The sequence below is a fragment of the Patella vulgata genome, chromosome 6 (assembly GCF_932274485.2).
Source record: "Patella vulgata chromosome 6, xgPatVulg1.2, whole genome shotgun sequence".
Lineage (NCBI taxonomy): Eukaryota > Metazoa > Mollusca > Gastropoda > Patellidae > Patella > Patella vulgata.
In genome coordinates, this window is record NC_065884.2 from 47,708,046 (window position 1) to 47,984,527 (window position 276,482).

Here is a 276,482-nt window from a genome sequence, read left to right on the forward strand (position 1 = left end):
GATGTGTGACAAAGATTAATCACTGATGTATTCGTGTGCATTCTTGGATTATACAGAATTGTGGTCATTATCGGACCCACGGCCATTACTCAGTGCTAGAAAGGCTAATAGAGGTTCAATTCACAATCGAATCTGTAAGCCGGGCACGACGACGTCGTCTGTATAAAGACTGCAGCCGGTTGCCTCACGTGATGTCCATTTAAGCGTCTCGGTTTACGGTTGTCGTTTTTACTGCCGTTATTCACAGGTCTAGTCATTAAATTGACATTATGTTCTTGTGAAGATTAACTTTAAAGTTCCGATGGGACCATTTTAAGATCAAGACATAAAATACATTCGATCTCCTCAAATCATCAAATCTTGATAAAGTAGATTGAAAGCTTTTTTCTCTGATCTGAATAAAACCTAGAATCGTGCAGTATAATGTGTAGACGCATGCTATTACTTGATTCATCACAATCGTCAGCTGTTTCAAGGTTTGGATAATTCCATGAGGAATATTCTTATTGTCTGAAGATTGCTATGTGTATACATATGGTCACTGTATATTGTATTGTTTGATAGAAATGTGAAATTGCATGACGAAAGAGTATTCGCTAGGGAGAATCGGGCGTGGATTTAAATCACAATTTTCAAAAGTCATTTGCTGGCGTGTGTAAGCTCTACCTCGGAATTGGATCCTGGACCAGAAGCAGTGGACAATCGTCAGTTATACACAGGTCAAAATTTTATGGAATACTATTACTGTTTATTACTTGATAAATACAACAGAAACCTATTCGAAAAGTAACAGTAATTGTATTCTATATTTACGGAATTTGGTGACTTTATTGTGTCTAGAAAAAAAAACCAACCAAGAATAATATAGTATTTTATGTTAATTACCCTGAAGGCTACTGAGTCTTTAATAGCCATGTATACAAATGTACACAGGCAGTTGAAGTGATTAAATCCAAGATTGCTAATAGCAGACAGGGAAATGGTTCCTTTCGATATTCGCGCATCGGACCGTAACATCCTGAATTATAGCCCCTGATTGTACGAAAAATCGCGGGTTTTTTTAGCTTGTGGACCCTCTGGAGGTCACAATTTTATTCCAATTTAAAAAACCGTTTGAATATTTCACCGTTACACCTTAATGACGGTTGAGTTCGAAATCGAACCAAAACTGCCGGACAAAATGATCGCCCCTCGAATGCAAAGAGTGTAAAAATATGGTATATCAAGGTTGTGGACCCTCTAGAGCTCACAATTTTGATCCGATTTTGATGAAACTTGAAATAAATGTTTATTATAACCCAAAGATCTTGGTTTCTTTCGATATTTGCGCATATCGGATCGTAACTTCCTGAATTATGGCCCCTGTTTTAACATGTTGGTCCCTCTAGAGGTCACAATTAATATCTGATTTACAAAAACGTTCAAATATATGACCGTTACACCGTAATGTTGGTGGAGTTCGAATTTCGTCAAAATCAGACGAAAACTGACAGACAAAATGGCCGCCCCTCTACGCAAATAGTGTAAACATTTGGTATATCAAGGTTGTGGACCCTCTAGAGGTCACAATTTTGATCCGATTTTAATGAAACTTGAAATGCATGTTTCTAACCCAAAGATCTTGGTTCCTGTCGATATTCGCACATATCTGATCGTACATTCCTGAATTATGGCCCTGAATTATTTTTGTTTAGCTTCTTCTCTATCCATCTCTTGAAAAATGTGGCCGTATCCTACCTGGCAGCCGCTGGTGTATACTCTCGATGGCCTACACTACATGAAGATCTGACAAGTTGTATCATGGACCGTATAGTTGTACTCGAAGGTCATGTCAGGGGTCGTACGAGCGGCTTTTCACCCTATGACGTCAGACATTGATTAATCAATCAGCGCTGGTGTTTCTAGTGGTTTACCCACTGTTCCGTGCATGGCACGCCAAGAAGTCGCCGTAACAGACTGTTTCATTGACTTATCCCTCCGTTCAACCAAAATGCCGGTAATATAACAACTCTTCCAGATCCTAGTGTAGTAAATACAAGTAAAACGAAATTTTGAACCATAAAAAACGAAACGAAATCGGATCTGTTTTTTAATCAGATTGCTACCGGTACTAGATATTGTCAGTAAAATGAAATGAAGTTTGATGAATCTTCCAGATATTGTCAGAAATCAAGCTGGGTTTAAACCCTTCAAGTGTCTGTAACTTCGAAAGGATGCTCTACAGGGCTGGATCCACGGTGGTTCAGTAAGACGCTGGCTGACTAACCAGGAGATCCTGGTGTTTGCCGAGAAATTTACGGCGTGCCTTGTCAGTGGTTCAGGACTGGGGACCTGGCAAGGAACAACGTCTAGTCATTCGGGTGGTATGAAAACCCGCGGTCCCATGTACACTTCGATGTACACTTAACCATTGACAGTTGACATTCGAAATAAGCCTTAGCGCCGATGCCCGCGAACACTGAATGGCGTATGCCCATTTTCATAAGCCCAGTGGTGCCGAAAAAGTAGAATACGTTATTAAACCCCCTTTTCATTGCATTACCTGTACAGCCAGGGGCGCCGGAATCCGGGTACCAGGGTATACAAATGGTACCCTGTCCTTTTCTGGGGTATACATGTATACCCATGCCCTAATGATGAAAGTTTTCAACCTTTTTACTAGTCTATTCATTTTTAAATGATAGATATGTAATTGCTCAGCCATGGCCAGATGTCTATAAGTGGTTAATCGAGTTCATGAGATAATAAAGGCGCTCTAAACAGCGTACTCGAAATTGACAAATTTCAAAATTTTCTTGAGACCCCCCCCCCCATCTTTTGGTACCCTGGTCCCCGCGCCGTTCCGGTGCCCCTGTGTACAGCGTTATTGTTCATCAACACTATAAAACTAGATAATCCATTTTCAACTGTTTTTCCTCTCAACATCTGCCAATATTTCAAGTGATGCAAATCGATGGTTTATTTGTTCATCTGATATTTTTCAAGAAAACAAAAAATGAGAGATAACACGCCGATAAATCATTTTAAGGCAAATTCATTGCTTTTAAGACGAGAAAAAACGGTTTTCTTTACCTACATATCATTGAATAAAGAAAACTACTCTTAAGTAATTACACGAAATACGTTTCTTAACCAAAAGATCTTACATATAAAACTCCTAAGAATTGAGATAAAAACACCAGATGAGTGAAATTGAACTCTTTTAACAAACAAAAGTAGGTTTTGTGTGTAAACTGTATTCTAAATGCGTTGTGTTATTGATGTAGGTATCTATGTGTTTGTCTGGTATATTAAGGTACGCTCGTAGATATTATGTCATCAGTTACTCACCTATACAATAATAGATATATTTACTCTAATGTATTATTATTTGTGATAAAGGAACACCAGTTAGTGATGTAAATAGTTTATTCAGGTGAAAACACACATTGCAATAACCTGGAAAATAATGAATAGCAAAAATAGAGGCTTGCAATGTAGAACTAATATCTTGGCATTACCACTTTCACACTATTTGCGTAAAAGGAGCGGCCATTTTATCGGGCAGTTTCGGGCCAATTTTCACTAAATTCGAACTCAACCGTAAATAGGGTGCAACGGTTATATTTTTAAACGGTTTTTAAAATCGTATAAAAATTGTGACCTTTAGAGGGACCACAAGCTAAAAACGTGATTTTTCGTACAATCAGGGGCCATAATCCAGGAAGTTAAAGTCCGATATGCGTGAATATCGAAAGGAGCCGAGATTTTTGGGATATAAACATATATTTTAAGTTTCATCAAAATCGGATAAAAGATATGACCTCTAAAGGGGCCACAGCCTTGGTATTAAATACTTTTACACTATTTGCGTACAAGGAGCGGTCATTTTGTCGGACAGTTTCGACTCGATTTTCACGAAATTCGAACTCAACCGTCATTAGGGTGATATGTTTATTATGACAAGCTAAAAACGCGATTTTTCAAAATCGGATAAAAAATTATGACCTCTAGAGGGGACACATGCTTGGTATTACATAGTTTTACACTATTTGCGTACAAGGAGCGACCATCTTGTCGGTCAATTTTGGTCCGATTTTCACGAAATTCGAACTCAACCATTATTAGGATGTAACGGTGATACAATTAAAGGATTTTTAAAATCTGATAAAAATTGTGACCTTTTGCTAAAATCCACGAAGTTACGGTCCGATACAATATCGAGATCTTTTGGATATACACCTATAATATTTCAAGTTCGTCAAAATTGGATAGAAATTGTGACCTGTAGAGTGTCCACAAATAAATTTTGGACGGAAGGACGCTCGGACGGACAGGGGTGACGACAATCACGTCCACATGAAAACGTGGGCATATAAAAACAATGATAAATAGATAACAATGTACAGTTTGTTTTGGTATAAATTAAATCACTTTGTAATTAATACCGAAGATATTATTTTTTGTGCTCTCTAACAGTTGCACTTGAGCTAAAATTTCAAGTTCAGCTTTTGAATATCGTGTTCTCGATATCATGAATATAAAACTTGCCAATAGATATGAAATGTTATTAAGACTAAAATACTTATGAAGACTACTTATATTTAAATATTACAATAACCATTTACTATTTCTATACTGCATGTTAAGTGATAAAAGAGATGGAGTTTTATCTGTTTTTAAAGTGGTCTTTGGTTATGGTGATGTTCTATTTATTAGTAATTTAAAGGAAGACAAACCCATGTATTGTTTTACTATATATTATCGGTCTAATCAGTATTGGCCACACTTTTTCAGTGATCGTGACAAAGCTGAAAACAATCTCGAGAAACGTTTAAGATTCGAAAAACCATTGGAAACGCTAAATCTTCGGAGACTTCTTGTACCTACCATTACTACATGATTACGAATATTTTGACTATCGGCCTAAGGTTCCGCCGATTCATGTACGATCCACACGAAACTGGGCACGCTTGTTCCTTGGACATTTGCGCATCGATTGACGAACATCGATTTTTGATATGTCACAGTTATTCCAAGATGGTGGCGATGACGTCATAGTTCCTGGTCCTCATCAGCGATATCACTTAGGTGGAAGCGGACGTAAAACTTCTATTTCACACACCACCATCAAAAACTTACCATTCGATCGGACGAGATTTTAGTAAATACATGGTTATTATTGCGATTAGTTACAGATTCTCAACAGTGGATAGAGCAGTCTTTTTCATTTTGGAGGGTGTATGTGTGTGTGTGTGTTTGTTGGGGGTTGGGGCAATGCCGTGTCTGACTCACCCCCCAGGGCCGTAACTAGCTCAGAGCAACCGGGGGGGGGGGGGACGAGAAGTGTTCTCTCAGGGATGCTGTAAAATTGACGGACAATGTATATCAATTTTTTTTATGGTGGAAAATCTTTCCAGGGGGGGGGGGGGGAAGCTTGGTCCTCCAGCCCCCCCCCCCCCCTTAGTTACGGGCCTGTCACCCGTCTTCGCTCTTGCATAGTTTCTATTAGTTATCTGCTAGTAAATTAATTACCAAGGGATCAGGGTTTATCTTTTCGAATGCACACAATTTCTGGTTCAGTAATACTGTTTTAACTAAGTGAGATATTGTTTTGTGCTTGCCAAAACAGACAGAAAAAATGTTTTCTATTTCTTTATCAAATGGCACCATCGCAAAATTTCATCTTCATTTATAGAGTTCCAAATATTGCATACAAGTTGATAAAATCTGACAACTATATAAATATAACTTCTCTTAACAGCTTAGCTCTGATCCCATTCCTTGCAGTCCGATCTGTCAGTTACGGGTACCAAACAAAGTAAATAAGCCATTATATTCAGTTAAATGCAGTAAATATGTTACTAAACCTCAACTTCCTTCTAAATATTTTATTTCAAGTTTAGTCTATGTTATAATTTTCTGTTTTACCGTATAACTATTTTATCTTCTAGATTATCCGAATATCTGCCCCCATCTTTTAAATAAGAAGAATAACTTAGGCAGACAAATTATGTAATAATAAAATGGATGGAGTCAAAGTTTTTTCTTTTTGAAAAACATACAAAAAGAATGCAAAATATTCCCAAGTTCAGTACACAAAAATCATTACTTAGATACGTTTCAACGCCCGAAATTTAACTTTTCTTTTCTTTTGTATTGAGAAAAACTCTTCAAGACAGAAAGGACATTTATCAAAACAAAGCTCAAAGAATAGAATCATCAATCATTTAAGACAAATATTCATAACACGGCTTGATGAAGACTATACATAAGAAAAACGTTGAAATCCATCTTGACTGCAATCTAAAACAAATCCAAAGAAATCGTCGGTCGAGCTGAAAATGACTAATGGATATTGGGTAAGTAGGAAGAAAACAGTCAAGAAATAGTCTATCTGGTTGCTTAAAGGAGCTGTTTCAAATTACAAACACAAACAAGAATTCACTGTTGGTCCATTTCAATCAATATTGACGTTGTTATCTTGCCGCAAAACTATAGAAACCTAATATCCAATATTAAAGACACAATGAACATTTTAAAATCAGTACACTTTATGGTTTCATTTGTAATGAAGAAAGAAAAACAGCATAAAACGTGTAGAATGTACTAAGAAGGCGTAAACGACTGTCGCTCGTTTTGACAGTTCACGAATTTCACCGAACATAAATTGATTAGAAATAACAATCAATCTTTAGAAATTGAATATAAATCATTTTATATACATTCATATTACATTAATATTATGTTATTTTAGACCCATTTTAACGAAGAATAAGAATATCAGTGTACCTCAAAACGTAGATGTGGGTTAACGTTCCATTCGCGCAACACTTATTTTCAAGTTATATGTCTTAGGCGTGCAATAACAGGGGAGATTAGTGTCGCGAGTCACGTGCCCCGCACGACTGCCACCCACATGGATACACGAATATACATATGAATCTGGTGTCGGACGGGATTTTACAAGCCTGTCTCCATTTCGCACGTCATCGAAAAAACGTTTTTCCAGCATGACAACGCCCGTGCCCACACCGCCAGAGTTACTTGGAACTTTCTACAGCAGAACAGTGTCAACGTTATGCACTGGCCAGCCCTTAGTCCGGATTTAAACCCGATTGAACATCTTTGGGATGAAATTCAGAGGAGACTTAATAAAGTCGTACCGAGACCAAACAGCCGATGGATTGTGCCAGGCTTTTCTGAGAGTGTGGTTCCAGGTGCCAATGGCGTTCATCAATCGTCTAGTCCACTCCATGTACAAGACGCTGCGCTGCTGTTATTTACACTGGCGGTGGACACACCAGATACTGATGTATAGACTGTGTACAGACTCTAAACCTTCTCGTAATGTCTTGGAATTGTGATGAATTAATCACTAATGTGTCAACATACTGTTCACAAAAAATTGCTTTGATCCATTTAGTAAGTCGTTTTCTAGAATGATTTGATTAAAGTGCCTTTCTGATTTTGAAATCGTACTGACGTTTTTTGACGTTTGTTTACATTTATTTACGATGTCCTGTGAAATCAAGGATTTCCCCTTTAAAACTTGTTTTGTACATCCAAAATTCATGTCTGATTTTTTGTTATGGATTAAATTATTTTTCTCTAAACTAACGCAATAATAAATATACATTATTAAATTATCTGAAAACATAGCAATGTGATATCAGCCGGTTACAAGATAGAAGATGTCAGAGCCATTTGTAAAAATCCCCTTGAAATAATCTTTGTCTAGCCAAGGTATAACAGAATTAGATATCCGATAAGGATTTGTATCTATTTCTAACAAAGGCATTAATCTTTATTATGATCACAAAGCGTCTTGATTATTTATATTAATGGAAACCCTTTGGTAAACCGTTCTTAGTATTTTGTTATTCTGGAAAAGGACTACTAAAGGGAAATATATACGAACGGGAATCAAGAAGCACATAAACCCCTTATTGCACAGCACTTGGCACGTCATGATTATTCATAAAATCTAGATATCTTTCATGGTTTACTTTTAAGATACATTATGGGAGATTCGATAAAGAGCTGGCAGTTCCCACTTATAATATTTAAAATCTTGACAATGTAAAGGCAATTTGCTGAAAATTTCATTCAAATTGATCCACTATGAACCGAGAACAAAGCGATTAAATTTCCACCTAGCCTTGATCATAAGATACATATTGACCATAAATTGAACGAAAATGATGTTTGTGTAAGTATTCATTTCTTTATCTCCCCCGGTAATCATGGCGATTTACCTGCCAGATAGAGATAAAAACTTTATAGTTAATTAACCAGTTATGGATAGACAAGTTATCTCCCTTGACACACTAAAGGGAGTAAATTATTGCACCAATTTTTAATACACCAATGTGTACTATTAATTACAACAGCTATTTTTAAATGAAATGGGGTTTAACATCCTACTGTTCTGCTCCAAACTGGGCTAATGAAGACAGGCATACAGTGTGCTATGAGGGAAATTTTTCCCGGACACATGAAAATGTGGGGTATAAAAATCGTGGATGGATGGATAGGGATGACAAAAATATGAAATGTGGGCGTATAAAGCAACCAAACTGATGGGAAAATATTTTTGAATTACACTACGGTTCTGACCCACACTAAACCACTACAAAAAGTTTTTTGTATGTTACAATAGTTATATCATTTGAATAATTCACTTGTGTGTAGTGGTCTTTAGCAGCTGGAGGAAATTGGAGGACCAGGAGAAAACCCATGTGGTTTGAAAAACAACCCTATTGTTTGTCATGTACAAACGGGGAATCTAAACCACGCCATTTAATTCAATGATAGACCTTATGATCTAAAGCACACATGTTGAACCATTCGGACAACCAACCCCTATATCTCTAAAGAGGAAGGAACAATAAAAAATATGATAAATTGAATTTATTTTATATACATGATACAATCTGATTAAAACACAGATTCTATTTCATTTTTTTATAGTTCAAAATTTCATTTTATTTTTCTGTACTACACTAGGATCTGGAAGAGTTGTTATATAACCTGCATTCTGGATGATGTGAGGGATTAGCCAATGAAACCATCTGTTACGGCGACTTCTTGGCATGCGATGCATGGAACTGTGGGTATGCCACTAGAAACATCAACGCTGATTGATTAATCAATGTCTGACGTCATAGGGTCAAAAGCCGTTCGTACGACCTCTGATGCGAACTTTTACTACAACCGGCCAGATCTAAATTTAATGTAGGCCACTGAAAGTTTCAAAAAAACAAAATGAAATATAGATCTGTATTTATTTTAATCAGATTGTATATGATGTACTCTATCAAACATTACAAACTCCTTACTACAATTTAAATGTAAGCTTTATATTGCACATATTCTTTAAATGGCATTTAGTAATTGAAACATAATCAAATAACACACTATTTATGGATAACAATTACTGTGGTTTATTTCACTGCGACGTTTCAACAAGATTTCACAAGTCGTTATCAAGCATATAACACAAATAAAATCTGCGACGTTTCAACAAGATTTCACAAGTCGTTATCAAGCATATAACACAAATAAAATCTGCGACGTTTCAACAAGATTTCACAAGTCGTTATCAAGCAAATAACACAAATAATTGTTATCCATAAATAGTGTCTATATTGCACAGTTAGAAAATCTATGATGGGAAGTACAAAAAAACATTTAATTAAATTAGTGCAATCCAAAATATTCACAGAAATCTTTGAATAAAAGTAAGCCTAATTTTATTTGACACACCGAAACCATTATAGTATGATATTCTATAAATTGAATGATCAAAAACATGAATATATGAAGGAAGTATTTATATCTTATAGGTATTATATTAAAAACTTAAACAATAACATCAACGAAAATATCATTAGATGTAACCAGCTCAGGCTAAAATAGATATTTCACACCCATTTTTCACATTTGGCAAGTAACTTGTAAACAAAATTAGCTATATTGATTGGGTGTTCCCAGAATACTTTTATTTCTGCGATACTCAATGGCAAAAACTTGCCGTTTTTGGTTGCTGGAGTACAACTTTGCTTGTTTGAGTATTTTTCAAATGCTTTTTTTCTGAAAATATTATGGTGTAACAGTAAACCAACTCCAAAGCTGAATATTTGTACCTTTTCTTAAATGCATATTTAACGGTCTTTGAATACCGCATTTTTTAAAATTTATGCATACATGTACATGTAGTTATATTTTGAGTATGTGTCTTATTTAGCCAGAGCCAGTCACAAAAGTGTTTGCAACTCAAGGAATGCACTTTCAAAACCATATGTAAATTCCCAATCAAAACAAAGAGAAAATTCTATTTGCTTTTATTTTTATTTTACAAATTTTAGAAGACAATTTCCTTGATAGTTATGAACAATACCTGGAGAGATTGCTATGTAATATTTTATTAGCTTTAATCTAACTAAACAAGATCTGATTTCACGATTAAACTTTAATCATAAATTAAAATCAATCACAAGATGGGCAAAAGAGTATTTCTCCCTGCCACTGTAACATAAATATTAATTATTTCCAGCAGGTTACAGATGACAGTAATTTTTAAAATTAAAGTGACTGTCTATTTAAAGTTTTCTGTTCAGCTTGCATTATTTATTTTTTGGTGTATCTTTAAGGCTTGTTTCTGTAAGTCAGGATCAGGGAATATTTCTAGTCCTTGTAACACAAAAGCCAAAGCTGTTTCATAATCCTTCGCTTTATAGCTGAGTCTGAATTTAAAAAGAAATTATTACACATTGGAATCCCATATTATGTAAAATTCTATTGCACAAAAAATCAACCACATGTTAATAATTGTCATACTTTTGTTATTTTTGACTTTTTTTGTGTATTTCATTTTGATCTTGGAAAGTGGATTTAATACAAAGGTATACAACCATTACGATACAACATTTAAAAGCATGACACATTTGACCTCACTTCTGAGGTCTGCTTTGAATTGAATTTCTAGTTTTCCAAATCTGATATAAATGTATATGTTTACAGGCTCACATATAATAAATAAAATATACAATTTTAAATAACCTCTAGAACCCTACAAAGAGTCAACCAAAGTCTGGAAAAATAATGCATTCTACAAGTGATTATGCCTTGACAATAATGTGTGAATTAACACATGACCTTGCTGCCAATTTGATTAGTCTAACTTCCCTGGTTATGATAGTAACCCCTAACACTGCAATTTGAGATAATTCTTTAGTCAAAGGTTTTTCAAAATATATACATGTATGCACAAAAGCCACAAATCAGACATTGTCCCTAGGAATGTCAGTAGTTGTAAAGTGGGGTCTGGGTTAAGACATTTAAAATAAATTATTCATATATTTATATTATTAGTCAAAAATTGTCGAAATTTTATATAATACCTGCAATTATCAACACATTCATTAAACTGAAGTTTTAAATCTTCCGTTAAACTTTCAAATCCATCTTCTTCTGTTGATAAAACGAAACAAAACAAATATTTTTCGAATTATATAATCAAATGATGAAATGATTTAAATAAAATTAATTACATAATCTAGACAATATCCACTTTAAATCAAGTTTGTATCTACAGTAAGCCAACATTCCACATTACTGTTAATCATCAGTAATCATAATTCACACAAGGAAAACTGATTGGTGAGATTGACACAATTTAAAACAAAAACATATTTCTATTAATTGTGCAGACTTGGTTTCATCTTTTTTGTTGACCGCAATAGTACTATGAGATTTTCCAGCTTACTTTCCCCTTGTCAGTGGTGCAGGATGGATGACATAGCAAGGACAAGAGTCTAGTCATATAGATGGAACAGATCGAATTTGAAATAAGAGTAAGCTGTAGTGCCGATCTCTGAGCAAAATTTGCCTCATCGAACATTTCATGGTGTATACAGTAAAGTAGGATGTTAAACCCCATTTAATTTACTGTGCAGACTCATGTTATACATTCATTTAGATACAATCTTCAAGTATTGTAGTGCTTGGGATGCACAAGTTAGATTTGTGCTTCCATATTATACTTATTAATACTTAACATCAAATCAGATGTTAGCAGAGTTTGCCAAGATCAAAATTGTTAGTGTATGTTACATGTTAGTTAAATGTAAATATTTACCATCTTCACTTCCTTCATCATCATCACTCTCTTCTTCGTCATCTTCATCATCATCATCAATAAATGATCCATCATACTCCTCGTCCTCATCACCATGTCCATTGACTTCATTATCATTACTTTCATGCTCAACATCCTCTCCTTCTGGTTCCTCTTCACTACCAACATCCTCCTCATCATCATCTTCATCAAACATATCCTCATCCTCAACCATCTCCTCATCATCCTGGTTTTCTACAAGATTATCTTCTTCATCTGAGCTTCCTATAACTTTTCTTCTGGGCATTGACTTACGAGCAACAATAGGGCTCTCCTCAGCTTCGATGTCTGACTCAGATTCTTCACAAGAATCTTCGATACATGGTGTACCTTTACTATTAACAATGGGAGAAATATCGTCTGTTACGCTACCACTATTAAATTGTTTAGAAAGATTAGAAAGGACAGGAGACTCATCAACCAGTGTCTTAGTTGATTTTTGACTTTCATATGAACTGTTTAAAGGTGAATCTTGGACAAGTGTTGATTGAAGATCAGAACTTGTGGATGAGGGTTTTCGTGGAAATGGTGAATCAGGGCTACGGCCCATTAAAGACATATTTAATCGTACACCTTGTGAGGACATGTAAAGATTTCGAGAAATTCCTGAACGTGGCTGTAATGAAAGAAGAGGACTAGATGCATCAGGAGAGATTATAAGTTCTTCTTCGATGACTCGCTCTTTTTGTTTAGGAGTTCTGAAAGGTGAATTTACTGGTATTTCAGGAACTTTAAATGGAGAATTAGCACTAACTGAAGTTCTAGGGCTGGATATATTATGTCTTTGTTTTGAATCCTGTCTGCATTCACTATTTGATGTTTTTTCAGGTCTATGAGAGTTATCTATAGCACTGTTGTGATTTGAAGAAGACTGTAAATCAATGTTTTTGGACTGAGCTATGTTGACATTATCATTTGGTAAATGTACAACAGTCTGATTGTCCATGGTCCAATCACCACTCATATCAGATTGTTTAGTTTGATTGTCCATGGTCCAATCACCACTCATATCAGATGGTTTAGCTCTGAGATCGTCTGTGGTCCCATCAATACTTTTATTATCTGATGATTTAATTGGACTATGGTTAGAACTTATATTGGGACTGACACTATTTTCACTAACAATAGATGTATCACTCTCTATATTTTCTTCTTTAATAGACATGTCCATCTCTTCTTCTTTAACACGAGTAACAAAAAGTTGTTTACTAGTTTCAGTTTTAACATCATATTCTTTCTTTATTTTTACATTTTTCACATCAATGGGACTCATCTTAAAAATAAAAAAAAATAATATTCTAATAAAATTGAAATCCTCATTTTAAACCATTACGATTCGTATCACCTGCTACTTCTGATGTCATCAATTACCTGATACTGGGTGTATTTGTCACCACGAAATGACTATGAAAGAAAATTGTGATCATACAAATACTTCCACAGTTAGTTACACTTAACTTAGATTACGAAGGAAGACCATTATAAATGCACCATAATGTTGCCATTTTTTGTGACTTACACATTTAAAATTAAAATAATATTAACAGAAACACCTATAATGTTATGTGAAAGGGGTGTGGGGTGTAACTCTGGAACAGAATATTGAAGAATGCTAAATATTGATAGGTTTCATTGTATTCATCCATTCATGACCCCAATGCTCCCCACCATATTTGAAAATAAACCGTTAATCACAATAGCTTTTGAAAAAGGCAGCATAGCTCTGGTATGAAAGGCCGTGGAATACTAAATATTGATAGAATTCGTCTTCTCAAAATCACAATGCTTAATACCAAATTCGAAAAAGATCCGCAAAAAAATGTAGCCTCTATCGCCTTCACAAACAAATTGCTGTGTGGGTGTATAAAAATCTGAACTCACCATTTCCTCCTCATCAATACAAATAGGTGATTGAGGACATGTATTTTTAACTGGTGTACTGTTTGATGTAAGATCTATAGTTTCTACAACTAAAACATGACAAAATACTATTATTGTAGAAATAAAATACAAATTCAACATTAGAGTGGTATAAATGGTGATCATGTTTCACTCCGTTCAAAATCACAACCATCTGATGGTCCAGACAGTTGATTATGGGCTTGTCATGTGAATAAATGTTTAATAATTTAAATAACATTTGAAGCCATAAGAAATAATAGACTGCTTTAGCTCTTAAATAATGCATCTTCAACCAGTGGAATTAATCTAATCAGAATTAACAACATACCAATATATCAGACTCAAGAGATCATTTACCATTATATTGTGAAATCATTTTACATCACTGGGTAATAATTTAACAATATACACAGGTCACACTTCTATAGAATGGGGTGATGGGTGATCTAGTGGTTTAACATGTTCACGTGAAATCAAAGGTCTGTCAATGAGTCAAGTGGCATGGTTTTCATTCCCCACTTGTACGTGACAAGAAATAGGGTTGCCTGTCCAACCTTGTGGGTTTTCTCCAGGTCCTCCATTTTTTTCCCACTGCTAAAGACTCCTAGGGGCAAGCGAATCAATAAAATTGAACCATGTTAGTCATGAAATGACCTAGTTTGTGTCGAGCAGACGTTAAACCTCATTTCTCTCTCTTTTCTATGGAATACAATTACTGAGCAACCTTTCTACTTGTTCTGTATAAATGCCTTCAAAACAGTTTTTATACTCTTAGAAAAAATCAGGGGATATTCAAAAACAATACAAAACTGCGGAAATGCACTGCTGTTTTTATTAGAGGTAACCAGAGTATGTTAATAACAGGCCGATTGCCTAGGCATGAACATAAACAGTTCATATGGGCGGCTTATCTGAAGGCCCCATTTCACTCGCAAAGAGATACACTGTCAAAAGTGAAAATGGACGTTTTTGATTTTTGTCTTAATAATGAGTAAGCTTAATTGCTCCACCAATCCTCAGACATTCAGCAATTCGTTGTGGCATACTCTTAATGATTTGGGGCAATCTGATCCACTCCTCTTGCAGTGCTACGGCCAATTCTTGTAGTGTTGTCAGTTTCCTCTATAGGGGAAAGGTCAGGACTCGTGGCTGGCTAAGGAATATGGACAATATGGTGACGCTGGAAGTAGTCATTCACAACACGAGCGTAGTGGGCACGGGCATTATCTTGAAAGATGAAACGTCGACCTGCACGTTGAGCAAAGGGCAGCACTATCGGTGCCAGGAGATGGTCATGGTAGTACACACCAGTGACCCTTCCTTGAACAATATGCAAGTCCGTTCTGCCAGTCATGGTGATTCCTCCCCACACCATAACAGACCCACGCCCGAATCTGTCATGCTGTCTGACGTTAACGTTAGCATGACGCTCATTTACGTGCCTCCAAACGCGAGCAAGCTTATCGGTGAAATCCAGAGTAAATCTGGACTCATCTGAGAACATTACACGCACCCATCGACGATTATCCCAATTTCTACGCTGCCTACACCATTGACGCCTGTTTGCCATGTGCTGGTGAGTTAATGGAGGCACAATACGCGGTCGTCGCCCATGCAAATGGGATGCATGTAGCTGATTTCTAATCGTTGTACAAGTTTACAGAAAGCTAATTGGCTGTTTTTTTCTCGATTTCGCAGGACCTGTGTACAAATGTATTGATCCTGGGCTTGTGTAGTGGCTCTAGGATGACCTGAACGAGGTCTATCATCAACATTGTGTGTTGGTTGGTATCAGTTCCACAGACTGTGACACATTAAGAATGTTAGCTACTGCTTGCTGTGTAGAACCCATTTGAAGCATGCCAATAGCACGTAGACGTTCATCATGTTTAAGACGTCTCATTGCAAATTAAACGTAATACACTAAAGCAAAGATACGCTGAACAGTAAATCTTATGCAAGAACCAATAGGAGAGCAAACATGGATAAGATAAACCAGCACGCGGCAGTTTTGATCAATCCTTCCTTGAAGTGTCAAATTTGACAATGAACCCCTCCCATGTGTATGGCGCTATTGCATGTCGCACGTACAGCTCAGTGGTTCTGTTGGGGCGATAAGTTCTTCATCTGTGAACATACTCTCAAAGCATGTCAAGTGTCCACGACTATTTATCATATCACAATCTGCATAGGTATTTGCATTTCAATATCTCCTACTTTTTTTGAAGAGTATATTTTATAATAACTTACCTCTTGGTGGTATAAATGTATTATGTGATATTGTGTTTGTAGGTTTGGGTATAAATGCTGGAACATTTTGTCTATCAGCAGTAAAAGTGGTAGCTTTTTTTTCTGGAAATCTTTCACTGTTGTTTTGAGGTGCACTTGATTCCATCTCTATCAGCTGTTGAGCTCTTTGAATCTGAAATACAGCACATATTTAACATGAAAAAATCAATATATTCGTAAAATGTGAGGAGAACAAAACCTGTCCTAGGCTGTAGGACATATATGTAAATCTAACTTATATGTACAGAGAGAGAGAGAGAGAGAGAGAAACTAGGTCATTTCGGGACTAACATGTGGTTTAATTTTATTTCAATAATTCGCTTGCGCGTAGGGGTCTATAGCAGTGGGAGGAAACCACAGGACCCGGAGAAAACCCACGAGGTTGGACAGGCAACCCTACTCCTTGTCACGTACAACCGGGGATTCGAAACCACGCCAGTTGACTCAATGACAGGCCGTATGCTTATATGCACATCCTTTCCTCATAAACAATTATAATATGGGAAAGGAATGGAATTTTAACAACTCATCAATTCAATATTTCAGTTTATTTTATTGATTTTGGTCACATGCACTATGCTATTGATGAGAATTCAGTCTAGTAGACAGCTGCATTTACTGAATTGAAATTATAAATGACAGTAATACTTGCACCATCCGTCCCACGATTGAGAAATGGGCATGAAAATTCATCTCTTCTCCTGCATGATTTGAACCTTGGATATTCTAGGTGGGAAAGCGATAGTGAAATTGGGTTTAACGTCCACTCAATACAAATTAGGTTATTTTGGGACTAACATATGTTACAATTCAATTACAAACAATCGATGGCACATACAAGTGTAATGTCGAAACCAAACGCTCGTATTAGACCAGTCATCCACCTAAGCATCCTTTTTAATTGTGAGTCTAGTGCCATGATTGTATATTAAACTATAACTTACCCTACTTTGTATATAATCATTAGATTGTTGATTAACTGAACCAGTATTGTTATAAGATTGTGTTGCTGTATCTTCTTCTTCTTCATCTTCAAACTTTATCTCTTGACTAAACATCAAATCATGATCACTTACTCCAAATATCTCTACAAATTACCACAATGAATAATAAATGAATGAATTTATCCTCTACAAATTACCACAATGAATAATAAATGAATGAATGTACACTCTACAAGTTACCACAATGAATAATAAATGAATGTATAATAATAATAGTAGTATGTACATTTATACCGCATGCTCAAGGCGCTACACTATCTGGGTGTCATGAATAGATGAGTTTTTAAATTAGTTTTGAATTTTTCTAGGCAGATGATAGTTTAATGTTTAGGGGTAATGAATTCCACAGAACAGACACAATGTATTCTCTACAAGTTACCACAATGAATAATGAATGAATATGTTTTCTAAAAATTACCACAATGAATAATGCAGATATTATAATGCATAATATGTGTATCCATCTTTCACATTGGCTAATGTGTATTCTTAATGGAAACTGTACACAATACACATACTTAACACTTGTATATTAATATATCACTGTGTGTATTAAATACTCAGACACCAATATGAACATTCTCAAGTAGAAATATACAACATTTTGGAGCTAGGCTTAATAAAGTTTTGGGCTATTCAGCTAAATCTGTCTTTCCTAATTTAGAAATATGAAAATTTGTAATACAAAGCGGCAACTTTTAAAACAAGCTTTTTTAATTTGTTTAATTTACCTAGACTATGTAAATAGGCTATATGAGCATCTAATTTATTATCAGATCGTCTATCTGTTGTATGCATCTCCTGTAACTGTTGTTGTGTAGTAGAATGACGAGGGGTCTCTAGTTTAAATAATTCTTTTAAATCTTGCTTGGTAAAATACCTAAAATAAAAAATATTAGGCCATGTGAAAAAAACAACTTGTTGACTCATTGTCCGACCTGAGAAATAAATCTGAATTGAAATCTTACTGATGACGTACCCACAAATGACAAGTGATTCTCAATATATCTTTAACAGAATGGAATGTCTGGTAACTAAAAATATGCCCACAGAAAATCAGAACAGTCCACAAAGGTTACTGAATATTTATTCTTTAGAAGCTAATCTAAGCATTCACTAGACACTTTCAAGTCAACTTTAGCCTTCTGAGCTTCCACAAGACTATTCAAACTTCTTATTTCATGAACTAAAATCAATCTTCTTCTTCTGAACATAAACACTGTATAATTTTCAAATTAATCAGATGTTAACATCAGCCTCTACAGCAGTCAACCGGACAGGAAAATGGGGGTGATGACAAAATACAACCACATTTCAATGTGTGTGTGTACAAAATTACAAGATTATTGTTTCTTGCATTAAATATACATATATCCAAATAGCATAAAGCAGATTAAAAGCATATACCTCGTACTATGTTCTAATGAATAAATATTATTTAAAGATACAGCATATGTAAGAGCTAAATCTGTCTATTGCAAATCTTTATTTTGGCTTCAAATGTTATATAATCTATTATTTAGACATCTATTAACAAAATTAACAATAAAAAGGACAATCTACGATAAAACAATTATATCTTCAAACATTAATAACTTTGCTCAAAATAAAGTAATTTAAATGAAATTTTCAATATATTCTTTTCTTATTTTTTATATTTTTGAACTATTATAGCAGGAATGTCCAACTTTTTATCTATATTTTACATAATGCATCTTTAAAGATACATTCCTGGGTACAAACTGGGTGGTTTGATGGTATATTTGGACTAAAAACATATTCAAACTTATTAATTTATCATAAATACTTTTCTGGGAACATAGCTTTAAACCAATCATACTTTTCTAGAATATTTCACAATTTACTATGTGACTACAGCAAATACATACATATCATAGACATATTATCAACATGTATGGATCATAGGTCAATATTCCTCTATCATTCTTAAACAGGTCTAATGACAAGTGCTATGAGGTTTCAGGGAAATAATAAGTATACCCTGCCTCATGCATGAAATGGATAATAGGTCAACATCGCTCTATCACTCTTACACAGGCCTAATGACAAATGTGATCAGGTTTTAGATAATTAATAAGTACAGTATACCCTGTCTCATGCATGAAACCTGTAACAGATTTTAGATTTGAGACCAAAACGAATGTGCAATAAAACTGAGAATGGTCTACATGGAACGCTTGGTTTCTGCTAGTAACATTTATTTTACTCATTAGATGGAAGGATCGTGGACAAAATTCATGAGAATAAAATTTAAAAAAATCAGTGTTAATTTGAAATGAGATGCATATATATAAGCTTTGATTTGTTTTCAGGTCCCATAATTATATATTGTATCTTTATAATCTGTAAATATTTAATGAATAAATATTGTTAGAAAAGATTTGTTTTTTTGTTTTTATGTGTAATATAGAAAGAGAGAGAAATGGGGTTTAACATCCACTTAACACAAACCAGGTCATTTCGGGACTAACATATGGTTTAATTTTATTTCAATAATTCGCTTGCGCATAGGGGTTTTTAGCGATGTGAGGAAACCGGTTGGACAGGCGACCTTACTCCTTGTCACATACAACCGGGGATTCGAAACCACGCCAGTTGACTCAATGACAGGCTTTATGATACAGTGCGCACGTGCTAACCATTTGGCCATCCCCCCCCCCCCCAAGTGTAATATACTTAGCATATCATACCCAAAATCTATCCATAAAAAATGACCAATATATGGATAATTGAAAGTTTCAAGATTTAATTTTCATTGTATATAAAAAAGTTATAGAATTTTAGCTATATGGGTTTTCCTTATCTGCCAATCATTCTTCTATTATGTTAAATAATAAAACTGGTTACATGTACTCTATTGTCGGAGGGCCTGACAAGGACAGCTGTCTAGTCCTTTGGATGATACGAAAAACAGAGGTCCCGTGTATATATTGGAATGCACGTAAAAGATCCCCTGGCAGTTGGAATTTGATATAAGAGTAGGCAATAGTGTCGCTGCCCGGGCAAAATTTCCCTCATAGCACACTGTATGGCGTATGCCCGTCTTCATTAACCCAGTATAGGAGCAGAACAGTAGGACGTTAAACCCCATTTCATTTCATTTCATTTCATTTCATTTCATTTCATTTCATTTCAGTACTCTATTTTCTATAAAACAGCCTTAGCTTTCATGTTACCTTACTGTTAAGAGTATCTGAATTGTAGAGAGCAGTGAAATAAAGTGTATGTTCGAAGAATTTAGAAACAGATTATCTAATAAACATTTTTTTCCTTTAGTTTTTTTTTTTTTTTTTTTTTTTTTCTCTCGAGTAACAAGTTTATTTAGAAAAATATAAATACATTCATTTATGCATGAAACTATAAACAATGCAATATACAATTTTATATTATAGGATTTAAATATTTACATTTCCTTGAGGGTCAATATCTAATTACATGTATTTACATTTTCAAAGTTTGAGTTTTGACCTTAACAGATCAGCTGAATACCTTTTTTTAAAATAATTTATTTACAGCCCACATAATTAAAAACTATTTTTTTAGTTATATGACACTGATTGATTTGCATGTCATTCAATGATAATACCTGACTCATATTTTTATGTATATTCTTTAATACACATTCATGATAGTGAGTGCACAATACACACTTGATATTTAAAAATTTAAGGTAAAAATAAAAATGCATAAGAGTTATCCCGAAATGCTGTTGCATCTTGAGTTTTTTGCATGTCACTTTATTATCAATTATTAGAAGACACCCCTCCCATATTACATCTACTTTATTCCTAAGCATTTTAAAATTTCAAAAAAGAGTCTAATGGTAATGATGTACATTGGCACCGTGGGATTTCAATTATCAATTCTTTTATTAATTCCCTTTTCCTGGGGTTATAGAATAATTAAAGAGTTACAAGGTCATAAGTGCATTATGTCCGTAGAGATTTAGTTCAGACCCTAAACACTATGGTGTTAACTGAAAACAATATTGGAGCTATATGTATTTAATGAGCTTATGGCCTCCAGCTGGCTTTGTTAAGAAAATACTAATAGATAATGACTGTTTATGTTTTGGGATTAGTGGGTTAGCAGACTTGACTTCACTAATCTTAAATCCGTGTTATTTTAGCTATTTACCTTCACAGAGATTTATCAGAGGGTTCCATATTGAATTGAATTGCTGAAGCCACATAGACCTACAATTTCTTTTGACAATTATAAAACATGTTTTTAAAAGTATAATGAATTTATAACTTCAAGTCAATCAAAGTTTACCTGCCACTGTACATGTCAATTATTAAAGGGTACCTATTTCTATAGCAATTTTATATGTTAAAAAAACATTCCGCCAACATGAAAGACACAGGAGCAATCCTTACATTAAATGAAGCCATTAAAAATACAATTTGTCTAACAATTACTAACAACATAAATTCCAAGAATACTTCTTTTCTATACATAAATCCCCACCCCACCCTGGGATATTCCTCAAATTGTCCACAAAAATTCACCCCTAAAGGAATATAGACAGTATTTTGATGTCAAACAACATTTTGGATTATTTTGTGCAAATTTTTAATTATTTGACCAATAATTCTCTGATTTCTCCCTGATTTAACATAAGCTTATAAACCATTCTTTAACTGACATCTACTACAGTCCAGGTGTTTTGTGAGGGAGGAATTAAGTTTTCAATAATTTCTAATCAAAGGAAAAGCCATAATTACACATAAGTGTAACCTCATAAGAAATAAGATAATTGGTTGTGAATTTTATTACAGTTTCAATTTGTGATCCAGAGAGGGCTCACATCTGTTCTTTCTTTCCTCTATTCAAATCTGCAGGCATTTTTTTTATTTTTAACATTGAACATGTAAGGTATCCTTATTAATTGTGAATTACTTGTAGTCCACACAGAAATTATTAAATAGCATTACAAATATTATGATCATGCCAAACCTTTATAATTAGGTACTGAATTGCTTCTCAGCTTTCCAAAGAAAGATGAAAATTTATTTCAATATAGGCATTTAATTTTACAAATTTTTAGAATTTGGAAATGGGTAAAAGTACAAGATTTACCAAAAGTCTAGATCTTTCCAGAAAAATATTTTAAGCATTTTTGGTTACATGTCTAATACAGTTCTCAGAATCAGTCAATTAGCCAATCACCACAAGATTTGTATATTATGTTTAGAGATAAGCTTAAACCTGCCAAAGTTCTCTAAGCCTTGTAATAACATAATACAGATTAAGAATGTCACACCTCTTTTGTTTTTTGTTAATTCAGTCCAGACAAGTAACAATCTTACTCAAATTATTCTGTGTGGTAAGATAGGCTCCACCCCTTAACCCCCTAAGATCCTTTGATGTAAGTAGGTAGGAGTAATTAGGCTATTGTTTCTATGAGTTAAGAGGTATGGGTTGGTGCATGTCAAGAGTGGGAAGGGTTTTACTCAAGGTGTCAGGGAGGCTGTAAAAAGGCCAATTCTGGTGAAGCTTGGATCACTAAACAGGTGGACACTAGTCCTGTCAACACCATCTAGTATAGCACAGCAAGTGGAAACAGTTGGAAATGTACAGTTGACCTACCTGTGGAAATATTAAGGTATTAAGTTATTTTATAGATAAGTAACTAAGGAAACAATATCATGCTGTGAATTTTTATTGCTTTGGAATATGAATTGGAAATTGGTCAGTTGTTTGGGAATCAAAAAGGATCGTTTACAAGGACATTTATAATTGCTAAATTTAATGCTGGAATGAAATTGAGTGGGGATTTGACATCATTCTGCACCAATCTCATGCCAGTTCATTTAATTCTAGGATACCAACATGAGATACGATTTCTATAGTCATATATAAAGATGTGTATATTTATTGGACCGACATTGTGTTGGTATACGGTTTCTGAATTATCCTGCACCAACCTAATGCCAGTTCCAATAACTTATACCTTTTCGTCAATTATTAAACGATGCCAGATGATATGATTCAATTGTAAATTGGAATATAATTTCTGACTTTAACCAGTATCAAAAAATGATCTATGGACAAAAACCATAGCACTTTCTGATGCTGGGTCAAGTTAGACATCATGTATGCTTAAAATATTCAATCTTCTGGAAAAAACTTGGAATGCCATGCTGCTTGTATGAAAACATAATCTATTAGGCATTGCCAGTATCTACTGGATGCTAACTGTATGACATTTGTTAGCACTTGTCGATGCTGTGGCCTGGATAATAGAAACACATCATGGTCAACAAGATGGAAAGAATAAGAAACAATAATTATCTCTGGGACTGGGATCTACAATGTGAAATAGTAATATAATTATCACTAGCACTTGTAGATGCTGGTCCTAGAGATTAATCTAAAAGTTGAATTTAAATCTTAATTCATTGCCATCAATTAAACAATGGTGGTAAATATTCTTTAGATAGTAATTTGAAAATTGCAGTTCATAATAATGGCTGAAATCAATTCGTCACATTTAACATTGCCTTTGGCATTACTACTTTTTATTGTACTTGTTTGTAAAGTCTGGAATATTGTCCCTGGAATAATGTATTGTAAAAATAGAATTGACCAAATTAAAATGTAAATTTCTAATGCTGGTATTTATTTGTGCTGTAGTATATTGTATAACTAGCACTTATAGATGCTAGGCACTAGATATTACACTAATCTACTCTAGTAAATACTATGATGTCATTGATCTACCATGAGATAATAATGGTTTTACCAAAGGTCAAAACTTATATTTGTCTATTATGTAAATCATTGTCTATGTATTCTTATTGATAATATTAAATCACCTGGATTTTGATCACTGGTATCTGTTTGGGTGAAGGATTACATAAAACCTGCACCAAACATATGCCAGTTGACCAAGGTTTAAGAAGTAACCAATCTAATTTAGTCTCTTATAATATTTTAGTAAAAAAAATTTAATGGATTATAATCAATTTTAAATTGTGATGCCAAAATCTGACAGGTGTCAATCATCATTATGACAAGTGTGCCAATTATCATGAAGGCCTGATATATACCAGTGCATGTGTATATTGCCAACTAGCACTTGAATATGCCGGGCCTGCATTATAAATTTAACTTATAATATGTACAGATAAATGATCAATCAAGTTTTTGTCCTGTAGTTGTTTCCTAGTATTCATTGGTGCTAGTAATATATAACACTAGCACTTGTTAATGCCGGGGAGTAACTGTAGTAAAACAGCAGGGTAGTGAATTGGTATGGTTTATGTTATTATTGGTATTAATACTGATGATGTCTGTCTAACTGTTAATTTGTAGTATTTGTAATGTATCAGTCTTAACTAGAGCTTATGAATGCTAGGCATTATTATAGTAACTAAAAATCAAAATTTAACTGTTCATTCCTAGTATTTGTATTGTATTAGTGTAAATATATAACTAGCACTTACGAATGCTAGGCATGATTACAGTACATACACAACAAAATTTAGATTTTAGTTACTAGACACCCAAACGTTCAGTCCCAGTATTTATATTGTATTTGTGTAAATGTTAGGGATGATAACCAACAGCAAGGAGTCCAGACAGATTTTAACTGTCCATTCCTAGTATTTGTAATGTATTAGTGTAAATATATAACTAGCACTTACGAATGCTAGGCATGATAACAGTACATAAACAGCAACATTTTGGTTTTAGTTAATTAGGCCTTAGGACTGCAAATGGATATGACTATGTAAAACAAAACATTGTACCTGTAAGGGTTTTTAGAATTTCCTGTTGTTTGCCGGTTGATAGAATCTTTAAATATTTGTCGTCTGTAGATTTTTTCCTCCACTGTACCGCATGTTATCAGACGATATATAACAACATTTTTATCTTGTCCTATTCTAAACACTCGATCTACCGCTTGAGCATCTGTTGCTGGATTCCAACTTGGATCATCTAAAACAATTGACACATACATATAGAACAACAGAAAAACAGAACAATTTCTCCTCGTTAAATTTAATGAGCCTAATTAAACTTGATTTAAAGATTAGTAACACAAGAGCAGAAGGGGGTCAAGTGGCTTTTATAACTGATCCTAAGATTTGTAGCACCTTGTAAGATAACAAATTAAATGAAATCTGTAATAACTTACAGATAACAACTCTGTCTGCTGCTGTTAATGTTAATCCTACACCACCAACCTACAATATAATTGTTTCAATGGAATACAAGGGTGACAATTCTATGGAATATAATTACTGAGCGAACTAGGGTTTCTCGTCTTTATTCTACAGGTGTATATTTGCAATAATATATACATGATTACTGTTCAATATTCCAGAATAATCAGCAGATAAGATATTCAATCCCATACAACAAATGTATTCTTATTAAATAAGGTCAATTTTGGAATAATAAATCATATCAAGCCACATCACAATAACCTTTTTTTTTGTTCTTTGCCTTATAAAGCAAAGTGACATGAAATTCAGTTTTGACATTTCCAAGAGATTGGGTTAATTTTTAATGTCTCAGCTGGTTTCACAATTTTTTTTAGATTTCTACTTGATCTATGTGTGCATAAAATTCTAAGATAAAACAACAAGAACCTGTGTAGTAAGTAGAAATACTGTATATCTATCATCTGTTTGAAATTTCTGTATTCTCTGTTCTCTATCAGCTACATGTGTTACAGTTCCATCCAATCTCATAATCTTATGTCCCTACATTACAAAATTACTCATCAAATAAAATTACTGTTATATTAATTTGGATATTGAACAAAATTACCTGATATTAGGATATAGTGGCTATATCATCAAGTCAATCAGTAATGAAGTCTATAATTACATTATAGTATATATTATAGTGCCAGTATATATTAGGATATATGCCGGTTCTGGTCAGTGGCATTTCGTGATGAAATTCTAACTAAAAATTACGACATTTCCCTTGTCAGCCCACCAGGTACCAGGGGATTTCTTTCCTTTTTGAGTCATTATTCAAATCAAATATCTACTAAATTCTACTAAAATATCAGTTTAGATTTAGATAGAAAATATGGTGTTTGAAACAGTAGTGAAAACCTGGACAGCACACAAAATGTATTTAAATATTTGTGGTTCAAATGACCGACCGTTTTTCATTATAGATAATCGTGCTATATAGAGAACGCTAAAATCAAGAAACATAAGTTTGTTTTTCTTGGGTAAGGGAAACCAAATATCATCCCTGACAACATTATAGTCTAGTAGGCTTGTTACACATTTTATACTTTACATTAGTACATACCATGTTAATTCTATAATTATCTATAAATAATCCTTAGGTTCAACATAATATAAACCAGAAAATAACTTACTCTATTTGTAATAAGTTTTTGTATTATGTCTAACATTTTCCTTGACTGTGAAAATACCAAACACCGATGTCCTTCAGATTTGAGATTATCTAATAGTTCTATCAATACTATCAGTTTACCAGATTCCTGTATAAGTATATCATCAGCTACATATTGGATTTTTGTAGCTGCACTTTCTAAAGCTTCTGGAGCATCTAACATATCTTCATCTAATCTACAAACAAAGAAAAATAATACACGAATTAAAACATATAGATTACACATAGCTTCCATTAAACTAACTTGAAATTACTATTAAATTATGTTATATAACCTGACAAATGACTATTATTACATCACAACCTTTATCTATAAACAATGTCATTTCAACTTTATATAATAAAGTACATCCAATGTATACTGCATAGCAGTAGATATTAAGCTAGCAGAAACACTGAATCACAAGACCAGCTTTTACATGGTGAAGGTATTTTGACTGCGGGTGGACCTTGGGGTAATTTGGCATGAAAATTATCATTAATAGAAACAATACTTTTTAGAGTCTTACCCTTCATGACCATCTAAGCCCAACTGAGCACAAGCTCTAGTAGACAACAGACGTGGATGATCACAGATTTTCTTTAAAACAGTCAAAGCTACTAATGGAGATTTAGTTGTCATCAATAACTGAGGAAAAAAAAGGATTAAAATCATAACCATAATTGTAAGGAATATTTTCCATATACTACAGATGAACATGTAGAATTATTCCAGAAAAGTCCATTTTCAGGTGACATTTTAAAATTTCAAACATGCCAATCTATTTGAGGTTACACCCATTGAAACCCTAATTTCCACCTTAATTCTAATTGTCGATTCGACATCAATTCCACATCCATTTATACAATCTGAAAATGAATTTTAAAGTGCTTTTTTTCGTCTACTAATTTTGGCATAACTTAAATTTAATTTATATCTCTACCATTTACAGAATACTTGCTAAAAATAATGTTTGAACTATGGATCCGATCTTTTGATTGTCCCTGTGTAATTTTCTAGACTTAGAGTTGTGTTGCTCTAATTTCTGCATTCCCTTCCCTCCGTAATCAATATTAATAATTCACAACTCTTTGGTCATTAACTTTACGAGTAGAAAGTCTTACAGGCTCGCCTTCCACCTTCCGTTCCAACCAGTGATGGGAATTTACCCGTATATTCCGGACTTGTTCGAATCTTTTTTCGAAACGCCCAAAATTATTCGACCGGGAATATGCCCAATCGGACATCAAGACACGATGAATAATATTCAAATTCCAAAATTAATATAGTGTACTGAGTGTATAACTACCGTGCAACCCGATTATCGTTGATAATAGGCTGGATTGATTAGGTAATTAAGTGATCGACTATTTATCGTGTTTTATCGTTTTACACACCTACCTATTCTGCCTTGATTGGCTGAACTAATTCTTTATCAGACAATTCATCAAATCAATACTGAACAGAAGTCATTGCTTCTCCTTTGTCGGACGATATATAAATCCAATAAGAGTGATTAGAAACTTAATCTGATTAACCTGTGATTTCTCCATTGACCCACGTTTTAATCTCCTTTGTGTCGGACAATAACACGTAGAAATTAGTCATATATGTCACATATCCTGATAGTTTATAACACCTCAAATCAACATACATTGTATCCGATAACTTGTCTGTGATATATTTTCGGTGGAAGCCGAAGTTAAATAAAGATATTTCACACACATGGCGCTTATAGAGTTCAGTAATTAAAATGAAAGTACAAATCTCGTGAGACACGTGAAATTAAGAGATGTATACGTGCTGAATCCAATACGCCTGATGTTCGAGAAAAGATTCTATTTTTATAGCATATTATTGGATTTATGATCATATTTTGAAGGGGGTTTATGTCTTTAAATAAATAAACACGCTAAGAAATATTGACGAATATTTCGATTGGAATGACGTAAGTAGTTAATTGTTTTAGACGATAGCGCATGCTACAGTCGAATGCAATTATTTAGAAGTTGGTTACACTCGCGCATTAGGGCATCGTTAACTACGGTTTACGGCCAAATAAATTTTGGGATGTCATTTTTTTACCTTCCGTATATAAATCGAAATGGAGTATCAGACGAATGACCCGAAAAATACGGTAATTTTGGGGGAGTTTGAAACAGATCGGCAGCAGTCGGCACGCTGCCAATTCTATAGTATTACGATGTCATGTAATTTTGTAGGAATATTATTGACATAAATTTGAATACCGTTCAGGTTTTAAACATGAAATATAACGAGGTGCACCTATTTTTTTTTTACATATGAATTTGAATATATTTTGTTGACACATGATTCTTAATTGTGTTTTGAAAACGTCTGCTTAAATTACGGTAAGAGTTATGCCCCATTATTTTCAGGAAAAATGTCTGACATGAAATTTTTTGAAATCCCATCACTGGTTCCAACCATTCACACTTCCATACATTTTAAAGTCCTTTGCTGTCGACGTCTCGATCCACGATCTTAGCCATTGTGCGAAAGAACTGGAGACGATTACATACCATCATCGATATGGTACCATAGAGAAACTCTATGTTACGTACACAGTGACAGGCGATCTCGTTTAATCCTGCGTCAATCTACGATATTGTTAATGTATATATCGTCGACATGCGGTTAGCAGATTTTAAAGTAATGGAGAGATATTTTGGAATAAATGAGTAATAAATTCGTCAGGAAAAAATTAATGATATATTTATGATATTACACTTTTGAAACAATAGCTTGAACTAAAGCAGAACAATATCAGTAACAAGAGTGTTATCAAAAATCAGAACTGACCACAAAAAATCAGAACCGGACAGGCAAAATGCAGAAATCTACTTTAAAGCGGGAAAAAATCATGTCTGGTAACAAGTGTTTCAAAAAGTAAGCACACTGTTTTGTGCTCGACAGCCATCACAAAATGCAGATCATATAGTAAATTTAAAAATACCTCTTTTACATCATCTAACTCTAAGAAATCTTCATAGATTTTTTGCTGTGTTTGTGTAAGAAATAACCATATGACCAGTTCATTTTTACGAGTTAGTGTAGGCATACTGAAAATAACAAGTACTGGTACTATATGCATAGACAGTTAAATAAATTCCAAATTGCTGGAAGATAGATTGTTACTGATTTTACTATTCAAACAGTCAAAGTCATTTGAACCATATTCAAATATTGATTCAATTTAACTGATGACTATTTGGGTCATATTTTTTCTATATTTTGAATGTCTGTTAATTAGATTAACTCAATAATTCACAATACACTATTAGAGACAAAAAATGATCAAATTCTATTAAATCAAAATTGACATTAAACATTCAATAGCTAAAAATGAGTTGCAATAGCCTTGAAGAAGTACTTGAACAACTTTCAAAGGGTAAAGTATGTTCTACTTTTGCTCCGACAGAAAATCAATGTTCATTAACAGTAATCAAGATAAAATACCTTGCACAATCTTTAGTCCCTTCATCCATTTCACCGTGAACTAATTTTTTCCTTGTTACTTCCGCTTTTGTTCTCCGTAAAAAGTATGGGGAAATAATTTTCTTTAGAGCTTCAGACATTTCCGATCCCAAACGTTTCTCATAAACTGTGGCATCTTTTTCTCTTGACTGAAAAAAATACACACATATAGAATAATCTCAACACTCCATACAAGTTAAATTAGTGTTATTTATAATATATACACTGAATCAATGTATACACCTACATTGTGTCTTATTTTTTTTACCAGATTGTGTCCACTCAACAAATTATGATAACAATTTTATTTCAATAATTCTTAATAGGTGTCTTTTGTTGTGGGAGGAAACGTAAGACAATTGGTTGTAGTGTATATGACAGTCAAACAGGTCCACTGGCACTGATTGTCTCAAATTAATTAACTCTTGATTCTGATTAAATTAAATTTCAAAACAGTCTGTAATTAATTTGTAAATAAATGAAAAAGTTTAAAGTATCATTGGAGCAAAAATAAAATAGGTATAATAAAACTTGAGCAAACAGAGTGATATGTAAGACAACTCCCAAAGATGTGACCAAATGAATTCGGATCAACCCCTATTGTTCTATGAAATCATGTTTCATTGAAAATGTCATCATTGTTGATGAGTCTGCAAATACATTGGAAATACAATCACATTTATTTTGCATTCTGTGAAAAAATTAATCATTCCTAATATTTACCCTTGTAATAGGTGTATCAAATTCCATTTTAAAAGTTCTAGCAGTTCCCAGTAAAGTACCATGATGGGCAAAGTCAAACAGTGACCACAGTTCCTGAAATAAATAATACAAAATTCAAATTCTTTTGTCAAATTCTAGCTTTTTTTTCCCATTTTTTAAGAAACACACAAAATCATTATAAATTTTGTATTTATTTAACTCCTTATAAGAAAAACAGAAAATAAGTAAGAATTTGAAATAACGGACAAATAATTCTATCCACATTGAACATGTATTATGCAAGAGCTAAATCTGCCTATCACATGCCTTTCTTTTGGCCTGAAATGTTATCTAAATTGTTAATTAGACATTAATTAACTTATCCAGACCATGTTATCCTGTGATATTTAGTACATTTGAATACATTTTGTGATGGATAATTTAATGTAAAGATGGGTTGTCAGGCAACGAAACATACGCCCACAGCAGCTAAGTTGTCCGGGCAGTCAACAAGTGTTTTGTCAGTAATGAGATCATTTACAACACAGGAAAATCTGATTACGACTAATAACCTATGAAGTAATTATAAAAAAGCTTTAAAATTTGTTTCTATTGTTTGTCTCATGACCTTTAACAATTTATATTAACTTCAGCCTCTAGAGTGAATGAATGAAGGAAATGGAGTTTTAGCCTCTAGAGTGAATGAATGAAGGAAATGGGGTTTTAGCCTCTAGAGTGTCCTCAAGATTTTTCAAAGTGATCAAAGGTCTTAACTCTGGCAGAAATTATCAGAAATTGTTGAAAATGAATAGGATTCTTTGTTTCATGACCTTAAACACTGTGTATAAGTTTAAAATATATCAGATATTAACCTCAGCCTCAAGAGCTTCTACAAGATTTTTCACCGACAGGAATTATGAAGAATAGTTGAAAATCAATAGGCTTCTTCTTCTCATGACCTTAAACAGTTCGTATAAATTTAAAGTCAATCGGATATTAACTTTAGCCTCTAGAGTGTCCACAACATATTTCAAAGTGAATAAATTTAAAGTCAATTGGATATTAACTTTAGCCTCTAGAGCGTCTAGAAGATATTTCGAAGAGTTCAAGGGATATAACTCTGGCAGTAACTATTGCTGAAAATCAATAGGCTTCTTCGTCTCATGACCATAAACAGTGTGTATAAATTAAAGGTCAATCGGATATTAACTTTAGCCGCTTCAGTGTCCACAAGATATTTCAAAGTGATCAAGGGACATAAGTCTGGCAGTAATTATCGGAAATTGTTGAAAATCAATGACCTAAAATCAAAGCGGGTCATGACCTAAAACACTGTGTATAAATTAAAAGTCAATCGGATATTGCCTTTAGCCTCTAGAGGGTCAACAAGATATTTCAAAGAGATAAAGGGCCATAACTCTCGCAGTAACTATCGAAAATCGCTGAAGATCAATAGGCTTCTTTGTTTCTCCTGGACCTAAACACTGTGTATAAATGGATATAAATTTTAGCCTCTAGAGTGTTCACAAGCAATTGTGGACACCGGACGGACACATTTAAATGTGGGCATATAAAAGTGACTAGTCGAGACATGGTTTATTATCACACTAAAGTTAGTAATGATGTTTGAGGCTAGTCTAAAATTGAATTGCTAATATCTTGGTTCAGAGTGATGCAATTTGACTGAAATTTTCAGCATATTTTGTTTCCATTATCTTTTTTTAGCTATTATAGCGAGAATTGTCAGCTCTTTATCTAATCTTACCTAATGCCCCTTTAACTCCTGGGAAAATGTTTTCGAATTTTCCGCTTTATATTTTGGCAACCATGACACGGTTTCGATACAATACTCATTGTTAAAGCACAGGAAAAATAAGGCATTTTGATCGTAAAAAACGACAGACGGACAGCAAAATTGCCGCATATTTGCGAAAAAATAAATTAACATTTGATTATCCAGTGCCATTCTTGATTGTCAAGTGTTTCCCATGGTTACGCACTTAACCCCTTAACTGTGTAATTAATTTGACGTTAACTACCCCCTATTGCGTAATTAATATGACGAAAAACGTCATATTTGGGCCTATTTTTTCCTGAATACAAATTTGAGTGGTCTTAAACCAAAATAAAACTAACAGTAAATAGAGTTGTCTCCCTTAATTAGATTCATTGACCAGGCGTAATAAAACGTCTTTTCTGCGGGGTAAGATTGTGTTCTAAGAATAGGTTGGGGAAAATACCTTCAGGGCGTTATATTACGTCCTACACACGGTGAGTGGCAGTCGTCCAGGACGTTATATAACGTCCTACGCAGTTAAGGGGTTAATAGACGAGTCTAGTGTTCATTTCTTGTTATGAAGAAACGATCAGTAAAGTTATTTCCCTTGATCGCAGGAAATATGAATGAGCAGAAATTATTGACTTTGTTTTTATTTTTTTTAAAAAACATGTGATGTGGTCCATCTATTATGATGCGGCCATATCTGAGAACCAGAATATTTTTTTCTTTGTGTGGCCTAATTATGCAACTGCCTACCTTGAGATTATTTTGTATTGGAGTTCCCGTTAATATCAATCTGTTTTTAGCAGGTATGTTATGCACACCTTTCGTTGTTTTAGTTGGGTTTTTAATTTTATGTCCTTCGTCCAATATCATATAATCCTGAAAAAGAAATGTGAAAATAAATAAAGCAGACAAGCTGGAATTTGAAAACTAATTTATTTGCCCTACCTTTGCATTCAGATGACAAAGTTTTAAGGTACCGTAGCTTAATGAACAGAGGTTCTTTGAGAGAAAAAAAAAAAAAAAAAAAAATACAGAAACCATGTCCAAATAATTCATCTAGTAAATCAAAATTGTAGTTTGAGTTAAAAATCTGGGTTGTTTTCATGGCCCCCAGTCATGAGATATTACTCCTGTAAAAGTACTGATGGATGCTGTGCATTAGACAGACTTATCTTAATTTTTTAAATAGCTATAAATTAAAAGCAGATTGTCTGCGATATCACCTCGGTGGAAGCGGACGTAAAACACAACTAACAAGTAGTAGTAGGTAATACCAGCTTGTCATTTCTCTTTGGCCATGTCTTATATTCAGTTTATTCCTTAGTTTTTGGGATATCACCATATGAAGATACATTGAGCCATGTTAATAAAATAAACAAACAAGAAGCCATCCACATGATTAAAACAGAATTCTGACAATTACTTAGTAGCTTTCAAACTCTCACGTTCAACAGATTCCCAATATATTAATATGGTAGAAGGTAAATGGTATTATTTTGATTCATTATAAATTTGATACTGTGGAGACATGTTTTTATCTATTGTCTCAAGCTCCTATATCAATTACAATTCTGTTGTTGTGTCATCCATATTTTGATATCCTGGCAGAGATAACTAATCATCAATTTCATCTTGACATAACTATGTCCTGACACCTAAAACCTCTAAATAGTGCTGATTACTGAATGAATGAAATGGGGAATTAAAGTCCTACTTTTTTGCACCAACCAGACAAATGAACGAAATTTCTCGAGCACTGGGATTAAACCTGGGACCAACAGGTTTGTGAGCTAGCGCCTACCTCACTGAGCCGCCACGGCTCACTATCTGGATGATAGCACATTGACTGTTATTTGACATCATAGACATGAAAAATTGATACAGCATTGAATGAAAGATACCTATCATGTGCATTAGTTACTACATACCCAGACAAATTCTCTTCCATCCTTTTGACCAAGTTGTTCCCAGCTTGTAACAACCATACCATAAGTTGTTATACATACGCCCCCTCTTCTCTGTACTTTAGTTAAAGATCTCTCTCTTTCTCTTTTACTAGAACCATGATAGGCCGTTACATTAATACCAGGAGCCCTGGAAAAAAAATTAAACATTTTTAGTAAGATATTTGAGTGAACACTATAGCATTTTAGATGCAGCACTAATATAATAAAAGACAGTTTCATATTCAAAAACAGTTGACTGGAATAAGTAATGTACCGAGATGGATTTACTTGTCATTTCATTGAACTCTTCGAGTGTCTAGGTAATGTGTAGTCTAACACTATAAATATTGCTTTATCTTAAATAAAGGAAAATTGTTGTGTTCTAGCAATACATGAATCACCCATTCCAAAAAAAGGGCGTGTCGCTGTTGCATTGTGGGAGATCGGTGAGCAAAGTCATTCGTAGGCCGCCATTACTTTGCATTGAATTTCTCTGACCAAATTTCGAAAAACGCTGATTTTACGTTAATTTTAGTGATGGGGAATATTTCATATGATGTGATAGAGACACAGATGGTTGATGCACGTAAAGAATACCTCAGAAAGCACATCTGAAGTATACAGATCGCAAAAAGGTAAAATTAAAACTTCAAAACAAACAGCTGTCAAAACTTAACCATACAACAAGACTAATAATAGTAATTAATTTTAAAATATATAAATGAATAATATTGAACGTAATAAACATGTTTTTTATTAAGCATTGTTAATGTACCCTGTGCTATTTATTTCTATGCAACACTATACACTCACAGTTTGAGTATTGACCTGCTAAAAGTGACAGCGATCAGCTGATTGATAGGAAGGTTAAGTTGGCGTTTTTCGAAATTTGGTCAGAGAAATTCAATGCAAAGTAATGGCGGCCTACTAGTGACTTTGCTCACCGATCTCCCACAATGCAACATCGACACGCCCTTTTTTTGGAATGGGTGATTCATGTATAGACATGTTAAACAACCAAGTAGACCCAACACAAAGTTTCATGAATAATTAAACAGGAAAGGTATGTTTCCCTCTCAGATGAATTTTGCCACGCTTAATATTCAAAATGTATTGCACTTGACACAAATTTAATAATTTTTCTTTATTATGAAAAAAAGATTAATGTGCAAACAGATTTAATTAAGATAAAACAAAATTTATAGTGTAAGACTACACAGTACCTAGATACTAGAAGGGTGTAACAAATTTTTTCTATACATTCTAATCAATCTCAGTACATGGCCTATGTCATATGACATTTTTATTACACATAAGGCCAAAACAAATAAAAGGGTTGTATCTTGTAAGATGGAAAATAGGGTAGGATCGGTAGGTAGGGTTGTTCAATTTCATGTTAGCCAGTTAGGTTGAGTCGGCCTCGTGAAACAACAAGCACAAATAGATTGGTGGATGGAGTTCTTGGATAATTGTTTAAAATGTATCAGAGGCTAGATTATGATTTAAATATTCTCTTTGGGGGCAAATGAACTTTTTAATCATTCTATGCTTAAAAAAAAATAGCGTAGCGAGACCATTTTGTTCAAGGGAAAGAACTCTTGATGAAGACTTTAAAAAATCATATCGTGCCAAGAAAGAGGCTCGTAATAAATTTACTTGTCTTGTTTTTGTCCAATTGCAAGCCGTTAATTATTAGAACTAAAGTTGTGAGGAATATAGCTTTTCAGAATGTGCAGTGGTAAATCTATATGAAACCTGTAATCTCAATTTTCACGTTAGTTAGCAATCTCGCGTCAACAGTATGCCAGTTTTTAATAATCATTCGCTGTACCCACCTATTCTGATCGGTAAATGCAGATTCAAAGAATGATGATGTTTATATTCATTCATAACAAAAAATAATATAGGCATTTTCACAAATCTGGTAGGCTTAGAGTATTCTGAACGGTCAGTCAGTGAACAAAAGTTTTTTATTTCTCTTGAAACTAAGAGTCAGCAGGTTTTGTAATGGGTCAGTCGGGTTACCGGAAACAGAACATTCTTCTTTTATGGCCAAACACAAATACTATAGGGCAAATACTTACCATTTATTGAATTCATTTTCCCAATTAACTACCAAGGCAACTGGCATCACTATAAGAATGTGATTTACACGTTCCATATCAAACATTCCAGAGAGAAATGCTATTACTTGAATGGTTTTACCTAATCTAAAATTAAACAAAAATTTAAATGATTAAATATTTTCCGTCAGTGCTGGATTATGATGAAGTAAAATCATTTGGAATAATTTAAACATTTTATGACGAACAAAGGTAAAGTTTGATCTACTGTATTTCAGTTTTGAAGATAACCCACTGTTCAAAGTAAGTTACATCACTCGATCATTTCAACACAACTGGTCTACTTAAAATCTGATAATGTTAACAAATGAAGGTAATCACTGGATATCAAAGACTTTAAAACAGAGCTAATCTTAACTTAACTTTTTTTGCAAATAGCTTGTGGGTTTTTTTTAATCAGGATATTGACATACTCAATATCTGTGCAATATTTTTGCATATCTGAAAATTTTGAAGGATTCTGATGTTTAGTTCTGCGACTATCTTTGTGTGAATCAGATTCTGATTTTCTTATTAGCTCTGAATAGAGTTTTCAATGTAAGAAATAATATATAAATATATTCTAATCTTACCCCATATCATCTCCTAATATTCCCCCTTTTTTCCTTTTATGTAATGTCCACATCCATAGTATACCTTCCTTCTGATGAGTATATAGCCTATTATATAAATCTTTATATAGATAGAAACCATTACCAACTTGTAATAATCCAGATACCTCCTCCTCTTCTTCCTCTTCTCCTGAATCTTCTCCATATTCTTTTAAATAAGCCTACAAAATAACACATTTTTAAGCAATCGCAAACCTAATCACAATGAACAAGATTTCGCTTTATAAAGGTGCAAAACATAGGACAAATATAATGAAACTGTTCCTCCAAATACTAGGGTAAACTCCCAAAACTGAACACTTGAAAAAGCCAATTTCTTTGGTTTTAACTGGTGTAACTAGCTGGCGAGCACATTGTGATTGTTAGTGAAAGATTACAATACTAATAACTACAGTACAGTAAATGTTGAGCACTGATAATACAACGGATCTCTTATGCACAAACCAATATGTACAAAGGTGACAATTGGTTTTTCATCAACAACCTATCAATCTTATCAACTAAGCACCACATTACCACCAACAAGTTGGAACCATGCCTGAAAAAATACCTGTAGATTCTTCTAGGCCCATGTATGGAATGGAACTGCAGTTATAATTACTCATAAATAGATCTTCAATTTATAAATACTTTAGCAAATATTCAATCTGATTAAAATACAGATCTATATTGCATTTTTTTTTTTTTTATACTTTCGATGGCCTCTACTTCATGAAGATCTCACTGATTGTAGTGGAAGGTTGCGTCAGTGGACATACAAGCAGCTTTTGACCCTATGACGTCAGACATGCGATTAACCAATCTGCACTAATGTTTCTAGTAGGTTTCGTTTTTTTATACTTCTGATGGCCTGTACTACATGAAGATCTGACAGGTTGTAGTGGAAGGTCACATCAGAGGACATACGAGCAGCTTTTGACGTCAGACATGTGATTAACCAGTCAGTGCTGATATTTCTATTAGGTTACCTACAATTCCGTGCACCTCACGCCAAAGACTCACTGTAACAGACTGTTTCATTAGCTAATCCCTTGCATCATCCAGAACGTGGGTTATATAACAACTCTTCCAAATGCCAGTGTAGTAAAGACAAAATTTTAAACTATAAAAAACGCAACGAAATAGGATCTGTGTTTTAATCAGATTGGAAAATATTATGATCATCGTGTATTCAGTGGAAATGGTATGTTTGTATGTACCTCCATCTTAGCAATTTTTTTAGCTAATTTTTCTGAATAACAGATTTTCAAGGCTTCCTTATTCATTTCCATGGCATTGCGTACTTGTCCTTCTCCAGTGTATTTTTTAGCTTTAGTGATGAGTTTGTTGTATTTTTCCTGGCTGTCTTTATCAGGTAGAGATTCTTTTCCCTCGAGCACTTTTGTTGTATTTGTTAAATCTGAAAAAGCCAGATAAGCCCTCTTTTTTTATGAAAATTATGTGTCATGACAATTGGAATTACAATGTATTATAGTCTAGTTAACATGTGATTTTTCGTACAATCAGGGCCATAATTCAGGAAGTTACAATCTAATAGCGCAAATATCGAAAGGAATTTAAAAGATCTTTGGGCTATAAACATGCATTTCAAGTTTCATCAAAATCAGATGAAAATTGTGACCTCTATAGAGTGTCCACAAGCTAAAAACGTGACTTTTTGTACAATTAGGGGCCATAATCCATGAAGTTATGGTCTGATACATTGAAAGGAACCAAGATCTTTGGGAGATAGACCTATATTTCAAGTTCCGTCAAAATCGGATAAAAATTCTGACTTGTAATTGTGCACAAGCAAATTGTGGACGGATGGATGTCCATCCGCACGAAGGCATAATACGTCTACATGAAAATGTGGGCGTATAAAAATCTAACCCACCCAAAAGTTAAACATTTCCTCTATGCACAGACTTTATTGGTTAATGTTTTAAAATTCTATGCTATGTGTGTATTACCGTACAGCTTCACAATAAAATAAATGCCATAAAATATACACACTATAAAGTATAATACAATTTTGTTGATTTAGACAATAATCTGAATTGCAATATGACATTTTTTTTATTCATATGGAATGAACATTTTTATGAGAAATACGGTGTCCATTATCAATCTTTCTTTCAAAATGAAAATTAATAGGCATATGAACTACACATACCAGACAGCGGTGTTTTCTCTTCAAGACTGATATGTGCTAATTTCACACTGGTATTTAAAATATTTTCATCCATTTTGAAAGCCCAGTTTTCCTTTTCAAGTCCAAATACAATGCTAGTAATTTCTCTTTTTATGCAGATCTTGATTCTTCTGTTTTTATGTTGCAATCCTGTAAATATAACAATCAGATATTTACATTACATTCTTAATTTAGTAAACAAATTAAATCTACAGAATGAGGTCTGAAAACAACATTATTGCAATATTGCAATGTTACATATTTCTAGGGGAGAGAAAGAGAAATGAGGTTTAACAACCACTGGACATAATCTTGGTCATATCGGGACTAAAATAAGGTAAAATTTTATTTCAATAATTTGCATGTGTCCAGCAGTATTTCGAAGTGGAAGGAATTTGGAGGAGCTATATAGAAAACCCATAAGGTTCTGCAGACAGATTTCTGGAGTGGGATTTACAGTCAGCCATTGCTTAAAATGTATTAGGCCTAAGTATTTTACACTGGAGAAGATGTGGAAAAGCTGGAGCCTGGATGGTATCTGTGGCTGATTGGGACCTGGCTAACTAAGACCAAATTCAGGGCTGACTGGGAACACATGCTTGGCTGTCTAGGACCATTACTTCAGTGACAAGAGTATCTAAAATATGTATAGGCCTACTTATAATAACCAAATTGTTTTCATAATAGACTAAATTTTTCATTATACTTCAACTAGTTCCAGATTACCGACATTGGAATTTTTTACTTAATTATATTCATGGCATAAAATCATAACTGGTTACGAGAAGCAATAACTTTGAATGCTGGTCGTATGAGACTTAGGCTGAGAGAATGTGAGAGTAGGCAGTAGCGATATTATTAAATGTCTTTGCTATTTAACGAAAATCTCTCCTGAATTTACCCAAAACTATTATTAAAACATCTTTTTTTAAGGTCCATGATAGTCTTCTAGGTCAATCCCATTTCTTTAATTTCTTAGTTAATAAATGTCTAAAATTTCGGTTTTGATTCTTTTTTATCACTTGATCCAGATCAGCCATAAAGGGGGGTCCCTGTAAACCAAGAATGTGATCCCAATAATAAGTCACAATTAAACTTGCATTATGCAAGAGCTAAATCTGTCTATTGCAGGTCTTTCTTTAGGCCTGAAATGTTATCTAAATTATTAATTAGACATTAATTAACTTATCCAGACCATAATCAACTCTAGATGGCATCGCTAGCCTGCGATCTTAAGTGGACTGTGAGCCGATTTACTGCCTAACTTTCCTTTTCGATTAAACGATTAAATGGATAATCGAGACTATGCTGTTTATCGTACTGACTTTAGTAATGATGACCGAGGCTAGGCAGAAATTTCATTCGCTTAGTTCTCGGTTCATAGTGGATCAATTTGAATGAAATTTTCAGCAAATTGCCTTTACGTTATCTACTGTCTGAACCGTGGTAAATTATAAACGGATTTCTTCGATTGTGAACAAACTACTGAATAATTGTTATTAAAAACTTGCCTATGTGTTTGAAATCACTTCCGGTTGAATAAAATCTATGGCACAATTAAATATCCCAATGAAAAAAAAGTTCTCTCTTGAAAAGTCAATGTTTTTGCTTGTATTTTCGACAGTCTCCATCACAACATTGCACTTGTCACGTGGTGAGCTAACCCATCGTAATATTTTGAAGGGGGGTATAGATTGACAAATTTTGACAATCACGTGTGTTGCTATCAAAGCAGCACACGACCCTTTCGATCGTTTGAGTTTGGGCAACAAGATTAGCAACTGAAGACAATAATATTAATTTGGAAACAACTAATTGATTGTCAGTCTACTAAATTTTATTCACAATGAATATATCACCGATTACACGTATACTCGTAAATATAATATTGCGTTCACATAATCATCGACCCATAATTGAAAATACCTTGCATGTTATGTATATTTTATAAATTACCCGGTATATTAAATCCCTGCCAATTATAGGCAACTTTGTGGCTAACATTTACAAATAAACACACTTTATTTCATAATTTTAATTGATCATATTTCAAAACAGGGTCTAATCCCAATGCTCTGTGGTTATTATAGTCCATTTACAAAGTTTTATGATTACCCGGTACCACAAAAAAATATGAAAAAAGGCCACCGCTTGTCAATAATTTCCATATTTAATCCACGTTCCGAATGTTCAGGTCAATAATATTCCTGATTAAATTAATCTTTTTTGTTTATTCGAAGATACTAAAATCGAAACATTCTTGATAAGAACAGTTCGGGGTACACTAAATATCGTTTGTTGTCTTTATAAAAATGTTTTTAAAACGAAAAGAATCACTCGTCAAAAGAGGCATCGCAAATTGCATGTATTATTGTGTCTTGTGTGTTAATTATGCAGACAGTTGGAAAAACTTGTGAAAGTTTCGCGCTAAATTTAACCATTTTCACTGCATCTGTGTAGCATACAATAACTCATGGCATGGTACCTTTTACAGTAATAGAATTCAAAGTCAAAGTGTTCATTGGCTAAGGTATGATCGCGATCTACAAAATGTCATCAGGAAATAGTAAAGATATTTAAGTTTAAGGGCGAGATTCAAAACCCGTAAAACGAATGTCGTTCTATTTTTTCTGAACCTTTGTTTAAAAGAAATAATCCCACAAGCTCTCTAACCAAATAATTAATACAAGACGAAAACTCATTACTGGGTCCGAGAGCAATAGCTTGAATACACAAATTTGAATTGTCGTATAAAGAGCCAAACACTAGCTGTTACGATAAACAAGTCTGCTTCGACCCCTTGTACGAAATGATCTATCCCGATAAGTGACGTAATTAGCTTGCATGTTTGTATTTTTCGATGTCCAAGTTTGTGACCAGTTCAATTTTACAAGAGAGAACTTATTTATTCGATGGGATATTTAGCTGTACAATGGATTTTATTTAACCGGGGGCAATTTCAAACACATAGGTGAGATCATAATAACCAAAGTTAAGTAGTTTGTTCATAATCGAAGAAATCCGTTTTTAAAATAGGAAGGTCCAGACAGTAGTTTTTAATTATTATAGTGAGAACTGCCAACTCGTTATCGAATCTCCCATAATGTATCTTTAATGCACATGTGACATGTGGTCCCAATCAAATGAAATTGTATTCGCCAGTGTGAGTGTAGCCAGGCCTACCGTAATAATTCAAAAAAATAAAATTATGGATACGTTCAATGATTCATTAGGTCTAGACTAAAAGCCAAGAAACATGTCTGGTGTGTTGGAGGTTTCCTGCTTGATGTCAATTCCTTTTATTTTTAAATAGATGTGAATCAATCGATGGAGTGTGACACAGGCCTCCCCCTAAACACCTTCCAAATTTAAATACGCCCACTTTCACTTTGGTTGGTAGTCAGGCTAGAACATAAACAAGTTATGAATGCATTATATATCTTAGCACTAATTCAGAATGAAAGAATATAAAAACTAAAACAGATAACAATGTGGTAGCATCTACGTTTCTATATTATAATATAGAGCGAAGCTCTAAAGCATCGCGCGAAGCGCGGTGCTTGAGCAAAGCTCTTTTCCGGTAACACAGGAGCGTAATTGAAAATGTCACCCACAGACTGTTGATTAAAAAAAAATTCAGACAGGAACCGGATACACTGGGGAAAACAGGCAATGCGCATGTCTGTCAATGCGCATGTCAGCGCATGTCAACTTACCAAATCTCGCTTGGGTCTCTAAGAAATATTTCTATGACGCGTCGAATAAATGACGTCAGATAATTTTGACGTCAATGAAAATCCTCACACCTTTTTGTTATTTTTTCAATTGGGGAAACTTTATTATGAAGGTTTTATTTGACAACAATCACATCAGCTTCGCTCTACTCAGGCAAGGCCTGTTACATATTATAATTATAGACCTGATTGGAAATAAAGCTAGAAGCCATACACAAAAGCGACCATTTTGAATAGTGCGCCAAGTTCTGTCACGTGTGTAATGTCAAAATTATCCAAATTAGTTTTGTCGGGTTAGACGAAACAAAAAAAGAAAAGCAACTAAATAAAACAATATTTGTTAAAAATATAAAAACCACAGAGAATGAAATTGAAATCAAAACTACTATTTTAACGGCAATTAATATTCTTCGATTCCATGCTTATTTTTTTTTTATTTACGCAGTTGTTCTTTTATTTCGTATTGTTCTGCAGACTTTGTGATTCATGAATTTATGTCGACATTACCGGAAGTAAGGTAAAAGTAGACAAGCCGAAGAACGTGCAATTTGGAAATCACTAATTTTTATTATTTATTTTAGGCCTAGGCCTATAGTTCTTGAATTTATAGAAATGAATATCTTATTGCAACTGCAAAATACGTCAAAAGGGAAACTACCTTATAACAACAAGAAAGAAACATTGGAACAAAGAAAGGTAAAGAATATTATTTTTTTGTCGATAAGCTTTGTTGTTATTTCCTGAAAGTCGCACATCTTAGCATTGTAACAACACCAAGTTTATCAAAATCGGAGCAGAATCGGAGTTACTGTCCGTTTATTAACGCCAACTGACAGACTCCCTTTTCGCGAAACTGGCCATTTTCATGACATTTTGTTTCTATTTATTTTCAACCCCACTCCGTTGTCAGAAACGAAAAGTTTCTGGCCTACTGTCTGATTCATCGTAAATTTTAAACGGATTTCTTCGATTATGAACAAACTACTTAACTTTGGTTATTATAAACTTACCTGTGTGTTTGTAATGAACTCCCGTTCGATAAAATCCATTGCACAACTAATTATCACAACGATGAGAACAATTTCTCTCTTGAAAAATTTGAAAATTTACTTGTAATTTCGACAGAGTCGATGTCAACAATGTCTTCGTGACGTAATGGTCGAATCCAATATACCTGTTGCGGGGGTTGGTTAACATTGAAAGATAGTTTGACAGCGCGATCATTTTGATCGTATATGGGTTTGGGCGACGAAAAATATCAATTGAAGGCAATTACATAGGAGATTTATATGGAAACCATTGATCGCCAGTCTATCAAATTTTCTTCACAATTAAAATATCACTGATTGCACGGATACTCGTAAAAATAAAGTCATGAATAAACTATAAATATCCTATCTTCTTTATGTTATAAATAATTTAACAAGGATCATGAAGCTTACCTCCGAATTCTCTGAGTGTATTTTTAATTTTATACGCATTCTTTCGATCGAATAATAACCGCTTCAGTAACATCTTTAAGCGTGTTGCGGCAGCCCCCAATTGCCGTATTGGGTGCCCGGGTGGGTATATAATGCTACGAAGCCCGTATGACCCCGTAAGAAGCGGAACATTAATTCTCGATTCGACAGTTTTGACCGAAGTGTGATAAAGCCCGTAAAACGAATGTATAGTTGTGTTTGTGCGGCATGCATGTTCAAAAGTAAATAATCCCATCTGAGTCGCTAATCAAATAATTAGAACAAAATATTTCAAAAAGTAAAGCTATAAAATTTGCAGAGATTTTACTAGAATGTAAAAGACGGTAACTAAATACAGGAATGCGGGTAGTTATGTGTGCGAACGCTCAAACTCAATACTCAATGCCAATTGTCGTAGGTATCCAGACCACTCGGACCAAAGACTACTCGGATTAAGACCAGTCGGACCAAAACAAGACCAGTCGGACCAATTAAATTATATTATAAGGCTAGACAATATGCTATTTATTTATTATTAAATCACAATACAAAGAAGCAAATAATTCTTATACGGAATTCTTATATTTAGAGTTGTTTGGTTCAATTTTGTGTACGGAAAATAAATCAACGATTAGTTTTAAAATTAATTAAAAATGGTGCCAAAAAAAAATATCAATCTAATTTTTCTTTACTCTTGCAATGAGACTCGGTATGTCCAGACTTTTGACAGTTTCTACATATACGGGTATACTGTTCTTGTCTGATAGCCTAATTTTACTTTTTCCACATTCGCGGTATCCCCAGTGGTTTCATTCCGTTCTACCCCACTAACCCCTGGGTTACTATATATGGGGGGGGGGGGTGGAGACACGTTTTCAAGTTATCCTCCCTTGATGCGTTAATATAAACAGCACATAATAATACGAAGACCGGACGTTTATATGCCCCTTTTTAAACGTGACTACAAGTGTGGTTCTCGATATTTTGCGATTTGGAATACAATTATCAATTTATTCAAACAACACGTTATTATTAGTTCGAGTAGTCATATTAAAACACACACAATTATCAATTTATTCAAAAAACACTTTATTATTGGTTCGAGTAGTCATATTAAAATAAACACAATTATCAATTTATTAAAATAACACTTTATTATTGGTTCGAGTAATTATATTAAAACAAACGCAATTATCAATTTATTAAAACAACATTTTATTATTGGTCCGAGTCGTCTTTCTGTTGGGTCCGAATAGTCTTTTTGTATGGTCCGAGTAGTCTATTTGTTTGGGCTGAGTGGTCTATCAGTTGGTCCGACTGGTCTTGAACCGAGTGGTCTTTGGTCCGAGTGGTCATGGATTCTTGTCGTAATTGTACTTGAATTTCCTATGCTGTCACCCCTAATACGAAATGATATCTTCCGCAGAGTGACGTAACCATCTTCCATATTGGTATTTTTCTCTGGGAAAAGTTTGTGATATTTCAATTTTTCAAGAGAGAACTTGTTTTCATCGTTGTGATAATTAGTTGTGCAATGGATTTTATCGAACGGGAGTTCATTACAAACACACAGGTAAGTTTATAATAACCAACGTTAAGTAGTTTGTTCATAATCGAAGAAATCCGTTTAAAATTTACGATGAATCAGACAGTAACTCCCTTACCTTAATTTCCAATTACAAACTGTATACTGCACATGTGACATAGCTTAACATAAAATAAATTAATTCCCATTGAAATAAAGGTGAACCCTTACACATAATTATATGATTTGATAAAACCCAACTGCAACGTGAATTGTCTGTTCATTTTAAAATGGCTACTGAACCAGAATTAGACCACACAAACAGATTTCATGGCACCTTGAAAATACAGAAAATCTATTTGATTAAGATAAGATTAAGATTTCAGTGTTCCACTCTCACTATTTGTGTAACAAAATTACTTATTTCCATGCAAACTGTGTCAATATGTGTTGAAAATTTATCGGATGATAGGTGCTGATGAAATTAGGAATTTATATTGTTATGAACAGTTAATAACTCATAGTCTCGATCATACTTTATTTATTCATACAACAAATAGTTAAAGGCTCAATACCTCTCTTGTTGTAACTCAATAATATGTCCCAATCCTTATTCTGGTCAACAAATTGTACTATTTTAGAATATTTCAATTAATTGATGATACAAATTTCATCTTAACACACCTTATTAAGCCTTATTTAAAAATTTTGAAAAATTCAACATAATGGTTTGAAACGTCTATCGTAAACCTTTTCAAATGAAACTTCGATTTAAAAATATTTTCGAACCCTCTGGACAAGTAAAATAGGATGTAATGGATAATTTACACAACAGGTAGGACACTTAAACATCTAGTACTTAGATAGAGATATTATTTATTTTCTGGAGCTTTCAAGCGAGCAAGAGTGTTATTGTCCCTTTAAGTTCTCAATGGGTGGTGTGTATTTTAAATCTGCAGGAAGTGTGGCCCAATTATTCATTCCTTAAACATTGTGTTCGTGTTTGATTTCTGAGATAAAATAGCACCTTGCTTTCCCCTTAGGATATGTATCTACCCCAAGTATCATGACATTAGAGGCTTTTTAATGGGCAACAATTTTTATATCCGTGACAAATCAAAACCAATTTCGTCGAACAAACGAAAACAGTCCTGGTTCACATAAGATATTAGTCAACGGAATAGATCTTGATAGCCTTTGTGCCAACCCAAATGTCAGAATATTATGTTCGACTGATAATTTAAAATGTCAGGCAGAATGTTCATCCAGTCTGACATGGGTGTCAAACACACATTTGAAAGTTATTTCCAGGCTTGGCGCAAAGCCTTGAATAAATTGTAGCTCTGAATGAGACAATTATCACGGCTTACAAATATTACAGCTACAACACAACATTACAAACACATTAAGGTACACATAACTTGAATAGTTTATTTTCTGATGTTTGAAATACAGGTACAGAAAATTAAATAATTACTTGAACTATTTATAATCATAATCAATAGTGATACAATATAATTAACGTATTTAAATAAAACAATGTTGTAGAGTATTAAAAACAGAAGAAGAATAAACTAAGAAGATACATAAAATGAAAATAATACCCCCACCCCTCACCCAAAAAACCAAATGCACACCCAAAATATTTTTAAAAAATATAATAAAAGGACATAAATAAAAAAATACATAAAATAAAATCATTTATCTATAATCCAGTAACAAATTATTTATCAATCAGTATCATATTTATTTATGTAGCTAACTGTATTAAGTAAATCAACATGAAATATAATTTTCTTCCCAAGATGGCACTCCCCTATGTACCAAAATGCAGGCCTAACATACTATTGAAAATACGAAAGATATATCAAGTAAAAATTTATATAGCAGCACAGCAATATTATTATTCATACCGAATTGTATTGTTCATGTATTTATGATTTATTAATAATGTATATATTTTAATCTCACACCTATTATTCATACACAATCCTAATAAATTAAAATAATACCTTTATGCAACAGGTTAAAATATATTTTCTTCCCAAGACCAACTTACCGCATGTCAGCTGCCATTAACCAATTTTTCAGACACACTTGGATAAGGCTGTGCAAAAATATCGATATAATCGATAATCGGTAGAAGTTATTTAGCGATACGATAATCGATATTGAAATTCAAATATCGATTATCGGTATATTTACCTTCTGACGGCAAGTTACGGTCACTTTCACATGACTGAACTTGCCGTTGTCTGGCATGCACTGATGCAGACGAATGAACGAATACACAACAACTATTTTCCCCCTCGGCTTACAAACTGGCACATTTTAAATATATATTATTGTAAAAAAAACTAAACTTTAAGATTAAATACATTATTTTAATATTTTCGTTGTTATTACTAGTTAAACTAAAATAGGTCACGCACTTTGTGAACAATGACGATCGCACGTGATATAGTAAAATTAGAATTATCTCCCTTCTTTGCTCTTGATTGATTTGTAGAGAAATTGTCTGCTTTCACGATAAAACTAAGTGTATTATTAATGATCAACTCCGCTTTTATTACTAAATCATGTCAGATACAGTCCTTACATCCCACTTCTACTCGTTGCCACCCTTTGATAAAACTGTCCTGTTTAATTGCAGTACATGCAGAAAAGTATCCGTGTATCAAATGTTCAGAAAGAGTACTGTTCATTTCTGATACACGGATACTTTTATACCGTTTTAGATACCTATCAAGCAATAAGTAGCGGACGTTTAGTCCGACCCAGATCGCAATTGATAACTTCGGCTCTGTACAATGTCCACGAAACGACTAGTCAAAATCATAGTAACAAAACAAAATGGGGGGAACTACATGGCAGTTCAAAAACATATACAATGACATTAAATTAACATAACAACATATTACAAAAATCAATTATTATACATATCAATTGGCATCTATTTCATAATTTGGTTTGATTTATATTAATATGCAAAATATATAAATTAGAATTTTGAATAATTATTTTAATTAATTGTGATGATAGAAGTCGCAGTTCTCTTGCTTGACACTTCACAGGCATTGAAAATAAGCAGGATGAAAAAAAAACGCCTAGAAAGTCATAAACTTTATTACAAATAAATTTCAACGGAAGAACCATCCGCCGATGCATACTTTCACCAGGAATGACCCACGTTTCGCATTTCCTTTACACTACATTTAATAATATCGCAGTCCTCTACGCCATAGACAAGTTTGTTTTGACGATGTGGTCTAAACAAACACGTGAATGTTTTACGCTCAGAGTATCATAGCAAGACGCACGTGTAAATACTACTCAGGTCGTCTCTCCACTGCGAAATCATTCTACCATGAAATGTAACGTGAGGCTCATAAAGGGATAAATAATGAAAGAGCAGAAAGTATTTGTCACTTTTCGGTTGAAACGACTCGATAATAAATACTATTTTTCACACTTTGCTTAACAATACTCGATAGAAATGTGATGTAAGTAACTTATTAGCACCTTTCCTCGGTGTATCGGTGAATATCAGGACAGTTTTGGTCGGGAGCCGCCTCGGCTGGGCCCCTCGACCAAAACTGTCCTGATATTCACCGATACACCTCGGAAAGGGTGCTAATAACTACTACATACAAAACACGTTTTTGACTTCCCGGAAAAATATCTATATCTCTCGTAATTTCTTGGAAGAATTCTACTTTGGTTTTCGTCAAAATTAACCAATCATAAAAATTCTACTTTGAAAGCCGGTAATTATTTTTTTATTGTCCAATCAATAGACGCCTTCTATTATATTCTATTCTATTATTAGTAACACTGTGTGATCGCCAGTAACTTGCAAAGAGAAACCGTGTATTGTCTTAGTATTTATCGGAGGTATTGGAATAAAAAAAAGATTCAAATGAATCAAGAACAAAACTTAGAACAATACTCAAGTTAATCCTACATTTAGCAACTAATTATTTTACATTAATTGATTTTTTTACGTACATCGGCACAGTATTAGACTAGGATAATAACACTACTGTAACTCGATCAACACAAATAACAGGTCGGTAAAGTTCGGTATTTCCGGAAGAATGATAATTGATTATTATCGATAATATTAATAGCTGACAAATTCTTGCCGATAATCGATATTGAAATTTCATATCGATTCCCAGCCTTACACTTGGATACTCCCAAAGAGACTCACGTGGTTTCTGCACTAAATTCTGTCGGTAAAGTCTGTACAAGCTCGGCGAATACATGACCCCAAAAACAGATGGTGCGGGTTTGAAAATCGTCCATAGCTTTACGCAACTCTGTTTGAGCCTCCTAGCGGCGTCACGTACCGGTCACTGCTCAAAATCAAAATTGATACATGAGTTGATTGAGATAATGGTGTGGCTACCTTTTTACTTTCAAATATGGGCATTATTATTATTATTATGAATCCCGTGTAAGGTTACCTCATCCTTTAATTAGAGCCTGGGCTGTGCAAGTCTACGTTTGGTTGCTAGGACACCGTTTCCGCTGGGAAAAAAGATGGCCATGCGGTTGACAGTTCGAGGCAGAATTTGACTTTGTTTTGATATGGATCGCTAGGTAGCGGTTGAATCTTTTGATATGTATTATAATTGTATACATCGATAGTTCCTAAACTAATCACAACCGATGTCACGATGTCACGATGTCATGATGTTTATATCGGTCCATGTTGATGTCATTTGACGATGTCTTGCCAGTATTGATGTAATGTTGATGTCATGATTGTGATGATGTACATTGCCGCACTGTTCATGGATAATAAACTTGTTTGATTAACTCTATCGTAGTGTGCCGATATATATATAAGCACATTGAAGTTGTGATTATGCAAGCTGTCGATTGTTCAAGTTTTTAGTTTTATGGTAAACTGTCATCATGTCTGAAGAAGATAAACAATGTGACATTTCTCATTCTGACGGCGATAGTTCGTTTGGTTCGCAAGTCAGTCTTAAAATTTTACAACATAAAGAAAAGTTGGCTCTTGCACGTTCGAAAAGGCAACATATTAAACAAAAAATGGAAATGTCAGAAAGATTAACCAGGTTAAAAGCCGAAGAAGAATTATTAGATATTGAATTTGAAGAACAACAAGCACAAATTAGTTTAGAACTTTATGAAAAGGCTGATAATGAAAAGGCTGAAAATGAAAATGAAGACAGGAAATCTGATGTTTATCGTGATCGAACATTACTATCCCCTAGGCCTGATAATTATAAATTTGAGTTTACTTTAGATTCGCCAGAAAAAACTTTCACCAGTGATGACATAAATTGTTTTACACCATGTGTAAATCGAAATTTGCTTCATGGTCGTAGAGACTCTGTGGTTATTGATATAGAAGGACCTGTCAATTTATTTGAATCTCCAAATTTAATTGTTAAATCAAATTGTAATAATTTACCTGTTGAGCACAATCCTGCATTATCAAATGTTATACCTAATGTAACTCATGTAGATCATGATTATTCTATTGTAAGCTTGCCCATGTCAATTAATAATGCTTATTCATCTTATCAACAAAGTGTAGGTAGGTCTATGTACTGTAATACTACTAATACTTTACCACAGTATAAATCTGTAATTACTGCTAGGGAATCTATTGTGCAACCTGATACTAATAGAGTGAGTTTATCTGTTAATAATCATGCCTTACCTCGAACAGATGATAATAACATATCGGTTAGTACCGTTTCTTCCATGTCACTGCCATTTAATAATTCTGCTAATTACTTACCTATATCTAATAATTTGTCTTTTTCATCAAATAATATGTCATCCATTTCATATTATGATGCAAATTGTAATATGTCTGCATGTAATTCGACAAATTATAATTTTATACCTACTTGTACCATTGATGGTAGGCCTACATTCACAAATACTTCCATATCTTATAGTAGTAATGTGCCAATCAGTCATGTTGTTCCCCCACACTCTAGTCCAAGTTCTAATTTAATTTATCATGTAAATACTGATAGGCAGAATAATGTGCATACTTACCCTCAGAATAATGTTTCTGTTTTTAGAAGTGATGTTTGTGATAACACACAAAATACAACAAATGACTTAGTACAAAAACTGTGTCAGGTGGTTTCGACTCCAAAGTTGGAATATATGACATTTAATGGTGATCCTTTAAAGTTTATTTCTTTTATGCACAACTTTGAGACTCTGTTAGAGACTAATAACCCAGAGGAATCACGTAAATTACAACTTTTAATTCAGCACTGTAGTGGAAAGGCCAGGGAGTCCATAGAATGTTGTGTAAATTTACCTGTAGAGACAGGATTTGAAACAGCTAAACGAACTTTGCGTGAGAATTTTGGTAAACCTCATGTTATTGCAAAAGCCTATATGACTAAGTTAGAGAACTTACCTGTTATCAAGACCGCAAATAGTACTTTCCTGATGGAATTTGTTCGTAACTTGGAGATTACTAATAGAACACTATCTGGTATGGGAAGAGACTACATGAATGATTTAGATCACATGAACACACTGAGGGACTTGAATTCTAAATTACCTATGTTTTTGAGGGCTAAGTGGACGGAAAGGGCTGGTAGAATCCTTGAAAATGGTTCCAGACCAAGGTTTATAGACTTTTTACATTTTGTTAAAGAACGAGCAGTATTAGTTAACAACGAGTTTGGGGAAGACTTGTCGAATAGTTCCAGAGAGAAGAAATTTGATAGTTCGTATTTTAGAAAACCCAGACCGATGGCAACTCTTATGGCTACAACGAGTTCGAATGCAGCTTGTAAGATGAATTCAAGTCGTCCCAACATTTTAAGATCCGGTGCTGGAAATTTTAGATCACCATGTATTTACTGTGCAGGTAGGCATCCTATTTGGAAGTGCAGTCAGTTTATAGATCTTGACAATAGAGGTAAAGGTAAAGTTGTTGGTGACCTCCAGTTATGTTTTAAGTGTTTAAATAAAGGACATTCGATTAAATTTTGTGATAAGTCTGGATTTAGATGTCGGATTCCTAATTGTGAAAGGGATCACAATACTTTGTTGCATGATGTTAATTTGTTTAATTTGAGCCAATCCAGTTCCATTGAGAAGATAGAAGATTCCAAGAAGACCTCCAGTGTTGTTACTGCTGCTGCTGGGGCTGGTGAAAGGAAGGTTTGTCTTGGAGTTGTTCCAGTTATTGTTCAGAATAAAATCACCAAGAAAGAAGTCACTTCTTATGCTTTGCTGGATACTGGATCCGAAATCACTTTAGTCTTAAAGAAACTTGCTGCTCATCTTGATATTGGTGGTGAGATTGATCCATTTACTGTCACAGGTGTTACAGGATCTAAGGAAGTTGAAAGTGAATTAGTCGATATAGTCATCAAGTCTTCAGATGGAGATACATCGGTTGATTTCAGTGATGTTAGAACTGTACCATCATTACCAATTCCCACCACTACAATTCCAAGGATGGAAGATTTACAGAAATACTTACATTTGAAAGATATTGACTGTCCTGAAGTGCAGTTTCATGAGGTAACTGTTATTATTGGTGTTAAAGAACGGCCAAAACTTTTTATCCCTTTAGATTACAGAGAAGGTGGAGAAAATGAACCAGTTGCTATTAGGTATAGGTTAGGCTGGATTGTTATTGGGTCAGTTGATCAGCCACGAGATTTTAATGAGTTTTGTTTTAATTTTGTTAGCTCTGTTATTAGTCATGAAGAAACTGAAGTTAAAGATGATCTGAAGGAACAGTTGCAGAGATTGTGGAATACAGATTTCAAAGATCTAGAAGTTGAAAATAAACCAGGTTATTCAATTGAAGATAAAAAGGCTTTATGTATTATTGAGGATGGATTAAAGATTGTTGATGGTCATTTTCAAATTCCATTACCATGGAAGAGAATTCCTCCTAATCTAATTAATAATAGAGCTATGGCTTTGAACAGATTAGATGGATTATCTAAGAGGTTTAGAAGGAATCCTGATCTGTTCTTTAAGTACCAGACCACAATTAATGATTATATTTCTAAGGGCCATGCTGAGAAGATTCCAGAGGTGGAAATTGATTTAAATGAAAGACCCATTTGGTATTTACCACACCATCCAGTAACCCATCCATTAAAGCCAGATAAAGTTAGAGTAGTCTTCGACTGTGCAGCTCAATACCATGGAACATCGCTTAACAGTCAGTTATTACAAGGCCCAGACTTAGCTAATCACTTGTTAGGAGTCTTATTTCGGTTCAGACAGGGAGAGATTGGGTTTATAGCTGATATTGAGGCTCATTTTCACCAAGTTAGAGTTGAACCAAAGGATTGTGATGTATTGCGATTCCTATGGTGGAGGAATGACGACATTAATGACGTTGTGGAAGATTATCGGATGACCAAACACATATTTGGCGCCACATCTTCACCTGCTGTTGCTAACTACTGTGTCAAGAAATGTGCTGAGCTTTACGGTGGCGACTTCGATCCTGAAACTGTGAAGACCATTATGAAGAATATGTATGTAGATGACCTGATGAAGTCAGTTGATTCTTTAAATTTATCAGTTAAATTGTTCCACGAGTTGTCAAAGTTGTTATTTACTTGTGGTTTTAGGTTGACTAAGTGGTGTTGTAACGATCGCAAGTTTTTGGAGAACGTTCCAGAAAAAGATAGAGCCAAGTCTATTGTTGATTTGGATAACCTTTTGCCCACTCAGAGTGCTTTGGGATTGAGATGGGATACCGAATCAGATGTCTTTTCATGGGAGGTCAATGAGAAGTTGTTGTATTCGTTTGAGAAGGTTACAACAAGAAGAAGTATTTTGTCAATTGTTTATTCATTATTTGATCCCATTGGGTTTATCGCTCCATACATTATGAAGGCGAAGTTGTTGTTACAAATGTTGAGTAGGAGAAATCTAGGTTGGGATGATCCTGTTTCTTTGGAAGATAAGCTTCAATGGTACAGATGGTTAGAGGATTTAGATAGGTTGTCTGAAAATAAGGTTGATAGGTGTTTGAAACCTAAGGTATTTGGTGTTATTGGAGAGGTCCAGTTACATATATTTTGCGATGGTTCTAGAGTTGGTTATTCTGCTGTTGCATATTTGAGATTCATAAATTCCAGTGGAGAGGTTCATTGTTCTTTTGTATTTGGGAAATGCAGGTTGGCTCCTATTCGTGAGGTGTCTATTCCAAGGCTGGAATTATCGGCTGCGGTTGTTGCCGTGAAGATGAGAAGAGTAATAGAGGAAGAATTGGAGTTTGTTATAGAGAAGACTGTATTTTGGACAGATTCGTTGTCAGTTTTAAAGTGTATTAATAATGATAGTAAAGGGTTTCATACGTTTGAATCGAATAGATTAACAGCTATTCATCTTGGATTAACGATTGCAGAATGGCGTTATGTAAATCGGGATTTGAATCCTGCTGATGATGGTTCCAAGGGATTAAAGTTAAAGACCATGGTGAAGGACAATAGATGGATTAGTGGTCCAGAATTCCTGAGGGGGAATGAAAGTTGCTGGCCTTCTCCCATTGTTATTCCAGAATTAAAGGATGACGACCCTGAAGTTCGAAAAGAAGCTAAAATTTATACTGCGTCAGTTGACAAGGAAGTTATTGATGATTTGATTTTGAGGTATTCCTCCTGGTGGAGATTAAAGAGAGGAGTTGTTTGGATCTTAAGATTTAAAAGATATTTAAAGTTAAAGGCTTTAGGACAGGGGTGTCCTAATAAGTTTGAGAGGTTTTTGACGATTAAAGAGATCAAAGAAGCTTTAAGGCCAGTGTATTTAAAGATGGTTCTATTATTCTAACTCGCCCAATTACTAAAATTTGTCTTTTAGAATTACACACAGACTGATTGGCTTATGTTTGTTTTATCTCTATATATATGGTAATTAGAAATGTTTGTTTAATTGACCTGTTGTATTGTTACGGTAGCCATTTGTTTAATTTTGTACATAAAAGTCTTGTTATAGCTTTTATGTAGGGGCTGGTGTGGCTACCTTTTTACTTTCAAATATGGGCATTATTATTATTATTATGAATCCCGTGTAAGGTTACCTCATCCTTTAATTAGAGCCTGGGCTGTGCAAGTCTACGTTTGGTTGCTAGGACACCGTTTCCGCTGGGAAAAAAGATGGCCATGCGGTTGACAGTTCGAGGCAGAATTTGACTTTGTTTTGATATGGATCGCTAGGTAGCGGTTGAATCTTTTGATATGTATTATAATTGTATACATCGATAGTTCCTAAACTAATCACAACCGATGTCACGATGTCACGATGTCACGATGTCATGATGTTTATATCGGTCCATGTTGATGTCATTTGACGATGTCTTGCCAGTATTGATGTAATGTTGATGTCATGATTGTGATGATGTACATTGCCGCACTGTTCATGGATAATAAACTTGTTTGATTAACTCTATCGTAGTGTGCCGATATATATATAAGCACATTGAATAAGCACAAATGGATTGATTGGTTTCATCTATTAAATCAAAAATAATGGCATTATTTCATCCGAGAAGATTAATTAAACAAGATTTAACTTGCCTACTTGGAATGAACAAGCTGGAGACTTAGCTTGGGAATTAGAATAGTCTCGCATTATATTATATCAGTAAAAATGAGTTAATTCGCGGAATACTTGCCAAAAATGTGATGGTTGGTATCTTGCAACAACGAGTTATCTCCTTTGTTATCAACTACTACAAATATTAAAGCCTCTGATTCTGATTAAAGCAATATCTGGAGCCCTTACAAACTACCATATTTAAATTTCTAATAGGAATACCAGTTCAAAAATGGATCAATTCCATTCAGTATTAACAGAGATATGATGAAGCGAAATTCCATCGATCGGTAATATTGGGTTTCATATGCTTGGTTGATCTGCTGAGTGATACTATTAATAGACATTCCAGTTGACCGTGCAATTTTTGCCAAATTCGGGAAATGAACTCATTGATATTGAAATAATCTATGTATTATGTCTGTTTTTAATGATTATCAGGTAGAATGAGGAGGTAGTTGTTAGTATTGGGTTGTGTTGTGTTGAGTAAATCGTCCTGCAGGCCGCACATTTATGACATCATAATCATTTCATACATACAATAGCCATGTCCATGAATAGTTTACAGCTGAATTATTTTTTTCCTATAATACTTCCCTATGATTGTCAACAACCTGTAAATGTAGACCAAATGTAGGGTGATCCATGGAGAAATACCTGTTGAGTGTTCCTTCAGTAAATGTGATCCCCTTGAGAACAAAAATGACACTGATCAAATTTTCTTTATGAACTTCACATAAATCATGGACTAGCTTTTAACATTCAGAGATAATAGAGATGCCGCCATCATAAAAGTAGCACACACATGAAAAGTTCTGTATTCTATGAAATTTTGTATCTACTACACTGAATATAGTAAAACACTTTGCTTGATCACAATGTGTATGAAATACAAGCCTAGTCCAATTTCAGACATGTAGCTAAAATGTCTGACATGATTTACCCCAATCCACCAGTATTTCAAGCAATCTTACTAGATGAATGACCAAACTACAGATATATTCATTTTATTTTCAGAAATGGCTGACGGATATAAGCCCTCCACCATCTATAAACAAGTTCCACAAAGGAAATAGTTTGATCAGTACTAGTCATGGTGCATCCTTCAAGGTTCAGGAAAATGTTAGGTATGTAGTTTATTGGAAACTTAGTTAGACAACTAATCAGACCTTCACATGACAAATAGAACTAAAACATTACTTTAAAGTAGCTAAGTCCGTAACTCAATATCATCCAAAATCTTCGATATTTAATACACAAATTTTTTTGCAATTTAAATCAGCATTGGTGTTGTGATCTTACCTGGAAAAGATGGGCTTCTCATATCCAATATTTAAGACAAAATAAACATTTTACCATTGGTACACGAATCGTGTACCATAATGCGTTTCAGCGCCATTTGTAACAAGGTGCTCAAAGAATGAGGCTAGCCATATTCCACAAGTCATGTCAAACGGTGATATCATGTTCTTATTTGGAGAGCATGCGCAATAAATAATATCGGTGTTGACTGGAATAACCAGACGCTAGAAACTGACTTGCGGTTGAGACTTCTGGCGTATTTCGCCGAACATAACTAATGACAATTCACAGTAAAACGGACACGCTTGAATGTAAAACAGTTTATATAAATTCATATTGCATTATTATATCTGTTGCGACCCATTTGTGCCAATTTCTAGGTCCAATTATTAGCGATTTAGCTCCTTTAATAAAGCACAATAAAAAATGGAAAATGACAAAACCCTCTGCAAAGAAATGAAATTTTGTTTACTTTCTTAATTTTTTGCACCAACTGGGCTACTGAAGATGGGCATAAGCCAATGCAGTGTGCTATAAAGGAAATTATGCCAGGACAGGACAACAGTGTTTCGGGGTACTGTTCATCAATTTCCAACATCCAATGGTTCTTTTTCATTTCATCCTAACAAATAGGTACTCGTACTTGATGCAGTCCTGCTCAAACAGTGCTGGATTGACTGATGATTTCCTATACCAAATTTTGATTTGGCAATAGTCGGGATAACAACCAATCAGTTACAGCGTAAAAATCAATCAGGATTACGGAGGTCTAAATATGTTACTGTAAAGTGTATAATTAATAACAATAGCAGTATCATTACGTCTGTACAACCCTCAAACTTTATTACAGAGAATAGCTGCAAACGTAAACATTGGGTAATCGCCAAAAAATACTTTCTAATTTGCCCCTTAGTCGAGAATATTGTACCTTAAAAACTTGTTTTTAATTTACCTTTAATTCTTTTTTTGCAGTAAAAATAATAATTATGAAGAAGAGTTATTATATGTTGCATGTTATAGTGGGCTGTCTCCCCCCAAAGTACCTGTCTCAAATGAATCAGGAAAGGCACGAAAACCAGAAATATCTACTCCTCCGCCAAAACCTAAGCCCGAAATTGTTGATAAATTCACTCCTGTATCACCAGAATATAACAGTTCCAGTAAATTGATCAAAGAATATGAACAAGCCTATGAGAAAAAGAAAGAGGTAACACTAAATGGAAACATTCTTAAATAATAAATAATATGCATTTTACCATAAATTTTAGGCTGTGTAAAGCAGTGATGGGATTTCAAAATTTTTCTTTCGGACATTTTTTTCCCGAAAATAAAGGGGTATAACTGTTATCGTTATTTAAGCAGACGTTATCAAACCACAATTAAGAATCACGTATCAACAAAATATTCAAATTTATACGTAACAAAAAAATATCTTCACCTCGTTATTTTTCATTCTTACAAAATTACATGACATCGTAATACCATAGAATGAAAGTGTGACGACTACTGTCGATCGGTACCTGTTTCAAATTCCCCCCCCCCTCCAAATTACCGTATTTTTCGGGTCATATTTCGATACATTTTTCAGCAAAGACCGGCATTCATCTGATACTCCGTTTCGATTTAGATATGAAAGGAAAAATATGACATCCCGAAATTTACTTCGTAGTAAACGTTGCTCAAAAACGAGCGAGTGACACCAACTGCAGCTAAATAATCGCATTCGACTAGAGCACGTGCTATCGTCTAAAACAATTAACTAACCTTATTCCAATCGACATAGTCGTCAACATTTCTTAGCGTGTTTATTTATTTATTTAAAAACATAAACCCCACTCAAAATATGATCATAAATCCGACAATATGCCATCAAAATAGAATCTTTTCTCTCACATCAGGCGTATTAGATTTGGCACGTTTAAATCTCTTAATTTCACGTGTCTCGTGAGATGACTACTTTCATTTTGAGTTACTTTACTAAAACAATTAACTAACCTTATTCCAATCGACCTAGTCGTCAACATTTCTTAACGAGTTTATTTATTTATTTAAAAACATAAACCCCACGTATTAGATTCGGCACGTTTAAATCTCTTAATTTCACGTGTATCGCGAGATGACTACTTTCATTTTGAGTTACTTTACTTGAACCGCCATGCGTGTGTGTGTGAAATAGCTTTATTTAACTTTGGCTTCCACCGAAGGAATATCACAGACAAGTTATCGGATACAATGTATATTGAATCGAAGCATGTTGAAAGTTATAATGACTGTCTTTTGATGTCTATTACAATATGTGACATCTATAGTTTATACATATTGTCGGCTCACATCAATGCGATTAAAATGTCCGACAATGCAGAAACCACGGGGTTAACACGAGGATTAAAATTATAATCACAGTTATTGGATTGATGAATATTCCGACAAAGGGGAAACAATGACTTCTGTTTACGACTAGATTGATGAACTGTCCGACAAAGGATTAAGTCAGTCAATCAAGGCAGATTAAGTAGTTAATCAAGGTAGGTTATTTATAGACGGTATAAAACGATAAATACGTTAATCACTTAATTACCTAATCAATCCAGCGTATTATCGACGATAATCGTGTTAAGTGGTAGTTATACAATCAGTAAACTATTAATTTCAGAATTTTGAATATTATTCACCATGTCTTGATGTCCGATTGGGCATATTCCCGGTCGGACAATTTTGGGCGTTTGGAAAAAATCCCATCACTGGTGTAAAGAAATATTCAGAAACTGCCTTGTCACTTATAAGGGCTGCATGAACTGTTTTTATGGTTAATTAGTTAATTACAATCATTAATTTCCCATTGCCATTACTAGGGGTGATGATTTTCTGCATTTAAGCATTTTGAATTCCGTTATTTTCCATTTCATTGTGGACCATATTTTATGAATAAATTAATAAAACATCGTAAAATGCCTTATAGCCTATTACAAAACTGATCATTTTAAACCAATGATAACAAAAATATTAAATAGCGAATGACTTTTAATGTTTTATTCTTCAAACTTGTTTCCTGAATTAAAAAACAGACAATTACACCATGGACCTTATAATACACAAGGTCCATGATTACACCTTGTGGGCTCGTTTCATTTTATTAACAGAGGAACGAAGCCATTATTTTTCTCGGCTGCTGGTTGTAAACACGATTTATCCAGATAAACTTCATAGTTACGGTACTAATTATTATTTACAGTATGTATAAACAGATGTAGAACCTTAATGTGATGTTTGTGAGACGTCATTTAGCCCAGTGATCCTTTAACAAAATATAAACAATGAAATAAAAACCTTCCCTCCTGCATCAGATTTTTTTTAATGTGCTGAGCTATAGTGGGTTGGTGTAACAAAAGCATGGTTTATTTTCAGATAGGTGTTTAATTTAAGCAAAATAACGCAAATTAAATTTAGTATAAAAGAAATATATTTTTTATTTAACAATAGGCAGCAATTGCAAAGAAACGCCAGGAATTTGACCAAAATATGGCCAAGTTAACTCAACTATCTAAAGAACAATTAATGATTCGGGAAAAACAACAAAATGACCAACTGAAGTCCTTACATCAACAAACAGAAAAACATCTAAAAGAGTAAGTAAAATCTGAAAGTATGGTATTTTATGACCATGCAGATGACTGAGTGAGTGTAGTATTTATTAGTATTGATTGATATTAAAATAAGTTCAGAATATCTATTGTATGACTATTATGAATGGTTGATTGTAAATCTTTTTTGGGAGATAGGCTTCATGTGCAGTTTTTCGAATATATCGAATTTTCCACAGCTTAATCTATGCTGAAATGTAATCAAATTGATTATTTAACATTTAATTAAGAAAAGAAATTCAAAAAATGATAGATAATCTCCCTGTTTGGATTTGGTGAAATTAAAGAGAATACCCATCAAAAGATTTTGGTGTGTTTTACCATATTATGTTTATATCGTCTGCAGAGGATGCCAAATGTTAACAAATTTTCAAATGAATATATCCCTGTAAATACTGAATGGAATTAAACCATATATGCATTGATATTCCTTAAATTGTTTCAATGACGTTTAGTAATTGAAGTAGAAATACACAGGTCACAATTCTGTAAAATACCAACACTGCTTATTCCAGAGAATCATTATTATTATTATTATTATTACAGCATATTTATAGTGCGCCCTTTCATATAATATGTTCAGGGGCACTTTACATTCAGAATATTGTAGTTTGCAAGGGATTTCTCAATGACTCACATCTTGCAATTCTCAATGCAACAACAGCAGAACATGACGATAAAGATGTGATAATGATAGTTCACACATTACAAATCAATTTTCTCAAACACAAGTTAAATTCGACTTTATGGGAATACTGGGTATAAAATGTGGTGTGCCAGAAGGCCTTATGTTGTTATGGCCTACATGGTTTGGTTGATTTTCTTGTGTCAGAAAATGTCCAGCCTACAATTATGTCAAAGATCACATTTGAGCATGTTTTCATTGTGTCTTAGTATACAATTAAATGATCAGATCCCAGGGATGCAGATGAATCATTTTTGAAAAAATGAAATAAAGATACAGCTTTAATTAGATTAAGTTAAGCCAAAAAGTATGTGTACTTTCTTTGTAGGAAAGATGAATCAGAAAAACAAGTTCAAGTGATGAAAGAGAGCCATAGACAACATCAACAGGTAATAAATATATCAATACATTATGTAGTATATAGCAACGGCTTTCCAGGTTATTATACGAAATAAAAATCCTAAGGCCAAAACTTGCAGGTTTTATTTTAAATAACAACCAAACTACATGTATAAAGATTAACGCCAAGTATCAACCATTGTGTACCATGTGCATGTGAAATTCAAAGCATGTGGCTGTTGGAAGTTAATATTACATCCCTTTCAACCCCTAATGACTTAACAGAAAGTTGAATAGCCACCTTAAGACATCAATAGTTGACCTGCTCTGAAATATATAATCTTGATGTGTGTAAGAAAAGATATTGCAGTGAAACATTTAAAATTTTCTCCGTAATGTTTTTTTCTGTGATGTTTTAAATTATAAATTATCCCAAATTTTATCAGATGCTTGATGCTAAAGTTCTAGAAGTAGAAAAAAGAAAGCAACAATTGAAAGATGAAGCTAGAAAAAGGTAAAATATCTTCTGAAAATGCATTCTGGAACTGTAAACATAGTGAAGTGAATCAATTTGATTTTCTGATGATGTTGGTTATATTTTGTATTTTTGCCCTATAGAATAAATACTAGTTAAACAATGTCTTCTATGTCCCTAGACAATGACACCCTATTTCCTTTGAACAGAATTAAGTGATCTGTTAACACGACAGAACTAATTTATATTCTCCCACAATTTCATGAGGATGTATATTGTCATCACTTCTGCCTATTGATCCCGTTGAAAATTAAGTTACTTTTTTTTATTTTCTGATATTTTATAATGATTATTTTTATATGCCCACATGGAAATGTGAATGATATTGCCGTCGCCCCGTCCTTCTTTCCGCCCATCCATCCGTTGTCCACCATTTCTTGTGATCACTCTTATATGAAATTTACATGAGTCATTTAAATTAGTAAAAAGTAGAATTGTATTGAATTTCAACAATTTCCATTTACTACGTCTAAAGTTATGACCCTTATTTCTCTTTGTTGAACCTTGTGAATGCCAAAAGTTATCATTATTATGCATCATTTAGATTAGGGAATTTCAGCAATTTACAATGATTACTTCTGGAGTTATGGCCCTTGTTTCAGTTTGTTGAACCTTGTGAATGCTCTAATGCCAAAAGTTATCATCCGATCTTTGTGAAATCTATATGCATTGTTTAAATTAGTGAAACCTATTGAATTTCCATTTATTACTTCTAGAGCTATGGCCCTTGTTTCACTGTGTTGAACTGTGTGAATGTGCTAACGGCAAAAGTTATCATCCAATCTGTATGAAATTTATATGCATCATTTAGATTTAATAAAGGAACGACAAAGCCAATTTAATTTCAGTAATTTACAATTATGACTTCTAGAGATATGGCGCTTGTTTCACTTTGTTCAACCTTGTTAATGCTCAATTGATGAAAGTTTATATGCATCATTTAAATTTGTGAAATGGAGGTCTATTGAAATCAGCAATTTCTGTCAATTACTTCTATAGTTACTGCCCTTGTTTTGCTTTGAGAACCTTGTGAATATTCGAATGACGAAAGTTATGATCCATTTTTTATGAAATTTATATGCATTATTTAAATTAGTAAACCGAAAAAGCCATCAAATTACTTCCAGAGATAAGGCCCTATTTTCGGTTTGTAGAACTTTGTTAGCCCTCAAATGACTAAAATTATAATCTGATCTGTATTAAATTGTCTTGCAAAAGCCCCCAATTACCTACAAAAGAATAAATATGAAACTTGTCGGCCGATTTAACTGCTGTGGACGTATGTTTCATTGCCTGGCAACCTATCTTCTTTGTTTTGTAGACAAGAACAAATTCAAGCAATGGCACAGAAGATTCATGCATCTATAAATATTTTAATTAGTCAATTTATAACCGAGTTTGAGGGATGTCCACATAAAGAGTATTTTTCTGAAGACGCTAAAGCAACCTACACTCAGATAAGATCTATAAAAACAAAAGTGGATACTCTTTTAGAATCATTTAAAGCCGCCATGTCCAAACAGGAAGATTTGAAGAAATTGATGGAACTATTTGAGATGTGTAAGCGTGGCCTAGAATCTGTAAAGACACACATAGGTTAGTAATTGAGTATTTTACATATTGTCAGTGATTTTGATTCTGCAGAACACTTGATAAAACTTGTAATGTTAGAAAATGGGAACCACATAGATATGTAACTGATGAGGAACCCGGCCAAACCAGGTCTGATATTATTGTTTTAATTGAATTTATGTGGTTTTTGTAAAACTACAATCTGGAATAAAACAAGTACATTCTCAGAAATTGTTGTCCAACTTCTTGCCATTGTCTCTTACCATTTCATATGTAATAAAATATGCTTTTTTAATAGCTGATGCTAATAAAAAAGGAAAAGAAGTCGAAGAACAGAAAGCTTTGGCAGCTAAAGCAGCTCAATTGGCTCAGGTAGGTGTTTGTATTATTTGTATTGTAAGAAGTATATAAATGTTGTGATAAATGTTATTTTATTTTCTATTCAAGTTGGTCTATTGCTAAATTTCTTACAAATCATCCTAAGACTCCAACTCTGTATAAAGATTGCTCCAATTTATAACTGTCACACAACTGGTCTTTAACAGTGAGACTTCACTGTACACTGTTTCTTTTATATCTGTCCTTTGAAAATTGATATTTGTTACTTCTTTCTTAAGCGGACAACGATATTAACACATTGGCTTTTTTTTTTTATCAGGAACAACAACAAGCCCTACCACCAGCTCAAACTGATGCTATTAGTACACCAACTAAATCCAGTAATACATCCACTAATATCAAAACTTGTAAGTAACCAAAGTTATTATAAATCCAATGCTAAGGGTGTGGCCAAGCGTTTATAAGCGGTTTGTTTTAGCCATGTTCCAGGAGATTAGGATTTCTTCAGTTTTTTCCCTGAACTGATCATTTTATTGTGGTAAAAATTTTATATCGATTTACCAGAGTTTACCCTATTCAATAAAAAAAGACACATATATCATAATTGACCTCTTTTAGTTTTCGACTATCTGTACTTTCATTATCGTGGTTATATTCCATCAAACAAATTCCGACAACGGTCAAAAATATATGTTGATGGCAAATGGCTTCCGCGCTACCTTCAATATAAACAGTTTATTTATGGTAACAAAACACATGCTTTATTATGATAAGCAAGTATTTTTCCCGAATAATCTAAAGATAATGAATTATTTTCATTAAAAAAAAGAAAAAAAGTTGAGAATCCAGTTTTTGGTTGTTCATTTGAAATCAACAAGCAAAAATCAACAAGCAATATTTTGCTTGTGTGTTTTCAAATGAAATTCTATCCGTGGCCACAAGTATTTTCAGTATAAATATTCATAAAGAAAAACTGTTTCTTAGAAATCCCCACCGTTCATTTTCAATATTGATTATTATTTCAGCTGAAGATGTGATGGTTGATGCTTTAGAGGAATATTCTAAGTTACAGGGGAACCTATCTTCTTTGTTTTGTAAACTAGAACAAATTCAAGCAATGGCACAGAAGATTCATGCATCTATAAATATTTTAATTAGTCAATTTATAACCGAGTTTGAGGGATGTCCACATAAAGAGTATTTTTCTGAAGACGCTAAAGCAACCTACACTCAGATAAGATCTATAAAAACAAAAGTGGATACTCTTTTAGAATCATTTAAAGCTGCCATTTCCAAACAGGAAGATTTGAAGAAATTGATGGAACTATTTGAGATATGTAAGCGTGGCCTAGAATCTGTAAAGACACACATAGGTTAGTAATTGAGTATTTTACATATTGTCAATGATTTTGATTCTGCAGAACACTTGATAAAACTTGTAATGTTAGAAAATGGGAACCACATAGATATGTAACTGATGAGGAACCCGGCCAAACCAGGTCTGATATTATTGTTTTAATTGAATTTATGTGGTTTTTGTAAAACTACAATCTGGAATAAAACAAGTACATTCTCAGAAATTGTTGTCCAACTTCTTGCCATTGTCTCTTACCATTTCATATGTAATAAAATATGCTTTTTTAATAGCTGATGCTAATAAAAAAGGAAAAGAAGTCGAAGAACAGAAAGCTTTGGCAGCTAAAGCAGCTCAATTGGCTCAGGTAGGTGTTTGTATTATTTGTATTGTAAGAAGCATATAAATGTTGTGATAAATGTTATTTTATTTTCTATTCAAGTTGGTCTATTGCTAAATTTCTTACAAATCATCCTAAGACTCCAACTCTGTATAAAGATTGCTCCAATTTATAACTGTCACACAACTGGTCTTTAACAGTGAGACTTCACTGTACACTGTTTCTTTTATATCTGTCCTTTGAAAATTGATATTTGTTACTTCTTTCTTAAGCGGACAACGATATTAACACATTGGCTTTTTTTTTTATCAGGAACAACAACAAGCCCTACCACCAGCTCAAACTGATGCTATTAGTACACCAACTAAATCCAGTAATACATCCACTAATATCAAAACTTGTAAGTAACCAAAGTTATTATAAATCCAATGCTAAGGGTGTGGCCAAGCGTTTATAAGCGGTTTGTTTTAGCCATGTTCCAGGAGATTAGGATTTCTTCAGTTTTTTCCCTGAACTGATCATTTTATTGTGGTAAAAATTTTATATCGATTTACCAGAGTTTACCCTATTCAATAAAAAAAGACACATATATCATAATTGACCTCTTTTAGTTTTCGACTATCTGTACTTTCATTATCGTGGTTATATTCCATCAAACAAATTCCGACAACGGTCAAAAATATATGTTGATGGCAAATGGCTTTCGCGCTACCTTCAAGAAGGTTAATGTCATTTATTACCATACATTGTCAATATAAACAGTTTATTTATGGTAACAAAACACATGCTTTATTATGATAAGCAAGTATTTTTCCCGAATAATCTAAAGATAATGAATTATTTTCATTAAAAAAAAGAAAAAAAGTTGAGAATCCAGTTTTTGGTTGTTCATTTGAAATCAACAAGCAAAAATCAACAAGCAATATTTTGCTTGTGTGTTTTCAAATGAAATTCTATCCGTGGCCACAAGTATTTTCAGTATAAATATTCATAAAGAAAAACTGTTTCTTAGAAATCCCCACCGTTCATTTTCAATATTGATTATTATTTCAGCTGAAGATGTGATGGTTGATGCTTTAGAGGAATATTCTAAGTTACAGGGGAAATTACAAAAAATAACTGAATCATTAAATGCTTTTGTCAATAATCCACAGGTAAGAGTGTTTTTAAATCTACAACAAAGTATGTTATAAGCTTGTGTTTATTTGTGAACTGGCATTAAAGCTGTTGTAATTTATAATTAGTGATAAATGTATTAATGGTAGCAGAATAACAATCAGAATAAAATTAGACCCTTTTTTTCATTAGGTTTATTTTTCTTTTCATTGTTGTTAGTAACTTTCAAAAGTTTGAACAAAATCTGCAGTAAGCTCTAAGAAAATGTTATGGAGCACATGTTCTGTTTGATTTTAACCATGAAAATTGAGGCATATCGTAAAAAACGTTGATGTCATAAATGAAATAATAATAAAAAAAAAGGTTCACATGGTCAAAATACAAATGGTGTAGGTGTGTGTTGTCATATATATGTAGGTGAACAGAAATCTGAATTAGGTTGTGCTGAATATCATTAACTAAAAAGAAATAGGATGCCCATAATAATAACAATGTGCATATTTAGAATACGTTTTATCCACAAAGGTTGTGCTCAAAGCATGATACAATTACTGTAACACTGTCTAGGATATAGGTAAAGCCTGATTACCTCCCTGTACCTCTGAATTATGTAAATTTTATATAAAGAGCCCCCACATATCCTGCCTAAAGAGCACAACTTATATTTTGCGTAATTGCATGCATCCTCTTACAGTTGGGTATACTGGAATATAGGGATAAACTGGCTTATTCATGGACACAAGAACTTTACACACAATCTGGGTCTTGAACCTGCAACAGATTGGTCACGAATCTGCTCTTTAACAGATTTGCCAAATCCCTCTGATACGATGATCACTTTAATAATTTAATATCTGGTTGATACTGGAATTCAAACACATCTTGAAATCCAGCACATTGCATCAGAAAGATGGTTTTAAAATTTTATACTGTTACATTTGATTACATTTTTTTAACATTTCAGATGAAGAAATATAAGTTTGAACTACAGAAGGCTGTTAATACACCTATTAATGCTATATCTCCTGAGAGTAGTTCACATTTACAAGATAAATTACATCGACTAACCTCTCTCATGTCTGGGCAAGTGGTTGAACTTTCTGGCAAAAGAATAAGTGCTAAAGAAGCTCCGGAAGGAATACTGTTTTGTAAAAATTTAGCAGCTAAAATGATAGTGGTATGAATATTTACTGGAATTTTTTTTTTTCGTTCAGAAAATATCGATGGTTGAACGTATATTTAAATTTGACCTTGTCATAAAAAAAAAAACCCCTTCTGGAATTTAAGGATTTGATAATTTTTTGCATAATACTAGGTTCTCATTTAAGGAGAGTGGAAATGAAAATAAAAAAAGAGCATAATATTGTACAGAACAATGCATAACTCCATTTGTTTTTTTATGCCCACATTTTCATGTGAACTTATTATGCCATCGCCCCTGTCCATCCGCGTGTCCGCTCACACTTTGTTTGTGGACACTCTATAGGTCACAATTTTTATCCAGTATTGACAAAACTTGAATTATAGGTTTATAATATATCCCAAAGATCTCAGTTCTTTTTGATATAGGCCCCGGATTGTACAAAAAATCATGTTTTTAGCTTGTGGATGTTTATAACTCAAAGATCTTGGTCTCGTTCAATATTGGCGCATGTCGGACCTTAACTTCCAGGATTATACAAAAAAATCATGTTTTTAGCTTGTGACCCTCTAGTGGTTACAATTTTTATTTGATTTTAAAAATTGATCAAATATTACATTGTTACAGCACATTGACGGTTAGTGTAAAAGCATGTAATACTTAAAATATATGTTTTATGCCCCGAAGATTTTGGTTCCTTTGGATATTGGCACGGATTATGGCCCCTGATTATACGAAAAATCAAGTTTTTAGCTTGTGGACCATCTAGAGGTCACAATTTTTATCAGAATTTTATGAAACTTGGTTTCAAAAATTGTTCCTGGATTATGGCCACTGATATTTTTTAGCCTGTTCTCTGTCCATTTGTTGCAAAATGTGGGCGTATCTTGCATGGCAACTGCTTGTTATGTAATGTATATAAATACATTTGTGATATTAATTTTGTCTCCTTTACATCTCATTGTCTTTGGTACAATATAGCTGATGTGCTATAAAACTACATTACATTCATTTTTATATGCCCACATTTAAATGTGAAGGTATATTGTCGTCGCCAATGTCTGTCCGTCCGTCGTTTCGGCAATCACAATTGGTTGTGAAAGCTGTGAACGCAAATGTACAGGTCAAAACAATGAGCCTTTTCATTTGTGTTGAGTGGACGTTAAACCCCATTTCTCTCCCTCTTCCTTTCTAAATTTAAAGTCAATTTCAATGTGAGCATATATTATTATTGCCCCGCATCTGTTCGGCGTGCACTTGCTTGTGGACGCTCTAGAGGCTACATTTCGCTGAAGAATGGATACTCCAAATTGTTACAGATTTTAATTTAATTGGAACATAGTAAAATAAAATACTGGTCTGTGATGAACGTAATGAAATTTATTTTCTCTTTATAGAAAAAAGGGGCTGAACAGGTATCATCTAAACATGAAACAGCATTTGCTATAGCTGCTGTAACAGTTGGCCTATGGTGTCATGATGCAGATATTGGTGATTTGTTATTAGCCCATTTCCATAAAGCTTGTCCCTATACTATACCATTTATACTACCAAAACAAGAAAAACAATCTTTAGAAAAATACCATGAGTAAGTTTTTATAATCTATAACGATAAATACAGTCGTTGTTGTTTGCATTTTAGAGGAGAGCCGAAAAAAGCTCCCCTTAATGAACAAATTGAAAAATTGCTCCCCTAAAAAGCTCTCCCAGTTTCGATAAGAAGAGTGATTTAGAAATTAGGGAGAGTGATCTGATATTAAGGAGAGTGATTAATTATGAAGATCAATAATTTCGTGTAAGGGATCATTTCTGGTTACATAAATGATAATAAACATTGTCTTCTAAATAAGAGCACTCGTAGTCGTATGGTCAAGTCAAACTTTTGCTATCATCTTAAACTACTTATGGTATTCCAATAGAAATACTTATCGACATTTCTAAATATATATAGCTTGTATAAATTTTGTTTAAAAACATAACCCCTATTAAAAAATAGAATCATAAATGCTTGAAAATTCCATCAAAATAGAATCTATTTCTTCCGGAATTATTCTCATAGGAAATTTTAACGTGCCAACTCTCGTAAATTCTCACTTCTCACGAGAGTTCTACTTTAAATTTCAGTCTAATAAACCAATGATGCATAATGTACCATCTTTAAAAAGCAGCATATTCATCAGAATTTTATTACCATGTGCGATCACATTATACACTAATCAAATACACTAAATAGATGTTCACAATGGCAGCGATCGGAATGTTAGTCTATCACACTCTTTTTAAAACAAAATATGTATGTCCCATGTTTTACAAATAAGGTGAGCGATTTTCAAGTTTAAGGCGAGGGAGAAAAACCTCCCCTTGGTCGACATTCAGGTGCGTGGCAGGCGATCGCGTGCCTCAAAAAACAATGACTGAATATAATGCTGCTTTAGAACCATGTCGTATTGATGGTAATTATGAGTTTCTGATTGCAAATAGTCAAAGTTTCGATCAAATTGTAATCTTGAATTTGCAAGTGAAAATATCATTTGTGAAGGGAGATCACATGATTTTAATATAGCACTGCAAAGGTTATTCTTTGCATTAAGGGGAGATAATCCTGCAAGCTGTATTGACTAACTTTGACAACTGAGATTATCAAATTCACTATTTTATGATAGTATCAAGATATATTGTTGGTTGCCAGTGTGCCTGCTTTACCTTAAAACTTATCTTTTGTAGCTCAATTGATTTTTTTTCAGATATTTAGGATACAAAGTAGAAGATGGTGTTATTGAAGATCAGGATAAATTCTTAAAGAGAATGTCAGGAGTAATGAGACTGTATGCCGCCATCTTGGTGACTTCACCACCAAGGGGCAGTAACAGTGTTCACCCATTTGGAATAGAACATGCATGGATTTGGTTATCTAGAGTGTTAAATTCTCCACCCCAACCTGATATAACAGCCACAATGATATATGATATGCTTTATGTGACAGGACATTTACTGCACGATCAGTTTAGAAACCAATTCCTCAAACTGTTAAGTTGTTTGTTTAACGAATATGTGCCGAAACTACGAAGTGTAGCGGTTGGAGGAGGACCGGTGTCGCGACTTGAAACTTTCATAGGGAATGTGATTAAAAGTGGTGGCAAAATTGCCAAACCAGAAGGGCTTCTTCCATCAAATTTCTTATAACCCGAAATATTCACTGGAGTAAATGCATAGATGATGAAATAGAATTTACAATTGTATATTGAATTAATGTTCCAATAATTTTATATATTTTAAAAAGCAAGAAATTATGGTCAGTCAGTGTTAGAAATTAAACTGCCAAATGCAGCCTGTTGCCCAATCTGATTAACATCTAAATTTTGTTTAAACATACATTAAACAGATCTGTCTATTGCAGGTCTTTCTTTAGGCCTGAACTGTTATCTAAATTATTAATTAGACATTAATTAACCTATCCAGACCATAATCAACTCTAGATGGCATCGCTAGCCTGCGATCTTTAGTGGATTATGAGCCGATTTACTATATAACTTTCCATCATGATTTAACAATTAAATGGATAATCAAGACTATGCTGTTTATCGTACTGACTTTAGTAATGATAATCAAGGCTAGGTGGAAATTTCAATCGCTTAGTTCTCGATTTATAGTGAATTAATTTGAATAAATTTTTTTATCAAATTGACTTTACATTATCTAGTTTTTAACTACTATAGTGAGAACTGCCAACTCGTTATCGAATCTCCCATAATGTATCTTTAATTTTTTTATATTTTCGATATTAGATCTGACCTGTTTCAGTGGGAGTTCATGTCAGAATCACATATGTGAACTGTGTGTTTCTATTTAACTTTTGATTTGTTTGTATCACTCTGTAGGTGTCTCCCATATGGAAATGGGGGTTGGGTGGCCGACTGGTTTAACTCATGCGAGTTAGATCATAACGTCTGCCACTGAGTGAAGTGCCAAGGTTCCGATTCCCCTTTTGTACGTGACAAGGAGTAGGGTTGCCTCTCCAACCTAGTGGGTTTTCTGTGGGTCCTCTAGGTTTCCTCCCACACCTACACTCAAGCGAATTGTTGAAATAAAATTGAACCATGTTAGTCCAGAAATTATCTTGTTGTGTCGATTGTATATATTGCTAGTCACATTTAATTTAATACACATTTTTAAGGATTAATTAAATGAAGATCCATTTTCCTTGAAATCTAACCAACAAAAATTATCCCATTGCAGTTTCCTACTTCTGTTGTTATAACCTACAGTGGTCAGATTAATGTTAATTTGACTTTTTTTTCAATAGTATTAAATTCAAGATGCATCAGTTTCGTGTTTCACAATAATTATGATGAATTACACATACATATTAAGACTAAATATGGATTGCAAGGTAGGAATTTATTTTGCAATTTTGTACTTGACAAGGTTAACTCACTTTTATGTTACAATAAGATATTAAAGATACTCCAAGTTCACTAAAAGTCTCTTTAAGTTTATCACTTTTTAGAATATCCATTTCATGCTCTCGATCTTGTATTTTAGAGAAGTCATCTGGTCCACAACCACAACCCCCATCTTGTTTAGTACAATAGCCAGGATGTACCATAATCTCACATACAAATTGTTTTGTTGCATCTCCAGTATTGAAATTAAAAGCTTTAGTTATAGCAGCTTTTAATCTTTCTATATTCATATCAGCACCACTTGTACTTAATCCAACAAAATAGTCAGGACACCTAAAATATTAAAAAAATCAAAGACTTTGGCAAATATTGAAAGAGTTGTTATACTTAACAAAATGAAATGCAAATCAATCATTCAGTAGCCACAAATAATATTGACAGATGTTTGAAAATTCACTAAGCATGTTTTTCTTTGTTTTGAAAATGACTGAAATTTGGACAATATAAGAAGCAGTGTTAATAGATCAACTATTGACAATGTGATGTTCAAGTGTTGAAATTCATTTTTATGTGCTACATAATCGTGATACTCACCATATCCCATTGTTCCTAAAAACAATTTTAGCTATCCCTGATTCTTCTGATTTTTCTACATAAAACCTTCTTCTAGCATCATCTATATATAAATATTTGTCAATATTTAATTCTCCACATTGTCTTGTACAGTTTATACCATTTGCTTTTAAAACATCACTAAATATTTCTCTTATATCTGTAATATGAAAATATAATATCATCAGTAAAGCACTATAGTATTTTTCCAGAATTAAGGTTAAAATTATGTAAGAACTGATATAAAACCATTTATTCTAACTCAAACTACTATTTGAAGATAATATTGCCATATTTAGTTGTCTTTTATCTATGTGTTTGAAATCAAATTTTGAATTCATTTTACATACCAACTAAGACATTATTTATACAGTGCGTCAGTTTCTGTGATGAAATTGTAATTACATCTTTATGGTATAATAGTACCAGTAAATATTGGGACTAACAAATGTAAAATACATATGTTACATTATACATATTGAAACTAATGTAAAGACATATCCAACAAACTACAAAGCAGTAAGTGTAATCAATGGAAATCTACTGTGACGGCCCCATCTTCCACAAGGAATGAAAAAGACTAAATAATTTCCATACTATTCAAGACATTCCAAGCACATTATGTATTTACAGTACTTTATGTTAATCTTATACAAACTTTCAGTGATTAATTACAGATTCACAAATTCCATGCTATTCCAAATTGACAGTTGTGAGTGATGATCTTGATTACAACTGAGCAATAGATTTGCTTAAATGAGTCCCATAATGTTTTGATTGAGCTGAAACTTTAAAAATTTTAAGACCTCATATGGGCTGTTTCTTTACATTTTAAACTTCTTTTATTAAACATACATTATGCAAGAGCTAAATCTGTCTATTGCAGGTCTTTCTTTAGGCCTGAAATGTTATCTAAATTATTAACTCGACATTAATTAACTTATCCAGACCATAATCAACACTAGATGGCATCGCTAGCCTGCGATCTTAAGTGGATTGTGAGCCGATTTACTGCATAACTTTCCTTCTCGATTAAACGATTTAATAGATAATCGAGACTATGCTATTTATTGTACTGACTTTAGTAATGATGACCGAGGCTAGGCAGAAATTTCATTTGCTTAGTTCTCAGTTCATATTTGAATGAAATTTTCAGCAAATTGCCTTTACGTTATCTAGTTTTTAATTATTATAGTGAGAACTGCCAACTCGTTATCAAATCTCCCATAATGTATCTTTAAGGGCTACCATGTGAAATTTTGCCTTTAATAACTAACCTGTGACATGAACATGTTGATGTCCATCTACATGTAATGGTAATCTTCCAGTTAATATACGATATTTATCTATCTGAGCTTTAATCTCTAGTTTAACCTACAAGGTATAAAGCAATAAATAAATAAGATGGATTTTCAAGTGATTATCCAATATTTTAGTGGGAATCAAAAATCATGGAATAAACTTGATTGTGAAAATGAAGTTAAATGTTTCTTGATTGTGAAAATATGTTAAATCTTGATTGTGAAAATGTAAACTGGCTGTTTAAACTGTTCTCAGTTACCAGTACATAAAATGCTATTAATTATTCTTAAAATACAGATGTGAATTCGCCCTTTGATGTTGGTTTGCCATTATTTCAAATAATGGTACATGCAACTTACCAATCGTACATTATTTATACTAATGAAATATTGGACTTACGTGACGAATTTCACTGTAAAAGCATGTGCACAATGTCTGTATTTTAAGTCATTTAATGGCATCGAGCTTAAGACATTGCGTAATATATTGTAAAAACACTCGGGCCGTAGGCCCTCTTGTTGTTACAATATATTATTTAATGTCTCGCTCTCGACCATTTAACAATACATAATTAAATGATACCTCATTATATTTTATTAGTCTTGCTTTGATGGCATTACAAAATCCAATCTTTCCACGGAAAAACCCTTCTTTATTCAGTAGACTTGCTACATATTCTGGAAGTGACAAAGGTGTTCCCTCTGATAAATTTAAATGTAGACCTGCAAGAAAAATATTGACTATTAAACTAGTCAAATAGCAAATTATTATTAAATTTAGTTTTCAGATTTATTTACTGAGATTTAAATTCAATGTACCAGAACTATTGACATTGATTTGACTAATATTATGATGTATTGCACATGGTTATAATAAATGTGTTACTTTCATCAATTATTATCACTTTATGAGCTTGTTTGCTATCAATTTGTAAATGCTACTAATAGGCCTAAAAACTGGGTTATATTTTGACATCTGTGCTGTTTAAGTTTCACTGTGTAGTTTACTATTTACAGTTTATTAAATACACTGTCACTAGAAAAAAAAAGATTCTTATGGACTATGGTTACTGTGTAGGTCTATATCAGTTTTTATCCATAATATTTATAACTAGGCCTATTACAAGTAGAATCCTTTTTCTAGCGTCAAATGACTGATCTGATACCTATTCTCTCCAGTGGAATATTGTGTTTAGCAGCTAGTTGAATGGCATCTTCACAATGGATACCATTTACAAGTAAAGATATAGTTGTCACAGTCCCGCTCAAAAAACATTCCACAATCCCCATATTTCTTTCTTTGCTATACCCAAAATCGTCTGCTGTTATGATGATGCGGTTCATTTTGGCGAAGTTGATGGCTGTACAAAAGTTGTTTCCCTTTTGTCTACAAAGTGCACGCTCCAAAGGGCTAAATCAGTGGTTCTCAACCTTTTTTTGCCAACGGCATACCTTGGAACACTTGAAAATATACCGGCACACCTGCCTAAATATATATGAAATATATTTTAATTTTGCAGAATACAAACATGATAAGTCAGACGGAATACAACCCTATAGTAGACACACTCGACAGAGACTAGTCATAGACACATAGAATAACTCAATCTAAATTTAACACACAGATGAACTTATCAGTAGACACCAGTGAATCCAATTGGGATCACATGGTTTTTCGCATTTTCTTAGTGTGCCATTCAAAATTTCGCGGGACACTTTGGAAGATCTCGCGTCACACCTGTGTGCTGCTGCACACTGGTTGAGAATCACTGGGCTAAATCATAGAGTTATAATAAATAGTATAAATCTATTTGTTAAGGCCAGCTCAATTATTGTCACGGTCGCGGAGATGTAAATATAAGTCCACGAGTAGGGTTGGGATTAGCGCTAACCCTGTTTACATTGACCTTTGATCTAACTCAAAGTTGACCTTATCAAGTTATCAACCCATCCTCCAAGGCGGTAGTCAACATTTTACTCTTTTTCAATCAAGTTTTTGTAGTCCTGTTATTTTTCAGCTCGCCTGTCCCAGCCTTTTATTACTAATTCTTTGATTGTTTGAATCTAAATGAAATAATTTTTGAGTGTAGTCTAGTAACCGTACTAAAATTTAATGCCAGGTAGCGTGTCACTGATGTTCAGAATGCGCTTATTGTGAGAGAACGCTAGATTGGAGACGGTCCTGCACATTTTAGCAATATGATGTCATATGTGGGTTAAGGTTATGGTAAGGATTAGGACCATCCCAAACTTAGGCTGCCTGTCTACGGTTAGCTCGAGGAATGAAGTACTCAAGTAGATGGATCGCTGCAGATTTCGTCGAGATGTAAATTATGGCTAGCGCTAGTTCAGCTCTGAACGTAGGTCTCATTACACTCGGCCGAGTGTAATGAGACCTACGTTCAGAGCTGAACTACTAGGCTAGCGCTAACCCTAACTCTGGACCAACCCTAACCCTAACGCACAATCCACAACCTCCTAGTCTTCAACGTATATTCGTTATCCAGTCTACGTCATGGAGGTCAATATAATATAAATCTTGATCTATGGTCTACGCATCTATGGGTCTACGTATATATTGTATATATAATAATTATATATTCGTAGAATATTTTTCTGGATGATAGAGACTACCGATCTAGGACTTTAAACATTTTAGAGTGGTTTCCCCTGAAAGTTCTTTGTGCTGAAAAAAGAATAAACGGTCTAATTAACTTGCAACATGGCTGGCGAAGTTATTGTAGATGCGTTACCATATTATGATCAAGGTTATGACGAGACTGGCGTTAGAGAGGCTGCCGTTGCCTTAGTAGAAGAGGAAACTAGAAGATATAGGCCTACCAAAAATTATCTTGATTATTTACCAACACCAAATTATGACGCCTTTGAAACTGAAATTATGAAAAACGAATTTGAACGCTTGCAAGCTCGTCTTCCAATGGATATGTTGAGCATGAAACGTTATGAATTACCAGCACCTTCCGCTGGAAAGATGACAGATGTTGCTGCATGGATGGAATGTGTGGACAATTCACAGGCTCAGTTGGAACATCAAGCAACAAGAATTTTAAATTTGGAAATAATGTCGGAATATGGATCAAATGCATGGAAATCATACAATTCAGTTCTAGCTAAAATGGTTGAAAATGCACAGAAACAGCTTCAAGATCTAAGAAAAAAGATTCAAGAAATAAATTGGCAACGTAAAAATGAACAATCCCAAGCTGGGGGTAAACTAAAAGAACTGGAAACTAGATGGGTTGGTTTAGTCAGTAAAAACTATGAAATTGAACGAGCATGTGCCGAAATAGAGAAAGAAATAGCAATGAAAGAGAGAAAAGTGAATGGCAAAAAATAAGACACATGTTAAACAATGTGTGTGTATCATATATGAAAATTTTAATAACGAATGACAAATATCCACAAGATCATTGTCCGAGTTCCACTGTATTTCACTAATTAATGGAGAGATGTACATGGTTTTCTAAGAATTATCCACATCTTCATGACTATTAATTCCAAATGTTAATAAGAATTTTAAAAGATAACCATCATATTGTTGTAAACATTTATTTTGTGAATAATTTCATATAAAACCAATGCTTGCTTGTTATGTGGTACTTATTAGACTGGATCTTGCAGTAGTATAGATCAAATCCTAAGCTGCTTGATTGACAAGATTTGTGCATACCCTTTCTGCATGAGGTGCTTCTCGCTGATGTGAATCTGAACCCATGATGCCCTAATCATGTAACTAGCTTTGTATTTTCCTTACGCGTGACCTGCCACGGAAGCTGCAGGCCCACTTTTCGTCATACAGATCAAATTACATGTATTATGCAACTTTTGCTACTGACAGCGTGAACCCTATCTACCCGAATTCAACCTTAAAACCCCATAGGTTGACTGCAGTTGACATGCAGCAAAACTTGTACCCACTCACACATGTAGCTTTGTTGTCCAAGATGACTGGCCAAGCACAGTAATTATATTAGCAGAGTGAGCTTAACCGCCAATCGTTAAGCTGTCGTAGGCAACCTCTATGAGCAAATGTATACATTTTCCTGTTCTTACAGGTCCAGTAACTTTATTTTATACCTATTTGCACAGATGTAGGTACCTGAAATCCATTATGGCCTCATTCCTACAAAATAAGAAACTGTCTACATTGTCTCGTTAAAGATGTTACACCACACACAATTTCCATTAGGCGGTATAAAGTCATGCCAGGCAACGAAACATACACCCACAGCAGCTATATCGTCCGGGCAGTCAACAAGAGTTGTCACATATATTTTTACTTTTTTCGGTAATAAAACATTTATAATACATTAAAATCTGATTAAGAGTAACAACTCATTAAGTAATTATCAGAAAACCATTAGAATTTGTTTCGTTTTTATAAAGTTCTGCCCCATGCTAACGTTTAGTATACAAAACTAACCTTAAACACTGTGTATACATTTAAAGTCAATCGGATATTAACTGTAGCCTATAGAGCGTCCACAAGTAATTGTGGATGCCAGACGGACGGAAGGGGGCGACAGCAATATACAACCACATTTCAATGTGGGCGTATAAAAATGGGAATTGACAGTAGTTTTTATGAAAAAATGCAGAAAAGAAAGCCATGCAAAATGTGGAATTTACGCCCACACAACTGCAGCTTATCTGATAGGAAAGCTTGTATGTTGAGCAAATTTGATAAGGACCTAGGATCCTAGAAGAAATCCTATCTCTAGGGTTCATCCTCTTATGAATCCATTGTTTCCAACTTAACTTGAAAAGGTAGCCTCTAATGCATTCACAAGGTTTTTGGCAACAGGGACATAAACCAGCTGCAGATTATGAATATTGATAGGCATTGATGACCCCAATGTTTCTAGCTAGGCAACAAAACATACGCCCACAGTGGTCGACAAGGGTTGTCGCATATTTATTTTTTTGTAGGTACATGTAATTCGGTTCATTTACAAGACAATTTCATACTGATCAGATTAAATTTTCGTCGTTTGAGGGTTCACAAGGTTCTAAAAAACTGAAACAAGGACTTCAACTCTGGAAATAATTTACAGAAATTGTTGAAATTAAGACACGCTCTTTCGTTTTACCAATTTAAATAATGCATTTAAATTTTTATACAGATTGGATGGGTGGTTATTTCCAATACAAGTATGGCAATTTTGGTATATATGGAAAGTAGAAACATCCAGTCTTATTAAAAAAATACTGGATTCTCTAAAAACACCCATGGAGCGCATATAAGACAAAAATTTAAGGGTTTCCCCAACCAGCAACCCGATGCTTAGGGATATCCGCTGAGTGACGTCAAAGGTTGCACCCAAAGCTTGATGTATTGTTGATAAATTTTTGTAAGAGATGGATAGAGAACAAGCTAAACAAGCCAACAGCGAGGCTGATGTGAGATGTCCCCCCCCCCCCCCATACCCCCCCGAAATCCCAAAATAAATAGATGACACATATTAATTGCACATTTATTTTTTCTCAAAAGTATCAAGCAATCAAACTATACTCTAAGTTTCATCACTCTGTATCAGATAAAATTAAAATTATCTTGTTCCAAAGCATTGACCAATGAAATTGATTAGCTCTGCCTAGCTTCAGCTCGAAATGTTAATCATTGAACTCAGCCAAGACATTCACCTAATGAACATCTACGTCAAGTTAAAACATTGTACCTCAATTAAAAGCCGGCTTGTTATGTTCCAAAGTCTTGACCAGTCAAATTGCTCATCACTCCTTTGTCTAGGCAGAAAATTCTCACCATCGAACTTAGTCAAGGTAATGATATAATGAATCTATATTTGGAGTTTCATCGCTCTCACTTCATTATAACCAAAGTTATTGTGCCCCAAAGCATCAGCAAATCAGATTGCTTATCTCTGCTTACGTAAGCAGACAATGTTTATCATCGAACTCCATCAAGGTATTCACCTAATGAACGCCTGCACCAAGTTTGAAAATTGTACCTCAATTAGAAGGAGAGTTTATTGTGTTCCAAAGTCTCGACCAATCAAATTGCTTATCGCTCTGCTTACCCCTAGCAGAAAATGTTCATTATCGAAGTTAGTCAGGGTATTGAGATAATAAAGCTACGGTGTCCTCACTCTCACTTAATTAGAACTAAAGTTATCGTGTCCCAAAGCATCAACCAATCAAATTGCTTATCTCTGCTTACCCTAAGCAGAAAATGCTCATCTTCGAACTCCATCAAGGCATTGACCTAATAAACACCTACACCAAGTTTGAACATTCTAGCTCAATTAGAAAGAGAGTTATTGTGTCCCAAAAAGTGTGACAGGTGGACGGACAAGATACGCCCACATTTTGCAAGAGATGGATAGAGAACAAACTAAAAACAAAAGCGATTTTTCGTACAATCCGAGGCCATAATACAGAAAGTTATGGTCTGAAATGCGAAAATATTGAAAGGGACTGAGATATTCAGGATATAAAGTTTATCAAAATCATTTAAAAATTGTGACTTCCACAACCTTCGTATTACATACTTTTACACAATTTGTGTATAAAAAGTGTCCATTTTATCGGGCAGTTATGTTTTGATTTTCATGAAATTCAAATTTAACCTTCATTATGGTGGAATGGTGATATATTTAAATGGTTTTTAAAATCGGATAGAAAAATAGTGACCTCTAGAGAATCCGCAAACTAACCAGCGGCTGCCAGGCAGGATACGCCCACATTTTGCTCGAGATGGATAAGAGTACAAGCTAAACGAAAAGCGATTTTTCGTACAATCAGGGGCCATAATTCAGGAAGTTACGATCCGATGTGCGCAATGTCGAAAGGAACCAAGATCTTTGGGTTATAAACTTACATTTCAAGTTTCATCAAAATCAGAAGAACATTGTCACCTCTTGCGGGTCCACAACCTTGATATACCATATTTTTACGCTATATGAGTACGAGGGGTGGCCATTTTGTCTGTCAGTTTTGGTCTGATTTTCACGAAATTCAAACTCAACCAACCTTAGGGTGTAAAGGTGATATATTCAAACGTTTTTTTTTTAATCGGACAATAATTGTTACCTCTAGCGGGACCTGAAGCTAAAAACGCGATTTTTCGTACAATCGGGGGCCATAATTCCGGAAGTTATGGTCCGATATGAGTGAATATCGACAGGAACCGAGATCTGTGGGTTATAAACATACATTTCAAGTTTAAAGCAAATCAGATAAAAATTGTGATCTGTATAGTGTTCACAAGCTAAAAACGTGATTTTTCGTACAATCAAGGGCCATAATCCATGAAGGTACAGTCCGATACATGCCAATATCAAAAGGAACCGAGATCTTAGGATGATAAACCTATATTTCAAGTTTCTTTGAAATCGGATGAAAATTGTGTCCTGTAGAGTGTTCACAAACAATTGTGGACGTCCGGACGGACAGGGGCGACGACAATATTCGTCCACATGAAAATGTGGGCGTATAAAAACCACAATTTTTTTGTACAATCCAGGGCCGTGATCCAGAAGTTACGGTCTGATATGCTCAAATAACGAAAGGAAACAAGATTTTTGGGACATAGACATATATTTTAAGTTTCATCAAAATCTGATAACAATTGTGACTTCTTGGTATGACATACTTTTACACTATTTGCGTACAAGGAGCCGCCATTTTATCAGGCAGTTTCGGTCCAATTTTCATGAAATTGGAACTCAGTCGTCATTAGGGTTTAACAGTGATAATTTAAACATTTTTTGAAATTTGATAGAAATTATGATCTTATAGGGCCCACCAGCTAAAAACATGAAATTTCGTACAATCTGGCGCCATAATCCAGGACCAGGATGTTACAGTCCAATATGCGCCGCAAATATCAAAAGGAACCACGATCTTTGGTTTATATTTCAAGTTTCAACAAATTCGGATAAAAATTGTGACTTCTAGAGTGTCCACAACCTTGGTAATACATACTTTAACACTATTTGCATATAAGGAGCGTCCATTTTTGTCTGGCAGAACTCAACCATCTTTAGGGTGTAACGGTGATATAAATAGGATAATAATTGTGACCTCTAGTGGGACCACAAGTTTTAACCACAGTAATACTATTAAATTTCTTTGGGATAAGAAGAAAGAACACTAGCAAGATACATTATATTTAATACACTAAAGATAGATCACACAACTATACTACGCTATCATTACATTCACTGTTTTAGTCATTTCTATTACTTCTATGTTTCCTTCTTAAACTTGTTATAATAGTTTCATTATTAGGAAATGCAGTCACACCCTTGAAAAATGTGTCTTTTTCTGGATCAAACTTCACTGAATTTAGAGCGATGTGAATATTTTTTGGTAAGTTTAATTTAGCTAAGTCCTCATATACAGAAGTATCTCTGACTTCAGTTTTAAAATAATTTAAAACATCTTTCAAACTGTTCATGTTACTAAGTTCTCTATTACTAACATTGTGATCTAATTCTGTCATCAGTTTTGTTAATATCTGAAATGTATAAAATGTAACATAATTATAATACAAAATACACCATTTATTCAATATCAATTGAATATCGTTTGTGACGACATATTTCACACAAGTATATAATAGAAAAAATTAAATTAGTTACACTTTCTAACACACTGTAACGTATAGCCTTTATGATGGGGAAAATTTGGCAACAACAACAGCATTAGATATTTTTATAACTCTTAAACAGACTTTAACTGTCTGTCGAATAGTAGTCCCTTTTTTTGAAACTGGACGGAACTACAGCCTTCTGTCTGAAACTTGTTCCAAAGATGCAATTTGGTTATTAACAGATAAAGTTTGACATTTGATTAACCTACTTTGAGAGTTTTTGCACCATTTTCTATTTTTGCTTAACAAAGGTAACTTAAATTTCATGTGTATGTTGTACCTAATTCCATTCAATCATACACTTTCTTAAAGTAAAAGATCTTCAAGACAATTACACTCAAAATGCTGCTTTTATCAGAACTGAAGTAAAATAATCACGCTTTATTCCTATCTGATTTCTATTTCTGACTATCTATGCCAATGATATTTTTCTAATTTGATATGATAAGGACTGAGAGTAAAACTATCATTGACGACCTTGAATTTCATTTTTCTATCATTTAGACGTAATGATGTCACGTCTTCAGGAACTTCACCCAAAATCTCTTGAACAATTTCTTTTACTTTGACTTCTAGGTTTTCTGGTGGTTTGTATCCTTTTACTAATCTGGAATGCCTGTAATAAATGAAACACTTTAGATCAACTCTATATTCTTGTGAATGAAATGTACAAAATTGACTAACTAGTCCCATTACATTGGATAGCTTTTCCACTCTTTAATATCATTTATAACAAGTTGAGCACAAAAGCTAATTACTTAATTTTACCAACATTTCAGTGCTGGAATTATGATCTCTGTGGTTTTCTAAATGTAGAATGAATTGTTCCACTAGTGTCTAATATCTTTAACATTGTTCAATATTTTATAGGTCTACAAAAAAATCAGTTTTTACGTTTGCATTTTTGAAGATTTAAGACGTGATATTGTTTTTACTACTGGTTCATGTTCTTCTACTTTTTCTTCTTGATCGGACTTCCAGAAAAAAGCATTTCTTAAAACCTTTAAAACAGAACAATAGCATCTTGATAAACAATTATAAACCTTAATTTAGGTTACAATTACTGAGGACTGTAAATGTGTATAGAATATGGCTTTATTGCAAGAATCATTTTGACATTTTGTATTTGCGATATGAAAGCCAATTTCAATGAAAGAAAAAACACTGATAATGACTGGCATATATCATAATAATATATGGCAATAAAATAAAGTGTCTTGATATACGAGTCTAAATAGTACATAATATATATATATGTAAGATGGTTATTATCTGGGAAACATAGCTACAATCCAATACAGAAAGGTCTGTAAAACAATTGTTTAAATATCAGACTGTCACAGATGTGCAATAGGGTCCAAACTTGTTACTGGAGAGCAAAGAAAGAATCACATATAATTCTTTGCTACTGTACGTATATATCAAACATTATACTATAATGCAACACTACTGAACTTACGGGAGCCATGGTGGGATTTTCCAGCACGGTTTCCCCTTGGCAGAGGTCCCGTGTACATCTTGGCGGGCACATAAAAGAACCCTTGACAGTTAGAATTCGATATAAGAATTTGTACAAGTAGTGTTGCATTGGCCCGGGCAGAAGTTCCCTCTAGCATAGCACACTGTATGGTTTAAGCCCGTCTTCATTAAACCCCATTTCATTTTTACAGAGCTTACGTGTACCTGACTTTTAACCCAGGGACACATGTACTGTATTGTTATGTTATGGATTGTCTAGATTGAATAATCCAGATTCTGAATCTGATGGCTCCTGGGGTTAGATTATTTAGTCTGACTCGACGAATACTATGGATTTTAATTAACGGGAGTTGATTTCAATCACACAGGTAAGTTTACAATAACCAAAGTTAAGTAGTTTGATCATAATCGAAGAAATCCGTTTAAAATTTACGATGGTTCATGAGACAGTAGTTTATTAGTACTGTACTCAGTACTGTAGGGCCTATCCTATAGTTCAATTGACGTTTGTCAGCAGACTGACTCATAGTGAAATGACATCTTTGTAAATGGAATCATTTATGCCCCAAGCTGCGAATAGAAAAGTAATTTTACGTTAATTTCACACCTGAAAACTACAGCTGGAATGTCTGTTTACAAATAATTTTGTCCGCAAAGAAGCGCACATTCTGGGCGCTGCCATTTTGGAAATATATATTTTATACCGGAAATTATATGAAAAGAAACATATGTTTAACCAATTTCAGCTTTTTTAGATCTCATCTCTTAAGAAGCGTTATAATAGACCAATCGCATACACATACCATATGAAGTGGCAATGTATTAAAATCAAAATTTAGCATTCTTATTACTTTCTTCGTTTCGTTTCTAAATAAATAGAGTATATAAATTTTGTAATGCCGTGAATTCCAGTTATCTCCCTTAGAGTTATCTCACATTCCGACAATCCCATTTCGATAGAAAACAACATAATTTAATCAGGACGAATATATGTTATTACCACACGATTAGTTCTCAGGTCGCAAATGCATTATCGCTGAACAATTATACGGTGTCTGCTCTGTACTAGATAATTAAGTATGTCATCAAGTCTGGAGGTAGAACCCACTTGAGGAGTATGGTCGCCTAATTTATTATTTAATTAACAAATTGTTGGTGTTCTTCCTGGGCTATTTGTTAAGGACAGATCAATTTTAGTCAAGGTTGCTGAGATGTGAATAACATTAGGGCACGTGATTGTTGGTGAGATTGTCGGGTTGGGTTAGGGTAAGCATTAGGGCTAGGTCCAGAGTTAGGATTGGGCTAGGCTGCTAGCCCTAGCTATTCACATCTCGTCTCGTGACCATTGACCAAATTTGAAGTTGGCCTTATCAATGGTTTCTTTGGGTTGTATTCCTGATTGTTTTCAAATTTGAGTGAAGTCTGTGTCACTACAGACCCGGGACTGTACAGCGCAGTGGACGCTTACGACTAGCCCCTGGATCCATTCACTTTTTTTGATTTGGTTGTTTGTGTTTTTCTGAGTATGATGTTTTGTCCCTGTATTTGTTTTTGTGTAAATTTTGTGTGGTGCAGTCCCCCTGCACTTACTATTAGATAACATTTCAGGCCTAAAGAAAGACCTGCAATAGGCAGATTTAGCTCTTGCATAATGCATGTTTAATAAAATTGTTTGCATGAAACATGTGAAACAAATTGGTTCTGCATGTTATAAAGAAGTGTTCTAATTTTTGAATATTATGGTTACTCTTCAGAACAGAGATCTATTCTCAAAGTAGATAGTTCTCTGTGTGCAGAATGCTGTGTGATCCAGTGATTATATATTCATGTGTGAGTGGTGAGCTACTTGAGATTCCAGAGTGAGAGAGGGTATGATGATCACTGACATCCCAGATGAAACAATGCGTTTTTTCATGCAATCATTATTTTTCCAAATTTATTTTTAGATGTTATTTTAAAAATGTAATGCTGATATTCCCAATATTTATATTTGCAGACATTTCTTTTAAATAAATGAGAATACAAATTATCCTGTAATGTCTATGATTACTGTTCAGTTAGGCCAGTGTGGTAATCAAGTAGGAGGACAATTATTCTCAACAATAAGTAATGATATAGATGGAAAGCAACACATGGTCTCCTCTAAAGAAAACAAGGAATATGGCGATCAAGTTGTGCAAAGATTTTTCAATCGTGTGGATGGACATGATATAATCGAGGCAAGAGCTGTCATGGTGGACATGGAATCAAAAGTAATAGCAAAGACCTGCTTGGAAGCAAAAAAAGGTGGAAAATGGAAATATCCGGATAAACAACAATATTGCCAAAAAAGAGGTTCAGGAAACAATTGGGCTCATGGATATTGTATCCATGGACCAAATGTCAAAGAAACTGTTATGGAAATGGTGCAAAAAGAAGCAGAGAAATGTGACAGACTTTCAGGATTTTTGTCTCTATTAAGTCTCGCAGGCGGTACTGGTTCCGGTGTTGGTACATTTATTAATGAGTCCTTACGAGATGAATTTCCCCATTCTTTTATCATGAATCAAGTAGTTTGGCCATATAATACTGGTGAAGTGATAGTACAGAACTATAATGCTGTATTAACCTTGTCTCATCTATATCAAACTGCTGATGCCATTGTTGTCATGGAAAATGATCATTTACATAAAATTTGTTCTCGTTTGCTAGACATTAAAAAGATATCTTTTAAAGCTATAAATCATGTCATCTGTCATAAACTTTCGTCACTTTTCCTTCCTGCATCATCATCAGATGACAATATTTCACAAAATGATTTAGGTAAGCCCTGCAAAAGTCAGTCATGGTTTGTTAATAATTTTTTTAAAAGCATGAATTTTTTCAGAAGGGTGTCTCCAAATTGACTAGTTTGGATCTCTTTCTACTATACAAAAACAAACATTCCAAGCAAATGTACCTGTCAAAACAATGAGCCTTTTAATTTGATATTTGTTATCTTTTGCTTGTTATCATATCATACTAAACAATTAACTAAAGATCATGTGAATCAATCTATTTCAAATGGCCCCAAAAGATGAAAAAAGTAAACCGTACCACCTTCCAATTTGTTGAAATTTGGAATCTGTTTTGAATTTCCTTTCCAGAAATACCTATTTTGATTAGGGTAATCTGAATATTGGTGGTTATGTCCATTTTGTCCAAAATTGTGTGGGCTGGATATAAGCTAAAATTCATAATATCAGCTTTTTCGCCAGCACAAACATGTAAACAAAATGAAGGGAGTATGGCTAAGCACACTGGATGAATTGACATAGAAAGACAATGTTGAAGCTTTATTTTCTTGATGAAAGGATCCAATGTCATTTCAGTGATAGATGCTATATTTCAGGTATGATATTACATCATTTAGTTGGTCACCCTGAATATAAACTACTCACTATTAGAAATATACCACAGATGTCTGATAGATCTATGGAGTTCAGCTCCTTTCACTGGCCAGGTTTATTAAAACATCTACGACAGATGCTGGTAGCTGATGCAGCAATGGAAGAAGGTATGATCGGGTTTTCAGTGGATGTAACAGGTTCGAGAAGAAAATAAATAGCAGTGTGTAAGGGGTGGGGGGGGGGATGGTCTAGTGGTTTAATGTGTGGACGTGAAATCACAAGGTGATGGTCTGTTAAAGAGATGGCATAGTATAGATTCCCCACTATATGATTGGCCCGATATGATCTAGTTGTGTCAAGTGGATGTTAAAACCCCCCTCTCTCTCTATCTCTGTTGGTACATCTCATCTGCCCTAATAGAGCAGAAAAATAGAATGTTGGTTGAACCCCTTTTTGTTTGAGCAATATAATCTGTATTACTGCATTTTTGAGCTCACAGAATGAAAGAGTTATGTCTATCTAATCTTAATAGAAGTTTGTCATGTGTATCTTTTTAAAATTAGGCTACGAGCAACTCCAGCTTCATTGTTTAGAGGCAAATCGAAAGACTTGAAAATTTTAACAATTTACTGATGGTGTAATCCAAGCAGAAGATATGAGCAAGCATTATCTTGTCTTTACTTTTTGTCCCCCGCCTTTCGAAGAGAGCAGGGGACTATTAAAATGGGTTCGTCCGTCCGTCACACTTTTTGGGACACAATAACTCTCCTTCTAATTGACCTAGAATGTTCAAACTTGGTGTAGGTGTTTATTAGGTCAATGCCTTGATGGAGTGTGGAGATGAGCATTTTCTGCTTAGGGTAAGTAGAGATAAGCAATTTGATTGGTTGATGCTTTGGGACACAATAACTTTAGTTCCAATTAAATGAGAGTGATGAAACTTGGTGTATAGTATATGGCCTCCGATTGTACGAAAAATCGCTTTTGTTTTTAGTTTGTTCTCTATCCATCTCTTGCAAAATGTGGGCGTATCTTGTCCGTCCGCCTGTCACACTTTTTGGGACACAATAACTCTCCTTCTAATTGACCTAGAATGTTCAAACTTGGTGTAGGTGTTTATTAGGTCAATGCCTTGATGGAGTGTGGAGATGAGCATTTTCTGCTTAGGGTAAGTAGAGATAAGCAATTTGATTGGTTGATGCTTTGGGACACAATAACTTTAGTTCCAATTAAATGAGAGTGATGAAACTTGGTGTATAGTTTCATTACATCAATACCTTGACTAAGTTCGATATTGAGCATTTTCTGCTCGGGGTAAGCAGAGCAATAAGCAATTTGATTGGCCGAGACTTTGGAACACAATAACTCTCCTTCTAATTTGAGCTAGAATGTTCAAACTTGGTGTAGGTGTTTATGAGGTCAATGCCTTGATAGAGTGTGGAGATGAGCATTTTCTGCTTATGGTAAGTAGAGATAAGCAGTTTGATTGGTTTATGCTTTGGGACACGATAACTTTAGTTCTAATTAAGTGAGAATGATGAAACTTGGTATATAGTTTCATTACATCAATACCTTGACTAAGTTCGATGATGAGAATTGTCTGCTTAGGCTAAGGAGCAATAAGCATTTTGATTGGTCAACCCTTTGGAACATAACAACTCTGCATCTAATTGAGCTAGAATTTTTAAACTTGATGTAGATGTTTGTCTTGACTGAGTTCAATGATTAACATATTGAGCTAAAGCTAAGCAGAGATAAGCAATTTCCTTGGTCGATGCTTTGGGACAAGATAACTTTGATTCTATCTGATAGAGAGTGGTGAGACTTAGTGTATAGTTGATAATCAGTTTGATTGCTCGATACTTTTGAAAAAAATAGATGTGCAATTAATTAACATGTGTCATCTATTTATTTGGGGATCTCGGCGGGGGACATCAGCCTCACTGTTGTCTTGTTGATACATGTAATTGATCCGTTTACTTTCCTTTCAGGTATTGATTGGCAGGTTAATGCTGGTGATGAGACACCAAGAGGTAGTGTTCAACACAATCGGTCTTTAGCCAACATGTTAGTTCTACGAGGAAAAGATGTCATCTCTACAGACACATCATCTTATCTTGATCCTAAGTTATACACTTCATGGACAGATCCTGAGTTAGGATTCAGTAAACTTATACAACCTCGAGCTTTTAACAGTTACGAGAAATGTGCTGCATTGATCAGTAACAGTCGATCTCCAATCCGTCCACTAAATCATATCATAGATAAAGCATGGAATATGTTTGCAGCACGAGCCTATGTTCATCAATATACACAACATGGACTAAATGAAGAAGATTTTATTGATGGGTTTGTTACACTTGAACAGGTTTTAGCAAGTTATAAAAAGTTATGATTATCATGTTTATTGTTTGGTTATTGTGATGTTATAAGATTGGGCTCAAAACAGGGGGGTTGGATGGCCGAATGGTTAGCACGCGGGCACTGTATCATACGGTCTGTCATTGAGTCAACTGTCCAACCTCGTGGGTTTTCTCCAGGTCCTCCGGTTTCCTCCCACTGCTAAAGACCCCTACGCGCAAGCGAATTATTGAAATAAAATTGAACCATGTGTTAGTCCCGAAATGACCTAGTTTGTGTCGAGTGGACGTTAAACCCCATTTCTCTCTCTCTCTCTCTGTGGGCTCAAAACTTTGAAGCTTGTGTCCAGTCCAGTCAGTGGCCCATTCCTGTTGGATTCTTCATTAAGCTTTATTGGAAGGGGGTAGAATTTTAATGCAGTTTACATCTGTCTTGCCCTATATCATATGCAATCTTTGTAGTTTTCTGGTTATTTCAAAATAACAATTTGATCATCAAATGCAGACATTTAACCTTGAAAATTGGTTGAAGCTATCTGATTGGCAGAAAAAATTAGAATAAATTCACTTTTCCACCAATCAGGTGGTGCTAATACTAATCTTCTGATATCAAACTGATATGCGATTAATCTAATGCACTACCTGCCGAAGAGTGATGAGGTGTCCACTATCCCCAGGTTTGGGATAGGGATTCTTATGTCTTGTTGATTATATTTACCAAGGGTATGATATACTTTGCTTTCGGTAGCTCTCAATTTCAATTATCTACAAAGCTGTGTGTTTTGAATATTTATTTTACATGTAGCATTGTGAAATATTATAATAGGTTCAACTTGTTATACATTTTTTAATCTTGCTACTATTTCTCATATCGATCTGTTTATAGGTGATTTAAATTTTGACTAGAACTAAGAATTATATTTCAGAATAACATACCAGTATCCATAGTTTAACAATTTAATTTCTATTTTATTTAACAGTCTATCCACTTTTTAATTCCAAATGATAATTAAATTTTTCTAAATAAACTAAGAAATGTATCACATGTAATCAAGTTTCACCTGTTCAAAGCAAAGCATTCTTTCTATAATTAGAAACACATCATACGCTCATTCAAACAATTAGCACGTTGGTGCAATACATAGAACATAAATAAATGCAGACCTTCGCACATAAGCTGATTTTTTAAAATGAGTATTGTAGGGAAGATCTTTCAACCTTTTTGACTATCAAAAATGAGTAGATAGGGGTCAGAAAAGAGGCAATTAAACTCAGATTTATGAAAACATTGGTCGACCTGTCAAAATTGTTTTTATTATAAATAGTTTCAATCCAATATACTGAATCAGTTTTATTATTGATTTTAGCAGCTACAAGTAAATCAGCTAATGTTTGAAGATCTTTACACAAGTGCACCAGGTTATATAAAGGAAGATTCAATAGATTCTTTCCACATATTTTTCTTTGTCTCCCAAAGAATAGTTATTCCAATAAAATTATCAAAAAGTAAGAGTTCTATTGAATCTATAGATGAAGATATGATTAAAAATGTGTTAATAATAGAAGATATGTTGATAATATTCAAGTTTAAATGGTAAACTTACTGTATATATTTGTATAAAGGTATCATTATTTTAGGTATACCAATATTGATAACATAATAATCAAGCTAATAGAATATAAAATTTATGATAGCTAAGAATAAAATAAGAGTTACAAAATTGCTATATTTTTTTTTATATTGACTTACTTTCTTAAAACAAAACCATTATGACATATTTTAAAATTTATTTTGTTTTAAAAAAAGCTTAAATCTTGGATATGAGTAGATAAAGATAATAATGATTAGTAAGATTAGAAACTAGATTTCACTTGGTTGGTAAACGGCGTCAAAAGAATGAATGAACTTAAATATTTCGATTAAAACAAAGATTATGATAGAGATGACTTGAGACAGACTTTATTTTGAGTCATTTAAGAGTAAATGTTTTAAAAAAGCTTTGAGTCACCTATATCTAAGATATTGTTAATAATTTGGGCAGTGGTTCACTCTTGGAGCAGGATATGTAAAAAAAATTACATAAATTTAATTACATAAGATAAAGAAGATACATTATATAATAAAAATTTACTAAATTAACATAACTAAGAATTGGGTGAGGATAAATTCCTATACACTGATACATCAAGTTATTGAGTTGAAATCTACAAAGCCATTGACCATGTTCAATCACTGAAGATGGGATTGCTATTTTTAATGGGACAATAAGCCAGACTCATTACAATATCACAAAAGTTAAATATGGATATATAAAAACCCCGCTCAACAGATTTTAAGCAGAAATGAGAGGTGATATGACCCTTTTTCAAATGATAACATTAAATTATCCTATGCCTCCTTTATATATACAGTGATAGTATACAATATTTGTATGTATAAAGACGGCACAGGATTATTTAACATTATCATTTGAAAAGGGTCACTCTACACTCTCTGCTGGCATCATCGTTTGACCCAGCAGCTACACAGATCTACCACCTCTTTTAAGAGAGTGCTGCTGATCTCCCTCCCCTTTTCTCGTTAAAAGTTAAAAAATGTACTATTTTAATTACTGTAAAGGCTGTTATTAATACAATGAAGCCCATAAAGTTTAAAATATCTACTTTCAGATTGGGCTTACATGGAAAAGATTGCAAATTATAATTATTTTATTTACCCCATGGCCATAAATATAAAGATATTGGCATGAAATCAATGTACACTTCAAAATGGCCATAATTTGTTTTAGAATGAATCAATTTAAATAATATTTGGACAAATGCTGCATATTCTGGCAACTATTTCAATACCTGATAATCTCCAATGGCTAGACTTCTTCAAAGTCTAGCAAAATATATCCAATCTCACTATGGTGGGCATTGTATAATGAACATAGTAATCTCTTAACAATACATATAATACACTTTCATGTATTTATTATTACCCTTTTTATTCCAAACTTAGCAAATATTATTAGGCTAAATTATAGTCCCTTTAGTGTAAAGGGGAAATAATTCTGTTTATCCTAAAATCTGTTTTCAATAAAGCACTCTAATAAATCACATCTTCATACCAATGTTTTGTTTATGTACATTTTATTGTGTAATTAAATAACGAGCACCTACTGCACACCTCTAATTATATTTAATAACATACTATCATAATATACACATATATTGACATACATACAACTAATCCATAGAAAAATAAACAACTTGGTATACATTGTACATACATAGGTGTATATGTTTACATTAAGAGCAGTTAACATGGAACCATTGACTAAAGCTCTTCCTAATGTAGTTGGCAGGACGTCTAGGCAATTTGAGCAATTTATTGTGCTGAAGCCCGTATCTAAACTAAATATTTAAAATGGTCTATACACATTAAGCAAGAGTGTGTCCTGCTTCTGCAAAGCCTATATGCCACAACATGTCTACATATTAAGAGAAAATAGTTTTGCAAAAGGCTTATTATATCATTGTAAACTGTGTTTATGTTACGGAAATACTTCAACATGCTTTGAAACAAGTATAGAGTTTCATTCTACATTAAACTGGATGAATATACACTTTCATCAAAACAAGCATTTATTCCTCACGACCCACTATCAACTGTAGACCTAGCTATTGAAAATATTAAAACGATACCAAGCCACCCCAATTTTCCAGAATTAATTGCTGGTGCATACCCATCACCGAGAAGCCAATATGGGATAACAAAGTGATAGTGTACCAAAAGTGTTGGTTATTTAGGAAAGTTATGTTTACATAATAATAACCAGTAGTATTTAGGCAGTACTATTGATAGTAGGCTATCATATTAGTGATTACACACCTAAACAAATTTTGTCAGATACATGTATATTAATAGAAACATATTGATCTAATCAAAATTTGGCGTTTTGATAAAATTACATCTGGTCAAGTAACACCATGCATTTTAAAGAAATCTCATGCTATAGGCAATTAAATGAGTATAATATACCTGTGAGGATATACTATCAATGGCAGCTATTAAATATTATTACAAGTGCATTCATATGTCAAAAACTGAACAAACAAGATTCCAGGTGTAATGGGTTTCCTTAAATTGGGACGGTTCATTGGTAATGGTTATAATCCTTAACAAAAAAATACTAAATAATACCCAACTTAAGCCATCAATCTAAATCAATTTGTTTGGCACATTTTTGACTAGAAATCGAAAAAATATCTTAAAGTATTGCACAAAACCATTGAAAATGAAATATTATGAATGACAGCAAATGAGTGTTACTCTCTGTCAATCTTCAATAAAAGGTTTAAATTTATTCAGACACAATTCCTCCCAAAGCTATAGCACTTATCCAGATTCAAAATCTGATTTCTTCTCATATTGCTGTCCCTTTAATTCAAATATTTGCGACCAGGAAATAAAAAAAGACAGCAACTTATTATTCCCAGACATAATTGACTCTTGAAACTATTTTAGTTATATTAACTAAAATAATGAGTAATACACACTAAGAAAAATAAATAATAAATAACAAACATTTAACACATTTATACAACAATTGAAAGTTGGTCGTCATGATGCAGCCATCCTAATTAATGGTGTTCCTAATTGACTAGGGATAACATTTAATGTTGATTAAGTGATGATAATTGTTTTGTGTTACACTTAATAAAATTTTTTTTCTAAAATCTGGTACTAGCTTTGGTGGAATGCAATTGACCAGTTTCAATAAAATAAATTTGATTTTATATCAAAAATTAAAATAATAATTGTTTAAAAATTAAAATGTTGTTTTAAAGTTAAATTGAAGTTTAGGTTAATGTGTAATGTTTAAAGAATATCTTCTTAAAATCTGGAATATTAACGAATCGCCACAGCAATTTCTTACATGGTATATTTCCCTTTGACCAACGTACTATATATATATTTCAATTCAGATATACATATTATTACTTATTAACTCACAACCCGACAGTCACTAAAGACATTTAATATACTTGTTTTATACAGAAACTTTCCCCTTTCTTGCATTTACATTCGTTTTCAGGCACTGTTTTTTACAACCTTATGTGGTAAGGTCCCTTTGAAGCTTAAGTTTTCTAAAAAATATAGAATTTTCTATCTAAAGACCCCGTCTTTAAACCAGCCTTTAAATCAGCCGTTAAATTACAATATCAAGACATGACAACAATAACTGTCGTAATGTCTTTTGTATATCACACTTTTTGTCCGTAACTAGAATTTATTTATTTGGAAAAATAAATTACAGAATGCTAAAGTAGCATCTGGTTAAACTTGGTTCCATACTCGACTTAAAACTAAACTAAAGGCAATGAATATGGCACTAATAGAATGGAGACTGGCTGAGCTGTCTGGTTTCTTCTGCCAGATATCTTGGACTTGATTAACTAATGATGACTTGACGTTCTTACAGTTAAGCCAATCCGTTGCGATGGGTTTAGGATAACCGACTCTGGTTTTCATTTTCAGATCATAAAACTCCCAATAGTTTGGACCGTAGAAGAAATAGGTTTTACCTGCAATAGAAACATTATTATATCATTTGTAAAAAAAAAAAGTCCTAACCATAAAATTCAATGATCTCTCCCAAACCATCTAATGTCAATCAACGACAGTTTCTGCTTTCGTCATTAATTCCAGACGTACTATGTTCTATTCAGATATCTGGAAATCATACTACTTGTTTGAATGGTTGATGACACTAAACAAGTGCATCGGTACCGCTGCAATACACGTCCACATTCCTGGGGGTCGGGACATGCACCAAAATAAATAACTGCCGTCTTTAAGGTATAAGGAATAAATATGCAAGTTCCAAGATTAAGAATTGCAGCTTGTAGGCGATAAACCCAAAAAGTGGATGTGGCACCGCCCAAGCGGGTCGGATCATGCACCAAAGTCAATACTTGCCATCCTTAGGCTATAAGGAATACAGCTGCATAGTTCCGAGACGATCCATTAAGAATTGTGGCCTGTAGGCAACACAGACAGACAAAGAAAAATGGGTGTGGTTCTGCCCCTGGAATCATACTTTGGGTATAAAGGATCTGTCAAGAATTGCGGCCGCTAGGCGACACACACAGACACAAAAATTGGGCGCGGCTCTGATAGTTGATAGTTTTTAGAATTTCGATGGATTATCACCTTTAATACCGATCTAATACTAACAATAGAAACAGAAATTCCTACGACTAAAAGCTTACCATTACTGTGTCTGAAAGCGGCATCAACTGGCACGGGTACGCCCCTCCATATACTCATATCTCTTGGGTAATCATATTCTACATATGTATTATTCTGATCTAGTTTCCAGTACATATCACCACTAACTAGGTATGTTCTATTATTAAAACCCCATACAAATACTGTATCTATTTTCTTGACATCTGGAGGGATACCGAACTCGGTAATAGGGCGACCTTCTGTTGGGAATGAGGAGACGAGATAATTGGCATTAAACACCCAATATTTATCACCTGAAAAATAACGAATGTTACATCAAATTATCCACATGCTAACGTTGGAAACGATGATTTTGTTGAACTGGTACATACACACATGTTCAATACTGAATTTAAAATATTGGCAAGACGTCCTAAATCACCAGAGGCACATGGCCACTCCACTGTACATGTTATAAGACTGCCTTTCTACCGTGTGATGTATTGCCCCGGTGTAACATTTTACCGTACATTTGATAAATTATGTGATGAATTATCCTGGTGAAATATTCTACCGTACATGTGATGAATTTCCCTGGTGAAATATTCTACTGTACATGTGATTAATTGCCCTGGAGAGTGAAATGTTGCTCTGGGCCCTGTTTCACGAAATTTTAACTAAAGATAAAATCCAAATTTTAGTAGATACTTCAATTTTGATTGGCTAAGCACTAAAATCAATCTAGTATTATCCAATCAAATTACTAAAATTTTGATTTTATCTTAGTTAAAATTTCGTTGAAACAGGCCCCAGGATTGCCTCGGGGAAATATTTTACCATTAGTTCGACAAAAGGATTGCCCTGATGAAATATTTTACCACTTGTTCGACATAATAATGAACGCCCTGGTGAAATATTTTAACACTTGTTCGACATGATAAGGACTACCCTGGTGAAATATTGTAGCATTCGTTCGACATAATAAGGACTGCCCTGGTGAAATATTCTAATGTTCGATTGACGAGGGATAGATTGCCCTGGTGAAATATTCTAACGTTACCATGTCTTCAGCCTGCCCTGGTACAGTTGACTGCACTGATGAAATATTACAGCGTGCAATTTACTTGTTATTGACTTTCATGTCAATCTATTGCCACAGTTAGAGACTGTACTGGTGAAATATTTACACACACTCATACTCTATGTTCTTATATAAATCGTAGACTTACCAGCAAAGAATACAATCTTTCCATCTGGTTTTCTTTCAAAGACTGCATCAATACGTTTGATCTCATTAGGAAAACCATACCAAAACTGATGAATATTTATTGGATCTCTTACAATATTTCGGGAATCAAGTCGCCAAAACCACTGAAGAATTAGAACCAATGAAATAATACTACATTATGCCAGTTTGTATATAAAATTAATATAGTTAAATCACTAATCTAAAACGGTATATTTGATAGCAATTCCATCCAGATGAACCAAATTCAATAACGTTATTACTATATAACAGTAAGTGCAGGAGGACCACACTACTTTTAAAAACCACGGACAAGACGCACGCTACACAGACATTGCATGCAATATTCAAAATACGCATATATCAGATCAAGTGATTAGATCGGGGGCCAGTCAAAAGCGTCCAATGCGCTGTACAATCCCAGGTGTGCAGCCATACAAGCTTCACTCAAAATGAAAACAAACTAGTACTAAGGAAACAATCCGACAAAACTTACATTTCCAATAAATAAGAAAACCTCATTTCTAACAACAGTAAGGGCATCAAAAGATTGAGTACAGGGGTCTGGTGCTTGTCCATTAGGATCCCTATCAGTAGGATTAACAGTATAACCATCATCACCATCATTATCAGTTCTAGGGGGTCGTGTGGGTTTAACTGGAGGTAAATCTGGTAATTCCATTCCCTGTTTAGGACCTAGATAAAAACATAGATATATTAATTAATGGTTCCAATATGGGTGTTGTATCCACGACCATGTTTAAATTCAACAGTGTGCCCCACCCATGTTGTAAAGAAAGGCGTATCGGGTTTTCATATCTATTCGTTTGAGTAATAATAATCAGAATGTCCCGGGTTCGATTCCCGGCGTAGGCCGAGAAGAACCCTAGGAATTTGTTCAATCCCAGTTCTGATTTGTCCGTTGTGGTACCTTTCAAGCTTACAAGGAAAGCGTGTTGAGTCGTTCGGATGGAAAAACACCGAGTACAAACTAATAATGTACGTAAATATGTCATAACAGTTTGAATTTTAAGACATTGTCCGCGCAAAATTATATCCCATCGAGCCATATAAATAAAATGACCGTATATGGGGTATGTAAATAATATTGTCAACGAGACACCTTTTTCAATTGACCGTATGTGAGGTATGCAAATAATAGTGTCAACAAGATACCTCTTTCCATTGACCGTATGTGAGGTATGCAAATAATATTGTCAACAAGACACCTCTTTCCATTGGCCGTATGTGAGTTATTATTATTATTATTATTACAGCATATTTATAGTGCACCCTTTCATATAACATGTTCAGGGCACTTTACACCTCTTTCTATTCCGTTCCTTATCTCTGACAATAAGATGTTCTTCTCGGCACACCGGAACTCACTACATTCAGCATCACAACTACCGTGACCCGCCTTGGATGGACAATAAGTTAGATCTGTTCCGCTAGTAAAGGGGTTTAATAACATCATTTAAAGTCTGATTCTACCAACGTTGGGTAGAATAATATATATTTCTATATTATTTTAATACAACCGAAATTACGATAAAACGGCAGGTACACGTGAGTCTGCATCCATAACACCACCCATTGCAACACTGTTCGTATGTAGCATCATTTAATGGAAGATAGGTTGCCAGGCAACGGAACATACGTCCACATCAGCTAAATCGTCAGGGCAGTCAACAAGTGTTGTCGCATATTTTTTTTCTTTTGTCAGTAATGAGAACATTTACAACATATGAAAATCTGATTACAAGTAATAAGCCATGAAGTAATTATCAGAAAACATTAGAATTTGTTTCGACCTTAAACAATTTATATTAAAGTAGCTAAGTCTCCAACTCAATATCATCAAAAACCTTCGACATTGAAAACACGAATTATTTTTCAATTCAAATCAACATTTGTCTTGTGATCTTAGAGGGAAAAGATGGGCTTCCGATATCCAATATTCAAGACAAAATAAACATTTTACCATTGGTACACGAATCGTGTACCATAATGCGTTTCAGCGCCATTTGGAACAAGGGACTCAAAGAACAGGGCTATATATATTCCACAAGTCATGTCAAATGGTGACGCTATATTCTTATCTGGAGAGCATGCGCAATAAATACCATCGATGTAGGCTGGAAAAACCAGACGCTAAAAATTGCCATTCACATGAGACTTCTGGCGTATTTCGCCGAACATAACTGATTAGAAATTACAGTAAAAACAGAAACGTTTGAATGTAAATCAGTTTATATACATTCATATAACATTATTATATGCGTTGCGACCCATTTTTGTCAATTTCTAGGTCCCAAATATTAGCGATTTAGCTCCTTTAACTTTAGCCTATAGAGTGAATGAATGAAATGAAGATTTAGCCTCTACAGCGTCTACACGATTTTTCAAAGTGATCGTTGAATATAAATAGGATTCTTCATCTCATAACCTTAAATACTGTGTATAAATTTAAAGTCAATCAGATATCAACTTTAGCCTTAAGACCTTCTACAAGTAATTATCGAAAATAGTTGAAAATCAATAGGATTCTTCGTCTCATGACCTTAAACAGTGTGTATAAATTTAAAGACAATCGAATATTAACTTCAGCCTCTAGAGTGTCCACAAGATATTTCACGGCGACCAAGGGCCATAACTCTGGAAGTAATTATCATGACCGGATATTAGCCGATAGAGCTTCCACAAGTTTTTTCTAAGTGATCAAGGGCCATAACTCTGATAGTAATTATCGGAAATCACGGCAAATTAATAGGCTATTTCGTCTCATTGACTTAAACATTAGATATTAACTTTAACATTTAGAGCCTACACACGCAGTTATGGACGCCGGAGACGGACGGACGGACGGACGGGGGCGACGACGGTATACGACCACATTTCATTGTGCACATTTCATTGTGGACACATAAAAAGGAAATGATTATTTACTCACCATACATATTCTGTATACCCTCTATATCATCCCTTGGTAGTAAAAATTTAGTTTGAAACCCCTGATACCACGGATACATCAATGCACCAGGCTCACTACTATGGGCTAAGCCTAGAGCATGACCAAACTCGTGGGCGGCCACCATAAAAAGGTCAACACCTTAAATACAATGAAATAACTATCAGCAAAATTTCTCCCTCATCAGTACTTATTAAGAATATGGACGGGTGTAGGTATGTGCATATTTCAACTTTATTTAATGGATTTTGGTGTAAAGCGCGTTGGTAGACAATAGGGTGTCTATATTGTTGTGCAACACTGCAACCGATATCGAGAGTATCTCATTCAAGTGGGAAAAGGGTAATTATTATAATATGCAAGTAGAGAAGAGTGGAATTAATTTGCTGCAGTCATCTGATCTTGTAATACACCATAAACCAACCAACGCCCATCCATTTCAAAATGTCTGCCCTTCTTTTTATTTCAGTATTAAACATATACACATGATATGTCACTCAAATAGAAGGCACGGTGGTTTTACAAACTAATATTTATTCGACAGAGAGACCCCAGAAACAATGCAGCCAATATCTCGATGTTGCGGTTTGACTCAGTACCCGGTTTAGTATGGCCTGGTTCCGCGTACATATCCAGGTGAAACCACATGTTTATATGTCTGTCATTTATGTATACATTCTTTTACATCGAATTACTATTTGTAAGGTTAAAAAGTAAGGTACTGAACCAAACAGGGTACCGAGCCAAACAGCGACACAACTTCCATAAGTATTTCTCAAAGTTTGCAAACCAGTTAGTTTAGTACACGCGATACTGATTTTATTAGTCCGTTAATAATAGGTAGTAATCACAACAATCCTGGTCGCCGACCTTATATTTATTGAACTTGATATCAACAAAACGAGTCATAATAATGTGTTTAAAACAATGTACTTACCATCTGACGAATTAAATGTCCATCGTTCATCGTCATCAAAATGTGTGTCGCCACCACGACCACTACCAGGGAAGAACGCATGAGCTAAGATCATCCCTGAAGATAAAATTCACGAATAAATACATAAAGAATTTCGCCCATACCTGTTTTCGTAATTAGCTCCTCAAAATTAGGCCCCTACATCGCGCTGACATTGAACAATGATATTTTTTATTGGATTGGCCTTAGCGCAATGTGTCCAGAGTGATTGCCAGTTTTACACAATCTGAAAAGGACTTGTTGTTTGGTGCATACTATGTGTGTTCATTTTCAGATGGGGTGATTATAAAATGTGTCTCTTACCTTTTCCATCAAAAGGGTAACCATCTTGATGATATCTACTGGCGAATTGTATCATGATATCAGCTTCACCATTCATTATTTCAGTAAATGTTAATTTAGTTACATCACTCCACACTTGAAATGCGCCATATATAACATTTCTAATATTATGTAGTGGTAAATCTGGCGAATAGTTCACTATCCTGATAATAAAAACAAAACAATAATATATACATGTATGTATAAAATAAATATATGGAGGGTGGGGTGCCAAATGGTCTAAAGTCCAAAAGTAACAAGGAGTGAGGTGTTTTTTGCAGTGTACAAAGTCCTCAACTACTGTTGATATCCCAAAAAGACAAAGTTGATACAATCCAGTAATAATAAAGATAGTAAATTGCTTGATAACGATATCTAAATGTGTATCGAAACGTAGCATGTTAATAAATTCAGAAGTAGTATATCAATATACGTGTTTTTAATTTGTGAAATCTACTTCTATATGTCTTATAAGGATTATATAGACAGTAATAATATAGAGCGTTGAACATTCAGTCAGTTTGACTGCTCTGTGGCGCTTTATAAAGAAATAAAATATAGACAACAAGCACAAGTAAAACAAAATTATAAGACCCATACACAAACCTGACGCGTTTCATACACAAAATATAACATAAATTTAATTTTGATAATTAATTCGAAAATATTCTGTTTTTAAACCTTCTGGACAGCTTTTGGTATTTATTCCAATCTTTTGGACAAGGTGAACGATCTTTCTCTAAGTTTGGATTTAGGAACAGCGCAGACTAACTGATAACTATTTTGATGAACGTAAAGTAGACTATTCATATAATAAGATACATTCGTATAATTAGAACACCACACCCGCCACTGCTACTGGGATTAATTAAAACTAAACGTTTCAGATAAGACAAACGAAGACACACCGCCCGTGTCAGGCTATGTTAGACGAAAAACAACAAAAAGCTAAAAACAGATATGCTTTAATTAAAAGACAAATATTTTGATCATCTTTCCTATATAGATTCAACAATGATAGAAAAATTGAACATTAAAATGTGCAGATATGCCTTAGAAACACGCAGAAAAAGTAGCAACATAGCTGTACCTGCGGAAGTGGGATGCACGTCAATTGAAAGCTTTATTAGATGTTTAGCACAGTTATAAGAATTACAAAACTACCTACTCCAAATTTAACAAGACTTGCTTTAATTGAAAATCAAAAGATGCATGCAGACGAAAGACAATCTGGGTTTCATTTTTTAAGAATTGTGAATATATAAAATAAAATATAGATTTAAAATCGTATTATAAAAAATAATAATAAAGGCCTTGGTGGAACCAGAAACGCACTAACAAATCTAAGAATAAGCGCACATAAATTGAAAATTGAAACAGGCAGATATTTAAAATTAGACGTAAACGATCGTTTGTGTAAAATATGTCAGGAGGTATAGAAGACGAAATTCATTTGATGACAAATTGCAAAAGACATGACGAAAAAAGAAAAGAACTGTTCAGATTAATTCTATTTTGTAAACCAAATTTTTATAAACTGAATGATTTACAATAATTTAAAATACTGATAATGAATAAAGATATAGACATTTTAAAATGTTTAGGAGCTTTTGTATACAATTCGTTCATGCCTTTGTAAAGTTGTGTATCTTTGTATAATTGTGTCCATGTATGTAACTTTGTTTGTTTCATGTATATTTCTATTATTTTTATTTATATATGCACATAACCTTGTAAGGTTTTTTTATGCAATAATGTTTCTTCTTCTTCTTCTTTCACCGGGAAGAATTGGAAAGAGAAATTTGGTAACACTAAACGTCACTGAACCTGGAAATTTGGGCGATGTGCCAGGAACCATGATAGAAGATTTCATTCATGAGTATTATGTACATGTATACACTAATATAGACCTTCACTGTCTTACTGGATTACACAGTAAAACGCCATATTTTGTCACCCTGACTTCGTATACAAGTCTCTGGCATACACATTTATTTATACACGAAAAGGTCAAAAGATACCAAAATAATATTTTTTGCCAGAATTTTGATCTAATATGCGTTGACTGTTTAGACCATGACACACAATGCTCTAACCAGGAATCTACTCTGTAAGGCGATTTTCAATATACTCCTTTTCTTGCAGTGTAGTTTCTTTGCTATTTGGAAATACTGATTGGCAGTTTGAAGTATTCTCTTGAATATTTTCAAGCGTTCTGTGTAGTGTGTGTAGTGGGTAACAAATTGCTGTTTTAAAATTACAGGTATTATGAATCCTACCATGAATTCTAGGACATCCTACAGAGTCGTCAAATAGACAACCGACACACCACTCTGGTCATGGCGTCGATCGGTCGGCTGGGGCGAGTATGCTAGTCTCCCACACTTTCTAGAGTTAGGGGTGGGGGGGGGCAGCACACCTCTACCCTTTCCATTAAACAAAAACACACTACATGTACATGATACCCGACGGGTTCAGTTTTGGTTAAAATAAATTCTGAAGCCCTTATGTTATGATTTGGACTATGAGATGAAACAAAACGATGGATGTTTTAATTTCTATCTGGGTAGACAATGTGTTTTAGTTTTAAAACAGTTATGGGCCGATAGTATATAGGCAAATATAGACTTTCAGTAGTCCCAACAAAAATTATTAGATAATATCAATTGACCAAGTAACGTTACATTACTTTACATTGATTCCATGCCGCCATCTTCACTGTTGCTGAACACCTGAATGATAATTCATTCCTATTTATGAACATCAAGCTCAGTGGTAGATAACCTAATCATTATCTAAAGAATACTTTCCGGCCCTTATTGTTTTTAGTAAATTTAAATAAAGAAATGATTATTTGCCTTCTGACACAATATGGACGCACAGTAGGTCAATATGTGTTTACTGATTAGTGTCATTACCCAATACGCCGAATTATAAATAAATAAGGACACTGGGTCTTAAAGTTATTCGATATGTACAGCAACACACACGACATATTTGTAAGTTTATATGTAATTTATGTCCAATGTTTAAACCAGAGTTGTTCCGTCCATTCAGCAACACAGACGACCTATTACTATTTCATCATGCAGCTTCAATTAACACTATGTATTAGGCCTAAAACATTTGAGGTACTTACATACGCAGTGTAAAATTAAATATTTACTCAAATAACTCGATGTTTTGAAATTTGAAAAATCTTATGTACCGCATTTCTGGTATAATATGTCTTTAGAGGAAGGGATTAAACAGTGGAAATGATTTCATATCGAATAAAACCAATATTCCTGTTATATAACTAGTAAATACGTTGCAGATACAATAATTGGATAAAACAAATTGCGTAATTAAACGATCGGGTTAATAAGGTCACAAAAGTCAAAATGCCCTGAAATATTTCGGTTACAATATATTGTCACTTTACCGGAAACAGATAAGATAAAGTTTAGTTTAAACTCAATGCAACATGCCTTTAGTTTCCGTGCACGCAAATGCTCAATACCATAATAACAAGGGTGTGTTCAATTCGGAAATGAGCAGAACGAAATTGAAACCAACCCGGACGCAGTATCGGGTTTGATGATGTCTTCCTCGATTTAGTTTGCTTTGATTCGTACATTGTATGTGCGTAAATAAATAGCACGTGTAGGCATAGTGATGGAGAATTATAAACTTGTACTTTTGCGCTAAAATCGTCTGATAGAGGGATAACAGCCAACTCAAAAACGTCACCAGTTTGTGGTGATAAATCTATGCATATTGGTCAATTACATGAAATATTGGTAGAATTGCTGTCAAATAGCAATGTTACTGTCTTGACAATTAGAAGATTTCTGCAGGGGCTACAGTTTTCTTTTTATGTGTGCGTGTATGTGTTTTGTGGGGAGCTCAGTTTGTGTTATTATATTTTTATTATTCTAGTCCATTGTATTTCAGACTTCTTTGCAAAAAAAAAAATAAAAAAAAAATAAAATCTTACTTCGATTTAAATCCCTACTAAGGGGATATATAAATATTCAAATTTAGCCACATACTATAAACTATTCAAATTCCTACTACAAACTATTCAAATTTAGCCACATACTACAAACTATTCAAATTTAGCCACATACTACAAACTATTCAAATGTGGCCACATATTACAAACTATTCAAATTGAGTCAAATGCAACAAAATCTGAAACATACAAGAAACACGAGTCTGTCACCCCAAATTGACGAAATATGGACATTGTAAGTCACTGGAAAAAATATCAAATTACATGAATGGACCCATAAGGTAAAGCTAAAATAAGTATCAGCCAATTATTGGAATTAAACGCCTGGATTTTGGATTTAATTTCTACAACAAGCAAGAAATATTGATCTTCAAGAAATATTGATCTTCAAGAAATATTGATCTTCATTATTGAATTATACACCTAAAATAGATTGCAAACGGATATTAATACATAAACTTGGGTTTGTCTCCTGCTTTATCATGTTTTATTGGTCTAACTATAAAAATGTCATTAAAAAAGCCCCGACGCATCATACTGCTTCAGAATATAAACCCTAGATCAAAGACATGGAGTATGGTTAAAATGGCTGAAGTTTTTCTAAACCACATGTTTACGAGCTACAGGCATCTGAAAGTCTTAGCGCCATTTTCATTACTTACAGCACACTAAAGAAACATTATACCACTCATGCCTTGTCTCTTAGACATTGACCTAAATCACAGCGTCGTGGAAAACTTCAAAAACCTCGTGGCCTTTTGCAAACAGGAGCCAATTCCAGTAGCCACTTTTTTTCAACACATTATTTATCAATTATTTCAAAAACCACACGAACATCGAAAAGTTAAATAAATATTTTAAAATGTTTGCCACATGAAGAATGCTGTTTGGGCATGCCAAGTTCATGTCAAATTAAACTTCATATCAAATATTTTACACCCATACTTCATAAAACGCGAAAATTCCAATACGATTTTTATGTCAAAAATCCATTCATCCGCAAGAAATTCTGCTACAATCATTTTGATAATCTATCAATAGTCTGCAAAGTTGTCTGTAGTAATTTTGGCGCGTATGTCCTCATTCATGCAGGTTGTGATGATGTTTATTACACCACAACCACGCTGAACAGGGACACACAGACCAAACAATAATAATAATAATACCTCTAACTACACCCAAATATTGAAACAATTAACTCCTCGGTCCTTCGGACTTCTTGAATTCATTAAAACATACCATATGGGCGCTTTACTCTACTAGCCCCAAGGCCTAACATGACAACACACCAACTCTCACGACCACACCAAACTAAACCAAACCATCAATTCCAATGAGCCAGCGAATGAGAGTGAAAGTTTAACAGCAACTTAGCTCGACCGATGCGGAGTGTCGTTGTAATCTTAGAAGTATATTTGAGTATTAATAACCCCATCTGGGAAGTCAAATGCACAGGAAACCCTCTCTGATTGGCTAAAATGACAAGAACTTTGAAAATTCTCACCCCAAACCCCGGCCTTTCCTGATGACTAATAATACAAGTTCATGTTTGCAGCTCGTTTTCCTGGTGTGCTGGGACCACTTGGTTATAAACCCTTGTCCACTTCCGAAACTGTTATCAGCTAACAACAGACACCACTTGTAAATCTAGCCTATACTTATTTAACATGGTAATTAACCATTTAATTTTCCTAGACCATAATACTCTTGATAAGTTAATTGAAATAGAGAAATCGGAGAAAGCTTTCTTCTCGCTAGGGACGTTGACTTCAACGATAAATCGAATATTGTGCTAATTGCTGTAGTCGTTACGAATAAATTCTGTTAAGCGAATGGTCTTGATTCGAATGATCAGACGATGTTTGTAAAAATTGTTTTTTGAACAATATAGTTTAGAAATGCCTTAAACTTATCGACGTGTTAAAATGTTAGTTTTATTTTCGAAATTGTTAGCAGGTCTGTGCTGCACATATTTCACGTGTATATCTTAGTCTTACAATCTAAATAACAACAAACATTTCTTTTTTGAACTCTTCACAAAGGTAAATGACATCTTGATATCTGCCCTCGGCATGAGTCCTGTCCCTACTATTTGTAGCTAACATAGCTTCAGAAGATAAAGCATGTTAAAAAAAACCTTAGGGTCAAAGTCATGTAGCAAAGTCATTCGCCAAAAGAGCGCATCGGCAGCACCTTTTTTTCTCAGTAAATATTAAATAGTTGGCAATTAAAACAATAAAATAAACACTGCTTCCAGATTTTCATTCCGTTATTTAACGGACTTTCATTCCGTTGCATCGGTATAGTATAAAATTTATCACTTTTGGAACCATCCTAGACTAGAAACACACATTTAGTTGAAGGCAATGATTTACATAGCAAATGTTAAGTATCGAATGACACTAATATGTACGCAAGACTCTCTGGAGATGTCTGACATTCTGGTGCATTAAGGACAGGTGTTTATAGATCAGTTTACTTCATTTAACTAATGACAGGTCAATGTACACAATTATTCAAACTGCAAAAACACCACATTCTTGGTATGTACACCTAGAATGTCCATGGTCTTATAAAACTGCGCAAGAATACTCCCCAAAAATTAATTGACTGCTCATCAATACTCATAAATGAATAATACGCATCCTTAAAACGATGGCCATCATTAAAATAATACCTATCAATAAGAAATACTCAATAAAATAATATTTTTCATTATACTTATCAATTAACCAATGCCCATCATTAAAATAATACTCAATAATCAATAAAATAATATTTTCATTATAATATCATTTGGTATTTTCTTACATTGTACAATATACAAACATAAAAATTATAATATATAAAATGTATACTAGTTCATTATTACTTACACCCAACTCAAACCTGACAAGTATTTTGGTAAATAAAAACAAAAAATTACAATGGCGAGTTATATACTTTAACAAACTACTTTGACATAACTAGTAATTAAAACACATCCTGATATCTGACCTTATTCAATTATTTTGTTTTAAACCTTGACCTTCTTGTGTTGACTTCTAATATTAGAAATAAACACACAGCTGTATTGGTTTCTGCACAACAAATTTCAAGACCAGATACTTATTTATTGTATATATATAATCTACTCGTCGCAAAATGAACATTGTAGAAAATATAAATTAGACTTATATTAACACAAGGTACAATTTTATGGATACACAATTACTGAGTTAATACTAAGCGACGTTTCGACGAGGATACTCTCGTCTTTACAAATGCCTCTAAAAGATTAACTCAGTAATTGTGTATCCATAAAATTGTACCTTTTGTTAATATGTTCAATTACTAAATGCCAATCAAAGAAGATAGACTTATATTAGTTCGAATAACTATATTTCATAGACCATTCTCCACTGTGGCGTACCAAGTATTTCTTGCACTTTTGGGCGACGTCAAATGTTGCCCCCCCCCCATACTTTTCACTTGAGACAATGCCCTCCCCCTCCCTCTCCCTCACTACAGCTCTTTTCGACTCTACCCCACCCCACACCACTGATTCTCATCATTCAGAACAATAGATGATATATGAAACATCCAAAAAGACCCAATTCACAAAGACTAACAATTTAAATTTCTAAAGTAAAATGTACAAACAAGGATGTTCTGTACTGTATTTATAGGCTATGTTTCTAGCAAATTAATAATACCCTGAACGACCTGAACACAAAGCAGCAAATATTAAAACTAATTCGAGAACTGTAAGCTCAAAGAGGACAAATTAATGACGTGTTGATGAGTTGACTGGGTAGGCATAACATGTACCTATTCCTAATAAATCAAAGCCTTGCGAAAATCATATTCGCATTACATATAAAATGGGAAAAATGGAAGTATCCCATTCCTCGTTTTCTGCTTAAACTGAAAAAAATAATTTTGTCCAATTCGTATAAAAACCCTTTTTCTGATGAACATTATATGGGGGGTGGGGGGTATTGGACCGGCCATGGATCGATGATGATCATGTTGTATGTGGCCGGTGACATTAACGGACCGCCACGCCATCACTGGAGTCTGGAATGGGCTGGTATAATAGACTTTCTGGGCCGGGTGTGCTGGGTGTGGGCCGGAATTCGGAATCCTGCATAATATGACGATATGATGATTTCACAGGTTGATGGTTGTCAGTTACTTGCAGGTCGGGGTTTTGGCCTAAATTAATCGATTTATGAGATATACTATTTGACAGAGATTATAATCAGATATGCCACCAAATCGCATATTTGGGGTTCATTTTTCAAAATTTTCCCGTCCGGGCTGGCCGCGGTCAGTAAAAATGGGCCGCTCTGACACGGGAGCCCGGGCCGGTTTCCGGCCCCAATCCGCCCCTGGTACTGTCCATGTGCCGTTTAGAGATTCTGCAGTGTGGCAGTTAGTATTGGATTAAGAGGCAGAAACGCCGCTGCCCTGCCAAACTTTCCCTCATAGCCCACTGCATGGCGTATTCCCGTCTTCATTAGCCCAGTATTTCATTTCCATTTCTATTAAAGGACCGATGTGTCATTTGAATTTTCGCTAAAATTTCAGATTTCTTCGATATGTACTCAGATTGATTAGTTAACACTTATTTAAGAACACAAAATCGAAATACCAACGCTAAAGAATTTCCCGCTTTGGATTCAATCGGATTTAATAGATGGTGGCGTCTTTTTCCATGCGAGCAGCACAAAGCTATAATAAACTTTCAGTTTATCATAACTTTGTAAATACTGAACTGAATAGAACCATTCTTGGACTGATATTCCTAATATAGACTAAATATTCAAAATGTAGTTTGTCAGAGATTCCTATAGCGTTAATTGTCGCATCGAGCCTTTAATATACACGTAGTATAGTTGGAGATAAAAAAAAAAGATTAAAATATACTAACCTAAAAGTAAGGTTTTTCTTCTCCCATTTAGTTGGAGCTAGAGTGTATCTTTTTTTACGATGACCAAATGTTATATTGTTATCACTGTTACCACATCGAGGTCTCTGCATCAATTCTTGTGTTCTTCTATCTATCACACCTGTCTGTGGAATCTGTCCTAATCTTTGTAATCTTTTAATTTGATCCGACATATCTTCCATTGACATCAAGTTGCCGGTCTCCTGACTAGCACCAGACAAATAGCCGAATTTTCGTAAATATTCCTGTAAAGATATAAGAACCGATATTAAGTGTTGGATTGAAAAAAGAATGAAAACAAATCTATGGCTAGAAATTCTCCTTCTGGGTGGAGTTTATCATTTTCCTTATTAAATGTAAACTTGTTTGATACGGGTGTTATGCAATACAGCATTTTCTCTGTGTGTGTGTGGGTGTGAGTGTGTGTGTGTTTTTTTTGGGTTTTTTTTTTTGGGGGGGGGGGTCAATTTCTTGTCTTTTAGTTGTTTCAATCAATCAGATATAGTTTAGCCCGCCCGTTAAAACTATTACGTAAAGCAGGCAAGGTTTTTGAATCTTTAATATAAGGATTTTCAGTTTCGAAACCATTGCTTAGTTTTGGTTGTGACTACATTGGAATGAAAAAATAAACTGACCAGATTTTAAAAAAATACACAACTATGAACTACATAAAAATGTTTCAATGTCGGATTAGATTATCTAACATGTCTAATAATTTGAATTTACCCAATAAAGGCCAATTAAAGATGCATTATGTAAGATTTGGACAAAGAGCTGACCGTTCTTGTTACAATAGTTCAAAAATAGATAATGCAAAATGGAATATTTCATTCACATTACTATATTTCGAGCGAAGTTATCACTGTTTGAAGTTTTGATAAGATGTGGCATAGATTGTTTATTATAAAGTTACTGTGTTAGTCTCAAAATAAGACCAAAATGACCGCAACTTTTAATATCATTTATTTTTATTATTATTCTTGTGCCGTTTTAAAGGACTAGTAGTATACAACCGAGTTGTCAGAGACGATTTAAAAGGTTAGGCTATTACCACTACATCCACATCGGGCTATATTTAGAAACTTAAAGATGACAGGAACTTTCTTATTATCACCAGGAAACATTATAATACAAGATAATAGCACAGCATCCGCGCAATGTAAACATATCCTGTTAATCAGATGACAATATTTACCCGGTCGGAAAAGATACCTACGATTGAGATTTAATGTCGTATAAATTTATTGAATACTACACACTCCCACATTAATTCTCAAATACTGGAACTTGTAAATTAAAATGCATATTTAACAATTAATATAATTACATGCGTATTAATAATAACAAACTTTTTTGGTTGTTAAATAGAATTTTTCAAGTTCTTAACTTATTAACTAGTTTCAACTATACGCGTAATTATAATGAAATTAAGCTGCGTTTGATTCGATTTGGAAATGAAATGGGGTTTAACGTCCTACTGTTCTGCTCCTAAAATGGGCTAATGAAGACGGATTCGATTTGGAAATAGCGTTCCAGTCACCCAGGTCCTCAAGTAGAAAATATGGTTTGTAACATGATTCAAGCGATTTTTTGAACTAGCGAAAGTACAGCACCAATTGCAACAATTGTCCCACCAACTCATCGACCAGCTTGGCACTAGAAATGGTTTTGCAAATTGGCAAATTTTGTTCAAGATGTTTATTTCCTTTTGAAAATCACAATTTGAAATTAAATTCACGTTATGTTTTATAGCGTATAACATTAAACTCGATGTATATTTCAACAATATGGAATTCATTTGACGTCATCAAGTCAAAGTAACCCCTGTGTTTTGAGCACGGAAGCTTGCCTTTTACTTGATAACACTATCGTAATACTAAACAATCTTGGAGCACCATCTTGCATATCATTTGTACTGGTAATGAAATATCCCAGGTTTACAGAAATAAATGTATTTTCTTTTTAACAGGGAGAAACTAATAGACAGAATAACTAAGTGGTGACTAAAAGCTTGTCAAATCATGTGTCAAGAAATAATAAATATGAACTTAAATGATTCGGTAAAATAAATCGCATTGATCATAATGTTGGGAATCAGATTTCACGTCGTCCAGTGTTACACTGAATCGTCCCAGGTCCAATTCTAAACGTAGTGCGAAAAGAAACATCATAATTTTCATGCCCGTTTCCCCATTGCCTGGGGTAACGCCTGTGGGTCGACCGTAGACAGAGAAAGATTGTATTCGGGCTTAAAGTCTATCGGTGTAGAGTAAAAAAAATTCCCAAACACAGAAACCCCAAGAACAGTGTAAAACTTTCATGTATGAGACCGCACGCGTTACCATAGTGAATAAAAACAATGTTAGTCTCAAAATGGCCGAATTATTGAGTTGCCGAGACATTGCTTTTATTGCAACATAATAATCAACAGAAATGAGAATATGCATTTTGGACGGCATTTAAATTCTTAAATCATGGTAATTTAGTACCACCATTAATAAAACACCATTGAAAAACAATAGTTATTTATACATTATGACAACATAAGATTTACAATGAAAACTTTATCAGCAAATGATGTCAACTATTTGGCATTTTATTTTTCTAAAGCGTGCTGCATTTCATTCACAATATAAGCGATGGGGGCGTCAAATTAAAACAGTAGCTAAAGGGAGACATAAGTTTCATTAGTAATCTAAATTCCATCTGTCGTAACGTGATACATACTACATTTCTGCGTTTTAAACAGAAATGGTTCAGCACAGACGACACTCTAGTGACCTCTGAGCGTTTTAAATTAGATTTGATTGGATGATAAAAATCAACAGTTGAGCGTGAGAACAAGGAACAGGGAGAAAAGAAGCTTCTGTCTTCAAAAACATTTTTAGTGTACATGTATTAACCTCATTTCACTTGACTGTCCTAACACGTGGTCTTCAACGGTTGTCTGCTCTGTATTTGCATGGAGGTTATTTTAATGGCTTCACAGACCTTGGAAAGGAGTGGGCTTAGCTGTATTACATTCAAACATTCAAAAAGCTTTCTATGTACTGGGTAGATACAATATTTCAGATACAATAAAACTAAATGTCAACACTCAGCAGCATGAAATGATTTCAGACTCATCCGTTCAAAAAGCAATGGGTTTCAACGTCAAGTCAATAGAAGACTTCTCGCCTCAGTCATTTTGATAATAACGACTTGTAATTTTCATTTTCTGTATGGGATTATGAACTAACAGAAAATAATACCATTTGAGATAGAATTCAAAGTCTGATTAATACACAGTCTAAGGAAAGGTCAATGGCCTTATTTTGCCACCTTCTGTGCACAATTGTTCACTACTTCTCGCTGCCATGTAAATAATATGAAAAACAAACACTGGTTTATACACATCATTTGTACTTGTTGAAACGTCGTGCTATATGTGTATAAACCAGTGATTGTTTTACGTATAAATTGTGTTGTGATGTGTTTTTAATGTGCTCAATCGCTAAATGTCACTCAAGGATTAGCTTTCAGTTTGCCAGTCGAAAAAAAAGTTAGTCTTCACTGGGTTACCTCCCTTTAATCACATACTATTACACGAGTACGTCTCATAAAGATAAAAAAAAGGAAATGCATATAACTGATGCCCAAACGTCTATGGAAACATTAAATCATTATTTAAATTCGCAAATATTTCTAGATTTTTCTTTAGAAACTGTCTAGATATTAAAGAAAAACCCCGAAGCTGGTTGCATCTGGACTTCAACGGTTATGTAACGAAATGTAACGTTAAGCCCACACGACTTATCTTCCCCTGTTTTTCACATCAGTGAATTGATTTCACAGTGTGTTTTAACAGACAGCGTATCAGAACACCACAGACTGTCCGAAATATGATATAAAACAAAATCAGTAAAAGAAACCAATGAACACAAAACTCTCAGCTACCAGAAGCTCTTTCACCCTGTTGATGCAGACATAAAGCCCATTTCTTTTCATTTGTCATAAGATCTATTGTCGATGCATGTGTCGTTGTTTCAATTCCGCGCTTCTGTCTGTCAATAAGAAGTTGGTATCAGGCAAGCGAATTATTGTTAAAGATATACGATATCAGTTCTTGGTGCAGAGGACGTTAAAGCACCAACTTAACATTCTTGACACCTTTCTTGATATTTCTGGTTTAGGAATAGAAGTATACCAATATTCCAAAGCATAACATTTAATTTCCTGAACAATAAGACTACATTCCAAGGAATGTTAGCGAGTAAAATGGTGACTAAAATAACTTGGTAAACGATAAAATGACACGAAGGGAAATAACAATAAAACAAACAATAAATGTTTTATTTCTTCAGATCATTATTATTCAGCAATGGCAACAATATCCCTTGCCGTATAAGTAGAAAGAGAAATGCGTCTGGGAGATTTTCTTTAAAGTTAGGAAGTAATCTTCAATTATTTATTACATAAATACAATCTGGTATCAATCTAAGTTAAATCACGTTAGTTAGTCATGGTGGAAGTATGCCAAACCTTGTGTTTTAGTATTTTGTGTATAAATCATTTATTCTACATTGTGCACATGTACGACTGTAGTTCTGCGTGACCCATGAACCAAAATGGTATATTATTAAATCAATATTGTCTTGCACAAAAGCACGACGGACACCGTTAGCTATGTCAAATTACATTCTAAATACGAAGTGGTATGATGTGTTCTAGAAATTGCAAACGTCATGTTTCATGCATGACAACCAAAACCGTGCCTAGCAAATTGCCGAGATAGTTTGGACTGTGTGGCTTTTTGAGGCCATTGTACATCAAAATCCAGAGTTTCTACGGTGATCAGTTGTGAATTTATTATAATACCCGTCTTCATTAACCCGATGGGTGCTAAAAAAGTAGGACGTTAAACCAATTTTATTTATTATTAATACAGAGAGAGAGATAGATAGATGGGGAATAACGTCCACTCGACACAAACTAGGTCATTTCCGGACTAACATATGGTTTAATTTTATTTACATAATTCGCTTGCGCTTAGGGGTCTTTAGCAGTGGGAGGAAACCGGAGGACCCGGAGAAAACCCACGAGGTTGGACAGGCGACCCTACTCCTTGCCACGTTATTATTAATACATGATGCCTATCTTTCAATAAAAAATTTGTAACATTTTACCGTTCAGGTATGGTTCTGAGTCAACGTAAGCAGACAAACCAGCCCCCTTGTTTCAGTACTAAACGCAGACGACAGACATTTGGCCCCTTGAATGATTATGTCGTCACTTCCATGTTATTATATGTGCGTGCCAAATGATGAGACAATTACGGGCATAGTTGGTTTGGTGACGTAACCTTTAGTTTTCGGTTAAAGGTGTTATTTGTTTAGTTTGTATTTGAGATATTTATATATATAGACAGGTTGGATGATCCGGGACCAACTCCTTGATTACATGCCTCCAGTACTCAGAAGTGTGAGAAAGAAATGTAGGGCATTTTAAAATGCTGAAACAGATTTTTTATATTGTTTATTTAATTATATTAATGTAAAACTGTATTTATTTTAAATGTCAAATAATTATGTAGTACAGTTTGGGTTCAGTAGGGCTGTCTTATCTAAATCTTAAATACTAATTATTTTGTTTAAGGAAGGCCCATGCTCAGGCTGGCGACTTTAAAGTCGGTGTAACAATGAGGTATACTGTTAATTATTTCACCAGTACTTATTTCAGTATAGTAAAACCATACTGAATTCCAGTGTTTGTTAAAGACATAACCACAGGATATACTAAATTAACCCCATTAGCCACACATCCACATATTCCTGAGTTCACTTAATACATATTGCAGGTTTATAACTATATTGGGGTGCCGAATGAAATATTAATCACATTTAATGTGTCAGTCTGTTCCGTAATGTGCACTAGATCACTGCCATTTGTTATTTAGCCATGTTTGTAAAACGAAGTTAATATTGTTGCTGTTTCCACCAAGCTTTCAGACGTCAAAACATAGCCGATCTGTGTTAATCGGTCTATTGAAGAGAGCAGTTGGCAATCTAGCTTACTGTATTCGGCTACTTTTCGCAATAATTTACTCTATATATCCATTCCTTCAGGAATTTCTTAAGAATTAGTTTAACGAGGTTCGATGATTATTAATCAAGAAATCGCGAGATGCGTTCAGCAGTTTTAATGATTTCAGCATCGACAAGTTTGTGACCAATCCGAATGAATGGACCGGGGTTTAACGTCCTACTTTTCTGCAGCAACCGGGATAAGGAAGCCGGAATCTGGTTTGGAATTTGCAGTCACATTATACACTATGCCAACCGACGCGAATAGCCGGGTTACAGTGACCCGGGTTGTGATCATTCCTGATTTTCGATCAGACAATCAGTCTGCTAATCGGCATCGCGATGGCGGAGACGTACCCTAGGATCTATTCCGTTAAAGAAAATGTGCTCTCCATATTTGGGTTATCCAATCATTCAAAGAACACGTCGAGATCATAATATCGACTGTGGCATCTTTTTTATCGTTTTCGACATCCCTCCCAATGGGTTACAAGTCCGCATAAAATTTCAGAAAGTAGAAAGAAATTGTTTGTGTAACCTGTAGAAGATATAAATGGTATGAACGCCATGCTGGTTGGTCTATAATATAACATGTATCAACAAGATGTAACACAATGGCTGACCTTTTTAACCACACCATGTTCACACACCTTCACCAAGATTCCATAGATAAAACCATAAACGCATAGTATAGACTAACTTACTTCTCGACCACACACCGCGAGTTCGGACTAATTCTAGATGCCATTCTCTCTTTAAGATAACTCGTAACCTTAAGCTAGAGTCTTGGGCATTTTAATTATCACACCAATAAACACAGGACACGACCCGTGTTCTCCTGGAGATAACCACTGACCGCCATAAAATGAACACGTTTATACTAAACATTCTACAATCAATGAGACATCTGGTATTAACGGGATATTAAAATAAATATTCCTAGATCACCGATATTTTTTACAGAAAAAATCTTTAATTTATTTATCTCTTAAAGGATAGAATTTAGATTTTGTTTGTCTTTTACTTTATAAATCAATGCCCCATGGGGATTGTCAAGGTTAAATTATCCCCAGGGGTCTTAAGTGCAAGAAGAATGCTTTGACTGAGAACATGTTCAACTCAAGGCACTTTAATATTGCTGATCAACAAACGACCAACAATAGTCAATGACTTTGCCATATGACCCACAAGTCGGAAACAAAACTCTATTTATTGCACTTGTGCTCCATACAGAAACATACAGATAACGAAATCAAATGTGCATTTGGTTCAAACGACTGTTTTGAAATGAACACTATTCTGATAGCTAACAAGTGATGTATCAGAGTAACCCATCTTTAACCAGACACGAATATGACTCGCTAATCTTTGACATAGTTCTTTAAACTGATTCACTAGATATGCCGAAAGGTAATTGTCTTAACCGTTTCCTTTTGGTAAAGATTCTTATCTAAACAACTCACTAGCTGTTCTCTTTTAGATCAAGCCGTGCCCTAGTTAATCCATTTAAAAAGATGGGTGCAGGCGTTTGTATAAATTTGAAACCAAAACAGACTTTTTTTTTACAAATTGAAAACAATGAATGGGGTCAAACATTGGCAGGTTGGCAGGGATTCAAACCAATGGTCTCAGTGTGATATGATCTGAAGCTGTTTCCGGAATCCTTTCATTGATAACCAAAACATTCTTGATCAGCATAATGCCAATGTTTTCTAGTCAAATTTTTGACTTGCACGTTCTTCCAAAGGTTTGTGATCTTCTGAAAAAGTTTAGTATTGGAAATTTTCCAATGTAATGTATATAATGCCATATTGTACTGATATGTGGTATCATCTGCCCCTTTGGGAATACTTAAAGCGAATATGTTTCTTAATATCGAGGACAGAGCACGTATCAAACGCCACTTGATATTAAGAACATCACCGGCTTAATGACGTAATTCGGATCGAATGGCACCTGCTTGGGAAGTCAAAGATGTTATATATAGATGTACTAACATTTCTCTTTAAGATTTGCCAGATGTCATCATCTACCACACCTTTATACCATTCTATATCTCATTAAATTAGTTTCAAATAGACAAGTCACGTATATAATAAAATCACCAAGTCTAGGAAAGGAAGAAATTTTGACAATTGATATTTCACAGTATTCAAACGTATGCAGCAAAAAAAAAAAAAAAAAAAAAAAAAAACCCCAACAAAACCTGTAACTATGTAAAGTCCCCCAAAATTAATAGTATAGAACGAGTATAATGAAACTAAAATTCTAAAGAACTTAAGTGCAACACTGAAACTGTTCAACATCACCAAACAATTTAAACAAAAAAAAATAAAATAAGAGGAATGGTTTGTGTGTTTCTTAGTATAAAAATACAACCCCATTTCTGCATCAACAAAATACCAGAGCCCCACCCCCTCTTCAGTATACAAAATCTATTATTCCATTGCATTGCGCAAATTTGAGCTTTTTGTTGGTTGGAGTTATGAAATTGAATGTTTTGTTCGGGTTCAGATGTGCGTTACACATCAACATGGATTCCTCGGTTTTTCAGCATTTTATCATCGGAGCGTCCCCCTCCCCCATTAACTGATGAGGTTTAACTTATGTATAAGACCTAATGCCCAGAAGAAAGGGTATAAAGCGACAATTCGATCGCTATTAATAGGGCAATTTCATAAACCTATAAAAGTTCTTTTGGGGTGGATAAGGAAGTGTCAATATGTCAGTGAAGCATCCCGAGTTAAGCAAAACCTCTTAGGTATATCAGTTCAGAACTCAGTTTGATTATTATAGTAGATGGATATAGATGATAGCATAGCTTATTATCTACAGAGATACAAAGTTAAATTTTCTACATACTTGCTGGCTTATTTCTCCCTATGGCTACAATTAATATGATGTATTTAAAGTGGAAATGGAACTGACAAGTCAATGGGGAAGGGGATCATAATTGCCATTCTACTGATATATCTTGATTCATGGGAATGGTAACCTTGTCTTTTAATACAAGCCACTATAAAATTCTCCTACTACCGCCCTATCATAACACAGCTGGTTGTAATATAGAAATTTAGTAGAGCCAAGAGAATCGTATTTAGTTCATCTCTCACCTCGTGCCAGCATTCTTACTCTATAATAAAAAAATATCAAGACTCCATCCTTAAAACTACTACTATGCCAGGTACGTCATGCAATATTATTTGCTATGCAATACACGTAAATTGAATAATCAGCAATTCTAGTATGTTACAGTGCTGGTAGCCCGAAGAGAGTTATTGCCAGATATTTCCATGCTGTGTCACGACTGGATCTGTTGGAATCCAATCTAACCGACCTTGAAGTTCCAATATACCAAAATTACCATTTAGTTGTTGAATATTGAGCGGGGAATTTGCAATTACGTATTAGCTATGAATAAAGAATTATTGAATGGAAAAGCGTCAACAAATCCTTTTGCAACTAACCAATTTAAATGTTCACACGTCTTAAAAACAATGAATCATTTAAAACTGCGAAAACCAACGCATGTGCAATTTTGAGAAAGGAGTGGGCTGTGTTATTAGTTTATCTTCATATTATCAAGAATTATGAAACCGGTATTGGTTAACTAAGAATAATCATGGGCGTGGATTGATGTCTCCCGCCATATTCCAAAAATAATAGATGACACATAAATTTTATCTTTTTGAAAAGTATCGAGCAATAAAACTGCTTATCTAACTTTAGTCTAAGCAGAAAATGTCCACGATCGAACTCAGTCAAGGTTCACCTCATGAACATCTACATCAAGTTTTAACATTCTACCGCAATTAAAAGCAGAGTTGTTATGTTCAAAAGTCTTGACCAATCAAATTACTTATCGCTATCGCTACTTAGCCTAAGCAGAAAATTCTCATCATCGGACTTAGTCAAGGTATTGATATAATGAATCTATACATTGAGTTTCATCAATCTCACCCGATTTGAACCAAAGTTATCGTGTTCCAAAGTCTCAACCAATCAAATAGCTTATCTCTGCTTAGCCTAAGTAGAAAATGGGCACGATTGAATATTTAAGATATTCATCTAATAAACGCCTACACCAAGTTTGAACATTCTACCTCAATTAGAATGAGAATTGTGTCCCAAAGCCCCGACCAATTAGACTGTAATGAAATGAAATGGGGTTTAACGTCCTACTGTTTTGCTCCGAACTGGGCTAATGAAGACGGCCAATTAGAGTGAAGTATCTACTAAGCCCAAGCAGAAAATGCTTATCACCGAAGTTAGTCACGGTAGTGATGTAAAGAAACTATACACGAAGTTTCGGCACTCTCACTCAATTAGAATCAAAGTTATCGAACTCTAAAATCTCGACCAATCAAACTGCTTATCGCTTTGCTTGCCCTGAGCCGAATATGCTGATTATCGAACTTAGTCAAGGTATTGATATAATAAAACTACATCACTCTCACTTAATTAGAACCAAAAAATGTACTTATCCATCAAGGCATTCATCTAATAAACACCTGCACCAAGTTTGAACATTCTAGCCGAATTAGAAGGAAAGTTATTGTGTCCCAAAATCGTGACGGGCGGACAGACAGACACAAATGAGTGGATAAATGAATATGTCCTTTCGGCATATTGTACACGTTGTACACTTTACACTGTTCGAATATGGCAAATTCTAAAGACCAGGATTGGAAATAGAATTCGGAAGGCCATCTAAATTTTGCACCGTGTGAAAAAATGATCAGATGCATATAGATCGTCTTATAATATAATCATTTTTTTTGTGAACATTGTCACAGATTATATCTTAGTCAGCTGTTTTTTTGTACTCTGGTGTATGTAATTAACGTACAATGACCCATGTATAAAGTTAATGGGGTCAATCAACTTCGACCACTTCAGAAAACATAAGTCCTTCTGCCGAACCATGTACAAGCTTCTGTCAGGGCAGTAGACACGTTCTTAAGAGACGGATGTTAACCTCGGTCCGATACTTGACAAAGGAAATTTCTAATTGTACGACATGTACTTAAAGTCAAGTAGTTGACTACTTCAACTTTTTAATTTGTGTCGCACATCCTAACAACATAAAGGTGTGAAGAATAACGTCAAGATTTTAAAACTTTAATTGGGAAATAATGAGTGATAGTAATTAATGAGGGTATGAAAATATAGCTATAGATTGAAACGGTTTAATTTATATGTTAATTTCATGCTTTAGATCATTATTATATTTTGCCCGAAACCATTCAAAGTGTGACTGATACATATTAGACATATATCAACATTTAAAATAAGTATTCTTGAAGATTTAGTATATAAAAAAAATAAGTCAAGCAAAACAATAGATCAAATACAAAAGCGTTCGATTGTAGTTAAAGAAACAGTATGGGCTAGTTTTTTTTGGCAGGAAAAATTTACCTCCGGAGCAGAATGTCTCTGTTGAACAGATTAGTAAAATGTTAATATTTAATAAAAAGATATAAAGTGTGTTATGTAATAAATTATTACACTATTAATTTTTTGCTTCAGTAAATTTGAATTGTCATGGCGTGTTTTCTCTTCTTTAAATTACATCGTACAATAGCATAAATATTGAGGTCGTACCGCCCTGTCCTTGTACACCAGCCACGCCACGCGCCTTTCACCTGCTACTGTTCCGTTACGCTTCGTTGATTTACCTTTTTTTAATATTTTATTTGCACATATTTTAATAATAGAGCAATAGACAATGCCTCAATATGGTCATCATGGTTTAGACAAAAATAGAATCAATAACATTACACATGGGCTAACTGCTGTTGCCGTAATTTATGAAATATTCAATTTTAATGAGATGAATGTCATGTTGTCGTGTCATACGTTTTAGCCCAAATAATACACTCAGCAGTCGATATCGAATTATCGATTAATTTTCCCCGCTCAAAAACAGCGCAAAGCTTTTCTTCATCTTTTTAAAAATTTTCTATCTGGATTATCTTTAATCTCTTAAGTAAAATGTAATGCTATATTTCTATACAATACACCAGACTGAATCGTGTACGGTAGCATATGTCTGAACAACGAAATCGAGCGAATTATATATTTTTTGTTAGTGTCTTGCTCTTGTTGTAATCAATAAATTATGAATGGACAGATACGGCATTGTCTACAATATACGGCGTTTATATGTACAGGTGAATCAGTTATCTTAAGCAATATGTTCCCTTCAAAAGCATGATATATTACAGTGAGATATCATAGTATGTTATTAGTATCATAGATCAACTATATAGACCAGTAAATGACTACACCTCTGTGTAGTATCACGAACCATGCCATAGTTCCAGGTTGCAAGAAGCCAAGTGTTCTGGCACCAGTCCATCATCATAGAATAAAACTTCTCGTTCAAGAATTACATGAAATTTGGTACTTCCGGTGTGCCCAACTATATAAGATTCTGAGTAACACTCGTGGTGTTAAGAATTTAATCTACCATATCAAAGATGTTATCAAATAATATAAACTATGTTACCCGATATTCTTCCCCAATATATTGCCCTAAACAAACTATAATATGTATGAATGCATTTCAATTGAAGGAAATTGGGGAAATTTCTATACCATAGACCAATATAATATGGTTCAAAATTAATCATTGAACTGTCTGGTCGAGATATAATATTTTCTTTTACCCACCCGAGTGACAAAAAAGCGTTTGAAAAATTTAGAAGTCTTGATCAAAGTGTTATCAAGTGTAAATATTGCACGATAGTGGTATACTAGATGAAAATGTTGAAATATTGTGGGATTTTACTTTTAATGCCTTTTCATATATCCAGCAACATTTTATCGACAGATGAAAGTTGTTATTATTATTGTTTACATGTATATGGTTGTTTATTAACTTGGTATACAAATAAGTGCATTTAGAAGTTCGACTCTTTTTCTAATATAAACCCCCCTTTTATTAATCAAGGGTATTTCTATAATTATGTTACAACTGAACTCGCTGATCTATCATCATCATCTACATGCATCCCAATTGCAATTTTATGCAAATGTCACTATTACCACATTGCTGAATCAGCATGATCACCTGGAATGCGCTACGAGGGATTTACAAACAGTGGCTATTTGTGAACGAATATTTTGAAAAGGAGGTTCCAACTTTGTATAATTTTAGAATCTATGGACTGCTGCGGGAATGACCTTTGAGTAAATATATACTGCTGAACATAAAATTGTATGTTGCAAATATCGCGCGAGACATTCACATATTTGATAAGTGGTTATATTTATATGTCAAATATTCCATCTGGTGTATTTTAACGTGCGATATGTAAGAAAATGTATGTGAAAACACTGATTTTATCACGAATGTTACACCCTAATCTACCTTTAGCTAAACAAGCATAATATCTGCAATATTCCACTAACAGATATTATAAAGACCGTCTGACATTATATCTGATATCAATTGTGGTTAATACGTGTATTTCTAATATACTCTGCAATTTATCAAAGGTTGCTACCGTTTACCTGCCGGAAGCGTCTCTTCATTATAAGAGAAACGTGTTATTTCTTATTTTGAAAAAAAAAGTTCTATAATAGCTGGAAGTTCATTCTAGGATTTCGGTTACCATGTAAATTACATTTCTTACCAGACTAATTATTATGAAACCACAAATTATAATGTTTGTTTAAACCCGTACACTTATATTTTATATACCTGCAGGTGCAGGGGCTTGCAGACAACAATATTGTTTATCATGAACGTTTATATTGTAATTTCCATCGTAATTAATTATCTTCTGATGTTCCTGGTAGCAATGCTGATCAAAATGTATTTAGGTCTATTATGTGCATAACAAATCTTCATTATATTGTTTTAAAATGTCGACCATTGATCTACATTAACTAGAGTGGATGGCCTTTGTTTAGTCATAAAGCATTATCCACAACCAGCCCGAAATTTTACAGAAACACGTATCACGACAGTTTAATTGGTTCCCGATGCATTAGTTAGATTGAGCCATTTAAGGCAATCTCTTATAACTAGACTTGCACTGAGAACAAACATTTGAACAGACTGAAATTGGTCTGTGTTCATTGTTCGTATAATCTTTATCAAAAGTCTAATTACTGTCATAAATTTAAAGCACGCCGCTTAATAAAACCACCCGATGCAGCCTCAAGACAAATATGATAGAATGAAAAAGTGCCATCGTAGTCGCAACTTGGATTAATCGCGTAAAAGGAGCTGAAAACAAGTTGGAGGGATTGCCAGCATCATGCAACTATAATCGACCAATCTAAAAACTACCTCTCCTTTCGAACAGCAGACAGTACTTTGGGAAAGTATGACAGGATAACCTACTGATATTTTCGAGAACTGGTTTCCGCAGCAGGAAACCAAGAATTCTTAAAGTACCAAACGGCCACCTTGTTAAATGCACACCAGCAAACAATCAATGCACATATGAACCAGTTCCATAGAACAATGGATAAGTTTGCATGGATCTCAAGCTCTTATATCAGGAAATAGGATCAACCAAGCTTCTTGGTCATTTGAGGTTTCAAATACTGGTCTAAGATGAAATTTAAAACGATTATGATTCAGAAACCGGATATCAGACGGCCGGCATCAATTTTAGGTCATGCAGACGACAGGGCAAGTTGACGCAGAACTCATGGTTTAGATATAATTTAACCCAGATGTCTTCCACGCCCCCGATTTTATAGCATAGTACTACTCTTTGTGGTGTATGGAGCTCGGTAACCCCTTTGTTGAATTGGTATGAGTCCATTCATACTTCTAACTTTTTTTAGTAACATGGCCCATCAACGATCTGACTATTTAATTTCCTGCACGGGCATTATCAATATCATCACACTTTACGGTACAATTGTTCCGGACACTGACGAGATATAACACGCTTTATGGGCTATTTAACCCCTGAACGGCACGGTTGATAAAGATAAATGTAACTCTCCGTGGCTTTACAAGCAATGTCTGAGACTCACCAAACAGCTTTATGAAACAACGGAATCGGACGCTGAAGGGAACACTCATAATTTTGAATAATTGCAATGTTAATGAGAGTCCCGTGCTTTGCATTTCATTAATTCATCAAAAGGTCCACAACACCAGGAAGGTAGGCGGGCTGCGTACTATGAGAATGAATAGAATTATATTAAGAAATTATTTGCTCAGAAATAAGTGAGGACACGTGCAACAAGTTTATCAAAGTAAATGGATACAAAGGGGGCACGCGTCAAGTCAAGCGATCATTGGGTATAATGTTGAACAAAAGTCATTGATGACATTGGTGTAAGAAAACAGGTACTCCAAGAACTGTTTAAATATAGACATAACAGTTACGCGATATAGAGACGGTTCAGATGGGAAAGAATAATACATTCAACAGATTGCTTTCATAAAGGTGATCCAACAATGGCATAACAGCCAAGAGGTAAAGAAGGGTCCTAATAACAATACGACTTTCACAGTAGACGAGGTGCAAATGGGTTCTTTGTCTGTTGCAACACGAAAACCACGCGCTCTGTTTAGTTTCAGAAAGATATGATTCTTTGTGCCTTTGTTTCATCGAAAATATAATCCGTAAACACCCTACGCGTTATCTGAACATGGAACGCATAACAATGACCCTGACAATACCTAGACGTAGTGGCGGTTATGAGGGAGTCCATAACACTATTTCAAACTTTTGTAAAACAGTAAGCCCCATCATTATTAAGGGTCTGGTAGAACATGAATGATGTTATCAAAAATAATTCTGTGAACTAATCGTTCAATAAAAGGTGGTTTCCTAAATGTCCTTGAATTTCAATATATTAAAGTAGACGCTGGTATAAATGGGGGGGGGGGGACAAATTTAGAAAAGAAATCTAATGCAGGCCAGGGCGAGCGGGATACAAGTTATAAAGAACTAGTTACCCTTCTTATTGAGTTATTTTATGAAACATTTAGATATTTGTAGCTTAAACTACGTTCATTTTGAAACCCCGTTGAATAAAGGATGGGGTCTGGGTCGTACTTTATCTCCCATCGATGTGCCACCAGGAAGACTGGCCCGAAAGAGCACATTTCCTTCACCGCTTCTTGCACTCACTGTACATTAATTTTGTTTGTGTTATTGATAACACGGGCTGTCTAATGGCTGCAATTAGATAATGTGTATCATTGTGTTAATGTTACAATTCTCAGACAATCTTACAAGGCGGTTATCATTTTTATAACACGTATGTCATCAGCAGTCTCGTAGAGTGGGTCAAATATATGTTATATCGTAGAAAAGCGACAAAAAGTATATTATAATATATTCACGTAATATGTGGGTACTGCACCTTTGAAGTATACACACACCTATGTATGCACACACAAATCCTTAATAGTTCTTATCTACAGATGACACGATGAGGAGGGGGGTGGGGCAGGGCGGGAAATTAATTTGTCTAATGTGTGAGGTTGATAACAACGTAATCTAGAGTTCTCATGTTTAATGTTATGGGGTTTATCAGTCTTTGCCGACCCAGACACAAAGCTAGCTTATTGTAGGGTCGAGTTTATGTTTCATCAAAGGTTGTAAGACATCGACATCTTACATTATTTTTATAGGCTGGGCACAAAAAATATCTTCTTTTTTCTGACTGTGCTAACAGGAATTTGCAGCGAAATTGTTTAGATCGCATTACAAATAGTCTGACAGTTAATGCAGGATTTTTTTTCGTTGGTTTCTATAGTTTTACGTCCACTTCCACCTAGGGTGATATCGTAGACAACGTACAGGATTTGTATTGTGAAGTCTTTTATACGGAAATTACAAATTACATCTTAAAAATCACCTATTATATCACCATTACGTTACTATATAATCAATAATACTTTGGTTAAACACGTGACTAAGCATTAAATGGTTCGTAGAAAGATTATGTCATTTTGGCACTCTTTATTAATTTGCAGGAACGATGACCATTATCGTCTTAACCCATTACGACCGTTTTGTAAATGGACCAAGCTAGTCATGTGCATGATGGTGCAACCTGAACGCCTCTCTTTAAAATTGTTCTATTTATCTTTATACTTTCAAGCGAAAAATCACCATTTGCCTAATTCCCAGACGAGAATTACTTTATTTTTTATGAAGCTTTGCCGTTACCCACTTAGTTGGCTAGTAATGTATTGAACTTGTTTGAATAATTACCAGTTTGACTGACAGCAACAAGAGTTATGTTTAGCCCAATTCATGACGGTAATGTTTAGGCTTATTTATGTTATTGTAATTGTATTGGCAGGCCACGGTACTAATCTAATATATTTCCATAATCAAACCCCAGTATGGATAAAATAAGCTTGACATTACGTATGGTAATTGCTGTTGACGTAGGCTCAAACGTTGGGACTAAGTGGCTTATCGATAATTCTTACATGTAAAACAGGGGGAGAGAATTCATGTCCTGAGGGAGGATGTAATTATCTTGGAGTCTACTAGCAAGGATATTCACTCAAGTCGCTTATTTTCTCCAAACTCCCCCACACAATAATTAACGTTATAATATGCTAATAACATCAAGGAATCACTTGCCAAAAGGCAATCTGTGACTGGTAGGTTCGATTGATACAGACAGGATACATTGACCCCGAGTCACTCCTGTCCAATAACAATAGGGTAACGGATAGAGCAGACGACTGAATCATAGATGTAACGCATCTTTTAATCGATAAGATGAGTAATACAAAGTGATTAATAGCATCATATCTGTCTTGTCTTAATAAGTGTTTTGAGTGATGGCCGCTATACATCGTAAACAATGGACAGTATTGAGTTGTTGCCATTATACAAGAATCCAAAATAATAATTCAATGAATGGAATGGACGCTGATCTTTTGAACTTCTCGTTTTTTATTTCAATTTCTAAGTTATTAATTCACCAATTCTATGTGTATATCTACCAATCTATCAATTATTCAAGTGAATAAAAGTCATTCGTTCTAATGGCAATGCTTTTAATTCATGGACGTCTCGGGAGTACCTCCGATAAACAGAATCTAGGCCACTGAATTAGAAATGGTTAGACGAATGCATATGGAAATATCCATTCTCCATCTTCATTACCGTGTTTTTCAACTACTTCCTATAAATTGTAGTAGAATATTCATGTCTGTTTTGAGATACAAAAACATAACCGCCTTCTTAAAAGCTGAACTCTTGGTAATAATACTTAATAAATAAATTAACATTCTGTTTTTCTTATGTGCCTACTTATTAATAGTTTTCTGTGCCATTTAAATTTGAGAAAATATATAGGGCGCGTGGGGTAATTTGCTTCAAAGATATATAGTTCTGAGAATATATGAAGGGCGTAGAAATTTTTTAGTTCTTCTTTAAAAATAGGTTTGAGGTTTGTGTTAAAGTGTCATGCACGAGGTAATATATGCTTACTCTTTCTAAGACATTGATGCCACTTCATCTTAGAAGTTCACCTGACAAACTAGAACATTTTAAGGCTTGTGAATGAATCTCTACTACTTCCGCCATCCAGACTTTTTGAAGGCAGTGTTTATTTAAAACATTTCCAATCCAACGTTCTACCTAGCGCTATCATAAAGTCATGGCTTGACAACTTAAACAGATTTGAACTCGCGGTATCATGGTCCATCGCGAGCCCACCAATTTAGCTATACCGAGGGATATTAATGTCCTGTCCTCTACTAGATTAGCACTGATATATCTACATACCGTATTATATATTACTAAATACAATAATTAACTTGAGAAACGTTCTGTAAAATGAACCATGTAATTTACGTATAATTGGATCCAAGTCAATTATATCACCGTAATTATATACAATTATTAACGGATGACACGTGGTATAACTTAATTCGTTTAAAATGTTGAAATAGAACGTGTAAAAAAACATAAACAGGAGTCCACTTAATTTAGTTAAATAGGAATGTTCAACACGAATCTGTGGGGTTTTTTTCTAGTAAAGAAAACTATATCTGTCTCAGGTATACTTGATGGTTTAACATCAACAGGAAGTGCTTCAACTTTAGAAAAAAGATCTGAAGTTAAAGGATTTTGTCATAAAACTCTAATAATATCTGATTTACCATCTCAAATGCCTAACGATTTAATAGCCTTGAAGCTGCTCAAGCAAGCAAACAAGTAGAAAGCACAATATATGTACCCCTGTGGCTATCTCGATATCTTCTTAAAGCAGTGGACACATTAGCCGAATCATTCGGCCGAATCATTCGGCGCCGAATTTTATTCGGCCGAATGGGTGGGCACACTTGCCGAATGCTTCGCCCGATTCACCAGTCGATTGCATCACCTTTCATGTCACATGATTAAACATGGCGGCGTCTATGTCTTCAAACTATCACGTGACTTCTCGATATGAGTGGTGATTGGCTAATGAATTCTACATTCGGCCGAATGCTTCGGCGAAGCGGACACACCAGGCAAATATAATTCGGCCGAATATATCAAACCTGTTTGATTCGGGCGAATCATTCGGCCGAATGACAGTGGACACACTAGGCGAATTTCGACGCCGATTGATTCGGCCGAACGATTCGGCCGAATCATTCGGCTAGTGTGTCCACCGCTTTAGTAAAAGAATTGAAAGTGAAGGATTATTTCATTTAAACTTTTTATTATGAAATTTATGTAACTTTAATATGACACTTGGAACGAAATGAAATGGTGCTTAACATTCTACTGTTCTGCTCCGACTGGGCCAATGAAGACGAGCATACGCCATGCGGTGAGCTATCGTGTAAATTTTGCCCGGACAGTGGCGCTACGGCCAACTGTCAAGGGATCTTTTACGTCTACGCCAATGTGTACACGTGACCTTGGATTATTTCATTTAAACTTTTTATTATGAAATTTATGTAACTTTAATATGACACTTGGAACGAAATGAAATGGTGTTTAACATCCTACTGTTCTGCTCCGACTGGGCCAATGAAGACGAGCATACGCCATGCGGTGAGCTATCGTGCAAATTTTGCACGGACAGTGGCGCTACGGCCAACTGTCAAGGGATCTTTTACGTCTACGTCAATGTGTACACGTGACCTCATTTGTCGTCCCATCCAAACCGCCATGGGACAACGTCTTACTCACTGAGCCAGTGGTTCCGACATTATTATAGCTGGGTCTTAAGTCAGTGTATACTCTCTCTCAACGATACCAATATGCAGTAATATTACCCTGGAATTTGTACTAGGCGGAAGGGAAAGTCTTACCCGATTAACCCTCGACAATGTACTCGATTTTATCGTGTCTCTTGCTAGGTCGAGTTGAGACAGGGGCTTCAGTAATTCTTAAATATGACTTGTTTACTTGACATTTGAACTTTTGATTATTTTGATTAAGGTGTAAAGTGTTTGACTTTGTACATCGCTGATAAATCAGTGCCCGGGTACAATTAAACAGTACTATGACTTCAAACGATCTAACTTAAATTGACCTCTGGGTCAACACAATTTTAAACACATGTAAATGAATCACTGTCCATCTGTTCAGATCTGGGGAATGATCTCATTATCACTTCATATAGCCATATTAAACACAGACTCGTGCAGACGACCTTATCTACTTTAATATACAAGCTGTCTAAAATCCATGGTCATGTGGATTCTACAGAGTCTCCTGTCAATAAGTTGTATTCAAAAATAGTCAGACGTCTGAATATCGATCACAGGAAACAAAACATAACTTTATCTTTCTTGTAATTATAACTACCATTATTATGCCAAAAAGCCTTTAACTTGGAATAAACAAGGCTTTGATGCTGGTTTTTATTTTGTATTTATGTATGGCACTATTTCGTGGCATTAGCAGGTCTTTCAATGTAGCTGACGAATAACAGGACTTGAAATGTTTCAGATTGTTCAACGTTACATGCCTAAACCTTTACTCGGCGAAAAGGCCACCTTATTATTAGACTTTAAAAAATTCTGCGACATTTCAAATTATGCATTCAGGATTCCTGATATTTGGATTGCGGGTGTAGCATAATATTCCTCGCCATGATTTTCGCTCATTCATTTTATCGAAAATCTACTACTCAGCTATATCCATGGTCAGATGCAGCATATATGCAACAGTTGCACAGCTGACATACTCGTACCTGCGTACCACGATAACCTTATAATATAATTCTTATGTCATATTCGCAAGCAGTCTTTTGGAGTTCTACCAACTTCTTTTGTTTGGGTGATTAACAATTTTTGATTGACGTATATTGCTTTGTCTAATACATGTACTTTCCTTATAATACTGTGGCACGTCTTATGCACCCCCTTTCCCCCAAAAAGGGTTTGTGAAAGGGTTAATTTTGAACATTACATGTTATCACAATGCAGGTGTAGACATGTATTTTAGGACACACTGTCATTGTCATCCCCACATATTTCAAAAGATATCAAGTGGAACCTTATAATTATACTAACAAAGAGGAAGAAAAATCATTGACATCCATTGGATTATATTTCTTTAATCTCTCAGAACTACATTATGATCAACCCTACTTTGAGCAATGTTAATACAAGCCTTTCTACCACAAAAATCCTTACCTATCCCTTACCACTTTCTAAAATGACACATTTAACTAATATCCCATTAAAGGGTCGTGGTACAGAATACAGACAGCAATCTGTAATTATCAAATTTAAGGGTTGGTTCGGATTCTTTGCTATAATGTAACATATTTGCATAATCTTCTAGATTTATGAGCCGATCCCTTATCTGGCATTTTTTAGTCATTCGTAATGTAATTATCAAATTACGGTTAGAATGTCCCAATTACATAATTCATTTGATATGCCTCTAATTAAATCAGCTCTTATTTTATTTGACTTTACATTACGTTGAGTTTAGCCAGGTCAGACCCTGATATTTAGTTATGTGGTATCTATACCGGTTTCAGATCTAAAACTTTTAAAATATTATTGCCTGAAACTATTGCATTCCCTCAATACCTATGATCAAACTTTAATATAAAATCAATAAAAGTTAACGGTACAGACATATCGATATTTGGTAAACCATTATAATTTCTAAATTCTCATGTAACACAGAAAGGAATTTTAACTATGTGTAGATCAATAAGCCAGTTGAATTACTTACTATATGCTTATACATACATATATCAAACACCTACAACCCTAACTATGTGTAGATCACTAAGCCAGTTGAATTACTTACTATATTTATACTTACTATACATATATCAAACACTTACAACCCTAATCACAACACTGAATGCATCGATCAATTCTGCACATATGTTACATTGTGGCTGGCACACAGAAAATTTATCATCTGTAGAAAGCAATTAATCGTTAGTGTTTGCAAAAAGCCAATTTGGTTTATTAAAAGACAGAATCTATTTTCATTGCCGTAGTGCTTCGTGGTGCGCGCGTCTTGAAATTAGAATCACTGTCGTAATTAGGTACGGGCATTCCGGTAATGTTGCCATAATTGCATATGGCTACAGTGATATTTATAGTCATTTCCATATTATTGCATATAAACAAGATAATAACAGTTAGTCACCCACAGAACTGGTAAATATTGAATATACCACTGCCTTGGGCCATGTTCAAATCTTTAGCCGTAAAGATTCCGAAAACCACCCAGACCCCACCCCGCCCCGCCTCTCACCGGTGCCCACCCTTGATATCCTATTATATAAACCTGCGCATTTGCAAACATCATGGTTTGATTTGTAATTCTACTAAATTGACAGAAAGTAGGTAAATTATGCAATTTTATCAGAAGTAGGTCGCTGCTTGATTGCCACACGTCAATGTTTTTTAATTGCCTGGGGAAAAAATCGAAGATACCGGCGCCATCATTATTCAGCAGTCACTTACACATATTATCCAAAAATAGAAAATAGAATAAATATTGTATGTCGACTCCGAACAATCTATAATAAATAAGTATCTGGGTATACTTTTGGAATATTAAAATTTATCATGAATCCATGTAATATAATGACAATTAAAATGCCTGAAAGGTGTCCTCTTTGTCACTAACGTAATACATAATTATAAAGGTTCTGCTTTCTATTGCCCTGGAAACGTGGTACCAATTAAGCGGTAAATTTTCACCAACTATATCCTTATTCTTTTAGTGTGTCTTCTATAGATACTTGATAATAAAAAGACTTGCATATTCGATCAAAATGTATTTTGCGACTTTATGTGTATAAATTGTTGAAATACATTTAATAGACCAATTTTCACATAAGAGTCACAATATAATAGTAAGATAACCTGAAACGAGATAACAGCATACCACAGGTTTTGTCAGTTCGTCTTATTTAATTACATTTAGTTAGTTACTCATACTTTCAAATATGCTCTTGTCTTCGGGCAATATAAGGTAATATGCAGGTTTTAGTCTACAGTAATAAGCAGCTTATTACTTTCAAATACTTCAAAAGATATATTTTGTTTTCAAAATAATTGCCCCGAGGTTAAACCAATTTCGTAATAAATCATTTTATTATTCGCATCATATTATTTCAATGACTTTCTAAATATAATAATTATGTGAACTAAAGATTAAATATCCCAAATAAAGATCATATAAAATTATAAACATATAACAAAGCGTTTTCTTGTAGTTTATTTCATTTAATTAGTCGCAGTTTTGTCATTTGGGTAATGTCTATTGGTAATTAAAGGCTAACCGTTTAAACAATATGGACTGTAAAAATGTCGCCACGTTACGTAAAGCGCCGTCATCATGGCGCACGCGCAGGCCTGGACGATGAACGGCAATGTACCATCGTTAGCGATTTATTAAAAATAAAAGAAAAAAAACGAACGGATGTAGATTTGCTTTTTGATAAGACTAGCCATATAAACGTTAAAATTCATGCAACTCTAAATACGAAAGGACAAATGGGCTGTATGACACCACCCCCACAACTTGAAAGAACGAAATCGGTATTGTGGACATAAACCATATATAAAGACAAAAAGGCAAGACATATATTGCATTTGACATTCTATATACAAATACAACATGTGCACAACACATTTCCTAGATTGACTAATGCTTTTACTATAAGAAAAAAAACCTATATATATGTACTGTATTGTATTGTATATCACCATAACTGCACTGCTATATTTATAAGCCACGAGTCGGCGATATGTATACTACTATAAGTAAAACTAGGACATAACCCAGGAAAACAAAACACTGCCTCCTTATTTCATTCAGACTGTTTGACATTTTGGCCTGTCATTATATATTATAATACGGTCTATTACAGTCTGTATATCGCAGAATGAAAACCCAAATATTCAACAAAGACATAACAGTTTATGTTATTAACACGATCAAAATTGCGTCAATGACATTTAGATAATAATAATGTGCTATGAATGTACATTTATGCATGTGAGTACACATGGATTATTATTTAATCTGTCAATTTGGTAAAAAAAGGTGTCACTCAAAAATATCATTAGCCGTCTGACAACTATCAAATGTTATCTGAATTAGCTTGGTAAACTTTCGGTTCGTGGCATTCCGAAAAAAATATATCTTGGTATAAGTGTATGGTCGTTTTCATTTTACAAATAAAATAAAAGATAGCACGCTTATCAGTGATGATAGTACAAATTAAATTCGTCTTTTGTTTCCCTCTTCATCGCTATGTACTTCAAAGAGTCGTATGTCTGTATGTATGTATGTATGTATGTATGTGTGTGGATATATTACTCATCAGAACTAAGTACAGCGAGTGTGTAAATATAGGTATGTAGTCCACGAGTCGTACAGCATATCGATTTCTATATTTCGAATATCTATATCATCTGAATTATTACTAATAGATATATGGTTCATATATATAATATTTTTTTTAAAAGGCTCAACGTTGAAATAGGTTTTAATTAAAATACTTTAAAAAAAATATTAAAAGTCCACTTACCAAACCATGTGCTTGAAGTTGTCTATAATGTTTTTCTGAAGCTCGTAAAGGAGTCGGGGATACATATCCAAATAGTATGATAAATAAATATAGTAATAACCAACAGCAACTACTACTAAGAAAGTTTTTTCTATAACAATGTTTCCCTACATCTTCGGTAGAGTTCCATGTCTTCGGTGCCTGATTGATAAGATTATTTACAATGATGACTGGAGTAGTAGCATCATGATGCTCTTCAATACACTCCATGTTAATGTTAGATTTACCCATTTAAAATACGATGAACTAAATCATATAGTAAAATGGCTTTAACTTGATCATAAACATAAACACATAAAACGCCGTTGTAATTCTATGGACGTTTAGCTTGGCACACACTGACTAATAAACTACTAACACAGTCATTACACTACTAGTACCTAGGCATGATATCAATAAAGAAAATTTAAGAGTGTACTATCCCATTATACAACTACGCATAGGCTTAACGAACGAATTATCCAGTCTTCGATATTTCACTTACACTCGATATAGCTTACTACCAGTGAAATTACATTCGACACTTTTATGGAGCTACTGGATTAAGCAAGCCTAACATTTACAAAAGACAAACATCCTTCCTTCCATACTCCAAGCTCTTGAAAACCAACCAGACTGCTTGCTAGTATAAACTCAACAGCTGGGTTTTTCTAAATAAAGCCAGCTTCCTGTGTGCCATTATTGAGCAGCAGCGTGCCGAACTAGCAGTTCTTCTCACTCAGCTCTGGCTTCGTTCTATCCAGCATTCGATATCCGATATGAATATGTACACGGCGACTCTACAATACCAATTTATCGTTCCGATCATGCGATGCCTTTAATGCCAGACTGGTATTAGTACTATGGGTTAAAAATATGTAAGTCAAATTCTTTCAAATAGATGAGAATTATACAAAGCATGAGTCATCTCTACCGCGAGTGGTTCCACGTCGGTATAATGGCGTTTTTACAGACTAATCAAGGGTTAATTAATGATCATTTGTTTTGATTGCATTAAAGTGAACAGTTTCAGCAACAATTATTTGTTAAGAATAGAGAAAAATCAAAGTAAATGTTGTGTTTATTACATTTAGTTCAACGCGAGACTTAAACATAATCAAAACAAGGAACAAAGATGGCGAATGGACATAAAAAGAGAATCAATGGGTTGCTATGACAACTGGATTAGCATTTCATGACTTTTCTATTGTAACAGATGGGAGACTGATATCATGATTAATTAACTTAAATGATAGTGTTAAAATTCCTGTCTAACTTATTTCACACAAATTTATAGATGTAACTGATTTTTTTTCCAAATAATTATGGGATTATGTACAAGATTATAAATTACAAACATACTGCACGCGCAATACCTTGCTGATAAAATACACTGCGAATAAATAACTGCCCCCGAATAAAGATCGAGCTTTAATAAATAAACGTATACAAGCAGAAAACAAGAGATAAAAAATCATCAGAATATCAAATAAATGTAATATTTTTGATTATTGAAAAATGAAAAACATTACTGCTAACAATGTTTTATTCCTCATATTTTTCCTGTGTTATCGGGCTATCTTCGTGAAAACAACTGACCCTACACTGGAGCAGTGAAAAAGAAAATTAAAACTGTTCTTATCCTATGTTACTACTAAAGGAAGTAGAAAACTTCCGAGCGATGAAATCAAATCATAATAATTTGTTAATATGAAAGAAAAAAGAAAGCTCCGCCCACTATAGGTGTAGCGCCATCTGTTGACTCAAAATTCCTTTTATTCTGCTTGAATATTTAGGTTTTTTATAAATGCACAGATCACCACAAAGAATACAAACCGAATGGCCCTTCTATTTCAACCTTTGATGATTCCCTTAACATCCAAATTACTTTAATAACATTATAACGAGGAGACAAAAATCGATGTTTATCAGCAGAAAATCAATACCTTAATTGAACAAAATTAAATAATGATTGCTTAGGGAGAAAATAATTGAATAATAATTTCATAATATTATATAGTAGATATTTCTAAGCCATTTCTTAATTAGCGGTGTGTCAACAGAGACGTTTAACTTTGCGTCAACGACAATTAGAAGAAACAAAAGAAATTAACACCATATAGAGTAATGAATAATTGTATTGAGTGTTGAAGCTACATTGCAAATTTACCTATTTCAAACCAATTTCTTGTCTATAAAGGTTTTCCGGCAATATCACTTCCTTGAATGTAGACGTTAAATAAAGCTATTTCACACACACGTTCTATAATATGGTTTCAACACAATTGCATCAGGAATTGGGGAATCACAATTTAACCGACAAAGTGAAGAAGTTATCCAGAAAGCACATTAATTACTTAGGTGTTGAGTAATATGTAGTTTTAACAAAATATTCCGGAAAATATTTAGACTAATATATTCACTCATAGTATAGTGAGCTGCCTGGAAGAATCGTTTCTGTCGATTTATTTTCAAATACCAAATGCCTACAAAAGTATTCTATCGCGTCAAATCACAACGACTAATATAAGCATATTTTTGCCATCAGGCTCTACAAGAGCGAAAAGAGCGGGTTTTTTTGTCAATATCTCCAAAAGCATTGCAAAAAATGACCGACAAGAAAATATATATTACAGATATGCATATTCTACACATCATATCCCAAGCTTTAATAATTTCATAGAAAAATTGAAAAATGTACGGATAAGTAAAATTGACAAATAAAACCCATCTCTTGCCGGTAATTAGTAAGACCATTTTTGTTAAAATTTCAATAATCTATAACTTTTTCATGAAATGTTTTTTTAATTTTTGGATACACCTTATCTTTTCTTGTCGGTCACTTTTGCAATACTTTGTGCGCTGTGATTAGCAAGGCCGTTTATGTTTGTCAACATTTCAATTTATATGAAGTCATTTAAATTTTGGACATGAGGAGAACGTGCAGATGTAGGCATAAAAAGATGTAGGCATAAATAATATACAATAGTAAAAAATACCCACCTAGATCCAACAATGTGTTAAAAAAGAAAAATATATAAAATAATAACAAATACAACACGAAATTTAAGTTAAATTTTTTTTTTTTTTTTGAGGGGGGGGGGGGGGAGTCTACTATAATGAGTGTTACATTAAAACAATGGAATAAAGTAACCTGATCAATCATTTCTTGACTGTTAGAAAATAGGTTCCATGTGAAACAAGAACATTAAACATTACGCAACTGCTGCGGTTTCACAAAAGTCCCATGCAACCGAAGCAAATTGGGTACCCTGTCCAACCGTGGCAGTTTGTCCCGAACAAACCGTCAATGCTAAATAATGAGCTTAAGTTTGTGGAGCTGGATTTAAGAATGGGCTGCATTTCGATTTCATATGATTCTAGAAACTTGTACATGGGGTTATAAAACGAGTATAAAAGTTGTAACCAATTTATTTTTCAGACAATTTCCGTAAAGTAGGTGGCGGAAATGAAATTACAACCAATCATATTATGCAAGGAAGTTAACAGAAAAAAATGGAGAAAAAAAAACCAAGTTAGCAGAAAAAAAATTAACACAACAACATTAAGTTATTATTTCCGATAACCCTAAATTTTCAAATTGTTTTGAAAATTATAATAATCACGTATATGAATGAAACACCGAAAATAGTAATTTTGGACAACGGTGCAAAGCGAGTTTCATTTACACTCCCACCTCCAAATGCATCATAAAAATTCACCCAGTCTTCCAGTTATTGTTTTGTTAATCTTGTTACCGGTGACAACAATTCTATAAAACTGAATTAGATCCGCAAACTTGCCGGAAATATCACTTCGGTGGGAGCGGACGTTAAATAAAACTACATGTATATCACATACGCACAAACTTCTTTCAACGACATTGATGAACGAACGTATTCGAAATCAGCTGTTATTTCAAATTTATTACTAAATATCGGCAGAATAATCTAACACAAAGCCAGGAAAAAATCCCAGATAAAATAAATGGAAGAAAGATACGCTTCTTGTATGGTGTGGTTTTCAGTTCAAATTCTAAACATTCACATTAAAATTTCAGTCCATTATCTTATTTTTCTCAAAAATTACAAGTTCATATAAACCTAATAATTTAATAGTACAAACAAAACTTAGTACTTATTATAAGTGTTTTCCGTTAATTATATCGGTTTCCGTTAAAAAAAACTTACTATTTGGTACTAGCACCACGGTGGAAACGGATAGGTGGTAATACGGGACAAGTTTAAAAAAGGATAGGTTTTAAATGGAACTGCAAAAATTAATGAATTATTATTAAAGAGTGTGGTACAAACACCAAGGTGGAAACGGAAAGGTGTAGTTATTCGTAACACAATTATATGGAATACAAGTTACTTGAAGAAATAAATTCTTCAAGTGACTTGTATTCCATAATTGTGTCATGTGTTATTCTTATCTATTTACTAAAAATGTCGCTTAAACAATTTGCAGTTATACATGACGAATGGATATATACAGGATAGGTTTTAAATGGTACTGCTAAATTCGGAAATCATTATCAAAACTTTAATAGACCCATATACCTTATAGGCCCATGTATAATAATGTACTTATTATTAACTTTTAAAGTATACGAAAGTTGAAAGCACTTGAAACAACTTTGTCTTTTGACATACATAACATATGATTAATCTGTCATTTATAATGTTTCATACTGCTGCTGTGTAACAGCTGTAGCTTTTGTAAATGTAACTATCAATGCGAATAGTTTAAAGGAGCTAAATCGCTAATATTTGGGACCTAGAAATTGACAAAAATGGATCGCAACGCATAGAATAATGTAATATGAATGTATATAAACTGATTTACATTCAATCGCTTCTGTTTTTACTGTAATTTCTAATCAGTTATGTTCGGCGAAATACGCCGGAAGTCTCACGTGAATAGCAATCTTAAGCGTCTGGTTTTTCCAGTCTACACGGATGGTATTTATTGCGCATGCTCTCCAGATAAGAATATAGCATCACCATTTGACATGACTTGGGGAATGTGTCTAGCCCTGTTCTTTGAGTTCCTTGTTCCAAATGGCGCTGAAACGCATTATGGTACACGATTCGTGTACCAATGGTAAAATGTTTATTTTGTCTTGAATACTGGATATCAGAAGCCCATCTTTTTCCTGTAAGATCACAAGACCAATGTTGATTTTAATTTACAAATAATTCGTGTTTTAAACGCGAAGATTTTTGATGATATTGAATTAGAGACTTAGCTACTTTAACTATAAGTATGGTTACTGTGAAATCTGCCTATCGCAGGTCTTTATTTTGGCTTCAAATGTTATATGACCTTTAAATATAATCAACTACCATCGGATGGTCGAAATTTAAATGGATTGAAACGCGGTGGCCATTTAATAATTTAGTCAAGTACCGTTGCTATGATAATAACCAATCTATGCTGTATCTTGTCAAAACTTTAAACATCGATAACTTCGCTCAGAATAAAGTAATTTGAATTTTTTTTCAATATATTCATTATTTATTTTTAAACTATTATAGCAAGAACGACCAGTTCTTTATCTAAATGTTACATAATGCATCTTAAATAAATGTTTTCATATAGAATGATATTTAGGTTTTACTGGAAAATATTGGTATTAATAATACACACATATAAGTATTAACAGTAACAGGTAGATTTTGGCGCTAAGAATATACTATATTAGCGAATTTGAATTTATCCATTTTTACCAAAACAAACCTGTACATTTTTTTGACCAGGTTATTTTAATTCTTAATTTTAAACTCACCGATTTTAATGAGTTTATTTTTTCCCAAGATGTCATATTGTGGGAGCAACTGACACCTTCACCAAGTGAATGCTGTCACTTCAGAGTTAAAGTTCGATAGGTTCTCCTTCAAATTGTCATCTGATCAGTGTCTTGTGATAGCCTGTTTCCGAGAGGATATGCTATTAACCCGGTTAAAATAGTTGTCATCTTTGTTTCGAAACATTAGTAGGTATAACATTTTTTGGCACGATTGCCAACGTATCTACCGTATTCATGATTTGGCAAATAGCTAGAGATATGTATTGAGCGAAGACCGAAGATCTTCCGTTCAACATTTACACAGATGTGATGAATTGAAAATTTGTCAACAGTGGGCACCCACAGCAAAGATAACAGAATATTGTCAATCAAGTCAGTAACTACCAATAATCTTCGGTGAAATCTTTTGATCCAAAAGAATTCAAACATGGAGATTATCTACCATTGGTATTTGAATAGTGTTTTCGTAATTGAATGTTAAACAATCAATATACATAAGTACATTTTAGAATGGATTAGGTATTGTCCAAAAAATGCAAAATTAATGACGATCAGCGACTTGAACCTACAAGGGGTATACCAATCAAAAAGAGGCCTCCGTTTTCGGGTTTTTCGTCTTGGGTCTTCGTTTTAAAACCGCGCATAGAAGTGCACCAGGGGTTTTGTATAGTTTAGTTTTTAAATAGCGTAAGGTACAAATAATGGCCGAGAAGTACAGGACCGGTCGGAAGCTAACCAAAGGGAAGTAACTCTAAACAACACCGCTTGAAGCCCCTTGTTAAGGCCAGCTCAATTTTTGTGAAGGTCGTTAAGATGTAAAAAAGGCTAGGGCACATGATTATTGGCGAGTTTGTAGGTTAGGGTTAGGGTAGGTATTGGGGCTAGGTCCAGGGTTAGGGTTAGGATTGGGATTAGCACTAGCCCTGTTAACATCTCGTGACCTTTACGAAAAATTGAGCTGACCTTATCATTTAGCACTAACCACCGGTCTCTACCCCAAAATCATACGAGGTCTTACTGAGGTAATTGCTTTTAAAAATTTATTGGTATTACGTATTAAATTTCTTTTTTTTTTAAACAAAAGGGTATATGCGAATTAGACACCATATTATTAATATTTAATGCTCGAGTACTTTCTTAATGCAAAAAGCAACTAGGTTAAAAGAACTTCAGGTTGAGAAAGTTAAACCCATATCCTAAAATCAACTTAGTAGACATACAATATCACTAAACTCTTATAATGAGAAGCTAGACAGGCAGACATAGTGATGTGTTTAACACATGTGTTTTAATATAAACTAGTATTATATAAACAGAAATTTGTCTACTATATTATCATGTAATAACGTTAACTTCTATATTACTTTCTCTAAAATAAACAAACATACAGTAGCTAAGACTGTGACTTCGCCCAATTTTGTGGCAACTTGGCAATTGCATAGGACATCGTTTTTTTTTACGATGCTTCATCGATTCGGACTGAATGAAACAATTAATTTATGACATATAATATTTTACGCTATCATAATAATGCTGCTGCTAATATTTTGACAGAGTTTTCGAGGAACTGATCACGCTGAGACTTTAGATTAGAACCAATAACCCTGCTTCTAATTGTGGTGCATAGGTGGGTGTCGTGACCATGTTCGATAATAAAAATCAATTTGATTTCTTGAAACTACGATTCTTTTGATTCAACTTGACAACTTAACACATAGTTTCATTACACCAATGTTCCATGTTGAACATTTTATGCTTAGGCAAAACAGATAAAGCAATTCTATGCTCGGGAACACGATGAGTTAAATATCTTGACTAAGTTCGATTACGAGCATTTTCTGCACATGTCAAGCAGAGTGATAAGCAATTTGATTATTTGTTTGCAAGTAATGCATGCGTGGTATATATTTATTTTGGGATTGAGAGGGACGGGGGACATCGGCATCACTATTGACTTGTTTTGATATTGTACTCGACATTCCCCGAGATCAAACTTTAGTTGAAGATAAACGGTACACAATTTTATAAGAAATTTAGTGTAATTCACATAGTACTGAATCAGTCACTATTCTACCAACAACACAGCAGACGGATACGGGCAATTTAATGTCCCCTTGAAGCAACCCGGACCGGAAAATATCTAGTTAGTAGCGAATGTGGTCATAAACAAGACCGTGTCAAGAAAACGACAACTTCCTTCAAGAAATACAGCCATATCCGAAAGTATGATAGCGTAAACTTCTCTTAATGTTTAAACTATTTATTTTATCAAATAATGCAAATATTAACATACGGACATAATGTTGTCCAAGTCGGTACACGAACCAAACCAAGGTGACGGTGGTATAACTTAGGAACAGCTGATATTAGACTTGAACATAACAAAACCTACAATAGTAGTCACGTTTGTAACCGGAGAAACAATAGAATTCTTAAACATATTGCGAGTTTCTTTGTTTTGAATTATCAAAATTTCCATATTGCCATGTTCACCATCACTGAGGCGGATACGCTTTTCCAAGAAGAATTGCCTACATTATTTCTAGGGCGGAGGTTCAGATCGGGGAGGACAAAGATTTAAATTTTCTGATAAACTTATGGAGGAAATAAGGTGTATTATTTTTATCCCTATTGATCCTTACTTTATTTATAAAGTAGGATGTTAACGCATTTCATTTCTATTTATATAAATATAAATGATTTGATTTTTCGTACATTTTGAATATCCGAACCGAAGCATCGAACATACATTGAGTCCCGATATACAATTTTATTATAATATACTCTTTTGCATTTTCTTTACTTTAATTTACAGTACATGTAAAGTAAATACTGTGCCGAGCCCATCTAGGTAAAATAAAATAGGCAAGTTTAAGTTGTTATGTGGCCAATTCATCATTTAATCGTCCCAAAACTTGTGAATATTTTCGTGCTTTTGATAGTAATTTGACAAAGGTTCTTAATGCATGTTGTTTGTTCGTGTGCTCGGTGTTGTAACAAAAATGCTGGATTTCTAATGCTCTGATCAGCATTATCACACTAAATTAGGAGCTGGGCTATGCGAATCCCTTAGACATTTCATTTAAATTCACGCTAGTAGTCTGGCATTAGAAAAGCTTTATCTTCAAAAACTATACCAATCCTTTGGGAATATATAAGCATTCGTGGCATTCCTTGGTATTCTCGGAAAGTGAATTCCGAATTCGGTTAGTCGTCAGTGGTACCCTAACCCCCCACCCCACCCTGAAAAGCTTCAAACAATATGGATACTCATGTCATTCTGTAATTAAAGATGGTTAAAATGAACCCGTCCTTAAATTCAAACACATTTTACACATCCTTGTCTATGACAAGTGCATATTGTAATGTCGGAACACAAAAAATATTGTGATACAAATTTGAATAAATTTACAATATTTCCTAAAAGATCTGATTAATTTGTAGGACATGTATATGAGATGTTAATTATCAGCTCATTATTATAGAGGGTCATGAATTTCTATGAAGACAAAAAGAGATTTTGTTGTCAAAATGGAGGGATCAAGAAGCCATTCCGATGATAATAATCTTAATGAAAATCTCGTGGACACTCATCAGAACCATTCGACCTTTGAACTTAGTAAAATCATGAATATCTTGCTTTCTTTTGTTGCTACTTAATGGAACGAAGGGCATTCCTTTGTTGTTAAGAGGCATACTTATTAAAATAATCAAATAAAGTTCTTATATTGGCACCTCCAAGAAAGGTTCAAGTACTTTTTCATCTTTTCAAACCGAACCAATGGGCCTCTTCCCCATCACTGTAGCCATGCCTCATTATTAGCAGTAGAAATAGTTTGGACATGATGGAATAATACGTCCCAAATTGTAAATTTATGACATGTGAAATACACTTGTCAGCACTCATGACGAAATCGGTATAATTGTTGTTATATAGAAACCTTCTATTTTTCAAAATGCAATTGGAACCGAGTTAATTATCTAAAAAGTGTAATGGCTTGCGGGATCCAAGAATTATACCTCCTTGTTAGGTACGCCCCGTATTATACCGCAGACGGACTATTTGCAACAAATGCAAGATTTTTCTATACGTTTGCACTTATTTACTATCATAAATAACAATTCCATAAGTATTAGGATCTACCAAAGGTCATTGCTTTATGTTACACCCAGTCTGTTACAACATGTTCGTTACTATTATTCATAAAACAATATAAGCCCTATATTATAAACTATTCTTATGTACCGTGCATAAATAATTTTCTTGAATTTCAAGGTTATAAAATTTAAAACCGCTTTCACTGCTAGAAACTTTAACGGAAGAAAATTCCCCATTTAATACAGTTTTATTATTTTTGAAATACTGCACTCTGAATAAAATACCAGTATATACATGTGATATCTTTGCTAAATTCTTAAAATACTACATTTTGAAAACATTCGGACAGGTTATTGTCCTTGTTGGTGCCTTCTTAATGTATATAATCTATACTATCAAGAGACGGAATATGGAAACATACTTTATTGACCAGTTCCTACCAGACTTAAATGCTTAATTTGCCCCCTTCCCACCGTGTTAATATTCAAATAATATTTAACTAATTCGTAATATATATTTTTACACTTTTTACTTCGACACTGTATAAGGACATATTAAACTCTGTAATTCCTTCTTTTCTATTATCGGTTTATTAGAGAATATAAAGTAACTTGCAATGTGATGTTATGTATTATATACATTTAACCTTTTGTTGTACGTTACCTAATATTATTTATAATCCATTGTCATGGAACTCTATTATTCTAAGAATGTATATGTGTGGTATTTTCAATATTTTGTATACATTATTAATATCTAAAGACACCTAGATGGCGTGCTTATATAATTTAATGTATGCCAGAATGAAGTAATGTAGAATTTATTTTACCTGGACGTATTTTTTCTAATTAATTTATATACTAATGAAAGTTTAAATGATCGATTAACTTACATAATTCAAAAATTGTATCTTTTCTGTTGATGATATACTTTTAGGAAGCACTTTTATGTTATAATAATTCAGTTCCAAATATTTCCCACGATAAAAAAGCACTTAATTGGGGAAATAACAGCAGCAGACACAACTTACTAAAAGATATAACTATATAACCTATTCAAAGTTTTGGTCTTCAATAATTCAAGATATGATAATTTAAGATATAAAACATAATTCGGTAAACTTATAGAGTTGGAATAATTGGAATCAGAAACCAATAACTTTTCATTGCGACAATTCAAAATGCGATTATTTTTCAAGATATAAATGTATAATTTATTACAACTTTTAAATTGCGATAATTAAAAATTAACCTTTCTAAAGATTCCAATTGTGATCATTTATCATAATATAATGTTAAATTTGAAAATTGAAATACTATAATTCATTATATAAATACATCATACTTTTTAATGGTAGGATACAAACTTACTAACTGCGCTACTATTCCAGAATACATACTAAATATTTTAACTGCGCTATTCCAGAATACAAACTTACTAAAACTTTTAACTGCGCTATTTCAGAATACAAACTTACTAAAACTTTTAACTGCTATTCCAGAATACAAACTTACTAAAAACCTTTATCTGCGCTATTTTAGAATACAAACTTACTAAAAACCTTTATCTGCGCTATTTTAGAATACAAACTTACTAAAACTACTAATTTCGCTATTTCAGTATACAAACTTACCAAAGCCTTTAATTACGCTATTCCAGAAAAAAAACTTACAAAAACCTGTAACTGCGCTATTTTAGAAAAGAAACTTAGTAAATCATTCCACTGCGTTATTTCAGATAACAAACTAACTAAAACTTTTAACTGCGCTATTTCAAAATGCAACTTACTAAAACTTTTAACTGCGATAATTGTCCAGCAGTTTTCTGTGTGTGGTGCGGTTATCCTGCACTTACTAAAACATTTTAATAGTGTGATCATTTAAGATATGAATTCACAACCTACATAAACGTATGATTTACAGTCATTCAAAGCATAACCTAGAAAGACATAAAAACTGTAGGTTTAAAAGATCGTCAGTAATTATGATGTAATATGTCATACAAATTATGATGTTAGTGCCAGACTCTGTCATTATCTTCATCAATAACAAGTTGGTATGAGCGAAGTTGGAAACTTGATCCAACATTGTTTCTCTTTTCTATCGATCAGTTATCGAGACAAATTAGATTGACCTTAATATTATTCAACAATTAAGAAAAAAAAAATATAGAATAAACATGGGACTTGAGTGGAAAAATAAATTACGGAAATTTATTGAATTTCTTTATTACAGATGCGCATTTATGAAGTTGGGGAATCCAAACTTTTTTCTGCATCTCATCAATCGAATTGAATAGTTGAAATGCCTAGGAGATAATATATTATATTTTTTCCGGTTGATTGATAATTCATTAACATTACAAAATATATGCAAATGTGGTTTACCTACCTTATATAGGATAGTAATTTTCTGGTAAATGAAGCGCGGTGATTGGCTGTCATCACGAGGTCTATTACATGATAAATATATTGAAATAACTCATGTTTTCCACCAACGCAATCTTTCATTTCTTCTGAAAACACCATCTTTGTGTCGGTCGCCTACTTGCTACAGGTGGTGCAAGACTGTTGGAATTTTGGAAAGCTTGCAAAGGAATCTCTCAAACTTCCGCTCGTTTGGGACGTGGGTTCTGTTGAATGTGGTTAGTTGCTTTCTACTTTAGATTTGCTGAAACTATTCGCATATTCTCTGAAGAGATTGGCGTATTGATCTATTGGGTGCGAAAGCGCGCGTGTCCCGGTGCTGCAGACGTATTGAATTGGTCATCAGGCCATGGAAGATCAAACTACATGTGAAGAAAACTTTTGTGAGCTATTAATTTTATGCGCTGAGAATTACATTTCTATGTTCATTAGAAAGAATCTGGATGCATGAAAAAATTAAAATCATATTATTTAAGCCATGATTACGATTACGGAATTTTCTTCTTCACTGGCCGGAATGTAGAAAGATAGTCGGAATTGAGCAATTAATTATAACAAAAATTCACAAATTAATGTCGCGGTTAACATGTCCCTATAGGATTGAAAATTGTAAAAATCGTTCACGATAGAAGTTTCTTGGCCAGACTATACTCAAAATTAATATTAATTCAGCTTTTTTTCTTTGGTAAGTCATACAGAAAAGAAGAACATATATATATATATATCTTTCGAACACTTTCGTTAATAATTTTTTTTTTATTGCCGTCAATTTTGTCTGTAGGAATGTCCCAGTATGAGAGAGAGAGAGAGAGAGAGGGAGAAAGAGAGAGGTAGGAAAAACCACTCGGTCACCCATCCACGCCCCCACCCTTCTTCATAAACTTCATTGTTGGCCATTAATTATACATATTTTTGGGCCACCAAATAGATTTCCAAACCTTTTCTTTATTAACTTTGTTCCAAAACGGTATTATAGACCTTTACCACAAATTAGTTTTTTTTTTTAACAGTTCAGGTGCCCTATTCACGAATTTCTTCAAAAAAAGCTCTTTTCCAGCATATTCATTTGGACAACGAGGAATGTGTTGGGGCAGATGGTTTCTTTCGGTTCGGATTTTTTTTTAGATAATATAGAGTTAAAGTAAAATTCTAATCCCTGTATATCGTATGCGATTATAATAATTATATTCGTTGGGCAATCAATATCAGCTTTTAGAACTATTAAGTTCGGTGTTCCATTATGCAGGATAGATGAGCCTCAAATCATATTATGGAATACATAATGGATTGTCTGACACTTGAAAGATTGAGATAAAACCCATGCCCACCACCCGCCACCCCCAGAACATTAAATACGACAGCAATATTGCATGTACTTTATCTTGGTGAAAATCGCAAACCCGTATTCGGAATGTATGAGATGAAATTTTGACATTAATAAAGCCGATATGATACAAGATATCAGAATACCATGACAAGCCTTGCAAAATGTGTTCAGCATCCTAGACATCATACGGTGTTGGGTTTGGAAAACGAAGAGGTGTTCCTGGAATTGGAAAGAGAATGTATATTGTGTACAGGATAAAATCAACCTAAAACTATTTAATAAAAGTGAGCATTCAATGTTACCCCACATGTAGTCATAATTTATTTTATCTTTAGAACTATGATTTATATATTTTCAGCGAGAACTGCTTTAGATTTGTAAATACATGTTTTGTAGATATTAAAATACACGATATTAAATATTATTTAGTATATTGGGATGTTGATATTAAAATTTGTTTTAATATTGTAGACAGCAACATGGTTATGGTTAGTTGATTGTAGATTGCAGACTATTTACTAAATTAGTTTTGATATGGATATTGTAGATGCGAATGATAGATAATGCATGGTCGGCTTCAATTTTAAAAAAATTCTAAAAACTAAAGACACCTCGCCCCCTCACACATACCAAAAACAATATCGAAGATATATATATATATATTGCTTTTGTCATATTAAACTCATAATAGACTTGTTGCAGATATTAAATATGTCTTGATATGAATGCATATAACATGCATTACAGAATAATATTATAAAGAAATAAATTTACGCATAATATCGATTATAGATATGACACATTGTCGATATTAAATATACCGTTCATGTAATTAGATATTGCATATATTATTTTTTAATGTGTAATGTCGATGTAAATATAAATATTAAATATACGATGTAGACATCAAAGTCAATGTATTATTATAATATCCAACTTTAAATGCACTGTAGATATACTAAAATTCTCTTGTAGATACCATAATATACATTAATTTTAAATATTAAATAATTATTTAAGACAAGAATATACATTGTACATGTAGATATTTAAAAAAAAAAGAAAGATTTATTCTTACTTGTCTTTGAAATGAACCTAAAAATCGATGGGTATAACCTTTAAAGAAGTTACATCCCGTTGTTTTAATGTTTATGTCAAATTTGCATAGTATTTTTGGTTTCTTTTTTTTTCTAAGATGTAACACTTCCTCGCAGATACAGTATTTGAAATAAATCTTAGTATGGCTGATAAGAAACAATAAAAATTCATTTTCCGATAATTAAATTTGAGTTATAAGGCATGTTCGAAATTACGATCCATGTGGTGGAGACAAAACATATATATATACATGTATAGTACATAGTTTATAAATATAATTACACATTTAGGTATTATATTAAAGTCAGGGGCGGATCTAGGAATTTTGAAAAGGGACTGGTGTGTTTGAGTCGATGGTTTGAGTCATTTGGGATCCCTACAACGGGTTGGGAACGGACATATTTTGAGTCTGAGAAAAGGCACTTTCAGCAGTAAAAAAGGGCACTGTCGAAATCAACTATAGCCATGAACTAACTGGCGCATTTCATGTGAATATTTTCCGATATGTAATCCGAATTACATAAATATAAATTACCGGGAAAATACATTTTTTTTTACCGAACACATTTCTTTCAAAAAGTTTTTGGACAATCAGCAAATTCATTATTTCGCAGTCGTTATACATGTTCAATACGAGGAATTGACGTTGGGTGGCCGACACTCTGCAATAATAAACTTTATTTAAATATACATTATTTAAGACCTCAATTTGCCTATTACAGGTCTTTGTACTGGCTTCAAATATTAGGCAAATTATTATTTAAAAATGGATTAACATGACAAGCCCATAATCAATTCCGATTAGATAGCACACAGCGGCCATTTAAGAGTTTAACTACATGTATAAAAGTACGATAAAAAACAATCTTTGTCAAAACGTCAAACACTCAGTATTTCGCACAGAATAAAAGTAATTTGAATGAAATGTTCAGTATATTCATCTTTGAACTATAGTATTATAGAGAGAACGGTCAGCTCTTTATGTAATTGCCAAAACGGCCAAATATCGAAAATCCGTCATTTTGATCGATATTAAAGGCTTCGTTAAAAATCAGATATGTACGTCCCGATTTACTGGAACGAAATAATTAATTCTATATCAGAGCACAAACACAAGTACCCCAATATTAAAAATTGCTGCCCATAACCGATAACCCAACAGAATAATGGACAACGATTGCCTATACTGCTGCAGCTATTTGCCACAACTGCTACATGCTTTTAAGGTCAATGGCAAAAACTATTTAACAAAAAATGCGCTGAAGGTTAAAATATCGATGGGATCTTCATCCTCCCCACCACGGTTGCTAAAATAAAAACTCCAAGCCTTAATAAGTCGGGGCAAAGTGGACGTATAACAATTGTGCGCCGCTGTTTGCTTTAGTTTTTCCATTTTTTTTAATTTTGAAAAATTACTGATACTTGTGGTCTAACGAAGATAGAACATCGATGTCAAAGAGCATTATTTTATCCATATATTGCAAGACGCCCATCCTCAATACATGCGTACTGATAAAGACTTATTGGCGAGCTTGTTTTCTTTTATAGATTTACTGAAGTCGAAAAAAGAAAAAAAAAACATTTTTTTTAAAAAAAAGTATTGCAACCGGATAAGGGCAAAATTACATCTGCTCAAAGATAGAATAAATTTCAATTCGTTCCAGTAAATCAGGACGTACATTTCTGATTTTAATGACCCTTCAATCTCGATCAAACAGACACATTTTTCGCATTTGGCAAAACGAACCACACCGCGACCCGTCATCTATATTTGTGTGCTGTTTTAATTTAGCATAACGCAAAGCAAAACAAAAACGCGATGATAAAATTTTTTAATTCCACCAGAAACACCATAAGATCATAGTGACCAATTAACTCAGCAAATTTGATAATAGTCTTCTGTTCCAGCGATGCACCAAATTGCATTGGGTTAATAAAGAGAGGAGTTAATGTTACCCATGCAAATAGAAAAAAAAATACGGGTCCCACCTCACTGATTTCGAATACTCAAAACTTCCTGGTCTTCCATATAGAATACGTCGACATACAGATAAAGTTTAATATAGGTTATATATAAATCTGACAGAAAGATATGATGAACTAAATAGTCTTTTTATTCGTAAATACCCAGATTGTGATGGAAAATCAAGTAACTTATTAACACAAAGGGAACACAGCAACTGTTGTCTATGTGAGCTTTCCTCCAAAATGGCGTTTTACAACCATCAAGATGTTTTGCCGTTTGCAGGCACTCGTCACAGAATAGGTAACTTGGGTGATGGTTTGGACTTAAAAATTAGAAGTAGAAGCAACTTGGTAGATGAACTTCGGGGCAATGATCGCCAGGAAAGTTATCAAAAATCCATATACCCCTTAATGATTAAAGTTGTTAAAATAAGTGAAGAGCCCAGGGGAAGAACTATCTAAGTCACATTTTTGTCTTTTCGCATAAAAGGCAACTCAGACTTTTTGACAAGAATGTTTGACGCGAACAGAACAACGAGTGGGTTTAATTACAACTTCAAAGTGTTGTTTAATACGAACCATAATTACCAGTACAACTGACTTCAACTTTTCAGGCAAATTAAGCTTAAACTTTATGGATTAAGGCCCCTTATAGAACGAAAACTCCCGATTTTATCTTGTGGACATCTAGAGGTCACAATTTTTATCCGATTTAGATGAAACTAGAAATGTGTCTTTATAACCCAAAGATCTTGGTTCCTTTCGATATTCAATGATATCGGACCACGCCTTCCTGGATTATGGCCTCTGATTGTACGAAAAATCGTGTTTTTAGCATATGGTCCCCCTAGAGGTCACAATATTTATTCGATTTAAAAAAAACGTTCAAAAATATCACCGTTACACCATGATGACAAAATGGTCGCTCTATGTACGCAAATAGTGTAAAAGTATGTAATATCAAGGTTGTGTACCCTCTAGAGGTCACAATTTTGAAGCGATTTTGGCGAAGCTTGAAATGTATGTTTATAACCCAAAGATCTTGGTTCCTTGCGGTATCCGCGCATATCGGATTGCAACTTTCTGGATTATGTATGACTCCTCGTACGCAAATAGCGTAAATTTATGGTATATCAAGGTTGTGGATCCTCTAGAGGTTACAAATTTAATTCGATTTTGATGAAACTTGAAGCGTATGTTTATAACCCAAAGATCTTGGTTCATTTCGATATTCGCGCATATCGGATTTTAACTTCCTAGATGATGGTCCCTGATTGTACGAAAAATCGCGATTTTAGCTTGTGGAACCTCTAGAGGTCACAAGTTTTATCTGATTTGAAAAAAAGTTTAACACCCTAATGATGGTTAGGTTCGTGAAAATCGGACCAAAGCTGCCCGACAAAATGCCTGCTACTTGTACGTATGTAATACCAAGTTATGGACCCTTTAGATGTCACAGTTTTTATCCGATCTTGATGAAACTTAAAATATATGTTTTTTATCCACAAGATCTTGGTGCCTGTCAATATTCGTGCATACCGGACTGCAACTTCCTGGATTATGGCCCCTGATATATCGAAAGTTGCATTTTTTATACCTTGTTCCCTGTCCATCTCAAGCAAAATGTAAGCGTATCTTGCATGGCAACCGCTTGTTTCTTTATATGTTTAATCGGAAAGTTAGTTGTTAGTTGCCTTGGTAGTTGCACATAAACAAAAAACCTAACAAATGTCATTTTATAGTGATAAATATTTTAGAAATAGGAACAAAAAGGCCTAAGAATATAATAATTAGAAAGGTTATGAACGACCTTCTACGGCTTGTCATGAAGTAATCCAATGCATTAAACAGTGAATGAATACAGTCGGCTTAATTGTTGTGTATTCAAATGCTGAAATGCTTGTCTTGAAGTAATCCGATGCATTAAACATTGAATGAATACAGTCGGCTTATATTGTTGTGTATTCAAATCCCTAAATCTAAATAAATAAATACATTTATTTATGAATTTTCATTTTGTCAGAAACCATTATCGATTCCATGTTTTTACTAAACAGTAATTTTGATTTTTAAAATGATACATCCCTGTCATACTTTTTTCATAGAGCTGTTTAAGCCAGAGAGAAAAACCGAGAAGATGAAGTATTATGTTAAACCATTCTGACAAGTGAAACCATTTTCATGTTAGGTCTGGAACTGTGTTTACTCAGTGTGGATAAATTAATGCAATTAACTTTGATTTATGATGCAGGTAATTTTATTACTTTTATTGACCTTTTATACAATCTTTGTTTGCCCTGCGTAATTTTAGAATTACTCGCTTAGATGGAGGCTTTTAGTTGAAACAGCCCCGAGTACCTCATCAGTCTTAATCATACCCTAAATTATTTGCTTGTTGGATAAATAGAATTCAATTATATTGGATTTATATGATTTTGTTATTAGGCGTATTATGACTATTATAAAACTTCAGAACTGAATTTTATGTAAACCACACGTATTAATTACCCCGTATAATTTCAGTCATTTCAAGAAAAAAAGTTTTTTTATTCAAACAGTGAAATCTCCTCAAGTAAGCGATTTTAGAGTTCAACTTCTCATATGTCTCTTATGATTAAGGTTATTCCACGCCCAGTCTTTTACGCCTGCTTAGCCCATTCTACACGCCTTTTATTTATTATTTTGTGAATCAGCCATCACTATATTACTTCAACATTGTCTTGTAGGATTTTTTTCTTTGTTTATTACAAATGGCGCCTGAAGCCCCGGATTATAAAATGATCATTGTGTTTTGAATATAGGATATTAGGATCCCATGCGTTCACGGCAAGAAAACAACATCAATATTGAATATTGAATTCTAATTCGTGTTTTCAATTTCAAATAATTTGTGGAAAATATTCAGTTAAGAGGTTTAGCTCCTTTAATATTTATGCCGCCCGAATCTACTGAATGACATTTTTTGATGGTGTCAAACATAATCTTGAAGTGGTTTAAAGATCTACCAATTATAGAGGTCCAAATAAGGAAATGAAAAGAGATGAGGGAGTTTATGTGAAATGTTATAAAGGAGCACCCACTCCTTAGTAAAACAAACGTGCCGTCATCAATCTACAGGAAGAATTTTTAATTTTTTGTGCTGATGACTATACAGTGAAGCACACCCATCTTCCCCGACCCCATTTTCGAAACCCAAGCCACTAGTTAATATTTTTAATATTTTTAATATTAACTAGTGTGAAAACATAATAAATTCTCTAGAATTGTTCTACTCGATGGCACTGAACCGCACTGTCGCGTTTGGTATTCACAATTAAATAAGTGAGTCTTCAAGCATGATGTTCTTGCTGGTAGTGTGTTCCATAGGATGGGTGCTGCAACTGAAAAACCCTATCACCACAAGACACTTTCAAAGTTTTTGGAAAGATAGGTCGTGTTTTGATGTTGACCGAATTCTCCACATTTGATCTGTAGATTAGTCAGGAGCTAAACCATGGGAGTACTTGCAAGTGATGAGGGTTATTTTATATCGAATACGTCTGTTTAAGGTCAGCCACTGAAGGTATTTGGGCACACGTGTAATGTGGTCGTGGAGTTTTGTTTCGGTGATTAGACGTGCAGCAGTGTTTTGTAATGAGCGAAGAGAAGAAGCTGGAAGTCCGTATTTACCTCGTCTAGAAATCTATGTGCACCCCAGTCTAAAAGAACATCTAAATGGAATGGGGTTTAATGTCTTACTTTTCTGCACTGGGCTAATGCAGAGAGTCATACGCCATGCAGTGTGATATGAGGGAAATGTTGCCCGGACAGCGTGGTTGTAACATGGCTACTGTCTACTTTTATCTCGAATTTCAACACGACACCCTGATTTTTCGTTCACTTCGATAGACGTTATCATTGCCAGGCTCTCGGTCATGCTGGAAAATCCTGGAAGACTTTGTCGGTCAGCACCAGGATCGAGCCCATGCAAAAACTATTATTTGGTGCTTAAAATATATCTGTGGAATACAAAAGTATTTTTCAGTTGAAATTTACCAATATTTCGCAATAATCCTGAGAGATTACTAATTATTACACCAGCACAAGAATAAGAAAAAGTGTCTCAGACATTAATAATGCATTTAAATTAGTATTGAAATTAATGATGAGTATTTTGAATTTAGTAGCATTCTAATTTTGTTCATGTTTTGATATTTACATATACATATTATTCCTTGAGCACACCAATAAATCTAAGCAGAGGGTGCGAGACAGACCGTGGAACCAGGCCGATGAAATTGGCACCAATTGTCAAATTATCAGAAATTTACAATTCCCCCGAAAGAACTACATCAACATAAAACAATTTGGACTGAAACACAACATTCATATTGTATACAGCTATTACAGCCTTATATAATAAATATGTTTTACAGAATTAAGCATTTTATGTCTGTAAGAGTATCAGACACAAATACTGTTTTATGTATTTAAAAAAGATATATTTAGACTTACTTTGTGTTTGAATTGAGACATATTAAGTTTACTTGTCTGCCATGATGGATGTAAAACGTCATGTACCAAGACTTTCAGCCAGACAGTTGATAAGTAATAGAGTAATAATTTTGATTAATGGAATTAGAACTGTACCACGTAAACAAATCTATGGCATTATTATTTGAAATGGGACAGATTTACGGGATTCAAAATCAAATGATGAATATACACGTAGTTCCGTCGTCCGTTATCTTATTACAGGACATAATAAAGTAATACTTTAAGAAATTAAATCAAATTTCTAATTGGGTTGTGATTTTGGTTGTCAAAACTATAACCAAAGCAAGACGTTTTGACTCCAAAATATATGTTGATTCGTATTCAAAAACGTGAAGGCTCACCCGATTGTTAAGGCGCCTGTTTGAATATATAAATGTATAAAATGAAAAATAGTAGCTTTATATCTTATGTTTTCATCTTTTAGAAACAAACCACCCAAGGAAGAATTCTTGAACATTAATACTTAGCAGAACCTATCAGATCCAAATTTATATTGATTCATATTCCAATACCTTGACGTTTTAGACGATGGCTAAGGCTCCACTTAGAAGATATAGGGTAAATATAAAACGAAAATTTGTAGCTTTATATCTCACTTCTCGATCTATTAGAAATACAAACCCCAGGACGAATTCTTAAACATTAATAAAGACGAAGATTGATTAAAATTGACGAGAAAAAAGTCGTGTTTTATAACTTGAGATATTACAACATGAATTTGGTTAGAATTATTATATAGTTTATCATACATTCGGTGCCAGAAGCAACCAAAACTTCTATTGATTATTGTTATCTGAAACTTTTGAGTTTTCGGGCGCACAGAAAAAGTTGATGGAAACCATCATCCCATTATAAGTTATTAAAGTCCCAAGACGAACATTTGTAATTTACTGAATCGATATCGGAGCATTCTATTGCCAAATAACCAAATTGGGTTCCACCGGGACGATTATCAATAATGTTTATCTTATGGAATCAAAGGCAATCAAACGAAATGTTTAGAAATTTGGAATAGGTTCCCCCCTGTTCTATATAATAATTTGAAATGTAATTACAGCTGATAAATTGCCAGACGCATCCTCGGGATATGAATATAACTTTTGTTCCCACGTCTGTAAATGAAGCATCTTGATTTTTTAATTTTGCGTAAAATGTAGAAACATATTTTACGAGGATTTTGTTCGTCAAAAGTTTAAAGATACATGTAAACCGTAAGTGGGGAAAGTGTGGATTTTAAAGAACGTCTGTATTATTGTTTGTAAAGTATATCTATTTCAGTCTGAAATAAATTACAAAGCAGTGACAACATTTGGATATAAATACATTATCTCAATAGAAACCGAAAACAAATGTATACGCTGTATTTGGAAAATATTAATTGTAGGATGTATAGGGTGTCTTGTGTACGAATTCATTTAATTATGGTCAGCATATATGCAATATTTAATGTCTGTAGTACATTTTTTGTCAAAGAAAAATTTAGAAAGATCTGAAAGTCTAATACGAATACCTAACGACATACAAGTTGTTAAAAAGGTTTCAAAACTAGACGATGTACGATAAAAGTGGACAATTATTTATTATATCGGACTATTTGACTTATTGACGAACCCGCTAAAAACTGCCAACTTTATCGCGACTGACTCACATAAAAGATGAAAATCAATCTCAGGCAATCAGACTTTATCAAACAAACATCTTTCATCTTCAGTTTGAAAATTGACTGCCAATCAACTTCCATAAGAAAACACGTCAATTCATCAACGAGGGCTGGATACGACCCCATGTCTATAGCTGTAAAAATTTTGATTTGGGAACTATTCAATGCAAAGGAACGATGAAATTACTAAAATCGATTTATATATTTACCCAAACTAGATTACACGCATTCAGTTATGAAGGAATATCGTTAACTGCAACTCTCAAGACACACTGGGCTGAAAAATGGCGGGTACTGGAGGCACATTAGAGAGCTCATTTTAAAGATTAATGGATATGTTGATCGTGGAAGATAACCGCACTACTAGCAATTTGTCCTAAAAGCAATTTCATATTGCTCTCTGCTCCCTTCACGTTCATCAATAGATTAATAGGACGATTTAGTTCGACTAGTTTTATGCTCGGGACGTTTAGAAGCACGGAGAAGACATCCTTGAATTGGCACCGTCAAACTGACTCCTCTGTCTGATTAGTCTCTATTGAATTTTATAACTCTGAATTGATTGCTTGGATGATTTATCACTTCACAGAAATACAAATCTAAGGGTTGGAACTTGATTTTGTCCATGTATCTATAGACATCTAAACTGTTCTATCAAGCGATTTTGTGTTTCTCGAAATCGATCCACACTCCAAAGGCATTTTTTTACAGCAAAAGTTAAGATAATGATAAAGTTTATATAAGAACGCCCACACTTGAAATACTGAGTTTTTCTCCCTTTCCCTGATTGATACAATTGTTCATGAACTCATCGACTCCAGTTTTTTCACAAAGTAAAACTAAACGTTATCAACATCACTGAAACATGTTTGCATGTGCAAATTGTCCACTGGGAAACAAACGGAATTTAAGAATCTTGTCGAAAACCAGAAGGCAGGACACAAACCAAACCTGATCGGTTTGTTGTACAGAAACTAAACATGTATGGGTCGTTGGATGATTTTACGAGTGCAAAAGATTTTATGACAAGAAAAATTAGAATCTACTTCTCCTATAGATCTTGTCTGCGATATCACTATTGCGGATGCGGATGTTAAACTACCAAGTGGTGCAGGACACAGGGCCTCGCAAGGGACAATGTATTATTGTTCGAATGGGCCGAAAAACAGACTGCCAGCTACTACTACAAAAACATATGGAAATCTGGGATGAGACCAAGGTAGTACGTAACGTATGCAGTTGGAATCCATAGACAAGTTTCAGAATGGATGAGACCAAGGTAGTAACTAACGTATGCATTTGGAATCCATGGTTCGTCTTAGGAAGATCTTTTGGAGTTTGACGAGACGTATTGGTTGTCTAAGCAACAAATCTGGGTTTATGGGCTTGTTCAGATAATTTTGCCAACCACATACTGACCATCAATAATAATGTTATTTCCAAGCTTTTTTCTTATACGTTGGGTGGGGGGGGGCGAATGGTTAGCACGCGCGCGCTGTATCATAAGGCCTGTCATTGAGTCAACTGGCGTGGTTTCGAATCCCCGGTTGTACGTGACAAGGAGTAGGGTCGCCTGTCCAACCTCGTGGGTTTTCTCTGGGTCCTTCGGTGTCCTCCCACTGCTAAAAACCCCTACGCACAAGCAATTTATTCAAATAAAATTAATACCATATGTTAGTCCCGAAATGACCTAGTTGAGTGGACGTTAAACCCCATTTTTTTTTCTCTCTCTCTCTCTCTCTCTCTCTCTCTCTCTCTCTCTCTTACATTAGGCGATGGGGTGGGGAGTAATTGGCTAACCCATCACTGTGTTTGGCAAGAAGGAATATGGGTCGCCTCTACAGGTTACCCTACAGCTAAAGGTCCTTGCACTCAAGCGGGCTTCTGACAAAAAGATAAATTAATCTTGTTTGTTTTGAATAGACGTTAAACCCCCACCTCTCTCAGCCTCTAACTTAAATTTTCTTTTTATTCAGGAACGTTGACTATGTCATCATATTTAAGCCATAACCCAGACATCGTGGTTAATTTGGAATGTTTAGGCCTTTAAATTGTTAACATGGTGGATATTGTTTGTGTCATATTTTATTATCTAACCAATTCCTGGTATTTACCAGACTTCCCTTATTTTATACTCAACGTGTTCTATTAAACATGGTGAACAACGAGCTGTAATATTAGCCGGTACTCTAGTTTATTGACCACAAGGGAATAACTAATTTCCTCTCTGATAATTGAAACGTTTTAACATGATATTTTACTGTTGGTACGACTGAAATATGGCAACGCTGCGAGTCGAAATCAGTCGCGGGTCAAATTAATAAAATTCATCATATCGGTTTCAACATTCAGCACTCATTTGCATACTCTTTCACCATAGTAACGATCGGCAATTTGAATAATTAAGATATTTGCATTAGTTACAGAATTACCAGTTCCATAGAATCCTGGAAATAATAAAAATAGAATAGCTTCCTGCAATTGCTGAAATCATGCCAATTCTGGCTTAAAAATATTTTTTAGAATACAAACCAATTTCGAAAAATTAGCATCTTTTAAGGGATTCGACACTGAAAATATTGAATAATTCTCATTGATGAAAATTGAACCAAAGTTCTACACAACTAAAATAAACTGCTAAATCAATATCCATTGCTGTTTTGAAATGCAAGTTAAAGAACACATAAAAACATGAAATTGGTGGTTGGTTTTGATTATTATTGATTCACTCAAAGTAACAAATATAGACCCCAAAAAGGTTTTTTCAATTACTTATAACACTCTACATTTTCCCAACACGTGCAGGGAGACTATTTAAAAAGATGAATTTGTTGCTACTGTAATGTTATTGACTAACCGTTTACTAAGTTTGACTAGATACTAATTCATACGAACCTTTGAGAAGTTCACAGGTGGATTTATGTTCATAACACCTCATTAGTCTTTCAGAAATTGGGGAGGTAAAATAAAGGCGCAATGTGTTTTTCAGTTTGAGTAGTCCGACAACTTCCATAATGTTATGCTATACACACCATAACTCTCATTCGCAAAATGATCATGTGCGACTTGAATTGTTAGCGAAATCAGTCCACTTTCGGGCGTTTTAATGGTTTTTTTTATTTATTTAAACTGCCACGACCTTTTTATTAATTTCCAATCAAACGGCTATAATTTAGAAGAACTATATTAAAAGAGATCGGCGCCTTACGTTCCATACATTTGTAATCTCTGTTTCTATATTTACAACTTTACAAAAACATGCCTATTTCACTTTCTCCATATTTGAATAGATCATCAAGCTCTAAGTCCATTCAGACCTGCGAAAGGAACACGATTTTTTTAACATGAATTATTGCCGGGTCAATTTTGACTCATTCTCTTTTAACGTGAAATATTTAGGGGTTTACTCCTGCTTCCACCTACTGGGATATCGCAGAATTTTCTCTCTGATACGTTTATACGTATGCTGTGAATAATGGTAATGTGAATAAACACAGATCATATTTTGGTGTATCTAAATAAAACAAATCAAAGAAGTAATATTAAACATGAGAAAACATAACCTAAGACATGCTTGTGTTAATATACTCAGCCAAATTAAAAACTTGACACTGATGAATTTCAACAAATTTTTTTTGGGTAAGTCAAATAAATTTTAAAGTGTTTCTAACGATAGTAAGTAGTAAGAAGCCTTTAATTTCATAAAATTTTAAAGTCACGTGGATCACGTGACTTTTGAGCATATAAAGATGAAAAACCTGAAAAACACGTGCAAACACAAACTCGTGAGGTCAATCGATGCAAGTTTGCTTAAACTGGACACGCACACGTAACTTGAACTGGAAAAACAAATTAAAATTGTTATTTTCATCTTTGTTAGAAAATGCCGCGCCTTTCAAATATAGAACGTCTACGTGCTATAGGTAGGCTCTATGCTGGTTAGTCTGTGGTCACTGTTGCAAGAGCCTTTAATTGTTCACGCCAGACAATAATTAATCTTAGAATGAGAGTGCTTCAAACTGGAACTATTGCCGACCGCCCAAGGGCGGGAGCGCCACGTGTGACGTCACTCCAGGTAGATCAAGCAATGCGATTACGTCATCTTAGAAACAGATTTGTCATTGCAACCTCCACAAGTAGAGAGATGTTTGGTGGAAGGGTAACTGCACAAACTGTTCGAAATCGCTCGGAGGCCCTATAATGGACCAATATTGACACCTCTTTATCGGCGTAACCGACTTGTGTGGGCCACAAGACACATAAGATTTACTCAAAGACAGTGGAATTCGGTTGTCTTTAGTGACGAATCTCGATTCACTTTGAGATTTGCCGATGGCAGGGTCCGAGTGTACCGCATACGAGGTGAACGTTACGCTCAAGTATGCGTCAGAGAAGTTGACCGATTTGGTGGCGGCAGCGTCATGGTATGGGGTTCTTTTTGTGCACATGGACGTTCTCCTCTTGTTGTTGTCCAAGGGAACTTAAATGCTGCCCAGTACAGGGATCAGATTTTGCAACCTGTTCTTCTTCCGTTTATGCAGAGACATGGGCCTGGACTAACGTTTCAACAAGACATTGCTCGACCCCATACAGCAATTGCTACCCAGAATTTTTTAAGAAATGTCGGTGTCCAAGTCCTGGATTGGCCGTCGCTTAGCCCCGACCTTAATCCTACTGAACACATCTGGGACGAACCGGGTCGACGTGTTCGCCAGCAAGTGAATCCACCACTGACGTTGCAGGACGTCTATTTATATAATGTCTATGTTTAACATGCTCTTGCTGAGCAGTGGCGACGTCTTCCTCGGGTAGTGTTAACTAATGTTCTGAGATCCATGAGAAGACGTTGTGTGGCAGTACGAGACGCTAGAGGAGGCCACAACCGTTACTAAATACTTTATTCCGATTGTTCTCCAAGTCTATGAATTTCATTTTGGGGGGTACTGTGACATCACGAACGTTATCAATGTCAAGGACTTTCGGCGAGACGTATTCTTGCTTTCTGTTGATGTCAAGGTCGTCTGTGCACAACATAACACTAGAATAGTTGCCTTAAACCAAATATTAAAAATCTAGTCCCAAAAATTCCGAGTGTCAAGTTTTTAATTTGGCTGAGTATATGTATGCAATGGTATCGACATCCGATACATATCCATTCTTTCAATTCCCGGATTTTGATTAAACAAGTACGAGCACACTATGGACCAGGAACTGACAACGGTGTTTGTGAATATGGTACATATAGTGTTACCCCTTATTCGTGTACACATATTTTTATCATACACGTATTGTTCTCTGCATATACACCCATCACTCTGTAATGACAGAATTCGAAAAGCTTTTTTTTAAATTAGCTAAGTCTTTAACTTAATATCATCCACATTCTTCGACATCGAATACACGAATTATTTGTCAATTTAAATCAACATTGATGTTGTGATCTTACCCGAAAAAGGTGGACTTCTGATATCCAATATTTAAGACAAAATAAACAGCGCCATTTGTACCAAGAGACTCGAAGAGCGAGGCGGCTAGACATATTCCATAAGTCCTGGCAAACGGTGACGCCCTATTCTTATCTGGAGAACATGCGCAATAAATACTACCGGTGTAGACTGGAATAACCAGACTCTAGAGATTGCCATTCGATTGAGTCTTCTCGCGTATTTCGCCGAACGAAAATGATTTGAAATTAGAGTAAAACGGAAACGATTGAATGTAAATCAGTTTATATACATTCATATTACATTATTATATGCGTTGCGACCCATTTGTGTCAATTTCTAGGTCCCAAATATTAGCGATTTAGCTCCTTTATCGAAGGCTGGCCCGTCTTCATTAGCCCAGTCGGAGCAGAACCCTAGGGTGTTAAACCCCATTTCATTTAGCGAAGGCTGACACAGTTATGAGGATGAAATTCAAAAATCTTATTCACCAAATCAATGCAGAATTGTTAAAAGAAGAAGCATGCCTTAGGCTTTTTCGAAGACCGTCATCGCAAGAAGAACAAGAAGAACAAAAAGGGTATTTCGTAAAATACAGAATCTGTAATGATATTCAGATATTCAATATTATGAACAAAATTCACTCATTCCAATGGTATTTCATTTGATGCCGGATGCATTTCAGACGATGACTATGAAGTCACATATTAGTTAATTCTATGTTCACAGTGGAACCGAACGTTTGACTCATTCATAAAAAGTAGTAACTTTCGGGGGTCATGTAGGCCACTGATTTGGGCGCGTTAAGTTTCATTCATCGTTCGTAGGGCTTTAACGTCTGCTTTCAGTGAGGGTGATATCACAGACAAGTGGTCTTATTTTTATTATATTCAGCGCATGCGCAGAGGTCTTTCCTATGGGAGCAAACTGCAGTACCCGCAGTAAATCCACGAGTTTCAGAAGGTGTCCCTCTCACACTTGGGATGGAAACCACGACTGCGAGCCTGAGGTGAACACAGCCAGCTAGAACTCAAGCAACACACCCTAGACTAAACTATAGACCTCGATCATTCGATTGATACCAGTAACAACCTAAGTTTTATCTTGTACGGCTTGGAAGTGACTTCATTTGGTACATCATATTTAAGAAATTAAATTTTTATTTTTCCTATTCCCTCTTTTTCGCAAAATGACAGCAATTTTGTTAGATTTGTTCTAATATTCGGAAACGAAAATTCAACAGATTCCATGATGAATATTATAAACACTTTTTTGTTCAAATAACAAAAAAAAGCACTGCAAGTTCTTCTAATTCAAAAATAAAATGCTCGAGTAAAAATATTTTTGTTTATTATATTATATTACATTATTTATAACGGACTGATTTCCTTCCAGTTACTACACAAACTCATTCAAGTGAAAGAAAAAAATACATAATTTCATAAAGTAATTTAATGGAAGGGAGTAAAAAAAGGCTAATGCAGGGCTTTGCATCAAATCTTCCTCTTGGAAAGAAAAACGACAAATCTTTGAATCCTTTTACAACATTTAATCACGTTCATTCTCCATACGAGAAACAAGACAGCCTAATAAAAATTGCTTCTTGTGCCTGGAAAGTTTAAACAAGTGTTATTTGTATGGTCCGTTAACTACATTAGAGTTAATCACGGCTTTTTACAGACCACTAGAATCAATATAGGACGGTTCTTCTACCCAATCGACGCCACGAGGTCGATACCAATTACGAAATGTTTGATTTTAGGGCCAAAGGTAATCATATAACTCATCTTTTGCGCGACTGAAAAATGACAATATCCCGTTAGACTGATGAAGTGGCATACAATTTGCGTGCCGATACACGAGCAGTTGAAGAATTAGAAAAGCGTAGTTATTACACCAAAGACAAATTGATAATGAATGTTATGAATCAGACTAAAACCAATCAGACTTGTGGGTTTTGATTGGAAACAAGTCAGTTTAGATTTCCCGCCTGCCCATTTCCTATTAAATAAAGTACCAGAATACTAGAACTCGCCCGCTAAATATTTGTCTTTCATTTTCGTTCCATTTCCCTGACTTTCATCAATAGAAAGTTGACAGGCCATGATTCCAAACATTGATGTATTACGTTACCAAAAATAAATCGCTAGTAATATATTCTCTTTTCTTAGCACTTTCTTTAATGCAAAGGTCTGAAGTTTCTATTCAATGTTTCTTTAGAATATCGTTAATGTATAAGACTTGATGCTGTCATTCGATATCTCTATTAAAAATGTCCTTCGCCTGATAATTCATGCATTTATGATTACATGTTTTATCTTGACTACAGTGGTTGGGATGGATGAGTTAAAGAGCACTATCGCAGATCTTGCGAGGTATACATTGATACAAATTGGTTAAAAAGCGCAAATCAAACACCAAAATGCAAATAAACTACTCATGTAAACGATCCCGTAACTGGCTTAGGTGTCTCATAAAAAATGAAATATTTTCAGTGTGTGATTTGATAAGTATGTCTATCATATACCTTCCTAAAGTTTTCGGGAAAGAGATTTTAAGACATGGCAAGCGCTTTGTTACGGTTAGAAAGTACTATTAAACACCCAAAATCATTATTTGCTGTATATACAATTTCTCATTTCCTATTCGAACACAGCATATAAAACCAGACGATAATTTCTGGAATATATATATGTACAACCCTGAAACATAAAAAAACATGGGTAAAGTCATACCAAGTCAATAAAAATATGGTACCAACCATCAATCCATTTATTACATTAGATTGTTTTTATCAAATGGGCCGAAATTTGTGTTAATGTTTTCATGAGCTTTCCATTTTCTCTATATATATATATCACACTCTGTCATTAACAGTTCCCCCAATTCATCTTACATAAATGGATGAGGCTGTAGACATTGAAATATTTCAAATATGTATTTGTTCAAATTTTATTTTATATCTCATCTGGATATTATCGATTAAATAATGACAAGCCTCGATGAATATAAATTTGATGTTCACTGTTTACGTTTCACTGTTAGCTTTCAGTTTGTTCAGCGGCATTTAGCAGCAACTTTAACAGTCGAGTGCCTTAGTAATGTAATCTAGCATTCTGATTTGACGGCTATTGCTGTTTGACTGTTGCCACTAAAACTAATGGATCAACTTGATGAAAGATAAATGTTAGTTCGACAAGAACAAATTCAATAAATTAACCAAACTGCCAATATTTTTTGCCGCGTTAAACTTTATTAATCAAAAAAATCATCGAAGCGAAAGTGATGGACTCAGGAAGATTTATTTGATTAGAGATATGATTTCATTCCAAAATAGAAACGAACTTTTAACGTGAACAAATAACATATCCTACTCTTTAATTTTGAAAATGATAATTTGCTGTCCTAAACTCGTTTTTAAACGAAAACTTTTCCTCAGTCTAACCAAAATGTTGCCTCGTTTGAGTGATGCCAGTTGTATCAGCAATGGTTGACTACGAAGTTATAATAATGCAGATATCTAAAAAAATTAGGATAAAATATATGCTAAAATGTTATTTAACTTATTTAATAAGATGTGCAAATAAACATATTAAACTGAGATTTGTGTTTAATATACAAGACATGTACAAACACAAATGCTATTAACACAATTAGATATATATTTCCAGAGAGGGTAATATACAATGTATAGGATCTAAAAATATTAAAGGGAAACCTTTGTGAAGAGGATATATTACATACACTACGAATTTGTCTAATTCAAACGCACTTTCATCACACGTCTAAAAATCCCACTCTTTGTTTGTTACCTATTAGTTGTTATTTATTTGTCACATACACGAATTATTCCATCACATCACAAATAAGATATTTTTGTAATGGTAGAAACCCTCAATTTAATTGTGTTTTCGATATTATGTCCTCCCTTTGTAGCTCCAAAAGGAAATGAAATGAAATGGGGTTTAACGTCCTACTGTTCTGCTACTAAACTGGGTTAATGAAGACGGGCATACGCCATACAGTGTGCTATGCGGGAAATTTTGCCCGGGCAGCGGCGCTACGGCCTACTCTTATATCGAATCCAACTGCCAAGGGATCTTTTACGTGCACGCCAATATGTACACGGGACCTCGGTTTTCCGTCCCATCCGAACGACTAGACAGCTGTCCTTGTCAGGCCCTCCGTCCTGAATCACTGACAAGGGGAAAAGAGCTCCAAAAGGCGTTACCCAAAAGGAAACGCGCTTGCAGAAGTAAGAAATTATTAATGTCAATGTGTATAGGAGGTACAAGAAACGGTACATAGTAAATGATGTAATTGAGTTATGATGATTAATACGGTATGTGTTCATATCGTTATTATTACAATTCCCTCTTTTTAACCGATTCATTTCCTCTGAGGACGTTAAACTCAATTTCATTTTATTTCCTCTGAAGTCATCGTAGTACTAGTAGTTTAATGTTTGTCCCCAAAGAACAATTATGACATTGTACTTGCGTTAAATGTTAGATGCTGCATTATTGTAAAACGTTGCCTCCCATCCGAACAATGACTGTAGTATGTATCAGGATTTCTAGACAACAGAAAATCGACACAACTCTTACAAAAGGTTCAGTACTCAGGCGATACGTTTCAAGTCAGTAGCTTGAAGCGTATATATGGTATTAGTGTCAGTGGCTTGTGGCACGAAGTAACAGTATATTGTCGCATACATAATATATTATGTCAACGCTTGGGCGATATAATATATTATGTCAACGCTTGGAACTAGGATGGAGGTGACTAGGCATGAACTTGCAACGATAGATTTAATTGGCGCTTTGATAACCAATGAATGCTTGTTTTTTTCTTTTCTGTTTTTTCTCTCTTTTCTGTGTCCTAACCCTAACCCTAACCCTTACCCTAATCCGAAAGAAAAGTGCCCTTTTTTTAAATTCTGACATCACAGGTGCCCTTTTTCTGATAAGGATGCCCTCTTTTATTTACAGGGACACTTTCTATGGCTCTGATGACGCGTACATTCCACTGAGTCTACAGGTCTAATATGCTAACACGCTTGGAGCGTCAACACAATATATTATGTCGCCCAAGCGTTGACATAATATATTATGTATGCGACAATATACTGTTACTTCGTGCCACAAGCCACTGACACTAATACCATATATACGCTTCAAGCTACTGACTTGAAACGTGCAGGGTGCAGTACTACAGAAGAACAAGTTATATGTCTTATAGTAATGGTGAGTGTCGGAAGCGCGGCAGAATATGCTTACTGTTTTCTCGTAAAGTCCACATTGTCTGTTATTAAACTACCTTGTCACCTCGTGGTTTGTATTCATGAACTTGTAATGTCTTTATGGTCGATATAATTGTATTATACTAGATATATGAATAAACAACTGATATTGGAAACCGTCAAAATACTTAACAATGATATTAATTATGAGGTCAGTGGTGGGTGTGTGTGTGTTTTTGTGGTGTGGGGGATGTCAGCCGACAGTAAACGATATCACTAGACCCTGTTGCAAGGATATCTCATGTTCTCGATCTGCTCATATCTCATGTTCTCGATCTTCTCAGTTCACATAACTAGCTTGGTTTTGGAAACAATCTGCAATGACTAAAGGGTTGTTTAACTTTAAGTACACGAGTCTGAACGATGGGAATTATTACATCCAGCAGTAAGTGTTAATTACCAGTATACAATTAAAACTAGAGAAATAATAAATATGTTGTTTGGGTAAAACTTGCTGAATAATATATGACCGAGTTTGACGCAAATTCATTCAAAATAGCATTTAATCTGCTATAAAAGCCATTCACACAACTTATGTGACCTTTAACCTTGAAATCAAACAAACATTACGCAAATATTTGAGTTGCTATAATTCACAATACGAGGTCCACGGGTGTGACCTTAAGATACCACAGTTATGATATAGTTGAGTGTTTCCGAATAGGAATCTACACTTTATCTATTTCAAATTATTTTAACCATTGCTTGTGCAGATCACAAAAGTTTTCTTTGCACAATGCTAAAAACTTTTTTGATATTCGGATTATTCGTAAATTATCTTAATGGATTTCCATCCGATGGAAACCGCGTTCTTGTTAAAAGACAAACAGGCGACAACTTTGACCCCGACGTAAGTATAATATTATCTATGTTTTGAATAATTTAGATGATACGTATATTAGATGATAATGGGCGATTGGTGCTTAACACTGAACTCATAATAAGAATATGTTGCTGATTGTATGACAAGGCGAACTTACAAATGATCAACTATAAGTTGTGCATCTGAATTACTAACAATTATGTGTTCAAGTTCTTTATTAATTTCTTTAAGTCAACGAATCAAAAGATATGACAGTACAATAATATACAATATGTACAAAAACAATAATTAAATGTAAGGTAGAATTATAGGAGAACCAACGTTTTTCTATTTATTTTGCTTGTCTAACAAAAATAGGAATTTCCCTAGGTTAATTATTACTGAAACTGATAGCAATTAATCGGTGATGGTTAATTTGTGCTCATTACTGAGTATTTGTGAGTTCGAAAAGTATTTTGTACATTTAAATTCCGAACAAATCTGTGGTCATCACTGATTATTTGCGCGCGTTATAACTGGAACTCATAATAGATTTATCTGTGATTCACAATTTGTGCTCATCACTAATTGTAAGGAATAATCTATGACTGACAATTTGTGTTTGGCCTCTTATTATTTGTCATTATACATTTTTTATATTTACTACACATTTCAGAGTTTTTTAAGTAAATTTGGTTATCTTGATGATTTATCAGCTGGTCAACACCATGCTGAAGAAACAAGATCAGAGGGAATCAGGTTGGCGTTGCCCTTATTATTATAATTCTCGTATTAATAATATGCACAATACTTCAGTAATACACAAACACAACATTATACACAATATGATTATTATTCTAGTATTAATATATAATATCCACAATGTTCCAGTAATACATAAACAATATGAAAACCTATTTGAATGTACAGTGTATCATTGCGATTTTCACATGCGTCAGAACCTGGGATATTTTACAATATAGTTGCATAATAAAACAGAGAGAGAGAGAGAGAGAGAGAGAGCAGTGGGAGAAAACCGGAGGACACGGAGAAAACCCACGAGGTTGGACAGGCCACCCTACTCCTTGTCATGTACAACCGGGGAATCGAAACCACGCCAGTTGACTCAATGACAGACATTATGATACAGTGCGCTCACGCTAACCATTTGGCCATCCAACCCCCCGCATAATGAAATAGACTTGGCAATTAAATTCCAATGCACACATTACAAATAGACAAATTGATTTTATAATCAGTATGTAAACTTGGCGTGACTTTGCATTACAGAGAATTTCAACGTTTCAATGGCTTACAACCAACAGGAATTTTAGATAGGGAAACCTTTCAGAAAATGCAGCAACCTCGATGTGGGTTACCTGACGTCATACAGCCCCACCAAAGACAACCCCATAGTCATAATGGCGACAGGCAACATGACCCCACCCAGCCACTTCAGTATTATGCCCCAGGTTTGTGTTTCAAAGTATATGTAGCTGTTATAAATCCAAATATAATTCTAGCCAATATATTAGAAAATGCATGTTTTAATGTTCTATTTATGAGTCGTATAAAGTAGATTAATGAACGTTCGTGCAAATTACTTTACCCTTTATCAGACCCGTGACGAGATTCAGACCTGACGAAAGCAATTCTTGGTTGGTGGAGGGGAGGGGGGCATCCTAGGACTTTAGGCGAGGGGGCTGGGAACAATATGAAATCACACATTCCAATAGTTTCTTTTCGTAATCATTATGAATCAGGTTCCTTTTATAACCGTTTCCATCCCATAAGGCATTGAAATCTGAATGTACCGATTCAGATGCCTGTTCAGACCACCTGCCAAGTTCCTTCCCAGGCCTTGCTGATTGGCGGTCCAAATACTGTGGAATGTGGTCTATCACTGTGTGACATTTGCTTGTTCTTGGAATGCCCAGTGCATCATACGCCGCCTCAAACCTAGCAATCGACTCTTTGTAGGTACCGTCCAAATCATTTCCAAAGCATTCAGATTTCAAAGCCTTATGGGTTGGAAGCGGTCACAAAAGGAACCTGATTCATAAGGATTACAATAAGAAACTATTAGAATGTGTGATTTCATATTGTTCCCAGCACACGTAACGTGTGCGTATACGCACAAGGTGCCAATCATATTTTCCGGACTCCTAGTGACGTCAGAACTTGGCGGGAGTATCCGATTTTCACATAATATCTCGTCTATGATAAATTGTATATATGCATTTTACTACATTGCTTCAATTGTCAAGTAATTTCAAGAATGAATGTCAGAATATCGCATATTTGGCATATTTTCGAATTTTGTTTATAGAAGATTTTCATTTTTTCACTTCTGAACAGCCTTGGATATGTGTTCAATGAAAATGCAAACATTATGCCGTGAACTTTTTTTTTACCCTGACGCTACTTCACAAGAGGTGTGCACGGCAACTGCTTGTTTTAACTGGTCATAACTGATAGCAGTCAATTATTTGATGGATAAGGGACACAAGGAAAGAGAGTGAAAATACTCTATCCCGTCGTTTTTTTAATTACCTAATCTGTCATAGATACCAAATAAGTTTACGTTCTAGGAGCCTCACTTCTATGTTAAAATCAGACCTTGTTGTATCTAACCGCATAATTACTTGCGTGTAATAACCCGGAGAAAGGAGTACTTGCGGCCAAATTACTGGGGGGGGGGGGGGCTGGGATTACACAACATTTCTACGTATATGAACTGTGAATTTGCCTCTTCGCTCGTCCTACAACCCTAAACATAGTGGGATGGAGCGTATATGTGGCATGTGTGCTTAATTGTGGTAGGAATACATATTATTTATGTGTGGTACTTCTTATTTGCCAGGTTATAAATGGAAAAAGAACGATATAACCTATAAAATAATTGGATATACCCGTCAACTAGGTGGTACTACACAAAAGTAAGTTTCTCGAGGCTTTTAAAGATGCATTATGTAAGAGCTAAATCTGCCTATTGCTGGTCTTTATTTTCACCCCAAATGTTATATAAATTATTAAATAGACAATGTATTCCATTGAGAGCAATATTCAACTCCGTAGACAATCAGGTGGTCGTGTAAACTTGGATAATCGAGGCTTTGTTTTTTATCGCAACAATGGTAGCAGTAAATATCGAGACTACGCTATTTTTATCAAAACTTCCAATTTTCATAACTCCGCTCCGAATAAAGTAATTTGACTAACATTTTCAATATAATATTCCATTTTCATTTTCTATTTTTAAACTATTATAGCGAGAACTCTCAGCTCTTTATCTAAACCGCACATAATGTATCTTTAAAGATACATGGATAAAATAAACCTGATGATCCAGAACTACATGTACTTTAAACATTATTAATATTACGCGAATATCTGAGTTGGAAATATTTCAAAACTATTTATTTTTAAATAGCGCCATAACCATAATATTATCACTCATAAAAACTCAATTCATACACCGATCCACTGAGACAAAGACAGAATGTTAGTCTTGGGTTTTTATATATGACGGACGTTTCTTCGGCAGATTGCCACTTTACCCCCCCCCCCCCCCCACACCATAATCGGGAACTATACGAGTTTCGAGATAAAGGAGTAATCTTGCTTCTACACACGTACCTGATTGTCCGGCACGATATCAATTAGAACTAGTACAGGCGTGAAACAAAAACTGTTATCTACAAATACATGAGAAGTGGTGAATCAGAACTCTGGGTTTAATAAGATTGTCATTGTTGGGCAGTTTTGACAATGTTTAGCCTCTTCACCAAATATTCACAGTTCTGACAATGTTTTGCCTCTTCACCAAATATTCACAGCTCTGATTACCGACCATTCCAGGAGAGCTTTCAGAAATGCCTTTCAGAAATGGGCAGATGAAACACCTCTAAATTTCCGGGAAGTTACACGTGGAGAAGCTGATATTGATATAAATTTTGGGCGCTATAGTCATGGTGATGGTAATGAAAACTCATTTGATGGACGAGGTAGGTCAGTGTGTTTAGTGTAGGTCAATATCATATTCTGAGACGCAATGAAAACTTTTTTTTTAAATGGATGATTCTAATTGTCGTTTGAAAGCTACACTTGCAATTCCGAAATTAACAATATAAGATCACTGGTAGAGGTGGACACCCACGTTACTAACTTCTGAATTTACCCCGTGTGCCTTCGTTCAATTTAATTCTGCAATTTAATTCTAACTTATTCCGCCATGTCAAATCCTTTATTTACGTGTGCCATGCATACACCAGACCATTTATACTTTCTCATTTACAACTCTTCTTGAGTGTAATGTCTTAAATCAATGGTCGTTTTTTCAAGAACATAAATAGGTAGTCTTTGCTCTATTCTCTCGGATATGCATATTTAAAATCAATTTCATTTTTTGTGTATTTGTTTTTTTTTGTTGTTGTTATATTTTTTAAAAATGGAACTAGAAAGCATATTTATCGCCATTTTCCAGGTGGTACGTTAGCACATGCGTTCTTTCCTGGAAACCAGGCTCTCAGTGGTGATACACACTTTGATGAGGACGAAGAATGGACAGCTAATCGAGATGCTGGATCAAACCTAGAAATTGTTGCTGCACATGAATTCGGCCATGCTCTTGGCCTTGGTCACTCTAGTTCACCAACGGCTTTAATGGCGCCTTACTACCAGGGTTATGATCCCAATTATAAACTAGAATTTGACGATAAGCGAGGAATACAGACCTTATATGGTAAGAAAGAAAACATAATGAAGTGTGTGGATATACCACGTGTGTCTCACTTGCTATCTCTGATATCTCACTTTTCTGTATAAACGATCTGGTCTAAGACTTTAAAATATTTGCTTATGTTAGCAATATAAATAAAAATATATGTCTAAAAGTAAGTATCACATTAGTTTTATATCAAAATTATTTAGAATACATAGGGGATCGAAGGATCTGGTCAGATGCTAATCGGATATTGTGTGCTTTGCGAGTCCAATGGAATAGGCCGATCAAGATATTATGGCATAATACACCCGACAAATTATAATATTGTTTATAACATATTTTGGTAGCTATGACCTTCCATACAACAAAATCTACTCTGTCTAGAGGGAGATAAGGTAAACCATGATTACCTTTTTTTAAAATATATATTCGATGTTTTACTCAGACATGTATTATTAATGTAGTATGTCTTGCAATCTTGAAACCACACGTGATTGGCTGGTTTTGTTTAATGGCGGTATGTCGTAGCACCATGGGTCGTCTGTCGGACGTGGAGAGCGGAAGACGCTAAACCGGTCGCCACATCCGGCGTATAACCCATGCATCGTTTCTTACTACATATTTTGGAACAGCCCTTGGTCGTCTAGTGTTGTTTCTGTGTAACACTATCTTAGTGATAACAGATATCAGTTTAGTAAATATATGATTTATTTACATCGGAACAGAATATCAAACAGTTACATAGATACTAAACTACATCGGGAACTAGACTACGACAGGAACACATATAACTATATTAAATCCACAATTCCGCCCCTCTGCCAAGACAGCGGCTGAACTCGGATGAGTCCAAGAACTCGTCCAAGCCCCTCTTCTCCCCGCTCGTCTCATATCTGCGTTTCTCCTCCTCTCTCTAGACGTCTGTCTAACTGTCAGCAAACTCCTAGTTATATACCCCCCGACAATAGATTAGACTCATGATCATACATGCAATTGTATCTTTATCACGTCATGGTATGCTTACTGACCAACAGTTGTTATATTAGACTGTAAGAGTATATCTGACAATTCAAAAAAGTAATTGAATGTCATTAGATAAGAGAACACGAGAACAATAGAAACAGTCCGTACATTCACGTGTGTTTATTAATTCTATACTTATAAAAACATGGTAATGCACGGACCTTTTCTATTTTTCTTTCATGTTCTCTTATCTAGTGACAGTCAATTTTTTTATGAATTGCCAGATATCCTTTCACAGTCTCACACAACAACTTTTGGTCTTCGAAGGAATTATTAGTGAGCAGAAATTCGCCCATGTATCTGTTGTCACCCGTCACTTCAGTCAGTTATATAGAGGGATAACTCGTGGTTTCCTTTTGCGTTCGTCACTTCCGATTGTTCAAGGATTGATTACGCATCTATCATAGCAATGATCCCTGTGATAAAATAGTATTTGGAACGTGTTTAACCAGTTCTATCACATATGTGATAATGACTGGCACCAATAGTGTCCTTTAACTAGTTTACACTAACAACGATTATGGCATAAGAGATTCGTGCGTATAATGTTTCAAAATATTTTTATTTCAAGGTGCATCCCGTCGTCAACCGGCGAGAACTACAGCACGCCCAAGACCAACACGGCGACCTATTACTCGAAGGCCATCTCGTCCAACTGGTCGACATTGTAATCTAAGATTCGATGATATAGTCGTTGGTAATGTATATAGTTTTTTTTGAAAATCCTAGTCCTTATACATACAGAAAAATTACATATGCACAGGACCGCCAAAATGGATTACCTTTAAAAGTCATACAATATTGAGAATATTTGTATTCTTCATATTTGTTTTTGTTTATTTATTCTTTTGTATTTATTTTAGCTCATGATCGCAATACATATGCGTTTAAAGGTTCAAAAATATATCAACTCAATGGCAATGGTGTTGCACCGGGATTCCCCAAACTTACCAGACGTGTATTCCCAAGAGCTCCGAAAAGCCCTGGTGCGGTCGTTTATGACAGAATAAACAGAAAACTATACATGTTCAAAGGTAGAAATATCATCATTTGTGCCCGACTATTTTTTATTTGATTAGGTCCGACATTCCACGTTTTTCTTATTAATTATGGAAATAATAAATGAATAGTTTGCCAATATACAGGTAAGCCTATTTGCGATTACAAATAACGAGAAGTTGAGAGACATTTTGAATATATACACCATTTGAATAAAGTCAGGTGTTTGTAGAATTATGCAGCTCGAAATTTGACTAATGCATAAAAGTCAAAATTATTTGAGTGAATTGCCTATACACATAACTAACAGATTTTGCTGCGTTTCCGTATTAGTAGTATTACTATCGAAAGTAACGCATTCAATTATTCAGATACACAAAGTTATTAAATAGTTTCATATTCCAAATGCGTTAAATTTTTCAGATAAAAAAATTATTCAATAATTACAATATATTCGAATGCGTTATATTATTCAGATAAATAAAAATATTAAATAGTTTCATATTCCACACGCGTTAAATTGTTTAGATAAATAAAATTATTCAATAATTACATATTCCTCGTGCGTTATTTTATTCATCTGAATAAAATTATTCAATAATTACATTTCCACATGTTTACATTCACTATTTAATAGGGAGTAGACTATGGCGATTTACTGGATTCAGAATGGATAGAGGTTATCCAAAAAGATTACCCAGGGCTTTTAATGGTGTTAAAGCGGCCTTTCAGTATAGTGATAATATAATATATCTGTTTAAGGTGAGATGACTTTGGTGTTATATAATATTATTATTTAATCGTTTTAACGCTACAAATCGAATTCTAATCGCATGGCTGGTGGAACTATAGATATACATTCGCAGTGATAGAAAACAAAACAAGGCAAAAGTTTTATTTCCGAATAGCTACTCGGAACACCTAAACGCATAATGGTGTATTCGAATGATTCACGCCATTATAGATCTGTGTTTTAATCAGATTGGTTTTTTCATACTCCTTTTTGGGAATCAGAAAAATAATATTCCTGAACTAATTTTTGTCAGAAAATGAAAGCTAGGAATTAAATAAAAAGAAATTTCAATCTAAGAATTACATGGATTAGAATTAATAAAATATAAAGTCACACAAATTGTTGTTTTTTGTGTAGAGAAATAGTTATACAGCTTGGTCTGAAACCATGACAAGTACACCGACCGGCTATGAAAGAACGATAACAGAGTTCTGGCGCGGATTAAGACCTGGGATTGCTGCCGCTTTCCGTGACAATTACGGAACAACCTATTTCTTTAAGGGTAGAATGTAAGTTCTAACGAGTTATTTTATTATCCTTCTTAAAGGAGCCAAGTCTCTAACTCAATATTATCCAAAATCTTCAACATTGAAAACACGATTTATTTGTCAAATTAAATCAACATTCATGTTGGGATCTTACCGGAAAAAGATGGGCTTTTGATATCCAATATTTAAGACAAAATAAACATTTTACCATTGGTACACGAATCGTGTACCATAATGCGCTTCAGCCCCAGATGTATCAAGAGACTCGATGGACGAGGCTAGACACATTGCACCAAATCAAACGGCGTATGTAGACTGGATTAACCAGACGCTAGAAATTTGCACTCGCTTGAGACTGCTGGCTTAATTCGCCAAACATAACTGATTTGAAATTGGAGTAACAACGTAAACCATTGAATGTAAATCAGTTTATATACATTCACATTACAGTATTATATGCGTTGCAACCCACTTTTGTCAATTTCTAGGTCCCAAATGTTAGCGATTTAGCTCCTTTAAGTGAAATAGATCTTTTCTGGTCAAGTCGTTGTTTTACGAAACTAATCCCCCCAAACAACCGAGAAACGATTCTCAGATTACTGGCATCAATTGCACAATAAAGAACACTAAACTCCATTTCATTCATCAATCATTCCAATTCTATCGCCTTTGTAAAATAAGTAGATGATACATAGAGATGGTGCATGGGAGATAACTCTTTTTAAGCCGAAAACATTTGTAATATTTCTTTCAGTTACTGGCGATACGACGACGATTTTGGATATGCTGAACCAGGCTACCCTAAAAATACAGCAAAAGCATGGCTTGGCTGCAGTCCTAGAATACCAAAATAAAGTTTTAAATTTTTACGTTCATTCGTTTTTATTCGGGATAGTTATTTACGGGTTTAAGTTATAAATAATCATACCGATAATTACTATTTTTGTCAACATTTAATTTTGACGTATATATACACCGATTACTACTGTAATATATATATATATTTTATGTAGATACGCTATGAGGGTTATTTACTATGTAAGTAATACAAGTATAATGACATTAAACTACCATATACAGATATCGTAACAGGAATTAATAATTTGAAAATTCTAGTGAATATTCATTGTAATCCATTGGTGGGGTTGGGTCGGTAGGATACTGGCCTATCGGCCATAGTTTTCCGGGATGGAATCTAAATTTGTCCAGCCCGGTTCTCGTTCAATATGGGGTGGCGCCTGCAAAGCTTACAAGTTGCAATTCTATACATAAAGTAGGCCTAGGCGTAACCATTTTCTTTCAAAATGAAAGTAGTGTTGATGCGAACTGAAATAGGGTAAAAATGGAGACCGGCATACACCATGCTGTTTGCTATCGGGATACTTTTGCCTATATTTAGGGTTTTCGCGCACCCTTCGTCAATTTCCAAGGGTTCCTTTACGTGCACAAAACGGAACCTCATTTATAACGACCAGAACGCCTACACGCCGTTCCTTGCCGGCCAGCACAGTGATAGAACCTTGGATCTCGTGGTTGGTGAGTCAGTGTGGTACTCACGGTATGTTCTAACAATGGGCTAACAAATCACACACGATCGATCATAACCAGTAATCAAATAACTTATTCCTTACATTATATAATACATTTCAATTCATATTAATTGTTGAATAAAATAAAATCTTTTCAATATTTGTAAAATGGGTTACTTTGCTTTAGAATATACTTCATTGCCTGCTCGATTTTAAGTTTCCAGCTCTGGATATCGCCCCGCCTCCCATATTAATTTGTAATGGCACAAATGTATCAGAAATTTGCTATTTTCGGTTGCTGTGGGGTATTTATTTGTTTCTTCCAGTAATTTTCCATTCTATTCTTTTGCCATATATAGATTTATATAAGCGGTACGATAAGTTCAAGGCTAAAGATTTCAAACATTTGTTAAGATGATTGTCAGTAACTAACCAGGTGAAGTTAAAATACCGTATATAGCCAGAGCTGAACAATCCTATCAGCTCTAGGGAACAAGAAACAATCCCCTAAGCAGTTTGGACACGTTGTGTCAACATTGGAAAGCAAAGTATTCTTGATTTTGAGACGGCGTAAAACCAGGAATTGGTTCCCAAATTATTGATATCAGTCATATTGTGTGCGATTTTTACAGTAAACATTACCAGAAATCATGTAAATATAACAAGTAGCCTTACTCTCAAAAGTCGATGCGCACTTGTCCGAGGAACAAGTATTCCAAGTTGGCGATCGTACATGAATTGGTGGATCCTTAGGCCTTTTTCGAATAGCGTCGTCCCCATGAAGAAGAACACGATGAATGGGTTTTCTTTATTGAGTCTTTTGTTTCTACACATCCTATATACATGGACGAGATTCCCCATCTATAACCGGGTTAGTGTAAGCCTGGCCTCTATAGGTCCTTTAGATATCGGATTATCGAATTCCTAACCATTGATTTTGCCCTAGAGGATTCTGGGATTGAGTGATAGTGGGAGAAATCTGGAGATACAGGAAAAAAAACCCGATGAGATTTGGCTAGCAACACAACTTCTAATTCCCCAGAAGTTCCATTTCCCTACGGTTAAGCGTTGATTACTAAACCGTCTATTACTACGAGTTGATTACTTAATTCCCGGTGCAGTCCATAAGCGAATGAATATATCAGAATATATATATATATACATGTATATCTTTAATACAAGGTGACCATTTTACATTGATTCCAGATGCCTATTACTCCAGCATCAATTACCAGTAGTCTGAAAAAGAGAGAGTAAATAAATCAGGCATACAGAATCGAATTTTATCTGTTTATCGTCGAATTTTATCTGTTTATCGTCGAATGTTAACTGTTTATCGTTGTATGTAATTACAACTTTGGCTGTTATATTCAGATCTCCATGTCGTAGTGATAATATCGTGAGCGGACAATGGGGGACTGAAGGTTACCCCCGAAAATTTTGGAAATGTAACGCTGTAGAATCCATTTCCGAGTTTGACCAGGAGAGAGTGGGCATCCATGTCACCCCCACCACCGCCTGGATCCGCGGCTAAGGATGACATAATATCTGATAAATTTAGTTTAACAACTTACACAATTAATAACTTAAGAATAGGAGCCACTTCCGCTTCCTGACCATCCGCCAGAATTGTCTGAATACGACCCATCCCAGCTTCCAGAGCCAGAGCTGTATCCACCATTATCCCCACCATTATAGCCATCATTATAACCACCGTTATATCCTCCATTATATCCACCATAATACCCACCGCCATTTTGGGGATATGCACCTGGGTAACCTCCATTATAATAATTAAAACCACCATTGTATCCGCCATTATATCCACCATTATAGACTCCGTTGTATCCGCCATTATAGCCATACGTCGGATATCCGTAATACGTAGCAGGGTATGCTGGGGCTACATTTGATACAGGAGGGTATTGATATTGGGAAGAAACGGTTGCCACAAGGGCTGCCAATATTATCCAATAGTTCATTTTAAATCTAAACAAAAAAAGGGATGAAAATACAATAATAAAACATGAAATACGATAGTGGTGGGTGACTTGCATGGGGCAAAGTATGCGTTCTAGAACTAAATAACACTAAATTTGTATTCATTCGCCTTGTATTGGAACATGCAAAATGCATTGTTAATAATATGTGTCCTTAAGTCAATGGCTGCTATTTGTCCAGACAAATATTCGTTTTGGGCAAAGTCGATATAATATAGGCTGGTACGATCGATACTACCTAAAATTAGTCAGGAAATGAGGCATGAACGTTAAAGTCGAGAGTAATCCTTTTATGTAATTGTTCGCATGATCGCGCCGATTTTTAAAATCGCTCGAAAAATACCTCGTGTGCCCATTCACGGCGACGACGATTCTGCTCAGCGAACTATTCTCCCGACCGATCGCTCGTATCCAGCATGTTAGATATTTTCGGCGGAATATCCGCTCGTCTGTTGTTGTTCTTAGTGTTTAACGTCCGCTTCCACCGAAGGTGATATAAAAGACAAGTTGTCTTTTCATTATCTTAGCGCACGCGTAGGGGTCTTTCCTGTGGGAGGAAACCGCAGTACCCGGAGTAAACCCACGAGATTGAGAAGGTGCCACTATTTCCAAGCCACATACGCTCACACCAGGAATCGAAACCACAACCGCAAGCCAGAGGTGACCGGCCAACTTATATTGTCGAGTGAACCATTTTCATAAACCAATCAGAGACAGCAACAAGAGCCAGTTTGTTGTTCGGTATTCACACCTATTAGTCGATTGTTATCAATTAAGTGACGAACGTCAGTCAATGGTTGATAAATTGCTAGAAAGGGATAAAACACTTTGCCTCAATACTCTGCTTTCCCAACCCCCAGATGATAGACATTGGACCTCTCAGCTTATCTGGGACTTAATTGATTAAGTAGGTATGACAAAACGCATATAATAATATGTCAGATGAAACGCAAAAATGTCTCCTAGAGAGAAACTTTAACCATCTGGCATCTAAACTAAATAATTAAAAAAAACCCACACAGCATGGCGGGGCGCAAAACTATCACCAAGAGGGAAACGTTCCGTCCTGCGCAAAGCTAAAATAACAACCAAAGCAGGGTGAAGCGCAAAAAAGATCCCACAGAGGGTAACGCAAATCACCTTGCGTCTCTTCTTTTGTGTTTCTCTCCCCCCACCCACCCCCGGAAGCCTTATTAAACAACTTTCAAGTGTATAAGACCAGATACTCTCTTTTTTCTCTCTCTTTTCGTTTCAGGTCTTGGATTCTTCCTTCAGTGAACTAATAACAGAAGGAACGAACAACAGAAATGAAGATGAAATCAGAAACAAAATGGAAGGAAGAATGAACCGGGCCCTACACTCACCAACAAACCCCAAAGAAGAGTTGCACCACCCTGCCATTCAACCGGACAAATCGACGTGACCGACAGAAATGACATGAATAAATATATATGTACATTCTATGTTCAGTTGTCTAAATGTTCGTCCACAATCATGTCTGTTCTGTAAAATGTTTGTGTATGTCTGTAAAATGTCTGTCTCTATTCGCACCTCCTTTTCTAGCACTTGTTATATTACGTCTCGTACCGTCACTTTTTGTTTTGCTCTAGTAACAAAAAATGGTTCTTACCCTATTAATCATGCAACGTGACTGGAAAGATCAGAATTACCTTCTGCTTTTATAGTCATATAATTTATGTATTCTTTAGTGATGTGTATTGTTGATTTTTAATTGGATGAGAACCCTCATCTTTGTATTTGTATACGTCTCGTTATATCGTTCGCCTGCTATCTGATTAAACATAATCACGAAGAAATAAAATAAAATTATAATATAATAACAAAATGGCACAAACTAATCAGAATTACACCATATTATAGTATCTGGCTATATAGAGAGAATGTAATTGGGCCTGCTTTCCGTGTACGCAGTATTTACAGTTACAGGTGTACTAAAAACCACTGAATGCGGGCATAAGGGCCGTTTATACTGAGAGCGAACGGGATCATGGTCGCGAATTGGGCCCTTTGCGATCGTGCGCGCTAATTATCGTTCGTACTGAAAGCTAATGAAAATCGTCCGCGCGAACTGTTTCCAAAAATTCGTCACGAAGGCAATCTCTGTGGATTTCCGCGCGAACAAAAATTCGACCGCGTTCGCCGTCAGTATTTATAAACGACTTCATTGAATATCAGTAAAGCAATCAAATGCGGTCGCCAAGTTCGTGGTCGCGGTCGCGGTCGCGTTCAGTATGTATAAACAACCCTTTAGACCGGCTTTTTCGCCGGCGCAAACGGGGCTAAGGATTCGGGCGAATGTGTATGTGTGACTGGGTGGGTGTGAGTGTTGAGGTTATGGGCTGTTGTTTAATGTTATTTTTATTTACATGCATGTTATTTCCACGTATGTACCTCGTCTTGATTTGTGGGATTTGTTGTACTTTTGTATTAAAGTAAGTAAAAAGGGGAGAGCGAATAAAATCGCCTTGTATTATTTGTCTAATGTTGTAAACATAACACATATATATCAAACATTCAACGTTATTCACTTCAATGGAGACTCCTAGTGATTGACCAATCCCCAATATTTTTCTTATGAGTTTTCCACAGGTGCTGACAAACTATTAATGTAAATTATATTTGTATTAACTACAATAGGATATGGTCTGTATTATCTGAAATCAAATATTACTTAAATGCTTACTTGGTAAAAATTTGAAGTATTTATCAATCCATGCTTTTATATATAATAAAAACTAATCCCTATAATCACCATTGTAAATTGTATATCTGTCTGTTTCTGCATGTTTCTGTTTGTTGCTATCGGGGCTTGACTATCTATTTAATACCTGAAATGAAATGAAATGGGGTTTAACGTCCTACTGTTTTGCTCCGAATTGGGTTAATGAAGACGGGCATACGCCATACAGTGTGCTATGAGGGGAATTTTGCCCGGGCAGCGGCACTACGGCCTACTCTTATATCGAATTCCAACTGGCAAGGGATCTTTTACGTACACGCCAATATGTATACGGGACCACGGTTTTTCGTCTCATTCGAATGACTAGACAGCTGTCCTTGTCAGACACTCCGTCCTGCATCACTGACAAGGGGGAATCTATTTAATACCTATTTAATATCTATTTATTGTTTGTGATATATCATCGTGAATATTTTCTTATTTCGTGCATTTACATCTGAAACTGAATTAACTTCGTGCATTATGATCAGTCCATGTTTATCTGTATTGTTGACTAGAAAGATATAAAAACTGTAATAAAATGAAATGGGATTTAGCATCCAATTGCTCCGACTGGGCTAATGACAGCGATGTAATGCCCAACTCTTTTATCGAATTCCAACTGTCATGGGTTATTTTATGTGCACGCCAATGTGTACACGGGACTATACAATTGATCTCGTCAGGCTCCCCCCGTCTTGCACCATTAGAGCGAACCTGAGACGTCCAGGCTAGCTAGTCAGTGTCTTACTTACTGAGCCACCGCGACTCACTAGAAAGATACGTTATGGATATAAATGTAAGATTGACTTTATATCAAAAATATTATAAAGTAATAATTGCTCTGTCTAGGATAAAGTAACTTTGGAGTACCGCTTTGTCAAATGTTAGTATTGTATAGCGCAATATCATAAAGCAATCCAGTTGAAGCTGAACAGTAGGACGTTAAACCCCATTTCATTTTATTTCGTAAAACATTCAAACAGAAAACCAGAATTCATACCCGTGGACAAGACACATCACACACATAAGTGGTAAATAATAAGAGAGAGAGAGAGAGAGAGAGGGGGAGAGAGAGAGAGAGATAAACGAAGTATTACTCAAACATCATATTATTCTAGTTTACGTTATGATTTAATGAGTATTTACGAGAAATATCAATGTCAGTACACCGTAGAAAATTATTTAGACATATACATTTGTAGAAAAGAGGTAATTCATCTACGCAAAGTCAAAGGGAAGTAAACGATGAGGTTAAACACAATATGGATGCAGACCACAGACAATATTCTCCCATTGACTGTAATGTTAATTCTTGCCCTTTTGTCCGACTCTAACTTTTCGCCAAATTTTCGACGAGATGAGCTTGAGCATGTAAATGTTGAGATACACAAATTCGAATAAGCATCAAACACTGAAATACTATTATTTTACTGCACTGAACTGACGACACCGAAAGCTCGCTTAAATATTTTTAAAGCTTTTCACTCGTTTGTCGAAATCACCAGAAGGTTCCAGGGCCAACTATAACACGCTGTAATTATATTTTCACTTTCTAAAATGTAAATCCATTCCAGAGACAGCTATAACACAATCACTGTAATCATAATTTCATGTGTACATTGATTATTTATTTCTAAAATGTAAATACATGTATCTATATCTGACAGGGAGAGGGGTTTAATATAGGCTATGACTGTTCCCCAATCCCTATTCAGAAACAAATCTGAATAAAAATACTATGTATAAAAGAACTGCCGGTAGAACATATCACCGTAACCAACAAGTTATATTCCATCTATAAGCAATGCATATTTAACAAACCGGACATATAGACTATGAAGTAATTGTTTTCCATAAAGGCATGATAGACGAATTCATTAGCCCGGATTGAGGATCATTTGAAGTAAGGCGTTAAGCCCCATTCTATTTCATTTCGAATTATTTTGATCTGCGAAAAAAAAACCCCAAAAAACAAAACAACTCAAGAATGAAATGACCGCCTTTACTTCGTTTATGTTACTAGGCATAAAACATTGGATTTTTGTTGTTTTTTTTTTAGAAAGATGAAAATGTGTCGTACGGTCAGGTGGTATCAAATTACGTTTAATTCACAATTTTCACATGGATAAAGTAAGCCATATGTAACGCTGAGATTTTCCCCCATAAGAAACATAACGGACTACGGTTCGAATTTTAGACATACAAAGCTGACCATTGTTAAAAAAATCTCAATGGCGTCATTAATTAACCTGAATATCGACTAAGATCAAAGATGACTAGTGTTAATTATGTACATAGGCTACGTCAAAACGGATTTGGTTTTAGTATAAAAAGAAAACTGGATCAGTTATTTTATACTTCAAACCATCCACAGAAAGGTAAACATTTCGTTTCTAATACTTATTTCATTAGTTCTACTAGACATAAAACGACTTATATTTCGTTTGAAAGATTTACTAAGCTAACAAACCCGTGTGGCATTTTTGAATTTAAACGATAATGCCGGTAACTCATTTATTGGACTTCGTAGGGATATTGTTATTCCGTGCTTTACTGTATAATAGGGAATGGTAGGGATTAAGATTTTCCTTGATTTATGGTAAAATATTGAACTTGCCAACCCTTTTTACGATAAGGGAAGGTTGAATGAGGTCACATTCCGATGCATATGTTGGGCGACCAACCCTTCCCCTGGATCCAGACCATCTAAAACATAACCGGAGAAGTATCAATATTTCGCTAATTTTTAAAACATTATCACTGAAGCATAATTATGAACTATATCGCTGTGTTTTAATTTACAGAATGAGGTGTCTGCTAATACTCGCTGCCTTGGTGGTATCCGCCATTGCACAATATAGTTATGCGCCATCACCAACATACGGCTATGCTCCAGCAACGACATACTCACCAACATACGCAGCCGCACCAACATACGCAGCCGCACCGACATACGCAGCACCAACATACGCAGCCGCACCAACATACGCAGTTGCACCGACATACGCTGCACCGACATACGCAGTCGCACCGACATACCCAGTCGCGCCGACATACGCAGCCGCACCATCTTACGGTTACGGCGGAGGATACCCATCATATGGTTATGGCGGAGGATATCCATCATATGGCTACGGCGGAGGATACCCACAATATACTGGCGGCTATGGAGGTGGAGACATTGGCGGTAATTACGGCGGTGGAGGTTATGGCGGTAATTACGGCGGTGGAGGCAATGGTGGTAATTACGGCGGTGGAGACTATGGCGGTAATTACGGCAGTGGAGGCGGTGGTTACAGCTCAGGAGGCGGCGGCGGATATAGCGGAGATCACGGAGGATGGTCCAGTGGCGGTAGTGGATCGTGGTCTTAAATGGTTGCATACAGAAACTTCATAGCATAGTTTCTTGGTTTGTGAAAATATTGATATGTATACTACTGCCTGTAAAATTTAAAAATAAATTTACAAATGTCAATCTATTATAACTTATTGTTCAGATAATAGAGAAATAGAATGGCATGATCAATGACCACACTCTTTGATTGGTATTGGTATTCTATTTTAACTGATTGTTCAGATGTGTTCAAGGATCCTACTCTTGCTTGAAAAAGTTGAGAAAATACTCCCCAAAAAGTCGCACAGTAAATTAAGTAATTGATCTCCATAAGTAGGCTATGTGTTACATAAAATCTGATGTAACACATACATGTAGCCTACAGATCTATATTTCGTTTCGCTTTTTTATACTTTTGATGGTCTCTACTACATGAAGATCGGACCGGGTGTAGTGGAAGGTCGCGTCAGAGGTCATACGGGCAGCTTTTGACCCTATGACGTCAGGCATTTGATTAACCAATCAGCGTTGATGTGGATTACAAACAGTTCCGTGCTCGTCACGCCAAAAACTCACCGTAACAGACCGTTTCATTGGCTAATCCCTCACATCATCCAGAAAGCAGGTTATATACTCTTCGAAAAAAAGTAGGGGATATTGAAATACAAATACATATGGAGGTTGTGATATGATAAAGAGTCATGGACACTTGACATGCTTTGAGAGTATGTTCACAGATGAAGAACTCATCGCCCCAACAGAACCACCGAGCTGCATGTGCGACACACAATAGCGCCATACACGTGGGAGGGGTTCATTGTCAAATTTGACACTTCAAGGAAGGGTTGATGAAAACTGCCGCTTGCTGGTTTATCCTATCCATGTTTCCTTTTCTATCGGTTCTTGGATAAGATTTACTGTTTAGCGTATCTTTGCTTTAATTTGATCGGGAGACGTGTTCGTCCACACTGCAAGAATTGGCCGTGGCATTGCAAGAGGAGTGGGTCAGATTGCCCCAAATCGTGGTTGGACGGTAGATTAGGAGCATGCCACGACGAACTGCTGAATGTCTGAGGATTGGTGGAGCAATTACTCATTATTAAGACAAAAATCAAAAACGTCCATTTTCACTTTTGACAGTGTATCTCTTTGCGAGTGAAATGGGGCCGTCAGATAAGCCGCCCAATTGAACTGTTTATGTTCATGTGTAGGCAATTGGCCTGTTATTAAAATACACTGGTTACCTATAATAAAAACAAGTAGGACGTTAAACCCTATTTCATTTCATTTCGTTTATAATAAAAACAACAGTTTGTATTGTTTCTGAATATCCCCTACTTTTTTTGAAGAGTATATAACAACTCTTCCATATCCTAGTGTAGCAAAGACAAGTAAAACGAAATTTTGAACTATAAAAAGCGAAACGAAATAGTATCTGTGTTTTAATCAGATTGTAAAATGACCAAATACAAGTGGTTTATACCGAGATTTTATCATAAACGATTTACACCAATTTCACAATAATCTAATTAATAATATTCGATATCTGACTTTCACGGGTACAGCCTTAATCTTTTTGCGCAAGACATCACGGAGACTACACATAGTACCATTGGATCGTTAAAGTAACTTAATTTTGAGCAACCGGTCTCTGATTTTGTCTAAAACATAGGTCACTATAGCTTCTTTGCTCAGTCCATAAGATTAATATAATCTTAAAACCGCAACGAATGTTAAAACGCATTACTAAAGGTGTAATTAAATATGGTGGAAGAATCCTTAGTACAATGCCGACAAGAATGGATCTTATTGGCACAGTTTATGTTAGAAGGAAGCTATTCTCAGAAATTAACCCAAAGGTAATAATCCCCAAGCAGCAAGCTCGAAAGACCGCGTTAAAATAATATAAAGATTTTATCTAGTTGATAAAGGACTACATAAATGGGGTTTCCACTGATCTACACCGACTCATCTACATGGTATACAATGTGCTATTTTGCCCATACCACGGCGCTACGGCATTCTCTCTTATTTCGAATTCAAACTCCTAGGGGTTCTTTTATGTGCAAGCCAATGTGTATACGGGACCTCGGTTTTTGGTTCCATCCGAACGACTAGACACTGTCATTGCCAATTCCACCGCCCTGCATCACTGACAATGTGAGACCGCGCCGAAAAATTCCGAGGGACCCCTGGGCTACATATCAAGGATATGTATAAAATAACCCTCACCCACCCTACAACATACATACACATTGACTGTGAAACTATTTGTAATTATGGCCTGTAAAAATGGCTTCTGGTTATCCTTTTTCCAAATTTGCAGGTATCTAAAGGCTTTTGAACAAATAATGTGTAACATAATTAACATTTAAAACAATTGTGTTTTTTATTTCAATAATGGCCACTGGCATAATACTTATAGTTACCGTGTCAAATTATATTATTGGAATATCAATAGTATAATAGCCGCAGTAAGCTGGTGATCACAGTGACCAGTAACCAAAGGTGCTAATCCTTAACATTGCTTTCAATATGAAACTATCTCCCCAACCCTCCAATCGTTCCACCACTGATTTCCATAGCATACAATGCTCTAATAAATAACTTTGCTGGTGACTCTGAAATTGGTAAATCGGGTGTACACTGAGTAAAGTCGTATGGTTAGGCAGGGGACTCCTCGTCACGCACAAACCTGGTCTCAAAACCATGCCTTTAACGTCCACTCGACACAAACTAGGTCATTTCGGGACAAACATATAACACAATTTTATTTCAATAATTCGCTTGCGCATAGGGGTCTTTAGCAGTGGGAGGAAACCGGAGGACCCGGAAAATCCGGACAAAATCCACGTAGTTGGACAGACGACTCTATTCCTTGTCACGTACAAGCTGGGATTCGAAACCACGCCACTTGACTCAATGACAGACCCTGTGATCTTAAACGCACGCTTTAAACCCTCCACTCTCACCCCTTGCTCAGACAGTAAACCTTGTGATATACAATTCATGTGTGTTAGATCACTGGGCCTACCAAAACCCTGATTTGTAATAAAATCTTGTTTCCCTGCGTAGAGAAATTTTGACTGGCTATCTGGCAAATTGTTTTCAATACTTTAAAGTTAACATGAATAGCTACGATATGTAAACTTGTTTGTTCCTGTATCTGGACTGTATAAGTCTTATGTTGGTATATGTTTGGAAAATATATTGATTCGCCAAACATCAGCGGATACCTTAGTGTCATCTATCTAGTTCTATTAATCATGGTTTGTTTATGACGTAATAATGATAATTATGGTAGTGCCATTGACCTATGAAATGGTGACGATAAAACTGTACCTAGTGAGTGCAAGTACATAGTTGGTTTAAATTACATTTCTCGACCAACCAAAGGGTAGGGTTATCGATCTCCTGTTATTCTATTTCTTTTTACATATCTAAACAAGAAGTTGAAATAAAATGACATTTATAAAAAAAAATTATTTAATATTTATATAAAAAAATATATAAAAGTAATTTACATATCATTATTGGCTACGAACGTTCTGTGTGCGTCTAATTAAGACCATCCTCCGGAGTAAACATCGCTATAACCACCGCGGTAACCGCCACCTCCTCCGCCGTATCGACCACCATAGCTCCCACCTCCGTATCCACCGACGTAAGAACTGCCATACCCACCGCCATAGCCTCCAATATAAACATATCGTGGGTATCCTCCACTGTAAATATATTCTGGGTATCTTCCATCGTAATCATATGATGGGTATCCCCCACCGTAACCGTAAGATGGCGAAGCTGCATATGTCGGTGCGACAACGTATTTTGGTGCATATGTCGGTGCGGCTGCGTATATCTGTGCTGGAGCATAGCCGTGTGATGGTGCATAACCGTAATTATGTTGTGTAATGGCGGATCCCACCAAGGCAGCGAGTATTAGCAGACACCTCATTCTGTAAATTAAAACAATGCGATTTAGTTCAAAATTAGGTTCCGGTGATAAGTGTTTTTCAACTCGTGTTAAAAATAATGAATAAAACAAAAAAAACAAACCAAACAAAAAAAAACAAACAAAAAAACCCCACGAAATATTAAATAGTTACTATCTTCTAGGTCAACGTTTTCATATTTTACCGTAGTCTAAGCCTAGGATTATCCAAGAAAGTTCATCGGGATTTCCCGGCGTAGTTCCTTAGTTTCAGTGGTGCAGGACAGGGGTCCTGGCAAGGGACAACGTAGAGTCGTTCGGATGGGAGGTAAAACCGAGGATCCGTGTACACATTGTCATGCACATCCTAGACATACATGCTACACGAATTTGTTATTAGCTGAGTAAATTTTGCCAACAAGGCATCAGTTGTTTTAAGTCTAGGAGGGGTAAGCATTTTCTAACAATAAAAACCTGAAATAAGCTGAATATTTACCTTGCTTTGGATGATTTGAAGTATAAAATAACTGCCTCTGCGTTCTTTTTATACTAAAACAAAATCTGCCATAAGGTTTAACGTTTCAACTTCTTGACGTAGCCTGTAATTAACACTGGTCATCAGGTTAATTGATGACATAATTCAAATTTTCTAACAATGGACACCATTGTAGGTCTAAAATTCGAATCGTTTGCAGTTATAAAATGTCTTATGGGGAAAGCCCCAGCCTTACAGTTGCCTAGATGTCAGCTCAGCCCTGTCAAATAAATAATAAATAGAACATAGATTACTAATGTATTTAGTACTATAGGACTTCCTCTTCTCGTGTTTATTTTCTGGTGATCTTTAACAAGACTACAGCATAAAATAGTTTCACAACTTTATTTCTAAGTTGTAATGGCTTTGCAGGTTCCTCGTTCTCAATGATAATGGCTGCTAGGAATTTCAGGGTGAGTTCTGATTCAACTCGCTTCTACCCCTAATTTATACCCCCTAATTTCTGCAGGCCTTCGATAACCTTGACGTTAATTTCCAACCCATATATGGAATAAACTTCTTTATTTCCCACAAGTAAGATAGGAACCATTACCTATTTTTGGTCTACCAATTATAGGTCAATAAACAGCCAGAATTTGATGGATATTTTGACAATGCTTATGATTTAACCAAAATATCACTGTTTTTTTATGTATAACTATTTATTTTATGATCAGCAGTGGAATACCGCGTTTTATCAGTGAAATAAAAGTGTTATTCCACTGGCTAGTTGTTTTTACCTAAAATGATTGTAAAATCATAAAATAAATAGAACATTTGTCGTTTTGTCGTGAAAAACATATTTTATTTCATCTCTAAGCAAGAAAACGTTTATATTTTCACGAATAAGTTTTCTTGCTTCTCGATGAAATAAAATATGTTACTCACTCTAAAACGACAAATATCCTCTATATATTCGCGTTCATTAAGTACGTGTGATTTAACTCTATAGACAGAGTAAAGTAACAATTTTGTAATGAACCAAAATAGTCTAAAGGACCAAAGTGTTACAGTATGAAACTGTATAGACTATTTTCTTTTGATTTATTTCTAAATTATAAACCCCTGATTGGAAATTATATTAGAGGGTTGATTTAGAGGAATTTGAACATGCCATATGTGTGTGACAGATCATAGAGGGTAGTGGAAGTTCCAGCAAAGAAAAAAACATTCAATCACCAGTCGTTTCGGGAAAACAAAAGCGAAGAGTGAATAAGGGGCTATAGCAATCATTTGTCTTGTCCGAATTAAAAAGAAAACAACTACTACCTGGGTAAATTTGAATTTTGATATTCTCCCTCTATTTTCTTAGTCTATGTCCAAGTGACCAATAAGAAAAATTTGATAGTAATCTGATTTAAAATTGGTTTACTTAACTGTGAAAAATAAATCCGGTTCTTCAAATCGCCAACAAGAACCTACTAAAGCGTTTTATCTTTGTCAATATCGCTCGAAGTATTGCAAAAAGTGTCCGACAAGGAAGGAAAACACGTTATAGATATGCGTATTCTACACATCATATCAAATATTTATATGAAATATCTCCATAATATTTATCTTAACGGACGGAAGGACGAACATTTACATTCAATCTTTTTTTTGTTGTTGTAATTTATAATCAATTATGTTCAGTGAAATACGTAAACATTTCGAATTGAACGGCAGTCGTTTGCGCGTGCTTAATCCATTCCACACGAGTTTTCTTATTACTATTTTGTCGTTTGTGAATCAGTCATTTTTAATAGAGAGAGAGAGAGAGAAATGGGGTTTAACGTCCACTCGACACAAACTAGGTCATTTCGGGACTAACATATGGTTTAATTTTATTTACATAATTCGCTTGCGCGTAGGGGTCTTTAGCAGTGGGAGGAAACCGGAGGACCCGGAGAAAACCCACGAGGTTGGACAGGCGACCCTACTCCTTGCCACGTACAACCGGGGATTCATTTTTAATAGTGTTTTTCATTGTTTAATACACACGGCGCGCGAAACCATTCAATCCTTAGAGTACATGGTGTCTTGGACTGATTTTAAAACGTTCATTGTGTCTTAAATATTGGATATTATCATCCCATATTTTCACGGAAGATAACACCAATATAGATTGAAATGGACCATATTGGCTAATATTGAGATTTTGCTCCTTTACATGGTTAGACCGTTTCGATTGAGTTAAAAATAAAATTGTCTATTTCATTGGGTTTTATGTATCATGTATGATGGGTATAAATTTTGTTTATGCAACCATGCAATTATCCACCACTGCATTTTCATAAAAACATTTTCACATTTAGGGTAGTACCATGCGCTACGACGTCAGACATAGATCTACTGAATACTATGAGTTATATATGAATTTGGAAAATTCTGTATTTTTGGTATCTGATTTCCTCTATATCAAACATAGGGGTGTTCTAGTTCATCAAATTATAAAGCTACCTCTAAGGTTTGACACCAGAAAATGATGAACTGATATTAATTTCAGACAACCATTATGAAAAGTAGTTTACTTGTATTATTTTTCCCAGTTTGTAATGACTCCGTATCAAGTAATGGATGACTGTCTCTTAGACTAATAGAAACTGACGTTTCTTCATTTAGAGGACTGTCAAAATGTCGTCTGTACTTGTTATGATAGAACGCCATTTTGGATGTTGACGGCAATGATAATTGAATGTATTTGTAGTGATTCATCTTTTCTTCAGGTGTATGTGTGAAATGCTCCGGGCACATATTTAAAAAAAAATCGGAATAAGGCGAATAGACGGATTAATCCCGCCCCAACTCCTAAAAAATAAGATATAAAAAATCCAACACAAAGTTAACCGCATCTAAAACAAGAGTTATACCCCCTTTACTGTCAGAACGCCGGAAAATTAATTAATAAACTCGTGTAATAATAGAAAGGAACTAAAAAATTAATTATCTTTAGTAGAATACAAAATTCGCCATTTTTATTTTCTTTCTATTGTTACATTTACTGCATTCGAGTTATCAATCCAATTATAGGGTCTATGTATATTCTAATGCTTAGGTTGGCAGAAATATCTCTAGTTCTAAAATGTAGTTGTCTCCCTCTACATGAATTATCATTTACACGTGTACATGTTCATAAACTAATTAGCTAACCCGCAATAAGGCCTATATTTTTCATTGCTAACCCGCTTGATACCTATATTGTTGGGTATATAATAAAAGTTTAATATAAGTAGGTAGGTTCGTATAATTTAGCGATAATTGAGAAGGAGATCTAACTTTACTTTTACACGTTTTAGTCTGTCATTTTTCAGATATATTATAAGGAACGGGATCTCTTTTAGGTCACAATATATTGTTACATTGGTTGATTAAAGAAATGGAGAGATCACGGAATGAAATCCCTACCGCATTGCACATTTAACGATATGAATAAATATAGAAATATATTTATACAGAGTCGGGCCCGCCACAGGTCCCTCCAGTCCTAGAGACAAGCAACTCGGCGGGGTACTGGGGATTTCTAGCGTCATTTTGTCGTATATCTGGGGTAACTGGAGGTCACTTTGTTAAAACACAGAAACTGAGATTTGACACAACATATCATGACATACCATATTATACATGTACTACGTTTTAATGATGTAATAATTGTCAGATGTACGCGATTTTGACAGGAAATTTTAAGCAAGCAAACAAATGGAAAAACAAAAACCCTGAAAATCAGACGTCAACATATCAAATATATATATTTTTTTCATCACATTAACTATTCATGTATATTTTTCAATACCCAAAATTATGCTTTACTTGATTCAAATGGAACTATTCGTGCACACATGGAAACGAACTCATCAATAGTCTCATCAGTATGTGCCAAGTTATTTTCGATGCTTAAAATTGTCAGACCTACAAGTCGCTCTTACCGCTTGCATGATCACTGACAGGCCTTGACGGTGACGATAGCCCAAACGGAACGAGGACGGGTCGGGCAGGCGGCTTATAGTTTTCAATTCACCATTTTTTCAAAAATAGTAGACTGACAAAATTCTACCCAAACCACTAGGTACCCACATTCAGAAAAGTAACCGATTTTCTTCTACTTTACGATCAAGTAAGAGTGAATTGTTTGGATTAATTTATACCAACAATGTTTATTTATTAATCTATACCAACAAATTTTGTCAAAAACATTGCCAGGCATATCTCCCCGGGCCCCTGGACAAGCGTCCGAGCTGCCCCCCACCCCCTGATACAGAGAATACAATGAGAAAAGCAAATCCACATTTAAGTAAATTAGTGCTATTGTATGCACTCTTATTACAATAATGAATTTAATAGTCAAGGTATTAATACTTCAATCATGTGTTTTGTGTTTCATAAATCTTAGTAACATAAGTATGTCCCCAGTGATAGCAATCCCCAGTTCCTAAATGTTTCGAGGCCTATACATTTGCTTTCTGTAACCAAGCTGACACGACAGTACGACGTCTGCTTTCTTGTGCACGCGTATTAGAATTCAATAAATATTCGATAACAATTATTTTTATACTTTTATGATTAATGTGCAACACGAGCTCGACAACGATAGCAATCTCTGGTATTAATTGCAGAACTAAATCTCATATATCTCTTATAAACTGTTATTTTATACACTATAGAATTTAATAAATATGGGGGAAGCATTTGGAAACTGCATGCGAGAAATATTTTGAAATCTAGTGTCCTAAATAAATAATCACATATGTATTCGACACCACATCAACCATATTCATACCAAAACAATAATATTTAATTTGGAAAAAATAACTAATTTTTGTAACCGCGATATTGATACATAGCTAACCTTTGAAGATGGTTAAGGTGTAACATGTACACTAATTTCTGGATTGTTTGAACAAGAGCGGTGCCAAGACATAGCCTTGTGACACACCGATACCAGTAATCCGTTATGCCATAGCTTCTCAGATGTATGAAACTACTCATTAAAAATTTGAAATGAAATTTATTTTTTCTCCACAACATTATTTTGTTGAGAATGGGAAACTTGTGCATTCTAGTCACCAAAGAATGACATCTTTGTTGGTTTGTTTTACGCGGTTGGTATGCTAATACAGTTATTTGTTAACGTATTATTCTTCTGAATGAAAACTTCACTATTTTCTCCTGAGCTCTGAAAGACAAATAAAACATACATAGGAAAATATATTTGATAAGGAAACCAAGACGGAAAGTATGTGATAATTGTCTTCGCAGACATGGATGTTTATTTTCCTATAGTATTTATTTTCGCATTTTGAGAACCCTCGTTTCTTTAAGTGTAACCAGAGAAGAGCATATATCAGACCGACACCGTGTATTGATATGTTCTTGGTGTTGATGTATTTCAAGCTTTCGCTTGTTTAACAAAGTACTGTGTATTTGACAGAAGAAAAAGTAATAGAATCACCTCGTTCCGTCAAAGAGTTGTCAAATCAACAAGCTATAAGTTATGGCCTTTGTTGCTAATCAGCTGTTTTCTCGTGTATATTTTGTCTATCCTATCTTTTTTTCTAAGTTGATTTTTCAGTTATGTGTCACTGAAAGATATACATATAATAAATGAGTTAAAGTTATAAAAAACATTTTATGCTTTCAGTTTTTTTTACTGATGTTTTCATGTATTTGGAAAAGTGAGTGGCGTTTGAGGATTATGTTAATTTACTTTACGATCTGATAATATTATTTTAAAGATAGGACTTATTCCAATTTACTGCATTTTTTAAATCTTCAAACCATCGAATTCACAGTGCCATAATGTTCTGAAGTAATTGGCAGTCAATGCCTTTTGGAGGTTTAACATCTAAACACAAAAACTGAATAACCGAATGGATTTTATAAACTTTATTGAATTTCACATAAAGCTAATATAATTCAGTATATAACGAAATAATTAGTTGAATATCATAAATGTAACTGATAAGAAAAATATTTTATAATAAGCCTAAGTTAGACATTTCTCTGGTTTATTCATTAGTTATTGGAAATGAGCGCCGATGTAAATATGCAAAGGGTTCTCTCTCTCTCGTCAGAATGCATTAAAGTGAAACTTTCTATCAAGCATGTAATGGTAAAATCATATTGAGACACACTGTGGTATGATTGCTACAACATAAGCAAGTTGGCCATACGTCATTAATTCAACATGAAATATGAATTTTTTTAGTGCTTCTAACAGAGAACAAAATAGTGGTTTTTGCATGATAAGAGTTTTAAAAATAGCCCAACAACATCATCAAATATTGATGCCAGAATTTCAATTAAATAGTAAATTTTCGTATTGACCTAATTAATTACTGTACATGACACAACAGAAAGTAGTCATTTTTTTTTTTGTATCGTTAATATTTTTTCAGTTACAACCCCCTGTTTATCTATATAGTATTATTTGTGCGTCACAGTTTAATAATGTGTGCAGCTCTATGCTGTAAAATTCGTAAATTTTAAAACCAGTTAATTGTATTAAAATAAAACCAATGGAAAAAATGATATGCTCTGGGGAATTACGGATTTTATTGAAGAATGTCTATCATTTACTGTTCCTCGGTTTTTATATTTCTTCACGCACAATTCCTGCTTTACGCTTCTGTTCTAGTTTACTTTTGTGGTATCCATTATGGAGCTTAAGGGATTGAAGGTTGCTTGAACTGCGAAACTAATATTGCGTGTAAGTTATTTTTCATGAAGGTGTAATTTAATAAACTTAACAGCTATTAAAAACTCATTATGTCTCACAGCAACCATTAGTGCATTCTGTCGTTATGTGCTGCATAAACATAAATCATAGAGAGTGTTAAATAAATAGTTGGAAATAATATCTACCGGTATTATTATGGCCAAACATAGTTTAGCTTTTACCGACGTTAAGTGGCACTAGAAAAGTTATTAAAACCAGGATGTAGACCACCAACGTTTGAGGATAGAAACTTTCTAATGAACTATTTTGATTTTAGCTTTTAAACTGCAGTTGTCCAAATCGTCAGATTGTGTTGGACGTAAGAGCAACATGTTCTTCGTACTTCTTCATGATCGGTAAAAATGTTTTCATTAAGAATTGTTCGACCATTTTATCTCCGAGAAAACTTCCATTTTATTATGGCATGCGTAGTTCAGATTACATTCTATTTAACGGAAGTGTCACTTTTTAGGCACGGAGAAACAAAAAACAGGGTATAATCGTGATTCTAGGTGTCCATTAAAACTTGTCTGGTATATCTCAACATCAGTCTGACCATCTCAACAGATCTACATCTTCTATCAACAATAAAAGCATCTCACATTCTATCACATATACTAAGTAAATACTAATAAAACACCTACGATTGACTTCTCACAAAGCTCAGTCTGAGTACGTTAAACCCCATTTCATTTCAGGGACAAAGACATTGAGTAGGTAGATCCCCCAGCAGTTAAAATTCGGGGAAGAGTGTGCAGAAATACCACTGCCTAGACATTTACCCACCCCCACCACACACACACCCACACACACACACTACACACGTCATCATAAAAATAAACAGTTATTTGATTTTTAAAAGTATGACCTATTGAGTAGTCAGATCTGAAAACTATTGAAACATATGGGACTGTGTGGTGGAAATCAGAAAGGCCAAGACTATTAATATGTTGATAGTGAATTTATCTATCTAATATTTGTTCGCGTTGTTCAGTTCAGTGTTTAGATTTCTATAGTCTCTGTTTCTAACTTGCTAAAAAGTTATTTTGAAGTTACATATTATTGACCCGGTGTAGATAATTATGGTGACATTATTTTGAGGACAATAGAATCCCCAAAAATATTGTATAGCAATTTGTGAACATCTATTAGTTGAAGATGTCTCTAAAACCTTTCCTAGAGATATCTGTTAATTTGTAATAAAGTTGCCGTCTAAGGACTTTAAGAAACAATGTCGTTGTCTGCGTATGGGAAAACATGGAAATAAGGTTGTCAACTCATGTCACGAAAATGCTTCATACGATATTTATTAGCTTTCAAAATTTTATTATTTAACTTGCAATAATGAATTTCTAAGACATCCATATTGTAAGGGTTTAATTGTCTAATTGTAAACCGGATACTTTTTCTGGCAGTCATGAAGCCATGTTGGTAATTTTCGTTTTGCCTCGAGTCTTCTTGACACTTCTGGGTCTTTTTCAGAGGAAAGGTCAACTGCCGAGAAAGCCTCATATGTGATATGGGTCAGACGTACCGAAACCTTGTAGTGCAGTCGAATCGGTAATAAGATTATTTCTGTTTAAGCTGTCAACGTAGTTTTAACATGGGAAAAAAGAGAAATGGGGTTTAACGTCCACTTGACACAAATTAGGTCATTTCGGGACTAACATACGGTTCAATTTTATTTCAATAACTCGCTTTTGCGTAGGGATCTGGCGAAAAAAACAAGAGGTTGGACAGACGATCCTACTCCTTGTCACGTACAAGCAGGGAATTGAAACCATGCCAATTGACTCAATAACAGAACTTATGATCCAAGGCGTAAACCAATCCGGCCACCAAACCTCCCTTTAACATGGATTGTCAAAGGGGAACATGCAGCTGGAAAAGTTTGTAACAATGGGTGTTGGGTTCGAAACGCGGTATAAAAGATAGCGTCCCAAATTATTCAGGTAGCCTATTTTATAAATGACAAGCATTCCCCGTTACGTGCACGTCACTATTTATACTACATAAGTAAAGCAATTGTTTAGACTTCGTTTTCTGGGGGGTTGGGTGGCTGAATGGTTAGCGTGTGCGCGCTGTATCATGAAGTCTGTCATTGAGTCAACTGGCGTGGTTTCGAATCCCCGGTTGTACGTGACAAGGAGTAGGGTTGCCTGTCCAACTTCGTGGGTTTTCTCCGGGTCCTCCGGTTTCCTCCCACTGCTAAAGACCCCTACGCGCAAGCGAATTATTGAAATAAAATTAAACCATGTGTTAGTCCCGAAATGACCTAGTTTGTGTCGAATGGACATTTAACCCCATTTCTCTCTCTCTCTCTCTCTCTCTCTCTCTCTCTCTCTCTCTCTCTTTAGACTTCGATTTCTGATGCCTTTGCTGCGAAATTTTGAACTTTCCTGTAGTGGTATCTGGATGAAGGTAGTTGGTTAAATAGAAATAGAACTCGTTTCTGCTTATACAGCGTAGTATGGAATTAAATTAAATCGATAGTCGTTATACCGGTGGTCGAATTTCGGCCAGGACTTTCTTCATCAGCGGGTGTTTTGTTTACAAACGGACGCCCACAAACGGAGCCTACATATTAGACTAAAGTTTCTTTATGAGTGAGGGTTACATATTTAACTTTTTGTTTAGTTCCCAAACTTTTTGAGAAAAATTTAAGGGGGCGATGATGACGTCTGAAAATGCTAACGCTGACTTTTGGAATACGGTAAGGTTTCAAGGCTACAATACATGCTGATATAGACAGGGCTATTTTTTCACGGCGCCTGCTCTTTGTGTGGCAGGAAGTGGTATAATTTTCAGTCACGTGACTGTTATCACGTGTTCTGTCAATCATAATGATAGCAACGTTACCACCGGTGTGATTATCCAGTTGTTTCCCTTTGATCTGACGATAACCGACAATATTTTACAGATATCCCTTGTTGTATTTCAAGTGTGGTAAAGACAAGAGTTCTTTTAAGTTATATCACGTTGTTTCTATTCTCCGTTATTCATGTCTTCTTTTATTTTAGGTAAATCTCTTCAAGTCAATAATACGTTAACGTAAAGATACAGATATAATGGTTCAGACAACGTCAAGATCTGCTTTCTAATTGTACTTTCGAGCCCTACTCGAAGCGGAATTATCTCTCCCATCAAGAAAATAAAATTTTGAACAATATAAGATTCTTCTTTTTATCAAAAATATAAGCACCGCCTAATACTGGGAGTAAAATATTTTTCATGGGCGTTCATTAACCTCTTATTATTGCTGGGCTCCCATTGTCATTACGATAGGATTGTCCATACTGAGTCCACGATCTGGTACGTGCAGAAACGTTCGGATACGTTTCGATCCAACCAACGCGATTGCTAAGACTGACCTTAATATATTATAAGATCTGGTAGGATCACCACGACTACTCCAGGATTAAAACCACGATTTTAATCATAAACAACTAGCATAAACCACTAACACGTTTGTACGATTTATAAATTCTAAGATAAACCGTGTATATCTGACATAGATTTAAACACGTCTGGCTTAACTATTTAGTTGAATCGCAACTAATCCAAAAGTACCCTTTTTTTTATCAACCAGCGAAGACCAAAGGCAACAATCTCCATGCCTATACTATATATTATGTCAAATAAGAAATATTAAATTTACATTTTTTTTTAGCTATTTCATTAAATTGTAATAGCATATCACGTTAATTTATTGAAAATGTTTAACGTTTTGATGTGTAATCTAAATCTTTAATTACATTACGTTCTATTGTATAGCTATGTAAGAAACGAAAGTAGAGAACTATATATAAATAGAAATATACCAATATTACATACGAATGCTAGGTACAATGTGAGAGCCAATAAAACACAACGGAAAATTCAGATATTATTCTAGAAAAACCAAAAGTCGTTATAAATTAAAGTATCATTGTTATTTTAGTTTAATTACTTTTGTAATACCTACATTATAATTCCTAAAGAAAGGTCATTGAGTTATAATCGATGGCTCGAATGGCCAGCTGCAAATTTTATTTCAATTATTGTATTTTGATTGTCTTGTAATTCACGTGGCGCATGCAAACCGTCAAAGAGATCTGTACTGTAGGAAATGAAATCTATACGATATGAAATATTTAAGAAGGGTAATTATCTCCCCTTGAATTTCCCTCTCGTCAATTAGCTTAATTGAAAGAACTCTCGGGGTACTTGAAGCTAGTGTGGATTTATCTTAAGCTGTTTTAGAAGCCTATTTAAGATTGATGAAACGTACAATCATTTTGCCGCTAATCGAAGGCACGTGCGAAAGAGCAGCTTGTTAGAGAATAACTCTTGAAAGTTGTTAATGATTACTGGAAATTGTATGTCATATTACATCAAGGTATTTCCATTCTTTTAGTGCAACTACTCATATTTTATAGCTTATAATTTTGGTCCATTTTTGAAACCCACTATACACGTATGTCGGTACATCTAATTTGATAAGAATATATTTCTTGGTACCGGTTATGTAAGAATTACATAAATCAAATATCCATTTAGTCATTCAAGTGTAACTCAAGCCTTGCCATGAAAAAAATGTAATGAAATGGGGTTTAACGTCCCACTGTTCTGCTCCGACTGGGCTAATAAAGACGGACATACGCCACACAGTATGCTATGAGGGAAATTTTGCCGGGGCAGCGGCACTATGGCCTACTCTTATATCGAATTCCAACTGTCAGGGGATCTTTTACGTGCACGCCAATGTATACACGGGACCTTGGTTTTTCGTCCCATCCTTCCCAACTGCTACGTACATGAACAATTTTAAAGAGGAAATCAGCAAGAATACGAGTCACGGGGGTTTAGACCAGACACAATCAAAACGCTCTAACGAAACATATTGGTACAAAAAGTATACAAACTGGGTTCAATTCCAAGTTAGGTCATACATAATTCTTATCAGTTTCTATCAATTTACGCCGAGTAATAACATTCTGTTATCCTTACGCCCACATTGAAACATGGTCGTATATTGTCATCACTTTTGTCCATCGGCCGCTGTGGATACTAAAGCTGATAAAGATAATATGGATTCTTTTTTTTAAACAAATGTATATACATAAATTACTTTTAAAAAAAAAACAAAAAAAAATATACGCGCCTTACAGACTAAAGGCATTTTAATTTTCGATGCTAGCCTAACAGCGTTATAATTTTATCGTAAGAACTTCAAGACATTTTTTATTGGTTGCAAACATGAAATATTCAATCCAATCTAGACTTCTAAGCTTCGCTTCTAACATCACTGGGTTATAAAATATATATCAATCTTTCATTCATCTATCACCATTACGATATTAAACTTGATAGTTATCTTTGACCACTGATCAACTTATCATTCTTGTTGAAAGATAGGTATCCCAAGTCAGCAACTGTAATTAACCCCACCGACACATGGATGGCATGGAAGGTAGACTAGGTATAATAAAAATGCCCCCCCCCCCCATTTTAAAATATTAATTTTATATAGAAACTCTTGGGTGGAATATTTTGTTCCTTCTGTCAATTTCTGAATTAAAGAATAAAAGTCAATTTCTTGAATCGAAGAATAAAGCTCATACTTTCTACAAAATAGTTTCGTGTGAGTTTTAACACTTTTAAAAAAGTGTTTCATCCAAACCCTCAAATGTTTGTCTACTTGGAATTACTATTAGATTTTGCTCCATATTCACATATTGGTTTAATATTAAGAGAGTGGTGAAGAGAATATTTATGTTCACTACATTCTTTATAAAAAAAATAATTTCAGATTTAATTTGAAGGTTGAAAAAACAAAATTGAATATAATGAAAAAGTTTTTCTTTGAGTTGCCCCTTAAGCAAAACGAAACAGGAAAAATAGCTTTTTTATTCCCATACCGATAAACTTACAAAATAATATCCCAGCAGTGGCGTATGCAGAATTTCCGAAAATTTGTTGATGTGGGAAAAACCCAGAATAATTTTTACCCCCACACCTCTTCCCTGACAAGCCACTGTTTCCTATAAAGATTAAACCATGGTTTAATTCAATTGCCGTAAAATGAAAATAGATTGTTCCTTGTCAATGCATTGTTGCTTGTCATTGATTTGGCTAAATAAGAAACCATCTTTGTTAATGTTGTAGACATCTGTAGTTCATTATCAACAATTAGTTTCATATTTCAATTCTATTATCCGATACGCTTGTCGGATTGTCGGACTTTGTTTACATAGAAATGATTCTTATACATAGGGATATCATTTGGCCTGAATAAATGTAGATGCTTATGTAAATAATTATCGTTCGAATGTCTTATTTCAATGTTCCATACGCGTCCACGGTAGAGAACTGGACATCCTCACAGATGGATAAACGAAAGGATAATTTTATTATACCTAATAAATCGAATGAGATAACCAAAGAATAGTGAAAGGCAACTTGGGTAAACAGTAAGTGGACAAGGGAAACGGTTCCTGCTAATCACCGAAAAGAACAGTCGCATAAAGTATATTGAAAAGAAAGGATATGTTACACAAACATATTCTATACAGTATACAGTGTATACACCATAACCAAAATTTAAATGCTTTCATAAAACATGGCAAAAATTGACAACATTTTCAAATGTCTTGAAACGAACACAGCAAGATGTTTGTAAAATGTTCATATAAATATCTTCTGAGATCATCCAGTTTTCTCGGAAACTTATCCAGGTGGAGTGATAATATCGTTAGCGTTACAACAAGTGAACAGACGGCACTAAGCTTCCAACAGTAAGAACATACCAAATTTAGTTCTGTTTTCATTAGTGGGACGTAAAATCTCGCCGAGAATAAAATTTATCGATTCACTCTTCTTGAACTTCTCGTGTGTTTCAGAGGGAGTAATCATACGTTGCCTAGTACACGACCTCTGTCACTAAAGAATGCAATAGTTTTTACTTGGGTTGCACGGTAGAGTCCAGCTTTAGAGATTTTAATATAGTATGATTTCATCGTGGGAGTACATGTCCTTTTCTTACTTGAAAAGGAAATTTTTTTGGAAAAAATTCTGAGATCGGCTTATTAAGATAAACACCCTTGTCATAAAAAGATACATGCCTTAATTTAAGCAATGTCTGTCTTCTTTGATGTGGATGATTTAATATGCCTTTCTGTGTCATTCTCATATTGGTAATATTAGGGCATAAACAAATATTGACGAAAATGACGTATTGAACTGGCTAACTTCCATCGTATATTGGTTTTACTTGGCTGACTTTAATAATATTATGATACCCTGATAGGGTTATTAAAGGATCCAAACAATAGAAGGACTGTGTACATCTTAAACAATATTGTTGTAAAATATTCCTTTTATCTTTGCTATATCTATTGCTTATAGTTCATATTGTCATAAAGACTATACAAGGAACGTGGCGGTTTATTAAATCAGGTGCACTGCCCACACTAACGTTTTCTTCTACAAAATAACAATTATCTTAATTCGGTCCAAGATAAAATATGCTTAATTACTTCATGAAAATATTTATAAAGCACTTGACAAAAAACGTCAGAACGGGTTGTTTGACTCTTTGCAAGCTAATAAAGGCAGTGCAAAACTGAAATCAGGCTTTAAGTTGTGTCCCGTTGAAGATGTTTGACAATTCTGTTCAGAATATATCTCTACAAAGAATAACGTCGTCCTTATACGTCCATATTCTCTATTTATGATTTATTCCAAACCTGCCTTGATTATTAGTCATAAGATTAAATCTTTTCTAAATTCAGATTTGTGCCTCAATTTTATTGTCCCTGTAACAGATACTTTTAAACCACTTTTCTAGAATATTGTTCATCTAGTTGTTAAGAGGAACCCTTTCGAAATTCAGAATCGCCAATTAAATTTTAAGCGTAGTTATTGCCCCTGACCATGAAAACTCGAGAGCCGCCCTTCAAAATGCTGGTGGGTGTATATGTATTGACTGGCAACATCATGTTTAATATGAATTTGACAATTAGGAAGATGTGACCCAGAACAATAAAACATGGCCAAATAATTTAATGCCGACTGTGGATATTATTTCTACCACACGGTCAAACATATGTGTGTCACTACATAGTCCCACGTTTACTGGCAAGATGTTTCTAGATAATTAGAAATGTGGCAAATTATATTTTTAGATATAACAAAAAGGAACTAACAGAAATGAACCTATATTGCGTTTAAAAAATATGTTCCTCGAAAACTGTATTCGTCCAGTTACAGCGGTGTTTTCATGTATATTGTGACTTATAGCGCTTATTTTATGCTTTTTTATCTTTCTTTCTAGATTTTTAATTTCTAGTACCAGGATCTATGTTCGGGTAACATTCATGTGAATTTGTGGGGTGAAAAAAAACCAATGAAAGGTGTCGCATCGTCTGAATTGAATATATAAGTGAAGTTAGGGTCTAATAGACAGGATAATCGTGTGTATTTAACTTCTTCTATTTTTCTATTTACCTACGGGATCAACTTGTACATGATAGGCGCGCCAACTTAACGTCATGACCTCTAATATCATGTCTGAAGGTCATCTGTCCTCACTGACCGCTTGAGTTGGCAGATTTTGCAAATGTTTGAAAATGTCGACGTTTAGTGTGCCTCAGAAATATTCTGTGTGGTATGCCATTGCCCTTTCTCACTCCCATTCAAAGCTTTGTCACACTGATTTGAAACAATGCCCTACATTTATTTTAGTGTCTTAATGACATATGACTTTTTCACAAAACATTCGACATATTTAGCTGTAATTTTACTAGTCCTACCTATTGGTCTCGACGCAAGAGAGAAAACGTAATTCCCACATTAACTTAATTCCCAAAAGTTTTGATACCCGGTATATGTGTAAGAGCCTGATTTCAAAGAAAGGATAAAGATACCATGGTATCTTACAAATATTACAAATCAAAAGTTTAAATTATAAGTACTAATTTTAAAGATGCATTCCCACAAAAGTATTTATCGGGTGGTTATTTCCAATAACAGTATGGCAATTTTGGTATATATGGAAATTAGAGACGCCCAATCTTACTAGAAAAATGCTGGATTCCCTGGAAATCATCCATGGGGCGCACATAGGACAAAAATGTAAGGATGTCACTACTTGGCAGCCTGTCGATTAGGGCTGTCTGCTCAAGTGACGCCGAAGGTTACGTGCATAGATTGTCTGACTTCTTCTTACTTCTTGATAAACATGATTGTGAGAGGACGTGGAAAAAGTGGGAGACTTAAATGTGCCAGAGATTCTGAGGGCAAGGGAGAATCCCAGAATTTATAGTAAATGGACAGCGATTAGAGACAACGTCGTCTTTTATATGCTACGAAGTATCCTGCGGTTTGGCAGTGACACAAACATGGCTTCTTTAAATAGATTTGTCATAGTTTGGGGTATTTCCTCGAGAATACTATGTTTTGATAGGGATTTGGAGCAAATTTCTGATTAATTAGTTTCAATATGATTTTAGTCCAGATATATCATCAATTTGTACCCGGGATAGCATCTTTAAAGGAATATGATATTTTGAAGTTTTCTAAATTGGCATTTTAATAGAAAAGTTAGTTAGCCACGTGAATACCCCAAATATGAGAAGTGGCATGTAGGTCCATATGTGTGTCTTTGTTATTACTAAGGTTAATTACTTAGACCAAAAGGTATAATATCCCCCCCCCCCCCTTTTGGGTGTTATAAATTTATCTTGGTCTAAAAAGTGTATTTGTTGCAGTCTTTATGTTAATCTGGTAGTGAGAAATGACAAGAAAGTCTAACCAGACTGGTGTGGTCTCTCCGGAACCCACAAAAGACTAAATGTACGTGTATATTGTCTAACATACCAGTCCCAATTCTAAAGGTCAAATAACCAGCATTTTGAAAATATCACCTGTCTTCCAGCGTTCTTCTGGAAACCCTGACTGTAAACCGCCTTTGTTACTGTATCTTAACTGTTTAAACATCTTAAATCCTGTCGAAATTTAGCAGCACCCCATGACCCGCGACACCGTGGCGTTCCACACTCTAGTTTGTATGTGATTCTTAACTTAGCGCTATGCCCATTCGGCACGTTCTGACGTTAAATAACAAATTGAGGGCGAAAGGTGGCTAGTATATTCAAGGCGTTGATTTCGTGGCGAGGTAAACGCTCAATTGACTGCCAATAACCATGCAGTGTTGCTCTCTGCGGACGGACTGAGTTTACTTTTTCTGTTTCAGTGGGTGATGAGGGTTTTTTTTCTGTCATGTAAGTCCATGTAACGGTAAAGCTTAACTTGATTTGACTTTACAAAAAATATTTCATTACATTCAAACATAGGTTATAAGTGCTACCCGATGCATACTACGGTATGCTGACTTTAAAATCTGGATAAAGTGATGATGGGTGGGTGTGAACAAAAAATTACCGATGCCAAATTTACAGGCAGACGTTGTGACTGAAATCCAATGTTATTTTATTTTCCAAAAAGAAGCTCCAATCGATGTTTCAAATTCAGTTGTGAAAATCTTGAATTGAAAACTCACGATCTTAAATAACAAAAAATACTATAAATTTTAAGACTATTACTAGAACTACAATAACGCTCAAAAAAGAATTTATTGATGCATGGTCGTTTTGCAGTTCTAAAACTAAACCAAAAAGTATGTGTCGTTCCATTTTCAGTTGGTTTATTAAGTACAATAGTGAATTTATCGGACTACATAATTGCAAATTTATAGTTAACAGAGTCAACAGCATCTGTAACATTTGATCATACCCATCCATCATCCCTTTAACCAGTTAGTTATACCAGCTATTGAATGTAATGAGACAAATGGAAACGTCGTTTGTACGATTAATTGCAGGCTGACATCAAAGAACCTTATGCCCGACCCCCTATAATGGTTAAAAAATGAAAGTTATAATTATATGGTCTCTCTGTGAGTCCTGAATTTATGTAAAGCTTTTGTCCTCGTGTAGTAATCAATAAATTGTTTAGAGACATGTATTTTAAAATAAAGAGAGAGAGAGAGAGAGAGAGAGTGAGAGATGTGGTTTAACTCCACTTTACACAAACTACGTCTTTTCGGGACTAACATGGTTCAATTTTATTCCAATAATTCGCTTGCGTGTAGAGTGTCCTTAGCAGTGGTAGGAGACCGGTGGACCCGAAGATAACACATTGAGTTGGAAAGTCGACCTTACTCCTTGTCACGTACAAGCGGGGAATCACGCCACTTGACAAAAATAATAATATACTCAATACAGTATGATACTGTTTTTATATTTATACATAATGGTTCACTTTAATGTCTGCTCAATATTGGAAGGTTCGCTACTCCGACAAATTTTAACGATTTTATTTTTTTATACCCTGTGTTTTATAATCGTATATTTTCTTTGATTACGCTTTAGTTAAGACTAATTTTACCGTTATTTCATATTGATTAAGTACTAAGGAAAATTTTAAACTCAAATTAAATAGAAAATAGGAGCATCAACAATTTATTGCGGAACATGAAAATTATATAATATATATGCATTAATTTATATATAAATTTGTATAAACTGACCAAGAACATTGTCTTGAATAAATGGTTTCGCGAGATTGTCCATTCTGGCCAAAAAGAGAAACCCTATTGAAATTCGCAAACTGTTACCGTTTACGTTCAGATTTATGAAATCTTTTTAAACGCCAAACAATATAATTCTTGATTGAACATTTTAAAACTTGGAGTGGTTGTTCATTATGACACATGGAAGAAGCCTGTTGGATTTGAAAAATTTCGGATTATCGTTAAACCCTATGAACTCAATGCAGGACAAAAATATTTGGAACTTGGTCGGATTGTACATTGAGGCATTAGGTTGAAACGTATTAAGATTAACAATATTGCGATAGTTATCTCTCCGTCCACATTTTGAATTCTAAGGTTTGTGAACGTGATACAGTACAGAGTTATCTGTGGAAATTGTCCAAACGTTCCAGGTAGTGGCCGTTTTATGGTGCCTGACAAGCATCTATGTTTTAAGATGTGGATTGCCTATGGAATTTAAATCGAACATTTTGCACAAATTATCCAAATGATAATTACATGAGACTTTAACTGTCGCATTTATTGATGTTTTTTGTTGCATTATTAATAAAATTGTACAAATTAAAGTTTTATTAACACTCAATATCAATTTCAAGTAGTTGACAAATTTGTATTACATGTAATTTTGTAGAATTAATAGTAGAATATCCATCCATCACCCAACGATATAGTGAAAACCAATCATTGGCTGGAATCATTTATTAAAAAGTGTGACCTTTATTACAAATTCTGTCAACCTTTGACCCTCAAGTCGTTGATAAGATTAAATGATAGCAAGATGTGATCTAATGATAATTTCAACTCAATTATTTCGTTAGTCTTGTGCAACTAATATAATTAGAATCACCCGATAATCATCCAAATTTCTCTTGGGGCGGCGGCGGGTGTGTGTGTGAGAGAGTGGGGGTTGAAGGGACATTTCTTCCTGATCTTTTTTTTTCAACCGATGTTTAAATTATATGAAGGTTCGTTTTAAGAAATCTTTCGAAATCTCTACTTAGATCACGACTTTTTTTTGGACAATCCGAATAATTAGACACATTTTCCCCCGCTCCATAGATGACGGTTGATTCTCTTAAATGTTGATTTGTAATTCTAAATAAAAAACGTATACGCGATCTTTAAGTTCTGTGTCATCTCGTAATATCCCCGAAATATCCATTACATTTTTTTGATTGGTTTTATTGCTCCTGTTCGATACAGGATTATTTTTCATGTTTTTTATAACTAGATTTAAATTGATCTACAGCCTATATATTTAGAAATTAATTTTTTAAACATATAATAATAGCAACTGAATTATCCATTTATGAATTATTCATGTGTTTTATATGTTTGTAGGTGAAATTTATTATAATAATTTTAGATCATAATGAGACTTATTTCTTCGGATAAATTTTCTATCTGAAGAAGTTATGAGAATTAGAGATTATTAAGCAATTCGACACATCCCTAGTGTTTATTTAATACGAAACTGGGTGTTTTTTTTATTAACGATGACATGTAAAGGGAAAGTAAATAACTTTGTTCATAAAGGTAGTGTATACGTTGTATCTCTTTCAACTCTAAGTTTTCTATCATCGTAAAAATAATGAAGTTTAATATGGCGAGCACATTATTCTTCTTTTCTAACCATCCTAATGCTTCTCCATTACTCAATTAATAATAAGTGAAACATGTTCAATTTTCTAGTGAAATAGATGAAGGCGGGCGCTGTGATTACATTGTCCCTAACTCTGACAAGATAGATGACAAGTAATTAATTTCACCGGGGGATAGACATGGATACCGTTAGCTGAAATAATTTAACTACCGTCATATTGATCTGCACGTGATATTAGCGTGTGATTTGTGGGTTTATATCCCCGACCTCGTGCCATAATATGGCCCTACTGAAATGAACAAGCGGGTTTTAATATGACCCATTACCGACAAGAAATCTTTGAATGGCATTTTATGGAGTAATTCGCCTGCAAATAGCGAGACAGAGGGCCTAGTTTTGAAAAACCTGGTCATCAAAATTGTGTTCGTTGGGGGGAAAAAAAGAATAAACTGATGAGGAAACATGAAAAAAATATTTAAAACATACTGTAATGTCAATGTCGTTCCAACGATCGGAACATTAGGATAATATTTTAAAATCTTTAAACACTACCAACAATAAACAAATTAATAATTGAAATTACGAAAAGTAAATATTAATGTTAAATATTATTTTGTATGCATATTTCATTAATCTAAAAGTAGAGACCAATAAATAGATGGAAATTATGAAATTATAAAAAGGACAAGTGTAACTTCAATCATTTCAATTAATAAGAGGATAACAAAAATATTTGTTATTGTTTAAAATCATTTATATTTGTTTTTCTTTAAAAAAAAAACACAAAAAAAAAACACAACCTGTTATCCAGGTAGTAAGTAGTTTTTTCCTCCATTAAATAAGCCTATACCCGTTAGTACATAAACTTCTTTATTAATGATATTGATAACCTTCTAATAAATATGAATTTCGGTTCTTCGGTAACACCTTAAAAACGTTCCTTCTTATTTCTACGGGAAAAGACTTACTGAAAACCAAAAGTACTCGGTTGTGCTGTTCAAAAACTTTTAGATCCAAATATCTAGTATTGAATTTTTAAACAAAACACCTTTCACATGATTTAAGTGGCTATTTATTTATAAAGACACAGAAGAACAGAAAATCAAATTGTTGTGGTCATATTCAACTGTTTCTGTAACCCGCAATCTTGATGTAATAGATTACAAGAATAAGTAACTCATAAATATTTGAACACCTTCATTTAATAAAAAGAAAAGCTGTGACACAGAAAGATCAGTATTGCACTTCATCTGCGGTCTGCTACTATATAGATAGCAGAACATTAATATGGGCTAATGAAACTTCCGGCTCTGAAAACACTTCATCATAAAGGTGATGGAATTATGTTTTTCAAAACTGCAAAAGGGGAAGAATAATTTTAGAATTAAAATAATTATCAGGTATCTAATTAACACTACAATTTTGAAAATTTCATTCAAATTCCAGTTAAAACAAAAAGTGTTGCAACGGAAAAATTGCAGTAGCTATAATGCCGTAAGAATGGTCATTTCAGAGTTGACTGATGACACCCAATAATTTTAGGTGACAAATTTTAAGAGGAAAAGAAAGACATCTGTGTATAGCTCGAATTATTATTTTCATTTAATGTGGTCGATGTAATAAAAAGGGTGCATAATAATAAAAATCAAGCCAACATAAAAGGTATATTTAACAAAATTAGGGTAACCGTTTACACATTGATAAATAAATTTGTGATGCTCTAAATATCGCAACTAATGTATTAAGGATGAAAATATATACTAGTATACAAAGCATAATAGATACATACTCAGACTATATCTAAATATATGATATGTTTAGGTGCAAACCTATAAATATAGTAAAGTATTAAAGAGTGCTTGTCAGTATGAGACGAGTTATCTTGATTATCACCTTTAGATTGTTATTTTATGGACTAGCTACACTCCTTTATCTTGTTGAGATAATCTCTGCTCCCACAGCTTGATAAACCTCTGATCTTTAATGTTTCCATTTTGTATAATAAATTATAAGACCTGGAATATTATGAAGGCATAATTAATATATTGTTCATTGTTTAGATGTTATACTTATAAGATGATGTTTTAAAAAATTCGTGATAAGATTGTCCAGACGATATTTCCTGAATAACAACTTGAAAATATATTATTGTTTGTTAGCTGATATACTAAGCTTTTGCGACTTCGAAAAATCTGAGGCGACTGTACGGCGACTGGTTGCAGTCCGACTTACAACAGCCGTAGGACCACTTAGGTCGCCCAGGTAGCCACGACTAATCAATTCCACTTGATCGTAAACCATTCGCCGATTTCGAGTCGCCGTCAGTTTTGTGGTGTCGTAGAGCAACATAAGCTTGGCTTCAAGATGCCCTTAATTTATTATTACTACCACCGCTGTAAGTTGCAAATGGTAAGAAAGATTAAGAAATTGCGCGTGTCCTATATTAACGCTTTTATTACCCCCACCTCCCCTAGAAGCCAATAACTGTGCCGTCTTCATTTCCAAATCGGAGCTGAACAGTAGGACGTTAAACCCCATTTCATTTAATTTCATTTCCAATAGTTGTTCTATGATAAAATACGAACGCCATATATTTGGGTATGTTCCCCTAACAAAGACCACATGCCATTACACTCATTTTTTTATATATATATATAATTTAATCAAAATATATGATAGTAATATTTATGACTTGCAAATTTTATAAATTTAGCGATGACGCTAGACTTTTCTGACAATCATGAATACTATTAGTCAAGAGAAAATTGAAAACGGAATTATAAGAATTAATCGGGTTTTTATGGAGGAGGGATAATCGCCAGTGGTGACACGAGGGCTTAGTAACGGCTGCTAACTGCGTATCGAAGATTATGAAATAATAATTTCGTTATATTATTTTCTAGATAAAAATTACAGAAATGCAATGAATTGAAATGTAGACTGTCGCGACAAACCTGTATAGCATTATTTCAAAACTGTATTTCTATTTCGCTTATCCTTGTAAAAGTCTGTTTGGCCCGTGGTTGGAATATTCTCAGGTAGATTGAGAAATAAAGTCATTAAATTGGTTGATTATGTCGGTTAAAAGCGTGATTTATATGCATATTAGCCCCTGTCTGTCGCGAAAGATAGTTCACCTGGGTCATGTCTGACAATGCTTCGGGGACACTGGCTTCATATAATTCTAAAATTATGGCGGAAAAATAATAATGGCGGAGTTAGTGCAATAATTATTAGTTGTATCTATGGAGATTTGTAACACGGTTGACATATTGGTGTTATAATAATCGTCTCTAGAGACATGTGTTACAAGACAATATAAGATAATATGATCGCCAAAAGCAGATTATTTCTTACATCCTCTTTGTTTTCGCTTTAACTTTATATACCACAAAATTAAACTAAAGAGAGCAGATGTGGACATGTTAACAGTTTTTTCAAAGTCAGTTAAAAGCCTGATTAAATAAATGTGTATTAAGTTGCTTTTTAAAAAAAAAGAATATAGAGATGTACAACATCTTAAACTAAATGGTAGATTCGGCCAAGACGTACAGACATTTTACTCCCAATAACATCCCGACATGTTCCGTTAAAATCAGGATTCTTGGCATGCATTCCACTGTCCAAATTAAAGGAAAGACCCATTATGTATAGAAAAAACTTTACTGCATAGAAAAAAAAACCTAACGATTATATAAATATGAATAATAAACTACCCATGAACAAACAAACATATTTACAGCAATGCAAAGGTATAGTCACGATAGCATAAATGATTGGTATGTAAAAACTTCTAAGTATTTTAATAGTGAATAATTCTTGTGGAGACTCTTTATCAAATCCCAAGCATCTATCTGAAGCTCTGCAATGTGTTCTTTTTTAATACCAACGTTCAGTTTTTGGGGTGAGATGGAGACGAGCTAGATGACGAGCAGTCAATTATGTGCCTTTTGATTGTCGGGCGTCCTTTTATCTATACGGCCCGATTCATGTCTTTTATTTCAAAAACAAATTGTTTGATTTTTTAAATATAACTTTTGATAATTTGTAGAGAAAATATTTAAACTGAACATTGTATTCAACTTATAGATCAATGTTCTTCTACATTTTTCTGGTACAGTCTTGTTGCAGTGGTACCAAGTCGCTTGATGATATTTGCTAATGTGCTGTGCTGTGTTCAGCAATCGCGGTGTTCAGATACTGTTACCTTGGCCAAAACAACTATACTGTTTTTTTTCTACAAAGTACATTTTTGCTAATTCAAATTTAACTGTGTCAGAATAAAATGGGCAAGTCGTTGCTTACCATAATAATTTATACTTGTTACACAGACTAAAATAGCACTGAGCTGAACAATATGGATTGCCATACGAGTGGTAGCCTATTGATTCTGTGGTTCCCTGTAGTTAATATAAAGCTATCCGTAAAGGGTTCCCTTGTTTGAGTTTTCAAGAACAGAGTTGTTTATGGTCCTGTCCACCCTTAACGAAACGCACAATCCTTGAAAAGAAATTTGGCAAATGTTTACACATGTCATTACATTGGCAATTTACAATCACAGGAATATAATTTACCCTTTCGCATCGTTAAATAAAGTCACTGGTCGCCATGTTACTGAAATTGCAATATTGTAAAAGTTTTGCTAAAAGGAAAATCAATCAGTATTTACAAAGATATTATAAATTGAAAATTTGTCAACAATCGGCATTCACTGCAGACGTATGCCCTTCTTCATTAGCCCAGTCGGAGCAGAACAGTAGGACGTTAAATCTCATTTCATTTCTTCCGATGGGCCTCTTTTTAATTCGATTGAATATGCCTCGAGATAATGATATTTTGATTTTGCTTTCTTAATTAAATGTTATTTATGTCCTTACAGGTTTGTAAGCTTTGAAAAATCGTACCAGTCCAGCAGAAGATGGTATCCAACAATTTCTGAGGTTCGTCGTCACCAAGTACTTGTATTTTCCACAATAATATTGCTTCCTCAGAGGACTCCTTTGACGCTCATAACCACATCTAATGATTTCCTACACTCCATAGAGTTCGAATCTTGAAACAAGATTCATAAGTGAAACTTCATTCATTAAGATGGAATAAAAAGCATAGACAATCGCATATTTTCAAGTAAAAGAATTAAGTTCGTTGTTTAATTACTGAGCGTTCATCTCATTCAATTCCATACATAAACAATGCAGGGATCCAGTAAGACTGCCAACGTTTCCCATGAGCCCAGTTGTATTTGTATGTTTATGATTTTGGTGCTGATCTTTCACTTTTGATCCAATTCAAATTCGGCATAATATATGAATTTTGGGATCCTTAAAATATTGACTGTGTCCAAAGATGTTCTGCACCCACCCCACCCCACCTCACTTCCATCGTTGGCTTACTGTAACCGGCAGGTGCAACCAAATACACGCGACGCGGGCGTTTAGGCGTACGTGTCAACCATGTCCATGGTATGTTAGCAAAATCACACAATTACACAGTACATGTAAAACAATATGAACGAAGACACAAGATTAAGAATACATTAAAGTAGCTACGTCTCTAACTGAATATCATCCAAAGTCTTCACATTCAAAACACGAATTATTTGTCAATTTAAATCAACATGGATGTTGTGATCTTACCGGAAAAAGATGGGCTTCTGATATCCAGTATTTAAGACAAAATAAACATTTTACCATTTTACACGAATCGAGTACCATATTGCGTTTCAGCGCCATTTGTAACAGGGGACTCGAAGAATGAGGCTAGACATATTCCACAAGTTATGTCAAACGGCGATGACATATTCTTATCTGGAGACCATGCGCAATGCATACTATCGGTGTAGACTGGAATAATCAGACGCTAGAGATTGCCATTCGATTGAGACTTAAGGCGTATTTCGGTGAACGTAACTGATTAGAAATTACAGTAAAAACGGAAACGATTGAATGTAAATCAGTTTATATACATCCATATTACATTATTATATGCGTTGCTACCCATTTGTGTCAATTCTAGGTCTCAAATAATACCGATTTAGCTCCTTTAAGTAAAATCTAAATCTGTCTATTGCAGGTCTTTATTAATTAGACATATTCACATGACAAGCCATAATAAACTTTCTAGACTATCGGATGGTTGTGCTTAAACGGACTGAAACGTGATCGTCATAATTTAATTTTAAAATGGACAACCGAGATTTTGTTTATTATCGTAACAAAGGTAGCAATGAAAACTCTTTTTAAACTATTATAGAGAGAACTGTCAGCTCTTTATCTAAATCTTACATAATGCATCTTTAATAAAAACACCAACTTTGCAATTTGACTACCGGTAATTTGATTATATTTTTTTAATATACAACAGTACCATATAACTCATATTGGAACTTTGCCAACTTGTGATGACGTTTGATCAACAAAAGTATATAATTTGAAATACGTTTTATTAACATTCAAAAGCCGACATGTAGAAACTAAATTATTGCTAACAATATTTACAATCGAATCCGGTGCATCTCGGGATACGTCAGTGGTGCAGAGCGGGGGGGGGGGGCTGGCAAGGGACAGAGTCTAGTCGTTCTGATGGCAGAGGGACGTGCACGTAAAAGAACCGTTGACAGGTTGTAGTACTAGTAGGTCGTAGCGTGCACCATAGCACACCGCATGGTGCATATAATACATCTTCATTAGTCAATAGTTCCAAGTCCATTTTACAGACACTCAAAATATACTTTCGCTCCGAGATTAAGGAACTTCGGTGGTAGTTGTTTTTAATGAGTTTTGCCTCCGCGGCACTCACATAAAACAAATAGCTGTATCCACATTAGAAAAAGGCCACCATGATTGTCTTTATTAAGGCACTCAATTTTAAATGCAAATAAGAACATTCATTTATTCAGACGAGATTCAATTCCATGGCTAATGTTTGCTTATATTTTAACTAACGTGATCAGATTGCATATTTATTTGTAAATATTTTATCGTTAAATGGACGTATTCGACTTACACATTTTACGGAATTCATGAATAGGCATTTTCTTTAAATTTACCAATTTTACGAAACTCTAGATAGTGTTCAATCGATTATCAATCAAATACCTTTTACATTATATCTAAATTCACTTCAGGTATACGTCAACAATAGTTTCATTTGGAAAAGTCGATAAGTAAAATAAACCCGGGGACTATTACTATAACGATGAAAATAGAAGCCCTATCGCTTTTCTTTGATATTGGTAAATGACTACTCCAGGGTTATGCTCATTAGGTGATTGCAACATGAGCTTTTTATTACCCGTAGTCGGACTTATGCTTTGTCCCTTGCCAACCCATCTATACCTATCAAATGGTGGCTTTATAACATTTGAATAACCCATTAAATCCTAAATTGCACTGCAAACAAATTGACTTTTTAACAAACAGTTTTATGAATGACAAATACATATATAAGTTATCACCAATTCAGACTCCGATTGCACTTATTTATCAAGTGGCACTTTTTAATTTTAGTGTGTTTAGTTGTTAACACAGAGTATATTCCCTATATGAAACAAATATACCAGTAGTGGGACTTCTAAATCAGGACTAACAACTTTGTAGTATTTTAGTGAATCATTACATTTCCTAAAAAAAAGAGAAGATTTTTATACACTAGACATTGTAAAAAAATCACGGCTGTGATTAGTCGTTACAACAACCCAAATTTCATTCATAAATTTGACTTCTTTAATTAACCCGCCCGTCTGTCGGTAAATATGTTCCCACAATTAAATACAGATGAGCAGGGGTCAGAATTTCGTTAGATGTGTGCTGATCTCGTAACCGTAATGATAGCGATTTGTTCGCTACCACTGACTGTTGTATAATAACTACCTTTTCGCTAAGAAACCGGTTTAAAGTTCACTATTGACACAAAACGAAGATTAGCATTTCCACTCGGTCAATATACCTTCGTATATAACTTTTCTCTTGTTATGCTACACAATTAAATCTATCTCTAAATACCGACGAGGAACGACATCAAAGTAACTCTCAAGTTTGTTTATTAATCCACGTTTCTTTTTCTGAAAGCCCCGGTCAAAACTATAAACGAAATTTCGAGTTAGCTAGTCCCACCTGCGTTTGTCAAAAAACTGTGAATATTCTGTACACGTGCAAGGGGAGCACTTAAATAAGCCAACAACAAATAAGTCTTGTAACAATTTCTGAGCGCCATCTTTGATGACGTGGGTCTGAATGCGGTGTTCAAGGGACACAGAGGGGGTTCGTATATCCCATCTTTTCAGACTCGATGTTTATAACAGTTCGTGGTTTACAAGAAATATAATAATACAGATCTTAAATAACATTGTTAAAGATTCGGGTTAACCTAATAGTTTTAAGCAACTCAAAGTTTTATCTATTCAATATTATTGTTAAATGTTATTACATCGAGTCCAATCTGAACCATTGTAATAATTTGTGCAGTATTAAATTTTTTACATGAATAGCCGAAATCACAGCAAAGTGAGACAGACTATTAGTGAAATATCGTGAACTGTGGGTTTCGCAGTTTGTTTTTAGAGTGTAGTTCAGTGTAGAGCCAGCGCTGTTTAACGGGAAACGATTGGAACCAGCTTTTCCCAAGTTCCAGGAAGAATTGTGCACGCCGGGGTTTGGAAAGTTCACAAAGGAAGTTTTATGCTCGTGAAGAAAACTTGTGATATAGTGCCGTATATTTAGTGATCTAACCCGAGCAATTTGACACGCGAGATGAGAGACAAGAGAGGAAATGAGAAGGGTGCCTGTCACGGAATACTTTGCAACTGGTTTATTAAATACTTTGAGAAATTCCTGCAACTCTCTGACTATATTTGGTCCAATAGGAAGTGGACTAAACATGATTGACAGTTGCATGACTGGTCAGCGGTTGTGTCATTTTAAATTTTAACATGACGATGGGAAAGGACACCGTCCATTTAGTTTCATTGTTCTCGAACAGCCGGGCCTGGTACACAGTACTTCCCGCGAAAACGCGACGTCATCGTTCCCTAAGTATTCCCGGTTTGCATTATATAAAGAATTCACATCACCAAGCAGATTCGTAAATCCACTATTCTTGTTGTGCCAATAATAGAAAATATGTCGACGTCCAGGCAGTAGATTTTTTCAAGAAACAATTATATCAATACGATGGTTTTAATGGAGCGCTGGCGAATTCGGTGAAGTTTCACTACCAGAGAGAGAGAGAGAGAGAAAGAGAGGGAGAGAGGGGGAGGGGGGATAACGTCCACTCGACACAAACTGTCATTTTGGGACTAACATAGGTTAAATTTTATTTCAATAATTCGCTTGCGCGAAGAGGTCTTTAGCAGTGGGGGGGGGGGGATCGGAGGACACGGAGAAAACCCACGAGGTTGGCACGTACAAACCAGGGAATCGAATCCACGCCAACTGACCCAATGACAGAACTTATGATGCAGCGCGCACACGTTAACCATTCCGCCACCCAACCCCGACGATCGAGATATGAGAGTGTGCGAGTGTATGTTTCACTGTCGACACAGTACGCTGAAAAAGAAACTAGAAAACAAAATGGTAAACAATACGACTTCCTAATCCGGAACGAGAAATTTTTCCATTTCTAATTTAAATAACACATCATGTCGACCAAATGTAACACTTATATTTCGACTAAATCAGACAGGTTTAGCCCATGAAGACATTGCAGAGAGGAGAATATTGAATTTCAAAAGAACAAATATGTATGAAATGTGAAACTATTCATTAGAATGTCGCTGCTTTCCAGGCAAAATATCGATTATAGTACACTGTATGGCACATAAGCCCGTCTTCATTAGCCCAGTCGGTGCAGAAAAGTAGGACGTTAAACACTATTAATTTCATCATAATCTAATGATGAAATGTTCGGAATAGCGTTTGCAACTAAATACAGGAAACTTTACCTTTCCTAAGAAACAACAACAACCTTTATACTTTTATTTTCAACTTTTATGCGGATTAAATAATTTTTTAATAAGAATTATAAACATTAATAACCAAATAAAAAAAATGTCTTTCTTATAATGCCACAAAATTTACGGCATTTTATATTTTTCTCGGTTGTCTGCCAGTGTCATCAAATCTTCTATTAATTAAATTCTGTAATTAAATGATCAATTTCTGTCCGTTTAGGAATGTGCTTACTTTGATCCAGTGATTTAAAACGAGATTAACCACGCTATCTTGCAATGAGTAATAAAATACTATCTTTCTTAAACTTTTAACTTGGCTCACAAAATGGCCTTAAAGAGAGAGACGTGGTATATGTTGAGGAAAAAACGTCAAGCAGTGGCAAGCACTTTGATTGTTTTTGCTATATCTTAGCTAAAATATACAAATCTATGCATCTATTGAATAGGATTGAGTATATATTATGTCGAGCATTTTCTTTTTTACAACTTATCATAAATACAAACTTAACATTAATTGTTGTGGTTTTTTTTTTAAATTGATATATATTTTTTTTAAACAAAGAGAACATTTTAATCTTTTGTCAACTGCATTTATTTTTCCGTAGATGGTGTTATTTTTCTTTCTTTTCAAATATCATAACTGAATTTTACCAAAAGAAGTTGTTTCTTTTATTATTAAAATCTCGCAAAATCCCAAGATAATTTGCATAGTTCAATTAGATTAAAATTAAAGCTCCATGCAGCCACACAGTTAACCATTATGTTCAGAGCATTGCAACAAAGGTTTCGTCTCAAGAATGTGAAACAAAAGTCTTATTTTTCTAAGCCCGGGGGTTTGGGGAAATAAAATAGCATATAGCCGAGAGCATTCCGTCTCATTAAAACCTCACGGTTGAAACCGGATCCGGTAGACTAAATCGAAACGAGGAATTACTCCCTTTTTTTATAAATCCATACAAATTGCCCGTATCTATTGTTACAAATTGTAACAGATGATTATTAGTCTGTTGAAGAAAGTGACTCGCCGATTATATAATAGTGTCAAAGGCTTTTTAACATCGCTGATCAAAAATAAACATGTAACTGCCAAACCCTTGTAAACTAGAGTGTCTTGTTTACACCTGTCAGTCAAAGTCGCTGGACTATAGAAACGTACATATCTCATGTGTGATGGGAATGTCCTTGTTTCTTAGTCTAGATAGTTTTCTCATTACTTGTAAGGATCTATTGAAATCCATCTTGTAAGATCTCTTGTTTATTTGATTTTCTATAATAAGGATCGCATTACATCTCGTTTACTTCAAGTTGTTTTGACCAAGACGAATATCAACAATACGCATGAAATACACTCTCCCTTCTTCGCCTGTAGTTTTAATATTTGTAGAAGGTTACCATACAATCATTAACAATTGGAAAACCCTCCGCTCCCCAGATGCATTTAAAAAAAATAATGATAAAACGAAATGATTTAAAAACGTGGCATCACGCCATGCACTATGGTCATGTGGGTCATTTTGTTCCTTATAATTGTATGGACATTATCTTTAAATTTATGGGAAATTTCTCGGATTTTCTGTTCGTTCTTTATATGTTGTGCCGGGACGTTGTGTCAAAATAGTAGAACATTTAAATTCGATACCTTTTGATCCATTTGGAACAAAATATCAACAAACCTATGGCAATTAAATCATTCTTTTATACCGAAATAAGGGATGACGCTTGTGGCTCCATTTACAATTTCTAATCTACAATATGTTAAAAACCTATATATTTGCAGATATTTGCCAATAGTTCCAGAATCAACCTTTCTATGGGGGATTCAATTAGGATTATAAAAATCTAGGCTTAGGGTTATAATGACGTAATTCCCCACAAAAAGGTTGATGACAGAACTATTGGCAAATTGCATTTTTCCATTCTTTTCTTACTTCCAAAAGTACACGTCTCCTCTATTAAAGTGCCTAGGCACTCATTGGAAGAAAGAACAATATCGCGAGACTTCTAGATAAAATGTTTTTAATGGAATCAATAGCGGTTCTTGTGTGCTTCCAGGTATTAATTCATACGACACTAAATAGCTATCAAAAGGGACTAGTTTGAACATCTATAAATCAATGCTCAACATGGAATAATCCAAACTCATAAATTGAGGAGCATCCGTTGTGTTTCATTAAGTCAATATTATTGGTAAATATATCCTACATTGTAAACATGAAAACATATTGATCGAAACTTTTATTGAAAACTCAAGGCTAGATATTCGAGATACAAAATTACGCAACTGAGGTAGATTTTCAGTGAGATATAACAGTAGCAAACGGCAATATCTTGGAGAATACATTGCCCCTTTAACTTTGGGACATTTTCCCTAATTGCTCATGAAACGTAAATAATACCAAGAGGCACCAAAGATCTTGCATTATTTTCCACCCTTAATAAGCTAACATGTTGGACAAAGGTTTCTGTCATTGAAAGCTGCTTTGTTGTCGAGGCAACTGGAAATAGGAATTCAACGCCCGATTGATCATCGCTACGTTTGTTCTGTAAACAAAATCACACGACATCGATTACGAGAAAGTATTTAGGAATTTAAGGCATTGTCAATATGCGATTCTCCATTATGCATGGCACAACATTGGCAGTGGATTTGCTTTGAACATTTGCATACGAAACAGTGGACAATATGCTGATAGTAGTTAATCGATCATGACCCCTTTCTGTGTTTTACACTCTAAATTCACGTGTTCTTTTTTTTCTCTGGCCTAACATAATACCATGGCTCTACTTTCTTTTAAAATATAAATGTGGAACCAGTTACCAATGCGTTTAATTTACCATTTTTAGATACTCATTGTCCTCTAAAATAAACAATAAATGCTATATAATGAGGTGGCATTAATGTATGAGAAAAATGGTTCCATTGATATAACCCATTAGAATTATATATAGTATTTTGTTGGGTTCTTATGCGGCTTGAAAAGAAAGGAATGTAGTCTCTGTAGAGACTAACATGTGGTTATTATCTGTCGAAGTTCCACCTGTACAGAGGTTGATTCCTATACGGCTTGAAGGAAAGAAGTGGATTCTCGCCAGGACAATATTTAGCCTAGCTGGCGGGTCCCTGCCTAGTCCAACTGGCAATGGTTCTTCATGTGCATGCCAATATGTACAACGATGGAACTTGATTTTTGTCCCATCCGAACTACGAAGTAAAACTTTACTTGTCATAGCCACAGACTACTCGGTTTGTCAATTTCCCTGTTACGGTTAAATTCTCACAAGAACACACAGTGTGTTTTGTCATTGTCATATTGAAGAGAAAAACCAATATAGGTATAAACATATAGTTTATATACCTACTGTTATACCTACTGTCCAAACATATAATATGAGTACAGTGGCTACATTGATTTGGTTTTTATGGGTATATTTTAAACTCATAAATGTATAATTTCGAACAGAAATTTGTACTGTGGTCATTCATGCTTTGAAAATGTCGCCCGGAAAAGCAAGCTGTTTTACGAGTCAATTACAATTTTACGACATCTACATGTAGAGTCAATGGATTTAATATCAATTCGTAGTGAAACTGTTGTGTTTTCATCCTCTTTATTACACCAGAATAGATTGTCTACTCGTATTGGTCTACGATTGGATTGATTCCAAGCAGATGAGACAACGAGAAAAATTCAGGGAAGAATGTCAACATTAAGCAGAGTCCATGTACAACTGTACAAACGTTTGTAACCGAGCGAGGAAATAACATTTTTTGGATAATTATCTACAAAATGATAAAATAAAATGGCACATACTCAGATATTTTAGTCCTTTTTAGGAAGAAGTCTCAGATATATTTTTAGTCCCTTTAAAGGGGGAATCTCGGGTATTTTTAAGTGAATTAAACTGGCTAATTCTGTGAAAACGACTTCGAAACATTGATCCTGGTCGGCACATTTTAAGATTCCAAATGGCTCAATCTTTAGATTTTAACTTTCAGAGAAGACAACCGAAGAGCCCAGGGGAAGAACTATCAGAAGGGCCTTGGTTCGATGTGACTCCGATCGTTTTTACCTGAAATAGATTGTTCCACACAGAAAGCTTATACAATTTGCTACCAGATGGCGCCATTAACTGGGGTTCGTTGAAAAAGTGATTTAGATCGTTCTTCCCCCGGGACTTTTCAACTGTGCTATTTCAACACATTTTGCCGTTTAATTCGCATACTTAACATCATTTTTATCAACAAGTACTCGGTGAAATTTGGGAGATAGACATACGGCAGGTCCGCAAACTTTACATTAATCATTCGATCCAAAAGCGGACCTTCCACCGAATTCCTGTAGATCAATCTGTATCTATTGTCTTGGACTTGCCTTCGTTTAAATGATCTAATAGGTTGTAATTTGATACACCCCTCTCATGTGTTGTATTAAATATTTCGTGAACGTTTTATTTGACTATGCCACAAGGAAATAGTGCAAGCCTGATTAGTACGCCAGCATTTATTAGGTCAATAATCACTCTAATTGTTTATATTCATCCTACAAGTAGATACTCAGATCTGTAATGAAATGGAGAGAAGTGGGAGTTAACGTTCCCTCAATACACTCTAGGTTACTTCGGGAATAGTGTATCTTTATTTATGTTACTGGGGTTTTCTTTGCAGTTGGAGGAAAGGTGATAACCTGAGAAATACTGGTTCGGTAGGCGACCCTACGTGATCGAAATCACAACACATGACTCAATGCCTAAACGCATGATCCAAAGCGCACACGTTGGGCCAATCGGCCAATCAAAATTCCTTCCTACCTGGCAAACAGTTACTCAAATTTGTAACATCCTATTTTTCTGGCAAAGAATTTCCCAAATTTGTAACAGCCTATTTCCCTGGCAAACTGTTACTCAAATTTTTAACACTGATCCCCCTCCCCGCGTTTCCTATGTCTAAAATATAGTAGCTACAACACTTTGTAGTGGACTGGGGTGGCGAACAATGCCAAGAACTAAATATTGACGCAACTTTAGCATTAAGATTAATAGTACGAATGCAGTGTCTTTATATATATAGCAATTCTTTCTCCTCCACTTTTTGCATGGCAATTTGTGGTGACTTTTGTATCTAGAATAGAAGAAGAGTGTTTGGATTTCCATTTTCTGCCACGTATTTGGTGAATATCAATGATTTTTGGGCGAAATGATCGGGAAGTAAACAAACATGAGTTAGGCTGGTTACTGCCTATAGATTCCTTTGACCAAGCCTAGCAAAATATCGAAATGGTCAACCCCATTTAATATTTCTATGAGATGATTGTGGCAAATTGGGTTCTTTGTGGTTATAAAGATTAAGATCATCGGAATCTTCAACAAAATTTTATAGACCAGGCAACAAGGGGGAGTGAATTATTGGTCTGACTCCATATTCTTCGTCTTTGAGCAGTAACCTCAAATGATTGAAAGGCATGAAAACTGGTTTATGGTTTTGGGGCTCAGGTTCTACTCTATAGATCATTTTGGGGGGTCCAAGCAAGTTTATGACAGTCAATACAGAGAGTCCCAATAACAATTATTGTTTCAAATTGTAACATACGTGTATACAGATACTTGAGATCAATACTAACAGGTAGAAAGACACGTTACTTAAACATCTCGTCGTAATGATATGGGGTTTAACGTTCTACTTTTCTGCACCAGCTGGACTAATGAAGACGGGCTTACACCATACAGTGTGCAATGGGGGGAATTTTGCCTGGATAGTGGCGCTACACCCACTCTTATTATTCAAATTCCAACTGCCAACGGTTGATTTACGTACTTACGTACACGCCAATGTGTACACGGGACCTCGGCTTTTAGTGTCATCTGAACGAAAAGACACTGTCTTTGCCAGGCCCGACGTCCTGCAACACAAAGAATGGGAAACCGCGCCCATCAAATGCATACACATGCGTGTTTTTGGGTCTTGATCTTAGTCGAAAACTGACACCTAATCAAAAATGGACGAAATGTCTGGAAACTATTCCAAGAATTTGGACAAATTTATTGACCGAAATCTGAATCCGTGATTCCAACCCTCCAATATGTTTTATTTGGTTGGTTAAGGTGAAGTATTCCGCCCATCTGCCTAAATGAAGTAGTCTTCACACCTCTCTGGGTTTAGGGTTCAAACTAAAGGTGTTGTAATTGGCGTGCACACGGTGTAGATTACTGTTTCAACTCGCTAATCTGGCGGCTCTATGTCAGTTTCACTTGCAAATGACACAAAGACGAATGTAACTTGGTCCTCGATCGTGCGAAGAGGACGTGTTCGGGGTATTTTCAACGTCTTGGCGATAGAAGGGCAAACATACCGCCCGTGCTCTAAGTTTATCAATGAAATTCTATCAGTAAAGCTGGCTATTCTGATATGTTTAATATCAATAGTAAGGAGCCGAGGCGATCACCCGACGTTTACACCTGCACACTATAGACCACTTAAAGCTTGTGGATTTTATAATAGTCTGGGGGGATAACTCCACTGTATTGTTATACGAAACAGTGTCCAATAACATATGATGTCAACGTCTGTATTTTATAAGATAATCCGTTAGTTCGGAAGGAACATCACGTTTTCACATTTCGATGATTCAGTATTGCTACAGGGGAGTTGGGGTTGTGTGTGATTCGTTTGTTCCGCTCACCGAGAACCGAGTTAGCATAGCCCAATCTAAATCCATGTTTTAAATCTGATCTTCCTCGGTCTAATACTGTCGAATTCCCATTGGCCATAAAAAAAATATTAAGTTTCTTTCAATTCACAAGTAAATATTATTATTTAAAATCTAACAGGCTGTTCCCAGAATCAACACGGCCCATTAGATTTCGAGGTTATTAAAATCACTACTAAAAAACTACTAGTAGTAAAATAAAAGTATTGATAATCGTCACTTTTCCTGCTCTAAGTTTTATTTTCATTCGCGCTACAGATCTTAGTGGCATTCTAACGTTTAAGGACCGCGTGCACAAGCGAAATATTAAAACAAAGATTTACCATGATAAAATATCACAACTACCTGGTTGGGTTGAGAAGATTGAAAACCTGAATTGTAACCCGACAGTCCAAACGACATTTCTGTTGAAACCCTCTACAGAATCGAGTTCAGAATTTTATTTCGATTTTCTTAATTGTTATACCACCCAGTTTACAACTGAAACCATATATAGCATGAGTTCAAAACGGAAAATAAACAACACTGCGTGAGACTTGATCTGCGTATAAATGAAGAATACTATTTAAGTTTTAAATTTTCGAGAGAAAATGAGATACAAGACAAACTTCTCCAGTGGATTATTTGTCGGGGAATAGGGAAGATCCATTTAATTTCCGAATTCCTCGAGCAGACAGCTGATGTTATTACCTGATATGGACTTTGTGAAATACTTTGACTACTGATCAGGATAGACACGACGGATTGGGGTGGCCTAGTGGTCTAGAGCTTCGTGATTCGAGTTCTTGCTTGCCGGTTACATCGGACTTGCGGTCGTAGGTTCGATCCCTTGAGTGAGCTTGGAGATATGGGCGCCTTCTCAACCTCGTGGGTATACTCCGGGTACTTCGGTTTCCTCCCACAGAAAAAAACCTATGCTGGCGCTGAATTTGCTAAAATAGAGGTCTGTGTACGAAATCGTTCAAGGTGGAAGCGGACAACCAATAACAACAACCTTAGTCTATGGTGGATTATCCCAAAAAATACCCGTAAACTTTACCATCTGGTAGGACAATCGCTAAATTGAGTTTCCCAGAAACAGGTTAGACGAATATAAGTGAGAACTTTGACTTGAAGAGAGAAAGTGTGCTTAAAGTTCTTCTCAGATTGAAGATAACAATACATTTAATAGATTGCCGACCAAGTTGATTGAACTCTTTTCGAAATTCGATGCATTATCTACAAATGTCTTATCCTTAAAATTTACGACGCAATATTCTTGGACAAGCCATCTTTAGATCTCCCATGTGACAGCTCTGCTCTAGGTTTACAACTCAGACCCATCGATCGAGAAGAAGATAGGTTGCCTGTACATCTATTTGAAAATAATACTCTTGCTGCCACTAATGTACAGTCTTCTGTAACTAGATAATTCAGAAAGATTTTTTTTAACGTGCAAAAATACATTATATATAAGATATCTCACGTGAAATGTCTCTTCTTCACACGGCTTACCATCTACGCGGTGACTGATTTGACTTCCACCAAAACAGAATTCTTTTACGTGACTTGTATTTAAAAGTAAAGTTCATTGATGCCCCCGTCATATTAGTAATGTATTGCAAAGAGAAGCACGAGCGAATGGAAGTGAAATCAGAATAACTATTGAAATTATGTTTTACAGAATTTACTTTTATGATAGTCAACGAAAGTGGCACCAAGTGATTATTGTCTTCACAAAGACCGAGTGCTTAGATATACTTGAAGGCACTATTACAGACTAAAAAGCAAATATAGACTATCGAACAATCCTAACTTAAGGCCATCTCAAGGTTACATTACTGTCTATTGATCTCAAGGCCCCGTGTGTATTGTTACAGAATGTCTGAAGGATAATTCATTTCTATCCATGAACATCGATCTAAAGATAGTATATATTGACGAATATTTGCTAAATTGTTAAATTTAAAAAAATGTAATGCGTTATTGGCTTTCTGGCTCACTGGGACTTAAACTAAATTGTGAATTTTACTATAGATCTAGAATATAACTGACAATATTTTTACATTTTGAACCCCCCACCCCCGCCCTGGATGCACACACCAACACTTATTTGGCCGATGTTAAAAATGACAAGGTGATACTTTTTTTAAACTCCGTATCTTGAAAATAAAATCGAGTAGCCAAAGATCATTTCCAGCGTCTTCATCTTGAAATTTACTACACGACAAAGGTGTCCCCTTTGCTCTGGTTCGACATTAGGGATCAATTCATCATGTATGAGAATTAGTTCTTATTTCATGTAGGAAATCTTTAGTACGACTGACTAGCTTTACGAGGACATGTATTTCCCCGATTAGTCACTTATATCATTTCATCTAATATCATGCAAATGCCACACGACACAAAAAACGATAACATTGTCGAATGATGCATGAGAAAAGACCATGTTATCGTCTAAGCTGTATCGAAAGGATCCTATAAATGGCGTCATTTTAGTAAACCCAATAACGGAAATCAAATCCACTTTCACTAGCGTTTCAATAAAATTGTATAAAGTGTGTTCCTTCCTAATCATATCACATACCATGCCATTTTATCTGTCAACTCCAGCTTCAAATTAAACCAGCAGAGAGAACTATCGTGCGCATGTTATCACGTGCAATAGTCCGTGACCAGCGCAGACTCTTTCTTTTCCATGCACGTGCGGCAAATCAGACACGGGCGGAAATGCTCGCGGGAGGATCGACTGCAAGAGACAAGTTTTAAATAATTGAAGTATGCTGACCAATAAAGGTCAGAGAAACTGTCACGGAACCTGCATTATACTAATGTTACAAATACATGCTCTCTAATGAAAGTCGTAACTAAAGTTTCAAGGCATATTCATCTACTGGTATTATTAGTATTAGTAGACGAGCGCTGTTTCATTAGATAGAGTTTCATTTGTAGAATCCCCTCGCGTTTCTATTTGGAAATGGCGGGTGCCGAGCAAACGTTGAAATAAAATAGACCTCGGTTGGCAGTTTGTCTACCCGTAGGATAAGATGTGAAGGGTAGGACTGAAACGTGACAGGAGCTGTTAAATAATCTACAGCAGTTGTTAATGCATGTCGACCCCGTACTATACCATAGTTCTACCCTTTGTGTATCTGAAATCGGATATTTTTATTTTAAATTAACTATCATATCTTAAATTGTCATTATTTTAATCATTAATTATTATTTTACAGGGAACGTCTTCAATTTCCAGGTACATATAACTCTAAACGCATTAGATAATAGATTTCAGAGGCGAAGCAGTCTTTGGATTAGGGAATACATTTCAGATGCGAAACGGTCTTCGGCTATGCTTTAGACTGCCCTGGTAAATTATACAGATTCTGTAATCGGCCACCGTTTGATAACTGTTATTTATATCGTTACCTGCGTAATGTAGGCGCGAAATTAATTATTTTCCGAAAAATTTAATATTTTCCGAAAAATATACTTGCAAGTTTAGTTTCGAACAAAGGACATTTCTTCAGGGGTCATAGTAATGTAAATTGTATTGTTTTAGATTTTTAATTCGGGGAAAGCCCTGTTGAAGGGTCTCGAATATTGAAAGTGGCGAAATTCGGAGACGAAACGGCGCATTGACGTTTTGAACAATATATACCCTTTGGCGCGAACTTTTCGGCTGCGTATATACGATTTTAATTGAATAATGGTTAATTAAGTCGATGCGATCGCCGCTCGGCATAAACGGCTTTTTAGGCCAACATGAGCCAAATGTGATAAATTTTATTTGTGTGGTTACGTGAGAAGTGTGGAGTAGAAATTTCTTGCCCGGATAGCGGCGTTTTAGCCTAGTCTTCTGATTCGATTTCATAGTTTCAAGAGAAATTTTGCCTGCGTGCCAATGTTTACACGGATGGGTTTTACTTTTTCGTCTCTTCTGAACGACTAATCACAGCCCATGGAAGTGTTGAACAAATCTCGGGGGTACTTGTTGTCACACCCATGTGTTCGAACCCGAGATATTCTATTCCAACGTCCAGTAATCTCTGGATGCTAGACGCTCTGAGTAATATTGGGGTCCTAAATCAGACATAAGAATGATATTTAAAGTAGCTAAGTCTCTAACTCAATATCATCAAAAATCTTCGACATGAAAATACGAATTATTTGTCAATTCAAATCAACATTGGTGTTGTGATTTTACAGGGAAAAGGTGGGTTTCTGGGGCCTGTTTTACGAAATTTTAACTAAAATAAAATTCAAATTTTAGTAATTTGATTGGATAATATTAGGTTGATTTTAGTGCTTAGCCAATCAAAATTGAAGTATCTACTAAAATTTGGATTTTATCTTTAGTAAAGATTTCGAGAAACAGGGCCCTGATATCCAATATTCAAGACAATATAAACATTTTACCATTGGTACACGAATCGTGTACCATAATGCGTTTCAGCGCCATTTGGAACAAGGGACTCAAAGAACAGGGCTAGACATATTCCGCAAGTCATGTCAAATGGTGACGTTACATTCTTATCTGGAAAGCATGCGCAATAAATACCATCGGTGTAGACTGGAAAAACCAGACGCTAAAGATTGCCATTCACATGAGACATCTGGCGTATTTCGCCGAACATAACTGATTAGAAATTAGAGTAAAAACAGAAACGATTGAATGTAAATCAGTTTATATACATTCATATTAAATTATTATATGTGTTGCGAACCATTTTTGTCAATTTCTAGGTCCGAAATATTAGCGATTTAGCTCCTTTAACATTGTCCAATCCATCTCTAAAACCTCCCAATAAATTAATCATATAAAGTTATCTTTAATTATAGGAAAGGGGTCTTTATGAGAAGCTATTCGTAATAACAAACAATCATAGGATTTTTTTAATCATTCTGAACACAAAAAAGGCAATTTCTTTAAGATTGAAAACAAAACAATACTATCTGAATTGTTTCTTTATAAATAAACAAATTCTAAGGTTTTCATTCTGCTTTTATGAGAGTTGAAGAAGGGTGAATGTATGTTCCGTACTTGAAAAGATTCTTCAGTGTATTTTTTCTCTCTTAATCTTGTCAATGCCAGGCTTTTAATATCAACATCCGGTTATCGTGCATGTTCTTGGGTTAATTAACTACATCCAAGTGTACAGCTCTTTGCAGTTGACACGCGTTTTGCGTGATAGGGGAGAACGCACGAACGGACCCTTATTTTACGTCGCGTGCATGGTGATTAACACTAAAGCTATTATTCGTGAAACTCACAAAACAAAATGTACCCATTGGGATTTAAGATAATAGAAATTTTTTCACCAAGCTGACTTTGACTAGCCGCTCGACTCCAGGGTATATTTATGGTGTGGTGTAATAGTCAGCTTAGGGTCTAGTTATTGATTGAATTCAAACCAAATACCGTATTTATAGTAATAGAACTTTATCTTTAGAATTTAGACCAACTAATGGTACAGATTCTTTGTTTAGTCACTATTTACAAATAAAAGTGAGGGGTAACCCGATGGTCTAACGCGCGGTGTGAACAGTACCGTACAGAGGTTTGGTGATCCCCGGGGCCAACTCCTTGATGGTATGCCCTTAAGACTCAAATGTAGAGGCTAGTACTCAGAAATACATTTTACATATGGCGAAACAGAAGACATAAATTTATTGAAATAAAATTATTGTAGTGTGTGTACAAACACACTTAAATTAATTTGACTCTTTGATTGGATGCTCCCCTGAAATGGGTGCCCGGTGCCGCCGCCCCCTGGGTGAGAATCATAACTCAAGTTATAGATGATGCAAGTCATGAGTTGGAGACAATGTACAACAGAGGCAATCGTTTAAGAATAACCCGGTTCGGTATTTTTCAAGCAGGGTTGATGCCTTTGACACAAATAAAAAAGGCCCTACCCCACATAAAATAGTTCAAGCCAAAGATACCTTGACACCGGGAATTAAAAAGAGTCACCGTACGGGAAAACCTCTCTCCGTCAGCATTGCCCTTATAAATATATTACAATGTTATCCATCATGGCACATTTTGAAGTTTAGAAGTATCTGTCTATTTTTGTGAATGGTTACATTAAAAATACTACGGTAATATTAGAACAAGGGTGGTAATATGTTAAATGACTATTATCGGCGAGTTTTAATGTTTTAATACTAGTTATTGTAAGCTCTGTGCTGCTGTGTATCTTATATTAATAACAGTTGTTCAATTTTCATTAAATAGCCCACCCATTAAAATTACATGAATTTTATTCAAAATGAGACGATTTTGACGTCCCTTTTTATTATTAATATCTATGCGTCTCGAATAACACAACACGCAGATTCTAGTTCTCTTCAGATTTTTTTTAAGCCACTCCAATTTTACTGAAAATGGTTAATTTTTGTTTAACTGGAACTGGAGTGTTTTCATATCAGGACAAAATAATTATTATTAGAATAATAATGTGATAGTGCAATAGAAAGAAATGAAATATTGTTTAACGTCGTACTGTTCTGCTTCGACTGGGCTAATGAAGACGGACATACGACATGTAGTGTTCTATGAGGGAAATTTTGCCCGGACAGCGACACTACGGCCTACTCTTATATCGAATTACAACTGTCAAGTGTTCTTTTACGTGCCCATCAATGTGTACAAAGGACCTCGGTCTTTGGTACCATCCCAACGACTATACGTTGTCCGCTGACAAGAGGGAACCTCGCCGGACAATCTCGGCGAACTTTTTCAGCCAACGCAGGGATCGAACACGGAACCTCCCGGTTAGCGAACCAACGCCTTACTCACTGAGCCACCTTGGCTCCCCGATATTATAACAGAAACTCTGTTTAGAAACATATTTATTACTGGTCTAAAATGTTGAATTAATTTCTACATCCATTCAAATACACGAAAAACGAAATGTTCTTTAGTTTAATTCTGTGATTTAAATTTGTGATAACAAAATGTCGGGAAAAATTTCAAATGAACTACAAAACACTACAGTTTGAAGAACAATGTTATACCACGGTTTGACTATTTATGGAGATATTATTATTGGGTCTGATAATATATAATGTAATTTGTACCAGTTAGGCGTTACATGCTTGTATTATGTTACTGGCGTATTAACACCTGTATCTTAATGGAGCTTTCTTTACACCGCATATTCACCATATATCATCCACACACTGTTCATTACTGTCACCTAAACTAACGACTAATTTGTTAAGTTCCTGTGTCTGTACCTGTCTGAACTTACGAGACACAGAGGCGGACATGGTTTATAGACCTATATGTCGACTAGATCCTGTGAACCAAGCTATCTAAGGATTACAGCAGGTCGTAGGTCACTTGTATATGATCACCCCTGACTTTTTGCAAACGACATGACATTGGTGGTTGCCCCGCCCGCTTTAGAAAGCTGTGAAAATGCACGAATTGGGGTAAAATTATACGTCTTTGTACAAGTGATACTACTAGAAACCTGGGTAAAAGTTATCACTGATATATTATATGACTGAAACTAATACCGCAGTATATAAAAAAAGTAAGGCTGTAAATTGCCCGGCTTGTCGAAACAAGCACACCTTTAGTTTCCTTACGTGTTTCAAGCGGAATGTTATGACGGTGGTGGTTATTTTTCTTATGGGAACTCAATGCCAGTGTTTAATGAAGGGGTGAGGACTCCATGATATGACACGTGTAAGATAAATCTGTAAAATTTGTGCGCGTGAATGATAAACAAGTGTCAAACATAGAGTATATAGTTGGATATATAATAAGGGACGTGCTCGCACTAATCAAAACTAGAGATGACACGCACTTTCCCTCCCCCTTCATTCATAATACTGATTAAGGGGCTGACCGGAAGTTCAACTGTCGTCTGCTCCAGGTTGCAATGTGGCGTAACCGTTGCATCACAAGAATGGGGTGACGAGTAAAAACGATATTTAATCACTTTAGCAACAAAAGATGAAGACATTCGATTATTTCGCTTGAAATGTAAACTAATTTATATTAATGACCGACAAAAAAGACTGTATAATTTTCTCCTTAGCGATTGCCAAACTTCATAAAGAGATAATTATTGGTTGATTTGGTTGTTTTTCAAATCATAGAGAGTATAATATTCCCAGTTCAATGGAATTCATTGCAAATTAACATCAAAATATAACCCCAATCTATACATTTCGACAGCATTTTTATTGCTAGCTTTGTAATTCAATATTTGTTGTTCATTCACGTATTATGCGTGTCATCAAGTTTCATATATTGTATAATACTATTCATACTTATCTTGATGTAACTAAAATGTTCAGATTTATTATACTGCAGCCTTCAGATATGTTTTTATAATATGCATATTATTGTTATGTAAACAAATGCCGATGGTTAGCACGTGCGCGCTGTGTCATAAGTAGTAGCCTCGCCTGTCCAACCGCGTGGGTTTCTAAGGGTCCTCCGGTTTCCTCCAACTGCTAAAGACCCCAACGCGCAAGCGAATTATTGAAATAAAATTTAACCATGTGTTAGTCCCGAAATGACCTAGTTTGTGTCTTGTGGATGTTAAACCTCATCTCTCTCCCCGTCTCTCTCTCTCTGCCTCTCTCGCTCTCTTATGACAGGTTAAAAAATATAACACACCTTGGTCGGAAAAGATCTTGAGGTCCTAGGCTTCAGTCTACCAAACTGTTAGCATTTCGTTTTTTATTTCTGGTGGTAAAATTGGGAAGTTCTTGTAAAAAAAATACTCTAGGGGTAATAATTATCATCAGATCTTTTTGAAATTATGTGGGTTATTTGCTTAGTGCAGAATTAGTATTAGAGTTTAGGATGTAAAACAAAGTTGTATGTATATTTGATGGTTAAAATAGTGCTCATATGTACCTTAGTGTTTAAAGAAAGAACACAAAGTATATCAACAGATTTCCCGACGTAGTGCCCCCTTGTCAATCATGCAGGACAGAGGGCAGGACAGAGGGCCTGGCAAGGTACAACGTATAGTCGTGGCTGGGACCAAAAACCAAGGACCCATGTACACATTGGCGTTCACGTAAAAGAACCCTTATATGAATATAGTGTGGTAAAGCTGCCTGGGCAATGTTCCCTCATAGCACCCTGTATGGCGTGTGCCCGTCTTCATACGCACAGTCCAAGCAGAACATTTGTTACATTTCTGATCAAGAGATGACCTACAGCACAGAACTTTTCATTCAAATATGAATGATTGTACTTTGCTCTATTATAAATCTCGTATTTTTTACATGCACAATGTTTAATGTGCTACTTTATGTCTTTCAAACGTTAAAAGTCATTTAGAAATAGACATTTCTTCCGATAGGTTTTTTCCTCTCATTTGTTGCTCACTATTTCTGTTTTGTATTTAAACTTTTATCAGAATTTATAAAAAAGAACCCTTTTCCATTTTTTTCCATTTGTTCCTTCATCTGTTGTGGCTCGTTCTGTGTTTTTAAATGACAAGCTGACTATAGTGGGAACTGCGTAACATACAGCGATGCTTATAAGCGACATTGATTGATGGACGTGAAACTGACAACACATAACGTTGGAATCGATCAATAGCCGTAAAAAGACCCCCTCTAGATATCCGCCTAACACATCGGCCTACAAAAGCCTCATTTCCCCTCTGTAAATTTCAACTGGACAAGAGCCGTGTTCTGTATTCTGGCGTGTGTTAAATCCACCTGCTAGGCTAGAGGCAAGACCCAAGCAAATGACGACTAAAGTTTGAATTATTTATCTGTAGACAGCTGATTGTGCTCAACTGTAATTAAACAAGCGTCTGTAACATCCGTTTGAGCGAGGTGGGAACACATTTCAGCTGTAAATTACATCTCACACACGAAATCTACATCACAGTATATAGTTAGCTGTATATACATGTTCTCAGAAATACTGAGAGAGGAAAAAATTCTGTAAAATTTTAATTTACCGCAACTGGTTCCATAGTACACAATTCTGAGGTGTACTCTTAATGACTGACTCCCATAAGAAAGTAATAAAGCCGCCATTTTCACACATTGAAGTAAAATATTAGTCGCATTAGGTGCTTTCATTAAATCTTTTCTTGGTTCCAAGTACATTTCATTAAGAATTATTCCCTGGGCATAATATCATTTCATAATTTTTAATAGGAACTCCCGTTACTTAAGATAGTAATTATTGTGTTTACAAATATAAAGAAAAACATGCAGCTTAAAATTAAATTTCATTTTGTATATATTTTGATTATCATAACAAATAATATATCCCCAAAATGTGTTTTTCAAAGACAAAATGTTGTTTAATGTTTTAAGCATCTGTGGAAAGAAATGATTTAGGATATAAGATCTTATTTTTCTGCACAAACCAAGCTAATGACGACAGGCATGCGCCATGCAGTGTGTGCTATGACGGAAATTTTGCTCGGAAAGCGACGCTAAAGCCTACTCTTATTTCGAATTTAAACTCTCATGGGCTTATTTATGTACACAGCACCTCCATGTTTCACCCCAGATAACGTTCCTTGTCAGGGTGGGTTTGTTTTATTTATTTATTTCTTTTTTTTATTTTTTTTTATTTTTTGCTGTAGAGTTACTTTTCTTTATCTTTTTAAATCATGGTTAGCTGCTTCATTCCTCACCCTCTCCACCGCATTTACAATAATTGCCATTAAACGTGTGACTTTCACAGTCACGTGTTTATTTAGCTTTCAAGAAACAATAAATACTTGAATACTTGTTGAATTTCGAGAATATATCTAAATGCATCGTTTTTTTTAATAAATCAAAGTTAGTAGAAGGAACTATTTTGTTCGGAATTTCGGATTTACAAAAACTATATTTCTTTTGCAATAAATTTTCCATAATACATCATGATTTTATTGTCTGTTGGGGAAAATAAATGATAAATAATTTTGTCAACTGTGATGATATTTACCACTAAATTTCAAGCATGTGGGAAAAAACTGTGGCACTTGTTCTTCGAGATCTTCGAGATAACCGGGTATTGTCTGGCTCGATTGGTGCTAGGTTTAAAAACAACAGCAGGCACGTCGCCCCCTCTTATAATAAATCGTTATCGTCATTAGTGAATAACGGTTGAAAGCACGCTAACTAGTCATTAGTTAATTTAGTACGACATAAACTTGCTACATCATAACTTGTTTTAATAACCCAGAGAGAGAAAAGACGGCTTCGTGAAGACCCAGGGGTAACATTCGTTATACCAGGGGTGTAAGTAACGAGGTTCAGTTTGCTCGTTGAAACTTGCAACTTGACTCAATTTGACAAGGGCCATCACTTGTCTGTTCTGGACTTAACCATGTATATAGTCCCGTATAATGAGCACCATGTAACTCATTAACATTGTTCAGATCCTTCACAAATTCTCCACAAACTTTTCATGAGACTTTGTTGTCCAGGGATGCATTAATATGCCTATAAAGTCACGTTTAAAAGATACGATCGTCCAGACGCACCTACTGTTAAAAGATTAATGTGTTGAAAGGTCTCCAGCAGTCTTGATCTTTGATTCTTCTGAAATTAGCTTTGAGTTTCTAAGCTCGATAACCACACTTAAGATCGTGTTTAACCTCTCGCATGTGTTAGTCACTGATTGGGATTATCTGCTTTATAATTCCTGCTAGGTCTTGCATATTCCTTAATTTATTCCCCTTAAACTCCCAACAAGATTAACTGATAGACGGCTAACACTTCTTGAATCAAATACGTTGATAAATGGCAAAGGATAAGAATTTAAGTAGCTAGTTCTATCTATTGAGGAATTCGCTCATCAAAATAACTGAAATTTGAACGTGGCACAGTATCAAAACTTAAATTTTAACACGGAACAAAGGCTATCGTTTTACAAGACACATGTATATCTAAAAATTTCTGCATGGTTTAATTACCGTTTTGTTTAGATATAGTTACTAATGTAATATTTTTTTAAAATCAAATTTTAATTCCCGAGTCTTTTACCTATGCTACTTATGTTTGGATTTATTTTGAGATACAAGAAAATCGCACTTCTGAATCGCAGTTTTATCGGGGGGTTGGGTGCCAGCCAAATGTTACACAGGCTGTTGACTTTTTCAATTTTTAAGAAAATATTTTAAACCCTAAGTCTTAAATTTAGCCAAGTTACTGAAATAAAGATTTGGTTCCTTTCTCATAAATAATACAAAATGTGAAGAACTAATTAATAAGAAAACCTCGAACGAAATGAAAATGAAATTAAATGGGGTTTAATGTCCTATCATCCGACCACTCTGCATCAATTGGGGTAATGAAGAAGGGCGTACGCCATAAAGTGTGCTAGGAGATAAATTTTGCCGGAATTCGGCACTACGACCTACACTTATTTCAATTTCAACTGTTAATGGTTCTTTTACGTGCATACCTATGTGTACACAAGGCCTCGGGTTTTCACCCCATCGGGCCCGTCCTGCACCACTGACAAGGGGACACCATTGAACGATTGTGATGGCAAAATTATTGTGTGAAGCTACTCTGTTAACTTTAATATGTAATTTCACAATCCTCATCTTTTGTCAATATATCGAAAATTACACGCGTATAGAAAAATCAGATAACAATGTTAAACGCGACAGCAAAACTAGAAATATCCCTTAGTGACGGAAATAAGATATGCGGTTGTCCGATATTTGCACATGTACGGTAGCGGCTAAAAGTGCTCCTATAGTTTTGGTATCCTTCGGGGTCTGACATCAGTGTTGCTATGTAGCAGGCTTGTAATAGAGGAATTAGAATCCACGAAAGCATCTACAGTTCCCATTATAAAAATGGAATGAAGCTGAAATAACTTACAGGAATACCGAACTGTTTAATCTATTACAAAATCCATTCCACAATAGCGGATTGTCCTTGGAAAAAGAGCTAGGATTTTATATGTAATTGACAATCCATTAAGGTTTGATTGTTTACTAAACAAAGAAAGAGAGTTGGATCAATAAGAATATTTGATGTATGGGTGAGAACAGTGTTAAATCTCGGATGGCATATGCCGTTATCAAAAATCTCTGTTATTGTTTCCAAACAATAGTGTATTTGCATTTCTGATATATTTAACGGTTTGTAGGCGACTTAGTCTCTGGGGACTCGATGATAACAAATCTGCCTCACGTCTGCCAGATGGGAAGCCTTATTCCATGACGGCCTCTATTCGCTCTCGGTTTGACTCAAAATAATCGTCAAGGAAATCGATCGTCTCCCCAATCGCTTTGACGAAACCAGTCGGCTCTAAAATTCTCGTTATGAATATCAGTCAAGTTGAAAATACATTAATTAGCCATCTGAATGGATAAGGCTTTCCCCTATGGACCCAAGTCAATCGTAATGACAGTAATCTTACTTCGGTTGCGTTGACCTGTGCCGAAAATTTGACTCTATGTGTGACGTGGAGCCGAATCAATATACGCCTGTCATTGGTAAACAGAAGGCGGTATAAGTCAAGTATGGTCTAAGGAGACAATTTTATAACAATACCAGATACTTGTAGACTTCCAATAGGTCAAAAACTGGCGGTATTTAGTATGTATTACACCGGATTCTGTTGAATAACAGCACGTACCATGTTTACAGTACATGCATTATTAGTCTTATTGATAAGATGGTTAACTTAATATTAATTCAACTTATACCTAAATTACAAAAAGTACGATGTTGCTTTGGCCAAAATCTTCCAAACGCATATCTTAAAGCGGCACTATATCGCTTAGTACGATGTTGCTTTGGCCAAAATCTTTCAAAAGAAAGCATATCTTAAAGCGGCAGTATATCCTTTTAGGAATCTTCCTTTGTTGGTAAAATGTAATATTTAATTTTACGTGATTTGCCCATACAGTTAAATCTACAAAGGCATCATTGAGCTATAGATATTTTAACGTCCAAGCAGTTTTCAATCAGTTTCACGAACGCTGGTAACAAAAATACCTACACAACGCAAGCCAGTGCTCATGATTTCGATACGAGTCTATGGTTATTAATAATATATTTAGAAATAATTACGATTAGTGAGAGTAATAATCCCTCTTTCAATGCCAAATTGTCTCTATATTAACGTTAAAACAAGTAATTACACAGAAGTTTGTTAGCTGTGTTAACTCCACCGACTGACAAGTGGTATCAGATGTTCTTAGTTTTATAGAAAAAGATAAAATGTATTTCGATTAGCAAAGATATGTATAACTAAACTGCACAGGTTTGTTCAACTTTTAAGTTACTGATATAGACACTAGATTTTATTGGTTATTGCATTGTATATCTGTAAATGGACAAACAACAGACTAAAAAACTATAGGCTTTAAATCGAGGTTGTCTTATATTATAACATGTAGGTGCAAGATTTTATGTTTTTTACATTCCGCAATTTTCCCAAGAATAGAAACTTCAGTCATTGTATTATCGGAATGCGAATCAATCCAACCAACCGCCTCTTATCGGATTGATTGTCTTCGGGTAGCAAACACGTTTTTGTTCTGTTCCTTCACAAGCTGCCAAGATCAGGCCGAGTCAAGTTCTATTCAGATTGGTAAAGACGAGGGTCAGAACGAAAGACAAACACGGGTCCTATAAATTGCATCCTTGATTCAGATTCTTAGTCTAGATAAGCCGTGTTTTGTCTAAATGGAATCGAATGAGCCTAGTTTCTCAAACAGAAATGTAAAAAGGAGGTTTAACCTTTGGTTACTTTTCATTTGGCAGAATCAAGACCTTTTGAGGAATGTTTCCCAAAGTCTGAAATGTCAAGCACAATTTTAATTGTTTACTGAATGAAATAAATTTTTACACATTTAAAGTGGTCGTCTAGAATAAGTTCCGTATATGTCTGGTGAATTACCAAATCTGATTAAAATGCGTTGTGTTTTGTTCATTTGTTTTATCTGGTACTACCTTTCCATCTGATATATTCTTTGTAAACAGTAATTTTTGCGCGTTGTGGTCTTTAGCAGTAGGAGAAAACCGGGGGACCCGGAGATAACCCGCGAGGTTGGACAGGCGACCCTACTTCTTGTCACGTGCAAGCGGGAAATCTTAACCACACCATCTGACCAAATGACAGACCTTCTGATCTGTGCACGCGTTAACCATTCGGCCACCCGAGTTATATTATGTCTATGGGGTTTAACGTGCTACTACTCTTATATCGAATTCCAACTGCAAAAGGATCTTTTACGTGCATTCCAATGTTTACACGGGACCTCGGTTTTCCGTCTCATCCGTAAGACTAGACAGCTGTCCTTGTCAGGCCCTCCGTCCTGCATCACTGACAAGGGGAAACCACGTCGGAAAATCGGGATGAACTTTCTCGGCCAATGCAGGGATCGAACACCCGACCTCCAGGCTAGCGAGCCAGCGCCTTACCCACCTAGCCACCGTGGCTCCCCCGGGATAATAAAGGCGGTAGATATAAGTAGAACTATCACAAGTGGAAAATGGCTGTGATAGAAAATAGGTTTAATTAAAATGCAGTGTAAAAATCAGAAAACATGTAAACGAAACGAATCTATGTTTTAGAATGTATATGACAAATCTGTTTTCAAGGGACACTAACCCTGTACTAACTTATATATTGTATGTCGACGAACTATTATCAATAGTATATAGAAGATTATGTTTCGCCATTAGCAGTATGGTGTTATTTATGGTATCATACAGACAAATCAGAGTTATTTCTAAATACTGAGGTAAGTAAAGACGGGTCGGTGTCTTATTTGGACCATTTGTTTCTTTAAAGCATATTTTTGATATACTGAAATATGAACGACTAACGGATGACCCGGCGCTGTACGGGTTGAAAGTAGTATAAATCCGAAAGAGAAAGCGTTAGGCCAACGCCACTAAGCCTATGTTACTCCCCGGTCCGAGGTACCCCTATACACCAAATTTCAGCCTGGGGACAACCCTAAACAGACAGACATACGACAGTCACAATTATTAGTATAGATGAGAAATGATAGATGGTATTAACGTAATATATGAGACATTCTAGTTCTATGGGTAAGAGAATATCAGGAGCTGCGGTGCTCAGTGAGGAAGTCGCTGGCTTACTAATCAGGGATCTGGGGTTCAATTCCATGTCATTTGACAACAGTTGGGTGACTTACAGGGATAGAATGAAAATGTCAGAGGCTTGACTGTTATGAGCTTTTTATGAACAGAGGGAGTTAATGAATGGTGAACAATTTGTTTTTAATCAATTCTTATTTTCCAGTTCACTTTTTTTACCCGAATCAGACAGCGATGATCCGTTACCGGAGTTTGGAAAAAAGAATCTGATTGAAAAGAAGGCTGACAAATTTGATGGTGACATTGTTTTGTGGAGATTGCTTTGATTTGTGAGGTGTGACTTACAGGTGTGTTCGTGGCAAACATTTTAGTTGGCAGATCATTTTGTCACCGTCTCTGGTGTGAAATGAAGTTGAAACCGTGAGTTTTTGGCAACATGCGGTTTGGCGACAGGTGGAATCATAATAATAATAATATACTGCTGATGACTAAACCACATATTTTAATACCCCGATCTATAACTGAATACAAAGCGGAATACAAGTGAATAATATGCGTACTGATAATCTGTCGAGATTAGAATTTTAAAAAAATATTATTAATATAATATGATGTTATAAATGTTTACGGTAAATACTTTATCCATACAATATGATAAACGTGTCACAATGAGGAAACATTTAAATGAAAACAGAACAACTGTAAAGATTAAAAGATTCGCGAATTAAAATGAATTTTATATCAGAGACGAAATACGTAAACTGATAACACTGGTATTCTCCCTATACTTAGAAATGAAATGAATTGATATGAAATGGGGCTTAATTACACCCCACTTTTCAGCATCGACCGGGTTAATGAAGACAGGCGTACGCCATACGACAGACTCTTATAATCAAGTGATCTTTTACGCGTACACCAACCTGTACACGGGACCTCGATTTCTCGTCCCACCCGAACGTCCGTGCCACCAGGTCCTCTGTCCTACACCACTGACAAGGGAAAACCACGCTGAAAAATCGCAGAGAAATTTCTTGGTCAACACCAGGAGCGAATCCCAGCCCCTTACTCACTAAGCCCCCCCCCCCCACACACACACACACCTACAATAAAACCCAACAAAAAAACAATCTTAGTCAGACACTTTAAAACAATAGTATTGCACTATATTTCGCGTAATTCGTTGTAATGTACGTGCACTAGATAGGTTCAGGGAAGTCCAGGGAGGACAAGAAAAAGGGTAACGCCGTTGAGTTGACCCGGACGGTGTACGTAAAACATCTTCTGGCGGTATGAAGAAAAGTTTGTGAAAAACACACTTCCAGAAACTAATTCGCCTAGTCAAACAAAACATTTTTTAAACATACATTATGCAAGAGCTAAATCTGTCTATTGCAGGTCTTTCTTTAGCCCTGAAATGTTATCTAAATTATTAATTAGACATTAATTAACCTATCCAGACCATAATCAACTCTAGATGGCTTCGCTAGCCTGCGATCATTAGTGGATTATGAGCCGAATTACTGCATAACTTTCCTTCACGATTTAACGATTAAATGGATAATCGAGACTATACTGTTTATCGCACTTGGATCAATTTGAATGAAATTTTCAGCAAATTGTCTTTACCTTATCTAGTTTTTAACTATTATAGTGAGAACTGCCAACTCGTTATCGAATCACCCATAAATGTTATTGTCACCTTGTTGATCAGACAAATGTCCTACATTTTGAATTTCATTAATTTCAGAATTATTGGACTGTCTGTTGACATATATGGTAGTATGATATTTATAAAAAATTAAATTATAGGCCCAATTAATTTCCTGAAAACCCGGCAATTTATTAAACAATATAATTAGAACAGATCGTCAACCAGAGTCCCATTTACTCTCATGTTACCAGGCAACACCAGCGCTCGTCCATTAATTCTTTTGCAAGTGTAATATGTAATGCCTGCTTCGTTCAAATTTGTAGATTTTCACCTAAAGAAATCCGTCTTTAAGTATCTCTGTAACTAATATATTATTCTTGGTTGTATGGGTATGCTTTTCAATCTTTGTTTGTGTACTTAGGATCGGAACAGACAAAGAAATATATCTTTGATTTTTGCGCGCTTTGTTTGAATAATATTTTGAAAATCAATTTTGTTTACAAATCTCAATTGCGCTGTTCTCCGATTGGTCTTTTACAGTGCGTGTTTCTAAGGCTTATCTCGATTAACACCTCCTCCTGCACAGCCACCGCGAATTTATATGATAATATTCTATAGCTTTGAATTTCACCAACAAAAAGAGTGTCAACTGACTAGTAGAGATAACATTATTTTGAGGTGTAATTGAATGGTTGTTAACGCTTTATGAATGACGAAGGACTTGAGCAGTGCCACGTGCTTCCCTCGCGCTGACGGACATAACCATAAAACCAGCCATGTATAAAGTATAGAATACTCTCAGAAACAAAAGTAATTTTACGCTTCACAATTAAACTCTAGTTTTTCGTTTCACAAGGCTGATTCGGGAATAGGATTGTAACATATGCTGTATTTAATTGTGATTTCAACACAGTCCCTGAAATACGTGCGACAATAAAATTAATACGGTAATCTGTTTTTTCTCTTTTAATAAATTTTATGTTACAACAAACAGCAGAGAGTTTTTAGACTATTTTATTCAATTATAAATATATTTGTTTTAATTCAGTTTGTAGTGTTTTATTTGTGTTTTAGGCTGTTTTGAATAATAAATTTGTTTCTTCAATTTGATACAATCCAACCACTTTTTATATGTTATCAACCGAAATAATGTTATATGATAAATTTCTACAAGATCAATATTTCTGCGCGATCGGTCCTCTCTATATTATAATCTGTTTTACACTTAATCCTAAATTGATTGATTTTAAGATTACGGGGAGTGTGTTTTTTTTACATGAAATGAAATGGTTTGTTTTTTTTTTGGGGGGGGGGGGGGGTAACGACCTATTTTACTTCAGCAACTACGTTGTTTCTATCGTCTCTTGTTCTGATTTCGTCTGTAGACCTTTTTACGTGCACGCCAATATGTATACAGGACCTCGGGTTTTCCGTCCCGTTCAAACAAATAGACGCTGTCATGCAGCACTGGCAAGGCGAGACCAGACTAGAAAATACAAAGAACGTTTTCGGCAAATCTTCCTCGTGGTTTGCATGGTTTGTAGCATTTTTCGCTGTTATGTTAATATTCACCATTTTAGATAACAACATTAAATATTTCGAAAGAATGGAATGGGGGTTAACGTCTGGAGTCATTTTGATACTAACATAAGGTATGTTTTTCATATCTACGGTCACGTCGTGTGCATAACGAGAAGTCTGAAAGACCTCTCTTATATGCTTGTGACCTTTAAATACAAATTCTCGTCAATAACTATGCGCGGATTAGTCAGTGATTATTTTAGAGCCTGTTTACCTCGAGTCTCTACTATAAGGCCTATCTTGCTCTGGAAAGAGAAAAGAAAATTCCCTTAATGTAAGACAAAATGTAAAAGATAGTGGACAAGACGTAGAAGTTAGTGTTGTCTTGATATTCAATGTCTGTCGTCAATAGCCCATCATTCTTTGACAGCCAATATCCTTAACTTTCCCTTCGTCCATAGGTGAACAAAATCCATACGAAGGTTATTTCCGTCAACACGCCATGGGGCTTCCCCTGTAGAGTCAGATTCAGTCAAAATATTGAAGAGAATAGAAGCGCCCCGGTCAGCTGATATTGGATGTGGTATGGATAATAAATTCATTGATAACGGGTAGACTTGCAGCTCGAGGATATGTAAAGAGGTTAATGAAATATCAGCAAGTCAGCTAGACCAATCAATTCTACAGAATTCAAGAAGCGCATATCATTTCTTCTTAACATAACATAGCGCAAATATCAGTAGTTGTACATTTCAACACACCCAACCTGGCTATCTTTGCTCAGATTCATATATTCATAGAATGGAAAACAAACAGGGATCCTAAATCTCGGTGCTCAGTAGCCTATCAAGAAGAAGAAGAAGAAGAAACTTTACTGTATGTATGAATAAAAAAAAATTCCAATGTTATGTATATGAATAAAAAAAACTATGCACGAAATAAACAAAACTAGTATTACATTCATAAGTATAGATAGACAATGATATAAACTTACAATGCCATTTAAAGATTGGATTGGTATATAAAAGTTACTAAGCATTTTGATATTTCCACATTTTTATTCTGGATCAGTATATATTCATTAAAATACAATTAAGACAGTCAAACTTTATCTATCCGTCTTAATTCCATTCCTATATGAAATCGGTCATATAACAGCCAAGTTTAAATGTTATGTTCTCAGATTGCAACGAAATTTTCTCATTAAACATGGCTACTTAAATATGTCAATAACTTGTTCCTTTCAGTAAATATTACGCCGATATCCCTAGCAGACGACAGTGTCGTTTCCGGGGTATTCTTTGAACCTGCAAAGAAATCTGATGACTTCTTCCCATACATATTAAAACTATGTTACGTAACAATGAGAGCGATGCCTCTCTTCTGAGTCTCCAATTTCCCCATAGGGAGTCTGTTTAGCGTATTTCCTTGCACGACTTCACAATTCAAATGATAATCATTTTCTAATTAGAAAATGACTGGAAACGAAATCCCGAGGAAGGGGTTATCACCATCTTGTGATGACGTTGTGTTTGATAAGTGAGCTCGAGTTCACACCGTAGGCGGTCGCAGGATGGAAACCTATCCAACTTCAAGAGGTACACACGGATAAGGAGACCGCAGTTGAATATCACTAATGGATACCCGATACCTATAGTAAATCTCATCATCTTAAAGATACGATCTACCTGATTAACGGGTCTTGTTAGCTGTTCGCTGGGAACCAATAGAAAAATTCAAACAATCTTTATTCTTAATCCCAACATGAAAGACAAGGGTGTGTTTAGGTGATAAACGAATTCGTTCTGCACTAACATACGTTTATCTTTCTATCTTAAACTAAATAAATGTAACGAATGTGATAAAATAACACTAATTATTTATGAGATTGCCATTTTCTTGATTTGATCGTCTAGATGCTCATCAAGACTTGCAGATGAGCTATGGCTGATACACGTTTCAGTACAGTAAAATAACAGGTTCCATACAAAGTTTGTTTCCGGGTGATCTTAAAATATGGTATTTTGAAAATTCTATACATGAATAGTCGGAAATAGTTTTAAAATTCAACTTCAAAGTTTATTTATGGCGCTACCCCAAAACCTTTCTAAATATTGAACATTTTCGAAAGAATCCTCAACGCAATGTATTAGAAGGTGTTATTAATCACCGTGAAAGAAAAATGACTGTACTTCTCTTAATTTCTTTCATCTTTAACCGAAAGAATGTCTGGAAATGATGCCCGATAACGGCCCAGTGTAATAATTGAGTATATTAGGATACTAACTATGGTGTTATTAGTTTGGTCAATGTTTGATTCTGAACAATTCGGTTGATTACAATTAAGGATTCTTTTATGAAACGGAACTACTGGCATGTTATTCTTTTCATTTCGGTGCTCACGAAACAAACATGGTGCTTAGAAGCATTGGCATGTTGTATTTTTTATTCGAATTTTAAAGCTAACAACGCCATTAATTTGTTTAATAATGATAAATAGTTGCCACAATTCTTCTGATTATCGTGTTTGTCTCCACTCTCTCCAGTGACAAGAACCCAGCTAACTCCCAAACGCTGAATGTAAATACGCAGAGAAATCACTGAGATTAACAATAGTATCATTTGATATTTAAATAAAACAGCCTATAAATTTATTTGCAATCAATAGAAAAAACTACAGGCTATTCGATATGTGATAAAAATTACTCTTAATGAGTCATTTTAGAGGTTTCTGCTTCATCAAGAGGATTGCAGAAACATTACACTTCGGTTTTATAAGGTTTATTTTAGGTAACAATGATAAATAAATACCGTTTTTACATTAGAGATAGTAGGGATTGGAAGTTGCAAACCAGATTTAAATATTAGTTAATGTGGGTTTAGTATTTATGTATTGAAGTAATAAGAGACCCTTGAGAATCATCTATGCTCAAGTTTTAATCCCCAAAGCTTCTGTATGTGGGTTTAAACTAAAACCTAAAATCTTTATGCGACTTTTGTTTTGATCCTTTTAAAATTCATATCTGTCTCTTTAATTTTTAAAACTATTGCCACACATGGGACACCAATGGGCTTATACCTTTCATTTTAATCTAAAACCTAAAATCTTTATGAGACTGTTGGTTTGATCGTTAAATAAAATCATATATCTCTTTAATTTTTAAACTTTTGCAACGCCTGGGACATTCATTAGCTTATCCATTCCATTTTAAAAGGCTATTTTTAAAAAGCATTCTTATTATTAACACTTATTGTTAAATCACCAACTGTTTGATTTTAATGAAGTTTTGAATTCAAACCGTGATCAAGATATGCTAAATTTATTTCTTTGATTACATGTGGAATGAATGCTTGTTAGGATAAATACACCCCGACGGCAACGTTTTGTTAAGATTCAGAATTGTCTATCAGTTCTGTGCCATTCCCGAAGACGGGAATCATTCCCGAAGACGGGAATTAAATATGTGGACATTTTGCATTTTGAGGTTTTCACCTGTGCGTAAACACACCACAACATTAGTAGCGAACGTTCTTCGAAGATGAGCCGGGGCATGTCAAATTCGACAAAGACTTCATTCCTATCATGTTGGTATTACTGGAGTCTTAGATATCATAAACACCGTTTCTAAATGTCTGTCCGAGGGATTGTGGCCGGAAGGGTTCTCCGTAAGAAAATTACCTAGAATTATACACATAAGTTTCATTCCAGTATATGAAGAAGGAATAACTGGTGCTGGAGAGGGGTGGGATATATTAAAGTAGATACGACACGACGTTACGGCCAGACGTCCTTGTAGTTTTCTCTTGAATTATTGATCATTGGTTAAGTTTTCGGGCTGATTGGAGTTAAGTGACTGTTTACTGAGTGTGAATCATGGCCACTACTCCATGTTTGTTTAGATGACAGGTCGTGTGGTCTTGTTGTCGTGTGTGTCTTCTCGTGTTTGCCCTGAACATTACTGTAAAAGGTACAAGTTAGGTCCTTCTAAGAGGCCTGTCAACGTATTATTGTACAGAAGAGACCGACTTGTGTGTAACTTCTCGAGAAGAAAACGCAGAAGAAAACGTTATATTTGCTTCAGAAACTGTGAAGTAGATTATCATGTCATCTTTTTACGGCCTATTCAAACAAATCTTTATTTTCTTTGTAAAGGTTTTAAAACCAAGAAAATAAGGGACAAATGAAACTAGAGCGTAAGAAACCAAATGACGAAGTTTTCAACTGCGGGTCAAATTTTCAAGATAACATTTAGTTCAGCGATAGAAAAAATAAGATAAATAGAGAAATGCAACATGTCTTGGTTGTTTTATTTATTATTCCACTCTCATTTAGTTGTAGAATGCATGAGATTACATAAACTTTAAAAGGAAACATACAAAGTATTTCAAGGCTTAGATTTTAAGATGAATTCCATAAAAAGATACAGCTATTTGAAAACGAAATAGGAACAAATAACTACGCCAAAGGTCGAAGTTTATTGATATTTAGTATTTCAATACTAAATATCAATAAACTCCGTATTTTAATACTAAATATCAATAAACTTCGACCTTTGTGGATTAATGGGTCATGAATAAAACCTGTTAAATCACTATTTTACTCATAGAATAAGTAAAGATACATTATGGGAGATTAGATAAAGAGCTGGCAGTTCTCACTATAATAATTAAAAAATAGATAATGTAAAGGGAATTTGCTGAAAATGTAGCGATTGAGTTTTAGACCTAGCCTCGGTCATCATTACTAAAGTCGATACGATAAAAAACATAGTCTCGATTATCCATTTTTTTTTAAAAATTCAATCCTCAATGAGCGTTGAGCAGCAGATCGGATTCAAGTCCAGTAAATATCGCAGGATAACGATGACATCGAAAGTTGATTATTATCTGGATAACTTCATTAATGTCTAATTAATAATTTAGATAACATTTCAAGCCTGAAGAAAGACCTGCAATAGGCAGATTTAGCTCTAGCACAATGTATGTTTAATCAATAATCGGTGAGGCGAAACCTATTTCGGAATAGTGCACGTCATAATTCAAATAATTATTTACAAATATTATATGATCACTTAAAGAGGCATTATTCGTGATCTAAATCTGCCTATTCCAGGTCTTTCGTTAGGCCTTAAATGTTATATACATTTTTAATTATACATCTATTAACATGACAAGACCATAATCAACCTTCTATGCCATCGGTTGGGTCCGATGTTAAGTAGATTAGAACGGTTCGGTCATTTAATGATTTAATTTCAAAATGGAGCAGCGAGGCTAAGACTCGAATAAGCAGCACCGTGGTAACGACAATCACAACCAATGCACACATCTTGTCAAAACTAAAAACAGTGATAACTTCGCTCAGAATAAAGCAATTTGTATGAAATTTTCAACATATTCATTTGGCATTATCAATTTTTGAACTATTATAGCAAGAACGGCCAGTTCTTTATCTAAATCTTACATAATGTATCTTTAAGTCTCGTTCTTATAAACTTGCATATTCTTGTAATCCCATTCATGATGCACAGAAAGAACATGGAAATAGAGGGACTGTGGATCTATCTCTCTACTTAAAACAAATTCTTTAAGAAGGTATGTCGATACTTTTACAAGAAGATACAATAGTGCAGGTTGAACACACACCACGAAACATGTAACTAACTCGTTTCAAAAGAATTGGCTAAGACCCTCATAATACAATACCAAACAGTCTAGTGACCAGCAGTGGGACTGACCGGTAGGCTAACTCCACATGAAAAGACGTTGCTGACCAGTAAGGAAAGGAAAACATGAGCCGTAGGTGTGTAATTATTGATATTTGTATCAATAGCACGGACACACCGGTATATTACCCAATACCTATATACCTATTATATAAGATCGCGTTTGATGTCTAATATGATGAACAAATAGACTCATGACATATAAACACAGAATTGGACACAAGAGAAACGTAGCTCAAGGGGTAAAACGGCAGGTAGATTACTGGCGGTAGAAATAGAACAAGTGTAAGGTATATATTGACTTATTCACGATTGATGTCCACCGTTGTTGATGTTTCTATTCACTTTAAACCAGTTTATATGTAAACGGGAAATAAACAAATTTGTTATTTAATCCACGACGATGTATCAAACTCAAGGAAAAGCGGTTCTTGAATAGAAGGCATTTTCTAAAAATGCAGACACGTTTTGTAAAACTGGGTACATCTTTTATTTGTACTTTCTTTTATTCAGGTTTTCTGTTATTGTCCAAGAACCGAATATGCCAGGAGCTATTATTGCCTTAATAAAATACGGATGCAATGACCTTTAATTACAAATATCAAAGATGGATCTATGTTTATGCATAGATCTAAACATTAAACCATTTCCAAACACAAATTTTGTTTTCCAATGCAAAACTTTAGGCATTTTCCGTTCACCTTATCACCTTATTTTTTATGTGATTGTTTTGTAAAGTCCAGGTTATAACCAGTATCGCAAGAATATTTCACAATGCAACCAACCAACAATAAATATTATTTTGTAGTTATAGATTAGTTAGTATGTTTATTCTAGAAGCACATTAACACTATACCAATCATCATGGGACATACAAATATAAAGATACTGTCTAATGGTAAATAATTACTCGTTTCTTCACTAATATATTTCCTCGTTTATATATTTTATTGCTAAATTAGCGATACATGGTAAACGAGATGAATCTATGGAACTCAAAATAATCACCTCGTTCCGTTCAATTATATATTATATACATGTATATTGTAGGTTAATGGTGGCCATTACTTCATCCGAGGTAAACATTGAATATTGTGATGGACTAAAATGGAATCCCCCTTTAGAAATTTAGTAACATTTAACGTAAATTCACTAAGACATGCATCGATATGGCTTTGAGTCGATGCTGTTGTTTTTGATGCTTACATAGTTTATTAGAAAGTTCAGATTGGAAACAATTGCCTTTGAAATTCTGTCATTGGAAAATCAATTTCGTTCCAGTATTCCACATGCTCCATCTAAAATTCTTATTATAGCACACCCCACGACTTTATTTTAAAACTTATTGTTATCTTAACTAAACGTAATGTTTATGCAGAGTACTTGTTATTCAATGATACAAAAAGATGATCGTTGATGCATAATAACTGTTTTGTTGTTTGTTGTTCTTTTAAAGCATTTTTATTACAAAGAAGCAAATACTTGCCCAGCACTAAATCTTTCACTGCATATACTTCGCATATGAGAGACGTGTGAATAATGGGTTGTATTATGTACATCAACAATGGACATTTTAATAACAGCGTGTTAATTGGTTTACATCATACACCAAGTCGACAAAAACATATCCGAACGCAGCCCACTTGAACGTGAATTAAACACCTATTATACTAAGTGGGATGGCGCGAAGTGTCAACTGCCACCAGGGGGCTGGAAAGATTGGACTGATAGGAAGGCCACTTATAGCAATAATTAGACTACAATTAATGGTAAACATCATTATCTACATGTTCAATTATATAGATACATGATAGAGTGAATTCGTGGTCGTGAAATAATCCCTTCTACTGTCATTGTAAATAGATAATGACAATTTATCTTAACGGGATATTTTTCGTAAGAAACAAGACATCTGGAATGACCAACATGTCACAAAGATTAAACACGGAACTGGTACAAATAAACTGTGAATTAAAGTAATTAATTATTCAATTGCGATTTCTATAGCCCAGTCGTATGTATTTTTTTTTTTTTTTTTTTTTTTGGGGGGGGGGGGGGTCCTAAAACCATTCGATTTTAAAACACACACGTTGAGTTTGTCGAATTTAAGATACATATATTATATGACCGTGTTATGTTTGAAGGAAAGTGCATGTGTATTTAACAAGAATTGGAAATATAAAAAAAATCTTTGACGATGTCCTCTGGGCTTTCAACACAATTTATTGTTAATTCATGTATTTATTTTACTTTAGTTTATTTACATGTTAATCTAAATATTTGCTATCTCGGGACTTCCAGATTTATCCATAAGAATAACGGTTACATCACAGATATTAAAGTTTAGAGACATCTTCATTAGGTAATTAACAGGTTAATAAACTTTGATTGCATGCTGACTGATTATTTTCCCGCCACCTTAGTCCTGTGGGAAATGTCACCATGCTGGTAATTGGCTAATGACTAAAATGGATGGGCATTTAACAACCACCTTCAAATTGATGCGGCACACTCCAATAAGACAAACCGAATCAACAGCAAGGAAAATGTAACCAGACCGCATTAAGGAATAATATACGAAATGAAATGTGCTTTAACGTCTTACGCCATCACCCTGGCTAATGAAGATGGGCGAATGCCATGAGAGATATTTCGACCCGAAAACAGTGATCCAAACTGCCAGGGAATCTTTAACTTGCTACCAGTGGCAAACATGGGACCTGTTTTTCGTCTCACCCGAGCCACTGGACGCTTACACTCACCACACCATTTATCCTCCACCACAGACAAGGGAAAAACCAGGCTGGGAACTCTTGTTAAATTATCATCTCGTAGTAAATTAAGGACTCCGCAATAAATTTACAGAAACAAAATTTTTGACCAAATATGACATACTTACATTATTAGGGTGTTCCCATTTTTTTCTTGATAAAATATTGTCTTCCCAAATTAGATCAGAAAAAAAACCAACGATTAATCTTGTTCCTATACCGTTTTCAATAAACCAATTCTGAACCATACTAAACATATGTCATGTGATTTTTCCTTGCCAATTAGAAATTCCGATAGAAAGCATTTGAATACTAACCATGGACATTTGGTTACGTTATGGATTGGGAATGCCAACTGTTAAAATAATTCAACCATGCTAATCAGCTATGGACAATCAATGTCATAAAGCATGGAGCATGACTTTACGTAAAGTTATCGTAGACATGTCAGCGAAAAAAAAAGTTCTCCTTGGTGACCTTTTGATTTGTTTTTGTTTACAATTGGCTAATGATTATGTATAACAAGTTTGCATTCATACATAATCTAGGGGCGTTAAGCATGGGGTCTTTCACCACTGGTTCAATAGATACATTTTTCAGAGGCGTTATCCCTCAAGGCAGGCGAGAGAGGCGGGCATCCCGTTGTTTTGGTCGTCTCAAGATAACGCCCCGTCGTCCCGACATTACACCCTCTAGCCAGTACAAACTTCTGTTCTTTTTACCTGTCATCTATTTTCTCAGTAAATCATGACAGTCTTCTTTTAGTGCATAAGAAAGGGACTGGGTATTGAAACGTAAAATTGTTTGTATGTAGAGGAGAGTAATTACCCCTTTTCGTCACTGTCACAGAAACAAGATTTAGCCCCTTATTGTCCCAAACCTCGTATGTATTCCTAATGTTTATCTATGTCAGCATGCAAAAGATGAAAATAACGGCGCGGGGATGGCAATTAAAGAAACGAAACAGAAATACTGTAGACAGGTCCGCAGTGAAGTTTTCTTAAAAGCTTTATCCATCCATAGACAGCGTTATATTGTTGAGCTGTCTATTATAGTACACATAGAACGATTTATCATCTCCTCGTCTCACTTCAGTCACACATATTTTAATATCTATTTCTACCTCAATAATACATTTATTCATTCAGTTGTTGCCCTGTGGGGTGGAAAAAATACGGGTACCCTTTAAACCATGACCCTACTCCAACTGACACGAGAATAAAACATGGTTGACAATAAGGAAGACCACATAGGGTCGTTTTCACGTGTCAGTAAAAAATAGAATTATTTGGCGGCTTGTCACACACCCTTCTCAATATGATACAATTATATAATCTATGGTGAATTGTTCGTTTTCAAATACAACACTGATTAACCTCGTTATTTTTAATCTTCCGCAAATTTTTCCTGTCCCAATTTTTTGTTATCGGTGGCAGACATCTTCTACTGAATAAAAATATTAAAGATGTCTCGCTCTAGACTACTCTTTTTGCAGACGTTCTATTTTTATACTACGATTACATCTGTGTTAATCATTAATAATTTTGAGATAAGGCTTGATTTGTTAGTAATTCCTATTGAAGAAAATATTAAATGACACTTTTAATATCAATCTGAAGGTACAGATGTGTACGAATTACCTGAAATACAAAATAACTGTCATCGATAAAGACATTTATAAATGGGCGAGTTTGTATATTCGCCATTACTTATTAATCTGGGTGTCGTGGACACAAACTATGGTGGGTCGCGTAAGAGACAGGGCATACTTACTGGTTATTGAACTCGTGAACGAGATGGTTCTTGTAGCGGACGATTTGGTCCACTTTGACATTTGTGGTTAATTTTTTATCTTTACCGCCCATGCCAAATATTTTATTATGCCTTATTTCAAAAATTAGATGCTCGGATTTATTGAAATCACAAACTACGTACAAAATAAAAAAAAATGGAGCTGTTTAAATTACATGCCATGATTAACTTCCGCCAAGATTAAGCCAGTACATTGAAATTTACCAAGTTATTGTCAATAATTCACAGATATAAATATTACGCGAGTAGCAAAAAAAAAAGATTTTCCTGGATTTTGATCTTTAAAGATACCCGTCAAAAGTTATTTGAATTTAAAGTATTCCATAAACTTATACATTTATTTATTCAACCTACAATTATTCATCACAAGCTGGTGTGAAAACCGTGGAGTGACACTGACACTTATAACGGCCAAACTTATGTTTCAAATTTCTTCAACTTGGTAAACTTGTTATCCATTTATCACAAGTTTTGGATGAATGTTCGGGTTTTCTGTTACCGCAAACTTTGTTTTGTTTTACGACAACCATCTATCGTTTTACAAAAAAATGGAGAAAAATTGTGAAGAAGTATTTCAGCAAGTAATAAATTTTCTTAACCGGAAATACAAATACATATATCTTGTATTATATAGGTTAAACTTTATCTGGCTCCGTCTACCCGTGAATGTAGACAATTCGTCATGGTTGATAGGCACTCGCGATCATTCAACATATCTTTACAGTCTTGACGGCACCGTAAAAATGATCTATAACGTTTGGTCTCCGTTCTCTTCTTAGCGTTCTCTGATGTGTGAGTAGGAAGTTGGAATAATAAAAGAAAAGACAGGCATAAACAAAGAGAGCTAGTCCATTTGAAATGACAACAAACATAACGCCTATAGTTTATGTTTTACTGAGGCAATGTGTGTTTAATGATCTTAAAGAACACATTTACTTATATATTTTACCATTTCACTAAGTGTCTGAATGAAACTATTTAACTCCTCATCATAACTATTACGGTACTGTTTTTTTGACTTTTTGATTTTCAAAACAAAAATAAATAAATAAATAAAATAAAATAAAATAATATGCATAAATTTGACCTCTTACCGAAAGCTTTTGTCCCATTTTTCGGAAATAAACAAAACTTTCTTATACTTTGGCTTCAAATATATGATTACATATTATAAATTGTCGAAAAAATGTTTTGTAAATATACTGCAGACAAATCACAAAACTGTGCATTTTAAGGGGAATATAGTCCCAGATAAAATCCCAGGACGGTTAAGCATACATCAACCAACGATCTATAAATGATGTGTAGAAATGCCCGATTTCAACAGAGCACCCAAGAGAGTCTTCTGTGCCGAATGATGAAGTGCACGTTATTTTATCAAAGAGTTCTGAGAAACAGTAGCCTTCATGGACATTAATCATTAAGTACAGATTTGTTAAAACCCAAAAGCATTTATGTCGTGCTAGAAGTGCAGTGCACCAATATCAAGTATTAGCACGGAGATCTATTACTAAAATGTTTTATGTCGATAGTGTTAAAACAATTAAGGGTATATAGAACTTTATATTAGACTGGTCAGTTTGTGGGGCTTGAAGATAACGGTGTCATGCTTTACCAACCGTGAGACAGACTGTAAATATTTCTAGTTTAGCTGTGTTGTTAATGGCTACAGTATTTATTACAAATGACCGACCAGTTTCTTATGCAATAAATGACAGAGCTTAACTAGGCATTTCTTTGAGATTTTTTAGTCGCAACAGTTAGAAATTTGAGTCTTATGTAGAGGCGAATCTAGACTATAATCATCAATGCAACTCAACGAACTCAACGGTACCCAGAAACATCCGATCATACATTACCATTGTAACTCACAGTTTTAAGCCACTAACTTCTCAGAAATCTCAAACTGGGGGTTACACAACCATGCCGATATGTCCCAAAATAATTTCTCGTCAGGCCTGGAATCTTATCAGCAGACTAGGAAGTACTCCCACTTAACCTCCTCTTATAATTTTACATTTCACAACATGCTTTGTATACAATTTAATAAGATCTTTAATGCTGGTACCTGATAAATATTTGACTGTGAATGGATTAAAGACTAGCGTAATATGTGTTTAGTATACCCTTATTGACGTTAAACTCAATAATACAGTCTGTGCTAGAACAATAAGTTAATAGCGATTGACTTGTTCCAAATCATGGTAAATGTTTTCGTAAGGGTTCTGCCATGGTCTGTTCAAATTGAGGTGTCGACGGTGGAATCGAGTGAACCCGATTTACACAGTGTAGTCTTGTTATTCCGTTTAATCCTCGCGAATAAAGGCTATGGTTTATCCTTCAATTTACACTTCTGGTACACATATTTATTTAAAATACATTTTCTGTTAAAGGACAATATTGGTGTCAGTCATTATCATGTACATGTGTATGTGATAGAACTGGTTAAAAACGTTCCAAATATAATTTTAACACAGAAATCATTATTCCTAAGATAGAAGCGTAATGAAGATTTCGATTTCAAGAAACGGAAGAGACGAAAGCAAAAGGAAAACATGAGTTATCCCTCTATAGAACTGACGAGTGACGAGTGATAACACATACACGGGCGAATTTCTGCTCACTAATAACTCGTGTTTTCCTTTCGCTCGCTTCCGTAAGTTCCGTTTCTTGAAATCTTCATTACGCATCTATCGTAGCAATGATCTCTGTATTAAAATTATATTTGGAAAGTGTTTAACTAGTTCTATCACATATGTGATAATGACTGACACCAATATTGTCCTTTAAGTTCTGCATAATGCCATTGGGCCTCTTTGTTTTCTGTTTGCTGCAGGCACCTTCAATATCACGGTTCTAGAACATCATCATCTGTTCCAGCCTTTACTGGCCATACCTACAGTTATAAAGATTTCATATTCCCATCATTTGTACAGATAAATACAAATATATGGGAAGAGTTTGTCCTTTCCTGAACTCTGTGTGTTATTAAGAGCAGGTCAGATCACCAATGCATGACCAGATATGAAGCTCAACGATAGTGACCATCTGGGGCTGTGGTCACTTAAACCTGTTGATCTCTTCAATGTTACGCTAATCTCACTGACCTGTGTCCACACTATGTTTACTACATGTCAATGATGCCATAAGTTGAATTCCTACATGGGAGAGTTGTAGAATGCCAGCAATGGCTGCAGTAATTTACTGTGTGGTTGGTACCATCAATCAGCTGGTAGTCTGGCATCGGGAGCTGACATTAGTCAGGATATATATATATAAACCTTAAACCTGTTGTTATATTTATAAACATCTGTTTACCTTGAAGCTGTATATATTTCTATACCTTAACACACGCCACTCGTTTTCCTTGAAGAATTCTATACAACAATTTACAACATGTTCCAACACCAACTTAACAAGACCACATATTGTACACCCACTCTATACATGAGAGAGAATGAACAGCCTGATATTTATGGGTAGTGTTCTATATGACGAGGGGTGAGATATGTGCTGTTAATGAAACTTGATTTTGGATTGGAACGTAATCAAAGATTAAATTTATCAACAAAAAAAACCTGCCAACCATTAGAGACAATAGAAGTGGACAAGTATTTGTTTGCATTAAAGATTAAATTTGCTAACAATGTAGTCCACCAATAGAGCCTGTAGGAAATGGCAGTGTGCTAATACATGTTTGAGTCATATATACATATATGTCTCAGTTGGGAAACATTACATATACAACACCTTCGCGGATTTTGCATTAATGCTAATGGAAGGCAATTGTAGAAATGCATTTTGAAATGTGTAGATATTTTGATTCCCGTATAGGAAAAAGTAACTGCTCTATAAAAAATAATAACACGTATCTAACCGATCTCTGCTGATTAGCAACTGTACATTAAGAAAATGTTAATGTGTCCATTATCCAGTTACCAGGTAAAATTTTGGGTGTTGGGTGTGGACCATAATATGGAATACAGAATCTGGTAGTGTTGATTAATGCCAAATTAACACCCTTTTAGAGTGTGAGACTAATTAAAATTGACACGTAATAACACACAAACATTAGAAGATGGTTTTAAAATCATTCAGTTATGAAAATTATATTAAAAGTGTTCTTATTAGTGTATTTGTTAAACGAGAAAGCACATCTTGATGATATAAAATGTCTAAATATAAAACTAAAAATAAACGCCTCCTACACTTCAAAATTACATGATAAAGTGTTCTGATATGTTTTGTAACATATTAACCCTCGAGCTGTCATCTGGTCATTTGACTTTGTGTGTATATCTATAAGATTACCTTCTTCTGTCTATCGGCTTATGTCAGGTTTTGTTGGGGGGTTTTGCCATTTCATTATTTCGGTTTTATACCAGTCTAGGTAAATTAGATACGAAACTAAAGAGAGGGGGTGAGGTTTCCTGAGAGGCGAAAAAACTCAACAAAAGGTTTTCCTGGATAGTGCGTGTCTTTGTTCCCCCTTTTGGAGTAGTGCGAGGGTCTATACGAAATTGAATTTCACCCACCCATTTTTTGTCACCAAACTATCGGACCCCTGACAAGTATAACCAGTATCGAATCTGTGGACCCAAAGATCCAGATTTTGAGAACATGTGAGTAATGTCTCACCTATACTGAGCAATAACCGATAATCATTTTGTCTATCAAAGGAAGTTAGTAAGCTATTGGTTACTGTTATGTATTTAAGCCTGGACAAGTCTAGCTATCAAACTATATCAGATCGGTGAGTAATCGGCTTATATAGTTCACCGGATACAGTTACTTTATTCCTACATATCACTTAACAAAATATTGATATTATCCCAGCTTATATTATGATGATTGTTATCATATAGTAATATATGGGTTAGTGTTAATTCCTGTTCTATTTAATACGTATTGTAGATTTTACTGATTTTTAATCAGTCGATGATTGGTTCTGCTGTTAAACTGTATCATGATAGAATTGACACTTAACGTCGATACGGATGGTGAAAAGTCGAACAATGCAGAGAGAGAATAGAGAGAGAATACGGTGATGAAGCGGCGGCCATCTTTTGAAGATGGCTATAGTATACTCTTCAAAAAAAGTAGGGGATATTCAGAAACAATACAAAACTGCGGAAATGCACTGCTGTTTTTATTAGAGGTAACCAGCGTATGTTAATAACAGGCCAATTGCCTACACGTGAACATAAACAGTTCATATGGGCGGCTTATCTGACGGCCCCATTTCAATCGCAAAGAGATACACTGTCAAAAATGAAAATGGATGTTTTTGATTTTTGTCTTAATAATGAGTAATTGCTCCACCAATCCCCAGACATTCAGCATCCTCCTAATTAACCGCCCAATAACGATTTGGGGCAATCTGACCCACTCCTCTTGCAGTGCCACGGCCAATTCTTGCAGTGTTGTCGGTTGACGTTGACGCCGACGAGCACGTATCCCGATCAAATTAAACGTAACCCACTAAAGCAAAGATACGCTAAACACTGAATCTTATGCAAGAACCGATAGGAAAATCAACATGGATAGGATAAACCAGAAAGCGGCAGTTTTCATCAACCCTTCCTTGAAGTGTCAAATCTGACAATGAACCCCTACCACGTGTATGGCGCTATTGCGTGTCGCACATGCAGCTCAGTAGTTCTGTTGGGGCGATAAGTTCTTCGTCTGTGAACATACTCTCAAAGCATGTCAAGTGTCCATGACTATTTATCATATCCCAACCTGCATATGTATTTGAATTTCAATATCCTGTACTTTTTTTTAAGAGTATATATATATGACGTCAGTGATGCATACATGTTAGTAAACAGTGATGACTCGGATGATTGTAATAATACATTTTCTTTACGGTCTCGAATATGTAAAGGGTGTGCTGTGGGCGTCGGAATGTACATCATTTCTTCCATAATGCGAAATTCTATTACTTTCCTTTTTTCAATTGTGTTACTTTCCTCTTTAAATTGTCTCACTTTCCTCTTTAAATTTGAGGAAAAGTGACGATGGTTAATTTTCCCCCTTTTAGATAGATAGTTTGAGCGTTGATAATTCAAAGGACAGACTGTACCTTATTAGAATCTTATTACTAAAAGTGCAGATACTTTTATCTCATTCATTTGTCTTTACTCGGATTTTTGCATTTGAATTACCCATTAGGATGGACTGTATTAATAAAGTCCGTACAGTTTTATCTCAATGCTTTGTCTTTTTAAAGGATTTTTGTATTTGATTGTCCATAAATAGCGACTTTTGTATCTGATTAGCAAAGTCCATATACTATCTCGCGTTTTGTTCAACATAGGATTTTTTTTTTTTTTTTGTATTTGATTAACCATGGGGGGTTGGATGGCCGAATGGTTAGCACGTGCGTGCTGTATCATAAGGCCTGTCATTGAGTCAACTGGCGTGGTTACGAATCCCCGGTTGTACATGACAAGGAGTAGGGTGGCCTGTCCAACCTCGTGGGTTTTCTCCGGGTCCTCCGGTTTCCTCCCACTGCTAAAGACCCCTACGCACAAGCGAATTATTGAAATAAAATTAAACCATATGTTAGTCCTGAAATGACTTAGTTTGTGTCGAGTGGACGTTAAACTCTCTCTCTCACACACACTCTTGATTAACCATGTACTTTTATTAATAAAGTCCACTTATATCTATATATACCTCAGTGGTTTTCTATTTGCTAGTCAGGTTTTCGCTTCCTATGAATGAAATGAGCGTTAACGTCCTATCTTTCTGTAGCCTACTAACCGGACTATAGCAGTGACTATGTATTCTATATTTTTAAATAAAGCATATCGATATGCATGTCTCGTTTTTATTCAAAGGAACGTTCGGATTCTTTTAAAGTAGTTTCCAGTACAAATTACCCAATAAAAGCAAAAGTTTTAACAACGGCAATTAAAACCAAAGTTTCTTATCTACGCTACTTAAATACTGATTGTAGTACAACTGAAAAGTTATGAGGCATCCCAACGCGATTCCTTGTAACGCCTGTAGCTAAATGTCAGTTTCATAGCTCCCCTGTTACCCCGGCTATTCTTCTAGAAGCTAATTTCACTTCTCAAACTGTCTTCATCGGTTTCTTGCTCCTTTAACGTCACATCTGGTATACATATAGACAGCAATTCGCGTTTCCTACAAGTCCATGCATATGTATGTCAACATGTATCTAATTTACATAACATCAAAACTTTAGAAACAGCATGTCGTCATGACTTATAATTACCCTCTTAAGGATAAAGGATCATTTTCTTTGGTATTGTATTCCCAATTTGTGGCTAGAGAATCAGACAATGCCAGAATTCTTCTACCACCAAATCTCAACGCATAAATCAAATCGATTGTAAATTAGATAGTTGTTCCATTGAGTCTACATTTCATCATGCGAGTATCCATTCTACAAGGGGTAAATAAAAATCTAATTTACATAAGATCAAAACTATGGAAACAGTGTGATACAAGAATGTATAATTACCCGCTTTGAAATCAGAATGTACATTGAAGTTATACAAACATTAGAAATCACAAACACATCAAAAATATTGATGATTATGATGTGTATAAGTAAAATATACTGCACTGTGGTGAAATATGTACACCAGAATTATTCATCGGAAAACCTCGGAGATTTGTTAAAAATGACCAAATCATTTTGATTTGCAAATGAATAAATGGTGTTCAACGTCCTACTTACTTTTATGGGCCGACTGGGCTAATGAAGATGGGCATACACTATGCAGTTTTCTATTTGGGAAATTTTACCCGGACAGCTGCACTACGGCCTACTCTTATTTCGAACTCCAAGAGTCAAGGGTTCTTTTAAGTGCATGTGTACATGGGGTTTGCGTCACAACCGAACGACTAGACACTGTTCCGTCCTCTGATAAAGGGGAAACCGCGGCGGGGAAGTCCCGAACATTCTCGGTCAACACCGGGAGCCAACCCGATACCTTCTGGTTGGTTGGCAAGCAGCAACCACATCCTCACTTAGCCCCCGCGGCCATCGCTTTGATTTAGATCAAAAATGAAATTGTATATATATCAATTATTGTTGGTTATATTAGCTTGTTTTCTAGGATGAAAATGTGTCTTCGTTGAAATGTTTACGTCTGTAGATCAGCCAATGATGATATATAATCTATTTTGTGTTCCACTGTCGACACATTAAGCCAACAATTAAACTGAAATTGGTAAACAAACCGACTTCCGCTTAATCTTTCGAAAATGTAATCGTAATAGCGCACCATATCAATCGAATTCAGTGCGTTATGTTGACCAAAATCAAGGTTTCGCTAATTTAAAGTATGGAGGGTATTCTGCTATATATTCGTACTGTTGATATGCTTATATTACAACACTGCCTCGTCAAAATTCCCCACGCAACAAAAGACCAGTGCTAAAATTTTTGCTATGAAGTATATTTTGATGGGATGGCAATTGTGTCCGTGAACACATGACAATTTCGACTAAGCATTAGGCACAGATTCTTGCAAAAAAATTAACACGAGGATGCATTTGGGTTGACTACGCTACCGGCTGATGTCCTTTACACATTAAAAACAACAATAAGACAATCATTTCCCCTAAACTAAACGATTAAAAGGGAAAGTGATCCACAATCAATGACCACCTGCGTCTGCAAATTGCTCTGGTGAAATTGGAAAATAAGCACATAACGTCCCTAGTTTGACAAGAGGATATTAGTAAGGGTATCATTAGACTGTCCGCCTCATCCTAACCCTGTAATCAATGTAGTCTCGTGCTCTCAGTCAACTCAACATACTCAGCCCCCTCTGGCATCCGCAGCTGTAGGCATCAACCCATCTTCGAATTCAGTTTGACACTTTCACAATATCATATTTTGTTAGCGGTACAGATATTTGGAATAATTTTAAAGACACTGAAAATGACATAGTTTTAAGCCACGGTCTCTTCAAATACATTGCATGCAAGCTCTTCACAAATCTATTAACATTAAATAAAATGCGGTTGTCACTTTTATATTCTTTTAAGCGATACACACATCTCTAATAATTTTAAAATGGCAAGAGTTTAGAGCGACCAACTCCCAAATATCTTGCATGCAAGCTCTGTACAGCTTTATTAACCTTAAATAAATTGTGCACTTCATACCCATACGTCCATCTGAGAATAACAAAAATGCCACGGAGTTTCCCAACTTGAAAAGAGCATCACTTTAATAATGTTGCACTACCGTCTATAATAAAGACTTTTAATGGAAAATATATCGATCGTATGATATCGTTGTGAATTTTCAGATGTAATCCGTTTATGTTGTAAGATAATTAGAACTGTAAACAGTGAATTAATAACTCGCTGTATTAATATGGATATTCTGCGATGTATTCAATATATATCTTCACAAAATATCCCTACCGAGTTTAACATTAAACGAAAAACTAATTTATTTTACCCAAAGAATTCATAATAGCAGTTTAAGAATCGTTTGTAAGGGGTTCTGTTTAAAATAGGAAAAAATTCATTTTTACATTTCTAAATGAAATAAGGATTCTTTTGCAAAAAGAATTTTCCTTTTGATGATGGGGGAGGGGGGGGGCAATGTTCGTCGAAATCGAAAAGGTAAATGCCGTTTTAGTCAGAGACTTTTCATACACATAAATTTTATTGCGCATTGATGTCAGTTTTGAACGAATTTGAATTTCTTGTCTTCATTCAGGTTTGTATTTGTAAAAATCTAACATATGATTTTACAACAATTGCAATCTTTACAAAAAATACTAGACGGTTATATTTCCTGTTTCAGTTGTAAAATAAGAAGCACGATTGTTACATGTACCTGAGTTACAAACGCAGCAGTATGTTTTGAGATATAGATACTACAATCTGGAAGAAAATCTTGGTGTTATTCTTATTTTTTCACAGGATTGGGGCATTTTTTTTTTAAAACTTGTCGATGCAATAAAATGTTTGTGACGACAGCTATACAATAAACTATGCTGAGACGTTTGTTCCTCCACACAAATCGTTGTAATTTATTATATTTTTAAACTCTTATTTTTTTCATTTGGAAAGAAAGCGAGAAGTAGGTTGTATGTTAGTCGTTTCAACAAAAATCCTACAAAAAAATAAAAGGTGTAGATTTCGTATCAACAAAGCGGCTTTTGTATGCTGAACAATACCGAACAGAATACCTGGTTTGTTGGCGATGTGCGACGAATATGAAATTAGGGTTTAATATTAATCTGCCATCGCGAAATGTTCTCTTAGTATTACTGATTAGGTTTCATTGTGAATTGATCATACATTTTTTAAATGCTAATGAGATAATGTCAATGTCTATTATTTCAATGAGCTATATTTACCTCACCTCGATGTCTAGGCCCATTTTTTATGCCTATCTCTACCTACATATTGTTGTCATTTTAGCTGACAAAAGGTTATTTGATTATAGATAAATATACATGTTATGTAAATTACTTCAGACACAAATTTCTCATAACGTCATAATTGTGAAAATTTTGATATAAAAACCCCAAAATGGAGAATTTTTATGATTACATCTGTGTTTAAGTTTACGTAAAAATCGATTGGGGCATAAAATTTCCATAAATTATACTTTTGATTCCAATCGTGAGTTTCACCACCATTTCTAATAATACATATATGTAACAAATACACTTATGACTGCATTAAGGAGTTTATGAAAACCAATAAGATATGAATTCCAGAAGTTGTCAAACTTTAATAAATGTTACAATTCTCTTGTGGGTTTTGAGTGAAGGTATTCATTTATGGCCAGTCTAGTAAAAGACGGGAAAATTTGGCAGAATTGAGTTGATTCTCACTAAACTGTTTGTTTGGTGTGGGTTATATTTTTGCTGAAGGAATCATAGTAAAACAATACGAAGATTATAGAAAGTGAAGTATGTGATCGCTAGACGTACAGGCGGTCGTTCAATTATCACATTACAACAAGACAATAAATATGTTTGATTTACTTCTTTTCACACTCGTATTTCACAAACATGGCGAGGGCCTGGTGTGAATTGTATGTAAGTGGTGAACAAGGGAACAGACAGTCGTCCATTCACATAGTTTATCTATTTTAATTCGTTGTTTGGGATTTTAGGCCCACAGGGGACGTGAAGATCGCGCAAGTATTCTCAGGAGGGTGCGATTAGTCCTTTTTGCTTCAATCGCTTCTCCTCGGTTTTCAATGCATCAGCTCTTTGATCCTGTCCGTTAATGGGATTAACAATCTTAGAAACAATCGACGGGGTCCTTGAGCTAAAAGTAGAGCCTTACTGCTAATAAGTATAAAACAATGGAGACACAATAAACACCACTGAGTGGTTGAAACTTAGTCCGATTAGCCATAAGTAGTCATAAAAAGCCCTAGCTGAGTGTTTTGACAAGCATTTAACACGTAGGATTTAAAAGTCTAACACCTAAAGTGAAGAATATGAGGCAAGAGTCGTGGACGTCATTTTGCCGTAATTATTCCACTTCAAAGTTTTGCTGATATTATTTTAATAGACTACAGTGTCGGTTAATCTCTTCCGATCTGATCCCGCAAACGTATTATCTCTTTAAATTTCTCATCAATTGCATATGCTATTATTTTGATATACCATCTTTTACGGGTTTATGGATTCATTGGTGAATGCATTTTGATTTATTTCTCTTCCGATTAAATTCCAAGATGTAAAATATCTTGACTCAACAATATGGAATAATAATTTGTCTGGAATAGAAATGAATATGTAGTGTTAGTTAAAGTTTTCACAAATGTGCCGATATTGGTCTACGAACCGCTACAGCAGTCCTCATACTCTGCACATGTACTAAGTACGAAAGTATATGATCGCTTAACAGATGACCCGTCACTATCAGCACAATAAACGAAATTAGCTTAGATTGTAAGAATTAGCCTTATCATGACATGTAGCTAATCATGTAACCAACACGAAAACTATCAACTCTTATGATAAAAACAGACACGAAGAACGCACATCGGGACAACGTGAAAAATTTCCTGTATTCGTGTTATTTCAGATAAAACTTCGCAGGGGATGGCTGTACATCGCAGTTGCAGTTGTGTATGTTCCATTAGATGTGGTACAAAGAGTGCCGATGATTAATCGTACACTTTCCCAAACTAGAATTATTGTAACTATTTCGGGATTCAAAACATTAAATAACAAAAGCTCTCTCAGTTGTAACAAATAAAAGTGTCCATTTGATTAAAACTGATGAAAATTATTCTTACATTAAAAGTTTCAAGTCCGTAGAGTAACTCCATGTTGAGTTAAAATCGAGATAAAAAGAACTTAAATTAGTAAGCTAACTAATATCCGGTCACTCTGCCAAGTGAAACTTTAATCTCATCCAAATCAAGAGGTCCTGCAACAAATTCCATGCTATGGAAAATATGGTATGCTATAAAAGGTACCCAAACTCATGTTACACATTACCTAGATCATTGGAATTAATGGGACTATTCCCACTTCTTCGGCAAAATTTACTCCGAGGAAATTCCTTCTAGATAAATTGTCTAGGTTTATACACGGCATTAACAATATAATTGATTATAACTTGCACTAATACAACCAATCGTTTGCTGCTTTTCTTCAACGAAAACCAATTTCCTATTGTTACCACGTCTATCTGAATTCTTCACCTACAAGTACAAACCTAACATTTCCATTTGAAATGAAACATGAAATTTTTGTATATTATATGAATCATAGAACTCGAACTACATTAGGTATTCCAAATTGATGGGTTATGCGTTTACTATAGGGTTCTCGAGTCCTGGATAATTCCTAGCACAATTCAAAATAACCCAATCATTGTTTTAATTTTGAAATTTTCATTGTTTAAAAATTAAACTATTTGTGACAAACGAAACAAAAGCTTTTTTTTTAAAGAAAAAAAAAGAAAAAATTCTCAAACCCCGTCCATCTTGATTTAGAAGAACAATGATATAAATGAGATAATGTGATTTAAAGAGTGAAGAAAATGTCAAGGGAAGTTAATAAAGGATGAAGTTTATGTTATGTTTATCTGTAGATAAGGAAAGAAAGTGTATAAGAGAGATGATAGCTGGGATAATATCACCATGTCTTCGGTAATGTAACACCAAATCATATCAGTTTTAAAGAACACGATGCTATCTGATTTCATTTCAACAATCTTCGTCTCTCTCTTATCATTATCTTAGATGTCTTTTTATCGGGCTTTTGTCTCTGAGAATAGACTTCATGTATGTAATATGCATTATATGTCGTCTAATATTCCACGTAAGAAACAACATAAGATTAAAAAGCAAGACAAAGGAGATTTTAACTTCATCTAAATTCTTTGAAAGTTATATTAACAGTTTGCCATTTTTGAACATATTTATTAAAACAGAACTTACTGGACACTATGGTGTCATTAAATCTAAAATATTACTGGCCCTAATGCAATTTAAATTGATGTTAGAAGAACGACGTAAGATTAAATTGTATGTAAAATCACCCAAATTATGAGCAACGAATCATTCTCTGTCTTTAGCTATATCCTGTCACCAAAGCCGTAATATTGTAACACTATCTTTTCCAAACATATTTAAGTACCATTCTCTGTGTAACTGCAGTGTTTTAATGATAAGAAAAAAGAAAATTAATATTTATAAATAGAAAAGAAAAGTTAAGTGTCACATGTTACAAATACACCTTTCAGGTTTTAGTAAATTAATTATATTTTTATTTAGTGCCTGTTTATAGTTCGTATTGAAAACAATATATATTATTATCAGATTTTATATAAACTTTAAAAATGTAAATCTCAATTTTAAATGACTTACAGGGGTGTGTTATATTTACTTACAATGTAAAAAGAAATAAACATGATTTGAAAATATTCAAAATCCCAAGTAGATCTATATGTGATTATGATAATACCGTAATAATATATAGTTGATGTTAAAAACAAACAGAAAAATAAGAATATGACTAGACATTACATCATGTACATTGCACTTGATATTTGTATACGATATTAAATATCATTTGATTTACTTAACAGCATTAAGCAACTTAGTGATTGGGTTCAACCCATGCAGCTGCAGACAGACAATAATATTACGTACTGTTTTGTCTGCAGAATTAGTTTGCGTATGAAACTGATTGCTAACCTAACTTTCAATACCAGTAATTCCAATAAAAATGTTGAACAAAGTAAAAATCTCATGAGAAAATATAGTAGTGTTTTACTGGGCGGGGGGGGGGGGTGTAAGTTGTAGGTATTATGAGCTAATTAAATTTGATGTGCAGACAAAATTAAACTACAATGAAATTGAAAATAAATAATATATACTAGTAAAACATCTACAACTTCTTTTCTTCATTCATATTATACGTCAATAAAGATTGGGTGTTATAGCATATACAAGTACTTATAAATCGAAATGTCTACTTTTTCATACATAGGCAAATTAATATATCGACAACCTCATGTGACAGGAATGGAATGCACAATTTAGCCAAATTTACAAAGGAATCGAAATGGGGCAAAGTTGCACTGAATTTCTGGTAGCAATCCAAAGTGTTGCTCTTGAAAGACATAAGGAAAGGATATAAACATGTTATGAAACACATTCTTCTTATTATACATCTTTCTTCAAACAATGTTTACAAATTCTTGTATACACGTTCTTTCTTATATTTTTGAACTCCAGCATTTTCAGATTCTTCTTTTTTTCTAATGTTAAGAAATCTAGTTTGCAGATATTCTATTTCTTTGAACAATTTTTATAGCAATGTAAAATATATGTAACTGTCAACAGACACCTACTTTATTTAGTTGTTAATTTTGATCGTAAAGATATTGGCTTATTTGGAGAATGATAGACAAAATTTATGTTCTTTTGACAAAATTTAATGCCATTTTACAGCAACCCGTGATTATTAAACGAAGTTATTGTTTCCGACTAGAATCGATCATTTTGCTTTTTGCTCACCACATAGTTGTTTATTTGACTAAATAGAATTGTATATCATAAAGTTTCTCCAAATAGTGACATTTAACCCCTTAATTATAATTTGAAACAAACTAAAGTACAGTATTTAGATTTGGATTGACAAGTTACCGCAAACCAATAATTTACATGAACATGTACTTAGTGATGTAGAAAAGTTTAATTGACATACAATAAAGAGGTGTTTATGAGAAGAGCAGTCGTTGGATTACGAGAACAATAATATAGAGGAGCCCCACAGCCATGTAATTAAATTGAAATAATGATGATAGTCCTGCAGTTGAACGATAAATGACAATGTTCACTGACATTGTCGTGTGTGGGTCAGGATGTTGCAGATGAAGTTTTACATCATTGACACCCATTCTTCGAAACTGAATATTATATTAACAAATATAATAATATAATAGGGTCCAAATGGTGCACCCTGCGTTATGCCTCGGGCGGATTTATGTAATTATCGATATGACATGAAATATGTTCTATCTGTATATGTTTTTTTATTTATTCTGTAAAAACAATTATCAAAAATGTACATGAGGCTGTAGCAATTGTGTATTTTCAAACTAAAATATTACTTTACAAGTAGTGCATTTCTTAAAAGTTTCTTTCAAAATAAGCAAGGACATTAGAGAGTACCGTATTAATATCCCCTTCATATTCAATAATTGTGTCACTTCCATATTGACAATTCCCCTCAATTTGTGTCTGTTCATTCCTTAGTCGGGCTTAACGTCCGCTTCCACCAATGGTGATATCGCAGACAATCAATTTTAGCATCACCAAACGTTTGATATATGAATAAGACTATCCGTGTTTTGTGCTGTTTACATTTGTCAATGTTCTTCATTTTAAACTAACCACACACCTGTAACTTATAATGGTATGTTGAGATATTTATAATGTTCATTTTCATTATTCAGGTATGTACATAAGCTTGTGTTTTTAATACAATAAAGGTATTTCTATAATTCTACGTTCTGGGGGATATGCTATTATGATAGTTTATTTCCCAAATTTTATCGGTGTGACGTAAGGTTCAATTTTGTTTTACGTTCCTTGACAACACTAAATGGCATTTAATATTAAAACAAAATAATCAGTGAACAATATCTTGTGTTTTGTAAATATAAGTTGTAAACGAAAATTTCCTTGTGAGTGACATGACGATACGTGCACATCACTATCGAAACTGAATCCACACTGAGTCTTAATTTTTACAGCTTATTCATGAAAATTGGACATCAATGACTAATGAAACGAGGACATCGAAAGAAAGATAATGTATTTTGATTTAAAGTCGCTTTGACTAGACTACTGGAAACTTCTTTGTATTTCTGATAGTGTGACTTTGATACCAAGTAAAGCCGTTCTTTGAAAAAAAATCATTCTACAATTCATCTGATACCCTGGCCATCTCTTGTCAATTCCTTTCAAGTTTCATTGCATAAGCACATGAAGTTGTATTACGCGGGTCCCCTATATCTTAAGGCTGTTACTTTACATTGCTCTTAGCTTTTTCACTCTTTTCATAAACGAAAGCTTCGACAAACTGTTGAAATATCGCCTTCGTTCAGTTTTCTCTCTGCATTTATCCTACTCAAACTGTTTACCTAGGGATATACGGGCAAACATGGGTCTGTTTCAAACGAGTTTAAAATCTCAAGGAGGAACCCTAAAAATATTATTTAGAAAATTGACGGAAGACGACAACGA

General features: G+C 34.7%; 7 protein-coding genes, 1 long non-coding RNA gene and 1 other non-coding gene across 24 annotated transcripts; 5 read left to right on the forward strand and 4 right to left on the reverse strand.

Moving 5' to 3' along the window:
* Positions 1–8,883: 8,883 nt before the first annotated feature.
* On the reverse strand, positions 8,884–43,565 carry LOC126825081 (DNA excision repair protein ERCC-6-like). The gene is made up of 22 exons (XM_050554535.2): positions 43,508–43,565; positions 39,571–39,738; positions 38,615–38,814; positions 37,377–37,576; positions 36,766–36,891; positions 34,664–34,829; positions 33,486–33,611; positions 30,971–31,063; positions 30,230–30,396; positions 29,727–29,832; positions 27,279–27,397; positions 26,732–26,945; positions 25,980–26,093; positions 25,523–25,571; positions 25,134–25,323; positions 18,087–18,235; positions 17,296–17,438; positions 16,313–16,484; positions 14,042–14,130; positions 12,122–13,433; positions 11,385–11,454; positions 8,884–10,727 (listed from the first exon to the last, which is right to left on the reverse strand). Exons 2-22 carry the CDS (start codon positions 39,641–39,643, stop codon positions 10,598–10,600), a joined length of 4,008 nt encoding a protein of 1,335 aa, XP_050410492.1. The 5' UTR covers positions 39,644–39,738; positions 43,508–43,565; the 3' UTR covers positions 8,884–10,597.
* A 255-nt stretch (positions 43,566–43,820) lies between these two features.
* Positions 43,821–72,943, forward strand: LOC126825082 (mRNA export factor GLE1). The gene is made up of 16 exons (XM_050554537.2): positions 43,821–44,018; positions 57,912–58,021; positions 59,169–59,403; positions 61,677–61,822; positions 62,851–62,911; positions 63,308–63,375; positions 64,718–64,992; positions 65,267–65,340; positions 65,627–65,714; positions 66,333–66,680; positions 66,955–67,028; positions 67,314–67,401; positions 68,055–68,155; positions 69,082–69,294; positions 70,656–70,846; positions 72,003–72,943. Exons 1-16 carry the CDS (start codon positions 43,935–43,937, stop codon positions 72,439–72,441), a joined length of 2,595 nt encoding a protein of 864 aa, XP_050410494.1. The 5' UTR covers positions 43,821–43,934; the 3' UTR covers positions 72,442–72,943.
* Positions 72,944–73,637: 694 nt separating this feature from the next.
* On the reverse strand, positions 73,638–79,753 carry LOC126825086 (carbohydrate deacetylase). Of its 8 annotated transcripts, none has more exons than XM_056101954.1 (6): positions 79,518–79,753; positions 76,741–77,060; positions 76,158–76,297; positions 75,551–75,647; positions 74,256–74,433; positions 73,638–73,994 (listed from the first exon to the last, which is right to left on the reverse strand). In XM_056101954.1, exons 2-6 carry the CDS (start codon positions 76,916–76,918, stop codon positions 73,685–73,687), a joined length of 903 nt encoding a protein of 300 aa, XP_055957929.1. In that variant the 5' UTR covers positions 76,919–77,060; positions 79,518–79,753; the 3' UTR covers positions 73,638–73,684. The 8 variants fall into 8 exon arrangements, with proteins under 8 accessions (XP_055957929.1, XP_050410508.1, XP_050410506.1 ...); XM_050554551.2 differs by lacking the exon at positions 79,518–79,753 and adding an exon at positions 78,007–78,165 and having other exon boundaries at positions 76,741–77,056; XM_050554549.2 differs by lacking the exon at positions 79,518–79,753 and adding an exon at positions 78,007–78,165.
* On the forward strand, positions 78,218–79,174 carry LOC126825088 (pre-mRNA-splicing factor SPF27). Its single transcript, XM_050554555.2, has one exon. The coding sequence runs from the start codon at positions 78,297–78,299 to the stop codon at positions 78,930–78,932; it is 636 nt and encodes a 211-aa protein (XP_050410512.1). The 5' UTR covers positions 78,218–78,296; the 3' UTR covers positions 78,933–79,174.
* A 4,933-nt stretch (positions 79,754–84,686) lies between the features above and the next one.
* Positions 84,687–86,380, reverse strand: LOC126825089 (uncharacterized). The gene is made up of 3 exons (XR_008788576.1): positions 86,296–86,380; positions 85,104–85,210; positions 84,687–84,825 (listed from the first exon to the last, which is right to left on the reverse strand). It is a non-coding gene; the product is annotated as an uncharacterized LOC126825089 (transcript).
* A 223-nt stretch (positions 86,381–86,603) lies between these two features.
* LOC126825085 (tubulin delta chain) lies at positions 86,604–91,457 on the forward strand. Of its 8 annotated transcripts, none has more exons than XM_050554543.2 (4): positions 86,604–86,803; positions 87,685–88,490; positions 89,059–89,223; positions 91,048–91,457. In XM_050554543.2, the coding sequence occupies exons 2-4, from the start codon at positions 87,725–87,727 to the stop codon at positions 91,449–91,451; spliced, it is 1,335 nt and encodes a 444-aa protein (XP_050410500.1). In that variant the 5' UTR covers positions 86,604–86,803; positions 87,685–87,724; the 3' UTR covers positions 91,452–91,457. The 8 variants fall into 8 exon arrangements, with proteins under 8 accessions (XP_050410500.1, XP_050410504.1, XP_050410502.1 ...); XM_050554547.2 differs by having other exon boundaries at positions 87,746–88,490; XM_050554545.2 differs by having other exon boundaries at positions 86,604–86,785.
* Positions 91,458–92,192: 735 nt separating this feature from the next.
* On the reverse strand, positions 92,193–137,954 carry LOC126825084 (matrix metalloproteinase-25). 2 transcript variants are annotated; one of them, XM_050554542.2, is made up of 9 exons: positions 137,118–137,954; positions 112,063–112,325; positions 103,133–103,314; positions 102,791–102,886; positions 101,836–101,994; positions 99,379–99,578; positions 98,866–99,007; positions 97,678–97,950; positions 92,193–96,990 (listed from the first exon to the last, which is right to left on the reverse strand). In XM_050554542.2, the coding sequence occupies exons 1-9, from the start codon at positions 137,385–137,387 to the stop codon at positions 96,743–96,745; spliced, it is 1,833 nt and encodes a 610-aa protein (XP_050410499.1). In that variant the 5' UTR covers positions 137,388–137,954; the 3' UTR covers positions 92,193–96,742. The 2 variants fall into 2 exon arrangements, with proteins under 2 accessions (XP_050410499.1, XP_055957923.1); XM_056101948.1 differs by lacking the exons at positions 112,063–112,325; positions 137,118–137,954 and adding an exon at positions 110,024–110,038.
* Positions 137,955–171,450: 33,496 nt separating this feature from the next.
* Positions 171,451–181,321, forward strand: LOC126823926 (matrix metalloproteinase-24). The gene is made up of 11 exons (XM_050553000.1): positions 171,451–171,653; positions 172,282–172,364; positions 172,896–173,077; positions 174,469–174,544; positions 175,467–175,612; positions 176,092–176,349; positions 177,926–178,051; positions 178,218–178,388; positions 178,991–179,115; positions 179,504–179,655; positions 180,389–181,321. Exons 1-11 carry the CDS (start codon positions 171,540–171,542, stop codon positions 180,486–180,488), a joined length of 1,533 nt encoding a protein of 510 aa, XP_050408957.1. The 5' UTR covers positions 171,451–171,539; the 3' UTR covers positions 180,489–181,321.
* Positions 181,322–194,064: 12,743 nt separating this feature from the next.
* On the forward strand, positions 194,065–203,479 carry LOC126823940 (uncharacterized). The gene is made up of 3 exons (XR_007681381.1): positions 194,065–194,119; positions 201,880–201,957; positions 203,418–203,479. It is a non-coding gene; the product is annotated as an uncharacterized LOC126823940 (long non-coding RNA).
* Positions 203,480–276,482: the final 73,003 nt, after the last annotated feature.

Bases quoted from the DNA above. Each gene is read 5' to 3' on its own strand.
- LOC126825081 (XM_050554535.2), bottom strand. From the start codon at position 39,643: ATGGATGAAAATATTTTAAATACCAGTGTGAAATTAGCACATATCAGT. The intron at 30,397-30,970 runs GTAAATATTAGG...TATTTTTTTCAG, and splicing joins TTGATACACCTATTACAAGG to TCAAGAGAAAAAGATGCCAC. The intron at 18,236-25,133 runs GTACAATGTTTT...TTTTTATTTTAG, and splicing joins AATTCTAAAAACCCTTACAG to GTATTTTACCAAGCAAGATT.
- LOC126825082 (XM_050554537.2), top strand. From the start codon at position 43,935: ATGAATATCTTATTGCAACTGCAAAATACGTCAAAAGGGAAACTACCT. The intron at 66,681-66,954 runs GTTAGTAATTGA...CTTTTTTAATAG, and splicing joins ATCTGTAAAGACACACATAG to CTGATGCTAATAAAAAAGGA. The intron at 70,847-72,002 runs GTAAGTTTTTAT...ATTTTTTTTCAG, and splicing joins TCTTTAGAAAAATACCATGA to ATATTTAGGATACAAAGTAG.
- LOC126825086 (XM_056101954.1), bottom strand. From the start codon at position 76,918: ATGAACCGCATCATCATAACAGCAGACGATTTTGGGTATAGCAAAGAA. The intron at 76,298-76,740 runs GTATCAGATCAG...TTTTTCTTGCAG, and splicing joins TATTCCACTGGAGAGAATAG to GTCTACATTTAAATTTATCA. The intron at 74,434-75,550 runs GTTAGTTATTAA...TTCATATTACAG, and splicing joins TCAACATGTTCATGTCACAG to ATATAAGAGAAATATTTAGT.
- LOC126825088 (XM_050554555.2), top strand. From the start codon at position 78,297: ATGGCTGGCGAAGTTATTGTAGATGCGTTACCATATTATGATCAAGGT.
- LOC126825085 (XM_050554543.2), top strand. From the start codon at position 87,725: ATGTCTATGATTACTGTTCAGTTAGGCCAGTGTGGTAATCAAGTAGGA. The intron at 88,491-89,058 runs GTAAGCCCTGCA...GCTATATTTCAG, and splicing joins TATTTCACAAAATGATTTAG to GTATGATATTACATCATTTA. The intron at 89,224-91,047 runs GTATGATCGGGT...CTTTCCTTTCAG, and splicing joins TGATGCAGCAATGGAAGAAG to GTATTGATTGGCAGGTTAAT.
- LOC126825084 (XM_050554542.2), bottom strand. From the start codon at position 137,387: ATGGGTAAATCTAACATTAACATGGAGTGTATTGAAGAGCATCATGAT. The intron at 103,315-112,062 runs GTTAGTATATTT...TTTTATTATCAG, and splicing joins AAGAAAAACCTTACTTTTAG to GATAGTGAACTATTCGCCAG. The intron at 99,008-99,378 runs GTAAGTTTTGTC...CTAATTCTTCAG, and splicing joins TTTTCTTATTTATTGGAAAT to TGGTTTTGGCGACTTGATTC.
- LOC126823926 (XM_050553000.1), top strand. From the start codon at position 171,540: ATGCTAAAAACTTTTTTGATATTCGGATTATTCGTAAATTATCTTAAT. The intron at 178,389-178,990 runs GTAGAAATATCA...ACTATTTAATAG, and splicing joins AAAACTATACATGTTCAAAG to GGAGTAGACTATGGCGATTT. The intron at 179,116-179,503 runs GTGAGATGACTT...TTTTTTGTGTAG, and splicing joins ATATAATATATCTGTTTAAG to AGAAATAGTTATACAGCTTG.